Source organism: Lucilia sericata, unplaced genomic scaffold, assembly GCF_015586225.1.
Source record: "Lucilia sericata isolate MDLA Ls3-8-SP2 unplaced genomic scaffold, ASM1558622v1 Contig000034F_arrow, whole genome shotgun sequence".
Taxonomy (NCBI): Eukaryota; Metazoa; Arthropoda; class Insecta; order Diptera; family Calliphoridae; genus Lucilia; species Lucilia sericata.
Genome location: NW_023994072.1, coordinates 1 through 227,500, shown reverse-complemented (window position 1 = coordinate 227,500; position 227,500 = coordinate 1). Strand labels below are relative to the sequence as shown.

Sequence of the window (227,500 nt, the reverse complement as noted above, 5' to 3'; positions counted from 1 at the left end):
TTTATTTTATTGAGGCTGAAGACCCTCACAAACTTTAGAGAAATTAAGATTTATTGTAATGATTAGAAAATCTCTATCAGAAATTTCATAAACGATATCCCTATAAAGTTAAAGTAAGTTATCAAAACACGTTAATAGAAATTTCTTTAAATAAAGATAAAGGACTCTGTTTTTATTATAATGTTTGACTATGAACAATAGGACATTTTTATCAAAAGCTGGAAAATTATAATCTTCCTTTATAAGTAAATTGTAAAATTTACAAAAAATGGTCTGAAGGTCGTTGGAACCCAAATCATATCCGTCCATTTTGTTCTAAAATTTCTAATATACTGCATACAGTCCTCACACATAAATCTTATAAAGTTGTTTGCTTCTAGAACCCCGAGTGAATATTGATCGATTCCTGAACACTTTTTTGTACAGTGGTATATTTTTCCACAAACTCCATTACATCTGATGCCCGTTTCTCCTCTAATCACTGACTTGCATGAACTGCAATCAGTCATTTTTGGTTATTTTTTATTGTTTAATTATTGTCCAATAACTTATTTATTTTATAAATATTATTTTATACACAATTTGGTTTAGGTTTATTAAACGTTTTAATAGTCTTTTTTCTATTTTTAAACAGTTTAATATTTATTTTTCGTTATTTTAATCAGAGCTTTTGTTTCTTGTTTCTTATTCTTATTATTAATATTATTTCTTAAACTAGTTTAAGAAATAATATTGGTGTATAGTTAGTGAACGATATGAAATAATTGTAATAGATAGACAGCGGAGCCAAACGAGGCAAGAATTCAGAATTTGATCGATTTGACAGAAGCTATTTTACTATCCAACGTATTCCAAAACGTTACGGGCGGCTTAAAACAAATAACAAATTAACATATGAAAGCACATACAACTTGTTTAAACGGCTGCTGAAGAAAGTTATTTTGCTAGCCGTGCGAAGCAGACTATTTTCTATGTGCTCTACACCTTGCAACTATATCGGAACCACTTCAGGAACAAAATCTTGCGGATAAACTAACAAAAATATTCTTTATAGAGCATATTTGTATGGTAGAATAATCCATATGATGCCTCTAATAAGTGAAAAATAAAACCCGCGATTTTTCTTTCTGATGTTCACTATTCAGATGTTCGCTGATGGCTGGTTCTGATAACAACACATACGTGTTGCGAAAACCTAATGGGAAGCACCTATCAACACATATAAAAACCACAGTGAAGCAAGGTACAGTTTGAGTACTGCTTTAGGGGTCTATTTCGGGAGATGGAACTAGGTCATCACATTTTATAGAATATTTTATTGACCAGCCGGTTTATTTGCATATTTTGTAGACTAAATTGCACTTCTGAAAGTAAAAGCATACTCTTAGCAACAACTAAAACTTCTACCAGGACAACGATCCGAAGCATAAATCTTATAAATTGAAGTTTTGGTTTTTGTATAAATGTCCACAAGTTAGGGAGACACATGCCCAGACCCCTGACATCAATCCCATTAAAAATCGCGGGAGATATCTCGATGTTAAAGTAAAAAATCCCTACAGTTCGTTAAAACCAGTGTTAAGGCGAGTTCTTACAGAGGAATGTAAAAAATTTGAACCAATCTTTTGCAGGATCTTAGTGGAAAGCAAGTCTAATAGGTTAGAGATTGTTATCAAATCCTAATGTCTTCATATAAAGCACTAATTGTCATTTTTTAATATATATTTTAAATGTACGAGTTTGGCTTTTATCGATATTTATTAAACAACCATTATATTTGAATTTGGTCAATATGTCATTCATTTCCAATAAAGACTTGTGTCACTATTTGACCCACCAATTAACTTTATATGAAATTGTTAAAAGTATGCTGCAAAGAAGAATAATATAGGAAAAACATACTGTACGACTTTGGCTTTTAACCACTGTATATCATTAACAGTCATACATCTCTCATGTCCTCGAGCGTGATATGATCGAAATATTATCTCTATTGCATTCCCTTTCTGTCACAACTTAGAGGACACATTATAGAATTGATTTGAGTCTTAGACAATGAGGACATTTAGGGATATGAAATTACCAACGATTTTGCAATTAACAAATCGTTTTTGAACAAAGCTTTTAATGTCCTGTCCTTCACGGAAAATAACTTTTACTCTATTGGGTAATGAGGAGAACTCTCTAACGCATGCCAGATCGTTGCAGAAGAACAAGTACTCATTTTATGTGACTGTTCTGCTTTTTTTTATAATTTTTACCGTCTCAAGGATGTTTTTTTAACAAATTTAATAAAAATTGTTTAAAGTACCAGATGGTTGTCTCTGGAATCATATGAAAAAGAAATCGGAAGATGCTTCAAGATACTTAGTTCAAAAAAAAAAAAACACATTTTGGGTTTGTCCCTTCAGTATCAATATGTAGTTTTATTACAAAACCGAATATATTTTAAATTTTACACCAATAGTAATCCTGGGTTGTGAAAGTTTTGGGTTGTCAGAAAATTCGCCATATTTACGATTCATTTCTTTAGTAAACATACTTTTCAAAACTCGATCCAAAAACGAACTCGACCAAAAAAATGCAAAAATAGTAAATTTTTCTATTGGAAATCGTTGTTAAACAAAAAGGTATTTAGAAAAAATCGGTTGAAAATGCTGTTAGAAAACAGAATGATGCAAAAGAGTTGTTAAAACATTTAAATTTATTTTTAAAAATGTGCAGCGTATGTTATATAATCAATTACAACAAAAGTAAAAGCACATGAACCAATTTGCATATAGCACATTAGAGGTGACCAAAAAATATGAATTTTGCTTGAATTGGTCTCATTTTATCCATAAGTAAAACAAACTGGTATAAAATTTTGGCCAAATCGGATAACAGGAACCCGTGGCGGAAATTGATAGAAAAGCGTAAAACAAAAACGATATTATTTGGGCACCTCTAATATACATTTGTATGTAAATCAAATTTACATTAAAACTAAAGTGAAATTAAGTGAACCTTAAAATCAACCACAAAGTTACATCAAACAATTTCATACCAGCGACGCATCTACAAACTAAATGAAAATGTTGTTGTGTCAACTAAATGAAAATAAAATTGATTAAACTCTCACATCATACATATGTGTGTATGATGTCATTAGAAGAGGCAGCAGAGCTTATAAAGGTAACTTTCTTGCAAGAAACTTATTTAAAATATGTAAAACTGCAACTGATTTTCAAATAAATTTCATTTTCCCAGCATAACGGTTGAAGTAAAGTACATTTTTTATTTGGAGAAGAAAGAAAATGTTTAAAAACTTATTTTTGCTCTTCGTTATTGGCTACAGCGAATATTGTAAAGCCTACAATAATACAACTTATGATTTCAATGGATTAACAGAACGAAAATCTCGAGCTAACTTGGTTTCTTTTGAGCCGTTGGGTGAACATATACAAGTTGGTTTGGATTATCTAATGCCTTTTATAAAGGTGCCAATTGTTAGAAAAGTGGATATTTATGGCAATGAACCGGTAGGTTAAATTATTTTAAGAATAAATCATTATTTAAAATAAATTATTATCATTTTAGGCTTTAATTAATATCAATACCGCAGCCATAGTATCCACCGGTCTATTGGCTACATCAAGTGCTTTGATTTCCTTTATCTTTAGAAGATATGTAGTACTGGGAAGAGAAGCAACATCCTCCGAACATCGCCGCAGATCTGATAATGATTTCGAACAGGAATTGTGGTCCATTTTAAATAATTTCAAATTGGTTTATACAAATTCTTCAGGTTCCCGAGTTGGTAAGTTTTTTTGCTAACTTCAATATTTATTTGTTTATACAGTTACATATCGTTTACTTAGATACCTCATTGTCTGGTTTATTTGATACGATTAATGAAACATTTCAAAAGAATGGCATCGACTTAAGCTCTTGCATACAAAAAGCCATTTGCATACGTCTTCAGTTATCTGCAGATCGTGTTAATGAGGGTAATTCATCAGGTGTCGATAAAATTATTGACGGTTTAATGGGTATTAAATGGTTTAGAAGTTTTCTGCGTCACACTACTCTTAAAGATGTCCTTGATTTAAAAGAAGTTTCTTCATTTTCCAATAAGCAATACGATGACAAATATCCTATTTATTGTGATAATAAATATCCTCATTGTAAGTGGTCTGCTCCAGAAGATAATATCGTTGAGCTGGTTTCAACTTATTTGAAATTTACGTGAGAACATTTACATTATAGTGTGGGAAGTGTGAGATTTATATAAAAACGTAATATCTTATTTATTTTGTATTTATAATTTTCATAAAAATAGAAATGCAGCACATTTTCCTGGTATATAATAAAAATTCACTATTCCATATGCATTTAAATTAAAAATTTATTTTATAAAATTTTAATAAAATATGGTGCAACATATGCCAAGCCATCGAATGTATGCATCTTGGGTTGTTGATAAAGTTCAAACATAAGTATAGAGAGAGCCATTTCAGTAGAATCAACTATTAATTCCTTACCACTATTTTGTTTTGAACTAATCTGCAAATACATGTAAATTATGAACAAAAATCTTCTAAAATTAATTTACTTAACAAACACACTTCACAGTTTTTTGTAATAAGTTATAACTTGATTGAGTTAGCATAATTGCTGCAAGTATAATTTCAACTGCCAATACGAATAGAGAATTTAAATCGATAGCAAACATGCGACAGATTGTAATTTTAGGCCTCAGTGTTAAACGTCCTAAAGTAAATTTATCAACCTGTAACAGTAAAGTTTTAAAAATGAAATATTCGAGTCTTATCGCCTGTTCGGAATTGCAACATTGTACATTGTAATTTTAGTGATTTTAAGTAAATTTACAAACAAAAATCAATTAGCAATTACACAGACTAACAAAATTTAAAAACTAGCCAAAACCTGGTGTCGAAAGTGTACATTTCTAATGGATCTGTACTTAATCGAGATATCGTTTCTAAAGTTTTAAAAAAATCTTGTTATTTGGCCATATTTTAGACGTTATAACAGCTCGAAGATATTTTACTTTATAAAGTTTGTTATATCATCTGAAGGTACAATCTATCGACTTTAAAGTATAGGTTAAAACTTTTATATATATTCGTCCTTCTTCGAGATATTTTAACCTAAAGTTGGAATGAAACAATTATAAATTACATATGGCAAAAAAAAGAAAAACGTTTTTTTTTAACTTTAGGATATTAGGATAATCTTGTAGATATAGGTTAGATATGGATTCAGCGTATTAAAGTATACTTTGTTCTCTGAGTTTAAAATTTTGTTGGTCTGTGTTAGTGAATTGCAATTTTTTACGAAACATGAAACTTTTCGAAAGCATGACTGATAAAATTATTGAATATTTAAATCTCAAAAATATTTGGGGTCTTCAGAAAATTTATTTCAACAACAAACGGATAAACGGCCCTATAAAATTCTTTGTAGGGTCGTTTATCTAAGGCATTTTGTAATTTAGTTACCTTAATACCCACCTCATAGTTTTGCTGTCTGACGTTATATTCCAATACAATTCTGTCCGTTTCCGCCATGGTCTCACATATACGTTCACATATTAAATAATATAAAAACATATGAAAAAACAGAAATGAAATCGAACTTAAATATGGAACTATCATGAAAATCACTCTAAAACCCATAATTTGAACAATTGCCAGGAAATTATAAAGATATGAAGAATTTACCAACAGCAGACCCAATAGAGCCCAGAATATGTGCGGACTAAAGATGACATTCACTTTTTCCAACAATAAAGAAATTTTAAAAAATATCATTCCGAATGATGCATCTACATGGTCATGTATCAGCTGATTATTTAGATTTGTTAAACATTGATTAATATAGAACAATATTAGGCCATGACGCAACATAATAGTATGTATTACGGCACATACATAACTGTGTAAAAAATAGACAGATAATCTTTTCCAAGAACCTCCACACAAATGGCCCACAGACCAATATAAAGTAGACCAAAAGTTTACATTTACAGTAATGATATTAAGAATCAGATTTTTCTTCACTTTAGTATCAACTGAATTATATTGCAGTTTATCAAAATATGTTATTTGCAATACAACAAAAGATTCTAGACATTTTTAAAAGCCTTATTTCCCTTGACCGACCACAACGTGAGTACAACACATAAATGTAAACGAGTTAAACTCAAGGCAAAACCCATCATGTTCATTGCTTCATGGTTATTCATAATGCCTTCAATTTCTAATATTGCACTTCGTATTGCCAATACAAGAAACAAAAGATTTTGCAATAACACAAACACTTTCACCAACTTCAACAATTTTACGAGCCGCCCATTAGCATCGAGGTAATCTGAGGCGAACCCCGTATATGCGCCGTGAAAGAAAGTAAAACGCAACGACCAATTTAACCAACTTGTCATAATGACTGTTAAATATAAATAAACTATTTTCCTTTAGTATTAGTCCGCTTATTAGTAATAACATTTGTATTTTAAATTTTATATAAACAATATTGTTCAAAACTCCAGAGAGATCAAAAATTTCATTATAAATATTGTAAAAAAAGGTTTATTAAACGATAGTTATGATATTATATTAATGTCTAATTTGTGATATTAATATTGAAATTTTTCACTAGCTAACGGAGTTATTTTGTTAATTATATAGAACACTAGCTTTTTATACCCGTCTTTGATCGGGGTTTTAGTGTTTTGAATGCACAAAATCATCAAACTTTTCGTGCTAATCTAGTATCCTTTGAGGCATTAGAGAGTTAGTGAGCACATTAAAGTGGATTTAGATTTCCTATTGCCATTTATTAAGGTGCCAATTGTAAGGAAAGTGGATGTATATGGCAATGAGCCGGTCAGTTAGTTTTAAGTGTTTTCAATTAATACTCCTTAAAAAAATACATAATTATAAATAATTTCATACTTTAATTAATATCAATAAAGCGGCCTTAATTTCTACCGGTTTATTGGCTACATCCAGTGCCTTGATTTTAATATTCAGAAAGTATGTGGTACTTGGCAGAGAAGAATCATCAGCAGACAAGCGTCGTAGATCTGACAATGAGTTAGTTGTCCAATTGTGGTCCATATTTAACAATTTTAAATTAGTTTATAAAAACTCCTCAGGTGCTAGAATTGGTGTGTTATATTGTATTCCTTAAAGCTTATAATTTATTACAAATATGTTCTTAAACAGATACCTCATTAGCAAGTCTAATCAATACGATTGATGAGACATTTCGAAATAATGCCATCGACTTAAGTTCCTGCTTATAAAAAGCTATTTGTGCACGTATACAGCAGTCTGCACGTCGTGTTAATGAGGGTTATTCATCAGCAGTCGATAAAATTATTGACGGTTTAATGGCCATTAAATGGTTAAGGACTTTTCTACGTCACACTTCTCTTAAAGATGCTGTTGCTTCTAGAGCAGTGTCGTCGTTTTCCAATGAACAATATAGCAATATTTATTGTGACATTAAGTATCCACAATGTAAATGGTCCGTACCAGAGAATAATCTAATTGACCTAATTAGAACTTATTTGAAATTTACGTGAGAAGATTGAACCACAATTTCTGCAGGGTGAATAATAATTGGAATACTTCTCACAGTAAGTAATTTATTTACTTTTAATAAAACTCTATGTAAGTTTTGTCGTTATAAAATATGCTCTTAATTTTGGATTCCTAGATATTTAGATTTCAAAATGACGATTTTTTGTGGGCAATATATTAGGTTACCACACATGTTCTTAATTTTTGCTCTAGTGCCTTCAGTCTCACAATAGTCTTGACTATAGACTGCTTCAGCCAGTACTATAGTGGTGCCTTTAGTTTCAACTGGTCTATAGTCAAAACTATAGACCAATCTACAGTCTTTATTATAGACTAGTTTATAGTCTTGAATTCAGACTAATCTATAGGCTTGATTTATAGACCAATCTATAGTCTTGACTATAGATCAGTCCACAATATTGAATTTAGACCAGTCTATAGTCATGACTGAAGACCAGTCTGTATCTTGAATATAGACTGTAGTACTGACTATAGACCAGTCTATAGACTTGACTATAGACCAGTCTATAGTTTTGACTAAAGACCAGTCTATAGTCTTGACTAAAGACCAGTCTATAGTCTTGACTAAAGACCAGTCTATATCTTGAATATAGTCTGTAGTACTGACTATAGACCATTCTATAGTTTTTACTATAGACCATTCTATAGTTTTTACTATAGACCATTCTATAGTCTTTACTATAGACCAGCCTATAGTCTTGACTATAGACCAGCCTATAGTCTTGACTATAGACCAGCCTATAGTCTTGACTTGACTATAGACCAGCCTATAGTCTTGACTATAGACCAGCCTATAGTCTTGACTATAGACCAGCCTATAGTCTTGACTATAGACCAACCTATAGTCTTGACTATAGACCAGTCCATGATACAACCATAGAAAGGTAGAATCAGTAGGGAGAGTTGTCAATTCTCTGCCTTGTTAAGTCAAACAAAAAAGAACTAAAAAGAGAAAAACTTAAAAATCTTCAAATGAAAACCACGAAAAATACCATGAAATGATTCTTGAACGGCACACGCAAACATCATTCCACACTTCTGTATCCTGTTTTTGATTTTTATTGGTTTTGCAATCTTTTTGATTCAAATTATTCAATTTTATTTTCTTAACAAAAAGTTTTCAATAATTTTATTTGATGTTTTTCTTTATATTTTTTAATTTTCTTTTTTGTGACAATTCAAGGCATGTAAAATTGAGAACGTACTTTTCTACTGATTCTACCTTATTATTTTTTTATTATGGACCAGTCTATAGTCCTGACTATAGACCAGTCTATGGTCTTGACTATAGACCAGTCTATAGTCTTGAATATAGTCTGTAGTACTGACTATAGACCATTATATAGTCTTTACTATAGACCAATCTATAGTTTTTACTATAGACCAGCCTATAGTCTTGACTATAGACCAGCCTATAGTCTTGACTATAGACCAGTCTATAGTCTTGACTATAGACCAGTCTATAGTCTTGACTATAGACCAGTCTATAGTCTTGACTATAGACCAGCCTATAGTCTTGACTATAGACCAGCCTATAGTCTTGACTATAGACCAGTCTATAGTCTTGACTATAGACCAGTCTATAGTCTTGAATATAGTCTGTAGTACTGACTATAGACCATTATATAGTCTTTACTATAGACCAATCTATAGATTACCTTAGATTCTACCTTATTATTTTTTATTATGTACCAGTCTATAGTCCTGACTATAGACCAGTCTATGGTCTTGACTATAGACCAGTCTATAGTCTTGAATATAGTCTGTAGTACTGACTATAGACCATTATATAGTCTTTACTATAGACCAATCTATAGTTTTTACTATAGACCAGTCTATAGTCTTGACTATAGACCAGTCTATAGTCTTGACTATAGACCATTATATAGACTTGACTAGAGACCAGTCTATAGTCTTGACTATAGATCAATCTATAGTCTTGATTATAGATCAATCTATAGTCTTGACTATAGACCATTCGTTAGACAAAAAGTACCCTTTGAAGAACGACAAAGTACCAAAAGTACCCTTTGCATGCAATATTATGTTTCTGGGTTCAATATTATAGAAACTTCAAAAAGTACCTTTTGAAGAACGAAAAAGTACCAAAAAGTACCCTTTTATGGGTTCTCACTTAATCCAGACTCTACATACTTAATTTCATGTTTCTAGGTTCTCGCGTAATCCAGGCCCTACAAACTTAATTTTATGTTTCTAGGTTCGATATTATAGAAAATTCAAAAAGTACCTTTTGTAGAACGAAAAAGTACCAAAAAGTCCCCTTTTTTAAATTCTTACCTAGTCAAGGCCCTACATGCTAAATTTCATGTTTTTAGGTTCAATATTATTGAAAATTTAAAAAGTGCCTTTTGTAGAACGAAAAAGTACCAAAAAGTCGTTTTTAATGTGTTCCCTAATCCAGGCTCTACAATGTAGAGTCTACATACTTAATTTCATGTTTCTAGCCAATAACAACGTAACGTGATGTTCATTCTTTGCTTTGTGCGTTTGATACTGTCTTTTGTTTTTGTTTGTTTATTGTTTTGTATAAGCATGCATGACAAATGTAAGTTTTTCATGAAATTTTTAGAGCTGGTCTCGGATTTTTTCTCATCGTTATTTATGGGCCGATTGGGCTGATTTTAAATAGCGTTCTATTCGATCGTATTTCCGATAGAATTATTGAAAATTCGGATCTCGCAGATATCTGGGGTGCCCGGGCATGTTATCCTTGATGACAGATCCCATTTTGGTGTATTGCAATCCGGGGGTAGATAGGTGCTACCAATACCTCTAGTCGGCCGGGACTATAAATTGGTGTTTACAATTTACTGCCTGGCTTTAGGCTTGCCAGATTTGAAATCAACAAAAAACGTACATCGTAGTTAAAAAAGCAGTACAATTGAGTAGAAAAAAGTACAATTGTTTATTTTTAAAAAAATTCAATTAAATTGTTCTAAAAACGCTATATTAATATAGGTTGTTATGATTTTTCACAACAAACTCAATTGAAAACTAATTTATGAGAAATAAATTTATAATTAATCCAATTACAAATCATTTTTTTAATATTCGTGTGTTATTAATTTATATTTATACCCTACACCACTTTAGTGGGGAGGGTATATTGGATTTGTGCTGATGTTTGTAACATACCAAAATATTCGTCCTAGACCCACCTTAAAGTATACCAATCGGCTTAGAATCGTTTTCTGAGTCGATTAAGCTATGTCCGTCCGTCCGTCCGTCTGGCTGGCTGTCCATGTAAACCTTGTGCGCAAGGTACAGGTCGCAATTTTCAATATAATTGGATGAAATTTGGCCGAAGGACGAAGCCTATTGAAAATGGTTAAAATCGGTCCATTATTTCACCTAGCCCCCATACAACAGAACCCCCCGAAAAGGGCTTCTGAGCTCATAATTATGTTAAATATACAGATATATCGATATCGACAGATATTTGTAAAATACGGCATAACTAAGTTTTATAGAAGTCTTGATGACCCTGCAAAATTTCATAAAGATCGGGCCACATTTGACCCTAGCTCCCATACAAAGTCCCCTTTAGAAAATTACTTGAATGTCCCAAATTAGCTTATAAACACAAATATCGCGATGAAATTTAGCACAATAAAATATTATGTCAATATAAATATATTCACAAAATTTTATCGGGCTTGGTCCATATTTGCCCCTAGCCCCCATATAAAGCCTTTTTCAGAAAATTAGTTTTTCATCCATAAATTGCTTAAATGTATCGGAACAAGGGAATATTGAAGATAAATGCTTTATTATGAAAAATAAATCACATTTAATATTCATAACTGGTGTAGGGTATCATATGGTCGGCCACGCCCGACTATAATTTCTTACTTGTTTTTCTTTAAAAAATGTCGAATTCACCAAATTTTTGTTTTGTTTGGTTTGTTTACATTTTCAAATATATTTGTTGTGAACACTCATATGTTTGATATCTTCTCTATCAACGAACTTTTGTAAAGTACGCGAACGGAATATAGTAACAAATTGTTATAAATTACCGAGAACTCGAACTGATATATATGGGTTCTAAAAACCCATACAATTTTATTCTGATATTCAAATTTGCCATTTAGCTCTTTTTTATTTTTTATTATTACAAGTCAATAACTTTCTTCAAACTTCCTCAGATACTTCAATTACGAAAAATTAGAATGGCAGGATCGTTTTTCTTTAAATCGTTCCAATGCGGGGATGGATAAAGTCTTCGAATGGTACATGACGGAGCATTACAGACCATTTTAACATTCAAACATGTCCTTCAGATTTCAATTTTTTTATTTCGAAAATTCATTAAAAACTTTCATTACATTGATGTCTAAATCAAATGTTAATAACTTTAAAGTATTTTCAATAAATGTATTATTTAATACATGACAAAGGCATCCAAACTTCATATCAAATGGATGAGAATTATTTATTAAGTCCTTAAATAGCGATTCTATAAGTAGAATAATTGTCTATGGTCATATTTATACCTATAAAATTATGGTAAAATACAAAAAAAGTACAAAAAGAAGTACAAATACTAAAAAGAAGTACATTTGCGTACTTCTTTAGGGGTTATGCAGTTAAAAGTACAATTACTAAAAAAAAGTACGCGTACTGCTGAAAACAGTACGTCTGGCGAGCCTACCTGGCTTAGTCCTTGCATAAATTGGAAAGAGGTCTAACCAGAGAACCACATAATCTGCCCGCAGGACTATGTCCTGTTTGGTCAGTTGGTTGAGGTTCCTTCGGGATCCACGTAGTGGCTGTGGTTTAAGGCTGTGGTTTGATGTAAGGTAAAGTCAATATTTCGGGATAAGTTCGGGTCTGTTGCGTTGGAAATGAGTTGGTATTAATTGTATATGGTACGGGATGAATGTGGGGTATGCGGGCCTCCCCCACCCGTTTACCTAGAATAAGTGTGTCGTATGTTTTTCTCTTATGAATGTGTCGGATAAATGAGAAGTGTGCTGGGTTGTCTGATGATGGATGAAAGGTATCATATACAAGTTATACCATTGAATTTTCCCTCCTTGTCCAGATATGTTCAGAGTAAACTCTGTTCTTATCAGAATTACCACAGTGTGTCACTGCGAGTAAGAACAAATTCTGGGCTTATTTGATGGATTCGTACTTCGGTCTACCGGTTACGTCTTTAGATGCTGTTGCCGAATTAACAGTGGCCATCCCATCTGCGTGGTTGTAAGCGGAAGTGATGTTTCAAATGTCGGAAGTTAAGCAACGGGCAGCAATGGTCAGAGATTAGATAGCTCAAGTACTCGAGCAAAGTGTACATGGACCGGTTTTATCCATGTACAAAAATTGCGACCTGCGTGTATGATACACAAAGGGGGCAGTGGCGAGTTGTTTACTTTTTACTCACCCAGTGGTTGAAAAAGTACCACCGTGAGATAGGGCTGCACGCCAGGTACTCACGTAAGCACTTCGACATCCATACACAGACAGACAGAAAGAATAATAATAATAATAATAATAATACTAATAATAATAATAATAATAATATAATATATAATAATAATAATAATAATAATAATACTAATAATAATAATAATAATTATAATAATAAATAATCAATAATAGTAATCTATATAATTATAATAATAATAATAATATAATCTATAATCCTAATAATAATAATATAATCTCATCCTCCTCCTCCTCTCTATACTAATACTCTCCTCATAATAATAATATAATCATATCCTAATAATCTCTAATAATAACCTATCCTACTCATCCTCCTCCTAATCCTCTACTCTCTACTCCTCCTATCCCTCATCATCCTCCCCTCCTCCTCTATCCTCCTCTCATCTCCTCCTCCTCTCATCCTCTCCTCCTCCTCCTCCTCTTCCTCCTCCTCATCTCCTCCTCATCCTCCTCCGCCTATCCTCCTCTCCTCTCCCCTCCTCCTCCTCCTCCTCCTCTCCTCCTCCTCCTCATCCTCCTCCTCCTCCTCCTCCTCCTCCTCCTCCTCCTCCTCCTCCTCATCTCCTCCTTCTCCTCCTCCTCCTCCTCCTCCTCCCCTCCTGCTCTCCTCCTCCTCCTCCTCCTCCTCCTCCTCTTCTTCTTCTTCTTTTCGTTTTTTCCTGTCCGTCCCCCTCTTCCTGTGGCCCCTGTTGGTCTTCCCCTTTCCCTTGTCCTCCTTTCCCTTGTTCTCCCTCCTCTCGCCGTTTCTCTTTTTTCTTCCCCGGCCGGCCCTCCCCCCTTCTTCCGCTCCTCCCCCGGCTGGGCTAACTTTATTGCTAATTTTTGGGCAATCATAAGTCGGAAGATTATAGATTTGGTCGAATTATTCGGCATAATCTGTGGGAAAATAAATTTTTTGGGACATTTTTTTTTAAACTTGGGAGATTTCTTGGACGTTTTGTCTCACCTAAAAGAGTCATATTGTCAATGGACATAACTTCAATTTTTAAAAGTGTCATTGCCATTTATCTTGGAAACGGGAAGAGATACGGCCAAAACAACGATAATCTGTGATCAAGTCCATTTATCTTGGAAACGGGAAGAGATACGGCCGAAACAATGATAATCCGTGATCACTTTTATTTCCTATATAAAATCGATTTTTTGACTGAAAACATAAAAGTCCATTTATCTTGGAAACGGGAAGAGATACGGCCAAAACGACGATAATCTGTGATCAGTAATATTTCCCATATAAAATCGATTTTTTGAGTGAAAACATAAAAGTCCATTTATCTTGGAATCGGGAAGAGATACGGCCAAAACAACGATAATCTGTGATCACTTCTATTTCCCATATAAAATCGATTTTTTGAGTGAAAACATAAAAGTCCATTTATCTTGGAAACGGGAAGAGATACGGCCAAAACAATGATAATCTGTGATCACTTCTATTTCCCATATAAAATCGATTTTTTGAGTGAAAAAATAAAAGTCCATTTATCTTGGAAACGGGAAGAGATACGGCCAAAACAACGATAATCTGTGATCACTTCTATTTCCCATATAAAATCGATTTTTTGAGTGAAAACATAAAAGTCCATTTATCTTGGAAACGGGAAGAGATACGGCCAAAACAACGATAATCTGTGATCACTTCTATTTCCCATATAAAATCGATTTTTTGAGTGAAAAAATAAAAGTCCATTTATGTTGGAAACGGGAAGAGATACGGCCAAAACAACGATAATCTGTGATCACTTCAATTTCCCATATAAAATCGATTTTTTGACTGAAAACATAAAAGTCCATTTATCTTGGAAACGGGAAGAGATACGGCCAAAACAATGATAATCTGTGATCACTTCTATTTCCCATATAAAATCGATTTTTTGGGTGAAAATATAAAAGTCCATTTATCTTGGAAACGGGAAGAGATACGGCCAAAACAACGATAATCTGTGATCACTTCTATTTCCCATATAAAATAGATTTTTTGAGTTAAAATATAAAAGTCCATTTATCATGGAAACGGGAAGAGATACGGCCAAAACAAAGATAATCTGTGATCACTTCTATTTCCCATATAAAATCTATTTTTTGAGTGAAAACATATCTTGGAAACGGGAAGAGATACGGCCAAAACAACGATAATCTGTGATCACTAATATATCCCATATAAAATCGATTTTTTTACTGAAAACATAAAAGACCATTTATCTTGGAATCGGGAAGAGATACGGCCAAAACAACGATAATCTGTGATCACTTCAATTTCCCATATAAAATCGATTTTTTGGGTGAAAATATAAAAGTCCATTTATCTTGGAAACGGGAAGAGATACGGCCAAAACAACGATAATCTGTGATCACTTCAATTTCCCATATAAAATCGATTTTTTGGGTGAAAATATAAAAGTCCATTTATCTTGGAAACGGGAAGAGATACGGCCAAAACAACGATAATCTGTGATCACTTCTATTTCCCATATAAAATCGATTTCTTGAGTGAAAAAATTAAAGTCCATTTATCTTGGAAACGGGAAGAGATACGGCCAAAACAGCGATAATCTGTGACCACTTCTATTTCCCATATAAAATCGATTTTTGAGTGAAAAAATAAAAGTCCATTTATCTTGGAAACGGGAAGAGATACGGCCAAAACAACGATAATCTGTGATCACTTCTATTTTCCATATAAAATCGATTTTTGAGTGAAAAAATAAAAGTCCATTTATCTTGGAAACGGGAAGAGATACGGCCAAAACAACGATAATCTGTGATCACTTCTATTTCCCATATAAAATAGATTTTTTGAGTTAAAATATAAAAGTCCATTTATCATGCAAACGGGAAGAGATACGGCCAAAACAAAGATAATCTGTGATCACTTCTATTTCCCATATAAAATCTATTTTTTGAGTGAAAACATATCTTGGAAACGGGAAGAGATACGGCCAAAACAAAGATAATCTGTGATCACTTCTATTTCCCATATAAAATCTATTTTTTGAGTGAAAACATATCTTGGAAACGGGAAGAGATACGGCCAAAACAACGATAATCTGTGATCACTAATATTTCCCATATAAAATCAATTTTTTTAGTGAAAACTTAAAAATCCATTTATCTTGGAAACGGGAAGAGATACGGCCAAAACATCGATAATCTGTGATCACCTATATTTGCCATATAAAATCGATTTTTTGAGTGAAAACATAGAAGTCCATTTATATTAGAAACCAGAAGAGATACGGCCAAAACAAAGATAATCTGTGGTCACTTCTATTTTCCATATTAAATCGATTTTGTGAGAGAAAACATTAAAGTCCATTTACCTTGGAAATTATAATAGATACGACCAAAACAGTGATAATTCACGATCACTTCTATATCCCATCACTAGTGATAATTTCTATTTAAATAAAAAATTTAATACACAACATGTAAGAGTTCTATATTCGGCTATGCCGAATCTTATATACCCTTCACCAGATGTGTTAAAAAACAGTCAATACGAATTTTATTACAAAAAATCAAAAAATACCAATTGTAAAACGGCATGGCCGTTTAAAGACTGAAAAGTGCCAAAAAGTCCCATTTTTTACGTTCTAACTTAATCCGGGCTCTATATGCTTAATTTCATATTTCTAGATCCAATAGTATAGAAATTTCAAAAAGTACCTTTTGTAGAACATAAAAGTACCAAAAAGTCCCCTTTTATAAATTCTTACCTAGTTCTACCTACATGCTCTACACACTTAATTTCATGTTTCTAGGTTCAATATTATAGAAAATTCAAAAAGTACCTTTTGTAGAACGAAAAAGAACCAAAAAGTCCCCTTTTATAGGTTCTTACCTAGTCAAGGCCCTACATGCTAAATTTCACGTTTCTATGTTCAATATTATAGAAAATTCAAAAAGTACCTTTTGTAGAACGAAAAAGTAGCCAAAGGTCCCATTTTATAGGTTCTTACCTAGTCAAGGACCTACATGCTAAATTTCATGTTTCAAGGTTCAATATTAAATTTAAAATGAAATTTTCAGTGGTGGTCTCGGATTTTTACTCATATCTTCATTATTTATGGGCCGATAGGGCTGATTTTAAATATTTGTATTCGTATTTAAATTTGTATTCGATCGTATTTCCGATAGAATTATTTAAAATTCGGTTCTCGCAGATATCTGGGGTCTTCTGAAAACTGATTTCAAGATACACACAGACAGACGGACATGGCTAAATCGACTCCGCTATATATAAGGATCCAGAATATATATACTTTACAGTGTCGGAAAATTATATTATAGAGATTACAAACAGAATGACAAACTTATATATACCCTTCTCACGAAGGTAAAGGGTATAAAAAAGGTAAATAACATTTATAATTAGTACAATTATTGTAGGCAAATATAATTACCATTTGGCAATCCTGGTGCATAACAATAAATGTAGTTAATACAAAAACAATTCTTAATAAGAGATTGAATAGAAAAAAGTCGTCCGTCCATCTCGTTTTAATACATCAATCACATTTTGAAATTCTTATTGAAAACAACAAAGCAAGGCTTTGTAAAAATTAACGGGATCCTTTAAAATTGGTAGATTAAAAAGAATTAAAACTTTTGGCCTTTTAAATTTAATATATATTTTTTTAATAAAATAAAGAATAAAATAGTAGATATAAAATAATTAAATTGTTTCAAAATATTAAATTTAACTGTTTAAATAACTAAAACTTAAATTTCGTGGAGGACTATAGATTTTCATATTTTTGAAAGCAGTCCTAAATTAAAATTGTGTGGGACCTTATTAGATACTAATTTGATTTAGGCATGTCCATATGAATGTCTGTTTGTTGAAACCACGATGGAGATAGTTAAATTTTTCTTTCGCCACTTGATACAGGTTTTTAGTTGGTATATAAGATCCGAACATAATACTCTGACATGTTTTGTTTAATATTAGAACTGTTAAATTTAAATTTTTTTCGTAAAAAACAAATCATTCTTTTAAATAACTTCGCTAATAAATGTAAAATATAAAATAGGTACTTACTATTGCTTAACTCCTGTTATCATGTAACAAGCTTGCATGACTTTATTACTAACTTACTAATTTTATTTAGCATAAAAGGAAGCAGAAAACAAGTAGGTAGGTAGGTTGATAGGAGGATGTATACTACATCAAATCCGAAGAAAGACACCTAGGCCACTATCGGGCCTGTTGTGCGCTACTTATCATGAAAAAAAAAACCGAAGGGAATTGAATGAATTATTTTTCAGTGTTCATAAACTCAATTTCCTGAACGTAATTCCTAAGAATCTTCCAATCAGTGTTAGTCAGGAATACTTGGATCTAACTTCGACGAATGCCTGACAGTGGCAAAGAAAGTGCTCCAGAGTTTCACTGTCCTCTCCACATGCTCTACATTCGTCTGAATCCGCACGTCCAATTTTGCATAGATGTGCTCGTAATCATGTGTGTCCACTCAGAATACGTACACACTAACTTCAGACTTGCTCATTTTGAGGAGATTTTTGGTCTTGCTCTCATCAGGGTCACCCCATAGGATCTTCGTGGTTCTACCCACTCTTTCATTATTCCAAGAGCCTTATGTGATTCTCTCACCCATATTTTTAGTTCAGCTTTTGTTCCGTCGAATGGTTTCGTTTGTCAGGTTAACTGCCTCGAGCTCCCTACCCTTTAAAGCTATTACATTCGCCCTTTCGTTACCGACTACTCCCGAGTGGGCTGGTACCCATATGATGTGGAGTATTCAGTTAAAGCTTTCTTACAATACAATACGGTCTTAGATTTAGTTCTATCGCCTGATATCGCCCTAATTGCCTTCTGGCTATCGGTAAATATATTAAGCGCTGTGGGCGCCATATTTATTTTAATCCAATTTTCGCATTCCGTTATTGCTCGTACTTCTGCCTGTGTTATAATTTGGTAAACGGGGGTATATTTCTGTTTCTGGGTCTTCAATATAGAACCCCAGTCCCACTTTGTCCCCCAATTTAGAACCATCCGTGTAACAACGGATTCCTACTGGTATTTGCTCTAATGTTCCGCTTGACCAAGACATTCTATATGGGATCAGTGTTTCAAAATTTCCGACATATTGTATACATTGATGACGTGTCCTATAACCGCTTTTGGCCAGTTCGCCTAAATTAAAGAGCCGTTCGGCTGTAAGCGCTGCCTCAAATCTTAAAAATGTTTCAATGGGTGGAATATCTAGCAACGTTTCCAGAGCCTTGGTTGAAGTAGTACACATGGCACCACTTATACCCAAGCAGCATGTACGCAGAACTCCCTGACCCTACACCAGTTATGAATATTAAATGAGATTTATTTTTCATAATAAAGCATTTATCTTCTATTACCTTGTTCCGATACATTTAAGCAATTTATGGATGAAAAACAAATTTTCTAAAAGAGGCTCTATATGGGGGTTAGGGGGCAAATATGGACCAAGCCCGATCAAATTTTGTGAATATATTTATATTTCTATAATATGTCTTTGTGATGAATTTCATCGCAATATTTGTGTTTATAAGTTAATTTCTTCTGAAGGGGACTTTGTATGGGAGCTAGGGTCAAAAGAGGCCCGATCGTCCTTGGGCCGAAAGAAGAGTGTGTGCCAAATTTCATCCAATTATCTTGAAAATTGCGACTTGTACCTTGCGCACAAGGTTTACATGGACAGCCAGCCAGCCAGACGGACGACTCAGAAAATGATTCTAAGCGAATTGGTATACTTTAAGGTGGGTATAGGACGAATATTTTTGTATGTTACAAACATCAGCGCACAACAGGTCCGATAGTGGCCTAGGTGTATCTCTTCGGATTTGATGTAGTATACATCCTCCTATCAACCTACCTACCTACAAACATCAGCACCAATATACCCTCCCCACTAAAGTGGTGTAGGGCATAAAAACTTATCATCCATCCATCTCACACTTTTTACGAAACGTAATAAAGAAAATAAAAAAACTCTTCAATTGTTGTTGTTATTAAATAATTGAAAATTATTTTAAATAATCACTTAATGTATATCTTCTGTTTTTCTGGTAGTAATACCACCATTTGCAATTTATGCAAACGTTGTTTTGACCCTCTCTATTTGAACTCTTAGTTGTTTGCTTACTGCATCATTCTCTTTCTAATCCTACATTTATTTTGTTTCAAATTATGTATCTAGAATTTCTATTCTCCTGGTAGTAAAGCGTGAAAAAAATCTCTAAATCCATTAGTTGTGTAATTTAAATTAAATAAAAAAATTAATTTTACTAACTATTTTCTGTTCTCCGATTTGTATTAAAATTTTCTGCAAATTGATTTTGTTATTTAAAATTTTTTATTCGTTGTGTATTTTATTCTATTTACAGTTATTAGAAGAAACTCTGTTAAATGTAAATGTAATTTGTTTCGGTTATCTGTTATTTCTGACAACCTAGTGTAACATAAAATAAACTTCAGAAAATAATGATGATACGTTTCTAAATATGTGGTGGTGTTTGTGTATGTAACTATAACTATCTATAGTTTATGTTCACCTGGTTTAAAATTGAAATTTTGAAAATATGTAGTAGTAGTAATTTTCACAATTTTATGCTGTTATACTGTGTGGGTGTGTACGTAATATACGTACGTACATATAAAGTATTGCTTAATCTTTAATGAATACCTTCTTTGAAAAGTCTGATAAATGCTAAACGATGTAAAACAGCAGCCTGCTAATTCTGAGCTCCTAGTAAAAACTGACGAAAACAATTTTATGGCCGTTACAAATCTACTTACTATTTATTAATTTCTGTTTGCCGGATAAAACGCTGTGTATAGTGGGTAATGAAAGATAATTTTTATTTACTTACTTACACTGACTAGTTAGTTAGTTACTAACTGCTACTTTTGATTTATAAAACAATTTTTTTTTACTTACTTTTTTTTAGCATTTTAGGGATGTATAAAATAAAAACTCACAATATTTTTGTATGCATTATTTCAAATCAAAATTATTTTATTTATTAAGCATTATTAATAATAATTTTAAAAAGTGAATAAACGAAATTATGTATTTGCAATAAAACATAGAACATAAAAATATATTTTATTTTGAAAAAAAAAGAGAAAATAATTAAAATTTTTTAAAAAAAATTTTGACAAATATCATAAGACAGACAAAAGACCAAAAAAAAAAAACTATAAATTTTGTGTATAGCAAAACAAATAATGTTTGTTAAAATTATAGAAAAAAATTGCACAAAAAAAGTGATTTTAATTTTAAAAAATTAAAATAAAAAAAAGTGAATTAAAATTTTTTTCTATAATTTTTTTTTGTTAAAAAAAAGAAAATGTATTTATAATTAATAAAATTGTCTGATAAATGCTTAAATTGTTTAAACTAATAAAAAAAATAAAAAGAAATTGAATTAAAATTTTAACTTATAAGAAAATATATATGTGTTGTTGTTGTTTTTTTAAATTTTTTTAAATAATTTTGTCCAGTATTTATATATAACTATAGATATATATTTATAATTTTTTTTGTTTAACCATAGTTTAATTTTGCAAATTTAAAGAAAAAAAATTGGAAAATAAATTGAGAATTTTAAAATTTTTAATAGAAAAATATAATTTTTTGTAATGTTTTATATATTTTTAATTAAAATTGAAACCTTCACCAATTAATTTAAAATTTATTTTAATAAAATGATTTTAAACTATGATTAGGATTTTTTTTTCAATATTAAGGCCAGACTATGATTGACATTTAAGTTTAAGAGAAATATTAAAAAGAAATCTATTTGATTTTGAACCCTGTTTATTTTATTTAAAGAAATTATAAGAAAAATTAAAAAAGTTTTGAATATTTTTTTCTTGCGATTTTCATACAAAATTATCAGTTATCAATTAAGTTTATTTCAATATTGAAATAGAAAGATTTTGAATCCGGATGTTAATTTCGTTGTTTTTTTTAATTATATTGCTTTTTTAAAGTTTTCTTGTCAATTTTAGTTAAGCCTTAGATTTTTTTTAATTTTTTTTTGAGGATTTTTTTTGTAAATTTTGTTTTTGCAATTGATTCTTTATAAAAAAATATTTTTATATATGGAGTTATTTTTCTAAAATCTAAATATTTTAAATGTTTGATTTTTGCTTTTAAATCCAAAGAAACAGAGGAGGAGGGGGGCAGTTAAGTGTAGTTATTTTTTTTTTTGTATAAATTTTAGATTTTTGTTTTTGTAATTGAAAATAATTTTTATAATTGAGGGTTAGAAACATATAATGAAATAAATTTTTAACAATATTTAAAATAAATTTAACAATTCTGTTAAATAAAATGTTCAAATAGTTTTATTTTTATAAAATTGTTTGTAGTCAAGTGTTTTTCTTTTCTTTATAAATTGTATAAAAAAAGTTTTGTTATTTTAAAACTAAACTAAATCCACCGGCCATTCGTTTAAAACATTTTCAATATCATTATCTTGCAAATACTCCTTGGTAGTCATATGATAATCATCATTGCATAGATCCATTAGGAAAGGAGTCATCAAAGGGTTACTGCTGTCCAAATATGATATAGAACGCTTACGTTTACACATAGTAGCACCGTCCTCTTCCTCAACTTCATGTAATTTCTTGGTCAAATCCACTTCCTGCATTAGAATGGCACTAGTGCTAGTGGTGGTGGTATTAGGGGTGGCCTTAAGACCATTAGCTTTAATCATTTCATTTAGCTTGTTGTTATTGTTGGCAATTTTTACTATATTATTGTTATCGATTTGTATAATTTTATTATTGTCATATCCTTTGTTGTTGTTGCTGTTAATAGTAACTGCTGCTGCCGTCATTCCATAAACATTTTCAATTTGTTTCTTTTGTTGTTGTTCATAGGGTCTCTTTAGAGGTGACATATTTTCTGCTATACTTATGTCATCAATGCCACTATCACTGGCTGAATCGATGACATCACATGGTGTCAAACCAGGTGGATTAGAATCGTCATTAGTTATCAAACTAGAAGTGGGTGATGGTAGAACACCTGGTCCTCCTATCCAGGGATTATGACGATAATTACGCAATACTGCAGCCGGTGAGGTCATGCACTGCAATGGTCTGGTCATTGAAGGAGAAAGACAAAGGTCTGGTGATTGCATCGAAGACCTAGAGGCATCATCAATAGTTATATATTCCGGTTTGGCCAATTTAGTTTTCTATATTTGTTTTGGGGAAGAGAGAGATGAGGAAAAGAAAAAGTAAAAAAATCATTATTAGTTTTTAGTTTTAAAGAAATTTTAATACAAATGTTAATGAAAAAGGTGAATTTATATGTAAAACGAACATTTTTTGTCTGTTCCAATTCTCTTCAGATTTGAAAGATATTCGTTGAACACATGAAAGCTTTCATGTAACTTTTGTATAAGATGAAAAATGAATTATGTCAATGTCCACTCTTGCTTTATAATGATTTAAAAAAACCAACCAATTCTTAAAATTTAAACCAAAATCACAAATTTGTCCAATTTATTAAAATATTCAATAAAATTTTGGTTTCTTTTAAAGGTCTTTAACAGTACGAAAAGTCCAGTTTTTTTTAGTAAATTTGCCTCTTAAATCAATAAATATTTAAAACATATTAAATTACAATTTGGATCGATTTTATAATATATCTTATAACAATATTTAACTTAAACTATATATCTTAACATATTTATATATGAAACCGGGATTCGGTATCACATTTAAAAGGTTTTAATGGATCTAATGAAATAAACTTTAAATTTCTTTTGCTGCTTAAATTTTAAATTTTATATTAATAATAAAATAAACTTAAATTATTACCAATTTATTTATAAATAAAAAAATGCGTTCGTATATTTCTTCAAATTTTTATACATTTTTCAAAATTAAAGACTTACCCCCATTTTCACCACCTTCATCTATCGTTTAACCGGTAGTTATTCTTCCAGTTAAGACAATTTTGATATGAGAACTGTCAATATATTTTAAAGTTAAAAAATAACTAGACATTTTTTTCTCAATTTCTAAAATCTTGTCATAGAAATAGATTTTTAAATTTGGTGCGTATTCCTTTTAGGATTTTTTATAACATTTTTTTTTTAATTTAAGATCTGACAAAATTTCTTATATTAAATTCACTTTCGCTTCTGGAACTAGTTCTTTCATCAGTTCATTAATTTTATCTTTAGGGTGAACAAAAACACATTTGTAATAACATGACAAGATGTCGAAGTGCTTTACGTGAACACCTGCCTCGACGGCCTTATTTGACTCACCACTGCCCTTTTGTGCTTCTTACATGCAGGTGGCAATTTTTGTACATGTTTCTGCCGGTCCATGTACAAGCACTCACAAGTACTCAAGCTATCAAATGTCTTGCCATAGTAGCCCCTTTGCGGACAGGTATCATGTGACAAACCCAAAACATACGCCTACAACGAAAAGGAAATCACTAGTTTAGAGTCAATAGAAGGGGCGTACCAAACATCAAAACCCTATTGATGCTATGCGGAATGCTCGTATCCTTAGAACATTCCTATCATCTACGTATACTGGACCGAAAATTTCATATACGTAATTTATCATCTGCGTGTAAGAAGCACAATGGGGCGGTGGTGAGTCGTTACAAAAGCTCACCCAGTAGTTAAAGAAGGCCACCGTGAAATAGGCCAACACTGCAGGTGTTCACGTAAAGTACTCAACATTACTTTATATCATCTAAAGACTCAGCCCAGTACATTCATTAACCTTCTAAAGTCGCACAACCACACTACTCTATTGTTTCGGCAACAGTACCTAGGGACGTAATTGGTGGGCCGAATTACGGATCCATATTTAATTAACAAGACTACTAACCTACTGCGATAAGTTGAGTATGTTTTTAGAGTAAACTCTAAAGACACTCAACTATGAAGGAAATTCGCCAATACATTAATGATTAAACTACAATCCACATCCTTACCCTTGAAACTAGGAACGGTAACAGTAAAATGTTAACCAAGTGTCCCTTCCCGCCAATTTGGGTTTAAACCACAGCCACTACGTGGATCCCGAAGGAGCCTCAACCAACTGACCAGCCAGTAAAAAGTCCAGCGGGCAACTGTTCACCCGTAGTACCAGATTATCTGCTGCTCTAGTTCGACCCCATTTCAAATCATTCCAAGCAAAAGCCGATGATACATTTGATCATCACCTGTTTATAGTCTCTATAAACAGGTACAAGATGAGAAAGGTTATTAAGGAAACTACTTCAGAAGTAGTGAATTTGGAATCAAATAAAAAGGACATCACTCGTATGACAAGCCTGTGTTAAAATCATCACTTCTTCAGGTCTTTTGCAGTACTTCCATGGAGTAAATTCTACTTCTTTTTCGCTTCTTTGGAAGTTCTTTTTTTGCTGGGAATAGTTCTAAATTTTCTTTTATTGACATATCGGTAGTACATATCATACGATTTAGAAACAATGGATTATTTTTGGTGAAAATTTTTTGAAGAGAGAGTCCAATAGATTACAAACTAAAAACCCGTAACCCGACGTAATTAGTGGAATAAAACAGACATTTTGTCTAAATTTATTTTGATCAAAGAATTGCACAAATCTACAAATTTAGTTTAATTGACAACTAAATGTAATTTTTAAATGGGTGACACATGTATTTCTGAAATTTAAAAGAACTTTTTGCTGCAATTCCTACAAAAAATACACATCGGTTACATTTGGGACCTACTACAAACTTCACGTGTGCGTACATTTATGTATCCACAATTGCGTATATTTATTAATAACATTAAGGCAAAGAGAAGAAATGAATAGAAAACAATTGGCAAACAATTTAAGCCACAAATACGAATTTAATATTTACAACTTTCACTTCTCTTCACAGAACACATCAACATTTTCGTTATTCCCTTTGGTAACATATCAAAAAAAAAATACTAGTACATCATCAGCAAAAAAAAGGAGCAAAGAAACAAAAGCATAGAAAAGGAAAGAAATTCTCTATAGTACAATATTTAGAAAATGATGTGTGATGTTTGAGCAAAAGAAAATACTTTCAAAATAACACTGTGCAACAAGATTTTAATGATTTAAAAGAAAATTTGAACTAGACCTATGAAACTTATAAATGAAGTCGATGTATCATCACAATAGTACCGGAGAATAAATTTCGTTTGACATTATAATAGATCCTCAGAAAAGAACTTTTAAAACTATAGGGTTGCCACAATTTTTAAAATTTGAAAGAAAAACGATTTAGTTCTTACTCTCGTGGACATGTTTACAAAATTTTGCCGAAATCGGTGACTATGTGGAAAATCTTTTAAATTTAAATATAATATAAATATTCAGACTTCTACAAGTAGGGCCGAATGTATAGAAGCACTCCTTTCAATCTATGATTCTAATAGATTCTAAACTAGTAATAGTGTTGTATTCGGTCAAATCTTATTTACCCAACATCTACGAATCTGTCGTAAATATCATGTGGATTTTATAAAGGGGGCTGGCTGCAAGCATGGACTTAGATTTTTTATTGTACATATGTTGAACATCATGACGATCATAATAGGACCTATAATGGGGATTTGTGGGCCAAGCTCTACAAAATTTGAAGAAATTTTAAAATCATAGAAAAAAATATTTTCGTCGAATTTTACTGACAAAAAATCTGTAAAAGGAGTTACATGGAGGGGTAGGGTCAAATATGGACGGGTTGAAAAAGATCGTTATCATGGACGGATTGAAAAAGATCGTTATCATGAACGTTAAAGACATTTTCCCATAGCGTGTTTTATGGAGGCTAGGGTCAATTTGGGTGTATAGAACTATTTGGTGCTTTCCATTGGCCACTTGTACGGGGGTTTGTTGAAATCTTGGAGCGATATTTTCTATAATCAATACCATGACAAACGTACATTACTGATAGATATGGCTAGAACGACTTAGAATCTAATAAGGACTTAGAATATTCTTTTGTTGGTCTACATAAATATGCCCCCATCTTTTTGATGATTATACAAAAAAGGGGCCAACTTTTATATTGTAGGATATTTCAGCCTTTTAGCACTTCTCGTTCGGACCCGTTCGGGTTTCAGTAGACGGATAAATAGACAAGCATAGATAGATCGTCTTTAGATCGAATTAATACCCAGAGTTTAAAAATTTTTGTGAATGTAAGACCAATATTTCGATGTGTTAAAAACGGAATGATGATGAATACCTAACATAAATAATTTTGTTGCACTGTGTAAGCTAGATTAATATCAATACAAAAAAACAGAATTAAGGCGTCTGGTAGGTACAACACTTTTGACATTCGTTCATCTTTCTACTGTATAATATAAATATTAAGTAAATATTCTGTTATCACTTCAAAAGTTTTACGCCCAAACGCTTTAATTGTGTTTTTATTCGTTACAGCTTTCTTACGAAATAGAAATGTTGATTTGATAATATAAGTTGCTTAAGGAATTGATATGCCTGTTGGCTTTAAAACAAAAATAAAATTTATGCAGCGCGTGTTAGAAATAAATAACAAAAAAAAAACGTATTTTTTTCTTACAGTTTTGTTTCAAGTTGCTGATTAAGCTCTTTAATTTTATGTTGTGAAACAGCATCAATAGACAAACAAAAAAATAAAATAAAGCTGACAAATTGGGGAAATTGGATGCCAAAGTTTTCAACGAATCATTTTATTATTGTGGTTAATTTAAAACTAGAGAAGAAAAAAAAGGGAGTATAGAGTTGTTATAAATGCCGGAATTTAATATATTAATTGTTGGTCAAATATAAACCTTTAACAATACACTTGAAGAAAAAACTTTTAAACATTTTAAAATTAATTTAATAAAATTAAAAATAAATCTTTAGCTTCTTATTTAATTGTTGTTCTAAGTCCAAGTCTATTGTCTAAAAATAGCATTTCATAGATTTTTATTTTGCAAATCAAAACAAATAACTGATAAAACTAAATTTTGTTTTGTTTTGAAAACGACACACCCCAATAACGTCAATAACCATTGACGTTATTAGTTCGGGATTAAATAACATATTATTTTTATTAAATATGTATTTAATATTGCAAATTTTTTTACTTTACATTTACAAGATAAAGAATTTTTACTACGTAGTATTTGTTACATTTAAGAATATTTATTTAACATGACAGTTTGACAGATTGCACATCATTGGATAGGAAATTGTGCGTTGTTTAAAATAAATTATAAATAAAGATGGAATAAAACCGCAAATGAAATAGTTTAAAGTATATTTAAAATCTACAATGATCTTGTAAAATTTAAGGTTTTTATTATATACATATATGTATTATGGATTTCATTACATGTTCATATAAATTCTTCATACGAAAACTCATTCGAACATGAATGCTCTAATTCGGACCCAATTACTAAGTATGTTTCTAAACTTTTACAGAATTGTTATATTTAAACTTTGATTTCTTTCAGTGTTAATTGTGTGGGTGTTAAACCGCACCAATTTTTTATTTATAAATTTTTTTGGTTAAAAAAAGCTTACTTAAGTTATTGTAACATTATACTCAATTATGATTATTACTTATTATTACATTTTTTTTCTACTGTTCTACTTTTTTACAAGGGGTATTACAAATACAACAACTACTACATATATACAAATAATTAAAGGATATTCAACTTTTGCTTTCTCAATATTATTGATTATTTTAAGTAAATTTTTTGGGGGTAAGTAAAGTTGAAGAAACTTTCTTTGCAAACTACTTCAAATAGAAATTGTTTAGCAAAAAAAATTCTTTTATTTGTCAATAGTCAATAATACTGATATCGAGACAAGTCATTAGTGTCAATTTTTCTAAATTTCTCATACAAACTGTCTTTCCACTGTCACATAAAAACGAATTAAAATTTTGATAAACGATTGTTACCAAATATTTTCCTATATACATACTGCCTTATTCATAAACATTTATCAAAGGTTTATAGAACAAATTTTGTATGAAAATTTGATTTATAATCCTTTGATAAAAGTTTACGAATAAGACCCATTGTTTGTAAAATACAGACATATGTATTTGTTGTTTTTTGTCTAGCCATAAGTGATTTCCATGTAACTTACATAGACAAACGTTTCATTATTTTCCTTAGGAATATGTAAATTTTATTGGAATTTTTACCGCTTTAATCTGAACGATTTCTTTTTCAAAGGATTTACCCCAATGCTTTAAAATGATTTGATTGTTAGATAACATGTGATTATGTATAATAAATAAGTATTTGTTTTTAAATTTTTCAATGCTTTTACAAGTATTTACTTTTTGTAATAACTGTCTTTTTAAATGCATTTAATTTTGTTTATATACATTTCAATATGAACATAAATTATAAACATTTAAGCACTTCTTGTTATTTCTATTAATCTATTGCTTTACTAATACAGGCTGATACAAAAGTAGGTAAACAAATTGTTTTGTAAAAAATTTCGAAAAGTCTTAATATTTGTTTTGGGGTTAGTGTGCAATGGTTATATGGAAATCGAAAATACCTAAGTCTGAAATAATAATTTACTTTGCATTATTATGAATTAAACAAAAATGGTGTTTTCTTTTGGTTTTTTTCTGCTTATAATTAACTAAATTATCAAAATAAATTTTTCATTATAACATACAAGTTATAACAAGGAAATAACAACATCAATTAGAGAAGTAAAACAGCAAAAAGTAGGGGAACGGGCCAAGAAGAGAAAAAAGGAGGGGAAGAACAACGAAGGGCAGCCCGGAAGAAAACGAAGAGGAAGGGCGCAGAAACGGAGGGAAAACGAAAAAGAACAGGAAGGGAGCAGAGGGGGCGGAGAAAGGGACGGAAGAGGGAAGAGAGCGAAGACCCAAAGACGACGGGAAGCGGGCGCAAAGGGGGACGAAGGAAGCAGGAGCGAGCGAGCGAGCGAGCGAGAGAGCGAGCGAGCGAGCGAGCGAGCGAGCGAGCGAGCGAGCGAGCGAGCGAGCGAGCGAGAGCGAGCGAGCGAGAGCGAGCGAGCGAGCGAGCGAGCGAGCGAGCGAGCAGCGAGCGAGGAGCGAGAGAGCGAGCGAGCGAGCGAGCGAGCGAGCGAGCGAGCGAGCGAGGAGCGAGCGAGCGAGCGAGCGAGAGCGAGGAGCGAGCGAGCGAGCGAGCGAGCGAGCGAGCGAGCGAGCGAGCGAGCGAGCGAGCGAGCGAGCGAGCGAGCGAGCGAGCGAGCGAGCGAGCGAGGAGCGAGCAGCGAGCGAGCGAGCGACGAGCGAGCGAGCGAGCGAGCGAGAGAGCGAGCGAGCGAGCGAGCGAGCGAGCGAGCGAGCGAGCGAGCGAGCGAGCGAGCGAGCGAGCGAGCGAGCGACCGAGCGACCGAGCGACCGAGCGAGCGAGCGAGCGAGCGAGAAGCGAGCGAGCGAGCGAGCGAGCGAGCGAGGAGGAGCGAGCGAGCGAGGACGAGCGACGACAGGAGCGAGCCGAGCAGCGAGCGAGCGAGCGAGCAGACGAGCGAGCGAGCAGCTAGCGAGCGAGCGAAGCGAGCGAGCGAGCGAGCGAGGAGCGAGCGAGCGAGCGAGCAGCGAGCGAGCTAGCCAGCAGCGAGCCGAGCTAGCGAGCGACGAGCGAGCGAGCGAGCGAGCGAGCAGCGAGCGATCGATCGATCAGTCTAGCTATCGATCGGCTATCATCTATCTATCTATCGCTATCTATCTATCTATCTATATCTATTCTATCTATCTTCTATCTATCTATCTATCTATCTATCTATCTATCTATCTATCTATCTATCTATCTATCTATCTATCTATCTATCTATCTATCTATCTATCTCTCTATCTACTATCTATCTATTTCTATCTATCTATCTATCTATCTATCTATCTATCTATCTATCTATCTATCGATTGGCCTGTCCGTCCAGAGTTCTGATCACTCGATAATCTATAGGTCAAAATCAAATTTGTTCTATGAGAGTCGTGAATCTGTGAAGTTTTGCTTACGTCCTAAGAAATGTACAAAATTTCGTCCTGCTTTACCCAGTTACCTAAAAGTAAGTAGCTGATTTTACGGAAATTTTCTTTTCTTTTCAGAACTTTAATATAGAAACTGTAGTTCAATAAACTGCAAGGTTGCGTAAAGTTATTAATTTAAATCTCAGATCAGAACAACATGTTATCTTTGACAGGTTTCTTTCATAATAAAATGTTTGCAAGAACACCAGCCCCTTACCAACAAAAAAACCTAACATGTGACTAGTTCTGTGCTAGTTACCATTTTTATTTGCATGGTTTATATAAATTGTAAAAACTTTTTGATTTTAAGTTATTTTCAAATGCGAAATAAATAAAAAGTGTGTCAGTTACTTGGGAATTGTTACATATTTTTTCATTCTAAACCACTTGTATTTAAATGTATGTATTCAAAGTTTTCCTTTTCGTAAATGTACAACAAAAAAAAAAAAAAAAAGATAACAATTGACAACCTTTTTTTGCCTTTTCTTCTTTTATATAATCCTTGAAGAAAAAAGGAATTGTTACACATAAATTGGATTAGGTTAATGTTCACCAGTTAGCAATAGTGAACGCACAAAAGGGGTTTAATAGGGGAGGTTACCAAGTAAAAAGGCCTTATATTAAATTTCATTTTTATGACATTTCTATTATCTTATTGATTTTCAGTTAGAGTTTGTTTACTTGCAATTTACTTTAATAAAACGAAAGTCAAATCAAATTTAGTTTTAAAGTTGTTGATGACAATGAAATGTTAAAACTTAATTTATGAAAGATGAAACATACTTTAAGGGTAGTGTTTAAACGATGGAAAAGTAATGCCTACTTCTGTTTTATATATGTATGTGTGTATTTTCTTTGTTTTAATAGCGGTTACAAAAGAGAATCATATAATTTTTGTATAATTCTTTATATGGCCTTGTTACACCTCACAGTTATTCATTCAAAAGTTAAGGATGACTAAGCAATGTTTATATGTATTCATTAAATCTTGTATTAAAAATGTTTGTAAAAAGTGCTGCATACTTTTTTAAACTGTTATTTAATACATAATGTTAAGTATATTTCAAGGCTAAAGCTCAAATTTACTGCTGCCTATACAATTTTCTTTAGAATTTTGAATGTTTTTTTATACTTTCTTTGCTGGCAAACATTTATTAAAACTACACGTGTATGAACAATATATATCTTATTAAATATACATACGCATATATTTCTATAAATGTTTGAACAGTGGTAGGAAGGGCAACAACTTTTGCTAAAACTTTAATTGAATAAATTTAAACAAAGTGTTAATAGAATTAATCAAAAAAATAATTGTTTACAAAACCTAATATCAATTATATAAATAATTGAATTAATTAAATTAATAATTTTTTAATGTATTTATCAAATAATTAATTTAAAATAATATAGAGCAGACTTGAGATTCATTCTATAAAGGTTATAAGATATCGAATTTAAATCAATAGAACTGGTTCTATAACCTGATCCAAACGACAATTTATATACTAAATATATTGATATGTATTCGTTAAAGAATAAAAGTCCTAACTTGAGAGTTTAAATTAAATGAAAATAGGATCACTTCAGCTTCTCGAATAAAAACCTTGGAACTAGTGGTTTCTTTTAGAACTTAATCTCTCGGACAAGAGTTTTTTTAGTTCTTCAATAGTACATTACCACCAATCAAAATAACTGAAGCAATAACTAGTTCTGCACATTTCAATGGAGGTTCAATTCCCTATAACTAATTTCGAAACTCTGACCTATTGACATTAATAAAATAACTGGTTCTAAAATCGTTCTGCAGAATGAATATCTTCTCTTCTACACTTCCACTAAAACAGTTATGAACTTAACAATTTTGAAAAATATACGTACCCGTACGTATGCCTCAGCCCACTGTGCATTGTTAGCTGGAATTTTCAACTACGCACGCATCTTCTAAACATGTAAACATGTATTTACGAGTTAATATGTTTATAAAAAAAAAAAACAAACATAAATATTTAATGCTTCTTATGAGGTAGATGAATAAAAATTCTCTTATAAAGACTTATTTTTTTATTTAGAAAATTGCATCGTTAATCAAATTGTTGTTGTAAAAATGAGGGAAAACAAATTCTGGTCAAAACAAGTAAGGCATTCCGATTCTCCGATTCTAAGGGAATTTAGTGTTACGATATTCTTACTTCTTATAAAGGTATTAAATTTATTACAAACTCGATATTAATTCAAAATCATTAATCGTTTTGTGGAAGAGGACCACTATTGGGACTTGGATTAATGGATCAAAATCTACTGAGTTCTATAGAGCATTTTTATTATGAAAACTCATTTATTTACGATTTTATTGCAATACTGATATACTCAAGGGATTTATTGAGTATAAAATAATTTCATGACGGTGGTTATATATGGGGTCACCGATACTCATTTAAATTTGGTGAAGATACTAAGGTTTATATAAAATAATTATTTGTCTATTACAATACAATTACAAGTTATATTCTAACCGAATTTACCGAGCAGGGTGACGATGACCATACGGCGGTTATGAAGCAGACCTGAGTCTCTGATGGGTATAGAACCAACAGGATAGCACACTACCAACTAGCCTACTGGGGTACCTATTATATATGTACATATATAATATATTTATGTCGAATTTCATAAGTTAATTATGAACATAAAATAGATTTTCTGAGAGGGAATCATGAATGGGTGGGCTAGATCCGAATATATGCCGATTCAGTATGATTTATAGGCATATGAAGCCAATTTGTGCTAAATATAATACATAATAACTATGATAGTTTAAATTAAATTTCTAGGGAACAATTCTATGGGGGCTATACGATGTAAAATAACTAATTCTAAAAATAAGAATCTTAGAACTAGTAATATCTAGTAATAGAAACTCCATTTTGAGAATAAATACGTATGGTAGGAATAAGTGGGCCTTTTTTAAGGGAAATCAATCAAATGCGACCTGTAGTTTCACTGCTTTCGAAAAAAAACGCAAAAGAAGCGCGAAAAAAGAGGACCGACAGGGAGGGGCACAAGCCAGCGAGCGAGCGAGAGAGGAGCGAGCGAGCGAGCGAGCGAGGAGCGAGCGAGCGAGCGAGAGCGAGCGAGCGAGAGAGCGAGCGAGCGAGCGAGCGAGCGAGCGAGCGAGCAGCGAGCGAGCGAGCGAGCGAGCGAGCGAGCGAGCGAGCGAGCGAGCGAGCGAGCGAGCGAGCGAGCGAGCGAGAGCGAGCGAGCGAGCGAGCGAGGAGCGAGCGAGCGAGCGAGCGAGCGAGCGAGCGAGAGCGAGCGAGGAGCGAGCGAGCGAGCGAGCGAGCGAGCGAGCGAGCGAGCGAGCGAGCGAGCGAGCGGAGCGAGCGAGCGAGCGAGCGAGCGAGCGAGCGAGCGAGCGAGCGAGCGAGCGAGCTAGCGAGCGAGCGAGCGAGCGAGCGAGCGAGCGAGCGAGCGAGCGAGCGAGCGAGCGAGCGAGCGCCTAGCAGCTAGCGAGGGTCTAGCGACAGCGAGCGATCAGCGAGCTAGCGAGCGAGCATAGCTAGCGATCGATCTAGCCGATCTAGCTATCATCGAGCATCATCGAGCGTAGCGCTATCATCTATCGATCGATACTATATCGATCTAGCGATCATCTAGCTACCGATCTGAGCTACTATCTATCACTATCTATCTATCTATCATCTGATCTATCTATCTTCTATCTATCTATATATAGCGATCTATATCTATATCTATCTATCTACTATCTATATCATATCTATCTATCTATCTATCTATCTATCTATCTATCTATCTAGATCTATATCTATCATCATCTATCTATCGATCTTCTATCTATCTATCTATCTATCTATAACTCAAGAACTACGCATCTTATGGGACAAAACTTCAAATATAATAGCATATTCATGGGGTCGTTTCATTTTAAAATTTTAGGGGTATATATTCGGGCGCTCTACGTGGAGAACCCAATGTTCAATCAAGGGCCTGCAAAGCGGATCGGGCACCACAAGTTATAAATCAGTAGGGATATACATATATGCACTTTTGATAGTAACATAAAGTGGTATGAAATGTACGATTACCGATAGCGTAAGTAACACCTTGTAGCCTAAACACCCATACAAAATATGTGAAAGGTGCCCATAGCTGAATTAAACCTAGGCAATGTTTAATAGCGATAAAAGTAAAACATTTTAATTTAATTTTTATATACACACGTTCATCATTTTCCTGGGCACTTAGAGAACAAGTTGCTGCCAAAATATGGATACTTTTAGCATAGAGAATCAAGCACCTGTATATTTGCAATAAAAACATTTTAACTTTTAGATGGAAAATAATAATAAAAAAATGTCATTTTATGATTATTATTATTGCTAATGCTGTTGCCGTTGTTATTATTTATTAGGCCTTTTCTAAATCTTAAATACCACCAACAATAAAAAATACACAAAAGTCTACTTTTTATGTACAACCAAGAAGAGAATATGAGATTGTGTTTTTTCCATTCAGTTATAAACACACAATAGTCGTAAATTATGCATTGTTTTTTGGATATAAGGAATATTTTCCTTACAAAAAAATAAAGGCAATTATAAGTATCTAATATATCTGAAATATGTAGGTAAGCCATTACAAAAATTAATGAATTTTTTTACTCTCCCCCTGCCGCCCCAAGTAAAGTATGCTACATTTTAATTTCCTTAGTTAGACCCTAAAAATAAAACACATTTTCAGTTGGTTAGTTAAATAATATTGATTTTTTTGTTAATATATATTTAAGGGATTATTTTGTTTTATTTTTTTGATACTAAAATTAAGTGTCCAAGTAATTTTTTGGACAAGATGTATTTAAAAATATTTAGTTTTTTTTTGTAATTATTAATCTATTTTTATGATTTTATTTATTATTATGATAGTTTTAAAGTTAATATTGCATATTTGATAGTTTCGTTTACTTAAATGTTTAAGGTTTTTCTTTGGATTATAATTAGTTTTAAAGATTTAATTTAAATTTAATAAATGCTTGTTGTATCGTTTCTTTTCGTTATTTAGTATAATTTACTATAATTTTAGGTAGATTTTGGTTAGAGTTTATTTAATATGTTTTATAAAATTGTTTTAAAGGGTGGGAATAGTGGTTTTTAACAGAACTTTGGAAAATGAAATTATAAAGTGCCTTAAAGTAGGCTTTGAAATGTGCAGATAAAATAAAAATAAAAGCATGCAATATTAAAATAAAAATAAAATTATAGAAATAAAAAACTACAAAAGATCTAAACATCATAATTTTAAACAAAAGTCATTGATAAAAAAACTTTTGTAGAGTAAATATCGACTTTTATAATTTTTATACAAATCAATTTTTAGTTGACAACTAAAATCCTAAAAAAAGAACTTATTCCAGAGAATGTGGTCTTCAAATTTTCTCTTCTCAAAACTGTTTTCAATCTTGAAAATGTCAAGTAGAAAATTGTTTAGAGTATTTGAAAACTATTCCTAATAAGATGTGTTTGTTCTCTAAATATTACCTACAACCTGTTCCCAAGTTGTTAATGAATTAAAAAACTAGTTCCCAACTAATTTAGAAACGTATCTCTAGTATAGAACCAGTTTAAATTATTACAATTTAAAACAAAAAATCTTTGCTTAAAGAACTGGTTTGGTTTCAGATCCGTTCTATAGCAGAAATTTTGACTCTATTTTCTAGAAAACTGTTTCTGCAGTTAACAATTTCGAACAAAATTCATTGACGAGAGAACGAATGTTACCCCGCAATGGGTAATGGGTTTCAATTGTAATTACTTACCTAACAACATACTTTTCAATGAATACTACATATCGCCTGAATAACATAGAAGTGGTCTATTATGGTCTTACTAATAAATACTTTCTAATTCATTAGTCATCTTGCCAGTGAAGATACAGAAGCTGTATACGTTTTTTGAAGCGATTTACAATGACTACTTTTTCTAATTACTTGTAATCGTTTGTGGTAAGTACTTGCCTCAAATGAGATCACCGTGTTAAAATAATGACTTAAAATGCTATTGTGTAAGTAAATTTTATCATTGGGTATAGGTTATACGTTCTAGAATGAGTTAAACTGTTAGAATTGATTAAACTGTTTAATCAATAACTGAAACTAATTTCAATTACGTTTTTAATTAAAAAGAATTACTTTACAAAGTCTTTAAAGGCATTTTTTTAGAAAAGATAATAAGATTTCTAAAACTAAGTAGTTTCAATTTGATTTTCAAAATTATTAACGGAAAAAGTTTTTTGACCTATTTACGGTACATAGAAATACTGCCACTTTGTGTCAATTACCAAATTGTTTAAATCAAACAACAATTTGTTCAAATTTGCAATTATTAGTCAAACTGTTAGTTTGACTTTGGCTATGAAAAATTTCTGTAAAAAGAACATTTCTACATAATCTAAATAATTTCTAACAATTTGACACATTTTATCAGCTTTTGCTAATAAAAAATCACTTGACTTTTTTGGTGACAGGATTTTCTAGATAAAAATGAACTCTCAGCAAATGACTATATGATGAATAAAATTGAAAGAGGGTGAAAAAGGTAAAGGTTTTCATTACAATGAAATAGTTACTGGCAAATTAATGTTAAAACATTTATCAGTTTTGGGGTTTGACCGATATCCACCACCAATTTTCCTTTCAATATATGGTTGTTCTTACTGCTACTGTTCTTGTCAAGATAATAAAAATGGTGTTACAGCTTTTATTTTAATACAAAAAAGTTTAAATGTTTTATTTCTAAGATTTTTTATTTTCATTTGAGATACTAATGTTGTCAGGAAGTAAAAACTGTGATAAAAGTTTTTTTTAAGGCTTTAAATTATTCGAACAGCAAGTCGCAATGTAAACCGTAAAACAAACCATTAGACCGACCTAACAGCATGTTTGTCTTTTTTTAACTGTTTTATCATTTATCAAATTTTTTTTATAAAGTTGTCAAAAAATGTGACATTTATCCATAAGGCAAAAGGAAAAAGTTTAAAAATAAAAAAAGAAATTACTTGAAAAAGTAATTTAAATAAAATTTTAAATGATAAATTAGGAAAGAAAAGTTAAAAAGTAATGTTAAGGAATTATTAATTTTTGAGGATATGCTATTTTTATATTAAAATTTCTGTATATTTCTTTACTATTTATTTAATATAAAATTTTTATTAAAATTTTAATAAAAATTTTTCTATATATTTATATTTTATGCGTAATATGTATATTTTTATTTAATATTTTGTATTGGATTTTGAAACTTTCTTTTATATGTATGAGGTATTTTAGGTTATATAATTTTTATTTAATTTTTTTATATATATTTATAGTTTTTGTAAATTTTATAAAATTATTATTTACATGTTTTAGACTAGCACTGAAACTTGTTGACGAAATGTGCCCTTTTTCAAAATCATTTTAATGAAATGCTCTAAATGTTGCCTCTTTTCTGACCCTTTTCTTTACTAAGAGAAAATATAGGCCGATAACTCGGGCCTCTTTCAGCTAGTAAATTATAAAAAAGATTTCAAAAGGTGCTTAACAATGCACAAGGTCACATTTGCCCAATTTAAAACGACAAAAGACAAAATAAAAAAGTTGCTCGATTTTCGCGTTTTTTATATATGGGCAATTTCGTGTCAAGAGACCCAACTCAAAAAATAAATTTGGATGAAATTTGCACCATGGTTAGTACCATTGGATAGTAGGTCAGATACATGTTTTCAGCTCTATCGGTCAAGAACTGCAGGACTTAGAGGGGATCAAAGTTGGACTTTTTGGTCATACAGGGTTTTATTCAAATGAGTGTAACTTTTCACCTATTGGTCCTGGCAAAAACTGTCCAAAGGAGTTCAGAAAGCTTTTTCTTCAATGTTTCCAAAAAAAATTATTTTTAAAAAAAAAACTGCCTTTTTTGCTCAGTTAAAAGCTTATACACTTTCCTTTAAGGGCTTTATAGTCCCATAATGGGATGCGAGTGAGATATCTATCAAAAAAAATACATATTTTTTAACTCAAGAATAATATTTTTTTCAATATTTGACACTTAATTTTCCATAATTTTTTTCAAAAAAATAAAACCTAACTTTTGCGACCCCGAAATTTTTATAGTTATTAGTATGATCATCTAAAAAGGACATTAGGCTTTATTAATTAAATTTTAAAAATATTATATTCAATCTAATTATAACCTTGCAAAAAATGTAGGCGGTAATATAAGGACCACGCCCACTATATTTGCTGATTTTGATTAACTTGTTTTGAGAATGCTCTTTTGATTATTGTTTAAAACAAATTTATATGAATATATGAATTAAGCTTAAAAAATATGACTAAAATATTTGTATTGACCACGCCCACTTTTAAAATTTTGAAAAATATACTATAATGTTTAAAATAATCAACTATTATTAATAAAGTTGCAAATATTTTTGTTAAACTATTAACAAAATAATAGCAAAAAGTGGGCTAAATATTTGTTTGGGCATGGTAAAAAATATATTCGATTATGGTAGAAATTTTAATACATTTTAAGAATAATTTCAAAAATTGACTCGCATTTTTTCATGCATACGTAATCGAAATTTCGATTACGTTTCCTCATTCATTTACGCTACAATCGAAAATTGGTATTCCAACAAAAAAACGGAATCGTAAGAAAAAAAAAGAAGCAATTCCATTTTATTTCAATGCTTTAAGATTGTGTGTATTCTGCATTACGTTCGTAACTACGTTTTTGTAAGTTGTTATTTTAGTGAGGGAGCTTCGAATCGATATGCAGAATAACAAAGTTGCCAAACGGAGAAAATTTCGATTCGAATTGAAATGTAGAGTAGGGGTGTATATAAAAAGTAGGCGTGTCCCCATCATAACTACGCCTACTTATTTAAAGCATTTTGATCTTATAAAGCTAGATTCAGTTTGTCTATTATTAAGTTATTGCTTTTTTTGTACTCAAGAATACCAAAATTATCGCTAACATACATATGGGTGTGGACTTGATATAACCGCCCTCTTTTTTGGTGAGGCTGTTTTAACTCTTATTATGAACATACAGATATAAATAATATGAAGTCCGTACTTCTAAAATTAGACTTTTGTCGTACCAGTATGTACTAAATGTGACACTGTACAATGTTAGAAAAAACTTAAGGAAAGAGAAGAACTGGTTCCAAACTATTACCAAGGTATATCTAAAGATGTTCCACTATTAGTTCAAACGAAGATCATTGTAGTAATTACTGCTTTAGATATGTTATATAGAATCTATGCCGTTCTGTAATGCTTCCATATAATCCATTCTTAAAGTAGAAGTTAAAAAAATTCTTATTATAAAATTATTTTACAGGACGAATGTTGCTTTTGAATCTTTTAAAAAAGAGAGCAAAAAAGCAACATTTTTTTTTTACTTAAAATGAATGCTTTTAATGAAAAATGTAACAGTTGCGTTTTACACATTAAAAGCACGAATCCTTTTTTTTTTCAAAATAAACCTAATAAAATGCAACTTTATTGAATTTTTAAAATGTTGCTAGGAATTTGGAAACAGTATTAAATTAAAATTTACCTATTTTTTTGAGGGCAAAACCATATGCCTTTCTTTGTAAAAAAAAAAACACAAAGAGTGCAAAGAAAGAGTAATAGTGCAAGATTGTTGTTATTAAGCTAAGTTTCAGTGCGAATGTTTTTTTAACTAATAAATAATTTAAACTAAAATACAACATATATTATTTATAATTTTTCTAACATCAAGAGGTAGTATCAAAAAACAAGATATTTTACTAATTATAAAAAAAAATATTTACTATTTTTTTATATTAATGTAAGAGTTAATGAGGTTTTTTTTCTGTGAGGTAATACATATTAAATGTTTAGAAGAATTTCTATAAGAAATGGTTTTATTATAATTATTAACTTAACACTAAGAGCTACATTTATAAAGCCATCTTTTATAATATGTACACAATATTTACATAAGTTTTCCTTTTTTTTAAATTTAAATGCCAGTCTTGTTAATATTTTATAAATACAAAGAAGTTTTCTTTCAATATTATATAACTAACGCTAAAGGGTATGCTTTATATTGTAAAACTATAAGTATGCTGTAGTTTTTTATGTTATAAATGTCTCTTTATTAAATTACTCCTAATTAACTATTGCTTGTTAAATTTAAATTTCTTTTTGCTATTAACTAAATTTTCCGTTTTTTTTAAAGGATTTTTTTTAGATTTTTACCAGCAGTTTTATTATTAAATAGTATTTTAGCCTAATGTTATGCTAGTTAATTTAACTAATATTTTTTTTCTAATTTAAACACTCCTTAGCCTTTCTTCTTGCTTTCTTAAAAGTCATTCTTTAATATTTGTGCTATTTTTTGTATTTGTTTGTTATTGCTAGAGGTAGTTTTGTTATTTCTTTAAAAAATTTATCTATTTTATTTGATTTTTCTTTAAGAGGTAGTATCGTTTGTTTAATTATGTTTGATTTCTCTTACAATTGAAAAAAAGAAAAATAAATCTTTAAAAATAGGTAAAAATTATGTATAGTCATTAATTATGTTTCTTCTCTAGAACTGAAGTCTTGTAGCACGTGTATTTCTCTATTTAATAAAACAAACAAAAACATTTTAAATTACCAAAAAAAAGCAAATAAATTACCAAATTGTGTTTTAAACAACAAGAACAAAATGTACAGAAACCTTAGAAACAAACATTTAAAGCATAATTTAAGGGGTAAATAGCTTTACATTAATGTAGTATACTTTAAGGGCTGTTAGCATAGAATACCTACTGTTTATATAATTTAAACAAATTTCGTAATAAATTAAACTTTTATTTTGTAATTTTTGCAAAAAAAAAACATAATTTATTTGCTACTTGAAATTAAAACGGAAGTTTCACATTCACAGCCTATAAAGTGAAACAAAGAAAAAAAATCTCCTAAAATTTATTATATAGCCTGTTAAGAAAACATTAAAAACCCACTTTAAGGGAACGTGTGGTAATAAGAAATAAAAGCTAAACTTTTACAGGCAATGTTATTTTTATATTAGAAACACATAAATAAATTAATATTAAAGCATACTTTAAGATGCTAAGCTATAAAATATTGATTTATTTGCGTTTTTTTTATTATTTTGCCATTATTTTTGCAGAATTTGTAAATATTAGAAATTCAGTAGAATTAATTAAACTAGAAAAGTAAAGAAATTTGTTGGAAAACTAATTACAGCATACTTCAAAGTAGGCCAAAAGTAAACTAAATAAAGCATACTTTAAGGTGAAAGAAAAAAAAATAGAAGAATAATCTTTTTTAGTTTTATAGAAATTTGAGCAAAATGCTTAGTTAATAAACTCTATTATCCCTAAAGCATATGCTAGGTAAAAATGTTTATATTTGCCAAAACCAATCAAAAATCAAATTTGATAAATTTCCCTTTACATTTAGAAAACAATAAAATAATTTTTATATTTACAAAAGAAATTGATTTATTTATAAAAAGTCAATAGTATAATTACTACATATGATAAACAAATATTATTATTTGTTTATAACACACAAACCTTATTAGAAAACTAAAGTATACATTTAGGTGCTAGCACATAATGTAAACAAAATATTTACTTAAGTAAATAAGTAAAAATGTTTTGAATACACACACATATTCTCCAATACTAAACAAATCCTATATATTTTACACACTAAGCCCCTTTACAACCTGATTTAAAGATTGTAATAAAGTAACAGCCTAAAAGTATACATATATAAATATTATTATGGCTCCATAAAAAGTTTGTTAACCCTTAAAAGAAACTAGAAAGTTTTAGTTTGTAGATAAAATTTGAGACTTTCAAGGAAAACTTACAGACTTTAAGGTAATGAAAATTCTAAAAGAAATTATTAAATTTCTCAGTAATTCCCAAAGAAATATTTTCATTTAATTTAAAACTTTTCTTTAAGAAAATTAATTTTATTTCCTCAAAACATTTGTAAGCAAAATCATTTAAATAAAAATAAATTTATATTTTCCTTGATTTTTATTATTTTTTTGTTTAGGTGTAAAATGTTATTTTCACAACATTTCACATTTAAATAAAAAAAGCTAAAAAGTATAAAAAAAACTTTTTAACAAAAAACTTACAAAAAAATGTGCTAAAAAAATTTTTTATAGAAAAACAAAAGAACAATAAGTGAAAGTATCTACATATTTAAAATAAAAATAAAAAATTATAATAAACTAAAGGAAAAATATTTAGAATACAAAAACGAAAAGAAAACGAGAAGACCCTGAAAGAAGGCAATAAAAAAACCCATATTGTTATACCTACACACAAAGATACAATACAGTGTTAGAGAAAATATTAGCAGCAAAACAATGTAATAAAAGATTTTAAGAAAAGAAGTTTAATTAAATGAAATAATTCAAAAAAAAGATTAGCTTTACAAGGATGTTAAAATTATCCCCTTATATGCCTAATTTCAGGATTGTAATAAAATTATTTTGTAAAGCATACTTTAAGGGCTGTTAATTTTTTAATTTTGAAAGCTTACTGTAGCATTTCAGATTTATTTTGAGAAAACTTTCTTAATGAAACTCTTTTTGGATATACCTTTCTACAACTTCTAGAAAAACTTTTCTATATAAAACTTTCTCTAGCGAAATTTTTTCTACAGAAAACTCTTTCTAAATAATACATTTTATAGAAAACTTCCTCTAGAGAAACTTGTTCTATAAAAAACTTTTAAAAAAAAAATTCTATAAATACTTTCTAGAGAAACTTATCTAAAAAACTGTCTCTTAACAACTTTTGTTAAGAAAACTTATCTAATGAAAACTCTCTCTACAAAAACTTTTCTAGAGAAAACTTTCTATAGAAAATATATAGAAGCACAGATGTCTAAAGACATCTCCCTTTAGAAAATTTTTCCTAAAGAAAACTCTTTTTAGAGAAACTTTTCTTTAGAAAGCTTTTCCAAAGAAAATTCTCTCTAGAAAAACTTTTCTAAGGGGAACTCTCTCTAGTGAAACTTTTTAAAAGGAAACTTTCTCTGGAGGAAATATTATTAGCGAAACTTTTCTAGAGAAGCATTTCTAACTGCTCTAGCGAAAGCGTTCTAAAAAACTCTCTCTAGAGATACTTTTCTAATAAAAAATCTATTTATTAAAACTTTTATGAGAATTTTCTGTTTCGTGAGAAATTTCTCTGAGAAAACATTCTATAGAAAACTCTAAAAAGACATCTCTCTTTAGAAAAACTTTTCTAGAGAAAACTCTTTCTAGAGAAAACTCTTTCTAGAGAATCTTTTCTAAGGAAAGCTCTATCTAGTGAAATTTTTCTAAAAAAAAACTTTCTCTAGAGAATATAGAAAACTTTTATTAGAGAAACTTTTCTAAAGAAAACTCTCTCTAGAAAAACTTTGCTCTCTTTAGAGAAACTCGTGAAACTCTCTCTAGTGAAACTTTTCTAAAGAAGACTTTCTCTAGAGAAAATATTCTATAGAAAACTTTTATTACTCTTTCATAGAGAAACTTTTCTTTAGAAAGCTTTTCTAAAGAAATTTCTCTCTAGAGAAACTTTTCTAATAAAAAATTTATTTATTAAAACTTTCAAGAGAAAGTTCTCACTTCTAATATAAAAAACTGTCTCCATTTGAAATACAATTTTTCAAAAAAGCTTTTCTAGAGAAAATACAGTTTTAAAAAATTTTCTATTTTTTATTAAAAACTAGTCTCTTGCAATTATCGATTTACATGTAAATCTATAAGCATATTTTGACGCACAACTGTCTTGAAAAAATGTCATACACATTTCCGACAAGACAACAACAAACTGCCTGAACAAATGTGAAGGGAAAGGAAATAAACGGAAAAAGCGTGTTACACATAAAAATTCAAAAACATATACACCCACAAAATAGAAAAAAATACACACTGTATATATGTATGTACTATTAGAAAAGAAAATGTACCAATATATATGTAGATTTTCTTACAACATTTTCTTTCATATAAGAAGAATATGAAATGTTTAGAAATAACGAAAGAAACAAAAATTAAAGGACCTTCTTTAAATTAAAATAAAAATATACCAAATTGTCTAAAAAATCATGATGATGAGCTCATGTTTTTCAAAGATAATGATTTGAAAATAAAAGCCGTTCAAACAAAATTAACTCCTTAAAATAGGCAATCTAATGAAAACACCTAAAATTAGGCAATAGAATATAATGCTAAACACGTGTAGGACAATCAATGTTAAAAGTTAAAATTTTAGGGTAAAATAAAAACAGTTTAATCATAAGCAAATATTTTTTAAAATTGTTCAACAATTTAGAAAGACTAAAAAAAGTAAGTAAATTTTTCACAAATTACTAGATTTAATTTGAAAATTAAAAAAAAAAAATTAAATATTTATTTAAAATTTTTCTTTTAGAGGTTTTTTCAATATGTTTTAGTAGTATTTTAACGATGTTATTTAATATGCGGCGCATGTTTTTTTGCTTTTTTATGGTTTTTGTGACATCACACTTTACTTATTCGGGTTTCATTTACAAAATATGTATCAAATTGTAAAAAGGTTAAAAACCATAGACCCCCATCCAAAGAACCACAGTTACTAGTAGAAAATTTTAATAAAATTAATTGCTTGGCATAGTAAAATGAGTAAATTCAATATAGTTTTATAGTTTTTTTACATATAAAAGAAATATTTTCACAAAATCCCTTAATGTAGGCTACAACTATGTAGCTAAATACAAATAAACATAACCTCAACCTTAGTGAATTTTTATGTTTGTAATTTTATGGCTTGATTTTTTAGCAATCATAACAAAAAGTTATGAACTTATTTCCTGGTGTGAATAACTAAATAGTTTTTCTTTTTATATGGAATTTTATATAGAATCGTAAATTTTATTTGGTTATAAAATTTGTGTAATCACGGGTTTTATGAAATAATGAAAGTGAGAATTTTCTCAATAAATCATTTTTCAAAGAATAATTTTTAAAGATAAAACTTTCTAGAGGAACATTTCAAGATAAACTTCTCTGAAGAAAACTTGCTTTAGAAAACATTTTCTTAAGAAAAATGCCTCAAGAGAAATTTCGCCAAAGAAAATTGTCTCTACAGAAACAAACTTTTCTAAAAAAACTTCTCTAGCGACATCTATCTAAAGAAAGCTTTTCTCTTATTTCTAAAGAAAGCTCTTTCCAGAGAATCTTTTGTAGGGAAACCTCTTTCTAGAGAAGCTTTTCTACAGAATATTCTCTTTAGGGAAGCTTTTCTACAGATAACTTCCTCTGAACAAACTTTTATAAAAAACTCTTTCCAGAGAAACTTTTCTAAAGACAAACTCAGGAGTAAGTTTTCTAATGAAAATTCTTTCTGAAGAAACCTTTCGTAGAGAATATTTTGTAAAGAAAACTCCTTCCAAAGAAACTGTTCTAAGAAATTTCTTTCCAGGAAAATATTTCTACAGAAAATTTTCTGATGAAAACTCTCATAGAGAAACTTTTCTAATGAACCATCTCTCTTGGACAAACTTTTCTAAACTTTTTAATCTCTAGAGAAACTTTTTTGAAGAAAATTGTCTCTAGAGAAGTATTTCTAAAAAAATCACTTTTTTGATTAACTTTTATAATTAAATTTTTTCTAAAGAAATTTTTCTAAATATAAAACTTTTTCTAGAGCATATTTTGTAAAGAAAACTGCTTTCAAAGAAACTTTTCTAATGAACTCTCTCTCATGGAGAAACTTATCCATCCCTAGAGAAACTTTTTTGAACAAAATTCTCTCAAGATTAACTTTTATAAAGAAAACTTTATCAACGAAATTTTTCTGAATAAATATCTCTTTATAGAAACTATTCTAAAGAAAACCCTCCCTAGACGAAAAATTCCGAAGAAAACTCTCTCTTTTTTGAAAAAATCTGTATTTAGAGAATTTTTTTTCTAAACAAATTGTCTCCAGAAAGGGTTTAAAAAAATACGTTTTTGAAGAAAACTCTTTCAAGATTAACTTTTATTAAGAAAACTTTCTCTTTATACAAATTTTTGTAAAGAACCCCTCTCAAGAGAAAAAATACTAAAGAAACCCCTATCTATAATACTAGAGACTTTTTCTAATAAAACTCTATCAAGATTAAAATCGCTTGATTTTTATAAAGAAACCTTTTTCAAATAAAACTCTCTTCTTAAAGAACACTACTTTCAAACAAATTTTTATAAAGAAAATTCTTTCCAAGAAATCATTTTTACAGAAAAAATTATGAAGAAACTGTCGAAATGAAACTTTTCTAATGAACTTTCTGTCATGGAGAAACTTTTCTAAGGTTTTTTATCTTTAGAGAAACTTTATCAAATAAATTTTTCTAAATAAAACTTTTTCTATAGAAACGTTTCTAGAGAAAACACTTTCAAAAGAAAGAACTTTCTAAAGAAACTCTCTTCAGATAAACATTTCTAAAAAAACTCTCGGGAGGAACTTTTATAAATAAAGCTTTTACTTGAAACTAGTTTTATAATAAAAACTCTAGAGAAAAATGTTTAAAGAAAACTCACTCTAGAATGCTTAGAAATTTTTAAATTAGAAAAAGCTTTCTTTAGATCAAAATATGTAAAGAAAATTTGCTGCAGAAATTCTTTCTTAAGAAAATTCAAATAAAAACTTCTCTCTAGAGTTCTGTCTCTAGGGAAGTTTTTTTAAAAAAATCATTCTCAAGAAAAATTTGTCTAAAGGAAATCCTCTATAGAAAAACTTTTCTAAAGAAACTCTCTTTAGATAAATATTAAAAAAAAACTCTCGAGAGAAACTTTTATAAATAAAGCTTTTGCTAGAGAATCCTTCATAATAAAAACTCCCTATAGAGAAACATTTTTAAAGAAAATTCTTTCTAGAGAATTTTTCTAAATGAAGTTTTCTTTAGATCAAATTTTCTACATACGACTCTTTCTAGGGAGATTTAAAGAAAAAGTTCTCTCCAAAGAAACTATAAAAGTTTTCTCCAAAGAAACTATTCTTAATACAAATTTCTTTTTAGACAAACTTTTCTAAAGAAAACTTTATTTTTCTTAAAAATAAAACTTTAAAGCTTTGTTTACAAAACACCCAAGAAGATATGCTATAGTTTTTTTTCATTAAAAACAAAAAAAACAAAATAATAAATTAGTTTCACATAAAATTAATAGCATGACATGGCTATTTTCAAAGCATGCCCCAGACACCCACTATGATATGCTGCAATAAATCAAGTCACATAAACGTAGATAATTTCAAAACATTCAAATTCTTAATAAAACTGACTAGATCTCGCACACACAAACAATTTAAATTGTTTTGCAATTAATCAATTTAAGAAAATCAGCAACCATCAATAAGATTTCGTAAAAAAATTAAATAAAAATAAGTAGAAAATATAACGAAATACACGCACGCACTTAATTAAACGCGAATTAAAAAAAAAGATAAAATATAAGAACGCATTTTTTTAAATCTTAAAAACTAAATTATTTTCTTTATAAAAAAATCATATAAATAATTAATTAATAACAAATAAAACAAATTTTGTTTATTTTAACAGTCAATTGTTTTCATTTATTTCTTTTTTTTGTTTGTTTTTAATTTTGATAAATTTATAACAAGTTTAGTTTACTTTAACCAATTCTTAATAATTAAACTTAAACAAAAAAATCACGTGAGCGTGAAAATATAAAAAAGAAACAAATTTAGAAAATTGTAATAAAAATAAAATAATAATAAAATTAATTATTGTTTTCAGTTAATTTAAAGCTTTTTATTGTTGTTGTTGTTATGGTTTTGTTTTTATTAAATTACACATTTCAATATTCTTTGTAAAACAAACATCAAACCATTTTTTTTACTCTTCGTCTGTCTTTGTTTCTTTTCTTTTACTGTCACTTAATAATTTTTTGAGGTATTTAAGGTTATATTTTCAAATATGTTTATATTCAATTTATTTATAATATTTTATTTATTGGCTAATATGTATATTTTTATTTATTTATTTATTTTTGCTAAAAAGTTTTTGAGTTTTTCTTTTGAATTTCTCTTGAATTTATTTTATTTTTGTTGTTTTTCATTTATTTTATTTAATTTTCAATTTGTACCTTTAGCGCTCGATTTTAAAATTTTGTGTAAAAATTTTTATATTCATTTTTATAGTTTTCCAAATTTATTCTTTTCTTTATTTATTTGTTGGTTTATTTTCATATTTTGTGTAAAAAATTTATCTAAAATTTTGAACTTTATTTTTTTATGTTTTGTTTTGTTTATTTTATTTGTTTTATTAAGAGGTAGAGTAGTTAATGTTTTTGTTGTTTTTGTAATTGTTAAAAGAAAATTTAAAAAAAAATATATTGCAAAAAATTGTGTTAAATACTGAAAATATTATGGAAAGTTTTGCAGAGTTGGAAAAACAAGACTTCAGAAGGTAAGTGATACAGTTTCGAAATACGATTGGAACTACGAAATTATTTAAACAATTTTTTAAAGAAAACACTCGACAAATGTAACTGCAATATTTCATTTATGTTTCAAAATTACAACCTTAAGTAATCACAAATTCTAACGTTTTTCGTTATGGAACAAAGTCGGAAAGTTATTGCTAAAATTTTATTAAAAAACTGTAAAAAATATTCAGAATTTGTGAGATTTGCATTGAATTTTAAACTAATTTAACTAATGGAGAGTGATAAGGCCTATAAATACGATTGGAACTACGATCGTCCGTCTTTATATTGTAGAGATCAAAAGATGTCCCAAGCTTTTGAGATTTCTATTATGGCGTATATGTATAAAATTTACTGTTGACTTTATACATAAGATGATGTCGGTCATATACGCCATAATAGAAATGTCAAAAGCTTGGGAGTATGACGACTGAAAACATCTTGTAGAGAGTAATAAAAACTTGTAAACTTTTTCATGTCCAAAATCTGATGGAGAAAGTCATTAGATTTTCCCAAGTGTTATTAAACGCTTTTCAAAGATGTAAAGACATTGATTGCCAAATAACAGTTCTTTAAGTTGAAAGAGATACAGACATGTTACCCTGTTCAATGCCAACTCTTAACCGATCTAGTATAAAGCGAAAGAGGGCAAGCTCTTGCTTATCATAGATCTTAGTTAAATTACATTGTTATGCCTAATATCGTTTGCTGATCGTAACTGAGAACGATCTCAACAAAGCCAAATAACAAAGAGACTGAGATTTCATTCAACCATTAAGTTAAATGAAAGACAGAAATGTGTAGGTGTTGAACAAACAACTGATCACTATCATCAACTCAGAAACTGATATTACAGACCGATCTTCATCTATGGATGTCACAAATTCCAAGTACTTAAGCCAAATACTGCCTGAGATTTCCACAACCCGATCATGAATAAAACGTAAGAGCTTAAGTTTAAGTTCTTTCAAACCGATCTAGTATAAAGCTCATGAGAACAGGCTCTTGCCAAAAATCTTTTGCTGATTGAAAAGTCATTAGTTTTTTCCAACTTGTCTAAGGCGCATGGGAACCAACGTCTTCGATTACCAAATAAAAGTTTTTTTAAGTTCAATGAGAAACAAATATATGCATATGACTAATCATCCCATGTCTAATGTCAACTTTGGACTGATCACGATCACGGTCTAGAATCATCAGTTTCTGTGGCGATAACTGATGTTTCTGGACGGTCTTCAACTGAAGATGCCACAAAGACAAAGTACTTAAGCCATAAGCCAAATATATATAGTGCAGTCCGAGGATTAAACATCAAAGTTCCTGCAAACGGATCTAGTCTTAATTGGAACAGGATTAGCTCTTGAAATCATAGACCGCATATTACTACGTTACTTTTGGAGAATATCTTGCAGAAGCTAAGCTATAGCATGAAAATTATCTCTCTGACCCTAATGCCGATATCTTATAGAAAGAACAAGATATAACAGAGGTTATGCCTTTATTTTGAAGCTAACAGATAGGAGTTTTAGACGACTTTCAAGTTTTATAGATAAAGTCGACTTCACGTTGATGTTATAGAGAAATTATGAAGTCAGATTTAAATGCATACTTTAGTCAAAAAGTTTTGTTTTTTTCCGAATCGGTCTGGTGTTAACTAAGTATTATTCTGTAACTTGTTTATTACTTGATAATTTAAAATCGGATTAAAAAATGTACCAATTTATACTCATAATGCGCACTATAATTCAAAAATGTTTTCATTCAAATCGAGATTTAGTATAATGCGAATCGGTAATATGAAATTCGTTTCGAAATCATTAAATTTCAAATGGAACTATTAAATAAGATGCTGTAGTAGTAGTCCTTTAGAGTAAATGGTCGAGGACAATTTTATTTTCGAATACAAATATGAATTTGTTCGCAAATTGTTATAAACAAATAGGTGGTTTCTGTTATTCGAAATTCGATAACGAAATTGTTCGAATTAATGACAATTTTTATAAGAGTTCAATTTCGAATCAAAGTACACATGTACCAAGTGAAGACACCTGGTTCCGAATTTCCTCAAATGACATTAAAAAAGCTTTCGTATCGAAATCGCTCGAAATCGATATCGAAAATTACGATAAATTTTACTCAATCAAGTAAGCGATAATACGGCCACTGCTTTATCCTATATTTTTAACATAAACATTATTTAAAAGAAATAATTAATATTTTAACTAAAAGAAAAACAACTTAAATCTTGTTTTTCCAACTCTGTTAAAGAAATTTTCTTTTATAAAGAAATTAAAAATAAAACCAAAATTTATAATAAATTTTTTGTAATAATTTTTTTTATTTTGTTCGTCTTTAAAACAAAGAAAAATGTGATGTTTGTTTTTTCGATAATGAAATATATAACAAAAATAATGTTTATAAAAATAATAATAATAATAAAAAATATTAAATTAACAAAATTAAAAACTAAAAAAAAAAAACACTTATGGATTAAATACAGCTTTGCTCTATATATACAAAAAAAGCAACAACCATAAATAAAGAAAAGAAAACTAAAAATTAAAAAAAATAATAAATTGTTGCTTTGTATAAAAGAAAAAATTTGGAAAAAATAAATAAAAAAATAAATGTTATTTACAGAAAAAAAGTGTAATAACAAAAAAAAACTTAAAAAATACAATTAACAACTTTTAAAGAAAATATTTAAATTAAAAAAATATGAAACTTAGTATAACTAAGTTAAAGCAGGTTTTAGTTTTTTTTTTTAAATTAAATTTTCTGGTTGTTTATTTTTTATGTTATATAACAAATAGTCTCTATTTTCTTGTTTTTTTGTTTTGTTTTAACAAAACAAAAGTGTTTGTTTTAGAACACTTTGTTTTGTGAGGTTATTTTTACACTAATTTATAAACTAAACTACTTATAGACTAAAAGAATATACTACTACGACTATAGTTTTTTTATATTATGTTTAAATTGTTTGACTAATTGTTTTCTTTTTTAATGTTTATTTTTTTAGTTTTATTTAATTTACTCGTTTAAATTTATAACACTAAAATATAATTAAAGCTTAATTATTAAATAAATTCTTCGAAAATAAAGAAAAAAGTAATTTTTGTTTAATATTTGTTTACGATATAATTTATATAAAATCGATCCATTTACAAGGTGAGAGTTAAACTAAAAGAGAATATTTTTTTTTTTTAAATTATATTAGAACAAATAAGTTCGTGTTTATTTTTTTATACAAATATCTATTTTAAAAACTCTTAAACACTTTAAAGTAAAAAAAGTTAAGGTTGGCTGTTGGTAGGGTATAAAATGCTAGGATATATGTTCTTCCCTTGACCAAACAAAAACCTTAACAATGTTATACTCAAAGAGTTTTAAACAGAGTTTTTAAAAAGTTTTTAAAAAGGGGGGAATAGTAGTAGACTAATAATGTATTTCACATTGTTTTTGTGCTAAAAATTATGAGTTCGTTTAGAAGTTTTTAAGTTCTAATTAAAATAAAATTTAAAATTCTTTAAAATAAAATGAAATAAGAGGCAGGTGTTTGTAATAATTATGCGTTTGTTTGTTTGTTTTGTTGTAGGTTTTGTTCTTAGTGATTTTTAAGCGTTTCTTTTTGTTTTTGTCGTTTTTTTGTTTTTGTAATCCTAATATTAAAATCATTATGCTTTGGCGAGTTTTGTTTTGGGTCTCATGGGTACAATACAGTAACCGGCACTTACATCGCAACCACTAATCAAAAGATTCTTCAAAACACTGTTTGATTGTTTCTGCTGTTGTTGTTTTTGCTGTTGCTGCTGTTGTGTTAAAGCTTGATTTTCATTAGAAGACGACCATCTTGTTTCCAAAACAGTTTTTGTTGTCTTAGAAGTTGTTTGCTGTTGCTGCTGTGGTGTTGTTATCAATTGTTGCAACAATTGTGAAGTTGTATTGGAATTTTGCATATCCATTATATTGCTTTTTAAACGTTTGGATTCCAAGGCATTATTGTTTAACTGATTGTTGGACAAATGCCTTTTATTGGCAGTCACAGCATTAGAGCCGTTGTTGGCTGTGGCTTGTATATAAGCAGTTTTAATAATATTTTGCTGCTGTTGTTGTTGTTGCTGCTGCTGCATTAAAGGCTGTTTATTTTCAATAATCTTTATAGTAGCCGTACTTGTTATGGGTGTCAATTTGATGGTATTCACTTTATTTAAAGTTTTTGTATTGCTTTGCTGTTGCAACTGCTGTTGCTGTTGTATCAATACGTTTTTATTATTATTGCTTGTGGTTTGTATTGTTATCAATGGCACGGCATTTATAATAATGTTTTGTGTTTGTTGCTGCTGCTGTTGCAATTGCATATGTAATTGTTGTTTACAGTCTTCTTGTCTTAAATTATCCATTCCTTGTTGCTGTTGTTGTTGTTGTTGTGCTGTTGTAGCAACCGCAACATTATTATTTGTTGTATTTGTATTCTCATTTGTATTGATTTGTAAAAATTCATTCCAACAATCCAAATTTGTTGCTAATAAATAATATGAGTAAAATTTTTATTTTAATAAATGTTTAATCAACAAAATAATTAAGAAAAATAGCAAGTTTTTAAAAAAAAAGAGAAAATTTTAAAATTTGATTTTAATTAGCAAACACATTTTATTTTCAATTTATAAATTAACCCAAACAAAATGTTTTAAATTGTATTAATGACTAATGTAGTTATTTCATACATTACATGGTAAGGAGTGTTCGTTATCCAAAATTAGTAGTATTGGATTTTGTTGAATAGGATTTGCAGTCAATTGATTAGAAGAGTCTGTCTTACGAACAACATGTTAGTGGTTCGAACTCTAGTTGATATCTCTATACAAATTCCAAAATACATTTCCAACTACATTCGAAAACGTTTTCAAATCGCTATGAAACAGTTTTAAATCAAGGTGAGTAGAAACGCTTCTGAGTTACTGATTGGCTAGCTAATGTATGAAGAAACTAGTCTCAGTGTCAGGGTAAAATGTTGTTACATGCCAGTTGTACAGTCCAGGCATGCTGCCACTTCTCGGGGGATCAAAATTGAAAACATACAGGAAGTACGGGTTGATTAACCTAGTATTAGGTAAAGCAATGAGGACGTTAAAGTCGAGCTTGAAGATGAGAATTTGGGCATAGTACAGGGACGTGTTCTAACAACCTACATTAAAGACTAGTTCTGACTGACCTAAATTTAAATGGTCTTCTGGGATTATCAAATGTCTCTTTTGGTGATACAAGTGCCACACGGGAGTTGGAGTATTTAGATCTGCTGCTTGAGAGGAGCATACTCACAGTCGGAGGCTTCTCTTATTGATGAGGCTAAACTAAGCAGAGAAGAGAAGACTATACTTTCTATAACATGATCGGCAAAAGGAGAAGGAACTAGACATTGAAGTCTCTTGTCTTTCTAGATGAGATGACAAAGGCAGATTGCTTAACGTTCTTGTCCACTTTTTGACTTTCTTTCTAACTAATTTCAAGATCATTTCATTTAACATTTGAAAATGAAAAAGCTTCTCCTACTGACCAGTGTTAGCTAAGGAGAACACTAGAGAGAAAATTTTCCTGTTCGGCAGGTAGGGCGATTGCCGGACGAATGAAGAAAGAGAAGGCGAGGAACTAGAAATTGTCTCTTGTCTTTCTAGATGAGATGACAAAGGCAAATTCCTAAACGTTCTCACCAACGTCACCAACAAAGCGTTAGTGCCTTTTCGTTATCGTCCACATTCTGACTTTCAGGCGAGGAACTAGAAATTGAAGTATCTTGTCTTTCTAGACGAGATGACAAAGGCAGATTCCTAAACGTTCATTTCAACGTCACCGACAAAGCGTCAGTGCCGTTTCATGATCGTCCACTCTTTTGGCTTTCTCTCTCACTATCTTCAAGTTTCATTTCACATTCGAAAGTGAAAACTTGGGAATTTTTCCGTTAATGAATCGAAAAAATCATGCTTTGTGAGAGAATCGCGAACAACTATTTGCCGTTTAACAGAGGGAAACGCTCATTGCGAAAACACTGCCTGCCATAAACACTAAACTTGTTTACACTTTAAAATTAAACAATTTTCTTTAATTTAAATCAAGGTTTTTTACTATTTATCTGTTATTAATAGAACTTTTGTTATTATTTCCATAAGAAAATTGCTTAAAAATAATATTGTCCCTGAACTTGGGCATATAAATGAAACAAAATAAATAACAAATTAAAAAAAAAAAATAACATAAACAATGTCTAAGAATTCTTATTTTCTCAAATATACAACAATATAGCAGAAAAAAATTAAGTTATTAACAAAATATATATTGAGTTCTAGAAACGCTTGGAGACAATAATATTTTGCATGGTTAGAAGTATGATACGGAAAAATATAAAAAAATAATAATAAATTAATTTATTAAGAAATGTTTATCCAATAAAATAAAATAGGGGAAGACGACACAGTAGCACAAGCACAAGCGTAGGCCAGCATAGAATTTTCCTTATAATAAACGATCCACAAAAGCATATGTATATCTATAGGGGGATTAAAGAGTAAAGGAATAACAGCATTTTCCATATAACATTTTTTTTTTGGGCAGCTTTTTTTTTCAATACAAAAAAATCATAAATTTTGAAATAAAAATCTCTAACATATTTTTAATAATTGAAAGAGTTTAACAAAAACAACCAAGATAATTTATAGTTTTTTTTCTATAAAAATAAAAAAACTTTTAATAAATGTCACGTGTTAATAACATGATGATGATATTTTGGAAAAAATCAACAAAAAATAATATTAAATTTAAACAAATTGTTGACATTTTTCTTAAACGCGTGGTGTCAAAACTGTAAAATTTTCAAACATGTGACATTTGTATATGTATGTATAAGTATGAGTTTTTAAGTTCAATAGACAATATTTATTTTGCTTGAAAAAAAAAAAAAAAAAAACAACCACAATAAACGTTTAAAGGTCTATTTTTATTTGATACTAGTGTTTGATGTGTCAAACTTATCACTCAAATTTGACAGGTTTGTGTAATATTTGAAAAAAAAACTGTTATGAAAACATTTGTAAAAAATGTGTTGAAATATTTTAAAGCTTATTAATGTATTGCAATAAATTGCAATTAAAGTTAATTATTTTAAACACCCACACTTATACTTTTATTTAAATTTCTTCAGTTTACGTAAAGGAAAGTTTTACTTTCTCTATTGTCATTAATCTAAAAGGAGAAGTAATGGAAATTATTTCTGTTGACTTTTATCAGTGTTAATTATTGGATGTGTTGTCTTTTATTTTTTGTTCTATTTTTGTTTTGTAAAATGTATTTAAAAATTAAAAATAATTTTTATGTTTTGTAATATTTAAAAGTATCGAAAATATGCCTACTCAGAGTATTTTTAAATACACCAACACATTTTCATAACTTTTCATATAACACAATACATACACAACACACTCAACTTGTCAACTATAATTTTGTTTTAATTCTTTAGCATTTTTCGAATATTTTCATTGCCCTCTTCAGGTTTTTACTTTTTATTTCTATTTGGTTGATATTTTTGGAATATTTAACAAACTATTTGAGGCGTAAAGTTTTCTAAGTGAACAATTTATTTTTGTTTTGTAATTTAAATGACATGTGTAGTTGGAAAATATTGAAAAACAGATTGGCATTCATATCTGTCTGTGCAGCATAGAAAATGTAAGAGAATAAGAGGATGATTTTTTGAGTTTGTTTGAAAAAGCAATTACATATTCGAATTTAAGTGAAAAAATTATTAGAATTAGAAAAACCGTTATTTTTCAAGAATAGTGGAGTAAACCTTGGATTAAAACAGTTTAAAGGTTGCATTTGGGTTAAGATTCGTTTCAAAATTAAATTTATTGTGATAACTACAGGAGAGGTTATGCACCAACTCTAATCGGACATTGTGATTCATTGTAATTCTCTGCAAAAATAGGAAAGAGAAAAGAAATAAGAGAGAAGGATAAGGAACAGGATTGTGTGATAAGCGCCACAGCCTACATGTTCTTGAACAACACTGGATTCAGACCTCGAAAAAGTAAAAGAAACCAGAACGAATCAAAATAGAAAATAAATAACAAAACAGAAAGAAGAAAATGAGAGAGACAGAGAGAGGTATAAGGAACAGGATTGTGTGTTAAGCGAAACAGCAAATATTCTTAAATAATACTGAAGTCAGACCTCGAAGAAATAAGAGAAACATGAGAAAAGAGATTGAAATCGTCGCTACTGCCTATGAAATAAAAATCCAACTTAATCTCCTCATAAAACCTGGCAGATTACCAGCAATGATCCCTAGTTCGTCATGGTATCGACTTTCTAGTCTCTTTTATCTTTACACCCTAGGAAAAGCTCTTCAGCATCTTTACTCAAAAAAGCTCAAATTGAACAATGGACCGATAAATTCCCTATAAGTGTCCTTAGTCTATGTCCCTTACTATACAGTCCAATAAGTATTTGGGTTGTCTTCGCATTAAGCCGTGAACATTAGGCCTTACAATCCATTCAACTGCTCCAGAATTGGTTGATAGTGCCTTGGAATTAGAGATTATCTTTTTATAAAAGGAAAATACTTAAAATGCCCTTAGACTAATAAGTATCTTAATTGCCTTCTTATCTGAGAAAAGAGATCGATAACATCGCTACAGTCTACCTAATGGAAATCCAGTTTATACTCCTCATAAGACCTGGTATATTGTCAGCAATGCTCCCTAGTTCGTCATGTTATCTATTTCCTGAGGCTAGGTAAAGCTCTTCAGCAAACGTATTTAACCCGCAAAAGTCCAATGGACCGTTAAAATCCCTATAAGAACATAAGACCTTGCATTCCGTTCTACAGTTCCAGTGCCGTAAAATCTATTAGACATTAAAAACACTAGAAGAGTCCTTAGACTACTTCTGTCCAGCCCAATAAGTATCAGCTACCTTGAAATCCATTGTATTGTTCCAAGACTGACTACTAGTGTCGAAAATGAAAATGTTTGAATTCGAAATTGTTTGCTTTTCCTTAAAGAAGTATTTAAATTAAAATTTTGATATGAATTTTCTTTTTTCAAAAACTTGCTTATTTTCTTAATAAAACACAAATAAAAATCATCTGGTTTAAAGCGAAAAAGTAGCTCGCTCGGCTAGCTTTTTCACTCCGAAATAAAAACACAAATGCCCTTACGAAGGGGCACACTTTTTGCACTTTTCTATACTTACAATTCTTGCTATAGATATTATCGAAAGTATCCTCTATGGAATCGCATAGATTCGGTGTCAACGATGGTGAATTATTTGCTGTTTCGAATTTTTCTTTTTTACAATTTATATTTAAACCACTCAATAACTGTTGTTGACGTTGCTGTTGCAATTGTTCTTGAAATTGTTGCAAACAATGCTGTTGCAACTGTTGATGTTGATCCAAAGCCGTAGACGAAGAACTAGCCACACTAACACTATCCAAATCATCAGTTAAAACCACATTATTATCAACACTTTGAGTTTGACCGTTACTAGGAGATGCATTTAAATTTAAAGAATTTGTAAAATTTGTAGTATCCTGTAGGGTGCTAAGGGTAGCATTAGCCGAACCACATAATAAAGCAGCCAATTCTGATGAATCAGTAGAGAACATTTGTTGAGAATTTTGTTGTTGTTGTTGTTGTTGCTGCTGTTGTTGTTGTTGTATGGGTGAGGGCGACATTGAGGATACTGTTGAGGCTGGCGAAGAACATAATGAATTTGAAAATTGTTGCGTTTGTTGCTGCTGTTGCGTGAATTGTTGCTGTTGATAGTTTAATAATTGATTGAGTTGCAACGTTTGCAAATTATCGGAATCTTTTGTATGCAAACTAAACTCATCGGGCGTAAAGGCATTACCACTACTCCACATATAATCATCGGTGGTTAACAAGGGTAAATCGTCTTGTTCATTCATGGGTATATAAGGAGCACGCATTGTTAAATCATCCATATCATCGACATTCATGGTGTAATATGAAAAATCATCCTCTTGACTTAATGAACTGGGGCTGCATAATGAGGGTAGACTGCTACCTTCAGGACTCTGGAATGTAGAGAAATAAAGAGAGAGAGATTAGATTTTGATTATTTAAGTGGAAATAAGCAAATTTTAAAAGTCATGTTAGAAAAATTTCAAAATAAATAAAAGCTAATAACAATTTTTCAAAGATTTATCGAATTTGTTTGAATTATTGTAATTTTGGAAAGAATATTTGTAATGTTTTAAATATTGCAAGTCATCTTTGGAAGAAATTGATGGATTTTAGTAAGAAATTTAATTTAAACATTTACAAGTGGAACAAATATTCGATATTTCTTTAGAACATCGAGTGAAATAGAAAAGAGAAGAATTTTCAAAAGCCTTTGATTCAGAATGTATTAGAGTGATTTGTTTGCATAAAAACGTCTCAATTTATTCAATTGACTGCTCCAGGAGTATGAAAAACTTCAAGTTCGAAATAACACATGTCAACAAAATTTGAAAAAAGCCAAAACGCTAAAGGATCGTTCTGTGCCGAATCCGAATATGACCTTAGAATTTCTTCATCATATCTTTAGTTTGGTATATCTCAAAGAGGGAAGATGATATGACAGAGTTTAAACTTTCAGATGATATAACAAACTTTATAAATAAAGTTGGCTTGGTGCAGTTATAACGTCTCAAACATGGCTAAAAACTAGGTTTGAAGTACCAAACTGTAAGATCGTATATCTCGAAAAACTGATGTAATGGAGAAATTCTGAGGTCAGATTCAGCACACCTCAAGCCCTTAGAAAAGTATACCGGGTTAAACATTTGTAGGCCTGTGTAATTGATTGAAGATTTTAAACAAGTTATTAATAAAACAACATTTTCAGACATTATTAAATGTGTCCTTAATAAACAATTAAAATATTCAAATGAAATAATTAGACAAAAATTGAGACTTAATTAAATTTTAATCATAATTACCTTGGATGTAACACTTGGCGACAGTAAATGCTGTGAGCAATTTGTATCATTCGATTCATCACGATAATTTATAAATGGATCAATATTTGTGCTATTTGTTGCTGTCGTTGTTGCTGTACTATTGCTATTATGTGTTGCACTTGTTGTAGTTGTTATCAATGATGAAGATGGCGACGACGAAGAAGACGATGTTGTAGATTGTCTGTGATTATGTGTTGTTGCCACAATTGAAGCATTATAAGATATTGACGACGTCGAAGATGTTGTAGGCGAATTGGCTGCTGTTGTAGGCGAACAAGTAATTGCTGAAGATTTGTTTATTGTTTGATTATTGCTATTATTGTTGCTGTTATTGTTATTATTATGATTGCTATGTTCTAAGGACGATGTGTTAGAGTCTAATGAATTGATATCATCAGGTAAGAGGCTGCTGTAAGAGCCCATGCCAAAACCTACTAAAATTTCACCAAACAAGGGGCCCGATTCATCGAGTGGCATACAAGCATCGACAGCATTTGTGGCCACTAAGTGGGCAGTTAAATCGTCTGGTTCTTCTTTAAGCACTGTAAAAAAACACAATTAAAAAAATATTTTATTAAAAACAGAACTGTAAATTAACATGTTTTTTCTTATGCCAGTGTTAAAACTTTAAGTTTTGTGTTAAATTAAAACAAATATATAGTTCATGTTTTTGCTCTAAGTCCTAAATATAACATTAAATTACTAATTAATTACTCATGTTTTTTTTTTCTAAACTTGTTACATTTTTAAGTAAAATTTAATAAAATTTTAACACTTGTTTTGTTTTTATTCCACAATTATTGTAACAATTTGAGGCAAATTGTATTTTTCTACTACTACTACTACTTCTGCTGCTAAGTTGTGTGTTCAGTTTGTCCAATTTAATTGACTGATTTCAATTGAATTTAATTGACAATTGCACGAATTAAATGATTTATGTTATTTTTATTGTTTTCATTTAGTTTACCGAAATTGTTGCTTCTAATAAAATGTCTAGTATTGAGGGGAAAAAATATTGCCAAAATTTTTGTTATTTTTAAAAATAAACTATAAAACTTTAATTGGTTTGAATAAATAAAATAATAATTGAATATTTTGTTTTGAAAATTTAAAACTTTATTCTTTTATAGTTTTTTTGTATCAATTATTATTTTTCTAATTAATAAAATTTTTTAAATTATTTCAAAAATGTTAAAAAAGTTTATACTACAGAAAGCTTTAAGTATATACCATAGGTTTTACTATAGATTAGTTTATAGCACTGACTATACGATAGTCCAGGGTTTAGACTCTAGATTAGTTAGTTATAGTTTTGACTACAAACTATTCCAAAGCTTTTGTATCTTTGATTATAGTAAAATATATGTAGTAGAATATATGTAGCTTTGACTAAAAAGTAGTTCACTGCTTTATCTCTTTTACTATAGATTATATAGATTACTTTGACTATAGACTAGACTGTAGCTTCGATTAGAAGCTATTGCTTTTGATGTAGACTATACCATAAACTTGACTATAGTTTTGACTATACATTGTACTATAACTTCGACTCTTAATTAGACTGTAGTCTTGGATATCGACTAGAATAAAGCTTGGTCTATAGACTCACCCATAGCTTTGACTATAGACTAGACTACATCCTTAGTTATACGCTAAATCTGTAGACTATAGCTTTAGCCTATAACTTTGACTACAGTCTATACTATAACTTTGACTATAGGCTGTTGCTTTGGCTATAGACTTGACTATATCTTCGATTATTTACTATTTCTTTTACTGTAGACTTGACTATAGAATAGTGCATAGGTTTGATTACACACTAGACTATAAATTTGACTATAGATTAGATTATAAACTAGACTATAGCTTTGACTATAGACTAGAATATAGCTTGGTATACAGAATCGCCTATAATTTTGACTATAGACTAGACAGTAGCTAGACTAGACTACAGTTATATTCTATGGACTAGTTTTGAGTTATACTGAAAACAATAGATTTGATTATAGAATAGCCTATAAATTAGATAAAAGCTTTGACTATAGAATCCCCATAACTTTGACTATAGACTAGACTATAGCTTCAATTAGAAACTATAGCTTTTGATGTAGACTAGACCATAAACTTGACTATAGTTTTGACTATACATTAGATTATAACTTAGAATGTTAATTAGACTGTAGGCTTGGATATCGACTACAATATAGCTTGGTCTTTAGACTTACCTATAGCTTTAACTATAGACTCTACTACATCCTTAGTTAAACACTAAACAATAGCTTTATCTGTAGCTTTGACTTAGAATAGCCTATAAACTAGATCAATGTGTGTGAAGTTAAATTCGAATTTAACTAGCAGAGACACAAACCACATTTTTTAACATTGCTCTTTTTGCAGCTAACAGAGCACTGTTAAGCATTTAACAGAAAGTACATGAAAAATTAAAAATAAACACTTTAAAATTTTCAGAAAATGAAATACGAAAATTTCAGAACTTAAAAAAATATGAAAAATAAAAAAAAATATTTTTTGAAAAAAATCAATATTTTAATAAAAAAGATTAAAAATTCTCTAAAAAATCAATATTTCAATAAGAAAAATGTTAAAAATTCTCTAAAGGATTGGTGTCCAATTTGGACAAATATGGAAATGCACACGTATACCACTATATAGGAGTAGTAGTCTAAAGGGTCCTTAACAGGATTCCGGTAGTCATATGTCTGGAATAGTTTTGGAAGTTTTTTAAAAAATTTTTGAAAAAATCAATATTTCAATAAGAAAAATGTTAAAAATTCTCTAAAGGATTGGTGTCCAATTTGGACAAATATGGAAATGCACACGTATACCACTATATAGGAGTAGTAGTCTAAAGGGTCCCTAACAGGATTCTGGTAGTCATATGTCTGGAATAGTTTTGGAAGTTTTTTAAAAAATTTTTGAAAAAATCAATATTTCAATAAGAAAAATGTTAAAATTCTCTAAAGGATTGGTGTCCAATTTGGACAAATATGGAAATGCACACGTATACCACTATATAGGAGTAGTAGCCTAAAGGGTCCTTAGTCATATGTCTGGAATAGTTTTGGAAGTTTTTTAAAAAATTTTTGAAAAAATCAATATTTCAATAAGAAAAATGTTAAAAATTCTCTAAAGGATTGGTGTCCAATTTGGACAAATATGGAAATGCACACGTATACCACTATATAGGTGTAGTAGTCTGAAGGGTCCTTAACAGGATTCCGGTAGTCATATGTCTGGAATAGTTTTGGAAGTTTTTAAAAAAATTTTTGAAAAAATCAATATTTCAATAAGAAAAATGTTAAAATTCTCTAAAGGATTGGTGTCCAATTTGGACAAATATGGAAATGCACACGTATACCACTATATAGGTGTAGTAGTCTGAAGGGTCCTTAACAGGATTCCGGTAGTCATATGTCTGGAATAGTTTTGGAAGTTTTTTAAAAAATTTTTGAAAAAATCAATATTTCAATAAGAAAAATGTTAAAAATTCTCTAAAGGATTGGTGTCCAATTTGGACAAATATGGAAATGCACACGTATACCACTATATAGGAGTAGTAGTCTAAAGGGTCCCTAACAGGATTCTGGTAGTCATATGTCTGGAATAGTTTTGGAAGTTTTTTAAAAAATTTTTGAAAAAATCAATATTTCAATAAGAAAAATGTTGAAATTCTCTAAAGGATTGGTGTCCAATTTGGACAAATATGGAAATGCACACGTATACCACTATATAGGAGTAGTAGTCTAAAGGGTCCCTAACAGGATTCTGGTAGTCATATGTCTGGAATAGTTTTGGAAGTTTTTTAAAAAATTTTTGAAAAAATCAATATTTCAATAAGAAAAATGTTAAAATTCTCTAAAGGATTGGTGTCCAATTTGGACAAATATGGAAATGCACACGTATACCGCTATATAGGAGTAGTAGTCTAAATGGTCCTTAACAGGATTCTGTTAGTCATGTGTCTGGAATAGTTTTGGAAGTTTTTTAAAAAATTTTTGAAAAAATCAATATTTCAATAAGAAAAATGTTAAAAATTCTCTAAAGGATTGGTGTCCAATTTGGACAAATATGGAAATGCACACGTATACCACTATATAGGAGTAGTAGTCTAAAGGGTCCCTAACAGGATTCTGGTAGTCATATGTCTGGAATAGTTTTGGAAGTTTTTTAAAAACTTTTTGAAACAATCAGTATTTCAATAAGAAAAATGTTAAAATTCTCTAAAGGATTGGTGTCCAATTTGGACAAATATGGAAATGCACACGTATACCACTATATAGGAGTAGTAGGCTAAAGGGTTCTTAGCAGGATTCAGAATTTTTAACATTTTTCTTATTGAAATATTGATTTTTTCAAAAATTTTTTAAAAAACTTCCAAAACTATTCCAGACATATGACTACCGGAATCCTGTTAAGGACCCTTCAGACTACTACACCTATATAGTGGTATACGTGTGCATTTCCATATTTGTCCAAATTGGACACCAATCCTTTAGAGAATTTTTAACATTTTTCTTATTGAAATATTGATTTTTTCAAAAATTTTTTTAAAAACTTCCAAAACTATTCCAGACATATGACTACCGGAATCCTGTTAAGGACCCTTCAGACTACTACACCTATATAGTGGTATACGTGTGCATTTCCATATTTGTCCAAATTGGACACCAATCCTTTAGAGAATTTTTAACATTTTTCTTATTGAAATATTGATTTTTTCAAAAATTTTTTAAAAAACTTCCAAAACTATTCCAGACATATGACTACCGGAATCCTGTTAAGGACCCTTTAGGCTACTACTCCTATATAGTGGTATACGTGTGCATTTCCATATTTGTCCAAATTGGACACCAATCCTTTAGAGAATTTTAACATTTTTCTTGTTGAAATATTGATTTTTTCAAAAATTTTTTAAAAAACTTCCAAAACTATTCCAGACATATGACCACCGGAATCCTGTTAAGGACCCTTCAGACTACTACACCTATATAGTGGTATACGTGTGCATTTCCATATTTGTCCAAATTGGACACCAATCCTTTAGAGAATTTTTAACATTTTTCTTATTGAAATATTGATTTTTTCAAAAATTTTTTAAAAAACTTCCAAAACTATTCCAGACATATGACTACCGGAATCCTGTTAAGGACCCTTTAGACTACTACTCCTATATAGTGGTATACGTGTGCATTTCCATATTTGTCCAAATTGGACACCAATCCTTTAGAGAATTTTTAACATTTTTTTTATTGAAATATTGATTTTTTAGAGAATTTTTAATCTTTTTTATTAAAATATTGATTTTTTTCAAAAAATATTTTTTTTATTTTTCATATTTTTTTAAGTTCTGAAATTTTCGTTTTTCATTTTCTGAAAATTTTAAAGTGTTTATTTTTAATTTTTCATGTACTTTCTGTTAAATGCTTAACAGTGCTCTGTTAGCTGCAAAAAGAGCAATGTTAAAAAATGTGGTTTGTGTCTCTGCTAGTTAAATTCGAATTTAACTTCACACACATACTAGATCATAGCTTTAACTATGGACTCGACTATAGCAGACTACAGCGAGTATATGGTATTTAGACCATAGCTAGGACTATATACTCGCCTATAACTTAGACTATAGCTTTGACTATTGATTTTTGCTATAGATTTTACAAATTTCAAAGATTTCGGATTAAAAAGGCAGGTGTACTGTTGTCGAGTTATTTATTACTAAAAAAATTGGTCTGTGAGTAGTTAATATTTTCGGCTCATAAATCAGTTAAAAAGAAGATATAAAGTAGTAAAACAATAATTAAAAAACAATAATAATAACATTTAAAAGCCCAACCTTTATTTTTTTTTTTAATCTAATGAAAAACACATATTTTATTAAAAAAGCAATAAAAAATTTAAAAATTTCAAATCGTTACTGACACTTAAAAGATTTATGTTTAAAGATTTTCATAACATAAAAAGATAACAATTAATAAAAAGGAGTTAAAATAAACGAAAATTGTATTTAGGTGACAACTCTTAAGGAATTTATAACAAAATTTATTAAACTAAATTAAAAATTTTAATTTTCCTATATTTATACAAAACAAAAAATGACATTAACAATTAAAATTATATTAAATTTTAAACACGTTAAAATCTCTAACAGTTTTTATGGGATTTTCATATTTGATTTGATAAACGATAAAATAAAATTCTGTTTATATTTTTGAAGCGCATATTGCCTTGTTAAGTGTGTAATAAATAATAATGATTATATTTAATTTTTATTTGATTTATTTATAAATTATTAAACTAAGTAACCTTGCACTTTATTACACTCACTCTGCTTGTTGCTTTACATTTACTACTATTTTTATAAAAAATAATTCTATTTGTTTTTCCCCATAATAAATGTTAAAACTATACTATGAAACATTTATTAATAAAATAAAAACGAATACCAAAACGGTGACTATTCAACGATGACAGTAAAAAAGTGATAAATTATAAAAAAATTTTATATTTAAAAAAACTAACACAGAAATATGTATTTAAATTTTCCAAAATCAAAAATATAAATGCAAATAAAAGTAAAAATATATAAATTTGCAAATATGTTTGTATTCTATTTTTTTTAAACAAAACACATGTTTTTGTATAATATATTTATAAAAATATGTGTATGTTTATAGGCAAACAAACAAAACAGGGTAAAAGGCTAAGAGATACAGCAGTTTTATCTCGCTTTTTTAAGATATTTTTAACGAAAATTTAGTTGACAAATTATTTTTATTTTTTAAATCACGGAAAATATATCTTTTATTATATTCATCATATTGTCCAAAATACAATTTAATTTAGACCAGCGATTTTTTAATTTATGAAAGTTTTTTTTGTTAAATCAAGTGATAATAATTTACTAATTTAAAGCACAAAAAAATTTGTTTAATATACATATTTAAATGACATGATGTGCATCTTAAAGAAAAAGCACAAATACAAAAAAATAATAAATATAAATAAATTTAAAGATTTCTTTTCTTTATACTAAATGTACTAGTAAGGGATCAGTAGAACAAACAGCAGACACACGCAATCAATTTTGAAATCATTTAGAAAAATTAAATTTATCCATAAGATTTGTCAACAGTAAAGAAGAGAGAGAGAGTGAGGGAGGGAAAGAGGAAAACTTTATACACTTAAAGAAAAATTTTGAAAAAAGTCAAGTCGGCAGTTTTGACAGCAGAGTTTACCACAGTTTTGTCTATAGATTTGATTATATATTTGAATAAAGTTTTGACTATAGACTAGTTTAAAGCTTTGACATTAAGTTTGTCATAAGCTTTTACTGCAGATTTTGTCTCTAGATAAAGTTATAGTTTGAAAATAAGTTGTTTTTGCTAAAAACTTGACTAAAGCATTTCCAGTAGATAAGTTTATAGCTTTGACTATGGTCCAGTCTAAAGCTTTAATTTTCGTCTAGTTTATAGGATTGCCTACTGCCTAATCTATAGTTAGAACTATAAACAAATATGTATATACCTTGGACTAGAGACTAGTTTATATCTCGGGTTATAGACTAATCAATGGCTTCTAAGCCTCAAGCTTTGGGCGTAGTTGAGACTATAGCTTTGACTATAGTTAAGTCTTTAACTTTGACTGAAGCTTTAACTTTGGTCTAGAGCTTTGACTGTAATCGATTCACTTTCAGCTTTGACTGTAGTTTAGATTATAGCTTTGAATATAGTTTAGTCTTTAACTTAGACTAAAGACTGTTTTATAGATTTGACGGGTCCATTGACTGTTCTATAACTGTGACTATATTCAAGTCAATAGTTTTAATTACGGTATTGCTAACAGACTAATCCGTGTTAATAGACTAACTTGAAGCTTTGACAAAAGTTTAATCTATAGACTAGTCTGAAACTTTAAATAAAGATTGTTGTATAGATTTGATGGGGGTCTAGCTTAGGCCATTGACTGTTCTACAACTGTGACTATATTCTAGTCTATAGTTTTGACTATGGTATTGCTAATAGACCAGTCTTGGTTAATAGACTAACCTGAAGCTTTAACTATAGATTGATTTGCAGCTTTGACAAAAGTTTAATCTATAGACTTGTCTGAAACATTGACTTTAGACAGTTCTACACCTTAGGCCATATACTGGTCATTAGTCTATCCTACAGCATTCACTAAAATCCAGCCTATATTCCTTGTTAATAGATTAATCTGAAGCTTTAACTATAGATTGATATGCAACTTTGGCAAAATTTTTATCTTTAGACTAGTCTGAAACATTTACTTTAGACAGTTATACAGCTAAGGCCATAGACTGGATATTAGCTTATCCTAAAGCATTGACTGTATTTCAGTCTATAGCTTTGACTATAATCTAATCTATAACTTTTACTAAAGTCAAAAGTTTAATCAATAGATTGGTCCATAGCTTTGAGCTGACTGGTCAACAGCTTAGACCATAGACTGGTCGATAGCCTAGCCTATAGCTTTCGCTATAGTCCAGTCTATAGCTTTGACTATAATCTAGTTTCTAGCTTTGACTATAGTCATGAATCTCTATAGGCTATAGACTAGTTTATAGCTTTGACTATAGCTAGTCAATAACATGGATAATTCACTAGCCTACAGACTATTCGATAGCATAGTCAAAGCTTTTAACTGGTCTATTTAAAGCTTTGTAGCTTCGACTATTGACAAGCATTAAGCATTGATTGACTTCTCTACAACATTGGTTATAGAGTATTCTATAGAAAGAGCAAAGTACTTGGCTAAAGTCTAGTGTATAGCTATAACTAAAGCTTGCGTCATAAGTAGTACAAACTTTAAACAATTCTAGATTTAAAATGTTATCATTAAAGTGTTTACCATTCCATTACATTTAAATTTTTTCGAGTGTAGAATATAACATTGTATGCATGTGTGCATTCATTATGAAATAAATACAATACATAATTCATAAGTAATATAATAAATATGAATATATTAAAGTAAATATGTATGTATTTGTCTGAATGTACATATTTAGTAATTGTAACTGTTGTTAGCAGGGGGCACGATTCTATAAGATACACGTATGTATATACCCCTCGAAATAAACACTTTAGAGGACTTTAACGAGCGCAATGAATGACGACAATGTAGGTGAGTGGTGGCATGATGTTGTTGTGGAGAAAACAAACAAAAAAAATAAAACAATTTAATAATTGAAATGTGAAAAAAATATGTAGATAAACAAGAAAAATGTATTATAATTGTTTGAAAAAAGTCGTTAACAATTTATAAATAAGTTGTGATGATTTTTTTTATAAAAAAAACAATTTTAGGAAGGAGTTATTTTAAAAATAAAAAAATTTTAAAAAAAGTTAACAAAAACTGAACGAAATTTGAGTTTTTTTTAGAATTTTGAAAAATTTGTTTTTGAAATATTAGTTTTACCCGCTAAACGAATGTTTTTTTAATATTTAATAAAAAATATGATGACAACTTATGAAATAAAGCCAGATATAAAAGATATATAAATTTAATAAAAGAAATTCTGAACATAACTTTTCGGAAAGCAAAAGTAAATAGATTCTCATCCTCCTATCCCTACCAATACATCATCATCATCAGAACACACAAACCAAACAATACACAGCCAATTAATTTGTTAAGTAGTATTGTCACACACAAAATAAAAAATAAATTTATTTATTTATTATAATTTTTTTTATAGACCAAATAATATTTTTTTTTTATTTTTGTTGTTTTTAAACAATTGGCGCGTGTATCTTGTTTAAATGAGCTAAAAAATGGGAAAAAGAAGGAAAACTTTTGAAAGAAAGAAAAAAATAAATAAAAAAAACATCAAAATCCAAAACAACAAATTTAAAAAGACATGAAAAACTAAATTTAAATTATTTTGTTAAATTTTTGTTATTGTATAAAGACGACAAAACGTCCAACGTATCCATATGTATTTGTGTATTTCTATGGCAAAATAACCGGGAAAGTGCGTTAGACATTTGGTATTTTGAATGAACTTTAAGTGATGCTCATCATGATGATGCTGATGATGATTATCATCATAAAAAAACAACACCACGTAATAGATACAAATCTCTCAAATAGGAAAGAATAGCATGTGACTTGAGAGTTTAGCAATTGGTCACTTATTTTGATTTGTTGGTGGAAAATTTCGAAATCAAAACAAATAAATTTAGAAAAATTGATTTTAATATTCACCACACAATACTCTGAATATAATAATAATGTTCATATTATGGGAATATTTTAAAGAAATATTATTTGTAGCAAATGTTTGCATTAACAAGACTTTGTTTAATATGAATACTTATACGTTTTGTAGCCAATCTGAACATTTAAAAAGGAACTACTACATCTATTTTAAAGAAAACTTTAAAAATTTTAATAAAATTGTTATTTTTTTTTAAATAATTATGCTTTAAACAAGTTGGTAGCAAAAAATTAAAATTTTTGCTACAACCGGTTCAATATTTGTTTGTTATTTCTTTGGCGCCCTCCTAATTCTGCCTAAAATAAACTTTCGTTTATTTTATGCAAATTTTATTAACAATTTTGTTTTTTTTTTCTCTAATTATATTAAAATAATACATATAAATAACTTGTTTGAAATGAAAAGAAAAACAAATTTCTATAAATACGATATTTTTATTTCAAATTATAAATTTTGTTTGCAAAATACGAAGAAAAAAAAAACTAGACCTGCCTCAAGGTCTTATGAAAATAATCAATTTTTTTAATATTTTGAAACAATTTGGTTTGTTCTTTAGCTTTGTTTATAGAATATCCGAAAGCTTTGGTTAAAGACTAGTATAAAGCTTTATAGTCTTTTCTACATTCCAGATAATAGTCTTGTCTATAATCAAGATCAGACAATTGTATTATTACTATAGTCCGGACTGCAGTCTGTCTATAGACAATAGTCCATAATAAACTAATAAAGCTTTTACTTTAGACTAGTCCAGTGCTATGACTAGTCGAAAGCTTTTAGTATAATCTAGTCTGTTGCTTTGACTATAGTCTAGTTAAAAGCTTTTACTATAGATTATGCTCTAGCTTTGACTTTCTCTATAGACTATTCAAAAACGTTTACTTTAGACTACTATAGAGCTTTGTCATTGAACTATATAGATATGGCTACATGATTGACTTTAGATTTGGTGCTGAAAAATTTGGTTTCTATTCTACTCTATACTCTAGTTTTAGTCCAGATTATAGTTTTTTCTATAGTCATAATTATAGTCTCATCTATAGTCTAGACTAATCTATAGCTTTTACTATTTATTTAGCTTTTATTTTTTATTTATTTAGCTTTTATTTTTTATTTAGCTTTTATTTTTTATTTAGCTTTTGACTAGTATATAGCTTTTAATATAGTGTTCAGTGAAGTAGTCCATACAATTGTATTATCTACTATATACTCTAGTATACAGTTCAGATTATAGTTTTGCCTATAGTCTAGACTAATCTATAGCTTTGACTACAACTTTAGCATTTGACTAGTACATAGCTTTTAATATAGACTTATCTATTAGTAAGTATTACTATAAAGTGGTTGAATACTTAGGCTATAAACTAATCGAAAATTTTTTACTATAGTATAGTCCAAAGCTATGATTAATCGAAGCTTTTGATATAAACTATAGCTTTAACTATATTCCACTTAAAAGCTTTTACTAAAGATTTGTTTCTAGCTTTCATTATCTGCTAGTGGAGAACTTTGTCTATAGACTATATCAAAGCGCTTACTCCAGAGCCTTGCCTTTGAAATCATATAGTTTAAGCTTTAGACTAAAACTTAAACTATATAATTAACTTTTAATTAAGCTAAAGCTTTGGTCTTGGAAAATTTAGTGTCTATACAGTTCAGTGAAGTTGTAAGAAACCCCATTACAATTTAAACGTATTTTATTACATTTTTACGTTAATTATAAATTTTTGTTAGACAAAAATACTATTTTAAGCTTGATTTAAACTTATTTTTTAAAATTTAAATACATCAAGCGTAAAATTTATTTATTTGTTTATGTCAATATAAAGACAAATTAAAAAAATTTGTTACATGATCATTATAATTAGTTTTATTTTTAATTTGCAAAGCTTGATTTAATCTTTTTTTATAGCAAATTATATATTTAAAAAAATATATTATTAGTTTAATATTTTTGCAGTTAATTTTCAATTGAATACTGATAAGTTTTTTTTTTAGAAATAACATTTTGAACTTAATAATTTAGTAACAAAAATGCTTAGAGACAGACAGAAAAAATAAACAAACTGTTATGCATTTTTCATGCAATCATACTAACAAACGTCAACCAACAGTGGGTGACAAAAAAAAAAAATAAAAAAAAATAGAAAAACTAATGAAAACCCTAATGCAATTAATTATAAAATGTTAATTTATTCAAATTTATTAGTGTTAAACAACTTTTGCCTCACACTGTATTGTCAATATTTTCTAATATATTTTTTTTTTGAAGTGCATTAGCCGTTTTAAAGTGCATAACGATCAAGGCCATTTCTCTATACGTTAAACGAAAACTAAATATGTACTATATATTTAATTCTATTTATTTTTCAATAAATTGACGTTTTTCTAAGTTTTGTTTATTGCAAATATTTAGCGTTGACCATCTGTATATAGTTTTTTTTATTACATTTTGCTGTATGCGGTATTTTAGTTTATTTAGTTAAAACTAGTTTTTTGTTATTTTAGAAAATGTACAATATTTGATAATTAATAAAGCTAATGATTAGACTTTAAAATAAATATTTATCAGTAATTATTTAGAATTGTAAAAAAGTGCATTTAAAGCAAATATTTTAGTTTAATCTCATGATTTATTGTAACAAAATAGTTTTATTTATGGCAAATAATTATTAAATTTTAAAGTAATTATGGAGAGTAAATCAATTCGTTTGTTTGCTATTTTTGGTAATTTTTTCAATTTGTCATGTGGTGACAATTATGGGTTTTTTTTAACAATAGTATAGTCTAGAATATAGTATTCTATATAGTCTAGATTTCAGTCTAGTCTTAAATCCAGATTTTAGTCTTTCTATTGATCATAATATAGCCTTGTATAGTGTCCAAACTAAAGTCTAGTCTATAGTCCAGACTTTAGTCCAGTCTTGTCTATAGTCCAGACTATAGTCTTGTCTATAGTCCAGACTATAGTCTTGTCTATAGTCCAGACTATAGTCTTGTCTGTAGTCCAGACTATAGTCTTGTCTATAGTCCAGACTATAGTCTTGTCTATAGTACAGACTATAGTCTTGTCTATAGTCCAGACTATAGTCTTGTCTATAGTCCAGACTATAGTCTTGTCTATAGTCCAGACTATAGTCTTGTCTATAGTCCAGACTATAGTCTTGTCTATAGTCCAGACTATAGTCTTGTCTATAGTCCAGACTATAGTCTTGTCTATAGTCCAGACTATAGTCTTGTCTATAGTCCAGACTATAGTCTTGTCTTTAGTCCAGACTATAGTCTTGTCTTTAGTCCAGTCTATAGTCTTGTCTATAGTCCAGACTATAGTCTTGTCTATAGTCCAGACTATAGTCTTGTCTTTAGTCCAGACTATAGTCTTGTCTATAGTCCAGACTATAGTCTTGTCTATAGTCCAGACTATAGTCTTGTCTATAGTCCAGACTATAGTCTTGTCTATAGTCCAGACTATAGTCTTGTCTATAGTCCAGACTATAGTCTTGTCTATAGTCCAGACTATAGTCTTGTCTATAGTCCAGACTATAGTCTTGTCTATAGTCCAGACTATAGTCTTGTCTATAGTCTTGTCTATAGTCCAGACTATAGTCTTGTCTATAGTCCAGACTATAGTCTTATCTATAGTCTAGACTATAGTCTTGTCTATAGTCCAGACTATAGTCTTGTCTATAGTCCAGACTATAGTCTTGTCTATAGTCCAGACTATAGTCTTGTCTATAGTCCAGACTATAGTCTTGTCTATAGTCCAGACTATAGTCTTGTCTATAGTCCAGACTATAGTCTTGTCTATAGTCCAGACTATAGTCTTGTCTATAGTCCAGACTATAGTCTTGTCTATAGTCCAGACTATAGTCTTGTCTATAGTCCAGACTATAGTCTTGTCTATAGTCCAGACTATAGTCTTATCTATAGTCTAGACTATAGTCTTGTCTATAGTCCAGACTATAGTCTTGTCTATAGTCCAGACTATAGTCTTGTCTATAGTCCAGACTATAGTCTTGTCTATAGTCCAGACTATAGTCTTGTCTATAGTCCAGACTATAGTCTTGTCTATAGTCCAGACTATAGTCTTGTCTATAGTCCAGACTATAGTCTTGTCTATAGTCCAGACTATAGTCTTGTCTATAGTCCAGACTGTAGTACAAATCAAGGCCTCAAGATTATAGTCTTCTCTATAGTCCAGGCTATAGTCAATACTACAGAAAAGACTATAGTTTTGTCTAATAATATTGAATATTTCATGTAGAAAACCCCCACACATTTATCTAAAATTAACAATAAATCACTGCAAATAATATTAAAATTAGATAAACAAATAAATTTATTTTATTTTTGCAATGTCTATGAGATGTCAGTAATTTGATGGTTGTTTATCAGATAAAATTACCAACCAATATTTTTCCTAGATACCCTGCTCCCTTTACAATAAAAGGGTCTGTCTATAGCCTTGATCTAAAAAAAGACATCAATCAGTTCAATTATCAATACAGATTATTATCATGATTTTATTTTTAATCTAGAAAAAAAAAAACATTTTCAAATTGTGGTTTTAGATTTTCCACTGCTACTGCTGCTGTCAGTTACATTTTTGCTAGTTGGTGTTTCGTTTAATTTTTTTTTTTATTTTTACAACTGAATAAAACCGCAAATAAATCGTTAACTATTTTGAAATTTGCTTTGTTTTAAGTTTATTTTTGTCACTATAGTTTTTGCTATTTAGTTGTTATATGTATATTAAAATAAATAATTGGATTTTATTGTTTAATTTATATTATAATATCAAATTATTGTCATTTGATTTGGCAACAGGAGTGCAGATGTTGTTAGAAGTTAGGGGAGAAGTAAAGAAAGTCAGGACTTTCCTAATGTGGGTCTTAAAATGGTTTTATGAGATTTGTTTTTCTATTATTTACATTATAATTTATATGATTGTTCTTCGTTCCTTATCATACTTGTAATGTTTTTTAAATGAGTTTTTATTATAAAAAACATTATCTTTATTATTATTAATGGTCGTTTTGTTGGCAAAAACAAAAACTATAAGTAGGTTTTATTGTATTTGGCCATTAGCAGTTGTTTTTTTATCTAAATTCCATATGGATAGTTTCTTTGTTTTTGTAATCGTAGTCTTAGTTATCGGTTGTTTACTTAAAAAATTGTACACTCGTAAAAGATTATTTTTGTGGTCTATTTGGGCCTAAACTTTAGAAAAATATTGAATTTATATTGTTTGCTTTTAATTTTATATAAAATAGTTTAAATTTGTTTTTTTAGTTTGTGGACAAAGAAGGTCGTGATCGCGTTATTTTTTGCTAATTGCAAGGACGTGGACTCATTTCCTTTGCTGATAAAGTCAAAACATATTTGAAATTATCTATAACACAGGCCGACAAAAATTGTAAAATGTCAAAAAGAGAGGTATACAATTATAATGCAGTCTATAATCCAGACTTTAGTCTTGTCTATAGTCCAGACTATAGTCTTGTCTATAGTCCGGACTATAGTCTTTTCTATAGTCCGGACTATAGTCTTGTCTATAGTTAAGACTATAGTCTTGTCTATTGTCCAGACTATAGTCTTGTCTATAATCGAGACTATAGTTTATATATAGTCTTATCTATAGTCCGTACTAAAGTCTTGTCTATAGTCCGGACTGTCATCTTGTCTATAGTCCGGACTATCGTCTTGTCTATAGTCCGGACTATCGTATTGTCTATAATCCAGACTATAATCTTGTCTATAGTTCAGACTATAGTCTTGTTTATAGTTCAGACTAGGGTCTTGTTTATAGTTTAGGCTATAGTTTAGACTATGGTCTTGTCTATAGTCCAGACTATAATCTTGTGTATAGTATAGCCTATAGTTCAGACTAGAGTCATGACTTTATTGTTGCCTATAGTAAAGACTATAGCCTTGTCTATAGTGCAGATTATAGTCTTGTCTATAGTCCAGATTATAGTATTGTCTATAGTCCAGTTTATAGTATTTTCTATAGTTTAGACTATAGTCTTGCCCATATGCTAAACTATAGTCTTGTCTATAATCCAGCCTTGTCTATAGTTTATGGTCTTGTCTATGGTCCAGACTATAGGCTTGTCTACAGTCCATACTATAAGCTTGTCTATAGTGCAGACTATAGTCTTGCAGAAATTGAAAATTTATTAAAAATATTACTAATCGTCAGATATTCGAAAATATTACGGCAATATAAAAAAATTATCTTAATTTCCCCCCCGATTCCTTACAAAAACAAAAACTTTTAACACCCAATAAAAATTTATAAAAATAAAATAAGTTGTAAAAAAAATTTCAGCACTTACTTGTTAATTCTGTGGCATCCTCGGCAAATGATAAATATCCTTTATTCATATCTTGTGGATGATTCGCGTTAGCCGTTAGTTGTCCACCTCCCGATTGTTGTTGTTGTTGTTGCTGCTGCTGTGGTTGTTGTTGAGCTAAAATAGCAGCTGTAGCTGTAGTCGAAGGTAATTTTGTAGGCGGTAAAGGTGAAAATACCGAAGCTGTTACAGATTGGGGCGTGGCACGCGTATTATTGTTGTTGGCAACATTCAAAGTTTGATGTTGTTGTTGTTGTTGTAAAATCGATTGAGTCGATGTGGTAGTGGGTAAATTGGTTAAAATCAACGAAGAAGTAACGGTTTTGGGACCACCGCTAGTTGGTTTAGATTTATTAAAAACTGTATGGGTAACAGTAGTGGTGGGACAGTGGTTTGGTGGTGGTAATAAGGGAGTTGCTACTGCAGCGTTGGGAGTAGAAGTAGCAGTAGTATTTAAGGGGCTAGTTTTATTATTATTGTTGTTATTTAAAACAATTGGTGGTATTTGTTCTTGTTTGATAAACGGTTTAACATTAATGATTTCTTCTTTTAAATTATTTTGTTTATTATTGTTTGATTTTAAATTATTATTGTTATTGAGTGGCGTAGTTGTTGTTGCTGTTTCTAGTTTATTTAGTATTACGGCTTCTTTTGTTAATTTTAAATCCGAATTAGCAAATAATTTTTCTTCTGTTGGTTCTATTAGATCTTTGATTTCCTCCTTTTGGGGTTTATTTTCAATTAAACCTTCCGTTGGTATGTTATCAAGAGGTTTTTCTTCAATTTTAAGTTTTTGCGATTCTTCGTATTGTTGTAAAGTATAAATTTCATGCTTTTTCTCCAAGTTACTAAAATTTTACCGAAAAAAAAACGCGCACAAATTATAGAATTTTTTTCTTCTTTTTTTTTTTGAAAAGATTTTATTTTTGTTGAAAAAAATTATATACTGCTTTATTTTACTGTTTGCATTTTACACTTTTTGTTGTCAGCAAACAAAGCACGTGATTTTTTATATATTTTTTTATATTCTTTTATAAATTACCAGCAACCCACACTATTACGTATTGCAAAAAGCAACAAATATAATTGCAAAAAATTTTTTTAAGATAAAATTGCAATTCTTTGATAAATTGCAATAGAGTAAAAAAAACTCAAACCTTAAACTCTTTTAGTAAAAGATTGCACTCAATTTGAAATGCATTCTCTTAAACTGCATTCACAATTTTAATTCTTTGATAAATTGCTAAAATAAAGAGCAAACATTTGCATTCACTCTTCAAATTAAACTGCATTTAACACTGCACTTAACAGTGCAATTTTAAATGTTAATTTAACATAGTTTCATTAGTACTCTTAAAACTACAATAAAAAAGCTCTTTAATTTGTTTAAAGAGTTAGTTTCTTTTATATTTGTTTTCTTTGCTTTTATCTTTGTTTTTGTGTTTTCATTGAAGATCTGTCGTTTTACAAAAACAACAAGTTTGACGTTTTTTTACTAAAACCGGCATTTTTCTTATTTGTAGTAATTATTGTGTGTTATTGTTGTTATTGCATTTTTACTACTACTTTTTCTGCTTTTATTTTATTGCAATTTTTCTCTTTTCGTTTTATATTTGCAAAAACAAATTGTAGATTCGCTTGGTTGCATTTTTTCGTGCAGTTTTTTTTTAAATCGTAGTAATTATTGTATTTTTTTCAATTGCAGTGTCATGCAAAAATTTACATATTTTTTTTTTGTATTTTAAAGTTAATTATTTAGTTTTTTATATGATTAATAAGTAAATAAATAAATGTTATAAATTAAGTGTTAATGAGTTGTTGTTGTTTTTAGGGTGTTTAAGTCTCTCTTTAATTGCAGCCTACAAATATGCTTTTCTTTGTTACACTCAAATATAAAAAAGTTTCTTATTATTAAAAAGTTCTGGGAATATTCTCGAATTTTTTTCAAAATTCCAAATATGTTAATATTTTGTTTTTTTTTTTGTCTTCTTTTTGCATAAGTCTCTTTTTACACCAGTCTGAGCCTTATAAGTTAAGCTGGATGTTTGTTATTAAAGCAAAATTCTGGGAATATTCTTGAAAAATTTTCAAACTTTCAAATATGTCAATTTTACTGTATAAATTAAACACTATTCAGATTATTTTCAAATTAAATTTATAATTGCCTTCATTTATATAATAGCCTTAAAGTATGTTTCACTTGATTAAAACAAAATTCTGGGAATATTCACGATAAATAGAAAATATTAAAAAATAATAATTTTGGAATACATTTTTAAAGAATTTTGATATCTGTCTTCGTATACCCAAAGCAATTTATCTTCTATAACATCCCAAAACTACGATTAACTAATTGGATTTGAAGAATATTCTCGAAAGAATTTACAAACTGTTTATATTTTTATTATCTTTAAAAACAATGATTATTCTGATTTCACTTAAGTTCATTTTGTTAACTGTTTTATAATAGCCTCAAGGTATGCAATGCTTTAATTCATAAAAATTTCTGTAAATTTAAAAATTCCAGGAATATTCTAGAGTATTTTTATAAATACATATATATATTTTTATAAATAAAAGTTTAGGAATGTTTTTTTTTCTGTTTTATCTTAACTTCTTATCTAAACTGATTCACTAACTTTCTAGCTTTTCTTTCTTGGCCTTAAGATAAAGCAAAATTTGAGGAATATTCTAGAAAGAATTTATAATTTTTCTATATTTTTATTATCTTAGGAAATGAAAGAATTGAGAATTTTCTATATTTTTATTATCTTAGGAAACAAGGATTATTAAGAGATGTTGTTAACTGTTTTATAATAGCATTAAGTTATGCTTCTCTTTGGTTCATAGAAATTCCTCTTAATCTAAAATTCTAGGAATATTCTCGAATATTTTCAAAATTTAATATAAATATAATATTTTTTATAAATAAAAGATCAGGAATATTTTTAAGAGATCCTGTTATGTATATATATGTATCTCCATATTTTAAGTAATCTCTTCTATTATATTATACTCGGTTTTTTAAACATTCCTAAAATATGCCTCACTTTGTTATAAGGAAATTCCGTTAAGTTTCTATTACAAGAAAATTCCAGGAATATTCCCGAAAAAAACTTAAAAATTTACTGTAATGATTCTTTTTAAAAGTTTTTGCTGATTTTATACATAAAAATTTTAAACAAAAGAGAATTCTATGAAATACATATCCAAACAAGAATATCTTGTAGATGTTAACTCCATTAAAACTTCTTTTTACTCTTCCACAAAGTTCTATAAAATAATTGATTCTTTATTAATTTTTTTCTTGGAATTTTTACTCCTACACTGAAACAGTTTAATAATTATATATTTTTATAAAAATATAAATATTTATATAAAAAAATTGTTAATCCCCCTTGTTAATAAAATAAAAAAATTACAAATAAAATATTAAATACTGTCACGTCTCTTATAAATACTAAGGAAATAACTAAACAACAGTTAAAATGATTGTTTAATCTATAAAATGTTAAAAATAACCATCAAAAGCCTAAAATAAACCAAAAATATTAAACTTTGACCACAATAGGAAAAAAATAAATAAAAGAAGCAGAAAAATTGATAAAGAAAATACCAAAAGAAGGTGTGTCAAGTTCCAAAGTTTTTTGCGAATAAAAAAAAAATAAAAGTAAATACATATAGAAAATATATTCTATAAATCTTAAAAGAATTTCCAATAAAGTGAATCATAAGAAAAAATAATTCATATTAATAAAACAAATAGAAATTATCTAGAAAAAAACATAGTTCAGTTATTAATTAAATAAATTACTCAAGATAAATGTTAAAACCTTTTTTATAATAATTATTAATTAGAACAGCTTGTTGTTGCCAAGATATTAAGCAAAAAAAATGTATATATTTAAGAATCTTTACAAATAATCAATGATGTTATTATTTGCCATTAAATTTGATAAGATAAATTATGAAACATTTAATTCTATATATTTTTTTATATTTTTCGAAAAAAAAAAAACAACAACAAAATAGTTATACTACAAAATCTATGTTATCAGTTTTTTAGCAAACAAAATTTATTTATAAAAAATTACAAAAACAAATTTATTAGAGTATAATTTTTTGCAAACAAATTGAAATAGCAAAACAAAATATACAAAATAAATACGTTTGTTTTTTTTTCCGAAATTTTATGATAAACTTGAATTGATAATAAAAAAAATGAAATTAAATTAAAAACAAAAATTGCAAAGACGTTTTTATTGAAGCGTTCGCCTAACATGTTAAATTTGTTGCTGTTTGGCTAGAAAAGCACGCTACTGAACACGCTGTTTATGGAGATCAGACAAATACAAACAAAATTTCTTATAAGTTCAGACATAGCCATACACAGCTCGAGCACATGCTGAAACAGCTGAGTTCAAAATTTGTGTTTGAAAGAAACAGCTATGAATTTTAAAATCGATAAGAAATTATTATCTGATATAAGGAGAGACCGAAACGAATGATCGTTAAACGTTTGATGATGACTGACGTTAGGAACCGGAGTACATATAATGATGGAAAGAAATAATAAAATATCTTTGTTTATTTTTAAAACAACTATTAAATAAACACGTTAGGAAAGAGTGCAAATGTATATATTTGAAACGCGTTAAGAACGTGATATTTAGCTGATTTTTTTATAGTTTCTAGAATGCAATTGCTAGGGGGTCTAATGGCAGTGATATTTTAATGTTATAAATTAGAGTTTTTTTTTTCAGAAAACCTTAGCTTTAGTCAGATAGTAAAGTCTATAGTCTAATCTATAACCAAGTCTTTAGTCTAGTCTACAGTATAGTCTATAGTCTGGTCTAGTCTATAGTTTAGCTTTAGTTTAGTCTAAAGTATAGTTTAAAGTTTAGTCTATAGTCTAGTCTATAGTAGTCTAGTCTTAGTCTAGTTAGTCTATAGTCTAGTCTATAGTCTAGTCTATAGTCTAGTCTATAGTCTAGTCTATAGTCTAGTCTATAGTCTAGTCTATAGTCTAGTCTATAGTCTAGTCTATAGTCTTGTCTATAGTCTAGTCTATAGTCTAGTCTATAGTCTAGTCTATAGTCTAGTCTATAGTCTAGTCTATAGTCTAGTCTATAGTCTAGTCTATAGTCTAGTCTATAGTCTAGTCTATAGTCTAGTCTATAGTCTAGTCTATAGTCTAGTCTATAGTCTAGTCTATAGTCTAGTCTATAGTCTAGTCTATAGTCTAGTCTATAGTCTAGTCTATAGTCTAGTCTATAGTCTAGTCTATAGTCTAGTCTATAGTCTAGTCTATAGTCTAGTCTATAGTCTAGTCTATAGTCTAGTCTATAGTCTAGTCTATAGTCTAGTCTATAGTCTAGTCTATAGTCTAGTCTATAGTCTAGTCTACAGTCTAGTCCATAGTCTAGTCTATAGTCTAGTCTATAGTCAAGTCTATAGTCTAGTCTATAGTCTAGTCTATAGTCTAGTATATAGTCTAGTCTATAGTCTAGTCTATAGTCAAGTCTATAGTCAAGTCTATAGTCTAGTCTACAGTCTAATCTAAAGTCTAGTCTACAGACCAGTCTATAGTCTAGCGGAAAAATAGGCCAGTACTTTAAATTCCTAAAAGTAGTACTACTTCAAAAATTTAAATTGTCCATGCCTGTTTACATCTTTGGTATGCCACTCACTTAAAATTGTTAACATTAGTTGATTGATTGGTTTTCCAGTACAAGACATTCACTGGAAGCTGTGGTGTTTTAAAAAAGAAAGTACAACAAAATATCCTCAATTTTGTTTAATAAATTAACCAATTTTTCACATACTTAATTAAACTTTTATAAAAAATTTAATTTAAATGCTTGTCATCTTATTAATTCTGCTATAAATTATAGTTTTTTTAAGAAATTCAATTCAAGTTCAATTAAAAACAAATCTTGCTAAATTTAGTAATTTGTCTTTACAAAAATTTGGACAACTTTTCTAGAAAAATCAAATATTTTCATAATTTGTTAGAAGATTTATAATTTTTATAAAAAAAAAACAAAAAAATTGGGTGACATTTTTTTTTTAATAAAATCATGTGTGTTTAGTATACATTTTTTTAAATAAAAAACGAATGTAAACATTTAATATTATACAATAAACACCCACTTGTGGTAAAAAATATATAAATTATTAACACACAATTGTATATGTAAAAAATACAAATATTTTTGTTGTCATATTAAAGATTAAAAAAAATATATGTTTTTCTTTTCCCAGAAAAAAGTAAATAAAATAATAAAAATTAAAATTTTTTATTCCATAAAAAAACTATAAACAGTAAATAAAACGAATTCTTAAAAACAAACTAAAAAAATATTTGAAATATTAAAACATTTTAATAAAAAATTTTCAAACAATTGCAATTTTATTCTCGAAGAGTTTAAAAATTGTAAACATTGCCTGTTGAATCACACGTGCCTTCTTTGTTATTCATGTCATTCACTTGGAATTGATATGTTTGCCAATGTTGCCGTATGATTACAAAATTAAGTAAACAAAGCTATGAAAGTTGTACAAATCTATTAAGATATTTCTAAAATTTGAATTAACATCGCTTTTTAGAAAATTTTCCACTGTTACTTTTTTAATTTCACTACGAAAATACGCCTTAATTATAAAATCTCATGCAACTCATCCAAATGAATGAATTAAAAATATATATGTATATTCTAATTATATTATATAACAATTAATTAATTAATATTTAATTTCAATTATTATTTAAATTCCTGTTTATTTTTTCTTTCATTCTACAAGTTCAAAAACAATATGAACTCATTGGAATTTTTTTTTTTCATTTATTTTTATTGTTTAATAAATAAATCTAAAAATCAGCATATGTATGAATTTTAAATATATTTTATTTTTCGTTTACCGGGCCGATTAAAATTCATTAAGAACGTAAATAGAAAAAATAATAAAAAAGTAAAAAACAACGTAATCAACTGCATCGCGTGATGCACTTGTTAATTGACAGATAGACAAACAAGTAGGCAGACGGACGGACGGACAAGTGGTCGCACGGCACCGCACCGCGAACATGACATATTTGACAAGTCTTAAGTATGGAAATTAAATACGTTTTTAAGTTCGTACTTTAAATAGAAACCATATAATCGCGCGAAAACTTGAAGATGAAAAAACAATAAGGAAATAAAACGTAAATTAATAATAAAAAACAAGAAAAATAAAAATAATTATAAATAATAGAGAGATAAATTGAAACGTTTGAAAAATGCTGTACAGTAGAAAGTTTAAGAGAAAATTGTTGTCGTAGTTTGAGCACCTGTACAAGCTGAGAGAGCTGGAGTCGAATTATCGCATAAGTGATCGAATAAAATTTATCTTTATTTTCTATTATTGGATGTTGGCATTCAATATCGAACAAGATTTCATTTTTAATAATTTTTTTATAAATAAATTCCTTGCCTTATTCCTATTGCCAATCAAAATTTTACGTGAAATATGTTCCCGTTTCACTAACTGTTTTGATGTGAACAAATATTCCCTGTTGCGAAATTTTTGATGGAATTTTGTACACAATGAAAAACTATTGCGAACATATCAACTAATGTAAATGAATTTTTGCGACAAGTTCACGAGAGCAATTTTCTCTTCGAGATGAATGAAAATGTCAAGGGAACAAAAATTTTAATTCTATTGACGATAGTGGTGATTAACTTTCCAAATTAATACGCAAAATGCCGATAAAACAGTATTTTATCAGAAACAATCTGGCAGCACTTCAAAAATGCAATTAAATTTTTTTTGAGCGAGCGAGCGAGCGAGCGAGCAGCGAGCGAGCGAGCAGCGAGCGAGCGAGCGAGCGAGCGAGCGAGCGAGCGAGCGAGCGAGCGAGCGAGCGAGCGAGCGAGCGAGCGAGCGAGCGAGCGAGCGAGCGAGCGAGCAGCAGCGAGCGAGCGAGCGAGCGAGCGAGCGAGCGAGCGAGCGAGCGAGCGAGCGAGCGAGCGAGCGAGCAGCGAGCGAGCGAGCGAGCGAGCGAGCGAGCGAGCGAGCGAGCGAGCGAGCGAGCGAGCGAGCGAGCGAGCGAGCGAGCGAGCGAGCGAGCGAGCGAGCGAGCGAGCGAGCGATCGAGCGAGCGAGCGAGCGAGCGAGCGAGCGAGAGAGCGAGAGAGCGAGCGAGCGAGCGAGCGAGCGAGCGAGCGAGAGCGAGCGAGCGAGCGAGCGAGCGAGCGAGCGAGCGAGCGAGCGAGAGAGCGAGCGAGAGCGAGCGAGCGAGCGAGCGAGCGAGCGAGCGAGCGAGCGAGAGCTATCTATCTATCTATCTATCTATCTATCTATCTATCTATCTATCTATCTATCTATCTATCTATCTATCTATCTATCTATCTATCTATCTATCTATCTATCTATCTATCTATCTATCTATCTATCTATCTATCTATCTATCTATCTATCTATCTATCTATCTATCTATCTATCTATCTCTAACTATCTATCTATCTATCTATCTATCTATCTATCTATCTATCTATCTATCTATCTATCTATCTATCTATCTATCTATCTATCTATCTATCTATCTATCTATCTATCTATCTATCTATCTATCTATCTATATATCTATCTATCTATCTATCTATCTATCTATCTATCTATCTATCTATCTATCTATCTATCTATCTATCTATCTATCTATCTATCTATCTATCTATCTATCTATCTATCTATCTATCTATCTATCTATCTATCTATCTATCTATCTATCTATCTATCTATCTATCTATCTATCTATCTATCTATCTATCTATCTATCTATCTATCTATCTATCTATCTATCTATCTATCTATCTATCTATCTATCTATATATCTATCTATCTATCTATCTATCTATCTATCTATCTATCTATCTATCTATCTATCTATCTATCTATCTATCTATCTATCTATCTATCTATCTATCTATCTATCTATCTATCTATCTATCTATCTATCTATCTATCTATCTATCTATCTATCTTTAGACTTTTTAGTTAATAATTACACAAGTTTACTTTTGAACTAATTTGTAAAACAAAAAATGTCAGACTCAACTCTTCCAGCCCCTATAGCACAGTCTATAAAGTAGAATTATTAATTCAATCGGATAAAAATAACAATAATAATAATTGTATTTTCTTTTTGCACAAAATAGAAAAAAAAAATAAAAGAAATTTATTAAAAAAAAATTCTATATTAAATATTCAACAAACAACCCGCAGCTGATCTCTGTATGTACATATGAGAAAAAATATTGATGATCCATTTTTATCCCCTGCCTTCGTTTTTCTGCTACACATTTTATACATCATTATCTCAACCTCATCATCATCACCATCATTAGTTGTTGTACAACAAAAACACAGTTTGTTGTGTAACCTCATTAAAACCAATAAAAATTTTGATGATATAAATTTCTGTTTGTTTAATTTTTACGAACAAAAAGCAAAAATAAAAAAAGTGAAAAACAAAAACAATATAATTTTTTTATAAATAAATTAAATCATTTTAAAATTTAAATGATGGCTTATAAGAAAAATACAACAGAAAACGAGAGTGGGAGCATGAAAATTTAAAATTTTTTGTTTTATTTTTGTCAACTTTTTTCTGTTTTGTTAATTTAAGAATATGAAACTAAATTGAATGAAGAATGAAAAGAAGAGTAAGATACGTATGAATGAATATATCCTAAAATTATGAGGGTTTAAGACGACTAATTATGGATTTTTCCTTTTGTAACAAAAACAACAACGTAATTAAAGTTGTATGTGAAAAGGGAAAAAGAGGACAGAGATGAGAGTGTGGAATATAAAAATTTAAAGGGTTACCAACCAGTATTAGTTAAAGTATTTAATAACTCAAATTATTAGTTTTTGGTCATTTTCAGGGTTGCATTTTTTAATGTTTTAAGAAGAAACGTAACCATAAATGATAAATTAAAAAAAATATGTAAAATTTAAATCGATTTTAATTTTTAATACATATATACATATTTTTTTAATTTCCCCTATGGCCCTCAAATTATTTAAAATTTACCTAAATTACTGGATTGTTATTTATTAAAGTTCTAAATTATTAAAGTATAAATTGAAAGAAAAATCCTTTAATGAGTAATTTTTAATTTTAGATTAGAAATTGGTGAATAATTATTTTCAAATTACTGCTCAATTATAAATTAACTTTAATAATTTTTTAAAAGTATTAAACATATTTAATAAAAATTAACACCAAAAATTTACTCACAGTTAAAAAAAAATAAATAAAATTAAAATTTTGTTTAAGTATTAATACTTTTGAATGAAATATTCTTGTAATCTTAAAATGCTAAACGTATTTCTTTTTAAAAAAATTTAATAAAACTTTTGATTTTCACTTTTAAAAAAGAAATTTTTGGAAAAAGTATGATTTACGATGTTCATTCAATTGTTTTCAATTTTGTCACATTTTTAACACAATATTTAATAAAAGTGAGGCCGTTAATTTAGATAAATAGTTTTAGCATAATTTTTTTTTTAAATCATAAAAAATTTGGAAGTTTTTTTTTTCAAATTTGAATATTATTTCTGTTGTAAAATGAAAAATGTAAAATTTGGTCAAATATTTGTATTTTCATGTTCAATTTTTTTTAATTATTGAGTTAAAATTAAATATTTTAAGGTTTTCAGTTGTTTTTTTTTTCTCATTTACAGTTTTATTTTATTTTAAAATTAAATTTATGAGATTTTATTTTTTTAATTTTAATTATTAAAATATTATTTTTTTTATTCAAAATTAAAAGTTTTATTACTATTAAATTAAATTTAAATATTTCTATTTATTTTTTAATTATTATAATTATTAATTCTTTTTTTTTTTCATTCAAATTTATTTATTAATTAATTAAATATTTAAATTTTTTTTTATTATTTTAATGCTTTTTTTATTTCATTCATAGTTTTAAGTTAAAAGTTTTATTTTATTATTAATTTAAAATTAAATATTTTTCTTTTTAATTTTTTTCCAGTTTTATTCAAATGGTGAATTTGTTTAATTTTTTACCAAATTTTTAAAAATTTCTTTGCAAGTTTTTATTGCTTTATTTGTCTGTTTAAAAAACCGATTTTTTTTTAATTTTACTTATTTCATTTCAAATTAATATAAATTGTTTGGTTTTAATTTCTTTTTTATTTAATCTTTAAAAAAAATGTCAAATTTGTATATTTTTAAAAATGTTTTATTATTTTTAATTAATTTCATTAATAGTTTTGAATTTTTTAGTTATTTTCTTTGTTTTTTTTTTAATTTTCAAAATTTAAAAATATTTCTCCCTATTTTCTTAGTCTAATTTCTTTTTTGACGTAAATTGTTTGTTTTCATACAGAAATAATTTTGAACCGTCAGATTATCTACCGGCTAAACGATAACCATAGTTAGAGCTCTAAAAAATCTATTCAGTATTGTTATAGAATCTAATTAATGTCGAAATTCGATTTAAAAACGACAAAAATACCATAAAATTTCAAAATTGTTCTTTAACTTTGATTTCATAGTTTTTAAAAAATTAACAAAACACACTTAAACAATTGAATGTCATTACTATTTGGGACCAAGTGGGACTCGAACTCGAGGCTGCAATCTATATAATTAATCATATAACTCCACAGTTCGAAAAAATCAATAAATTTGAAATACATTTCATTATCTTTTTTAATTCGAAGTTCATTATAGCAATGTTTCCATTAAGAGTAAATTTTTAAAGGTATTTTGTTAATAATTTGTGTAATAATTTTAATATGTAATTTGGCAACACTTTAATCTTCTTTTTCCCATTCATACATACAGCCAAATACAGACAAAATGAATACTTGTTTTTATTTTTTTTTTTTTGCTAATTCCTTTTTTTTTTTTGTAAGAGTAAATTGCAAAAAAGGGAGCCAAAAGCAAAAGGCAGAGAAAAATTAAAGAAGTAGTAAAAACAACAACAACTACTAAACCGCAAACAATCAGCTTTATAGTAAAGTAGAGAGATTTAAATTAGTAAACACAAACAATAATTTAAAATTTTTAAAGAAATATTGTAAGTAATTTGTTTGTGACAACTAAATTGTTGTTTTTTATTAAAAAAAATGCAAATTGTTTGCTAAAATGTTGTTGTTTATGTAATACTTTGTTGTTGTTGTTTATTAATTGACGTTTTTCTTAAGTTTTCTTTTTGTTTAATTGAAGATATTTACTACTAAACTAAAACAAATTGCTCTAGAATAAATCCACAAAAAAATCGACAAAAAAGAATTGCAAAGAAAATTTTATAAAAAAAATACATTATTGCAATTACGACGAAAATTGTAAAGAAAAAAATTCTAGGTTATGCAGCAAAGTGTTGTGTAAAAGGTTTTGAAATTTTTTTTTTAATTCTAAAATTTTTTGTTATTAAAATTTTTTTAATAATATTTATAAAACGTTAAAGCAGTAGATAATTCTTTTTAAAACACTTTTTTTATAAAATAAACAAATAATTTTTTATTGCATTTATTTAATACCTTTTAAGTATTTTTTTCTTTTATTATTATTTTTTAAGATAACACTTTTTGATTTATTATTAATGCACACAGATATTTGTTGTTATTAAAAAAAGAAAACTTTATTTAACTTTTTTTTTTTTAAAAAATGCAATAGGATTTGTATAAAATTTTATAAATTTTCTTAATTTGCGTGGAAAACTTTTGTAATATTTTGTTATAAAACACTTTTTCTTTTTTCTTTTCAATAGATTCTGTTTAAAAACAAATATTTTTTTTAATTTCTTTCAAAATTATTTATAAAAATTTTGTTTGTTGTTATAATTTATGTTATTAATGAATATGAATAAAGTTTAAAATATTTTATATTTTATAGAGATATATATTATATATATTTAGATAGGTATATATATTTGTATTTTTTATTATTTTACAGAGACACAAATTTTTTTAGCCACGAAGCGTAATCGACGACGTTTCTACGATTAGTGCACAGTAAAATGCAAAAATTGTCTGAATAAACATCAGTCCTCTTTTTCAGGTTTATTTTATTTATTTCATTTCATTTGACAAAAATGAATGTAAGCAAAAGAATAGGATTCTCATCAAACAAAAACACTCAATTTAACTAAATAACGCTCTTAAACTAAAACAAAAACACACTCATTTTAACAGCAAAACAAGAGAAAACGAAAACAAATACATTGTTTTTAAAATAAACTAAAAATAAAAACAAATATAATAAAACCCTTAAATATCAAAAAAAAAAAAAAAAAAAGAAAAAGAATTCTAAAAATTCTTTCATTTCTTCCCCCCCAAAAAAAGAGAAAACCCTATTAACACTCTTGAGTTTTAACTCAATTTAATGAAAAACTCTTTTAAAGCGCATGCTCTTTTTTTATTTCTAAAGTAAACTCTCTTTATTAAAGAGCATTTTATTTTATTAATATTGAGGTTAAATTATTCTATTCATTCAAATTCTATTAGTTTTCTTTTTTTATTTGTTAAATATTGTAGTTTTTAGTTTAACAAAAATAAACAATGATTTTGTTTATTGTGATTTGACAAAAATGTGAAAAAATGAGAAATTGCATGAATAATGGAGAACACTAAAGCGAAACAAATAATATTTGCAAAAAAAAAATTGGGGAATTTTTTATGAAATTATGGGTTTTGTATAGCAAAAATAGAAAAATGTTCTAGAAGTAAAAATTGAATTCAAAGATAAAGGATAAAAAACGAATGAGAAACTTGTTTGAAAAACAATTTATTGAAAATTTTTCTCATCTTATACACCTGATAGATTACCAGAGACCAGTATAGTTGTTAATAAAATTTTCTAAGAATTTATTTAAAACACAGAGATGTTTCAATAATTTAGTTTAAAAACGACAAGTCTTGTTTACAGATTGATTACCTGGGACCAATATAGTAGTTAATAGAGAACATTTTATAAAAAATTTTAAATTTTTTAAAAATATGCACTTTATTCCTTCAATAACAATTAATATTTTATAAAACCTCTTGATTAAAAAACAATTAGTTTGAAAATATTTTTCACAAATTTACACATTAGATTGTTTACCTGGGACCAGTAAAGTAGTTTATAAAGAAAATTTTCTAAGAATTTTTATAGAAAAAGGCAGAAATTTTACAATAATTTACTTTAAAATCAATAAAATATTTACAATATTTTCTATAAAATTTTTATTAAAATTAAAGAGATTTTTAAAAATTTGTTTAAAATGTAGAATTTGTTTTCAAAAAAGCTTGATTAAAAAACAATTTATTGGAAAGTCTTGTTCACATATTATACACAACAGATTGATTACCTGGAACCAGTAAAGTAGTTAATAGAGAAACTTTTAAGTAGAAAGCCTTTTGCACATATTTTAAACAACAGATTGTTTACCTGGTACCAGTAAAGTAGTTAATTGATAACATTTTTTAAGAATTTAAAAAAAGGCAGAAGTTTTAAGTTTAAAAGGTGAATTTTTTATAAAAATATTGTTTTTTTTTAAATACTTAAAAAACCCCCTATTTTTATAAAAAAAAAATAGATTATAGAACATTTTGAAAATTTTTAATAGAAAAAAATCTAAAATTTTCTGTAAATAAAAATTTTGCAATAAAATCAATCGACAATCACTATAATTAGAAAATTCCAACGAATTTTTTTATAAATGAAAAATTTTATCAAATATGTTCTGTGAACAGAAAATTTTAATGAACATTTTCAATAAATAGAAAGTTTTATGGAAAATATTCTAGAAAAATAAAATTCTTTCAAATATCATCTATAAATAGACAAATAAAAATTTGGTAAATATGAACGAAAATTTTCTATTCCCTATTTTTATAAAAAAAATTATTGAAAGCATTTTTGGTAAAATTTCTATATGGAAATTTCTGAAATTTTGAAAATTTTCTAATTTTTTTTGAAATAAAATATAAAATATTTTTTGAAATAAAAATTTTCAGTAAATAAAAATTATGTAATAAATTTTGATCGCCAATTTTCTATTAATGGAAAATTCCATAAACAATTTTTTAAATATCATCGAAAATTTTCTATGAATAGAATATTGATTACCTGTGACCAGTAAAGTAGTTATTAGGAAAAAAAAAAACAATTTTTATTAAAAAAGTAGTACTAGTCTTCAATAATTTACTTTAAAAATTAAAATTTTATAAAAATTTGAATTTTTTTAAAAATATGCACTAATAACCCTATTTTTATAAAAAAAATAATATTTTTAATAAAAATTAATAAATTTTAGAAAATTTTTTGAAATTTTGAAAAATTTTTTTGAAAAATTTAAACATTTTTGAAAATTTTCTAAAAAGAAATAAAAAAGTAAATAATAAAAACAAATCAAAAATCTTCTGTAAATAAAAATTTTGCTTTAAATTTTGATCGACAATTTTCTATAAATAAAAAATTTTATAAAAAAATTTCCCTATAATTTCTATTTAAAGAATATTTTTTATCAAATTTACTTATAGAAATAGAAAGTTTTATTGAAAATATTCTAAAAAGAAAAAAATTATCAAATATTATCTATAAATAGACAATTAGAATTTTTCTTAATAAGAAATAAAATTTTTTTTATAAATATAAAAATTTCATAGAAAATTTTTAAATATAAACGAAAATTTTATAGAAAAATGTATTGAAATTTTTATATAAATAAAAAGTTTTATCAAAAAGTTGCTCTATTAATAAAAGATTTTAGCAAATAATTTTTATAAATAGAAAATTATTTTAATAAGTTGGAAAATTTTGACAAAAAAAAAAACAGAATTTCTATAAAAATTTTCAATAAATCGCATATTTAAAAAAATTGTCTATGGCCATGGCTTTGAAGAGTATTTTTCGTCTATGCCGTCTCTTATATTTCCACCATAAAATCTTCTAAAATTGATGTATAAAATATATATATTTTTTTATTTTAATTTCTAATCTTTGGCACTATGGGTCCTCATAAATTATAAAACTTTCTGAGTGCAGTTTTTTTTATTTGCAATACAATTCGATTGATTTTTTTATACCTTAATATATGTATATATTCTACATTCCCTCTTATCTCAATAGGAACTAAATTATTTATATTAATAAAATTTCCTTATCTTTAAAGAAAGAAATGAACATGTTTCGAACAAAACAATTAATAATAAATAATTATAACAATATTTACATTGCATTTATTGTTTTTTTTGTGTTTTTGCTATTGTAACACTGACTTGCTACCTTTTGAAGAAAATCAGTCGCATGATGATGGAGGCAGTAGTATAACCATCCCTCCCCCAGTACTAGTTGTAAATGGTGTTGCGTTAAAAGGTGATAACGTGATATTTTACAATTAACACTTGAGGAAATTTTATACGAGTATACAACAAAACTACTGGTTGATATAAGTATGAAAGGGGAGAAAATGATGGCTGAAAGGACGTGGTAAGTGTAGAGAGAAATTAACACTTGTAACAAAAATGAAACACTTTAACAAGAAAATTACTTTAAATTAATATATAAAAAATGCCTATGAATATGTAATACATATTGTTACATAAACAAGCCTTAAAATAGACAAATATTTTATTATTTTAAACTTTATTCACATTTAGTTTGCTTTAATTATTTTAAATTTTATTTAAATTTTATTATTTTTTATATGTTTTGAAACATTTGTATCTGTATATTTTTTATTCTCTATTTTTTTAAGCCTTAAGGTATGCTAAAGAAATTTTTCTTTTAATTATCCTAAAGATATGCTGCACATTTATAAACTTTTTATTTTAATCTATTTACTTTATATTTATTTGATTAAAATTCACTTTTACTTATTACAATTATTTTCAATGAATTTCCGTTTTGTATGTGTATGTTTTGCTTTAAAGTAGTTTGTGTAAACTGAACTATTCATAGTTTTGCTCAGCTCTTTTATAAAGACTTGAATTTCGTCATAAAACTTTAGATATTGCAAATTGCAATACATTGATACATGACTAGACTGACGTACGACAAGAGTATTTCTGTAATAAGTGAACAAAATTTTGCAACAGGACTAAAACATATTATTTCTAAGAAAATTGTAAAATTTCTAAAAAAAAACATTAATCAATTTTATGATTGTAAACATTTTTTGAAACAAATTGTTAACAAAAATATAAAAACAACACTGTCATATGTAAAGAACATAAACTGTCAATTTTAAATAAAAAATGATGACAAACCAGAAGTGTTTTATGAAATTCCATACGTAAAGATTTTTACCTTAAAGTATAATTTTCTCGGTAAGGGTAAAAGTGCCAAAAGGGTGGTAAAAGTAAATTGAAATTTATTTTTTCTTTTTTGTTAAAGGTGTAATATAAATTTAAATGATGAAATTTATATTTATGTATACAGCTAAACCTTATGTGTATTAAATCACGATAAGCCCTAAAATGGCAACAATTTATGTTAATTTTAATAGGAAAAATATAACCTGTAAAGTATGCAAATTGTTGTTAAACATAAAGGGGTTAAGTGTGTAAGTATTAACTGACTCCAAGTAAGTAGAATGGCCAATTATGTTGATATTAAAATTCCTAATAAAATATTGAATAATAATTAGTTTTCAATTTGTTTGTGAATAATCATTCAGGTGTAAATAAATTTTTTACCCAGAAAATTAGAGCAATTAAGTCTGTTATTATTATTAATCAAGGGACACTGTGTCATAGGCACACATGCAAGAAGACTAGGTCTTAATTATAATGAATACTTCAGAAATTGTCATAATGACAACATTTATCGAGAATAGAGAAAACCACTTGGACATCCCTCCTTATAAATGTGTGGAGGAGCTTACATGTACTCCTGTTAATACTAGAGTATTAATACAGAATCAGCCATTAAATGCACCCATGTGAGCTGCTCATGGAGTGACTAACCTGTGAGTGTAACATAAACAATACATTTTTAAAAAAATTAACGGGGTTAACTAGTCGCTTTGACTTTTAAGTATTAAAATTTATTAAACATTCTTAAAGATTAATTCAAGATAAATATCAATTGCTGCTTAGAAATTAATTATAAAAAAGATCTATAAGATCGTGATAACTAACACTGTTATATTCGACTATATCAAATCTTATCGTTACTAATATAGGTTTCGGGCTGCTTTTCGGAAGAGAACCTTTTTATGGGGACTCTTTACAATTCGAGAGAGAGAGAGAGATACATTTTAAATAACAAATCGCACGAATCAAAAGTTTATGGTTTTCTTCGATAACAGAAAATACGTAACCAATCTCGGACCATTAGAAGGAAACGTGTAAGCGAATACAGAGACTACAACTAAGACATTGACATTGGAAACTAACACAGTTGGTTTCATTAGTAAACCAGGCAAATACGAACTTGTTATGAACCTAATAGGAATAGATCAGGGTCTTGTTTTTACTTTGGTGAAATACATTACAGCTACAGGATCTAATAGCGATCAAATGGTCATGAGTCCATAACAAATGTATTGCTGAAATCTGTGTTACCGAAAAACATTCCTGAGTACCATAAGATAAAGGAAGATTTTTGTATTTCAGAAAGCCAATATTCACACCCATGATATGGTGACTAACACAGAAGGTTCCATTAGTAGACCTGGTAAAAATTATCGTCGTAGCTAAAGGATTTAATGGCCACCAAATGAGTTCATAGCAAACGTACTGCTGAGATGAGTGTATAAACGCTAACATTCAAACCTATGCTGTTCGGAAATTCGAACAGAGTAAGGCGACAATTGCTTATGCCTTATTCTCGTCATTAATGGTACAATGAAATCGTACCGAGGCCCAAAAGGCGATGAAGTCTTCTGAAGTTAAAAAACACAATATTCGAATGATTGTTGAACTCTCATCCAAACAGAGCAAGGTTATAATCAAAAATTACTAATTCTCTCCATTGTTGACTCGATTTAGTTTAAATCGAGAAGTCGGTAGTCAATGGGGCAAATAACGCTGAAGGTGACTATATTCTGCTTTCGTAATAGTTTCGTGCTCGCAGATCTTATTTTTTCGGAAAAATGAATAAATTATAGGTTGATTTTCGACAGAATCCGTGACATCATTAACATCTCCTGGAATAGAATGAATTGTAAAATATCGAAGGCCTTATGGCCAACACTTGATGTGAGTTCTAACAAGATACTTATAGGACCGGATAGGCGCAGTCCATGGATACTGACAGGGATCAATTTGTGCCTTTGTCTGTATTTGGGACAGTAAAATACTGGACTATTGCAGAATATGCGAAGATGAGGAACTAGTGATTGAGCACTGTCCTAGAATATAGAATCTCAGGTTGAAATGGCTGGGAAATAGGTTCAATGACAAACTAGGGGAAATTAAGGCACTCAACACTTGCAGTCTACTAGGTTTTATGAGGAAATTTTCTTCGAATCTGATTCTTTCACAATGCTTTCTTTAGCGAATCGATTCGGTAAAACTTTCAGGTTGACATCTCTTGGAAATCGAACAGTTTTCAAACCACTCTCCTCATTACCTTTATTATTTTTGTGTTTTTTTTCTACTGTTTTGTTTTTCTATCTTTGGGCCACACTTTACGAAGGGAATTACAATGGACCTTATGTTCTTCGAGTGGAGTTGCATTTTTTTATGGTGCATAACCCTTTTTAACCTAAACTACTTGTCAGCAAGCTTTAAAGTTATTTGAAAATTTGGTACTTTTCGATAGAATTTTTAAAAGTTTTTACATTCTAAGATAATTTTAAGGATCGTTTGATCAATTTTATCTAATTTTAAAAAAAGTGCATACGTGATAAAATCTATTTAATAAGATATTTCTTTCCTAAATAAAATTTAAACATTATATGATTCAAGGACACTATATTAAGAGATTTTCTGCTGTTTTAAGTTTTTAATTTATTAAGGCAAGAAAAAATTTATAATTTAAACGATTTTTTTACTTAAAGTCGCACAATAAAATAAATTTTAAACCAAAAAAACTGCATAAAGAATGCAGAAAAAACAGAACAGCTAAAAAACACATATAGATCTAAATAATATTTTATAAACGAGACAACATGCTCGTATTTAGTACGTACAAAAAAAAAACACAAGATAAATTGTACCGCATATTCATATTCTCTCCAAAGAAATGAAATCACTTTTAAAATAGATACATACAGCAGCAACAAAAAAAAAAACTTGGAAAATTCATGTGAAAATTTTGATATACAATTTGAATGAACATCTTTGTTTCGAGATGTACAAATATTTATAAATCTCTGGGAAGTGGGCATGAGTTTGTGTAATTTGAAAATTTAATGCATTTAATGGAGATTTATTGTAGAGATTTTGATATTTTTATTAAAATAAAAATGTTTTTATAAGCAAACACCAAATGAATATTATAGAAAATTATGGAATAGATACATATAAAAGAAACAAACAAATTTTTTTTTGATTAGAAATCAAAATAAATATAAAAAAAATTTGTTTGTTTTGTGGTTTAATTAAATAAATAATTGCAAAAATTAATAAAATCGATATGTATAAAGTAATAAATATCATTTTTGATATTATAAATAATGAAAAATATTGAAATGAAAATATCATTTTATATTAATTTAAATATCATCAGAAATTAAGAACTTCTATTGCTCCAAAACAAAATCTTATATGAGGTTTTATAAACATTTGATAAATGATTATGAATAAGTCTCCAAATATTTTAAATATAAAAATTTTATACAAAAAGTCTATTTATAACCCCCCATATTTAAATAACACTTAAATAAAATTTCGACTTTGTCCCCTGTCTAGCTATTTGAGTCAGATTAAAGTAAATATGTATATAAAAATTCATTATGTCTATATTAATTTTATACTTGCACAATCTTAAGTCGTCACCTAATGTAAAGATTTATTTTTTTTTTAATAAAAATTTGGATTTTTTGCTATAACAACTTGACAACAAACACTCAGTCAATCCATTTTTTTTTTCGTTTCCAAAAACAAACTTCTCTCACTTTAATGGCATGAAATCATCAAAAAAATAAAATCATTTAAAGAAAACAGAAAACAATATACTTTTATTTAGTACTTGTACGTTGTTTTTTGACAGGCTTTTTTTTAATACAAATACGAGTCATTGAACTATCCAACAGATTCCCCACGAAAATATACGAAAAACATGAACAGAAAAAAAAAAAATACTACAAGAAATATGACACACGTAATAAATACAGTTGTTGCAGCCAAAATGCATGCAACGCCACTAAAAACAACGGGCAGCAGCGAAAAGAAGAATCAACTTTAAAATACACCATTTTCAGGGTGATTTGGAAATTTCAGAAGTTCCCAGTTGTCAGCAAAAGAACTAATTTGGGAATTTAAATAAGCCCTTTCCCCTTAGTTTTCAAATTTAATTTCCAAGATCATTTGTTATAAATTAGAACTGTACTGCAATTCAGTAACTTTTTAACTACAAAATTTTGTCGTTAAATAGTATAAATTCGTAAGTTAACAATAATTGTCGTTATGTGGTATTCTGAATTTTATTTCACCGATTTTTTTCGTTAAATAAAATCATTAGTTAACGAAAAGTATCGGCAATGTAACGACAAATAAAAAGTTCACGTTAATAATTTTATATTTTAAAAATATTTCAATACAAAACTTTTGACATTCTCATATTTTTCCGACGTTTGTCGTTAAAATATTCTAAGTTCGTTAAAAAGTTACAGAATTGAAAATTCGTTAATGCAACCGATATTTGTCGTTACTTTACGATATCGGAAGTTAAAATTAAAAAATTACAGAATTGCGGTACTGATGTTGCATGATAATGATGTGTTCTCTAGACGATAACTAATCCAATTGTCCTCTCAAAACCCGAGGAATTAAAGAAAAAAAAAAGAAAAAGTAAGGATGAATCTCCTCGATATACCAAGTTTTCTGGACACAAGAGCCATTAGAACAGCAAACGATAACTCCAACTTCAGAAACTTTTGAAGATCGCACTCAGAAGCTGTTCTTACTATAAGCAACCTTATTGAGGCTAATGTTAAAAAGACCTCTTTGAGACCAATAACAACTAAGATAATATTCGCTATAAGATCATTTTAGGATCTACAGTAAGGATGAATCAGAACTACATCCTCGAATCCAGGAATACCAATGTTTCTGGACATGAGAGCCGCTAACGATAACTCCAATTTCAGAAACTTTTGAAGATCGCACTCATAAGCGGTTTTTACTATAAGCAACCTGAGAGAGGCTTATGGGACCAACAACAACAACATTGGGTGGTGAATGAACACTTTACAATGGCTTCCCCCGGGGGCATGTAACCTTGATAAAAGATCCCACCTTGTTATTACTATTGCAATCCCGGAGAAAGGAGCTTCTACCAGTACCTCTAGGCTGTCCGGACTATAAACTGGAGATCAAATGTATCCTTTCCTTGGAATGATTTGACATGGGTCGAGCCAGAGAATTACATAATCTGGTACCAAGGAAACCGGTAGTTTTGATCTTTGTCTCGTCCCGCTTATTGGAGATAATGCGGGAAGATAATGTCGGTTAAAAGACTGATGCACGGTAAAACCTATAATTCGGGATAAATTCGGTGTAGCTGCCGAAGTCAACATATACCCCACAGAGGAGGATGAACTTACGTCGGATGTTGTTCTCTATGAGTGTGTCGCATGAATGATAAGTGTCCTGGGTTCAATAGTGGTACCATTGAAATTTCCTTCCATGTACCACAGTGTGTTCTCTGTGAGTAAGAACATGGATTCGTGTTTGGGTTTACTGAATACCTCTCTAGGTGATGTCGACGACTCAACAGCTGTCATCCCATCTGCGTGGTTGTAAACGGAAGAGATGTTTTTACATCTCGGAAGTTAAGCACGGGGCAGCAATGATCAGAGAATAGATCGAGCTCGAGTACTCGAGGAAAGTGCTTGTACATTGACCGGCAGAGCCATGTACAAAAATTGCCACCGGCGTATAGGAAACACAAAGTATAGTCAGCTCACCCAGTGGTTGGAAGAAGTAGCATGTTCACGTAAAGCACTTTGACATCTTTACAATGACTTTAGTGATTAACAAAGAAGGTTATATTAGTAGATCTGACATACATTTACCAGTCCCTAATAGGAAAGAGAGTTGTTTTTACTTTGATGAAATACATTGGAGCTATGGGGTCAAATGACGATCAAATCGAGGGAGAAACAAAATAAAGTTAGAGCTACATACAGTCAAATATAAAGTTTTCAAATCTCAGTCATCTGAGTTTTTGAAATGTCGTAACGTCAATATCTGAATGAGATCTGATCGATCATATGAACGGAATATGGACTGAATTGCCAAGGAAATTCTATTCAGATCACTGGTTGTTCATCAAAACGAAGCATACATGACTACTTCTCACCGTTACTTAACTCAAGAAGTAGGATTGTAAGCTGTTCATCGGAGTCAAGCCAACCCCATAGACTATCTAAAAATAAGTAAATTGGAACCACATGATATCATATTTAGCTCAAAGAAGGACCGTAAGGTTAAACTTTTTGCATAACATTGTTGTTAGAGTTACCAACACTAAACTTCAGCATCAAAATAAAACGCTGCTGAATTTGCTAGATCCACCACAAGACTGTGGTTGTTCAGATTTTAACAATTTCAGAGATGGAAGTTCTAGATGAAATTTTTTGTCACTCTTCCAATAATAAATATAATTACATTTTCGAACCATGGTGATTTCTTACTCCCTTCAATTCCCGGAAATCGTGTAAAGACTATAAGAATAAAAATTATCCCACATAAAAATTCAACACCACACTCTCAGTATTTCACTTGAAAATGAAGAAAAAAAAAACTATAATAAAATAAAAGAATATGTGTATCTGCAAATAAATGTATGTAAAAAGTATAACAAAAATAAAACATATTACCATAAACAATTTCCAAAACGAAAACAGACAAAAGAAACAAACGAAAAAAATCAACAGAAAAGATTGCAAAATTTTAAATTGTGGCGAAAAAACATTTTTTTTTGCAACTGAGTGCAGATAGATCGCTCTCATTTTTGCAAAGTTTCCATAGAAAAAAATTTACAAAATAAAGACATAAAAAATTATTTAGCAAAAATAAAAATTTCTGTAAACTTCTTTCTCAATTGAAGTTTATTTAATTAAAAATCTTTTTTATTATTTTTTTTTTTTAAACACAAACTCTGGTGAGTAATTGTATGATTGAAAGATATTTGTTAAGTCAACTAAACAGAGGGCAAAGACTGAAACAGCGTCGTTTTGACGGGGGGACTACAATTACCGGCGTAATGTGTATTTTTCTCCTTTTACAGATTCGCAAACCTGTTTTTTTTTATTTTTTATAAATACCATGACATACATATAATTTTTACGTGGCTGTGGCTGTTGATTTTATCGCAAGAATATGTATTTATTTTTGTTAAAAAGGAAATTGTTGGGTTTTTGTTGTAATTTTTTTATTTTACTTGCAAAAATTTTTTTATTTTACTTGCTGTATTTATTGAGAAAATAATTTAAGATACTGAACTGTTATTTAGGACAACCATGTTGAAAAAAAAATAAAAACTAAATAAAATATAAACTATAAACAAATAATATTGATAAGTTATTGGGTGTTGAGAAAATATATTGAAAACATATAAAATAATCACCCCTATCGCCAATCAACATTTCACGTGAAAGATGTTCCCTTTTCACTTTTTTCGTTTACTAACCTTTTTGACGTGAAAAAAAAATTCTGCTGCTGAAATTTTTTTATGGAATTTTGTAAACAATGAACAGCTGTTGCATACGAAATCAACTATTGTGAATGAATAGTTCAGAGCAAATTCACAATAGCAATTTTTCCTTCGAGGGGAATGAAAATTTCATAGGAACAAAAATTTCACTTTCTTTTCAGGCTACAGGCTTTGTATACAAACATCAGATGTGCCCGATCGCATACTGGAAACAAGAATTATCAAGAACTTTGTGAAATTGGTCTTAGGTAAGAGATCGTGATTAGGCGAAATATTAAAACAAACTCCTGTTACACACATGGCTCTAAATTGGTAGATAAAACGGTCTGCATTCAAAAATCGGAGATCGAAATATACAGGCGGAAGTTCATACTATCACGGAATGTGTGAAATGGATTGGATTAAACATGGCACCGACAGGGGTTAACATATTTCCCTCCAAATAGGCAATTAGTGCGATATCAGATGGTAATCTAAGACTGTATTAGACAGCAAGAGAACCATAACTGAAAACTCTTCCTGCTGAAAACTCTGCATACTAGGTCACTCGGCGACTATTCGACGCAGGGCTGGATTAAAAACGTGGGCAAATATACATACTTCCACTAAATTCTATGGTGTGACCCCCACGAGAACATTCCTACAAGTTCAAGAGTAATAAGATGGTTCGTATTCTCAGTGCGCACACAGGTTGAAAACTATACAAAATTGGACGGAAGGATTTAGATGAATGTAGAGCATGAGAAGAGAGCAGTGAAACACTTTCTCAGTCATTGATCAACAATAGGCCCAATAACGGTATAAGTGTATATTTTGATATATGATCTGATGTACTTCCTTTCAATCTAATCTGAACTAACATCCATACCAAAACGTATAGAAAACAGCTAACAGTCGCTTTCATGTGATTTTTAAAGACCTTAGCTGGAGAAAAGGATCAATTGTAAATCGATTTTGCTTACTTCCAATATCAAGTATTGTGCCTCTGTTTAGGTGCTGTCGTTTTTTCAACAGATAGAGAGAAAAACGGACAAGGCTAGGTCGTCTTAGAATGTAATAAAGACCCAGGATAGATAAACTTTTGTGAGGTCTAAGACCAATTTTTCAATGAGTGCTGCAAACGAAATGACAAAATCAATAGACCCTTCATATTTTTTAATAATGGGTGTAAATATAAATAGAACCTGTTAAAATAAACTAAAGTATTATATTTCAAAAATTAAATTATAAAATTAAGAAAAGGCCTTTCAGAAAACTTGTTTATTTAAATCTCTAGAAAAACACTTCAAGAAGAAGAGGGAACGAACAGCAGCAGCAGAAATGACAATCATAATAAGTATTTTAAGTGTTTACTCTAAATTACAATAGATTTTGATGTGTACCCCCCAAAAAATTTACTTATTTTTATTGTTGTATCTAAAATAAACTTCATTATTAAGATTAATAGTAATTATGATGATGTTTTGTTTTTTTTTTTATTTAAGAGGCTGCTGAAGAAGTCAGTCAGTCAGTCTGTCTGTCAGTCGGTCTCTTTATGAATATGTATGATTTATGAATTGTATATATGTTTGTTTTTGTTATGTGTTTACATTTTAGTAAAGCGAGTGTGTGTGTGAATATGTTTTAGAAATTGAGTAGTTTGTTAGTTTTTTTATAATGTTTACAATTATGTCAACATATTGATATTGTTGTTTATTGTAGTAGTTGTTGTTGTTAAATGATGACGTTAAATAAAACAAATTTTCTTCCTGACGATGACGTATTCTATATTCTGAGGAGAAATTAAAGCTTTCTATGCTTTTAATGGAACAAAACAAAAAGTAAAAAATAAGACAAATCAGGCGAGGTAAATGTAAACAATATGTATGTGAAGGAAGAGTGGGTGTGTAAATTTTGTAGGTGTTAGGGAGAGAGTTTGATTTTAGTTAAATTCGCATGATTGATTTGCTTTGGCCATTAACGAAAAAGTGTCAATATGTATGTAAATAACAAATAGTATAGTTTAATTAAGAATTGTAGAGAAATCATCTATATATAAAAGAGTCGTGTTACTGACTGATTTTCGCACTGCCTAAACGACTTAACCTAGAAAAATTATATTTTGACAGTAGATGTATTTTGTATTGAGCCTAGCGTATATTATAAGTTTTCTTGTGGCAAGTTTAAGTTTGTTTGGGAGACAAGAAGAAAGGAATAATGAAGATAAAGGGATACAAACATGGTCATAGGTTCATAAAATCAGTTATATTTCGATTTTTATATATTTCTCCCACAGATAGCATGACTTACTTAGCGACTATTCTATAGACTAAATTATGGACTAGTCTTTGAACTAGACTATTGACTGATCTATGGACAAGTTTATGTACTATTCTATTGACTAGTACATGGAATAATCTATTGAGTAGTCTATAAAATAGTTTATTGACTATTGATTAGTCTATGGACTAATCTTTTGGGCTAGTCCTGTTCCATCGACTAATTTATTGAGTTGTATATAAACTAGTTTTTTGATTAGTCTATAGACTGATCTATTGGTTAGACTAAGGACTAGTCTATGGACTAACCCTCTGACTAATCTATTGAGTTGTCTATAAACTAGTTTTTTGATTACTCTATAGACTGATCTATTGGTTAGACTAAGGACTAGTCTATGAACTAACCCTCTGACTCTCCTATGGTCTAGTATATAGACTAGTCTATTGAGTAATCTATTGACTAGTCTCTGGTCTAGTTTATTTACAAGTCCATTGACTGGTCAATGGGCTTATCTATTGACTAGTTTAGTCGGTGGGACTAGTTTATGAACTAGTCCATGAACTAATCTTCTTACTAGTCTTTGGATAAGTGTTTTGACTAGCCTATGACCAGCCTATTTACTAGTTTATTAACCAAAATGGTATGCGTTTTAGAACTCTGATTTTAAGCACTTCTTGAAGAAGGACATATTATGGGAGAACTTTTTGGTTCTTTAAAATAAACTTAAACACACATTCTGGTACTTTTTAAAAAATTTACCAATTTATAATATTTTAACATCAAATTTATAGAAAATTTTGAATAAAAGAAATTAAAAACTTTATAGTAAAATTAAAACAAAATTGACATCTCTTCCGCTATGACAACTAATTAGTTATTTACAATATTTTTCTCCCCGACTAAATTGCACAATTAAACGTATATTTATTACTAATTGAATAATAACAACAATTAACAAACAAACAAAAAACCCTTTATTTTTATAAATTTAATAATGATTGATGAGTTCATATTTCCTTATTATTCAAAAATTCTATAACGCACGATATTCCCCTTTTTGTAGACTCCAAAACAACAACAGTTCAATTCATTTGCAATACAATTGTCTCTAGTTATTTAAACATTAAATTTAATTGCACATTATTAAGAATAAAATGTTAAATAAAAAGTAATTTTGTTAATTAACTGCAAATATATTAACATGAATTTTTGGTAATAAAATGAGGGACTTTTTTAGTACTTGACCAAGGCGCACAAAAAATGGCTGTTTTAAATTAAATACAAAACAAAATACATCACTTTTTTGAAAACAAAATTTCGGTCATCAAAATTAACAAAAACAACAATAAAATAATAGTAATAATTACCAATCAGCACGCAATCTTCCCAAAATAATACATTAACATTAGAACAACAAAACAAATCGAAACTTTTTTTATAGGTTTTTTACCTGGACTCAGGCAAACGGAATATCTAACAAAAAAAAATACAATTTTCTTTTATAGTTTTTGTGTCACAATTAGACAACAATACAAAAAAAATGTCAAAAATAATAACAAACAAAACAAACTTGGTTTTAGTCGGGTTAGGGGAAACAAATTTAAAATGCGCGTGTCTACGCTTGAGGGAGTTCAAAATAAATAGTATTTAGGGTATTGAAAACGTATACACTAAAAATAAATTACTCATTAATGTTTAATTAAATAATATTTATTGAAAAATATCATAAAATTTAATAAACTTAATAAAACTAACCAAAAATGAAGGAATTGGTTATTTCCAAAATGAAATTAAAAGAATAATTTTGATAAACCAACACGCCATTAAAGGTTTAAATCGTTAAAAGGTGGTGAAATTAGGAGAATACACGTGTTAAGTAGAACCCCATTTGTAATGGGGTTAGTAATACAGAATTAAAATATATATATTTTTTAAATAATTTATTGTGTTTTTTATAATAAATAATTTTTGTTTAAAAATGTAAAAAGACTATTAAAAACACGTTTATTTAATATGGAATACAATTTAAAAAAGTTCATTTTAGAATGATGTAGGATATAGAGTAGTTAATATGTAGACTAGCTCAAAGGTAAAATAATACTAACTTGTAAGAAAAGAGTACATTTTGGTTATTAAAATACTAAACTAATTTTCTGCTAAACTATAGACTAGAGTATAGACTAAACTATAGACTGGACTATAGACTCGGCTTTAAACCAGACTTTAAACTAGACTATAGACTAGACTATAGACTAGACTATAGACTAGACTATAGACTAGCCTATAGACTAGACTATAGACTAGACTATAGACTAGACTATAGACTAGATTATAGACTAGACTATAGACTAGACTATAGACTAGACTATAGACTAGACTATAGACTAGACTATAGACTAGACTATAGACTAGACTATAGACTAGACTATAGACTAGACTATAGACTAGACTATAGACTAGACTATAGACTAGACTATAGACTAGACTATAGACTAGACTATAGACTAGACTATAGACTAGACTATAGACTAGACTATAGACTAGACTATAGACTAGACTAGACTATAGACTAGACTATAGACTAGACTATAGACTAGACTATAGACTAGACTATAGACTAGACTATAGACTAGACTATAGACTAGACTATAGACTAGACTATAGACTAGACTAAGGATAGACTACTAGAGACTAGACTATAGGACTAGGACCTAGACTAGACTATAGACTAGACATAGACTAGACTATAGACTAGACTATAGACTAGATAGCCCAGACTATAGACCTAGACCTATAGACTAGACTATAGACTAGACTATAGACTAGACTATCGGACTAGACTATAGACTATACTATAGACTAGACTATAGACTAGACTATAGACTAGGACTATAGACTAGACTATAGACTAGACTATAGACTAGACTATAGACTAGACTATAGACTAGACTATAGACTAGACTATAGACTAGACTATAGACTAGACTATAGACTAGACTATAGACATGACCTATAGACTAGACTATAGACTAGACTATAGACTAGACTATAGACCTAGACTATAGACTAGACTATAGACAAGACTATAGACTAGACTAGACTATAAACTATCCCATAGATTAGTCTATAGTTTAGTCCATAGACTAGTAAATAGAATAGTGCAAGGACTTGTTCATAGCATAGTCCATATACCAGTCAATAAGCTAGTTAATAGACTAGTCCATAGTTTAATCCATAGACTTGTCAATTTAGAAATAAATTTAGAATAAAAATCAAAAGATATAAAAATCGAATGTAATCGTTTTTGGCCTTTTTATTTGAAGCCATGAGATAACTGGCGTCTTCGAAAAACCTGATTTAATTTTTAAAGTGATTAGGTTTTGTAAATATTTATGAAATTAAAGCTACTAAAAATAGCAATTATTAACAAAAAATAGCAATTGAAATTGTCGTCATAGTTTTATCGGTCTAATAAAATCTCAAATTTGAAATTATTAATTTAAAAAAAAAATAATTATTTAGTTATTAATAAAATGATCAAATAGTTTTAAAAATACTCATTTATGACTAAAACTCACTATAGGAAATTTTTGCCAGTTTCTCTGCACTTTTACTGATAAAAAAAGCTAAACTTTAATTTGTATTTTAACCTTATCGATTTCAAAAGAAACAACAACCTTAACTAGCAACAACAAAAATTCAATGTTTTAATTAAAAAAAATCTACTGAATCATCATAAAATATACAAAAAATTGCATGTTTAAACAAAAAAAAAAAAGCAAAATCATACCAAACAAAAATAAAATAAACAAAATAAAAATAAATAAAATTTAAATTTAGATACAAAATGACGAGCCCCCCTATAAATTGTTGTTGCTGCTACTGTATTTATTTCTTAAGGAAATATTTCACCATGTAAATAAAATGTTTAATAAAGTAGCTGTAGATTGAAGAATAATTATATTAGTTCATAAGAATTGCTAATTTCAGAATCAGAGAAAAAACTGACGACGTAATTAATAAGAAATATTATGAAATGTTGTTTTTTTATATCAATAACAACAATAACAATATATTTTTTAAAACATATACAAATACGTGAATGAGTTAACAATAATAATAATAAAAAAAATATTTAAACAAATAGTAACATGAGGCTCCATAAATTAACTCTTAAACCACTAAAGCTTGCAAAAAATAAAAGCTAAAGATTGAAAACTATATTTAGTGTTGGTTTCAGTTTTTTTCTTCTCTCTTTTTTTCACAGTTTAAATCCCCCTTTTGGTTTTAGAATTAAAAAAATAATAATAATAAAATTTAATAAAACAATACCTGACTAAGAAGACAGCATTAAAAGTGAGGAAAAAGCAAAAATAAAAATAATCTAAACAATCTAAAACTTAAATGATCATTTTGCTTCTAGCTGAATCTATTTTCTAGTTGGATAAATGTTTGCTGTTCTAGTATTTGCGCATTTTTTTCTAAATTTACACAACAATTGGCGAAAAATAGTCATCATGTACATCAGCATTTTTTTTTAAAGCACAAAAACTATTAAAAAACTTGAGTTGGTCAAGTATTTAACAAATTAAACTTGAAACAATGTTTGCTATTATTATTTTTCAGTTTTACTAAATGGACTTTGTGTTTTGTCTAGTAATGTAGTTAGTAAGATAATATTTTAAAATAAAATTTCTAAAAAAGCTGCCCTATGAAGAATTTTGTTGTCCCAATCTTTACATTGGCAGTTTCAGTTGTTTATGCATTGGAAAGCTCTTTCAATTGCCTTTCTTTACATATACATATACCGTACTCATAAATATGTTAATCGTTTATTTATGGTTTATTAAGTGCTTTTCCATACAAAATCCCTACATGCGAAAGAAAGAGTCTAGATTATAGACTAGATTATAGACTGCTTTAATCTACAGTTCTGACTTTAGACTAAACTATAATTCAGACTAAACAATCAATTAAGTCCAGACTTGAAACTAAACTATGGTCCGACTAGAGACTAAACTATAGCCTAGACTACAGACTAAGCAATAGTCTCTATATACTAAACAAAAGTCCAGACTATAAACTAAACTATAGTTTGAACTGTAAATTAAAATCATTGAAACTAAACTATGGTCCGACTAGAGACTAAACTATAGCCTAGACTACAGACTAAGCAATAGTCTCTATATACTAAACAAAAGTCCAGACTATAAACTAAACTATAGTTTGAACTGTAAATTAAAATCAATATTCTAGACTATATACTACACTAGACTAAAGACTTTACTATAGACTTGACTAGGGTCTAATCCACAGTCCAGACTATAGACTAAAATATAGTTCAGACTAAAGACCAAAGTATAGTTTACACTATAGACTTGACAATGCACTAAGCTATAGTCCAGACTAGGTACTAAACTATAGTACAGACTGTAGACTCAACTATAAAATATACAGACAAAGTCTGAACTACATATATACTAAACTACAGTCCAGACTATAAACTGAACTATAGTCTAAATTATTAACTAAAATATATTCTAGACTGTAGACTAGATTAAGTTTTAATATACAGTCCTGACTATAGTCTAAACTATAGTTCAGACTAAAGACTAATAGTCTTATAGTCTAGAATATAGACGGAACTATAGACTAACTAACTATGTACTAAACTATAGTCTAGACTAGTGACGAAACTATAGCCTAGACTACAGACAACGCCATAGTCTGAACTATATACTAAACTATAATCCAGGTTATGAACTAAACTATAGTCTAGAGTCTAGACTATATAAAATATATAGACTAAGCTTTAGAATTTATATTAAACTAATATCTATGCTATAAACTGAACACTAGTCGAATGTATTAACTAAAATATAATCTAGATTATAGACTAGACTACGAACTGAACTATAGTCGACACTAAAGACTAAACAATAGTCCAGACTTTTGACTAAGCCATAGTCCAGACTATAGACTAAACTATAGTCCAGACTTGTAGTAAACTATAGTTTCAACTCAGTCTATAGTCTAGCCTACAGACTAAACTATTGTATAGACTATAGACTAAATTATAATATAAACATTAGACCAAACTATAGTCTACAGTCTATAGTCTGAACTATAAACTAAACCAAAGTCCAGACTATAAACTAAACTATGGAATTGGCTAAGCACTTAGCTTTAGTCCAGACTATGCACTAAACTATAGTCCAGACTATAGACTAAACTATATTCTAGAATACATAAATTATACAGACTAAGCTTTAGTCTGGACTATATATGTACTAAACTAATATCTATGATATAAAATGAACTTTAGTCGAATGTATTAACTAAAATATAGTCTTGATTATAGACTAGACTATGAACTGAACTATAGTCCAGACTATAGACTAAACTATAGTCCAGACTATAGACTAAACTATAGTCCAGACTATAGACTAAACTATAGTCCAGACTATATACTAAACCATAGTTCAGACTGTAGACTAAACTATAGTCCAGCCTATAGACTAAACTATAGTCCATACTTTAGACAAAACTATAGTCTACACTTTAGACTAAACTATAGTCTAGACTATAGATTAAGCTATAGTCTTAACTATATACTAGACTATAACCTAAACTATAATCTAGTCTATATATAAGTTTATAGTCTCAAACCAAACTATAGTGTAGACTATAAAGTAAACTTCAGTCCAGACTATATACTAAACTATAGTTTCGCCTTAGTCTATAGTCTAGACTTCTGACTAAACTATTGTCTAGACTATAGACTTTAGACCATATTATAGTCTAGAGTTTAGGACCTCTAAGAAAATATAATTTCAACAAATATATATTTAACATCGATAGGGAACCACAATTTCTAAAACAATTGAATGCAGTCGCAAATGATAATCTAAATTCCTTATAACCTTATCAATCAAGTGTAGGGGGATTTAAAAATAAGGTCTATTGTTTTTACACTCATTATATGAACAATTAAATAAAAACAAAAAGTGTAATTTTCTACTTTCATTATATTAACAAACTATTAGAAAAGCCGCCGGACAGTGGTTAATAAGCCGATACGCTAGAGTTCATTTTAGTTTTTAAGAAATATTTTTTAACAACATTTTATTTGTTTTGATATTTTTTTTTGTGCAAAATTTTCTATAAACATGAAAAAAACTATAAAAACAAATTTTGAAAAAAAAAACTAGTCAAATTATGAAAAATGTAGTAGCAATTGTGAGGGGCAGTTGAAAGTCCAAAACATTTGAAAAAGATGAATATGTTTTTTAGTCAACAAATTAAATTGAATGAAAATATATTGGTTTTATCTTTTATTTGTTATAACAACAAATAAAATAGTTTTACTTTAAAATATTAAAAAAAATGTTTTTCATAAATTTAAAGCTTCCGCTAGAAGATCTTAAGCAAAAAAAAAACAAGAAACATTTTGAGAAAAAATTTAAATTTTAAAAATAAATTTTTGAATAAAAAAACAAATAAGTTCATTTACCCTTCATTAGTTTATGGAATGGTCAATTGACTAGGACTAGTCTATTAAGTATGAACTAGTATGTTAAGAATGGAATTAGTCTATATACAAGTCTATTGACTATATGGACAAGTCGATTATCTATTAACTGGTCTATAGACTAGTCCATTAACTGGTCTATGCACTGGTCTATTGATGATTCTATGGATTATTCTTTTGACTAGTCTATTTGCTAGTCTATGGACTAGTCTTTTGACTAGTTGATTGACTATTCCATGGACTAGTTGGCCATAGTATTGACTATTCTATGGACTAGTCTATTGACTAGTCTATGGACTAGTTTATGGACTAGTCTGTGGACTAGTATATAGACTAGTATATGGACTGGTCTGTGGACTAGTCTGTGGACTAGTCTGTGGACTAGTCTGTGGACTAGTCTGTGGACTAGTCTATGGACTAGTCTATGGACTAGTCTATTGACTATTGACTAGTATATGGACTAGTCTATTGACAATTCTATTGACTAGTCTATGGAATAATCTATTGAATAGTCTAATAACTAGTCTATTGGCTAGTCTATGGGCTTGTCTATTAACTTGTCTATGAAGCAGTCTATGGACTAGTCTAAGTACTAGTCTACTGACTAGTCTATTGACTACTATATGGAGTTGTCTCTTGACTAGTATATGGACAAGTCGATTATCTATTAACTGGTCTTTGGACTAGTCTATTGACAAGACCATTGACCAGACTATTGATAAACCTATTGACAAGACCATTGACCAGACTATTGACAAGCCTATTGATTAATATATTGACTTGTTGATGGATTAGGCACTGTACTAGTCTATGGACTAGTCTATTAAATAGTCTATGGACTAGTCAATTAACTAGTCTAAAGACTAGTGTATTAACTAGTTTAAATACTAGTCTATTAACTAGTCTAAAGACTAGTCTATTAACTAGTCTAAAGAGTAGTCTACTGGCTAGTCTATTGATTAGTTCATGGACTAGTCTATTAACTGGTCTATGAATTAGTCTATTAACTAGTCTATGGACTAATCTATTGACTAGTTTATGGACTAGTTTATTGACTAGTTTACTGACTAGTCTATTGACTAGTCTGTGAACTATTCACAAGTCTATGGACTGGAATATGAAATAGTCTATTGACTAGTCTGTGAACTATTCTATTAACTGATCTATTGAAAAGTCTAAGAACTAGTCTATGTCTAGTCTATTGACTAGTATATTAACTAGTCTATGGACTAGTCTATTAACTAGTCTATGGACTAGTCTATGGACTAATCTATTAACTAGTCTATTAACTGGTCTATTAATTAGTCTATGGACTAGTCTATTAACTAGTATATTGACTAGTATGTTGACTAGTCTGTGAACTATTCTATTAACTGTTCTATTGGCAAGTCTAAGAACTACTCTATGGCCAGTCTATGTCATATTCTATTGACATGTCTATGGACTAGTCTATTAACTACTATTTGGACTAGTCTATGAAATAGTCTTAGGACTGGAGTATTAACTAGTTTATGAACTATCCTATTAGGTAGGCTATGGACTGGGCTATTGAGTAGTCAATGGACTAGTCTACTGACTCGTCTATTAACTAGTCTATGAAGTCTAATAAGTAGTCTGTGAACTAGACTATCACTAGTACAAAAAATCGTTTATTGTCTGGTCTTTTCTTTAAGCTAAACCACAGTGCATTAAAAATGTAATTACATTTTATTCAGTTTTTCATATTATATAACAACAATTGTGACGTAATTTTAAGTTTGCTTTTTAATTGTTTTTTTCTTTTTCAACAGCAATTTATTAAAAACATACAAACAAACCTTTAGAACGAAAAACAAAACTGATTGTACTCATTTAAGTCATGTGTAGAATTTACTAGCAAAAAATGTTTAACAAAAAAAAAAAAAAACATTTATACAAACTAGAATAGTGAAAACAAATTTATAAAACTCACTAACAAATGCAATTTTCATAGAAATATTTAAAATTATTGCCAAAAACAAATGATTTTTCAAAATTTTTTTCGATGGTTAATCCCATGTGACTGGGGCTGCCAGGCGCTCAGGCACGCATATGGAAATAGCAAAAAAAATTAATAAATTTTGCCACAAATGAAAAATTAAAAGGAAAAAAAGATAAAAATCTACATAAAAAAATTTAAAAGTGAAATTATATTGAATGAATTTCATCAAATGTGTATAAAATTTCGACAGCAAAAAAAATATAGTTTTAAATTTTTCGAATGTGTGCAAAATTTCTATGTGCAAAAACTCACATAAACCGTATGAGGAAAAAAACCTCAATTAGTAATACCGGCATGAGAATGTGTGTGTTTTTCTGTGTAATTATGAGTAGTCGATATTCAAACGTTTCTATTCATTTTGGTTTGTTTCAGTTTTGTGGCTTACAAATACCGTTTGGTAAGGTAATAGCACAACCATGGCAGACATTCTCTCAAAAATAGAAAAAAAGGTGCCTCACTGACTGACTACGTGCGGTTTGACTAGTAAACATCCAACTAACAGAAGTGTTGTTTATTGTTGTTGTAGTTGTTGTCTTGTAGGTTTTATCTTACCTTTGGGCTAGAAACATACAGTGTGGAAAACTATCAGACATAACTTCATCGTTATTTTTATAAATTTCAATTTACTCTTAAGCTGTTGAAGTCTTTTGTAAAATTAAAACTCTTTTGTGAAATTAAGTTTGTTGAGTCATACTGTTTTTTTTACTCTTTGTATTTCTGTTTAAGCCGGGTTTTATCTACACTGATATTATGTTCATATTATTGTTTTAACAACTATACAAAAGTCCCCACTACTTATGGTTTTTTTTTTGGTTTGTTCCCCACAAAAGTTGTCTTTAATCATCTTCTCTTTATGTTCATAAAAATTAACAATTGTTATTTTAATGGTTATTGTTTGCCGGCCGGCTTAAACAGGTTTTGATGTCTTTAGCTTTTTTTGTTTTTTATATCTGTTTCTGGTTATGTACTTGATTATTTTTTTCACAAATGCACTTTTTTTCGCAAAAAAAGAAGAAGTCAAGTAGTTTGTGTTTTATGTGGTTACCTTTTGACGCCCATTCCCAGACGGAATGCCGTATTACATGTATAATTAAGTGAGTCAGTCATTAAGTGGCAGCATGAGGAACATGCATGAGGCATGTTATGTTTTATTGCTGGAAAATTGCAACTATTTTTAGAAAAAACTTTTTAGTTTGTAAAATATTTAATATTTTTTTAGACAAATGTTAAAAGTGGTACTTTTTGTAAAAAGTACTAAAATAGGTACTTTTATAAAATTTCTAAAAAGTATTCGTGACTTTGCCATGGTTGGAAATAGTAATAAAGAAAAATAGGTTTTTATCAAATTTTAGAAAATTTACTAAGGAGAGGAGAGGTACTTTTTTGTAACCATAATAGTTGTGTAATGTACTTTTTGTAAAAAGTGCCGTAAGTATTTTATTGACCCGAAATGGAGACACTACATAGAGGATAGGATCATTGGTGCGGGGCTATATGTAGGAGAACTATAGGCATGAAATGGGGTCTTAGTCCAATTCCAGCTTATGCTTCTATAATCTGGTGGACTGCTTTGGATAAAAAGTGTAATATCAAACTACTACAGGGAGTTCAGCGTACATGCTGCTTGGATATAAGTAGTGCCATGTGTACTACTTCAACCAAGGCTCTGAATACGTTACTAGATATTCTTTACTTTACGAGAACTGGCAAAAGCGGTTATAGGAAACGTAATCAATGTATATTGGACACATGGCCTGAGGACAAAGTGGGCCTGGGGTTCTATATTGAAGACATAGAAACAGAAATATACCACCTAATCATAACACAAGCTTCTAGGCCGAAGTCCGAGCAATAACGAAATGTGTAAATTGGATTAGAATAAATATGGAGCCCACAGGGCTTTATATATGTATTTATCGATAGCCAGAAGGCAATTAGGGCGATATCAGGTGATAGAATTAAATCTAGGACCGTACTGAATTATAAGAAAACTTTAACTAAATATTCTCCCAGAGTTAAGGTTTGCATCATATGGGTACCTGGTCACTCGGGAGTAGTCGGAAACGAAAGAGCGAATGTAATAGCTTTAAAGGGAAGAGAGCTCGAGGTAGTTAACCTGACAAACCCCAAATCATTCGTGGTATCAAAATATGAGAGAATCCCATAAGGCCTCTTGGAATAATGAAACGGTGAGTAGAACCACACAAATCCTATGGGGTGACGCTGATGAGAGCAAGACGAGAAATCTCCTCAAAATGAGCAAGTCCGAGGTTAGTATGATGGTACGTATTCTGAGTGGACACACAGGATTATAAGCACATCTATACAAAATTGGAGGTGCGGATTCAGACGAATGTAGAGCATGTGGAGAGGACAGTGAAACTCTGGAGCACTTTCTTTGCCACTGTCAGGCATTCGCCGAAGTTAGATATAAATCCAAAAATAACATTCCTGACTAACACTGATTGGAAAATTCTTAGGAATTACGTCCAGGAAACTGAGTTTCTGAACATTGAAAAATAATACATTCAGTGAAATTTGTTTATGAAAAGGAGCACACAACTGATCCGATAGTGGCCTAGGTGTATTTATTCGTATTTGATGTAGTATACATCCACCTATCAACCTAACGTAACATTTTATTTTCAGACATGAAATAATTAATGCAAAACGAATTTTAACAGAATAGTTATTTTTTACAAAAAGGTACTTTAAAAGGTACTTTTTGTAAAAATTTGAATAAAGAACAATAAGTGTAACATATTAGGTTACCAAATTTACCCGTTTTTGCCCTTGTTTACACCCAAAAATTCAAATTTCGAAAATTTATATTACTAGACAGAAAGTTAAAAAAGTCTACAAATTCCATTTCTTTAATATAAATATTGATCTTAAAAGTACTAAATTATAGTCAAAAGTTTTTAAAGTACTTTTTGCTACAAAATATAGTCATATAGTATTAAAAAAGAAGGTAAAACGTAATACGGGATTTTAGTTCCATTACGTCTATATAAAATTGATTGTTGTGAGTCATAAAACACTTACTGGTACTTTTAGTTTTAAATAGTACTTTAGATTGTAATAAAGTAGATTAAGATAAAAAAGTACTCTCCGCTGTATAATTAGTATATGGGCAATTTGAGTCATGTATAATTAATATAAAAAAGATGCAAATGAAGTGTTGATAATTTGGTATAAACAATTTTTAAGTACTTTTGTTAAAATATAGGGATAAATTGAAAGATATCTCCTAAATTAAAGCAGATACAACAAAAATGTTACACTAATCGTTGTTTATTAAAAAAATAAGCGTACCGGTGACTGGTACTTTATCGAAATCCGGTTCTTTTTAGGAGTAAAATGATAAAAACTGTATTTAGGTACCTTTTTGACCTTTTGGTACTTTTTAAACCAGTGAACACAGATCACGTTCGTACTTTATTAAAAATTTACGAATATAAGTTTGGTACTTTTAAGAATTTCATACATTTAAGAGGTAAAAACCGTAATTATTTTTGGTACTTTTTTTTAAATATTCCAAAAAGTGCGTAAAAATCGGGTTTTACAGCCAATTTGATTAAATTTAATAAATTGGTAGATTTAATTACACCTACTTAGGACCAAATTCAGGTGAATAATTTGGTATTTTTTGTATACAAATGAATTTAATTCCTTTGTTCATATAAAGGAAAAAATGGGATTAAAAAAAGTACCAAAATTATTAATTTTATTTAAGTTTTCTATGGGCAGTTTATTTTTTTTTTTTTTTGCAGAAATATTAAAGCTAAAAGTTTTCCTTAGAATAAACATAGAAATCCCTCAAAATTGTAATCTTTAATAACAATCCCTAAAGTATGCAATAGTTTTCCAATTAAGTCTACCCCCCATAAGCATATTATAGTAATTTCTTTCTCAGAGCCCCTTCAAGCACTTAAACTTACTCTCTATCTCTTTTAACAACTATCAACATAATGCCTTAATTTCTAGTTAATTTAATTATCCTACACGTTTGTGGACTTTCCTACATTACTTCCCTCCTTCTTGACTTAAAGCTAAATAAAACAAAATCAAATGTAACAATTTTGTTTAAAGACAAGTGTCAAAGTAGCAGCAGGCAGCAGAAAAAAAGTCATCATCATGTGTGGAGAAATTGGTCAAATGACAAATGTGTCAGAAACAAACGACATGTGGTTTTAGTTGTTACTACTGCTACTACTATACTTGATCTTTTATTTCCACTTAAATGCACAAACATATCAGGAATATTTAGCCTGGTAAGGAAAGGAAAAGGAAGGGAAGGGAGTAGTTAAGGATAAAACAAATAAAATGGTTCTAGTTAACGTTTGCTACTAATGTTTGTATTTCAAAACGTTCTTTATAAACTAGAAAAAGTTAAGGACACGTCTGTTTGTCAACAAATGACAATGACAAGTAATACGGAAGAACAAATACAGTTATAAAATAAAAAATAAAAAAAAACCGAAATAACAACACACTATAAAAATCTAGGTCATTAATGATCCAAATTGCTGTTGTTTTTTTGGCATTTGCAAAATTCTATTTAGTACTTTTATAGATAATTTTAAGGGTGTTGTCTTTTACTATTTTATAGCCTACTTTTAGGCTGCTTCAAAAATTAATGTTTACACCTATTTTATGTTTTAAAAATTTGCTAGTTTTTCTTATAATTTCTTATAAAGCTTATTTTTGCTAGTAAATTAATTTAAGGCTACACCTTAAACTATACTACAATTTCTATTTTAATTTTATTTTGTGCCTAAAAATCTAGTTTTCATGATAAATCAAAAAACGTTGTTGGAATATTTAATATTTTGTTGTCTTCTATTTTCCCCCGGGGTTTTTGTTGTTCTGGTCTTTTCCTGCCAATTCTTATGATTTATTTCGTTTGTAGCCTGTCTTAGCCTTCTGTCATACGTTACTTAATAATTGAAAAAATTCTCTTTAGATATTGCAATTTTCCTAGCCGACAAAATAAAGATGATGAAATACTTTATCTTTAGGGTAATAAAAGAAAAAGACAAATGATTTACTAGAATAAAATTATTAATTTATTCTTTTTATTGTAGGAGTTTTAGTTATTATATATTTAATAATGTAGCATATTTTCTGGAGGACTTAATGGATTATTTTTAACATTGGTTTTGTTGTTGTTGTTGTTTTCTAGCTTTTAAAATGTTTGTTAAACAAAATATTACTTATATTTTGGTAAACAGTTGATTGTGTGTAAAAATGTTTGCATACTTTTGGGTGATTTACAATAGGACACATATAAATTCTATATTTAACACAGAAAACAATGTTAACCCGGCGAAGACTAAAATCTGTCTTTTCACAAGAAAGACAAACATTTCTATGTATACTGAACCTTGCTTCCTGGGCAAGAAGATACCGGTGACAGACAATTTAAGTACTTAGGTGTAATCCTCGACCGGAAATTAAAATGGAGACACCACATAGAGGATATAATCAACAAGGCACATCGGTGCTGGGCGATATGTAGGAGAACTATAGGCATGAAATAGAGTCTTAGTCCTACTATGACAAATTGGCTTTATAAAAGTGTAATTAAACCAATTCTAGCTTATGCTTCAATAATCTGGTGGATTACTTTAGACAAAAAGTGCAATATCAAACTACTACAGAGAGTTCAGCGTACATGCTGCTTGGATATAAGTGGTGCCATGTGTACTACTTCAACCAGGGCTCTGGAAACGTTACTAGATATTCCACCCATTGAAACATATTTAAGATATGAGGCGGCGCTTACTGCCGAACGGCTTTTTACTTTACGAGAACTGGCAAAAGCGGTTATAATACACGTCATCAATGTATACTGGACACATTGGAAGGTTATACACAATCATCAGACGTGCCTGATCGCATGTCAGACACAGAAACTTTGAAATGCTGATCCCAGATATAATGTCTTGGCCAAGCGGAAAACTAGAGCAAATACCAGTAGGAATCCGTTGTTTTACGAATGACTCCAAATTGGGGGATAAATTGGGCCTGGGGTTCTATATTGAAGACCCAGAAACAGAAATTTACCACTGTTTACCTAATCATAACACGGAAGTCCGAGCAATAACGGAATTTGTAAATTGGATTAGAATAAATATGGCGCCCATGGACCATAATATATATTCACCCACAGCCAGAAGAAAATTAGGGCGATATCAGGTGATAGAATTAAATCTAAGACCGTATTGGATTGTAAGAAAGCTTTGACTGAATACTCTCCCAGAGGTAAGGTTTACATCATATGTGTACCAGGCCACTCGGGAGTAGTCAGCAACGAAAGGGCGAATGTAAGAGCTTTAAAATGAAGGGAGCTCGAGGTAGTTAACCTGACGAACGCAAAACCATTCGACGCAACAAAAGCTGGATTAAAAATATGGAAGAGAGAATCCCATAAGGCCTCTTGGAATAATGAAGTGGGTAGAACCACAAAGATCCTATGGGGTGACCCTGGTGAGAACAAGACGAGAAATCTCCTCTAAATGAGCAAGTCTGAAGTTAGTATGATGGTACATATTCTGAGTGGACACACAGGATTACGAGCACATCTATACGAAATTGGCCGTGCGGATTCAGACTAATATAGAGCATGTGGAGAGGACTGTGAAACTCTGGAGCACTTTCTTTGCTACTGTCAAGCATTCGTCGAAGTTAGATCCAAATATCTTAGAAGTGATGTTATTCCGGAAATAACATTCCTGAATAACACTGATTGGAAAATTCTTAGGAATTACGACCAGGAAACTGAGTTTCTGAACATTGAAAAATAATATACATACATACTCAGTGAACAAATTTTTTTTTTCATGAAATGGAGTGCACAACAGGCCCGATAGTGGCCTAGATGTATTTCTTCGGATTTGATGTGCTATACATCCTCCTATCAACCTAACCTAACACAGAAAACATAATAAAATCGTGTTTAAATAAGTGAAATTTAAATTTAAAGAAAAATATTATCTGTAATTTAACAAAAAAGTACTTTTTGATGCTTTTTGGACTTTATACAACTTTGCTAAACATCAGTACTTTTAACAGTCAACAAAGCCTCGTAGAACTAACGCTGGTTGTGTTCTATTAGTGTAAAATTTATGAAAAAATTTGGAAAAAAATTTCTTTGAAGTTATTTATGGAATTTTCTTTAAAGAAAAACGAAACAAGAAAATATCGCTATATTATTCTGTTAATTACTTAAACCAGACATTGTCTACTAAACAATTTATATGACAAATTAATGTTGCCTCCCTAAAATATGCAATAGTTTTTGAAAACTTTGTTACTTAACATATATGCTATAGTTATTTGTTTTCCCTTCTAATTTCCTCTAAAGCAAGAAATTCTTTATCTTTATTAAACATATTTTGAGCAGACAATTACTTAAAAAGAGACTCCAACAAAAAAACACTAGCAAATTGATATGTCAATTTAACATTTGAAAATAAATTTTATCTTATAAACAAGAAAACTTTAAAAGTTCTCATACGCAAGCATGCTTATGAGAATATTTCACACAATGTAAATTTTGCAAAATTTTCAAGAGTTTTTTATTATTTATAAAAAAACTAATTTAAATGAAACTGCATTACTCGAAAAAAAAATAGTAAAATACTAAAAACCGCGCTTGTTACTAACAAAAATATGCAGACATTTGAAATTTCAAGTTGAAGAACATAAAATTCAAAGATGCACCCCCTAAAAGTTGGCAATATAATAAGAATATATTTAGCTTTAAGAAATGCAGTTTATGACTCAATGTTAGGGGGAAGGAAAACAAAAAGACAACAAAACTCCAGACAAAAAATAATAAAGACTTTGCTAACAAAAAAAAACTCATAAAATATAGAGGAAAAATGTGACAGAGATTTCTTTTTTTAATAATTTTATAATTAAGCAAAAAATTCCAAAATAAAATCACAAAATTCTCTTTCTCAATGTCGAGGTTAAATAAATTTATTTAATTTCTTGTTTTTTTAAAGGAAAATTAATTTTTTATATTTTTTATTAAAGAGGATTAACAAAAACCACCAATTTGAAAAGTATTTTTTTCTTTATTTTTCATTTAATTTATGAGCAAAATATTTTTAAGTTTATATTTTTGTAGAAAACAGAACTTTTAAAAACATATTGTTATTATTAGTTTTTTTTCAAAGAAATTGAAAGTATTTTTAGTGTCCATCACTTTTTTAGAAAAACAATTTTGATATGATGTCACATGCTTTCTCTCAATGACGAGATCATGTGAACGGCAGTCAAAAAAACACTTTGTTTACTTTCCAATTTTTCCAAAGATAAATTTTCTCTTTAAATTGTTAGTGCAGCATATTTTTTAGTGGAAATAATGCTGTTGTTGTTGTTGTGAAATATATTTTCATACATTTGAAGTATAATTTTAGCAAATTTGTTTTATTTTTAAATCACTTAAAAAAACAACAAACATATATATCTCTTATATTATTTCATCATCATTTTCTTCTTCCTCAATATTGTTTTTTCTTTTCAATTTCGATATTTGTTTGTGTTATGTTTCTTGCTTGTCTAAATCGCTGTGTATAAATCACTGTCATAATCTGGGGACCAAATTACTACACGTGTTTAACGGGCGGGGGTCTTTGCAACAACATGAATTTCCAATATTTTGTTATTATTTTTTTATGAAGGAAATGTCTTTAAATTTAACAATATGTACCTTTTTTAATAATTATTATCTTTTTGCTGTTGCTAACAAGGTCAGCGATAGTTAATTGTTTCTATTTTTGTCATCCTTAAAGTTGGCAACATTTTGGCTAATGTTGATGTCACTAAGTGCAAGCAACAGTTCTTTTTCTAATTTAGTATCATGTTTTTATGAAAAATATTAAAATATTTTGTTGACATGTTTTTGGTCTATTTCTTTATGGAAAAAATTTCAATTTAGTTTTTTAAATTTAAATTCTTATTTAATCCAAATAGAATAAATTGGGAATTTTTAAATTTATTTAGAAAAAATAAAAAATATTTGAACGAATTTCGAATTTTTCACAGTAGCGAACAGAACTAGAAAAAAACTAGAACAGAACTAGAACGGAACTAGAACAGAACTAGAACAGAATTAGAACAGAACTAGAACAGAACTAGAACAGAACTAGAACAGAACTAGAACAGAACTAGAACAGACCTAGAACAGAACTAGAACAGAACTAGAACAGAACTAGAACAGAACTAGAACAGAACTAGAACAGAACTAGAACAGAACTAGAACAGAACTAGAACAGAACTAGAACAGACCTAGAACAGACCTAGAACAGAACTAGAACAGAACTAGAACAGAACTAGAACAGAACTAGAACTAGAACTAGAACAGAACTAGAACAGAACTAGAACAGAACTAGAACAGAACTAGAACAGAACAGAACTAGAACAGAACTAGAACAGAACTAGAACAGAACTAGAACAGAACTAGAACAGAACTAGAACAGAACTAGAACTGAACTAGAACAGAACAGAACAGAACTAGAACAGAACTAGAACAGAACTAGAACAGAACTAGAACTAGAAGAACTAGAACAGAACTAGAACAGAACTAGAACAGAACAGAACTAGAACAGAACTAGAACAGAACTAGAACAGAACTAGACGAACTAGAACAGAACTAGAACAGAACTAGAACAGAACTAGAACAGAACTAGAACAGAACTAGAACAGAACTAGAACAGAACTAGAACAGAACTAGAACAGAACTAGAACAGAACTAGAACAGAACTAGAACAGAACTAGAACAGAACTAGAACAGAACTAGAACAGAACTAGAACAGAACTAGAACAGAACTAGAACAGAACTAGAACAGAACTAGAACAGAACTAGAACAGAACTAGAACAGAACTAGAACAGAACTAGAACAGAACTAGAACAGAACTAGAACAGAACTAGAACAGAACTAGAACAGAACTAGAACAGAACTAGAACAGAACTAGAACAGAACTAGAACAGAACTAGAACAGAACTAGAACAGAACTAGAACAGAACTAGAACAGAACTAGAACAGAACTAGAACAGAACTAGAACAGAACTAGAACAGAACAGAACTAGAACAGAACTAGAACAGAACTAGAACAGAACTAGAACAGAACTAGAACAGAACTAGAACAGAACTAGAAACAGAACTAGAACAGAACTAGAACAGAACTAGAACAGAACTAGAACAGAACTAGAAACAGAACTAGAACAGAACTAGAACAGAACTAGAACAGAACTAGAACAGAACTAGAACAGAACTAGAACAGAACTAGAACAGAACTAGAACAGAACTAGAACAGAACTAGAACAGAACTAGAACAGAACTAGAACAGAACTAGAACAGACCTAGAACAGAACTAGAACAGAACTAGAACAGAACTAGAACAGAACTAGAACAGAACTAGAACAGACCTAGAACAGACCTAGAACAGAACTAGAACAGAACTAGAACAGAACTAGAACAGAACTAGAACAGAACTAGAACAGAACTAGAACAGAACTAGAACAGAACTAGAACAGAACTAGAACTAGAACAGAACAGAACAGAGCTAGAACAGAACTAGAACAGAACTAGAACAGTACTAGAACAGAACTAGAACTGAACTAGAACTGAACTAGAACTGAACTTGAACAGAACTAGAACAGAACTAGAACTGAACTAGAACTGAACTAGAACTGAACTAGAACTGAACTAGAACTGAACTAGAACTGAACTAGAACTGAACTAGAACTGAACTAGAACTGAACTAGAACTGAACTAGAACTGAACTAGAACTGAACTAGAACTGAACTAGAACTGAACTAGAACTGAACTAGAACTGAACTAGAACTGAACTAGAACTGAACTAGAACTGAACTAGAACTGAACTAGAACTGAACTAGAACTGAACTAGAACTGAACTAGAACTGAACTAGAACTGAACTAGAACTGAACTAGAACTGAACTAGAACTGAACTAGAACTGAACTAGAACTGAACTAAAACTGAACTAGAACTGCACTAGAACTGAACTAGAACTGAACTAGAACTGAAGTAGAACTGAACTAGAACTGAACTAGAACAGAACTAGAACTGAACTAGAACTGAACTAGAACTGAACTAGAACTGAACTAGAACTGAACTAGAAATGAACTGGAACTGAACTAGAACTGAACTAGAACTGAACTAGAACTGAACTAGAACTGAACTAGAACTGAACCAGAACTGAACTAGAACTGAACTAGAACTGAACTAGAACTGAACTAGAACTGAACTAGAACTGAACTAGAACTGAACTAGAACTGAACTAGAACTGAACTAGAACTGAACTAGAACTGAACTAGAACTGAACTAGAACTGAACTAGAATTGAACTAGAACTGAACTAGAACAGAGCTGAAACAGAACTAGAACTGAATTAGATCCGAACTAGAACTGGGCACAAATTCTGGCATTCGAAACCTCAATAGAATTTTAAAAAATTTTATTTGTTTTCGAATGCTAGAATTTGGCCCCTGAACTAAAATATTGAACATTTAGAAAGGTTTTCAAAAGTATTCTTTAATTTACTTTTATAGCAACTTCAAGTATGTATTATTGCAAAGATAAACTTTACTAATAAATATTGACTTTTCATACAGTAGCAACCAACTTATTCGAATATTGCATGTTGAAAAACTATTTCCTTGATATATTTATCTATTTTAGTTTTATCAAGTTTTAGCCACAAATTATCGTTGTTAGACAAAGTTTTCAATTGACCCTGCAGTTATAAGGGTTGGCTTGAACTATACATATGTGTATGTATGTATCTATTTAGGAATATATTCCAAAATGGCAGACCTTTTTATAAATGTGAGAGTACTCATTTATGATTTCTCTATTGCGAAATAGACAACTTTCTGATGATCTATGTCTTGAAAATTTATTCGAAGGTATCAATACTTAATGGTTATTCCAAAGATGCAAGGTATACACTCTTATGTATTTAAGAACAATTTCTTACAATCACGCAATATTTACTTTGTGAAAATTTTACACACTCTACTCATATGTACATACATATATACATACATATTATGTATGTATTTATGTGAGATTTCAATCAAACCTGCAAAAGAAGTTTTTAAAATGTATTTGAAAATATAAAGAAAGTAATGAAAAACTTACACCAAAATTTATAAAAAAAGAAACAATATAACTTTAAAAGTGGTGATTTCTGTATCACAAAAAAACATTTACTTTAACAACTAAAGTAGAAAATTAATTTTTTGTGGTATTCTTAAGAAAACTTATCCAGTTTAAGTAAACACTCAAGAGGACCCATACAGGGTTTGTACCTGTTAAAGATACTGCCATATAACATTAATGTTTACTTAGATTCTTTTCACCACAGTATCAGTTAAGTAACACAGTGTGTTAAGTAATAAAATACCAAAAAGTCATGCACATTGCCAAAACATAACGATTGAGTTACGAATTATTTCAAATAAAAAATAGAAAAAACTTTTCTTAAGACACATACATATAAAGACAAGAAAAACTGTCATCAAAATAATATACATTTGCATAAATAATAAGCCCAGGGAACCCAAACATACTGATATCATACATACCAACCAGACCGTATGTACCAGAAAAAAACACCTTTTTCAAAGTTCCCCGCAAGTGTTTGGATGATGAAATTTATGTAACGTTTTTTTTTCCTTTGCTTTGTTTTTATCCTATTCCTTCAATTTCTGTTTTGATTATTTGTGTTTTTTTTTTTTTTTTTAGAAATTCCCGGAGTTTGATGAGGTAGTTGTGACACGTGTAAAATTCCAAAAAGTTAAAACTTTAAGGGTTTGGAAAAGTGGGCATTTGCTCCAACACACTTCTTCCTGCTTTTTAAGTTGTCACACAAACGTTTACAGATTTCATAATCAAGTAAGAAAGAGCCTACAAAATGATTTTCGTTTTCCTTTTTTTCAATTTCAAATAGTCCTTGTGTTCTTCTGTCTGTCTGTCTGTCTAGCTTTGTATAGCATTTACTATATTGTTGTGTGTTTTTCTTTTCAGTTGGATTTTGATTTCCGTTTTTTCTTTAGTTGTATTTTTCATATTGTGTTTTACATTTATTTCCTGTGCTCAATTGTAGTTGTTTTTGGTTATTTTTCTTCTTGTTTTGTTACAAAAAAACAGTGTGAGAGCCTAAAAATATGTATCGTTTTATATATGTATTGTAATATTTTGGTTTTTGTGCTGTAAAAGATGTTCTCATAATCGAATGTTAACTTGTGTTGGTTGTATTTTTTTCTTCTTTGTATTTATTGTATAGTATACATTAAGGCTGTATTACGAAATTTATTTTGTATACTTTCGGGGGTATGTGTGAAGGCTATTTATACACGCGCAACATTTTTGTTAAAAAAAAGTAAAAAAAATACTTAATATTGTAGTATTTTTTTGCGCTTGTGCCTCTTCATCCTTTAAATAGTAAAGTTTTAGTTAAATTTATGACGTTAATTTTTTTCTTCTTAAAGCCCACATTTGGGCTTTTTTTAATGTTTCATAAAAATTAAATACTAAAGTCATAAAATAAAAGAATATTGTAAATTTTGTGAAGGCGGAAGAAAATAGGAGCTGAACTAGTTCAGTTCTAATTTTGTTGTAGTTCATTTTTAGTTCAGTTCTAGTTCAATTCTAGTTCAGTTCTAGTTCAGTTCTAGTTCAGTTCTAGTTCAGTTCTAGTTCAGTTCTAGTTCAGTTCTAGTTCAGTTCTAGTTCAGTTCTAGTTCAGTTCTTGTTCAGTTCTAGTTCAGTTCTAGTTCAGTTCTAGTTCAGTTCTAGTTCAGTTCTAGTTCAGTTCTAGTTCAGTTCTAGTTCTGTTCTAGTTCTGTTCTAGTTCTGTTATAGTTCTGTTCTAGTTCAGTTCTAGTTCAGTTCTAGTTCTGTTCTAGTTCTGTTATAGTTCTGTTCTAGTTCTGGTCTAGTTCTGTTCTAGTTCTGTTCTAGTTCTGTTCTAGTTCTGTTCTAGTTCTGTTCTAGTTCTGTTCTAGTTCTGTTCTAGTTCTGTTCCAGATCAGTTCTAAGTATTTTTTTCTTTAATGAATTTATATTAAGCCTTTTCCCCAAAAACTGAAGAACTTTAATATAAAAAAATTATAAGTTTGAGTATTATCGATTTGTCTCTGACACACACAAATTACCCCTTTTTATGACAGAAAATTTATATGAAAGGAAGCAATTCATACAGTTAACCTTAATTTTATAAAAAAAAATAATAAAAAAAAATATATATATATTAATATGAAACCCGTGGTTTGGGTTCTGCACATTAATGAACGAGATGATTCAGTGAGGAAGTTAGTCAGCTATTTCGTCATACAAATTGTAAGGTTTTACGTAATAACTAACCAAACTAAAAAAATATTAAATTTAAACAAAATATTTGTCATATAACCAAAATGGTAATATTTTTTAAGGAAGAATATATATTTTCTGGTTTTTGTAAAAACTAAAGAAATTCTGTATTATTTAGTTTATTTTGCTTTATCTTTCAAATTTCTTTCTTTAGTAGTCGAAAATCATGTGTTTTCCTGTATATTTTTTTTCTCTTTTAGTTTGTATTACATCTATATTTTTCTCTTGTTTTGTTTTGTTTTTACTTTCAGTTTTACTTCCTACTTCCTTATAGTTGTATATTTTCATATTATCTCGCCTAAAAGTATGCCTGTATTCATAATAAACGAAATGTCAATGGCCTTAGAAAGTGAAAATGTTATAGAATACACATTCAGAAATTCCTCAACATTACCAAAACATTTTCACACTCTCTCATTTTGAAATAAGGAAAAGCCGCCCTTAACCCATTTCCATTTCACATTTAAGAGCCTAAAGGCTATCTCAATAAGCCTCTTTTTATATGTAAATACTCCTAAGAGAGCGATTATGTAAACTTTTGAAATGCTCATTTTTATTTTCTTTTCTATCATTTAACACACTTTTCCCATAAAAAGTGTAACATTTGAATGTGAGTTTCAAGTAGTCTGTTTTTGAGTTCAAGGTCTAATTTAAAACGCATGTCCGTTACTCTGGGAGTTTAGGCCTTGTTTTTGTGTGACAGTTAAGTAAACAAGGAATTGTAGTATAAAGGAACAAAAAAATCAAAACATTTACTGTGTAGTAATAAAATGTTTGTATGAGTGGGTAGTTAAGATTGTTGTGGGGAGAGTAAAACAGGCCTGGCATACTTTTAGGCTTCTATGATGTTATGAGTTCTAGTTAAGAGAACCTGCTGGGAAGTAAGTACATTAGTATTTTAATGAATATTGTATAATATATATTTTTGGTTTTGAATTCCTTTTATTTTGAGAAATGAAAGAAAAAAGGATAACCACTTAAAGTTGTAGAAATTTGTGGAAAAGTATATAAATTAAAGTCTTAAATTTGTAGGAAGAAAAAATAAATTCTGTGGACAGTTTTTTTGCATATTTTAGGACTAAATTTAAGAAATAATTAAAGTCTTATTTAAAGAAAATTTTGAAAAACGCTATATGCTTTTGGATGAACAAATTTCTTTTCATAGTTTTACTAACATATTTTTAGGGACATCATTAAAGATCATTAGAAAGAGTAAAAATAAAAAAATGTATAAAAATACAATTAAAAATATAAAATTTTATATTTGATGTGCGCTTTTAGGAGAAAAAAATTTGGAGTTTGTTGGTATTTTATTAAGGGGCGTTGAAATATTCAAACAGTAAAATTTTTTAAGAATTAAAAAAAATGAAATATGCTGTTTGCTTTGAGGAGAAAAAATATAAATTCTTTAATAACATATTTTAAGGGGCCAACTATAAGACAATAACTATTGGGTATATAACTTAAAAATGCGGAATTCACAAGAGATGGCTAAACTTTTGAACCCATCTTTTGTCTTTTGAAGGATATAATCTGTATTTAATTCTCATTTATTGAATTTTAAAGTGTAAATAATAATGTTTTCTTTTGAAGAGAAAGAAATGGATGCATTTTTCGATCAAGAATGTTGCCAAACTCAGTATGAAATTGCAAAAACATTGGGTGCTACTTTAACAGGGGATCATATGTGAAGCCCGGCTAACCAGGCTAATCGATATCAAATCGAAGGATCCATGACGCTAAGGTAATGCTCAGTATTTGTTGGGAATAATAGGGTATTTTCTATTATAAAGTGCAGATATCTGGCCAGACCTTTACCGAATACAACTGCTCTGTTAAAAGAGATCATTGGCCGAATAACGCCCTGAAAGTGCAGACAGACATGAAAGCGTAATATTCTATCAGGGTAACGCTTCGCCACATGTTACAATATCTTGCCCGATCCGACTACAAGTTTTATTGATCATTGCAGAAAGCTCTCTGGGATATGTTTTAAATCAGAATAGAGTACCCGATCTTCTTTAAAACGAGTTTTTCTTTAGAATTTAGGGAATAGATTTAAAGGAATAGAGTTAAAAGAGCTGCCTGCTTTTGGGTGTTTTATAATAAAAATTGTATTGCCTACACTTAGGTTTATAGGTCAGATCTTGCCCGGTCCGACTACTATTTTTTGATAATTTTATATGATCTCTCTGGGATATGCTTCAAATCAGAATAGGATATCCGTTCTTCTTTAAAACGAGTTGTTTTTTAGAATTTAGCATCTAGAATAGATATAAAAAAACTGCCTGGTTTTCAGTGTTTTATATTAAATATTGTATTGCCTACTTTAAGGCTTTATTTTGGCATTAAATCTTAAATTTCTTGTGAGTTTTTGTTACTCTTTAAAATATTGATTTTCTTAAATATTGCATAAAAGGGGGTTGTGCTTTTCAGCTACCCCTAACTGTAGACTAATATTTTAACTTTAATAAACATTGTATAAGAAAAAAAATTCTGTAATAAATGTTTTTTCGGTCTAAAACTCTAAAAAATGATTTAAAATAGTAACAAATTCAGGTAATAAAAATAATTTTATTTTTATAGGTTTTACGTTTTATTTAATTTTAATATCTCAGCAATATTCTACAATTTTCTTATTTGAATTAAAAGTAAAACGCAATAAATTTTCTTTTTTTTATATATATATGGAAACCTACTCCTACAAACCATTAAATTGAAGGTGGCAACTTTTAACTACGTTTTAATTTTACGTTTAAGGCCTTAGCCGGTCTCTAAAAGGCAATTGAGTAATTTTTATCAAGCTCCTACAAACATGAGTAATAAGAAAACGGGAGCCTACTTTTGAGCTAAAAGCAGGCCTGCAAAAATGTTCTCTTGTTTATAAAAAAATAAAATTTTACTTTTACTTTGAGCTAAATAGAGATTTTACTCTCTATATAATGGTTAACAATTTCAATTTACTTTTGACATAGTAGACTTTTAGGCATACAAATACTATATATGTGTTTTGTTTTGATTTTTTAGTATCTATACAATTATTTACAAACACCCACTCTTTCTTCTAAACAACCTTATAAAGAGAATGAGAATAAAAATATGAAAACAAGTATTTGTTTGTATACAGAAAACAGCTGAGTTGCTATAGATGAGTAAGTGTGTTTGCTTAAATATCATGTGTTCTCAGAGCAAAAAATATATACATATGTATATTGTAAATATGTATGTGTAAATGTTGTTGTTTGCTTTAGTTTAGTTGTGCTTTCACTATTTCAATTCCTTTATCCATTTGTTTATTTACAAACTTTCTATGTGAGTGTGTGTTTTTGTTGTTGTTACATTTCTTTAGCAAGTGTTTGTTAGTTATTTGTTTATTTAACTGAGTATGGGTTTTTAAGAGGCTTGATTTGGTGTTTTTTTTTTTTTTTTTTTTGGTAAATCAAAGGTATGAGTTTGGGGAGTCTTTTATTTTCTTCCTTTTGTTTTTTGTTATTTTTTTGCCTTGTTTTCGACAGACACGTGGCAACATTACCATTATTTAAAATACTTGATTGCATTTATCATTAGTTGCCTTTCACTCTTTCGACTCTCCTCTCTATAAGAAGTGATTTCGTAAAGTTTTTGTTAGGTGACAAGGAGTATCTCAATCAAAACAAAACAGTAAAGGAAAAGTAGTCAAATACTATAACAAAAACAAAGTTTATGACGTATTTAAGTGTGCGTGTATGTTATTGTAGAGAGAGAGCATTGTTAAGAAGAGGGGGTTTTTAGGGGTTTACCTTTTAGTGGGTGGTATTTTTTGATGATTTTTATCATTAAATATTTATGAGGGAGCGTTAAACATAAAAAATATTGGTTTGTTTTAAGTTTGACTACACGCACTATTACAGCTGGTAGGTGTGCTAATTAGATTTTAAGTAAGATATTGGTTATATAAATTTATCGGCAATCAATATGAGAAAAAACTTTTAAACTAAACATTATAGAAATTTTCAATAGAACTAATGCTCGCTTCAAACAAATCAGATGCATTCGGTACAAGTTCCCTGCTATAGACAGTACCCTTTTGGTCCTAACAAATACAGACCATTATCTTAGCGTGTTGTAGCGCCATGGATAATTTTCTTTGGTCTTGATTCGTCTGGTTGCCCGATCTTTTATATGGTACCCAATTTCCCTGCTTTTGGATGAATCCTGCAGCTTGGATACGTTTTGAAATGAATGCTTGAGTGGCACTCATTGATTTTCAATATCCCGGGGAAAAGAGGTGCTACCAATACCTTTAGTCTGCCGCGACTTTAAACGGGTGATGATCAAGTTTATCCTCGGCCTTTCCTTGAAATGATTTGACATGGGGTCTCACCAGAGCACCATATAATCTGGCACTACGGGTGGCCAGTTGCCCGCAGGACTTGTAATGGCTGGTAAGTTGGTTGAGGTTCCTTCGTGATCTACGTAGTGGCTGTGGTTTAAACCCAAATTCGCGGGGAGAGAATGTTGGATTAAGGACAGATGTCACTGGGTGATGTGACAGAGCAACTTATGCTGGATTCCTAAACCCGTTGAGTATCTCTTACTCTTCGCGTAGTAGGTTGGGGAATTTTCAGGTTGACACTTGGTAGTTGCCTGTCATTCCGTATGATCCGTGAATGGAACTGATGTAATTGGTGTACGATCGGGAAAGACTCCTCTGTCCGATAGGAGACTAGTACTGATTTAGTAGACCTTTTACTTCAGGAAAGTTCTCGGTGCTGTTGCCATTTCAACAGGTGGCATATTGTTTCATTCTACGCGACTTATCGGGCAATTATTGGGTTCGAATTGACTTTGGAAATTCCTACATCCTTTGTCACATTATCTGATATACAGAGGGATCCTGATTTAGGAAGGAAATGCACTTGAATGGATCATTAGATGATGGGGATTTAATTTTAAATAATGCAATCTTTCATGATATCAAAAGGGTAGTTTACCGGAAGATTGATTTCACCTGATGTTAGGGTAGTCTCCCCTTCTATTGACTATAGACTAGTGATTGATTTTTCCTTGTCGAAGTCGCACATTGAATAAGCTTCGATAAGCAATCGGTGTGCTTCAGTGCCACTTTTCTTCAAATTAAAGAAATATATCCAAACTTAACGCTTTGTTGGTTCAAAATTCGACATTTTCAAAGCAAAAAATCCTTGATGTTTACACTATAATGTTCAACAACTAAGTGGGAATAAATGATCAATATGTACCCTTCAACCCACTGTTCTGTTCTGAATCTCCCCGTATTTTTAAGTTAAACACCCAATATTTATTAAAATTTCTTTAGCAACTAAAAAATCTAAACTAAAATCTAGAAAATTTAAATCTCTCAGATTTTATATTTGCCTAAAAGTATACACTATTTTTTCCAAGTTGAATATTTAAAGCACAAAAATCGCAAATTCTTAAATTATTCACGAGAAACTTTAGAATTTTATATTTTGTATTTTTTTAGATTAATAAGCGAATTTGCACAAAATTTCCAATTTCCAAAACATTTTCCTAAAAAAAACTTTAACGAAACGTGTCAAAATTATAACAATAAAACGGTTTCAAGGGAAATTTGTATTAAAATAAAATACAAAATTTTTATCTTGTTTTTACGCATTTGATTACTTTTCTCTATAATTTTTTTTTTTTCAAATATCAAGAAGAAAAAAAGGTTTCATATTTCTGACCCCTTTTATTTATGTTTGACCTTTTCTTCTCTTGCAGAGTATTTGTAGCAGATTATTGTTTTTAAGCTTTAATTTTTAATTTGACACATTTTTTCTTAAGGTTTCTCACCTAAAGGTAAAATATTATTTTTCTTCAAGGGTTATTTTATTAACAGACATAAAACAAAAGTTGAAAAATAAATTTTCAAAAAAAAAAAAAAGTTTTCTATGACAATTTTTTTGAGGATTCTTTTCTTTTTGAAAATGTAATTGAATTTTGTTGCTTAGTTTTTTTAGTATTTTGTTTTTCTAAGGAGTTTTTTTATTATTTTAATCTGATTTAAAAGCAATTTTGCTAGGAGTTGTTATTGTTTTAGTTGTGTGGTTAGGAGGGGGCTTTTATAAAGGTTCAAAATTAAATTTTCTTAAACAATTTTGTACTTGTGGTTTTGCTAAAATAAGATTACAAGAAATTGCTCCAAAAAAGTAGGCAATGTATACAAAAATGGTAAAAATAGGCTACACTTAACTCTTATTAAAGGCTTCCTAAAAGTATACTGCACTTTTATATTTATACATATGTATTACTTTAATAAAATAAATACAATTGACAATGGAAAAATTACATAATCAATAAAACTCTTAATAAAATGTAACGGATATAAGTGGGTCCTTAAAGTAGGCAACATATTTTAACAAATAAAAAAAAATACCAAAAGTAAAGTGAGTTTGAAGAATATTTATAAAAACTAATAGAGTTTTTATAAATTAAGTATGTATTGTACAAGATTACTTTGTGTCCTTCATCTTTCAACCGCACTAAATAAGGAGATTTTAAATTATAAAAAAAGATTGCCTATTTTTAGGCAGTCACAAATAACCGCTAAATTTTATTAAGATTTCAATTATTTAAGTAAATTCTATTTTCAAAAATATAAATAAAATATGTAAAATATGTATATTAAAAGCAATCTCATTTTACAGCACTTTTGTTTATTCCTTTTTATAGCTTTAGCTAAAACAAATAAGATCATATCTTACTGCTTTAACCCGGCTTAAGTATGATTTTAATGCAATACTAAAACAACAAATAAAATTCAACTACAACATTTTATAGCAATTTTATTGGCAACATGGTTAAAATGCAATCATCTCTCTTGAAACCATTTAACAATATAACTTTTGAAACAAGTGCTTTTAATCGCGCTACAACGATTCCGTTTTGGTTTGTAGACGTTGAAATGTTTATTTTTTCTTATTTTATATATCAGATAATGTTAGCATTGTTGTTGTTTTTTTACGATGTAAATAATAAAATGTTGTTATTATTTGAAAACATAAAGTATGCAAACTCTTGCCACACAGAGTGGCAAAGATTGTTTAACAATATGTTAAGACAAGTTCATGTAAAGTAGTTTGTTGTTATTATGTTAAAATATCTACTTTTCTTTGCCACATATGTTGCAAAAGGGAATATATTAAGTATACTAATGTATTTGCTGTAGATTTGTGACATTTTGACAAATCATATATAAATATTTTATTATGCGGTAAGATGTTTTGATTAAGTCAATTGCTGTTAGTATAATATTTTTCTTTAGTTAACCTTTAAAGAGACCTTTTTTAGCCTAATACATGTTGTTTTCTTAAGAAATTCGAAGGAAACCTCAAAACAAAATTGTACTCTGTTTGGCTTTAATTAAATTGTTAATCTCAGAAGTAGACAACAAATTGTAAGCAAATACTCAATCCTACATAACTAAAAACGCATTTGTGTAGTAGGACTTCAAGGTCAGAATACTAATTGACTTAAACTGCTTCTACATACAATACTTTGATAATCATAATTTGTTTAACATCCTAAAAGTATACCACTACTTTTTAAAATTCAACATTTTTGCAAAACACTCTTAGAATATTCTCGAATAAATAAGAACTAAACCAGAATTGATCTACCCCTGAATTGTAAAGGTTTTTCAACAGATCTAAAGCTAACCCAAAAGCAAACTACAATTTTCTCTTAATGTTCCATTCAATTTTTGTTATTTACAAAAATAGTTATAAAAAATATGTATATTTTTTAAGCTTTTTTAAGTTTTTAATCCTCTAATTTTTCCCTAATATGTTTTTTGCTAACATTTCCCTAAACACTCCTTACGTAATCGATTTTCATTTATTCTACTTTAGATTAATATCATATAATTTTCATCTAACGCTATTTTCATTTAGTTTTTTTTTTACATTTTCCTACAATAGACTTGCTTTACTTTTTTTATCTAACTAATTTCAGACATTTATCGCTGTGTAGAAAAAAAATCATTGGCAAAAAAAATCAACTTCCTTCTTTAAGCTTAAAATGACCTTCCTGAGTCTACACCTCTAATTTAAGTAATAATGATCATCATGTTTTTGTTTTTCTTCTCGACCCATTGCAGAATTTTGCGTTGGTTGGTTGTTTCATGACCTTTAAGCTATATTATTGTTGCTGTTTTAGTTGTTGTAATAATTTCGCACACGTGTAACCTTGCAACACTCAGATCTCATACACCCGTAGATTTTTATCCGTATCAGCTAACAGCTTAAAATGGCAGACAAACTCTCGAATATATAGGAATACTATATAAAATACACACATTTATATTAATACTGGTTTTGTGTTTTGAATTTTTTCGTTCGTTTCCTTTACAATTTACTTCCATATAATATAAAATCTATACAATATAGAAAAATACTCGAAACATTAGAATGCCTACGTAGCCCGGCGATTCTGCTGGTGGTTCTCAAACTGTTTTATAGTAGAACTAAACTAGAACAAAATTAGAACATAACTAGAATAGAAGAATTACAGGAGAACTAAAAGAGAACTAGATCAGAATTAAAATAGAACCAGAAAAGAACTAGAACTGAGCTAGAACAGAACTAGAAGAGAATAGAACAGAACAGAACTAGAACAGAACTAGAACAGAACTAGAACAGAACTAGAACAGAACTAGAACAGAACTAGAACTGAACTAGAACTGAACTAGAAATGAACTAGAACTGAACTAGAACTGAACTAGAACTGAACTAGAACTGAACTAGAACTGAACTAGAACTGAACTAGAACTGAACTAGAACTGAACTAGAACTGAACTAGAACTGAACTAGAACTGAACTAGAACTGAACTAGAACTGAACTAGAACTGAACTAGAACTGAACTAGAACTGAACTAGAACTGAACTAGAACTGAACTAGAACTGAACTAGAACTGAACTAGAACTGAACTAGAACTGAACTAGAACTGAACTAGAACTAAACTAGAACTGAACTAGATCTGAACTAGAATTGCACAAGAACCATAATCTAAATTAAACCAGAATTTTAATAAAACAGGAACCATAATCTAAATAAAACCAGAATTTTAATAAAACAGGAACTGTACTTAATGAAAATTAACTGTACTTAATGAACTAGAACTGAACTAGAACTGAACTAGAACTGAACTAGAAATGAACTAGAACTGAACTAGAACTGAACTAGAACTGAACTAGAACTGAACTAGAACTGAACTAGAACTGAACTAGAACTGAACTAGAACTGAACTAGAACTGAACTAGAACTGAACTAGAACTGAACTAGAACTGAACTAGAACTAAACTAGAACTGAACTAGATCTGAACTAGAACTGCACAAGAACCATAATCTAAATTAAACCAGAATTTTAATAAAACAGGAACCATAATCTAAATAAAACCAGAATTTTAATAAAACAGGAACTGTACTTAATGAAAATTAAAATCTCAGGGCTGTATATTAATTAATAATGCCCCTAAAAATGGTTTTCAAAGCTTCAAACCAAGAAGAAAATTGAGAGAGGAATGTTTTGATTTCTCATGTTTTTTTAAACATTACGTTGCCTTGTTTTTTCTTACTTCAAACTACAGGGGCTTCCTTATTTCTAAATCTATATACATAGTATATGGAGTTAAGTTAAACATCTCTTTTTTTGCAACAAACATTCCTTTACATTGTTTTGTTTCTGGCTTAAATTTGTTGTTATTTTCTCATGTTTTTTTCCTCCATTTTTGCCAAATCTTTTTATAGGCTGAGAGTTTTAGTTGTGCGTAAAACAATTTTTTGTTATTTTAAATATATATTTCTTTTTTGAAAAGAGCAAGGGGAGTGCAAATTTTAATTTGAGCCACGTGTAGTAGTAACATTTGGCAGTTTTGTTTAAAGGGATGTATAGAACTACATGTACTCTACACAAAAATAGCAGCATAATTTTAGGCTGCCTAACAAATGGATACACACACTGATGTTGATATTTATTAAAGGATATTAATATCTTTTTGTATAAAGCGCGATTCTTTAGGAATTTTTTAATATTAAATATTTTTTTCTTTGTCTTTTACCTTAAATTGTTTTTTTTATGTAAAGCCTTTTTAACATTGTCTTTTTTATATTTAAAGGAAATTATTTTTTATTATGCCTAAAAATGTATTGTTTACATTGTCATTTTAAAACATGTTTAATGGAAAAATGTCTAAACGTGCTTGTAGGAACGTGTTAATAAAATTATTTACACTTGAAATTTTAATTACATCATAATTTAAGACTTTTTTTAATTCACACACTCACACTTTGTTTTTTTGAAAATAGAAAATTTTCCTTGTGTAGCAAATATTAAGGAATTCCTCTAAAGCGTAAATTTAATTTACTTATTTTATGGGTAAATAAGGGTATACATTTAGGCATCAGTGTCTTCTTCTTGTTATTAGAGATTAAAAACAACTGATAATTGTAACTTCCTTTTTATTGTGTGTTGTTTTATAGATACAAAAAAGAACACAGTTTTTATTATGTTTCGAAGAAGAACATAAAAATAAATCAAGGCAAGTATTAAAAAAGTGATACTAAGAGACTAAAGGGCGTCAATATAAAGGAATTAAAAGGAACAGTTTTATTTATATAAACACTTTACAATATAAAAGATATTTCAATGTATTCAAATATATATAAAAATACTTTACATATACGAGCTTTAAAACGCGTACAAATGTTGTTTTCTTCTTTTTCTAAGAATCATAGTTTTTAAATAGTAAAAAAAATTACAATATTAATATATTCCACAATTTTTCTTTAAACTGTTTTTATTTTCGTTTTCTTAATTAAATTTAAGAATATAATTGAATAATAAAATCCTTTAAAATTGTTGTCCTTCTATTTAAATTTATTACTAATTAACGCTTACACAAAAATACTTACTCAACAGAAACAAGATTATAATCCCCTTTAATAACTCAATAATTTTATGAAAGTGAAATTTTGTCTTTTTCCCATTCTATCGCCCAAAAAACCTAAACTGTTAATTTAGTATGTAAATGATAGGCAAACATTGGCACGTGTAACAAAGATGGAAGTTTTAGTGGTAAATTATAACAACATTACTTTTTTTGCGGAACTAATTAAAGATTTTAGCAAACACTTACTTCAGAACTAGAAAAGAACTAGAACAGAACTAGAACAGAACTAGAACAGAACTAGAACAGAACTTGAACAGAACTAAAACAGAACTAGAACAGAACTAGAACAGAATTAGAACAGAACTAGAACAGAACTAGAACAGAACTAGAACAGAACTAGAACAGAACTAGAACATAACTAGAACAGAACTAGAACAGAACTAGAACAGAACTAGAACAGAACTAGAACAGAACTAGAACCGAACTAGAACATAACTAGAACAGAACTAGAACAGAACTACAACAGAACTAGAACAGAACTAGAACAGAACTAGAACAGAACTAGAACAGAACTAGAACAGAACTAGAACAGAACTAGAACAGAACTAGAACAGAATTTGAACAGAACTAGAACAGAACTAGAACATAACTAGAACAGAACTACAACAGAACTAGAACAGAACTAGAACAGAACTAGAACAGAACTAGAACAGAACTAGAACAGAACTAGAACAGAACTAGAACAGAACTAGAACAGAACTAGAACAGAACTAGAACAGAACTAGAACAGAACTAGAACAGAACTAGAACAGAACTAGAACAGAACTAGAACATAACTAGAACAGAACTACAACAGAACTAGAACAGAACTAGAACAGAACTAGAACAGAACTAGAACAGAACTAGAACAGAACTAGAACAGAACTAGAACAGAATTAGAACAGAATTAGAACAGAACTAGAACAGAACTAGAACACAACTAGAACAGAACTGGAACAGAATTAGAACAGAACTAGAACAGAATTAGAACAGAACTAGAACAAAGGAACAGAACTTGAACAGAACTAAAACAGAACTAGAACAGAACTAAAACAGAACTAGAACAGAACTAGAACAGAACTAGAACAGAACTAGAACAGAACTAGAACAGAACTAGAACAGAACTAGAACAGAACTAGAACAGAACTAGAACAGAACTAGAACAGAACTAGAACAGAACTAGAACAGAACTAGAACAGAACTAGAACAGAACTAGAACAGAACTAGAACAGAACTAGAACAGAACTAGAACAGAACTAGAACAGAACTAGAACAGAACTAGAACAGAACTAGAACAGAACTAGAACAGAACTAGAACAGAACTAGAACAGAACTAGAACAGAACTAGAACGGAACTAGAACAGAACTAGAACAGAACTAGAACAGAACTAGAACAGAACTAGAACAGAACTAGAACAGAACTAGAACAGAACTAGAACAGAACTAGAACAGAACTAGAACAGAACTAGAACAGAACTAGAACAGAACTAGAACAGAACTAGAACAGAACTAGAACAGAACTAGAACAGAATTAGAACAGAACTAGAACAGAACTAGAACAGAACTAGAACAGAGCTAGAACAGAACTAGAACAGAACTAGAACAGAACTAGAACAGAACTAGAACAGAACTAGAACAAAGGAAACGCCTTAAAATATGCTATACTACTTAAAACACCATCTCTGGCATAAAAAGTAGCGGAATACTACATTGCATGTAGTTGTTTCAGCTTTTTCCGAAATTACCAAAAAAAAAAAAAAAACACTACACCAACACCAAAGTTGTTTGTTTAAAAAAAGTTTACTGGTATAAAATCAAATTTCTTGCTTCGTTGCCTTTTTTATACAGCCTCACACACACACACATACTTTTTTCCCTTACTCTCACCTATTCTATTCCCATTTGGGGAAGAGCAATTAAAGGGAGGCTTGTTAAAGTGTTGATATTTTAGCATTTAAATGCTAAAATTATTTTGTATTTGTTGTTAGCTTGATTTTTGTTGCTACTTTTTTGTCGTTTGTTATTGTTTATGTTGTTGTTAATGTTTGTTTTTTCTTATTATTTGTTTGGCTAAACAATTGTAATTAGCATTTGGAGAATTGTTATTAAGTGTGAGAAAGGAAAAGCATTAAATAATCAAAAGAAGACATTTTTATTTCTTATGGTAAACATTAAAATCAAGTGCATATTTTTGGGGAGGACAGTGTTGTTTAGAAATTAAATAAAATTTACATTTTAATGGTGTTTTATTAAAAAATGGAGAAAAATAACTGTCTTCATATTGTTTAAAAAGTGTTAACAAATATACAGCTTAATTAAATTCAAAATAAGAGGTTGTTGAGGAGACATTTTTCAAGCGAAGTTCAAAAATTATGATCTAATTACTAAAAGATATGAGAGAATTTTCAAAGAAACTCCGGGAATTTATATGAGAAAATTAAAAATTTAAGCTTATTTATTACTAAAATTTTTGCTTTTAAATTATTTTTATTGTTATGGGCTAAATTTACCATAGCAAGAAATTTTGCACTTAAATTTGCCAATTTTTTAAGATTTTATAAAATTTTATAGCATTTTTATATGTATTGAGAACAGAATAAATAATTTATTAATCATACGCTTAGGAGGTAGTAAAAATAATTTTTAACACTCATACGTGGTGTAGTTCCATAATTTCATTTTTATTACTTCCTTTAAATTTCCTTAAATACTTTTTTCTACAATTTCTTTTATTACCCAACAAAAATAACTTAACAACAAAACTAAAGATAACATGGCCTTTTGAACATGTTGTGAACAAAAAACAAGTATGATAGAAAAACCTTAGAAAATAAAGGCGTTAAATGTTGGTAGAAAAAGAACAAAAAAAAAAAAAAGATTTATAACATGTGAGTTATAATTGAGCTAAACACGCGTTTAACTAGTTTATTTTCAAAGAACGCAAAAAGAGAACTTAAATAAAGTCTATTAAAAGATTTTTATTTTTCCTGGCATATGAGTAGTCGTATGTGAAGTTTTTGTTTAATCGGGTCACGTTTTTGGGAACATTTATTTTTAGCTTTATTTTTTTTTTTAGAAAAAAAATTTTTCAAGTTGTATTTCTTTTTGGAATTATGAGGCCGATTATTTGTGAAAACTGCCTTTAAACATTTATAGTTTAGTGATTCAGTAATTTGCTTTTGTGGTTGGTAATTGCTGAATAAAGAGAGATGGCTTTTATGATACTTTACACTGCACTGTGGAGGAAGATGTTATTGCAGTTACTACAAAAGTTGAGAAACCAAGAAATTATTTTTGAAAGGAAAATCCAATTATAGAACAATTTACTAAAGAAAATTTTAGAACATAACTAGAACAGAACTAGAACAGAACTAGAACAGAACTAGAACTGAACTAGAACTGAACTAGAACTGAACTAGAACTGAACTAGAACTGAACTAGAACTGAACTAGAACTGAACTAGAACTGAACTAGAACTGAACTAGAACTGAACTAGAACTGAACTAGAACTGAACTAGAACTGAACTAGAATGAACTAGAACTGAACTAGAACTGAACTAGAACTGAACTAGAACTGAACTAGAACTGAACTAGAACTGAACTAGAACTGAACTAGAACTGAACTAGAACTGAACTAGAACTGAACTAGAACTGAACTAGAACTGAACTAGAACTGAACTAGAACTGAACTAGAACTGAACTAGAACTGAACTAGAACTGAACTAGAACTGAACTAGAACTGAACTAGAACTGAACTAGAACTGAACTAGAACTGAACTAGAACTGAACTAGAACTGAACTAGAACTGAACTAGAACTGAACTAGAACTGAACTAGAACTGAACTAGAACTGAACTAGAACTGAACTAGAACTGAACTAGAACTGAACTAGAACTGAACTAGAACTGAACTAGAACTGAACTAGAACTGAACTAGAACTGAACTAGAACTGAACTAGAACTGAACTAGAACTGAACTAGAACTGAACTAGAACTGAACTAGAACTGAACTAGAACTGAACTAGAACTGAACTAGAACTAAACTAAAACTGAACTAGAACTGAACTAGAACTGAACAAGAACTGAACTAGAACTGAACTAGAACTGAACTAGAACTGAACTAGAACTGAACTAGAACTGAACTAGAACTGAACTAGAACTGAACTAGAACTGAACTAGAACTGATTTTTCAAGTTGTATTTCTTTTTGGAATTATGAGGCCGATTATTTGTGAAAACTTTTAAACATTTATAGTTTAGTGATTCAGTAATTTGCTTTTGTGGTTGGTAATTGCTGATAAGAGAGATGGCTTTTATGATACTTTACACTGCACTGTGGAGGAAGATGTTATTGCAGTTTACTACAAAAGTTGAGAAACCAAGAAATTATTTTTTGAAAGGAAAATCCAATTATAGAACAATTTACTAAAGAAAATTTTAGAACATAACTAGAACATACTAGAACGAACTAGAACCGAACTAGAACTGACTAGAACTGAACTAGAACTGAACTAGAACCGAACTAGAAACTGAACTAGAAACTGAACTAGAACTGAACCTAGAACTGACTAGAACTGAACTAAACTGAACTAGACTAGAACTGAACTAGAACTGAACTAGAACTGAACTAGAACTGAACTAGAACTGAACTAGAACTGAACTAGAACTGAACTAGAACTGAACTAGAACTGAACTAGAACTGAACTAGAACTGAACTAGAACTGAACTAGAACTGAACTAGAACTGAACTAGAACTGAACTAGAACTGAACTAGAACTGAACTAGAACTGAACTAGAACTGAACTAGAACTGAACTAGAACTGAACTAGAACTGAACTAGAACTGAACTAGAACTGAACTAGAACTGAACTAGAACTGAACTAGAACTGAACTAGAACTGAACTAGAACTGAACTAGAACTGAACTAGAACTGAACTAGAACTGAACTAGAACTGAACTAGAACTGAACTAGAACTAAACTAAAACTGAACTAGAACTGAACTAGAACTGAACAAGAACTGAACTAGAACTGAACTAGAACTGAACTAGAACTGAACTAGAACTGAACTAGAACTGAACTAGAACTGAACTAGAACTGAACTAGAACTGAACTAGAAACTGAACTAGAACTGAACTAGAACTGAACTAGAACTGAACTAGAACTGAACTAGAACTGAACTAGAACTGAACTAGAACTGAACTAGAACTGAACTAGAAACTGAACTAGAACTGAACTAGAACTGAACTAGAACTGAACTAGAACTGAACTAGAACTGAACTAGAACTGAACTAGAACTGAACTAGAACTGAACTAGACTGAACTAGAACTGAACTAGAACTGAACTAGAACTGAACTAGAACTGAACTAGAACTGAACTAGAACTGAACTAGAACTGAAACTAGAACTGAACTAGAACTGAACTAGAACGACTAGAACTGAACTAGAACTGAACTAGAACTGAACTAGAACTGAACTAGAACTGAACTAGAACTGAACTAGAACTGAACTAGAACTGAACTAGAACTGAACTAGAACTGAACTAGAACTGAACTAGAACTGAACTAGAACTGAACTAGAACTGAACTAGAACTGAACTAGAACTGAACTAGAACTGAACTAGAACTGAACTAGAACTGAACTAGAACTGAACTAGAACTGAACTAGAACTGAAACTAGAACTGAACTAGAACTGAACTAGAACTGAACTAGAACTGAACTAGAACTGTAACTAGAACTGAACTAGAACGAACTAGAACTGAACTAGAACTGAACTAGAACTGAAACTAGAACTGAACTAGAACTGAACTAGAAACTGAACTAGAACTGAACTAGAACTGAACTAGAACTGAACTAGAACTGAACTAGAACTGAACTAGAACTGAACTGAACTAGAACTGAACTAGAACTGAACTAGAACTGAACTAGAACTGAACTAGAACTGAACTAGAACTGAACAGAACTGAACTAGAACTTTACTAGAACTGAACTAGAACTGAACAAGAACTAAACTAAAACTGATAGAACTAGAGCTAAAATGATCAATATTCTATTTTTTTTTTAAATTTTGCGAATTTTAAAATTTTCTAAATGATTTTTAAAATTTTAAAAAATTTTCTATATTTATATTTATATTCCTACTCTCTAGTTATGATCACACATTTTCCAATTCTTGCCGATTGTAGTATGTTCACAAATACTAAATACGCAATTAAATCAACTTAATCAAGCAACAGAACAATAACCCACAACTTTAAAAAACACAGCAAGCAGAGGCAATCTAAAAAGGGTCAATCAGAAACTTTTCTAAAGGCCCATTAAAATTGATTTCTATCACACAAAATAAACAATGAAAAAGCCACCCACAATAATAAACAACAGTACAAATGAAAGCCACAAAAAATCGAACAAGAAAAAAAGTAACTTTAATAAAAAATACAATTTGAAATGTAAAAATATTCTATTAAAAAAAAACTAAGGCTTAATAGAAATATTTCCATTATTGTTTTTGTTTGTTTTTTACAAAATTAAGGCGGTTTAAGGAAGTTCTAACTACTACTACTGCAATGGAAATGATAAAAAGTGTGAGAGAAAGAGTTTCGAAAAACTTTTGCTGTTGTTTTAATATTATGTAAGACTCTTCAATAATTACAATACGAGAAACAAAGAACTTGTGAATTAAAGTAAATATTAAGGGGAGGGAATGAAAAGGCAAAGTTAAGTGAAATAAAAGCCTAAAAATAGACTTGATATTTTACGAAATATATGTATTTAAAATTGTTTATTAATAAAAAATAGTTTCTTTAAATGTATTTAAAATATAAAAAAAAATATTTTTTTTGAAAAAAAAAAAAAAAATCACAAGAACTTATTTGAAGATTAAACTAAATAACTTAAAGTCAATGCTCAATAAAAACAACCCAAAACAATATTTCCTCAAATTATTGACACAAATCAAGATTGTATTGTATTTATTGTAGTTGTAAATGAAGTTGGTAGCTGTTAAAAACACTAACACACTAAAGCAGTCAGGGATGGAAAATAAAGTACTATTTCCTTTTTTCTCTAATTTTTGAAATTTAAGTATAAAACAGTAGCCCACCGACATATTAAGTTCTTTTTTTATATTAAAGACTACTCACTTAACTGGTTTATAGACTTGTCCATAAACTAGTCTAATTTTCCCAGTATCATCCTGTATGTTTGAAAGGCATTATCGGCTTCTTTTTATTACGAAATTTCAATTAGGCAAGATGCCACGCCCACCTGGAAAAGAAGTATTAAAAGTCGCACATCTTAGAATCTAAAACAATAAAAGTCCTTAGTATATTTGAACAAATATAACACCTGGAGTCCTTTAATTTTTTCGGAGCCACTTTATTGTCAATATGAATAGGGGGCATGACACCTTCCATGATAATTAAATACAAAAATTCCTATATCTTAGAAACTATTCGATCTAGAATCCTCGAATTTCCTACAAACAGTTTTAACATCCATGTGAACATTTGGGGAGATAGTGGGCGTGGTACCTCCCATATAGAGAATATTAGTATATCTGAACAAATATAACACCTAGAGTCCTTAATTCTTTTCGGAGCCACTTTATTGTCTCGAATTTTCCAGCTTTGACATCCATGTGAACATTTGACGAAAAAATGGGCAGATTAGAAATGGTGGGCGTGGTACCTCCCATATAAAATAAATAAAAAATTCGTATATCTGGGAAACTATTAGAGCTAGAGTCCTCAGAATTTTGCAAAAAGAATTTTGACATCCATGTAACCTTTGGAGAAAAAATGAGAGTAAAGCAGGTTCTTATTTATATGTATATAGTAGATGTGTCCATAGTCAATAGAATAGTCCACAGACCTGTCAATAGACTAGCCCAAGAATAGCCAATATTCTAATACATAAACTAGTAAATATACTAGATTTGTCCACAGAATATATTAGTCCAAAGACTAGTCAATAAAATAGTCTATAGACTAGTCAATAGATTAGCCCAAACTCTATTCAAAAATCTAGTGAGAAGACTTGTCCATATACTAGTCTATTTACTAGCCCATAGTCTATAGATTAGTAAAAAGAACTTGACATCCATGTCGATAGACTAGTCAATAGATTAGCCCAAACTCTATTCAAAAATCGAGTAAGAAGACTTGTCCATATAATAGTCTATTTACTAGTACATAGTCCATAGATTTGTAATGGAATAGTGCAAAGAATAGTCCGATAACTAGTCAATGGAATAATAACTAAAATGTACCTATCAATAGAGTCCATAGACTTATCAATACGCTAGTCCAAAGGTCTATGGGTAATACACTCGTCAATAGACTATCCTAAAGACTTGTTCATTAGTCAATAGACTAATCCATAGAATAGGCAATAGACGAGTCCATAAACTAATCAGTAAACTATCCCGTAAACTAGTCAATCGATCATTAAATAGACCTGCCAATAGCTAATAGTCTAGCCAATAGACCAGTCAGTAGACTATTTCACTTTTCCATACCTGGCCTATGTTCTATGGTATGTGTCAATTTATTAGAATAACACTTCACATTTTCTTTTGCCTTCAAGAATTTCCAACAAAATAATTCGATTACATCGTTATGGGGTGGGGTTTTTTAATAAAATAACATAACCTCTTTTATTTAACCCAAATTTCAAGAAGTTCTGTTAAACCCCGGCATGTGCGTGTTATTAAGTGAATGAACAACAAAAAAAGGAAAAGTTGTTCATAGAGTTTGTTGTAGTCTAATCAGTAGAGGAAAGAAAGGAAGTACAAATACAGTACAACAACTGTAAAATTTGCATAAAAACACAATTTTTTTTCTAAAGAAAAATGTATCAGTAAGTGAAGAATGTAAGAGGAAACTTGCTAATATTGTCGTGTTAATAGACAGAAAAAAAGTTTTTAGAAAATATTATTAATATGAATGTAAAGTTATTAAAATTAGATTATGGTTTTTGCACAATGAAATAAACTGGTGCTTTGTAGGTTTATCGAAAATATTCCTTGAGAAAATGTTCTTTATAATATGATTTTTGTTTTGAAAATCCCCTTTTTAATATTTTCGAAAAATACCGAAAATTTTCAAAATAAGTGACTAATTTTAAACAGGTGAAAGCCTCAAACGAACATGAGTTGTTTGTTTATTATGCTTTTCATTTCAATATTTTATGTCTCCACAAATCCATGAACTTAGCAACTTAAAAACAAAATTTTCTAAGGTATTCGGACACTAATGGATTTCAATGTCACAAAGCTAAATAGAAAATTTTCCATAAGCAATAAAAAAATTAAAAAGAAAGTACTCAAATGTCTTTAAAGTATAAAGAATTATGCTAAAAAGTTGAACAAAAAATATATTAAAATATAGTAAACAAGTTATTTTTAACACATTCTGCACAAACTTAGAACAAGAACATCTGTATTCTATCAACTAAAACTCAAAATTGTTGAAAAGTATTTTTCTTTTTTTTTTAATTAAATAATATAACAAACAACTAAACACACACCACAAAGAGGAAAAAAACTAAATTTGCAATTTAAAAAAATAAAAATATTTCTTTAATGTACAAAAGCACAACACAACAATTTGTCTCTGTAGTGATTTAGAAATGAAAAGGAAAACAAACTTATTTTTTTCTTAATTTTGTTTAAACAAAAATCAAACAAAACACAATATGACATATTTAGCTAAATAGCAATAACAACAACAAGAATAACCATAATAAAAAAACATTTTGTATGAAAGAAAAAAGAAAAGCAACAAAATGAATAAGAATATTTATTAACAATTGTACAAGTATTAGTCTATTTAAATCAAGGCTAAAACGAGACTGCTTGGCTAGTTAAATGTTCTGCTTTAGATTGGCTACAACAGCAGCAACAAAATTGAACTTAAATCATGTGTATGTGTCTTTGCAAGTATCTATGTATATATGTATTTATCTGCTGGCAAAACAATTTCCTTTTTCTATTTATTTAGTATCAATATGCTACAAATAAATTTCTAATATAAACATCAACAAACACAGCTAGCATTAGAATAATGATTGTAATAAAATTTATAGAGACTCAAAGAGTATGTCCCGGGTAGGAGGCGAAATCAAACAAAGAATTACAAAAATAGGACATGACATGAATTTATTTAAATTTATTTATTTTTCTTTCAATTTACATTCACTTTTTTTATATGTTTTGCAGAAACATTTTTCTCGCAACAATTTAAAATTTGTGTAATTGAATTTAAAGCAGAATTGTAGTCGTCTTTAAGGCTGAAATTATTGTCTAAAAATATAGAGAGGGTCTTCAGCGCGTATGTTTATTATTTAACTAAATAATATCAATCATACGCCAACAATTTATTAAAAACTGATTTAAATCTGATTTAGAACTGAAAAAGTACTAAAATATAGCAGATCATTAATCTAGCATTGCAACAGAACTATATCAGAACTGATCTAAAACGAACTGCTCTAAAGCGATCTATAATTATAATACCACTGTATAAAAATTCAAGGATTTCTCTTTTGTACCTCAAAACAAAATGTCTCAATAATCAAAAATCAATCAAACAAATCAACACTTTTGGAATAATTAGGAAAAAGAAAAAAATTGCTACATATTTTTATTTCATTTGAAAATCATTTTAAATCATTTAGTACAATTTTGACACATTTGAGACACATGTGTGTGTAATTGCTTTTCAATCTTTAATTGAGTTGTTCGTTTTGTTGTTACTTTAGTATAGAATATACTAAAAAAAATCAATTCATCAATAAATTGATTGATTCAAAACTTTTTTAATATTAATTAAATTTAATATAATATTGACAAAGAAACAAAAACTACGTCAAAAGTAACAAGAAAAAACACTGAAATCATTTACAGAAGCAACGATAAAAAGCCAACATTTAACCCAAACTGAACCCAAAGCAAACGTTATAGAGAGGAAAAGAAAAAAATTAAAAACACACACACTGAATACAAATTTTTAACAACAAAACAATTTAGATTATTGGCAGCAATTATTTGAAAAAATAAAAAAACCTAAATGAAATGAAACGAGAAAATAAATAACAAAAACACACCATGTTTGCTAGACAGACAAAAAAATGTGCAGGGTTTTTGTACGAATTGCAGAAATTTGTGGGGTTTATAAGGAACAGAACTAGAACAGAACTAGAACAGAACTAGAACAAAACTAGAACAGAACTAGAACAGAACTAGAACAGAACTAGAACAGAACTAGAACAGAACTAGAACAGAACTAGAACAGAACTAGAACAGAACTAGAACAGAACTAGAACAGAACTAGAACTAGAACAGAACTAGACAGAACTAGAACAGAACTAGAGCAGAAATAGAACAGAATAGAACAGAACTAGAACAGAACTAGAACAGAACTAGAACAGAACTAGAACAGAACTAGAACAGAACTAGAACAGAACTAGAACAGAACTAGAACAGAACTAGAACAGAACTAGAACAGAACTAGAACAGAACTAGAACAGAACTAGAACTAGAACAGAACTAGAACAGAACTAGAACAGAACTAGAGCAGAAATAGAACAGAAATAGAACAGAACTAGAACAGAACTAGAACAGAACTAGAACAGAACTAGAACGAACTAGAACAGAACTAGAACAGAACTAGACAGAACTAGAACAGAACTAGAACAGAACTAGAACAGAACTAGAACAGAACTAGAACAGAACTAGAACAGAACTAGAACAGAACTAGAACAGAACTAGAACAGAACTAGAACAGAACTAGAACAGAACTAGAACAGAACTAGAACAGAACTAGAACAGAACTAGAACAGAACTAGAACAGAACTAGAACAGAACTAGAACAGAACTAGAACAGAACTAGAACAGAACTAGAACAGAACTAGAACAGAACTAGAACAGAACTAGAACAGAACTAGAACAGAACTAGAACAGAACTAGAACAGAACTAGAACAGAACTAGAACAGAACTAGAACAGAACTAGAACAGAACTAGAACAGAACTAGAACAGAACTAGAACAGAACTAGAACAGAACTAGAACAGAACTAGAACAGAACTAGAACAGAACTAGAACAGAACTAGAACAGAACTAGAACAGAACTAGAACAGAACTAGAACAGAACTAGAACAGAACTAGAACAGAACTAGAACAGAACTAGAACAGAAAAAGAACTAGAACAGAACTAGAACAGAACTAGAACAGAACTAGAACAGAACTAGAACAGAACTAGAACAGAACTAGAACAGAACTAGAACAGAACTAGAACAGAACTAGAACAGAACTAGAACAGAACTAGAACAGAACTAGAACAGAACTAGAACAGAACTAGAACAGAACTAGAACAGAACTAGAACAGAACTAGAACAGAACTAGAACAGAACTAGAACAGAACTAGAACAGAACTAGAACAGAACTAGAACAGAACTAGAACAGAACTAGAACAGAACTAGAACAGAACTAGAACAGAACTAGAACAGAACTAGAACAGAACTAGAACAGAACTAGAACAGAACTAGAACAGAACTAGAACAGAACTAGAACAGAACTAGAACAGAACTAGAACAGAACTAGAACAGAACTAGAACAGAACTAGAAACAGAACTAGAACAGAACTAGAACAGAACTAGAACAGAACTAGAAACAGAACTAGAACAGAACTAGAACAGAACTAGAACAGAACTAGAACAGAACAGAACTAGAACAGAACTAGAACAGAACTAGAACAGAACTAGAACAGAACTAGAACAGAACTAGAACAGAACTAGAACAGAACTAGAACAGAACTAGAACAGAACTAGAACAGAACTAGAACAGAACTAGAACAGAACTAGAACAGAACTAGAACAGAACTAGAACGAACTAGAACAGAACTAGAACAGAACTAGAACAGAACTAGAACAGAACTAGAACAGAACTAGAACTAAAATAAAATTTAAAAATTTCGAGTCTTAAATACATTTTTTTTTTGAAACCCCTATATTTTCGTCATCACATATAATTCGAAATACAACAAATTATATTCGAATACAAAATGACAATGTAAAATCTGACAATATATGAGAGGGTGGGGGACAAATTAAGAGTAAATGAATTCAACAAAAATATAAAAAAATGATTACAAAATTGTATGCAAATATTCAAACTAAAATTAAAGAAATAAAACAAATAAAAAATTTATAAATTGCAAATATTAGCGTAAATAATTATACTGTAGGTTTAGTTTGAATATAATTTATATTTTATTGTTTTTAGTTTGATGCGCCAATGACTTAATGAGAACTTTATTTAATTTCAAATTCCATTGACTCTGTACTTTAGATGCAGTAGAAGGTACAAGGGGGAGGGATATATTCATATGTTTTAATTAAAATTATAGCACGCGTTTTAGGCATCATGGCGCTCTATTCAATTAATACAACACACATTTAATTTTGATATAAAAAACAAAACGAGAACATTTTTATGACAATTTCAAATGTTGCTTAATTAATGAAAACAGATGAAAAGAAATAAGATAAATGAGTTTTTAAATAATACGAAACAAAAACAATTACATACAGAAAATAACACACAAGATCGATGGTAGATAGAAGCTGCCCTACTACTGTCAATTTCAAAAAAGAGAACAATTGTCAATTCCACCATTAAGAGGAATTACCAAACCCAAAGCGAGAACGAACAATTTAAACAAACATCAATAATAAGATTTTCATAATAATCAGTAAAATGTGTTTTAAAATATTTAAAAAATTTTTCAAAAGTAAACACAAGTAAGATTGATTATTTATTTAAAAGCAAGAAATTTGTTCATTATGCCATAAAAATATTTTTAAAAAATAAAACCACAAAAATATTAATACTCACCTTAGAATGCTCTGCAAAATAAGATTTATTATTTATAAATAATAATAAAAGGAATAAGACATTTAAAAGCATTATTATATCAGTTGTAACAACCATAAAAGTATGCAATATATTTTGGTTAAAAAGGCATCCCTAAAAATATGCTGTGTTTATTACAACAAACACAAGACACTTCAGCCCATATACATCATATTTTCGTAAAGATTTTTCTTCCAATTGTTGTTGCCAAACAACAAATCAATATGTTTAATGGTTGAATTATTTAAGTACCTTAAAATATGCTTCGGAATTTCTTTTTCGTTGAAGTTTGTTGCTTCCATAAAAGATTTTTTAACCACAAATTGACAAGTAAATAAATTATGTGAAGGCAAGAACATGGAGCCAAGTGTTCTGTTAAATTTATTGAAAAAGTGAGTGGCAATGGTGGTGGAAGTGAATAGCAAAACGTGTTATACTTTTTTTGTTGTCATTATGCGGAAATATTTAAATCTTGCCTATTTTTAGGGGAGTATATTCTGTATGCGGCAGAATTTAGCGTGACAATAAACAGGTATTAACTAGATTTTTTATATAACTTCAGATATGAAATTGTTTTGTAAACAGTTTTAGTGAAATTAAGTTTGCAAATCTCGTAAATCAATAAGTGACAAACGGTGTTAAATTCATGAAGAAAATTTTATTAGAAAAATCATTAAAATGAAGAATAATGACTGAATTCGATTAGAACTAGAACAAAACTTGAACAGAACTAGAACAGAACAGAACTAGAACAGATCTGGGACAGAACTAGAACAGAACTTGAACAGAACTTGAAAAGAACTGGAACAGAACTATAACAGAACTAGATCAGAAGTAGGACAGAACAAGATCAGAACTAGAACAGAACTAGAACAGAAATAGAACAGAACTAGATCAGAAATAGGACAGAACTTCAACAGAACTAGAACAGAACTAGAACAGAAATAGAACAGAACTAGAACATAATTAGAACAGAACTAGAACAGAACTAGAACAGAACTAGAACAGAACTAGAACAGAACTGGAACTGAACTGGAACTGAACTGGAACTGAACTGAACTAGAACTGAACTAGAACTGAACTAGAACTGAACTAGAACTGAACTAGAACTGAACTAGAACTGAACTAGAACTGAACTAGAACTGAACTAGAACTGAACTAGAACTGAACTAGAACTGAACTAGAACAAAACTAGAACTGAACTAGAACAAAACTAGAACTGAACTAGAATTGAACTAGAACTGAACTAGAACTGAACTAGAACTGAACTAGAACTGAACTAGAACTAAACTAGAACTGAACTAGAACTGAACTAGAACTGAACTAGAACTGAACTAGAACTGAACTAGAACTGAACTAGAACTGAACTAGAACTGAACTAGAACTGAACTAGAACTGAACTAGAACTGAACTAGAACTGAACTGAACTAGAACTGAACTACTGAACTAGACTACTAGAACTGAACTAGAACTGAACTAGAACTGAATTAGAACTGAATTAGAACTGAACTAGAACTGAACTAGAACTGAACTAGAACTGAACTAGAACTGAACTAGAACTGAACTAGAACTGAACTAGAACTGAACTAGAACTAAACTAAAACTAAACTAGAACTGAACTAGAACTGAACTAGAAATGAATTAGAACTGAACTAAAATTGAATTAGTATTGGACTAGAATTCTATAAAAGTCTGATTTATGTAATCGATGTTAATTTGTATTCATGTGGCCAAATTCATAAAATATTGGGTTAGAAGGACAAATAAAATGTATTTTTTTAAAAATAGTTATAAAATCTCCACTAAATTTTTACTTGCTTAAGTTGGTACAGCAAATAAAATATTTTTCAATATAATATTAAAATATTCTACTATTCTTGTACTTATTTGCGAAATTTCTCTTTATTAAGCACTTCAATTTAAGTTAAATAATAAAATATGCTTCAACTTTTACTGTCAACTTTTTCATCATTATTTAGTTGATACGAAAAAAAATAAACATTTATTAGATGATTTTGGATGACATGAGTGTCTGTGTCTGGCAATTTGTTAAGGTTATTTTAATTCGTCACAAGTCGTCTTTTTCTCTCTTCAACTACAATATATATCACAGATATTTGCCTACAATATGTGCCTCTTTTTTGTAGAAAGATCTAACAATTCCATTCATTTTATTTATTTTTTTAGATGAATAACAATAAGTTGTTTTTATACAACAAAAAATAAACGCATTTAACTTTTATAAAATTATATAAAAATCATATCATATGTGAGTATGAGTTAAAAAGCTTTTATCAAATAAAGCAACTCCTTACCCCCTCCCAGATGTGAAAAATTTAAATGATGACGCACATGAAAACTACATCATACATTTGCCATATTCCTCTACAGTCTTGCATAATTTGTTTTTCTTAAGACATTGATTACTTAGCTTCAATTATATTTGATTCGATTCGAAAATTTTCAATTCCAATCAAATCCTACACCTATTTATAAGCTTCAGCCAATAACGGCGAATAATTTGAAGTTATAAAACAGATATTTACATTTGTAAAAAGTTTATGTAAATTTCGTTAAAAATTTTCCATTAATATAAAGAATGAAATTTCATTGAGTTTTTCCTTTAGATTTGTTAATTTGAATTTTTATTATAAAATAAAAAAATAAAGTATTTTTTAATGCTTTGGAAAATTTTCAGCTTTGCCCAGATAAACCAACGAACGTATTGATTTCCTTTTTCATTTGAAATTTAATACTCAAATTTACATAGATTTACGTGCTTTAGGCATAACTTGTAAAAATAAAATTATTTGCAAAAGGTTTTATTTGTTTATGGTTTATGGGTTTTGATTAATTTGCATATGCGTAGGCGCAGGCGGGTGTAGGAAATAAGAGATGACAATCTATAGGGTTTTATGGTTTATAAACATATAATTTTTATGTTAAATAATAACACATGAGATATATTTAAGTATAAAATAAATACAATAAAAATAGCATCCATAACATATGCTATAATTTAAACAAAATTTAATACTGTTTATAAAAACCAACCACTATAGCTTGCTTTTTAAGAAAATTTGCAATAAACATGTCAATTTATTAGTTGCAATAAAGCTATCCACAAAAAAAGACCAAACTTGTGACTATGACTTTTATAAACATCTGTTTAAATTAATGATTATAAATATATAGCATATTTTTAGGTAAACCAATTAAAATTTAAATGTCTTATACCTTAAGGCATTAATGAACAAATTTCTTTCATCAATTCTAACGTATAATAACCTGTCCCTAAAAAACAACTCATTAACACATTTTATTCTTAAAAACTAAATTCTTTGTAATTAAGTAAAATGGTTTTAATTAGAAAATTGGAAATTTAGCTGACTTACCTTATAACAAAATTAACACAAACCACACTTTGTGGTTTCAGTTTGTCATAAACAATAGTTGCTTGAGTAACGATCCAGCAGTAACCGCCATATTTGCCCAAGAAACGATAGCGACAGGTTTCACCCTGGCCTTTGGAGAGAACTGTAATTAAAGGATTATATAAGAAAATTAAACAACTGAAATACAAACAGCTAAACTTTTTTAACAAGTCTTTATATATGTTTTTATGAAAATTCAGTTTCCAAGGACCATTATTAAATTAGAAAAGAACTAGAACTGAAATAAAGAGAACTAGAACCAAACTAGAATTTAAGTAAAACAACTAAACAAACAGAACTAAAATAGAACTAGAACAGAACTAAAATAGAACTAGAACAGACCTAGAACAGAACTCGAACAGAACTAGAACAGAACTAGAACAGAACTAGAACAGAACTAGAACAGAACTAGAACAAAACTAGAACAAAACTAGAACAGAACTAGAACAGAACTAGAACAGAACTAGAACTAGAACAGAACTAGAACTAGAACAGAACTAGAACTAGAACAGAACTAGAACAGAACTAGAACAGAACTGGAACAGAACTAGAACAGAACTAGAACAGAACTAGAACAGAACTAGAACAGAACTAGAACAGAACTAGAACAGAACTAGAACAGAACTAGAACAGAACTAGAACAGAACTAGAACAGAACTAGAACAGAACTAGAGCAGAAATAGAACAGAACTAGAACAGAACTAGAACAGAACTAGAACAGAACTAGAACAGAACTAGAACAGATCTAGAACAGAACTAGAACAGAACTAGAACAGAACTAGAACAGAACTAGAACAGAACTAGAACAGAACTAGAACAGAACTAGAACAGAACTAGAACAGAACTAGAACAGAACTAGAACAGAACTAGAACAGAACTAGAACAGAACTAGAACAGAACTAGAACAGAGTTAGAACAGAACGAGAAGAGAACTAGAACAGAACCAGCAAGAGTTCTAAATTCGGCTGTGCCGAATCTTATATCACCATGATGTGTTAAAAAACTGTCAGTACGAATTTTATTACAAAAAATTAAAAAATGCCAATTACAAAACGGTAAGGTACCAAAAAGTGCCCTTTAATGGGGTCTCGCTTAATCCAGACTCTACGTACTTAATTTCATGTTTCTAGGTTCAATATTATAGAAATTTCAAAAAATACCTTTTGAAGAACGAAAAAGTACCAAAAAGTCCCCTTTTATGGGTTCCCACTTAATCCAGGCTCTACATAATTAATTTCATGCTTCTAGGTTCAATAGTATAGAAATATCAAAAAGTACATTTTGAAGAACGAAAAAGTACCAAAAAGTCCTCATTTATGGGTTCTCACTTAATCCAGACTCCACAGTGGGGCAGAATGGAAATTTTTTGGAAATAAATCTGGCATTTCTAAATTGCTGATCCGATCGGGATAAAATTTGGCGTGAGCGTAGCCAAGGAGTATTCGAGTTTAAGTTTTGAAGATGAACCCTGCAGATGCCCCAGGGACGGCGCTGTGGCGGCTCAAAGTAGGGTACCTACGACATGTAAAATTTTTAAACTCGTGCCATTTTTTTGTTTTTCACCCAAATACAAAGATTTTTATATTTTGTGAAAGCGCTCGACGAGATCTTGAAAAAACATGCTTGGACATACTACTTATCTCTTATAATATCCGAGTTATAGGCATTTAAAAATTTAGTGATACAAAATTTACCATACCTTGGACCGCCTTTTTTTGAATACCGGGCGTAATTTTGGACCAAATGGACTCAATTTTTTCTTGTTAGTTAGACAACAAAATTTCCAATAATATACAAAAAATTTCAGATCAATATTGTTTACAGATCCAAAAATATACGTTTTTTAATTTAAAAATTCAAAAAATTTTAGATTTTTGGCGTTTTTTTGCCAAAAATGTGTCTTAACTCTTTTATTAATAAAATAAAATTTTTATTAAGAACATATAACAATTTTATAGTTTTCTAAAAGATATCTTTACGCAGAACGCTTTGGCGTAAAAAACTTGTCCTATTTTTTGAAAATGTTGCCACTGCGTCCTTCCGAATATGACCTATTTTTTATCAAAACTTCAACTTTAGGCGACATGTTCTAAAATCCCAAAGCTGGGATCAGAAAACTGAAAGCAGTTTTGGAAACCTCAATATGTTTTCTATTTACTCCAAAAGTATTTTCCCAGCCCTGAAAGAAATGTGGACCCTATGGGCAAAAAAGTAAAAAATCCCATTTTTGGGATTTTCATTCCTATTTTTGGGAATTGCGGGATGCCCTTTGACCTTTTCAATTTTTTTTTTGCATATTCTTATTTGAAATGACAAATTTAACAAGCGTTGAAAATTTCATTGAGTTTTGTTCATAAATAAAGATTTTGTCATATATTACATATTTGTTTAATTTCTAAAACTATGATTTATATCAAAATTTTAATACGATCGCAGATAGCTACAACAATTTAGTCCATATTTATCCCTTAATATCATTTTTTAGTTAGATATGGAAATTCTCGACCCTTTACAAAAAATTTCAAGCCAATATCTCAATTACATTCAAAAATATGTTCATTTAAACCTGTGTCCTTTAATTTCATCTTTTTCATATTTTAGTATTAAGTATGACAGCACATATTTAAATCTTATATTTACCTATTTTCTATTTGTTTGCTTATCCTTATAATGCTTATGCTTAAATTTTCAAAAATTTATAACTATTTTTTACCTAAATTTTTTCAACAGATCATTTCGTTCTGTTTCGTTTATGATCATGTAGGTAAAAATATACAGGTAATGATAATTTCGATTCATTCACTAATAAGAAATATCAATGACTGAATTACAGGTTATAGTAATATAGTCCTAAATGTTAATAGGTAGACAATTCGTAATTTTTTACTTTGGAATACCTGTATCGGAAATGACAAGAATTGGTATATAAGTAAACTTCTCAGATTTTAAGTACCATATTTAATAAATCTACAATGAAGATTACATTAAAGTACGAAGAGTTGTGTTCCGTTTTATGGAGTATATCTTCAAAAGGGCCAAAAAGAATTGAAGACATTTCAAATTATATAAAAACTATATATAGTAGAAAAGTAGACAAAACAGGCATATCAAAAATTGAAAACTTTTTAAAACTTTTTGATGTAAAAAGTAAGTCTGTGGATGGAAATCAAAAGAAATTTCGATTAAAATTTTGTAGTTGGATGGAAACTACTACGGAAATCTCAACTTACAACACATCAATAGGAGCGCCTTGCAAGTCATACGAAGACTTATGTTCAAGGTAAAAAAAAGAGGGTCACACAAAAACTTTTTTCAATCTCAAATGAGGAAATTGCTGATACATTTAACGAAATGCTGAAAAAGGAAAACCAACATATGGATGTCGTACATATTGCAACTATTCTTCCTAATGCATCACCAAAACGACTTAAGCGAATTGTGGAAAGTATACCAACTCCAACATCATAATCAAATTTTACTGAAGAGGAAGCAATAGCGCTTATGTTGGAACTGGGTCTCAGTCGAAATAAGTACCAAATATTAAGGAAAGCTCTGCATGAAAAAGGACACAATATATTACCATCATACAAGGCGATCCAGGAAAAAAAAAAAAACAAACTATCCTACTAAATCAACAAAAAATAATGAAGAATTGAAAGAACTGAGAGCTGCGGAAAAAAGCAGAATCCAAGAAGAATTTAAAGTTCAGATGGGATTAAACATCGACAAACCACTTTCAAGTTGCGGTAGTACAAATGACGGTAATACGTCGAGAAGGTTTTTTCGTGATTTTGAAATTACTTCAAAAATAACTGGAATCGACAAGGAGTTGCTTCGAAGAGTTAAAACTATTTTAATGGCACTGAATAGTAAACATAAAATTAATGAAAATCGATTTGGGGAATACACATCTGAAATTTCTAAATTACTTGTATCTCTGTATCCATGGAGGGAACTAACACCAACAGTACACAAAGTATTGTGTCATGGTCAAATAATAATTGAATCGAATATTCTTCCACTTGGAGAGTTAACAGAAGAAGCCCAGGAAGCGAGGAATCGAGATTTTAAGCATGTTCAACTATTCAGCTCAAGAAAATGCTCCAGGCAATCACAGAATGAAGATATTTTTAATAGTTTACTTCTATCTTCTGATCCTGTTCTTTCAACTATGCGAAAAAGATGGATTTGTTATGAAACTCTATCATCTCAAAACAAGGAAGATTTAAAGGACTTATATTACCTTCTGGATATGTATACCGATATGACAGATTATTTTATAGAAAATAAGTAGTGTTAGGAATTAACTATATAAGTAGGTTATAAGCATTAATTGTATTATGTTTAAGATAAACAGTTCAAATAAAAAAAGCTATTATACTAACTGATGATATTGTATTAAATTGTGTTTTATATTTCGGTTGGCGGGAAAGGTAATTTGTGTGGGGTGATTTAGGTGTTTTTGTGCGTGGCTCATAATAAAATTATAATTTTTTTTATTTTATATACAATATTATAATAAAATAATTAACTAAATAATTTTTAAAAATTGTCCAAATATTTTATTCAACACCAAATGTATGTTCTGTCATACTTAATACTAAAATATGAAAAAGATGAAATTAAAGGACACAGGTTTAAATGAACATATTTTTGAATGTAATTGAGATATTGGCTTGAAATTTTTTGTAAAGGGTCGAGAATTTCCATATCTAACTAAAAAATGATATTAAGGGATAAATATGGACTAAATTGTTGTAGCTATCTGCGATCGTATTAAAATTTTGATATAAATCATAGTTTTAGAAATTAAACAAATATGTAATATATGACAAAATCTTTATTTATGAACAAAACTCAATGAAATTTTCAACGCTTGTTAAATTTGTCATTTCAAATAAGAATATGCAAAAAACAAATTGAAAAGGTCAAAGGGCATCCCGCAATTCCCAAAAATAGGAATGAAAATCCCAAAAATGGGATTTTTACTTTTTTGCCCATAGGGTCCACATTTCTTTCAGGGCTGGGAAAATACTTTTGGAGTAAATATAAAACATATTGAGGTTTCCAAAACTGCTTTCAGTTTTCTGATCCCAGCTTTGGGATTTTAGAACATGTCGCCTAAAGTTGAAGTTTTGATAAAAAATAGGTCATATTCGGAAGGACGCAGTGGCAACATTTTCAAAAAATAGGACAAGTTTTTTACGCCAAAGCGTTCTGCGTAAAGATACCTTTTAGAAAACTATAAAATTGTTATATGTTCTTAATAAAAATTTTATTTTATTAATAAAAGAGTTAAGACACATTTTTGGCAAAAAAACGCCAAAAATCTAAAATTTTTTGAATTTTTAAATTAAAAAACGTATATTTTTGGATCTGTAAACAATATTGATCTGAAATTTTTTGTATATTATTGGAAATTTTGTTGTCTAACTAACAAGAAAAAATTGAGTCCATTTGGTACAAAATTACGCCCGGTATTCAAAAAAAGGCGGACCAAGGTATGGTAAATTTTGTATCACTAAATTTTTAAATGCCTATAACTCGGATATTATAAGAGATAAGTAGTATGTCCAAGCATGTTTTTTCAAGATCTCGTCGAGCGCTTTCACAAAATATAAAAATCTTTGTATTTGGGTGAAAAACAAAAAAATGGCACGAGTTTAAAAATTTTACATGTCGTAGGTACCCTACTTTGAGCCGCCACAGCGCCGTCCCTGGGACATCTGCAGGGTTCATCTTCAAAACTTAAACTCGAATACTCCTTGGCTACGCTCACGCCAAATTTTATCCCGATCGGATCAGCCGTTTAGAAATGCCAGATTTATTTCCAAAAAATTTCCATTCTGCCCCACTGTGGACTCTACAAACTTAATTCTTTCAAAAATTAAGAAAGTATAATGAAATTCTATAAAAACCATTTGTTTTCAAAACTAATCACGCTTTTAAATTCTATAGACTTCGGTCCACAATTGACCAAATCCCTCATTAAAGGCCCTATTCTGAAAATCATCCTGAAGTCCACATTAATATCCATACATGGTAGTACAATTCGCCATATATCGAATAAATAAGTAAATTCTGGTACTATTGATAATTACATGAATTTATTACAATTATACTCAGATATGTGGCATTTCATTCACAAACAAATTTAATACGTTATTTGTTCAAATATTTTCTATATATTTAATATATTCTAAAAGAAAATTTAGACGTAACAGACACCTTGCTGTTACAAAATTCATAAACGGAAAATAAATGTGTACTTACGTCTTTTTTCTTTTTCTTGTAAATTTGAAACCATTGGATCTATAGCTACGAAATTTTCAGAGATGATGCTAATAGACCTAAATTATTGATTTCTATACAAAAACGAAAATCGAAAATCAAGTCGCTTACGTCCATTTTGCAAAAAGGGCTCGATATATATGTATGTTTAAAAATTTGTTTTAAATTTAATTAAAAATGTACAAATTTTACTTACCGCCTATAGCTAAAACTAATTATTATTATTAAATATTGCCTACTTTTAGGTCACACAAAAGCCATATTATAAATAATCCTCTAATTTGACCATTTTAAGCTGTTTCCTTATAACTATAGGTATGTAATTGCAGAAAACAAATCCCATAAATTTCCTCTAATGTCCGGGAATTTAATTTTGGACAAAAACAACTTTACAACTTCATCACCTGGCGGCAATATATAATAAAAATCCATTTGTTTCCCAACAGCACAGCACCACCAAAAACTGCTTAATTAAAACCACTGAAAATCTTTAAATACCCTATAAATATCTTTTTGTGTAATTGTATACTAAATTTTACATAATTAGTTTTTTTATAGAAAATAATTTGCATTAAAAACAATACACTGGCGCTGCTGCTTAAAACGACACATATTGTGTATCATCTAAAATTGAAGTAATAAAGTCATGATATTATTTTGGGATGGGTGGGACTGAAAAACAATTTTTACTCCTCCACCATTTGAACAATTACTACCACTAATTTCTTATTATAATGTTATTTAAAGCAAATGTATTTTTATATTTTTATTTGGGGATTAACATGTGCCTTAAACATTTTCCTAGTTGAATATTAAATCTGGAAGGTAATTGTTGTGGGAAATGTTTTAATAAACGCAGAAAAAATCATTTTGTTTTTATTGAAAATGTTATGAATTTTAAACAGGGTGAGCACGTAAAAAGAATTATGCCTTGGTTTTGTTGAATTTAATATTATTTTTTTTTTTTAATTCTATCAATGAAAAAGTAATTTTCTAGTGAAAAAAGTTTTCTTTAGCTTTTTTACAGAAATTAAAACGGCGAGGACAGCACTGAGAGAATTTTAAACCACTATTTTCAAGAAATAGTAATATTAATGTTAAGGATTGAATTTAATAAACCGTCTGATCTTAAAAACATTAAATAAATTTTCCATGCAAACAAGTTTTTATAAAAAAAAAAATATTTAAAAAGTTCCACATTATTTTTTGTTTAAATGAAAAGAGCAATTATACAAATATGTTGTAGTTTATGTCAAAATGAAATGTCCTAAATTTTCTTTTATAAAATATTTAAAAATAAAGGGCAACAGGAAACCACCCATGGCGCACAGTGGTATAGGAAAAAAAAAAGAGGGAAATAATTCGGTAACTTCTAAACGGTTAATCCGATTTTAATGACATTTGGTGTGCACAAAGAGGAGGTGTTGTCGAGTTTAGGTTTTGAATTTGGACCTTATAGGCCAACCAGGGGCCCGGCGGGGGGTCCTCAAATTAGGACACCTCGGCTATGTTAAATTTTTAAAACGATCCTATTTCTTCATTTGAGTTCCGATTTAAAAAAAATTTCGTATATAGAATCTCCTCATCGAGCACTATAAAAAATGTCGTCGTAGCAGTAAATTATCTCTTATAGTTTAGGAGATATTCGCATTTGAATATTAAAATTTTAAAATTTTTACCGTCCTTACTTTAGTTTTTTTGATAATAGCAGGTCCAAATATTTCCGATTTTCGCCATTTTTTTTTTATTTGCTTAACAACAAGTTTATATACCAAGCAGTGAAAGAATTATGTAAAAATCATGACTGAGTCCAAAGTTATAGGCATTTAAATTTAAAAAATTAAAAAAAGGCGATTTTTTGTCATTTTTTTGGGAAAAAAGTATCTTTTTCTTTTCAAGTTATCTAAAAAGTTTCTAAGAAGATGTATATAGAATTTATACTTTTTGGAAAGCTGACTTTACATAAAATACGATAAATGAAACAAAACCTAAAAATTTTTGATACCGAGGGGACCAGGTCCATCCAAAAAAACCCTATTTTTTATGGAAAATTAAATTTTGAGCAAAAATTCTCAAATCGCATAGTCGATATCAAATTATAGTGACCTGTTTTATATGACCCAATAAGTTCTTAATCATTTTGTAACGGGTTTCGATAACCCCGCCCCTGGTATGGATATAATAGGCAAAAAACCAAAAAATCCCATTTTTGGGATTTTTTAAAACTTTTTTGGGAATTCCGGGATTTCTAATAAGAAAATTCGAAATTTTTATTTAATTTTGGATTTTGAGTAAAAAAATCTACCTAACTGTAAAATTTCATCAAAAAATATTCATAAATAAAATTTTTATTGCAATTTGAAAAATTTGTATCTTCGCAAAAACTGAATAAAAAACATTTTTTAATTTTTTTTAAAAAAAGTATTCCGCGAATTTTTTAATTTTCAAAAATTATATACAGTTTTGAAAAATAGACAAAATTACCTTTCCATTGATATATAACATGCCTACCTAATGTTTTTTAAGTGACAAATTAATTAGGGAAAACTCAACATCTTTTAGAAAATTTGCCTAGCACTATTATTTTCATCCATAAGGTTAACTCTTAAATTTGTTACATATATGGATGAAAATAATAGTGCTAGGTAAATTTTCTAAAAGATGTTGAGTTTTCCCTAATTAATTTGTCACTTAAAAAACATTAGGTAGGCATGTTATATATCAATGGAAAGGTAATTTTGTCTATTTTTCAAAACTGTATATAATTTTTGAAAATTAAAAAATTCGCGGAATACTTTTTTTAAAAAAAATTAAAAAATGTTTTTTATTCAGTTTTTGCGAAGATACAAATTTTTCAAATTGCAATAAAAATTTTATTTATGAATATTTTTTGATGAAATTTTACAGTTAGGTAGATTTTTTTACTCAAAATCCAAAATTAAATAAAAATTTCGAATTTTCTTATTAGAAATCCCGGAATTCCCAAAAAAGTTTTAAAAAATCCCAAAAATGGGATTTTTTGGTTTTTTGCCTATTATATCCATACCAGGGGCGGGGTTATCGAAACCCGTTACAAAATGATTAAGAACTTATTGGGTCATATAAAACAGGTCACTATAATTTGATATCGACTATGCGATTTGAGAATTTTTGCTCAAAATTTAATTTTCCATAAAAAATAGGGTTTTTTTGGATGGACCTGGTCCCCTCGGTATCAAAAATTTTTAGGTTTTGTTTCATTTATCGTATTTTATGTAAAGTCAGCTTTCCAAAAAGTATAAATTCTATATACATCTTCTTAGAAACTTTTTAGATAACTTAAAAAGAAAAAGATACTTTTTTCCCAAAAAAATGACAAAAAATCGCCTTTTTTTAATTTTTTAAATTTAAATGCCTATAACTTTGGACTCAGTCATGATTTTTACATAATTCTTTCACTGCTTGGTATATAAACTTGTTGTTAAGCAAATAAAAAAAAATGGCGAAAATCGGAAATATTTGGACCTGCTATTATCAAAAAAACTAAAGTAAGGACGGTAAAAATTTTAAAATTTTAATATTCAAATGCGAATATCTCCTAAACTATAAGAGATAATTTACTGCTACGACGACATTTTTTATAGTGCTCGATGAGGAGATTCTATATACGAAATTTTTTTTAAATCGGAACTCAAATGAAGAAGTAGGATCGTTTTAAAAATTTAACATAGCCGAGGTGTCCTAATTTGAGGACCCCCCGCCGGGCCCCTGGTTGGCCTATAAGGTCCAAATTCAAAACCTAAACTCGACAACACCTCCTCTTTGTGCATACCAAATTTCATTAAAATCGGATTAACCGTTTAGAAGTTACCGAATTATTTCCCTCTTTTTTTTTTCCTATACCACTGTGTGGCGTTAAGCTTAATAATTATATTCATTATCAAAACAAAACAAGCGAAATAATGATGGATGATGATGGAAAAAAATGTATTTAGAACAAGGTGAAAGCCGCCAAAAAATACTAAATGAATATTTACTTTACAAATGAAAACACACCCAACACAGAAACAAATTGACTTACTTAAATTAAAGAGCAAAATAAATTTATATAAAAGATTTCATTGAATTAAACTTTCTTAAAGATTAAGCTCAAACCCCTATTAAACGCTGCATTAAAAACTCCTACAACATATTTACAACAAGTAATAAACAGCACGTGTTGTTAAGCTGTACCAGATCTCCTTCTCCACGATAATAGTTGTGAGTCTGCAGAGATACCGATACATTAATGACAGAAACAATATAAGATTTATTTGACTACAGAAAACAAAAAAGTAAAGAAGAACCAGCGATAAAAATTATCTACAATTTCTTTAATTTGAAGTCAAAAGCAGAAAATTAGTTTCATTAAGAATTATAAGAAGGAAAAAAAAAACATTTACATGAACATTATGATGTCCAAATTTAAAGGGAAAAATGATGAACTAAAACAGAACAAGAACTGAACTAGAACAGAACTAGAAGAGAACTAGAACAGAATTAGAACAGAACTAGAACAGAACTAGAACAGAACTAGAACAGAACTAGAACAGAACTAGAACAGAACTAGAACAGAACTAGAACAGAACTAGAACAGAACTAGAACAGAACTAGAACAGAACTAGAACAGAACTAGAACAGAACTAGAACAGAACTAGAACAGAACTAGAACAGAACTAGAACAGAACTAGAACAGAACTAGAACAGAACTAGAACAGAACTAGAACAGAACAGAACTAGAACGAGAACTAGAACAGAACTAGAACAGAACTAGAACATAACTAGAACAGAACTAGAACAGAACTAGAACAGAACTAGAACAGAACAGAACTAGAAAACAGAACAGAACTAGAAACAGACTAGACAGACCTAGAACAGAACTAGAACAGAACTAGAACAGAACTAGAACAGAACTAGAACAGAACTAGAACAGAACTAGAACAGAAAACAGAACTAGAAACAGAACTAGAACAGAACAGAACTAGAACAGAACTAGAATTCAGCTAGTTCTTTTATGAGTTCCATATAACAATACATCAAGTTCCATATATTAATATCATCTTATTGAATAGTGTTAGAGCCTTAAACCGCGAATTGATTCTTAGTTTGGAATGATTTCATTACTTTCCTATGTAGGATATTGTTAGTGCTTTTTAAATACAATAAAAACAGAAATTCTAAGTAAAGAATACTACAAGTGGAGAAAAAACTTAAAGTAAAGCTAAAAATACAATAAGCTATTTAAGGATATTAAAGAGAATCCTTATACAAAGATTTTCGTTTTATAAATACAATATAAATAAATAAAATATTAAATGTATTTAGAAAAACTAGGCTATTGAAATCAACATTATTATAATGGAACTAAACACACATGTTTACACATATAAATGAACAAAGGAAGAACTACAAAGACATGTGTATAAAAAGAAACATACAAATACTCGTTAATCCTTGGAACTAACAAGAGGGCTGTATTTTTATTGCAACAGGGCAATGATAGTTAAATTTGCAAAACGTATGATAGGCTATTGTCTAAAATTAAAATTATATAAATTTCTTCAATTAAAATTTTGTTTGTTATCAAGAATCAACAGTTAATTCTTTTTATTTAAAAAGAAAATGAAAATGTTTTATACAAGTTTTTACACAACTATTTAGTAAGAAAAACTTTTCAAATCGTTATTTTTAGCTTCTTAAAGTTTTAGCCAAATCTAAAAATAATTTACTTAAGCGCTTAAAGAGAAACACATGACGCCATTTGAAAAGTTTTCATGGTTTGCGACATCATTATTTTCGCTTAAGCATAAAAATTGCAAGAAAACAAAAAACGAAATCCAAACAAGACATGTGTTGTTTTGCCAAAATCGTTTAATATTTTTTTTTATTTTCTCCTTTTTTTGGTTTTAAACAAAACTTAATGCATTGTTGCTTTTTTCTATTTTGCAATGAAAAACTTTTATTTATCGTTCGAAAACATTTGCTGGTAACGTGTTCTATGGGAAACTTTTTGAAAGTATTTTGATTTGTAAAGCAGTGTGGATTGAAGTGTACTACGAACTTTGTTAGAGTAGTAAAAGGATGTTTGCAACAGGATTTTTTTAATAAAGCAAACATTTCCCAATATTTTGTGTGAAAAGGGGATAATTTGCAAAACGATAATTCAAAGTGACAATATGTGAAAAGGTTGCATTTTTGCAACTTAAGTTAACGACTAATAACTATTATGATAATGTTGTATGTATCGCTATGATACCCACTTCTTTTCTAATCTATAGACTAGACTATAATCCATACTATAGCCTACGCAAGAATCTAGTCTATGGTCCAGACTAAAAAGAAAAATAAAATACTGTCCATAATTAAGATATGATATTCCAGACTATAGTTCAGTAAGTCAATAGTCCAGACTGTAGAACATACTATAGTCCAGACTAGACTATGGAATAGATTATAGCCTAGACTATAAACTAGATTATAGACTAGACTTAGACTAGATATAGACTAGACTATAGACTAGACTATAGACTAGACTATAGACTAGACTATAGACTAGACTATAGACTAGACTATAGACTAGACTATAGACTAGACTATAGACTAGACTATAGACTAGACTATAGACTAGACTATAGACTAGACTATAGACTAGACTATAGACTAGACTATAGACTAGACTATAGACTAGACTATAGACTAGACTATAGACTAGACTATAGACTAGACTATAGACTAGACTAGACTATAGACTAGACTATAGACTAGACTATAGACTAGACTATAGACTAGACTATAGACTAGACTATAGACTAGACTATAGACTAGACTATAGACTAACTATAGACTAGACTATAGACTAGACTATCGACTAGACTATAGAAGACTAGACTATAGACTAGACTATAGACTAGACTATAGACTAGACTATAGACTAGACTATAGACTAGACTATAGACTAGACTATAGACTAGACTATAGACAGACTATAGACTAGACTATAGACTAGACTATGATAGACTAGACTACTACTAGACTAGACTATAGACTAGACTATGGACTAGACTATAGACTGACTATAGACTAGCTATAGACTAGACTAGACTATAGACTAGACTATAGACTAGACTATAGACTAGACTATAGACTAGACTATAGACTAGACTATAGACTAGACTAGAGACTAGACTATAGACTAGACTATAGACGAGACTATAGACTAGACTATAGACTAGACTATAGACTAGACTATAGACTAGACTATAGACTAGAGCTATAGACTAGACTATAGACTAGACTATAGACTAGACTATAGACTAGACTATAGACTAGACTATAGACTAGACTATAGACTAGACTATAGACTAGACTATAGACTAGACTATAGACTAGACTATAGACTAGACTATAGACTAGACTATAGACTAGACTATAGACTAGACTATAGACTAGACTATAGACTAGACTATAGACTAGACTATAGACTAGACTATAGACTAGACTATAGACTAGACTATAGACTAGACTATAGACTAGACTATAGACTAGACTATAGACTAGACTATAGACTAGACTATAGACTAGACTATAGACTAGACTATAGACTAGACTATAGACTAGACTATAGACTAGACTATAGACTAGACTATAGACTAGACTATAGACTAGACTATAGACTAGACTATAGACTAGACTATAGACTAGACTATAGACTAGACTATAGACTAGACTATAGACTAGACTATAGACTAGACTATAGACTAGACTATAGACTAGACTATAGACTAGACTATAGACTAGACTATAGACTAGACTATAGACTAGACTATAGACTAGACTATAGACTAGACTATAGACTAGACTATAGACTAGACTATAGACTAGACTATAGACTAGACTATAGACTAGACTATAGACTAGACTATAGACTAGACTATAGACTAGACTATAGACTAGACTATAGACTAGACTATAGACTAGACTATAGACTAGACTATAGACTAGACTATAGACTAGACTATAGACTAGACTATAGACTAGACTATAGACTAGACTATAGACTAGACTATAGACTAGACTATAGACTAGACTATAGACTAGACTATAGACTAGACTATAGACTATAGACTAGACTATAGACTAGACTATAGACTAGACTATAGACTATAGACTAGACTATAGACTAGACTATAGACTAGACTATAGACTAGACTATAGACTAGACTATAGACTAGACTATAGACTATAGACTAGAGTATAGACTAGACTATAGACTAGACTATAGACTAGACTATAGACTAGACTATAGACTAGACTATAGACTAGACTATAGACTAGACTGTAGACTAGACTATAGACTAGACTATAGACTAGACTATAGACTAGACTATAGACTAGACTATAGACTAGACTATAGACTTTCCTTTTAAATCCTTAAAATAAAATTTGATGTTGATATGATTCGTTTTTTTTTTTTTTTTTTGTTTTGTTGCAACAAATGAAAAATAATATCAAAGACTTAAACTTTTAAACCCTTTCTTCCTCAAGCAAAGGTCAATGCAACTGTTATTTATATAAAATTATATATATTTACTTATACATATACATATAATATGCTTAAGATTTTCTATTTATATTATTATAAAATATATATTTACCACCCCTTTTCTTAAAGTTAAAAGAAGAATTTACAGTAGCGTTTCATTTTCGTTGGTAGATTATTTGCTTAAAGATTTGTTCGTACAAAAAACAAATATTGTAAGACACACCGGAGTATTATTACGATTTGTTTGCTGGTTTTAGTTTTTTTATTACTGTTGAACACAAAATCCTTGATTTATGCTCAACTACCAAAAATTCATTGCTAGGAAAAAGGAAAAATAATAAAAGATATAACCAAAGCAAATGGAACATTTATTTCCTTATCCTTAGAATACCAAACAAATACTCCAAAACACACACAAACAACTAACAAACATAATAACCCAACAAATATTATACAAAAAAAAAATATTATTAAGAAATTTAGAGGTAATTTTTTATATATAATAACATTTTAAGGTGAAATAGTTTTACCTTTAATGTTTGCTGGGTTTCTTCTTTCGGTTATTTTTCATGTTGCATCAATTTCTCTCCATTTGTCTTTATATTGTCAATATACAGCTTTCCTTTCTGGTTTAAAAGTGTTTTTGTGTATTGGATTTCAAAATATTTCCAAATCGTTTTTCTTGTGTTAAAGCTTTTTATCCTTTCGGTCATAAATGCTTCAGTGCATACACGTTCTATATCATTTCTATTCTTCTTAGTTTTATAAAAGAAGCTGCACTTTGTAGTTAAGAAACACATCTAGATATAAAGTAATATGTATACCGTCTAAGATTCCCAGAAATGTTAAAGTTGTCTACTTGTATCTCTTAAAATTTTTTATATTTACGAAAATTAATCAGATTTAATTAATTCGTTTGTTTACTTTACATACATACTAAATTACATGGATACAATTGACATTTAGTGGTCCTCAAATTTTAATCTATTTAGTAATTATTTCTCTTATATTCAAAATTTTATAAATATTTCTCGTTTTTGTATAGTCAGTCACCCAGAACTGCAAGATTCCTGAAATGTTCGTAAATCATACAGAATGTTTTTCTTTATTTGAAATGCAATCAAATGAAAACAAACTACTATTGTTAGCACATCCTTGATCCTCAAAAGGTAATTCAAATATATCTTCGATATACATACGTTCAAGTAAGTATAGAAATTATGGGAAAAAACATATAAAACGTTCACACTCAAAAACATTTATACAACACCCTGAATTAATTTAGCTACTGTAGGTACTGAGGTGTCTTGTGACTGAATTAAAACTCAAACAAAAACAGTTAATTAACTAGAACTGAACTAGAAATGAACTAGAATGAACTAGAACTGAACTAGAACTGAACTAGAACTGAACTAGAACTGAACTAGAACTGAACTAGAACTGAACTAGAACTGAACTAGAACTGAACTAGAACTGAACTAGAACTGAACTAGAACTGAACTAGAACTGAACTAGAACTGAACTAGAACTGAACTAGAACTGAACTAGAACTGAACTAGAACTGAACTAGAACTGAACTAGAACTGAACTAGAACTGAACTAGAACTGAACTAGAACTGAACTAGAACTGAACTAGAACTGAACTAGAACTGAACTAGAACTGAACTAGAACTGAACTAGAACTGAACTAGAACTGAACTAGAACTGAACTAGAACAGAACTAGTACCGAACTAACACAGGACTGGAACCAAACTTGAACTAAACTAGAAAATAACTAAATAATAATAAGTTAGAATGGAAATAAGCTGTCTTATTACATATATAGTGTATCGAAAATTCGTTGATCGTAAACTCAAAAACTCAATAATTTTTCATGTTTTATACCATTATTAATGTTCTGTGGTCATTGCTGGAGTTCGTGAGTGAGGGTTTTCTCGGCAAAAACATTTTCCAATAGACAACAACGACGCTGATGATGATGACAATGATTTACAGTTATGTGTTTAGAAAGGATTTGGAAGTCAAAAATCAACAGTAAGGGTAACAATACAACTACCAGTAGACTAGTAAACAATAATAATTCTTATGTGTTGAATAAAACTTTAGACTACTAAAGAGTTCCACTAATAAAAACAAACATTCCAAAACATACAAGAAATTCAAGTCCAAATTGTATAGACATATGACAACAACAAAAACCTCAACAACAACAAATATTTATTTACATTTCTATTGTGGTTTGTTGTTGTTATTGTGGTTGATACATAACCTTGATTGTATTAACTTGTAGTAGTAGTATTTGTTTTGTCTTCATTTCGACAAGAACGAGACAGAAAACCATCACAGCACTCTACTTGTAAGTATAGTATATTTTAAGGGGCATGTAAGATTGTTTTGTGTTATTTGTAAGTAAATAATAGTGTTTGCCACTTTAATTCTACAGTATCCGTATCTTAAGTATATTTCCAGAGTGGTAAAGTGTGGTAATTGCATTACTTTCCTTTACTCGTTAGTTTATTTTTGGCTTTTTGTTAAAATTACATTTTTGCTTTACTGGCAAACGCAGTCAGTCAGCCAAATAGTCCTTCTCCAACTGTTGGGAAAATTGGAATTTTATAACCATCACAATTTTCTATTATTCGTGTTCATAAATTTTATCAAATATTGCCTTTTATCACAATGCGTTGTTGCTGCATTTGATTTTGTTGTATGTTTGCTTAACTGTAGAATGTCTTTCTGTCTGTCTGATGGCTTTAATAGAGCTTAAGATGTCTGGAAGTTTTTTTATCATTCGTTCGTTTACAGAAAGTTAACGATGATGATTTTTAGTTTTATTACCTTTTTTTGTTTTATTTAAAAAATGTTTAGTAGTAAAATAGTGGTTGTTTAAAAATATTAGTTTCATGGTTTTGTGGCAATTTGTTTAGTTAGGAAATGAAATGTGAAGTGAGAATGAAGAATTTTAAAATTCTTCATTCTCACTTCACATTAACAGAACTAGAACAGAACTAGAACAGAACTAGAACAGAACTAGAACAGAACTAGAACAGAACTAGAACAGACAGAACTAGAACAGAACTAGAACAGAACTAGAGAAAAACTAGAACAGAACTAGAACAGAACTAGAACAGAACTAGAACAGAACTAGAACAGAACTAGAACAGAACTAGAACAGAACTAGAACAGAACTAGAACAGAACTAGAACAGAACTAGAACAGAACAGAACTAGAACAGAACTAGAACAGAACTAGAACAGAACTAGAACAGAACTAGAACAGAACTAGAACAGAACTAGAACAGAACTAGAACAGAACTAGAACAGAACTAGAACAGAACTAGAACAGAACTAGAACAGAACTAGAACAGAACTAGAACAGAACTAGAACAGAACAGAACTAGAACAGAACTAGAACAGAACTAGAACAGAACTAGAACAGAACTAGAACAGAACTAGACAGAACTAGAACAGAACTAGAACAGAACTAGAACAGAACTAGAACAGAACTAGAACAGAACTAGAACAGAACTAGAACAGAACTAGAACAGAACAAGAACAGAACTAGAACAGAACTAGAACAGAACTAGAACAGAACTAGAACAGAACTAGAACAGAACTAGAACAGAACTAGAACAGAACTAGAACAGAACTAGAACAGAACTAGAACATAACTAGAACAGAACTAGAACAGAACTTCGGTTAATTTAAGAGTTCGGCCGTACCCGAATTTTGTTCGGTTTTCAAAGTTCGGTGAATACGAACTTTTTTTAAATGAAAAATGCATTTATGAATAAAAGTAATAAATTTATAACATTTAAAACCAAAATATGAACATCCGAAATATTTTTGAAGAGGGTCTTGAATTGGTAAATGGGTCAATTATCAACTAATTCCGAATTCCAGAGAGTGATAAATTTCTAATAACAAACCATTTTTGTGAAATGCATATATCTTAATACTTTTTTTTGGGTTTTAAACGATTTATTGACAATGATATAATTATCTGTAAGAGCACGCAGAGAAAAAACATGGTTGTGGTAAGCATGTTCTAAAATTATGATTGTAGTCTAAACATATTATCGTTGTTGTAACAATTTTAAAATATATTATGATTAAATACCGTCAAAATATTTCATCATGATATTTTTGTATTTATCATAATATATCATGTTATACATGATCATATTATGATTCAATGTGATCAAATTTTCGTTTTAAATATGTATCGAAATCAAAATGAATCATTAAAATTACAGTTTGTAAAAAAATAAAAAATATATATACAATACTTAACACAATTCGCAAATTTCAATTCGCCGAATTGTTGGTTCATTTTGGTTCATAAAAAAAATTAAGTATAATTTCATAAAAATGCTAGTATTTTTAAGCTTGTTAGAACGTTAGTAATTTTCTAAAGCGAAGCTTGACCATGTCCAAATGTAAACCGATTTTGTCCATTTTGAATACCAATCAAACTGCAACAATAGTTTAGGTCCTATCGTTCTTTCAAGAGACTGACTGACTGACAGACATGTCTAGATCGTTTGAGAAGGACCTAGAAAATTTCGATGTTACAAATGAGATCAAAGATTTATAATCGAAAGTAGATAATTCAAATTAAATGCTTCACTTTTCTTAGCTTTTTAATCAGTTTCTGGTTAACAGTTTTTCAAATCAGCCGAAAAAACGAACGGTTAAAAAGGCGTTTTGTACCTATGTATATCGGAAATTTATTGTACAGCCAGGATGTATGATAACTTCTGTAAACAAATTTTCAGCATTTTTAAAACTCATATATAAATATGATAAATATTTTATAAAAAGTCAGTCGTTCGGTGTTCGGTCAATATTTCGCCGAACACCGAACATTGGCCGAACCTCACTTTTTATCGAACTCCGAACCCGTACCCGAACGTTCGGTCGGACACTAATAATTATTAATAATTTCATTCATATACAAGATGTCAGTTGCTTTGCAACGCACCACTGTAGCGTATGATTAATAATAATATTGAAATTTGTTCATAAAAATAATTTCCGAACAAACTAACTACACTATTAAAATAATTTAAAGGCGTTAGTAAAAACAACTATTAAAATTTTATTTTAATAAAATGTTCCTTATAATAGTAAAATTTAATAGAGAAAAAGAAATTTAATTGCGAAAGAAAGAAAAAAATAGGGCCCAAAGTTAAAATAAATCATATTTATATTTCCAAAATTGTAATAATAAAATTTCACAACTCTAATTAAGAAAATAACAAAAAAATCTTATAAAATTTAATAACTCCTTAGTAAGCTAAAGTTAAATATAAAAGGTATTCCTTTACAAATTGGTGTTTTAATTTTATGCAGGGTAGGAGTGGAGTGTCTGTGTATATTAAAGTAACCAGTGTTGATAATGTCTTTTAAGCTTTAAATTGAGTTAATTAAAGTTAAAGGAATTATAATAAAAATAAAGAAAAGAAATAGCAAAATACCTTGACTATCAGCAGAAAATGTTAAAGAAACCCCCCTCAGCTACAACAAAAAACATTTCAAATGTTTTCTGGTATTTCAGGTAATACACTACAGGGTGAATGAAATTGTTGACTCGCTTGCAGTATGAATAAATATGTATAGAAATATTTAGTACAAAAAAAGTAAGAAAATAAATGTTAATGAATGTAATGAAATGTAATTTGAATATTTCATAGAAGTCTTCTTTTTTTGTGCTATTTCTAACGAATACTTTGCTTTTGTGCCATAGATAATAAATGTTTATAGAGCTGATAAGAAAACGAGACTGGTAGTAAGAAAATAATAGCGAGAAATAATTGTATATATGAATCAAACTATACTTTGTGTTGCTCTAAAGCGTTGAAGCAAAAGGAAATTATATTTTTACAAAAATACTTTTCATAAATATTAATTAGAATTCGTATTTAATGTCTAGTGATTTGTTAGAGATAATAAGGCAAAAAATAATATATTCAATTATCTATTTTTTCGTTAATTAAAAGCTTAAATGTCTGTTTTAAAAATAATTTAACAGAAAAAATTTATTTAAAAATTTAATATTAAAGTTTTTTTTTAGGAAATGTATTTTTCTTATGGAGATGGTCAACTTTGAAGCCCTGCACTCATCCATTATTGCAACAATATACTGAAATGTGTTACAAAACTGTTAATTCCAGTATGTAAACTACTAATTAAATTTTTAGGAAAAATTTTAAATATTTGTTTTTATTTGTAACCAAAAATACATGTATTTATTCTTTTAATTTATAGCATTTATTTTTATGGTTAAATAACATCAACTAGGATTTGTTATATCTTCCCATTACGTTTACTTTTGGTTACACTTATGAAAATATTACACCACATTATTATGAGGTTTTTTTTCCTTTTTTTGTGTTTTATTTTCTTTAAATTATAGAAGATTTGTAACCAAAAATAACTGCCTACAACATATTATATTTGTTTCCCTTAAGAAAACGGCCCGAAAACAAAAATATATTTTATGGTTTTTGGTATTGGTTTTGTTATTACTGATTTTTCTAGGGCTCTCATGACATAGTTTAGCATCTTAGCTGAGCGAAAAAGTCAACAGAAAAACCACAAGGAGGTAATAATTTATTTTTTGTATTAAGAGGGAATGAAACTAAGATAAGGGTATGAATATTATTTGTGAAAGCCTTAAATATTGTCAATTGTACTAATACATTAGCAGATACTAATTCTAAATAGTTGTTTAAAAATATATATTGTACACCAACTGTTCAAATCACTTGAACATGTTTTTTATATTTTTTATTTTATAATATTTAAATTTATGATTCTTTATATTAAGTGCGACAGCGCATGTGTACAATACTACGATAAGAAAAATCAACCCTTGTCTTGTCACACATGCCTTTATGATATGTATTTTTATCACTTGCGTGCTATACCCACGCAGTGATAAGAATTTTCACTTGATAAGATTGAATGCACATTAAGTCGCATGAGGTCTTATCATAGTTCTAGTAGTTTTTAAGATTTTTATATTAGTACTTAAGGTTTAAATTTGTAAATAAATTCAATGTCTTACAAACATTCGCCGAGTGTATTACAAAGCACTCAACAATAAAAGTGTGTAAAAAAAATACGCTTCAACTCCAACTGAACAAGAACAATACTAGAAGAGAACTAGAACAGAACTAGGACAGTACTAGAACAGAACTAGAACAGAACTAGAACAGAACTAGAACAGAATTAGAACAGAACTAGAACAGAACTAGAACAGAACTAGAACAGAACTAGAACAGAACTAGAACAGAACTAGAACAGAACTAGAACAGAACTAGAACAGAACTAGAACAGAACTAGAACAGAACTAGAAAAGCACTAGAAAAGAACTAGAACAGAACTAGAACAGAACTAGAACAGAACTAGAACAGAACTAGAACAGAACTAGAACAGAACTAGAACAGAACTAGAACAGAACTAGAACAGAACTAGAACAGAACTAGAACAGAACTAGAACAGAACTAGAACAGAACTAGAACAGAACTAACAGAACTAGAACAGAACTAGAACAGAACTAGAACAGAACTAGAACAGAACTAGAACAGAACTAGAACAGAACTAGAACAGAACTAGAACAGAAAAGAACAGAACTAGAACAGAACAGAACAGAACAGAACTAGAACAGAACTAAACAGAACTAGAACAGAACTAGAACAGAACTAGAACAGAACTAGAACAGAACTAGAACAGAACAAGAACAGAACTAGAACAGAACTAGAACAGAACTAGAACAGAACTAGAACAGAACTAGAACAGAACTAGAACAGAACTAGAACAGAACTAGAACAGAACTAGAACAGAACTAGAACAGAACTAGAACAGAACTAGAACAGAACTAGAACAGAACTAAACAGAACTAGAACAGAACTAGAACAGAACTAAACAGAACTAGAACAGAACTAGAACAGAACTAGAACAGAACTAGAACAGAACTAGAACAGAATTAGAACATAACTAGAACAGAACTAGAACAGAACTAGAACAGAACTAGAACAGAACTAGAACAGAACTAGAACAGAACAGAACTAGAACAGAACTAGAACAGAACTAAACAGAACTAGAACAGAACTAGAACAGAACAAGAACAGAACTAGAACAGAACTAGAACAGAACTAGAACAGAACTAGAACAGAACTAGAACAGAACTAGAACAGAACTAGAAAGAACAGAACTAGAACAGAACTAGAACAGAACTAGAACAGAACTAGAACAGAACTAGAACAGAACTAGAACAGAACTAGAACAGAACTAGAACAGAACTAGAACAGAACTAGAACAGAACTAGAACAGAACTAGAACAGAACTAGAACAGAACTAGAACAGAACTAGAACAGAACTAGAACAGAACTAGAAAAACTAGAACAGAACTAGAACAGAACTAGAACAGAACTAGAACAGAACTAGAACAGAACTAGAACAGAACTAGAACAGAACAGAACAGAACTAGAACAGAACTAGAACAGAACTAGAACAGAACTAGAACAAGAACAGAACTAGAACAGAACAGAACTAGAACAGAACAGAACTAGAACAGAACTAGAACAGAACTAGAACAGAACTAGAACAGAACTAGAACAGAACTAGAACAGAACTAGAACAGAACTAGAACAGAACTAGAACAGAACTAGAACAGAACTAGAACAGAACTAGAACAGAACTAGAACAGAACTAGAACAGAACTAGAACAGAACTAGAACAGAACTAGAACAGAACTAGAACAGAACTAGAACAGAACTAGAACAGAACTAGAACAGAACTAGAACAGAACTAGAACAGAACTAGAACAGAACTAGAACAGAACTAGAACAGAACTAGAACATAACTAGAACAGAACTAGAACATAACTAGAACAGAACTAGAACAGAACTAGACCAGAACTAGAACATGAACAGAACAGAACTAGAACAAACAGAACAGAACAGAACTAACTAGAAACAGAACTAGAACAGAACTAGAAACAGAACTAGACAGAACTAGAACAGACTAGAACAGAACTAGAACAGAACTAGAACAGAACAGAACAGAAACTAGAACAGAACTAGAACAGAACTAGAACGAACTAGAACAGAACTAGAACAGACTAGAAACAGAACTAGAACAGAACTAGAACAGAACTAGAAACAGAACTCGAACAGAACTAGAACAGAACTAGAACAGAACTAGAACAGAACTAGAACAGAACTAGAACAGAACTAGAACAGAACTAGAACAGAACTAGAACAGAACTAGAACAGAACTAGAACATAACTAGAACATAACTAGAAACATAAACTAGAACAGAACTAGACAGAACAAGAACAGAACTAGAACAGAACTAGACAGAACTAAAACAGAACTAGAACAGAACTAGAACAGAACGAAACTAGAACTAGAATCTAGAAACTAGAACAGACACCTCGAACAGAAACTAGAACAGAACTAGAACAGAATAGAACAGAACTAGAACCAGAACTAGAACAGAACTTAGAACAAGAACTAAACAGAACTAAACAGAACTAGAACAGAACTAGAACAGGAACTAGAACCAGAACTAGAACAGAGGAACTAGAAACAGAACTAGAACAGAAACTAGAACAGAACTAGAACAGAACTAGAACAGAACTAGAACAGAACTAGAACAGAACTAGAACAGAACTAGAACAGAACTAGAACAGAACTAGAACAGAACTAGAAACAGAACTAGAACAGAACTAGAACAGAACTAGAAACAGAACTAAACAGAACTAGAACAGAACTAAACAGAACTAGAACAGAAATAGAACAGAACTAGAACAGAACTAGAACAGAACTAGAACAGAACTAGAACAGAACTAGAACAGAACTAGAAACAGAACTAGAACAGAACTAGAACAGAACTAGAACAGAACTAGAACAGAACTAGAACAGAACTAGAACAGAAACTAGAACAGAACTAGAACAGAACTAGAACAGAACTAGAACAGAACTAGAACAGAACTAGAACAGAACTAGAACAGAACTAGAACAGAACTAGAACAGAACTAGAACAGAACTAGAACAGAACTAGAACAGAAACTAGAAACAGAACTAGAACAGACTAGAAACAGAACTAGAACAGAACTAGAACAGAACTAGAACAGAACTAGAACAGAACTAGAACAGAACTAAAACAGAACTAGAACAGAACTAGAACAGAACAGAACTAGAACAGAACTAGAACAGAACTAGAACAGAACTAGAACAGAACTAGAACAGAACTAGAACAGAACAGAACAGAACTAGAACAGAACTAGAACAGAACTAGAACAGAACTAGAACAGAACTAGAACAGAACTAGAACAGAACTAGAACAGAACTAGAACAGAACAGAACTAGAACAGAACTAGAACAGAACTAGAACAGAACTAGAACAGAACTAGAACAGAACTTGAACAGAACTAGAACAGAACTAGAACAGAACTAGAACAGAACTAGAACAGAACTAGAACAGAACTAGAACAGAACTAGACATAACTAGAACATAACTAGAAACAGAACTAGAACATAACTAGAACATAACTAGAACAGAACTAGAACAGAACTAGAACAGAACTAGAACAGAACTAGAACAGAACTAGAACAGAACTAGAACAGAACTAGAACAGACTAGAACAGAACTAGAACAGAACTAGAACAGAACTAGAACAGAACTAGAACAGAACTAGAACAGAACTAGAACAGAACTAGAACAGAACTAGAACAGAACTAGAACAGAACTAGAACAGAACTAGAACAGAACTAGAACAGAACTAGAACAGAACTAGAACAGAACTAGAACAGAACTAGAACAAAACTAGAACAGAACTAGAACAGAACTAGAACATAACTAGAACAGAACTAGAACAGAACTAGAACATAACTAGAACATAACTAGAACATAACTAGAACAGAACTAGAACAGAACTAGAACAGAACTAGAACAGAACTAGAACAGAACTAGAACAGAACTAGAACAGAACTAGAACAGAACAGAACAGAACTAGAACAGAACAGAACAGAACTAGAAACAGAAACAGAACTAGAACAGAACTAGAACAGAACAGAACTAGAACAGAACTAGAACAGAACTAGAACAGAACTAGAACAGAACTAGAACAGAACTAGAACAGAACTAGAACAGAACTAGAACTGAAGAAGAGCCGAACCAAAAGCAAACTAGAAGTAGATCTAGAAAACGTTCTACTTTTTTAATTAATTATTTTACTTACGAATTACAAATGTTTCACACTTAAAGAGATTCTTCATGTTACTCACCTGTAAAGAAAAGGAAAAAGTTTTGATGTTAATAAATAAAAAATTTCGTATATAAAATTAAACTAATAAAATATTTGACATTTCTAATGGTTAATCTTCCCAATTTTAAATAAACAAATACCCCTACAAAATGTTCTTTGTTTTTATACATTTATTAACGTATATTTATATGAAATAGGAATGTATTTGCTCCAGATATTTATTCATTAGTTTATTTATTTCCTTGCATATGAGTAAATTCGAAACAGTTACACACAAACCAATACATTTACAATATGTTTAAAATATGCCCAAATCTACAATAAGGCCTTGATATGATTAAGAAGTCCTTAAATACGTTTTAATGTTAAACACACGCAGAGTCCCTTTATGTATTTGTGGTATTTTACAAAATGTTTACAATCATCACATACACAATATCACGCCCACGTGATCAGCAGTTCTAGGAGAATTAATCGAATATGTATATTTAAAAGGACTTTGAAGGGAACACCATCTTCATTAATTGAAAACCCTAATGTGGTAATCGAATCTTCGCTCGCTTACCTGTAATATGTTAAGTAATATACGACTACTTATTACAATGCAAAGGACACATAAGGGTATAAATAACTAATATAACTGCAGGGTTATCTACTTAAAATCATTATAAATTAGTAGTACTGTTGATGTTCACACACACACACACACATATCCACATAAGTTATGCCCATTTAGATGATAAAGCGGTAGTTGTTGTTGTTGGAGAAGGAGTATTAAGTCCTTCCAGTTTTTGTTTGATAAATTTTTGTTGCATAATTTTAGGTAAGTTTATTTAAAAACAAATTGTCTTTAATGTCCACAGTAATACCTTAAATTTTCTTTAAGTTTTCATTTAGGTTTTTTGAAGTGAATATTTTATGATAATAAGAAAAAATAAAAATATTTTTTACCCTATTGTTTGATATTTGACCCTTATTATGAGACAACAATGCTGGAGAGGACCAAAGAAAGAAAACCAACAAATATTTATAACTTACATCAGATAACATAAATTATCTAATAAGTATCCATCCTTGCAAAAATTACCATTAAGAATTCCTGGGGTTTCTTTATGTCAAATATGTAAGAAAATGACTTAAATATTAAGATTTATTAACATTTATTTAAAAATATATGAGAAGTTTTTTGTAATTATTTTTCCTTAAACCACCTTAAAGAATGCAAATGACTTTGTTTTTCTATAAGCCCCTTAAGTTATACAATAAATTTTGTGGTTAGTTTTTAATATTTTAATGTGTGCCAATATTTGTGGCTGTTTATTGGGAGTATAATTGTTAGAGGATTCAGCAATTATGTACCAGAACTAGAACTGAGCTAGAGCTGAACTTGAACTGAACTAGTACTGAACTAGAACTGAACTTGAACTGAACTAGTACTGAACTAGAACTGAACTAGAACTGAACTAGAACTGAACTAGAACTGAACTAGAACTGAACTAGAACTGAACTAGAACTGAACTAGAACTGAACTAGAACTGAACTAGAACTGAACTAGAACTGAACTAGAACTGAACTAGAACAGAACTAGAACTGAACTAGAACTGAACTAGAACTGAACTAGAACTGAACTAGAACTGAACTAGAACTGAACTAGAACTGAACTAGAACTGAACTAGAACTGAACTAGAACTGAACTAGAACTGAACTAGAACTGAACTAGAACTGAACTAGAACTAGAACTAGAACTGAACTAGAACTGAACTAGAACTGAACTAGAACTGAACTAGAACTGAACTAGAACTGAACTAGAACTGAACTAGAACTGAACTAGAACTGAACTAGAACTGAACTAGAACTACAACTGAACTTGAAATAATTAGAACTCAACCAGAATTACACTAGAACAGAACTTTTTTCGGGTTACATTGTTAATGCAAGATTTAAATTTGTTTAACAAATATCCGTATTGTTTCAACCACTCTCAAACTATCAAACTAATAAAAAAGTAATGTAGTCTTTCAATTCTACTTTTAAAGTATTTAATACCTTATTTAAAAGAAAGTTTTAAGCAACTTTTATTACTTGAAAAAGAACAAGCAAGAGTGTTATATTCGGCTATGCCGAATCTTATATACCCACCATCAAACCTCGTTTGACTCGAATGAAACTTACTTATGTCGAATTTCATCTATATACTCGTATTTTTAGGCCAGTTATAAGCGTTAAAGTAATTTTCTGAAGGGGACCTTATATAGGGGGGTAGGGTCAATTATGGGTCGATCCTCATAAAAGTTTTTAGATAGATTTTGACTCGTATGAAACTTACTTATGTCGAATTTCATCTATATACTAGTATTTTTAAGCCAGTAATGAGCGATAAAGTAATTTTTTGAAGGGGACCTTATATGGGGGGTAGGGTCAATTATGGACCGATCCTCATAAAATTTTGCATAGTGATTTTGGATGATTAGAAACTTACTTATGTCGAATTTCATCGCTATATTCGTATTTTTAAGCAAGTTATGGCTGTTAAAGCTGATTTTCGAGGTGCCACTTGTATGGGGGCTATCCGAAAACGTGGACCGATATTGCCCATTTTCAATACCAAACAAACCTTACCTATAAGAAATATTTATGTGAAATTTCAATCCTCTAGCTCTTTCCATTCGGACTCTATCGTGCTTTCAACAGACAGACAGACAGACAGACAGACGGACGGACGGACGGACAGACGGACAGACATGGCTAGATCGTCTTAGAATTTAATGAGGACCAAGAATATATATACTTTTGTGGGTCTATGACCAATATTTCGATGTGTTACAAACGGAATGACAAAATCAATATACCCCCCATCTTTTTTGATGGTGGGTATAAAAAAAACTTAAAACTAAAATTATTTACCCCAGGTTTTCTCTAAGTGAATTTATCCTTTACCAATCACATTTGCACTTCTCTGAACACACACATTGAGAGGTTCTTTCCCAGTCAACATTTTTTTCTAAGTGAATTTATCCTTTACCAATCACATTTGCACTTCTCTGAACACACACATTGAAAGGTTCTTTCCCAGTGAACATTTTGCTTCGGCACCAAAAATACAATGATTAAAGTTTAATTCATTGTATTTCTGCCTAAACATTTCAATATTTAAAAATATGTAAATTCTTATTTCTAGAGAAATCAATGTTTGAGATTAATTAAGAAACTAAAGTCGCTCATACTGTTTCTTAAATCGCCATATACGGAAAAGGAAAATTAAATCTTTCAAATAGAATTTTTAAAAGCATTAGAGAAAATGTTTAATTTTGTATTTTTATACCTGCTGGGATAAAATCTAAAAACATAAGCATGCTTTTTGGCGCTTAATACACTTTATACAACTAACTTTTCAATTGTAAATAAACTTGCTTTTATAATCTAGAAAAAAGGTAAAAATGTTTGCAATTTTCTTCACGAATGACGTTTATGAAAGGTTTCACAATTCTTGGCATTTTTTTTTTTTTCATGCCAAAATTTTTATACAAAAGGGAGTTTTCAACGTAACGTAAATATATAACTTTTCCCATACTGTGTATTGCATCTAAATATATTTTTGTGATAATCTCAACATATGCTAGAAAGATTACTTTTGCTTCATTTTCATTCTTCGCATTTTATTTTTATGTGCTGCATCATCTTGACACAATATATACTGAACTGAAAGATTCTATTCTTTCGTTCGCAAATATGATTTTTATAAAATTGTTTTGTAAATTGTTTATATCACATTGCATTTTTTTGTGTTTTTCATCTCTATTATACTCATACCTAGATATGAGTAGAAACTTTTTTGCATAAATTTTGATGCAAGTAAATTTCATGCATGACATGCACGTGATGTGTGTGATTTGGAAGTTAAATTTGTTGAAATTAATTTGTGCAAAAAAAAATACACAAAAATTTACTTGAGTGGGTGTGTCGTTGTTTTTTATTTATTTGGTTAGAAATAAAAATGTTCCTCTTGTGTTGATTGAAATAAATTTGTTGTTAGTTTTCGTTTAGGTTTTTTTTTCTAACTAATTTCTTTAATTGAAATGTTGCCACCATGGCTGCACCAAATAAATATATTTCTATTTATTTGATATACATATGGGTTTATTTTATGGTTTTTAATGGATTTCTATACATTTCCTTTCGAAAGGTTTTCTTTTCATTATTTGTTAGGAAAATTTAGTTAAGAAGTATAATTAAGAACACACAAGACTTCTATTACAATAATTAATATTGAATTTATCAATAGAAAGTAGAAAAAAATTATGTTATTAATTAATCTTGTTAAGAAGCTTATACAAATGTATTTGTAACAATAAAAAGTTCACAGTTACACTATGAAAATCTTATTAATAACTGTGAACTAATAGATAGAGTAGGACACATTCTAGGCTATAGTCTAAATTTTATAAAATCTAAAATCTAATCTGTAGTCTAGTCTATAGTCTAGTCTATAGACTAGTCTATAGTCTAGTCTATAGTCAAAACCACGCAGTAAAATAATTCGTAGGTATTTTAAAATTCAAATTTAAGATCCAAATTCACAGTACATTCGCTAAGAGTTCAGGTCATATTTTATGTGGGAAACGCATTACGCAACAACATCGAAGAAGTCTAACTTTCACATATTTTCCCGAAAACTTAGCTTACATACTCAGCTCACTCCTATGCAATCGCAAAAAAAATTAGAAACATGACTCTTTAAGCACATGTCTAGTCTATAGTCTAGTCTATAGTCTAGTCTATAGTCTAGTCTATAGTCTAGTCTATAGTCTAGTCTATAGTCTAGTCTATAGTATAGTCTATAGTCTAGTCTATAGTCTAGTCTATAGTCTAGTCTATAGTCTAGTCTATAGTCTAGTCTATAGTCAAGTCTATAGTCTAGTCTATAGTCTAGTCTATAGTCTAGTCTATAGTCTAGTCTATAGTCTAGTCTATAGTCTAGTCTATAGTCTAGTCTATAGTCTAGTCTATAGTCTAGTCTATAGTCTAGTCTATAGTCTAGTCTATAGTCTAGTCTATAGTCTAGTCTATAGTCTAGTCTATAGTCTAGTCTATAGTCTTGTCTATAATCTAGTCTATAGTCTAGTCTATAGTCTAGTCTATAGTCTAGTCTATAGTCTAGTCTATAGTCTTGTCTATAATCTAGTCTATAGTCTAGTCTATAGTCTAGTCTATAGTATTTTGCTATAGTTGAGACTTTGGGGTAATTTATAGTCTAGAATAAAGACGAAACTAATGTCTAGACTATAAAACTATTTTGTGAACTTATGCAAAACCTATGTTATATACTAAACTATGGTGTAGACCTTTCCTTTCATAAAAGTTGGTAACCAATTTTATTTCTAAGTGTAGACAAAATATGCTAATAAACACAAAACCACAAAAATACTGATTAATTACTGAAACAAATGAAAGTAATCAATATTTAGAAATTCTAGCAATTTAATAAACTCTAACACCACAAAACATTCAGATTTTAACAGTCAAAAGCATTTATTACAATTGCTTAAAGCTAAATATTTCAATAAAAATTTGTAAAATAAATTTAAAATTTAATTCAAAATTAAATTTAATATATCTAATCATTAATCAAATGTTTCCTTTACTATTCTACACCCTTTCCCTTTTAAAACGTCAAAACGTAAATTTCAATTAGTTTTTTCCACAGATTTTTTGCCATCGAATCGAAACAAGAAACAATTGAGATAAAAATCTTTTAATTCTCTAAAGGAACTAAAACAAAAAAAAAAAAAAAACTGCAACAAAATCCTCAAGAGAAATCAAAAAGGTTTAAACAATTAGTTAAAAAGAAAAAAGGGGCGAGAAAATCTAGGGAAAAAGTATCGCATGAAATAAACATTTTAGAAAAAAATCCAACAAAACTAATTGTTAAAGAACTAAAATCTTTCAAAAAATAAAAAATAAAAAGAAAAAACTAAATATTTGTTTTTTTTTTAGTTGTTGCAACAAAATGCACAGATTGCGGAGATTACTCGCCAACAAAAAAAGTGAAATAAACAAATTACTACAGCGAGAACAAAGAACCGAAACAAATTTTTTACACTAAAAAAACATTGAAGTTTTAGTTAATAAAGTTGCAGCTGGTGGTAAGTTAGTTAAATAGAGAAAGAAGGAAGCTGTAACGTAATACAAAAAAGGAAAACTGTTAAACATCAACACCTAATTGTTGTAGCTGGCTGCCACACAGCTAGAAAAAGTAATAAAACTTCAGTGTTAGTTTTTTGTAACTCCTTCTTCTTAAATTGTCTATACAATAAACTAATGAAACATGATGTAACTTTTTTTAGTAAAAGCAAATAAAAAATTTACTGCAACTTTAGGTTAAAAAAATTATAAACTCCAAGAAATCATTTGTATGGCAGGAAATGAAACTAATATATACACAGCAAACAAATAGACTATAGACTAGACTATAAACTAGACTAGATTAAAGACTAGACTATAGACTAGACTATAGTCTAGACTATAGACTAGACTATAGACTAGACTATAGACTAGACTATAGACTAGACTATAGACTAGACTATAGACTAGACTATAGACTAGACTATAGACTAGACTATAGACTAGACTATAGACTAGACTATAGACTAGACTATAGACTAGACTATAGACTAGACTATAGACTAGACTATAGACTAGACTATAGACTAGACTATAGACTAGACTATAGACTAGACTATAGACTAGACTATAGACTAGACTATAGACTAGACTAGACTATAGACTAGACTATAGACTAGACTATAGACTAGACTATAGACTAGACTATAGACTAGACTATAGACTAGACTATAGACTAGACTATACACTAGACCATAGACTATAGACTTGACTATAGACTAGACTATAGACTAGACTATAGACTAGACTATAGACTAGACTATAGACTAGACTATAGACTAGACTATAGACTAGACTATAGACTAGACTATAGACTAGACTATAGACTAGACTATAGACTAGACTATAGACTAGATACTTAGACTAGACTATAGACTAGACTATAGACTAGACTAGACTAGACTAGACTAGACTATAGACTAGACTATACACTAGACCATAGACTAGACTATAGACTAGACTATAGACTAGACTATAGACTAGACTATAGACTAGACTATAGACTAGACTATAGACTAGACTATAGACTAGACTATAGACTAGACTATAGACTAGACTATAGACTAGACTATAGACTAGACTATAGACTAGACTATAGACTAGACTATAGACTAGACTATAGACTAGTCTATAGACTAGACTATAGACTAGACTATAGACTAGACTATAGACTAGACTATAGACTAGACTATAGACTAGACTATAGACTAGACTATAGACTAGACTATAGACTAGACTATAGACTAGACTATAGACTAGACTATAGACTAGACTATAGACTAGACTATAGACTAGACTATAGACTAGACTATAGACTAGACTATAGACTAGACTATAGACTAGACTATAGACTAGACTAGACTAGACTATAGACTAGACTATAGACTAGACTATAGACTAGACTATAGACTAGACTATAGACTAGACTATAGACTAGACCAGGGGTCGCCAAACTTTTGAGTCGGAAGAGCCAAAATTTACAGTTTACAAAACATGGGTTTTAAAAGAGCCACAAAATGTTTGTTTATTAAAACATTACAAATACGTTATGAATTCACTTCAAAAACATATTTTTTGTTTAATTATCTGCAAGACAATTCTGCAAGGAATCTTTCTTATAGATTTTTGACTAAAAATACTTTTTGAATTTATGTGGGTTATTCGAATGCGTTTTTTAAACACTTGTTATATAAAGATATAAAAGTTTATTAGAGTGGGGCGACAGTGATATGATTTAAAGGCATCTGCCATAATACAGTGTAAAGTGTCATAGTTATGTATATTAATTAGGCAGCAATCGAGATAAAATTTTGCATAAGTTTTTTTATGTGATGTATTGCGAACATCGAACCATAATTGACCAACACCGATATAAGGCCCCTTTAAGAAAATTACTCTAACGATCATAGTTGAATTAACAGTAGCAGTATAGCGACGAAATTCGACATAAACAAGTTGTATAAGAACAAAAAATCTATCTTCTTAATTTTATTTTAACTCTCATAACTGGCTTAATAATAGCAGTATTATGACGAAATTTAACACAAACAGGAATAAAAATCACTTTAAAAAATTTGGTGATGATTCGCTCATAATTGATCCTGTCCCCCATACTAGATCCCCATTAGAAAATGACCCTATCGCTCTTAGAGTTCACTTTCGAAAACGAAGTTATGACATACAACAGCCTAAAATACAAGTATAGTAATGAAAATCAACACAAACAAGTTTTATAGGATCTAAAATCTCATTACCAAATTTTGTAAGGATGGGTCCATAATACGCTTTCTGGTCCCTTTTTTATTTATAGCCAAAAATTTTATGTCAAAAATATATCAATCTTTCATAGACCACTGTCATTAAAACATGGAATATTTAAAAATTATTAATTTTGGCACCTTTTTATAGAAAGCGTGCAAAAAATATAAAATTCTTTAAAAAAGATTAAAGTCTTCAAATAGACCAAGTTTTTAGTATTTAACTGTATCCAAACTCTCCACATTATTAATTAATTACTATATCTTAAATTTCCAAAAAATATGTTTTAATTCGAAAAACACGAAAATTTCGGAATGTATGATCATGTTTTACATCTTATTTAATGGCACTTCGTAGGAGCGCTGATATGATACCCCATTTGTTTATAGGAACTTTTCAATTAACACTTTAAAGAATCCAACTTTTTCTTACAATATTAACTTGTACATGAAACAAATTCAATGGGAGTGATAGGTTTGTATGGCTTTAGAAAGTTTGGATCATAACTTGTTGTTTAAAGTTTCAAAAATGACTCTAAATTTTCATTTGTTAGTTGACTTTTTACCTAACTCTTCCAATACAAATTCCAAATGGCTCAATGAGGATTTACTCTCAAATGTGTGATTGTAAGGGCAAATAAAAGGAAATGAGCGAATTGTGTTGTTTTCTTTCTTTTTCACTCAAAAAGTATATGTTTTTGTTTCGCTCATGTACAGAACGATTAAGCAAAGTTAAAAAGTTGTGTATATTGTAGAAACGTTTGAGAATTGTTTTGTTAGTTTTAATACACTGCTCGTTAATCGATTCGGAAAGATTTTAAAATATATAAATATTTTTTTTACAAAATAAATAAAATATGTGTATGAAACTAAAGAGCCATAGCTCCACATCCAAAGAGCCGCATTTGGCTCGCGAGCCGTAGTTTGCCGACCCCTGGACTAGACTATAGACTAGACTATAGACTAGACTATAGACTAGACTATAGACTAGACTATAGACTAGACTATAGACTAGACTATAGACTAGACTATAGACTAGGCTATAGACTAGACTATATACTAGACTATAGGCTACACTATAGGCTACACTATAGACTACACTATAGACTAGACTGTAGACAAGACTATAGACTAGACTATAGACTAGACTATAGACTACACTAGAGACAACACTATAGAGTAGACTATAGACTACACTATAGACTAGACTATCGACAAGATTATAGCCTAGACTATAGACTAGACTAAAGACTACATTATACACGACACTATAGACTACACTATAGACTAGACTATAGAATACACAATAGACTAGACTATAGACTAGACTATAGACTAGACTATAGACTAGACTATAGACTAGACTATAGACTAGACTAAAGACTAGACTATAGACTAGACTATAGACTAGACTATAGACTAGACTATAGACTAGACTATAGACTAGACTATAGACTAGACTATAGACTAGACTATAGACTAGACTATAGACTAGACTATAGACTAGACTATAGACTAGACTATAGACTAGACTATAGACTAGACTATAGACTAGACTATAGACTAGACTATAGACTAGACTATAGACTAGACTATAGACTAGACTATAGACTAAACTATAGACTAGACTATAGACTAGACTATAGACTAGACTATAGACTAGACTATAGACTAGACTATAGACTAGACTATAGACTAGACTATAGACTAGACTATAGACTAGACTATAGACTAGACTATAGACTAGACTATAGACTAGACTATAGACTAGACTATAGACTAGACTATAGACTAGACTATAGACTAGACTATAGACTAGACTATAGACTAGACTATAGACTAGACTATAGACTAGACTATAGACTAGACTATAGACTAGACTATAGACTAGACTATAGACTAGACTATAGACTAGACTATAGACTAGACTATAGACTAGACTATAGACTAGACTATAGACTAGACTATAGACTAGACTATAGACTAGACTATAGACTAGACTATAGACTAGACGATAGACTAGACTATAGACTAGACTATAGACTAGACTATAGACTAGACTATAGACTAGACGATAGACTAGACGATAGACTAGACTATAGACTAGACTATAGACTAGACTATAGACTAGACTATAGACTAGACTATAGACTAGACTATAGACTAGACTATAGACTAGACTATAGACTAGACTATAGACTAGACTATAGACTAGACTATAGACTAGACTATAGACTAGACTATCTACTATAGACTAGACTATAGACTAGACTATAGACTAGACTATAGACTAGACTATAGACTAGACTATAGACTAGACTATAGACTAGACTATAGACTAGACTATAGACTAGACTATAGACTAGACTATAGACTAGACTATAGACTAGACTATAGACTAGACTATAGACTAGACTATAGACTAGACTATAGACTAGACTAGACTATAGACTAGACTATAGACTAGACTTAGACTAGACTAGACTATAGACTAGACTATAGACTAGACTACTAGACTAGGACTATAGACTACTAGACTATAGACTAGACTATAGACTAGGACTATAGACATGACTATCGACTAGACTATAGACTAGACATTAGACTAGACTATAGACTAGGACTAAGACTAGACATCGGACTAGCCTATAGACTAGACTATAGACTAGACTATAGACTAGACTATAGACTAGGACTATAGACTAGACTATAGGACTAGACTATAGCTAGACTATAGACTAGACTATAGACTAGACTATAGACTAGACTATAAGACTAGACTATAGACTGACTATAGACTAAGACGATAGACTAGGACTATAGGACTAGACTATAGGCCTAGGACTTATAGGACTAGGACTATAGACTAGACGATAGACTAGGGACGATAGACTAGACTGATAGACTAGACTATGACTAGACTATAGACTAGACCTATAGACTAGACTATAGACTAGACTATAGGACTAGACCTATAGACTAGGATCTATAGACTAGGACTATAGACTAGACTAGATAGGATCTAGACTGACTATAGACTAGACTATAGACTAGACTATAGATAGACTATAGACTAGACTATGACTAGACTATAGACTAGACTATAGACTAACTATAGACTAGACTATAGATAGACTATAGACTAGACTTAGACTAGACTATAGACTAGACTATAGACTAGACTATAGACTAGACTATTGACTAGACTATAGACTAGACTATAGACTAGACTATAGACTAGACTATAGACTAGACTATAGACTAGACTATAGACTAGACTATAGACTAGACTATAGACTAGACTATAGACTAGACTGTAGATTAGACTATAGACTAGACTATAGACTAGACTGTAGATTAGACTATAGACTAGACTATAGACTAGACTATAGACTATATAGACTAGACTATAGACTAGACTATAGACTAGGCTATAGACTAGACTATAGACTAGACTATAGACTAGACTATAGACTAGACTATAGACTAGACTATAGACTAGACTATAGACTAGACTATAGACTAGACTATAGACTAGACTATAGACTAGACTATAGACTAGACTATAGACTAGACTAGACTATAGACTAGACTATAGACTAGACTATAGACTAGACTATAGACTAGACTATAGACTAGACTAGACTATAGACTAGACTATAGACTAGACTATAGACTAGACTATAGACTAGACTATAGACTAGACTAGACTATAGACTAGACTATAGACTAGACTATAGACTAGACTATAGACTAGACTATAGACTAGACTATAGACTAGACTATAGACTAGACGATAGACTAGACTATAGACTAGACTATAGACTAGACTATAGACTAGACTATAGACTAGACTATAGACTAGACTATAGACTAGACTATAGACTAGACTATAGACTAGACTATAGACTAGACTATAGACTAGACTATAGACTAGACTATAGACTAGACTATAGACTAGACTATAGACTAGACTATAGACTAGACTATAGACTAGACTATAGACTAGACTATAGACTAGACTATAGACTAGACTATAGACTAGACTATAGACTAGACTATAGACTAGACTATAGACTAGACTATAGACTAGACTATAGACTAGACTATAGACTAGACTATAGACTAGACTATAGACTAGACTATAGACTAGACTATAGACTAGACTATAGACTAGACTATAGACTAGACTAGAGACGAGACTATAGACTAGACTATAGACTAGACTATAGACTAGACTATAGACTAGACTATAGACTAGACTATAGACTAGACTATAGACTAGACTATAGACTAGACTATAGACTAGACTATAGACTAGCCTATAGACTAGACTATAGAACTAGACTATAGACTAGACTATAGACTAGACTATAGACTAGACTATAGACTAGACTATAGACTAGGACTATAGACTAGACTATAGACTGATATGACTAGGACTATAGACTAGACTATAGACTAGGACTATAGACTAGGACATAGCTAGGACTAGACTAGATAGACTAGACTATAGACTAGACTATAGACTAGACTATAGACTAGACTATAGACTAGACTATAGACTAGACTATAGACTAGACTATAGACTAGACTATAGACTAGACTATAGACTAGACTATAGACTAGACTATAGACTAGACTATAGACTAGACTATAGACTAAGACTATAGACTAGACTATAGACTAGACTATAGACTAGACTATAGACTAGACTATAGACTAGACTATAGACTAGACTATAGACTAGACTATAGACTAGACTATAGACTAGACTATAGACTAGACTATAGACTAGACTAGACTAGACTAGACTAGACTAGACTAGACTAGACTAGACTAGACTAGACTAGACTAGACTAGACTAGACTAGACTAGACTAGACTAGACTAGACTAGACTAGACTAGACTAGACTAGACTAGACTAGACTAGACTAGACTATAGACTAGACTAGACTAGACTAGACTAGACTAGACTAGACTAGACTAGACTAGACTAGACTAGACTAGACTAGACTAGACTATAGACTAGACTAGACTAGACTAGACTAGACTAGACTAGACTAGACTAGACTAGACTAGACTAGACTAGACTAGACTAGACTAGACTATAGACTAGACTAGACTAGACTAGACTAGACTAGACTAGACTAGACTAGACTAGACTAGACTAGACTAGACTAGACTAGACTAGACTAGACTAGACTATAGACTATAGACTAAACTATAGACTAGACTATAGACTAGACTTTAGTTTGGTCTAGGCTATAGTTTTGTCATTACTATAGTTTCATCTATAGTCTGCACGCTATAGGCTTAACTATACGCTCTACTATAGACTAAGCTATAGTTTAACCTATAATCTAAACTATGGACTAATTAATAGCCTAGATTTAAGAATGCATCATAGCCTAAAAAATAGTCTTAACTATAAACTAAAATAAAGACTTATCTATAGTGAAAATCGCTTTTCAAGACACTGTAAAATGTTTGCTGGGTTATTGACATTTATTGTTGGATAGCTGAAGGAGTGAGTTTTAATAATTTAAAAATTTTACAACTATGAAGTTGTTACAAAATGTTTTACATTTATTTTTATATCCTGAAACATTTGTGGTTAGATAAAACAAGGAACGAGTCAAGAAATCTATAGATAGAAAATGACGTACTGAAATAACACATAAACAACTTTATTTGAAAATTCTTTTAAAATTATACATTTTATGAAAAAAAGAAATGGCAAATTTTGATTCTTTCTATCTTAAAGTGTGACCAGATAAGTCCTTTTGTAGTTTAGAAAGGAAAACATTTTGTAACCATCACACCCTTTAAGCAGCAGAACTTAATATATAGGAAAATATTTATAATCCAATATCAGAAAGTAACCACATCAACGTTCTAAATTCAACTTCATCAAAAACAAATGAACATTTTAAAAATTTATATAAGAAAATATTACGCGTCTATTAAAGTGCAACTTCAGAAGTTTTTTATATTTGCAGCTTATTTTATTTTTCTAGTAAAAATATTTCTTAAAAGTGTTTTATGAAATGGCAAATAACTGTTGCAAGAGGAAGAAAAAACTAAAATGATCGTAAAGTTGAAAAGTTGATGATTATGATGACAACTAAGACGTCTAGGAATAGTGATAGTAATCGTCGTAATCGTTGTCATATTTTCTTCTTATTTGTTAAAGTGAAGTTTTCATTTCAAATTTTCTGCTGCACCATCATGAGCATTGAACATTTTAAGGCAATAACCATGTATTCGTTCACTGTTGACGTTCACACAATAAGTTTAATGAGTAGAAATTGTGCAACCCACCCATAAGCTTTATGAGGCGTCTAAATATGTGCATTTATAAGTTCCAGAGTACAGAGAGTGACAAAAAATAAGTTGTATATTTTCTTGGAAAAACCAAAAATCTATTTAGACCATTAAGCAATAAGAGCTGCTCTGTAATTATTGTATTAGTAAAGTTTAGGTCCTTCAACATATCAAAATTTCACTCAAAGTATATCGTTCTGTAATAGAATTTGTTGTCTTCTTTCTGAACTATTTTTTTATCACCCACTATAACTAACTGATAAACGCCATCAACATATGAAACGTAACGAGTTGCGTGCCTCGTTTTCCTCTTTACTCTTGCCTTTGCAAAACGAAAAAAAGCATTTTCATTTTTCCGTCTGTTTATGTCAATTTAAGGAATTGCTTTGCCTTTAGACGTCAAATATAATAACGCAACTCGAAAGGAGACAAATATACTTATGTTGCAAGAGAAAATGAAGAGTTATACTTATTACAGCAGAAGAAGAAGAAGAGAAATTACTAGATACATATATTCCCATTATGTCAATATCATACATTTCACATTCACAATTCACTATAAGCATTTCAAACATTTCATTTGCAGATATAAATTTTATAAAATAAAAAAATATATATATATTATCAAACGTTGAAACATTTAAGTGGTTTTGTTTGTATCACATTTATATGATAAACATTTTAACGAAATTTGAAAATGATATTGGCAGTTTTTTAGACATTTTCTTGCTTGAGTGTGGTAAAAGTTGAATGCACTGCTGCAAGTGAATTGATGTTGCCAGTTTCATAACAGTGGTATAAAGCCATTTTATTTTACTTTTTTCTTGTCATCTTACTTAAGCTCTACAGTCAGTCGTGTGTGTGTTACAGAAAAATCCTTTAAATCCTTAAAATACTACTCACATTACAAACAGCTTTTGTAGTAACATGCCAGGATTTTCTATTCTCTTTAAAAAAAAAAACTACATAAAAGCAAAAACAGATACAAATGTGGTTTATACTGATAAATATTCTTCATTTTGTGCAAACTGATTTTTTTTAACAAAATGGAAAGCTGAAGTCTTGACTATAGACCAGACTGTAGTCTTAGATACTGACTAAACTATAATTGATAACACAGATTAAACTCAAGGCAAAATTCTAGTCCAAATTTTAAATTAAACTACAGTGCCGACCAAATAATTAATTATAATCTAGGCTATACAATAAACTCTTATTTAGAGTATAGACTAAACTGCAACCCTACTATATTTTAGACTATAGACTAAACTGCAGTCTATGGACAAAGCTATAGTCTAGACTATAGACTAAAGTATAACCCAGGCTAGATTATAGAACAATAGGAAAAACTATAGTCTAAACTACAGTTTAGAGTAAACTATAGTCTAGACTACAGAATATAATATAGTCTACCCTATATAAAAACTATAGTCTAGATTATAGAGTAAACTATAGTCTAGACTATAGAGTAAACTATAGTCTAAATTATAGTTTAGAGTTAACTATAGTCTAGACTACAGAATAAAATATAGTCTAGCTATAGAGTAAAATATAGTCTAGCCTATAGAGTAAACTATAGTCTAGACTATAGAGTAAACTATAGTCTAGATAATAGAGTAAACTATAGTCTAGACTATAGAGTAAACTATAGTCTAGACTCTAGAATACATTTAAGTCTAAACTATAGATTAGACTAGACTAGAGTGTAGTTCATAGCTTATAATCTAGACCCATAAAACCCATATAACCCAGGCTAGATTATAAAACAGTAGGATAAACTATATGCTTATAGTAAACTGTAGTCAAGACTATAGAGTAAACTATAGTCTAGGGTAAACTAAATATAGTCTAGAATAGAGTGTAGTTTATAGTCTATAATCTAGACTATATTTAAGTATATAGTTTAGTTTAGCCTATTGTCTGGACTATACTATGGTTTATTCTATAGTCTATAGAGTAAGAGTATAGAGTAAACTATAGTATAGACTATAGTTTAAAGCATAATCTAGATAATGGACTATGTTATAGTCTAGGCAATGGACTAAACAATAGTCTAGACTATAGCAAAACTACACAAAACTATAGCAAAATATAGACTAAAATATAGTCTAAACTATTAGATAAAGTGTAGTCGACTATAAACTAAGATATAATCTAGACTATAGACTAAACTATATTGTAGACTGTAGATTAAACTATAGTCTTGACTACTGCCCAAGTATAGTTTAGACTATAGCCTAAAATATTGTCTAGATATATTGTAGACTAAACTATAGTCTACACTATAGACCAACTTATAGTCTACAGTGTAGACAATGCTAAACCATTGACTAACTAGATTATAGACTAAACTATAGTCTAAACCACAATCTAAATTATAGTCTAGACTACAGACTTGATAATAGTTGCAACATACGCGGGTTGAGAGCGAATTTTTTCTCTGTATATGCTCACGTTTGTCTCCATCGCAATGAAGTTGTGTACCAGTGCCAGCAACCATTAGGCACAAATGATACCGAATTTAGCTGTCTCTGGGTTAAATTCAAAATCAGGACACATAATTTGCACTTCGGGTTTCTTTACAGAAGTCCAAACGCGGGAAAGCATGCTACCATATTGAACTTCGACGCCCTTTCCGATTCCATACTGAAGTTTCTTGAGAGTTGTCCGAACAGTGAAATTGTAGTTGCTGGTGATTTCAATGTTCACAACTCATCTTGGCTTCGCCATTCAAGTCATACAACTCCGGAAGACCAATATGTTGAGTTATTTGCCGCGCAAAACCACAATTCGCAATTAGTGAATGAACCAACACAGACTTCATGTGTTGAAGGGCACCAATATAATACCCTCGACCTCTTCCTCACCTTACATACTGATAAGTATGAAGTGAATATTCTTGCACCTCTCGGAAATTCGGATCACTGCACCATCTCCGCCTCCTTTTCGCTCTCTGAACTTCGTAACGTTTCAAAAACAGCGTCGAAACGTTTATTTTTATTTACGAAAAGGCTCGCTGGACTCAGCTCAACGAATTCTATAGGCAATTCAATTGGAAACTTTGTTTCCTAGACAATAATAATGCTGGGAATGAAAACATTCATTCCATCAAAAAATCGATTAGATCGAAAATGCAATCAGATCCAGAGAGGAAGCTTTCAGAATTTGGCGTAATAACAAAAACGTCCAAACTGATAAGCTGCGAAAAAAGGCGAGGTCTTCGTGTGCCAGAGTGCTAAGACGCCAAAAAGCTCTACACGAGCAGCGCCTTCGCGCTAAGGTTCTTGCTGCTCCTAGGGGCAGCAAAACCTTTTGGTCGTTCGTTAAAAGTGTAAAGGATAATGCTAGTTCTTCAATTCCGACGCTTTTCAAGGACGACCAAACATTCACTACCCCGGTTGATAAAGCTAACCTTTTAGCTGAGTTATTCGCAAACAATTCTTGCTTGCCGGTTAGCGATCAACCACTGCCTCGAAAGGGTATCAGTAACTATGCCAAATATATTCTTTCGAGCGCGTGCCGTTAAAAAGGTTTTAACAGATCTCAACATAAACAAGTCTCCTGGACCAGATGGCATACCGGCACTGGTCTTCAAGCAGTGCTCTTCGACGCTAGCTCGTCCATTAGCTAATCTTTTGAGCATTCTATACCACGCTGGAAGATTGCTAATGTAACGCCAATTCCTAAAAAGGGAGAGGCTAATAATCCTGAAAATTACCGTCCAATAGCAATTTGTTCAGCAGTTATAGAGAGTATGGTCAATTTCCATCTTGTCAAGTATTTAGAGACCAACAATTTACTTAACAACCGCCAGTATGGCTTTCGTAGTGGTCGCTCTATGGGATACTTACTAGCCTTCCTTTCGGAAAAATGGTGTCATTCTATTCACCATTTTGGCGAAAGTAAAGTGGTGGCTCTAGATATTTCAAAGGCGTTTGATAGACTGTAGCATGGTGCACTTGTATCAAAACTAATTGCATTTGGTGTCGGTAATAACTTCTCTCGATTTATTTCGAGCTTTCTCAGAGATCTCACTATACGAGTTGTTATAGATGGGATCTCATCAAACGAGTTCAAGATTAATTCAGGTTTACCGCAAGGCTCCGTTCATTCACCTACCCTATTTATTATCTTTATAAATGACCTTCTATGTCAAACTTCCAACTCTATCTACTCTTTTGGGGATGACAGCAGTATCTACCATTCTTATTCATTCAATCATAGGCCAAGCCCTCTAGAGATTGGGGCAATGAGGCGCAATATAAATGAATCGCTTAATCACGACTTGATAAAAATCTCTGAATGGGGTCGTGTTAACAGAGTCGATTTTAACGCCCGCAAGACTCAATGTTGTTTTTTAATACATAAACGCTTGGCAGATATTGTTGTTCCATCTATATATATGGGTGGTGTAAATATTAAGGAATCAGAAACTTTTGATGTTCTGGGCATGAAAATTTAGTACGATGTCCGATGGACTAAACACATTTTTCAAGTGTCGAAAGAAGCATTCCAGTGTCTCGGTTTTTTGAAACGGTGTAAGGCATACTTTACGCCATCTGATCTTCTTACTATTTACACCACTTATATCCGACCGAAAATGGAATACAACTCTCATGTATGGGCCGGAGCTTCGAAGTCTATTTTGGAGCTACTCGACCGCGTACAGGAGAGGGCGAAGGTATTTATCGGTGACTGTAGGGTATCCAACTCTATTGATTCACTGGAGCACCGCCGCAATGTGGGGTGTATTTCACTGTTCTATCGATACTACAATAGAATGTATTCCTTTGAAATTAGGGAACTTGTTCCCGATACCCGTATATTCTTGCGTAACACACGTTTTTCTTCAAGAACACACCCATTTGTGGTAGATTGAGAGCTAGTCCAATTAAAAAAAAAATAGTTGAGACTAAACTATATCTGATACTGTAGACTATAGTCTGGACTCCTTTAAAATTGCAGCTCAAATAGTCTAGACTACAGACCTAACTATAGTCGAGACTAAACTATATATATTTTTTTTAAATTTAAAATTTTTCATTATTTTTGATATATTTTTCAGATAATTTATTGCTGTTATTATTAAGCTAAAAGTTAATAATAAATTCTAAACGTGAGTACATCTTAAAAATTGTAAATATATTTTGATTATAAGTACATACATGGCTGCTGCTGGTCTGTTGGTATTTTAAGTTTTTTTATAAAACGGGGAAAAAGTGCTAAATGTCTTCTGCTATAATATAAATTCATTAAATTGCAAATTAATGTTTGTAAAATATTAACAAACAGACACTAAACACTATGGGTCATTAAACAACAAATAGTAAGAAATTGTATAAATTAGAAAATTAAAGATTTATCCATGGTTGTCATGACAGGTGACGTGTCATAATATCCATACCCGTTATGACACTCTAAAAAGTGTCTACGGATATTATGAAACTTTCATGAGTGTCAAAATGTCCATAAGAAAAGTGACATAAATTCTATGGATTACAAATAGGCTTAATTTGAAGAGAAATCTTTGTCAAATTCTAAACAAATATTCCAATATATTTCTGTTTTAAAAGTGTCACATTGTCCATGGACATTATATGCATTTTGAAAATCTGGTAATTATGACATGCCACCATCATGACACACTAAAAAGTGTAATAATATCTACGGACGTTATTACTCATCAAGTGTCACAATGTTTATAGACATAGAGACAGGTGGCGTGTCATAATGTCCAGTGACATAATATCCGTAGACGTTATGACACACTAAATTGAGTCATAGTGCCAATGGATGCTATGACAATTTCAAAAGTGTCACAATGAGAATATCCCTTTCCTAAATTCTAAATAAATTTTCCAATACATTTCTGGTTTAAAAGTGTCACAATGCCCATGGACATTATGACACTTTCAAAAATTGTCATAACGTCTGTGGACACTATGATACTTTTTGGTGTGTCATAACGTCCATGGACACGCCACCATAGGGACACACCAATCCATTTCTGTTTTAAAAATCTTTGGACACTGTGTCATAGGTATTATGACACTTTTGGTATCAATGAAGATAATGACATCACATTGTTCATGAGTCATATGACATTTTTTTGTTAAGCATGAACGTTATGACATTGTGACAATTCCCACAAAATGTATTGAAATTGGTATCTTTATCACTTCTAACCCATAGTGCAGTTTGGTATTACAGTCTATTATTTGTTTTGTTGTGAATTTAAAATTCCCTTAAGTTAAAATGTCGACAAATAGTGGCAACTTCTTATAAGAAAAAACCAAGTCTAAAGTTCTGTAAGAAAGTTGGGGTAGTACTGGGAAACCCAGAGAGTAAAAATTAAATATAGTAGTTACCTTTAGTTTTTAATGTCTTTACTAAAAATCTACACAAAAACTCTAGACTAAATAATACATATTAAATAGCAACAGCTTTATTTGTACAAATGTCAGTTAAAAAAGTTTACATTTACTGTCTTAAGTGAAGGTCTGTTTAAGGGAGTGGGAGTAGTCTTAACAAACAATTGTTGTTTGAGGGAGAATTTTCAACAATAATGCACTTCTGTTTCTGTTGTAGTTAATCCTTGTCTTGTTAAGAAATTATACAAGGAAACTACGTTTCCGTTTTGTTATTTGCAAGGATTCTAAAAAGTCAGTTTTTATTGTTTTTTTTTTTTTTTTTGCTTAGTCCTGGATAAAATATTTCATTATACTGTGGTGTTTTATTTATTTGTTTGTTTTCCTTTTTTCCACCAGGAGGACGTCATGCTTACAGGTATAAATGAATGAATTGGATGACTGAAATGACTTATGATGATAAATAGTTTAAGCGTGATATGTTGATTTAGTTAAGTTCCGTTATTAATACTCCACATGAAGTTCTATTAGAGTATAGAGAAAGAGAAGTCTTTTAATGTTACAACTAACATTTCAATTCCTTTGAGGTTAGAGTTTTATAAAGGTGAAATTGAAGGGAAAGTAAAAGACATAAAAGAAATGTTTTCAGAAGCTTATTGCTTTTTCTATGAGGGTAAATGGAATAAAGAAATTATGTTAAATTTATTTTGAAATCTATAAATTTTTAGTATTATTCGCCCAAAACTATGCAATATTTTTATTGATTTAAAACTGCCGTATACATATTCTCTTGAAAAATCTTATAAAAATATATCAGGCATACTTTTTGGGTGTATAAAAAACAAAATTAAATTTTGAAATGGTTAAAAATTTTGTGAATTGCATGTTAACATTTTCCGACTAATCTATTTAACAGTACACAGAGAACTAGTCTATATACTACTCTGTTTTCTATTGTATGAACTAGTTTATTCGCTAGTCTATGAACTAGCATCGTGGCTGTTGAGTCTTCATTTGACTAATCTATGCACTAGTCTCTTGACTAACATATGGACTAGTCAGTTTTCCAGTCTATGAAGTAGTCTGTTGACTAGCCTATGATCAAGTCTCTTGTCTAGTCTTTTGATTGGTCTGTTGACTAGTCCATTGACAAGTTTATTAATTTGTCTATTGACTAGCCTATTAACTAGTACATGGACTAGTCTGCTGACAAGTTTATCGACTAATCTATGTATTAGTATATTGTTTAGGCCATAGAGTCTAGATCAAGTCTGTTGTCTAGTCTATTGATTAGTCTGTTGACTAATCCACTACAATTTTATTAATATGTTTATTGACTAGCCTATTAACTAGTCCATGGACTAGTCTGCTGACTTGTCTATTGACTAGTCTATGTGATAATCTAATGACTAGTATATGGATTAGTATACTGGCTAGTCTATGGACTTGTATATTGAGTAACCAACTAACTAGTCTATGGACTTGTCTATTCACTAGTCTATAGATTAGTATATTGAGTGGTCTATAGACTTTGCTATTCTCTAGTCTATAGATTAGTATATTATGTAGTCTATATAATAGCTTTATTCACTAGTCTATAGATTAGTATATTGAGTGGTCTATAGACTTTGCTATTCTCTAGTCTATAGATTAGTATATTATGTAGTCTATATAATAGCTTTAGACTAGACTAGTTATGCGACGTCTCCATGGACTACATAGTCTATTGACTATTAACCAAATATTAAGTCCTTCTTCGACATTAAAACCAAATTTTGTTTGGACGTTTGCTCGAAAATGTGCGTTAAATGATTAATGGGTAATTCGATATTATTAAATACATTGTGCATACTTTTAGGTGTCTCAAAATTTTAATTTATATTTGTTTAAAAACAATCTTTAGGTTTTTTAATAAAATAAATAAAGTTTAACTAAAAATGCAAACGATTTCTAAAAGTAAAAATACATCCTAAATCAAGCTCTATAGAAAAAAATCTAATATTATAAAAATCCTAAAATATATAGCATACTTTAAGCCAGCAATATATTTTCTTAAGACATTTTCTTGCAACCAAAAAATCATTTGATTAAAAAAATGTTCTTTTATAGTTTAAATAAAAATGCATTTCATTAAAAAAAACACAAAGCATTACCACAACTGACATTTTCACACTCATTTCAATTTTGTCTGCTGCTACTGTTTAATGCCAAAATGTATGCAACAAAAGGCAGCCAGCCACAACCAGCAAATGTCAATCAGTGAAGAGGAAAATTTTTTCATTAAATTACGCAAAGGACTAAAGGAAAAAATACTATAAAAATAACAACTTAAGAATAAGAAAATCGCGTTGAAAATTGCCAAACTATTACATGATAATGTCAAATGTTTGAAAAGACAGAAAAGAAAAATTTTGTTAAAAAAAAAATCTCTTAAGGCATTTTGTTCTTTTTGCTCCTTGAACAACAATGAGCATGAATATAAATGTAAGGAATATACGATGAAAAGAAAAAAATAAACGTTTTTGATTTTGGTTTTTATGCAAAAATTTTTTTCCAAGAATTTTTGTATAGAAGCAAATGGTATTAGATACAAATTAACCCTAAAATAGCCAAATGGTAGTAAATGATAAAGAAAATGAAAAGAAAGCTAAAAATTCATATTTTATTATTAAAATTTTTATCTTTACTTACTTTTTATTATGTTCAAAAATTTTCGAAATTAACTTCGAATTTTCGAAAATGTTAAAAATATCAAAATTATTTAACTTAAACCCAAAATTGTATATAATATAATGTATAAAGCAATCATTTTCTGTTTTATCTTTAAATTTCGAAAAATATTTAATATTTAAATTTTGAAATTTCGAAAAATACTGAATGTTCGAATGAAATAAAATGTTAGAAATTAGTATTTTATTATAATTGTTATATTAGATAATGTTTTTAAAACTGGAAGAAGATTAAAATAAAGAACTTTTTCTAACTTTTTTATGTTCGAGATTTTTCGTAACAATGTTCGAATTTTCGAAAATATTAAAATTATTCAATTTAAACCCAAAATTACGTAAATTTTAAGGTAAAAATACTCAGTTTTATCTTTAAAAATTAAAAAAATTTTGATAGTTCGAAAAATATTGAATAGTCGAATGAACAAAAATGTTAAACATTTTTTTCTTAATATAATTTTTATATTAAATAATATTTTAATATATGAAGAATATTTAAATAAAGAACTTTTTCTAGCTTTTCTCATGTTCGAAGGTAAAAATACTCGATTATATCTTTCAAAATTAAAAAAAAAATTAAAGTTCGAAAAATATTGAACATTCGAATGAACAAAAATGTTAGAAATATGTTTCTTAATATAATTTTTATATGAAATAATCTTTAAAATATGATTAATATTTAAATAAAGAAATTTTCCAGCGTTTTCTTATGTTCGAAATTTTTCGAAAATTCGAAAATATTAAAAATATAAATATTGTTCAATTTACGTAAATGTTAAGGAAAAAATATTCTACTTTATTTTAAAAATTAAAAAAAAAAAATTATAGTTCGAAAAAATTTAATATTTGAATGAACCAAAATGGTAAAAAGGCATGTTTTATTATAATTTTTATATTAAATTATATATTCAAATATGATGAAGATTTAAATAAAGAAATTCTTTCAACTTTTGGTTATGTTCGAAATAAAGTTCGAATTTACAAATTGATAAAAATGTTGAATGTTTGTAAAAAAAAATAATAAGCCAATTTTATTGCCTAAATTTATAAGCATTTTGTATATGCCTAAAAGAATGCTTTATATTTGTGATATATTTTATTCTAAAATTCTTGGAATATTCTCGATTGTTATTAGTTATTTAAATATATAACTTTTACTGTTCCTTGGAGGGTTAAATGTTGATAATTTTCGTTTATATTTTTACTATTTTTTCGGATTTTTCATCGATATATAAAAAAAATAAAATGACACCCAAAACGAATAAACACGCTTAGGTAAGTAAAATTTTAGTTTTGCAAAATTTCATTTGTAATATATAAAAAGTCTTTAAATGCACAACACTCAAATAACTTAAAAGAAAATTTAAAAATTTTATCAGTGAAATTGTAATAAAAAAAGAAACAAAGGAAAACAATTGAAATAATAAATAATTAAAAATCTCTTTCTCATCTTATACAGCAACTAATAAAAGTCTTTTTACCAAAAGCTTTAAATTTCATCAGCAACAGCCCCTTACGCTCTCTCTCCCCTTGAAGAGTGTTGTTAAACAAATCTTTTATTTGGTAAAATGATTTGTAAAAGTAATAAGTTTTATTAACAATCTTCCAGCCCCTCTTTTGTTAATAATAAAACTACTTATTTTTTCAAAGCAGCTTGCTACTGGTCCGGACCGTCTTTTTATAATATTTCTTTACAAAACAGAAAACAAAAATCATCAATCAAAATCTACTTTTAACAAGTAGAGTGTTTTTAGCTGCTACACTTGACATAAATATGTTGCTCGTGTCAGTTAACTGCTGTAGCTACTGATGTTGTTTGGGGCTTTTGCAGTTTATTAAAAATGAAATTTTTGTATTTTTCAACAGTTCATCAGTTAATAAATACATTTTTAGTCATTAAATTTTTTGCACTCTTAACTCATCACAATTTGTGTTATCATGCCAGACAAATACGTCCAGCAATAATTTAGTCATTGCTTTATTTCTTTAGGCGATGTGGCAGTAAAGCAGGGTTTTTTTTGGGAAAGAGTACTTTTTTAGGACAAGTTAAGTAGAATTTTTAACAATTTTTTTAGTTTGTTTATAATTGTGAGAAAGTATTTTTGTATTTATATTGATTTTATGAATAATTTATTAGTGTTTTAATATTTAATGTGAAATTTTCCACAAAAATGAATATTTTAAATAGAAAGAATAATACAAATTCATTCATTCATATTGAAACCATTCGACGCAACAAAAGCTGAATTAAAAATATGGGTAAGAGAATCCCATAAGGCCTCTTGGAATAATGAAACGGTAGGTAGAACCACAAAGATCCTATAGGGTGACCCTGATGAGAACAAGATGAGAAATCTCCTCAAAATGAGGAAGTCTAAAGTTAGTATGATAGTACGTATTCTGAGTGGACACACAGGATTACGAGCACATCTATACAAAATTGGCCGTGCGGATTCAGACGAATGTAGAGCATGTGGAGATTACAGTGAAACTCTGGAGCGCTTTCTTTGCCACTGTCAAGCATTCGTCGAAGTGAGATCCAAGTATCTTGGAAGTGATGTTATTCCAGAAATAACATTCCTGACTAACACTGATTGAAAGATTCTTAGGAATTACGTCCAGGAAACTGAGTTTCTGAACATTAAAAAATAATATTTTTCATGAAAAGGAGCGCACAACAGGACCGATAGTAGCCCTCCTCAACCTAACCTAACCTATTTAAATCTAAAATATTTGAAAAACTATTGAATATTTTAGTTAATGAAATAATAATCAGCTACTAAGAGCGGAGAAATAGAACATTTCTTATCTATATTAAATAACATTTCCAAACCTTCTATTTTAATAAAAACCTAAAAGTATATCAAGTGTTTCTGCATATATGTAAATCAATGTATAAAGGCAATTTGCACAATGTATGTCATTTTTCGTATATATTAAGCTTGGATTATTTTCAGTGTATAGAACTAGTCTATGGACTAGTCTGTTTTCTAGTGTATGGACTACTTTATTTATCAGTCGATTCACTAGTCTATCGCTAGTTTATGGACTTATTTATCTATTGATTCCTCTCTATGGAGCAGTCTGTTGACTAGCCTATGATAATAGACTGGTGACTAGTCCACTGACAAGTTGAAAAGTTTATTAACTTATCTATTGACTAGGATATTAACTAGTCCATGAACTAATCTGTTGACTATCATATAGACTAGTCTGCTAACAAGTTGATCGACTAATCTATGTATTAGTATATTGTTAATCTATAGACTAGCCTCATATTGTTTGGACCAAATATTATGTGAGTCTTCAACTTTAAAACCTAATTTTTAGACGTTTACTAGAAAATCAATCTTATTAAATACATACTGCATACTTTTAGGTGTCTAAAGACACCAATTATTAGAACAAAATAAAAATTCTTGAAATATTTTTGATAAAAACTAAATATAAGAAAGATTTGAAAGTTTAAAAATTTGAAGAAATTTTGAAAAATATAAAAAAAAAGAATTGAAAAATAAGAAAAACAGGAAAATCAGAACAAATTTGTAACAATGTGTTTCATACTTAATACAATCATCCGAGAAGAAAATTAATTTCTAATTAGACCGTTATTTTATAGTCGGGCGACAATACCCTACCCTAATGATACCCTACACTAATTATGAGATGTTATTTATTTTTCATAATAGAGCATTTATCTTGAATATTATCTTATTTCCAATATATTTAAGGAATTTATGGATGAAAAACAATATTTCTGAAAGAGGCTTTATGTGAGGGCTAGGGGCAAATATGGATCGATCCCGATATTAGTGTTTATAAGTGAATTTTGAACATTTAAGAAATTTTGTGAAGGGGACTTTTTATGGAAGCTATTGTCAAATGAGGCCCGAAATTTGACAAGACTTGTGAAAAACTTAATTGTGTCGCTTTTTATCGAGATACAAGTATATTTAACATAATTATGAGCCCAAAAGCCCTTTCCGGCGGGTTCTGTTGTATAGGGGCTAAATGAAATAATGGACCGATTTTAACCATTTTTTATTTTTCTTGGACCAAAAAAGAGTTTGTGCCAAATTTCATCCAATTATATTGAAAACTGCTACCTGTACCTTGCGCACAAACTTTACAATGGAGGGAGTGAGAGGAGAACGTAAAGAGAGAACGATTTAGGGATCAGTCGAAAAAACTGATTTGAAAATCGGTATTATTATTATTGCAAACATTTGTTCAACAATGGCATTGATCCGGACGAGATGTGTTTTGAACAGGATGGCCGCTACATGACTTACGCTGACCTCAACAATGGATTAATAGAAATCAAAATTTAATGATAACTAGGTATCGAGAAATAGTCCTACCAATTGACGTCCAAAGTTGTGCGATTTTACAGCTCTCGATTATTTCTCTATTTCACTAATTCTGAAAAAAAAAATTGCTAAAAATTGAACCTCCAGAATGAGCTTCGTCGAAATAAATTTTCAAACGTTTATGCCATGAATTATGAATAAAAATTGTTGATTAAAATTTCCCATACAAAGATAATCTTAAGAGACCTAAAATTTTTTCGAAACCATTTCGGACAGACTATCGATAGGGGTGTGGCATCTCCCATATGAATTAAATACAAAAAATCGTTTATCTGGGAATCTATTAGATCTAAAATATTCAAAATTTGCACAAAGAACATTGGAGATAAAAAGGTGCAGGCTCTTATTAGGGAGGCTTGAAACCTCCAATATAAATTATATACAAAAATTCATATATCGAAAAACCATTATATACAAGTGAATATTTGTTTAATAAATTGGCGGCTAGAAATAGTGACGTGACACTTCCCATATGCACTTTAAGGTCCATGTGAACTTTTGGGGGAACACTATTAGAGCTAGAATCTTCAAAAATCGTAAAGTAAAGTTGGGTAGCAAAGCACACTGCTATAACTAGTCTAATATAAAAAATAATTCTTACTTTCAGAAAAAAAATCCTGTAACATTTGCAAATTTGTGTGTCAAGACACACATTTGTTATCTTAAAAGTTTGGTTAGTACCATCAACATCAACCCATCATCGTCAGTCTAGCTAAACTTAATAATAGTAGAATTCCATAGGCCATTTTCTAAAAATTTATAAATAATTTTCTCCCTCTCCTCCTCCTCACTCTCACCCAACATCCGGTTATTGTCATATTTATTTTTGTTGACAGTTTTGTCCATTAATGTGTAAATTACTAGGCGGTGGTGGTATATGGGGGGAAAAATCCTTTAAACTGTTTTTATAACAAGATGTTGATTGCCATTAACAACTCTTGACTGTCCATCAGTTGAGGGTTGTGGCCTTCGAGTGTTGATGTTAGAGCAATTGTAATTGAAATGAATTTGGGAATTAGGCATAATTTTATAAGTCAATTAAATTGAACCCTATTGTATATGTATTTGTAAAAGAAATGTTTAAATTTAAGCTTTTGTTAAAACATTTTACTTTAGCTTAAAAGTATGCTAGAGATAAATTTGTAAAGCAAACAAGAAGGAACAGTTAAGATAGTGAGAGAGAGAGAGAGAAGAATATGAATAGAAAATTTAAAGCATACAATTTGGCGAACGATTATATTTTGTCCAGTAATTCTTTTACAGTTCTTTATAATACATAAACGATTTTTTAGAAATTCGCCGTTCATTTTAAATTACAAATTAATGCTTTAATTTTTTTTTTTCAAATAAAGAGACAATTTAAATTAAGGTTTACTTTCTAACAAGTAAAATTTCATTATTTTTGAATTTCATTATTTTTAATGAACAAATCCTTACTAATAATAATATTTACCTTCTTAATGCTAACAATTCAACATCATTCATTTAGCTTCTATATTATTTTACATTACATTAGTCGGGATACGGCAAAAAATTAACACAAATCTCATTAATTTAACAGATTAGTTTTTGTATAAGAAGACTCTAAGATGGTTTTTAGTTTTTTAGTCTACTTGCTAAATAAAATTTTCGCTATTTAAATCAGTGGTGGGCATAAAGAGAATACATGGAAAAGACATCAAACACGATATATGTAGCTTTATTAAAAAGCTTAAAAACCTGAGCTTTAATATTTAGGTTCGCATTTGAAATTATTTTGATGCAAGTAACAGCCCCTGTTAGCTTTAATTGCCGTGCACTGCTTTACATTAAGCATTTTAAGCATATTTGCTGCAATAGCTAAAAAGCAACAACTGTTAAGTAGTTACCGGTAGTGGAAATTTTATGCAAATACAACATTTTCTTGCCAAACTAACTCACGTCGACCCTTTCCCCTCAGGAATACTAGATAATTAAAATCTCATAAGAAATATATAAAGACCACAATTTGGTTGCTTAATGGCAAAAAGGAAGCAAACGGCAGTATAAATTTACCAACTAACAAATATACCGAGATGTTTGAATAAACTAATAGCAGAGTGCAGTTCACCATTGTTTCTTGTCTTTATAATAAACAATTTATATACATTTTAATTTCAATTAAATTATAAAGTTATATATGATGAAATGTGAGAGAAAGTTATAAATTACCCAAGTTAGTAGGAAAGTTAAAGTGTAATGGAGAGTAATTGAAATATAAAATTAAAAGATCTTTTAATTACAAAAAAGCTTTTTAAATAAAAGTTTTTAAACCGTCCAACGCTCTAATAGTAACCTAAAAAGCTTAATGATCTGACAAATTCAGTTTATATTTAACTTTTTCAATATTTTTATTTTAAAATGATTTTCACTTACTTGCTTTTTTCAATAAAAAAGAGCTTATGGAGTGCAATTTAAAACTTACCTGTAAAAAAGAAAAATAAAACATTAGATTTTATTTGAAATACAAAAAAAAAATAATACGTTTTTAAAAAATTAACAGAGTATCAAATATCTAAAAAGCTTTTAAAATTCTATTGCCTACTGTGCATTCGCTAATGTCTGTAGTATGAATTTCCAAAGATAACTTTTGCGACCCCGAAAATTTCCAAAGGGGACAATTAAAGCTTATATTATTTAAATATCTTTTTAATTTTAAAGATATTACAGTGGACGTCCAATAGTTCGTATACTCTTTATTACGAATATCCAATAATACGAATGGCAAAATTGTTGCATTGTCTACTCTATAGTACGAATAAAGTCACAATTTTTCTGTTCGATAGTACGAATAACGCATTTTTTATGGGAATTTTGGTTTTATTTACGTATGAATGAAGTTTTTATTATGTTTTTATTTTATTATTTAAACTCAGTAATTTAAAATTTTTTTTTATTTATTACAAGTGCTTTGTATTTTTAAAAATCTTATACACACAATTTACTGCATGTATATTTACAAATCAACAATTATTTAGTGTTATTAATTTATTTTATTGGAATTTTGATGACCCAAGAGAAGAAATTAAATTGGATGATAACGCCAATGAGGAAAGTATTTTATTAGTTCCCGACAATAACTCTGCTGAGAACAATATTGAAGCCTCAAAAGTGCTGTTATTGAAAAAGCCGTAAGAATCATTTTACAATGTAATAAACATCGATGTTAAATGATGGATTTTTTAATAAGTAAAATTATATTTATATACATATGTATGAACTGTTAATTTTGAAAGTAGTGTGACTCCACATTCCAAACAATGGGTTTAAGGATAACTATTCTAATTTTTAAGAGAAAATTATAAATTAGAGAATTGTGGTATATTCCATTCAAGTTTCTAATAAAAGTTTTATGTAATCTGAACATTTTAATACATTTTAGAACACATATGTAAATTGCAAATTGTCTTTGGCACACATCTTTTTAAAAACATTAAAATTAAAAAATTCTACATATATCTCATTTCAAGCATTGGACTCACGATACTTTCAAAATTAACAATTCATATACGTAAATATGTCCCTTTTATGCCTGTTTATGTACAAGAAATTTATTTAAAATAATACACATTTATTATATTTTGTTCCGTTATGTTTTTCATGAAAAATATAACAAAAATAAATAAAATCCAATGTTTTATGTGTATTATTTGAATTTAAACATACAAAATGTGTTGTTCAATAATACGAATTTTTCGGTATTACGAAAGGGCCTGACACTATATAATTCGTACTAGTGGACGTCCACTGTATTTTATTTAATACATATACTTGACATAAGCTTTATCACACCCACTTTATTTGCTGGTTTTGAGTATTCTCTTTAGGTGACTCTTTAAAGCAAAATTTTATGAAAATCCGAATTAAGCTTAATAAGGTATAACTAATATATTTGTATTAATTAAAATTTTAAAAAATATACTTTAATGTTTAAAATAATCAACTATTATCATTTTTGTTGTAAATATTTTTATACATTAAACGGTTTTACTAAATTATTAACAAAATAATAGCGAAAAGTGGGCGAAATGTTTGTTTGTGGGCATGGTTATAATAAAGTTAATGATATAAATTTTAATATATTTTAAAAATTATTTGTAAAATTTACTCGCAATTTTTCACTTACATGCATAAACTTTCTATATAAAAATTAGGCGTGTCATTATTATAAGTACGCCTTCTTATTTAAAAAAATTTGTCTGTTTAAATTCTTATTAAATTCTAAGACCGACGGACGGACATGGCTAGATGTCCGTCCGTCTGCCTGTTAAAAACACGATAGAGTCCGAACGAAAACAACTCATGTGTTAAAATTTAACACAAATATTCTCTATAGGTAAGGTTTGTTTAGTATTGAAAATTGGCAATATCGGTCCATGTTTTCGTATAGGCCCCATACAATTAGCCCCCCCGAAAAACAGTCTAAGCAGTCATAGTATGTCAATGAAATTCACTCAAACAAGTTTTATATGAACAAAATGAATCCTACCAAATTTTATGAGAATCGTTCCATAATTGATCCTACCTACCATATAAGGTCCCTCTCAGAAAACGACTATGACGCTCAAAACTTGCTTCAAAATGATAACAATGCAAAGAAATTTGACATAAACAAGTTTTAGGGGAACTAAAATCACTCTGCCAAATTTTATGATGATCGATTTATAATTAACCCTACCCCCGATATAAGGTACCCACATAAACTGAATATAACGCTCATAATTTGCTACAAAATTATAGTAAAGTAAGGAAATTCGACTTAAACAAGTTTTCGGCGAAGAAATATCTATCTGCCAAATTTTATGGAGATCGGCTCATAATTGACGATAAAATTCGTCACTCTTACTTGTTAAGTTATTACTTTTTATTGTACTCTACAATACCAATATTAGCACTTACATATGAAGTAGGCGCGGACACTATATGACCGCCCCTTTTTCAGTGAGGTTGTTCTAACTCTTATTGTGGACATGTATACATCATATGATGTCTATACTTCTAAAATTAGACTTTTGTCGTACCAGAATCTACTAAATGTGACACTGTTCGACTTATTTTGACTTATCAATATCTGCTAGACCTTTTTCTTCCTGATCCTGATTTTCTTTCAATGTTCAAGTCTTTTGGCTTTTGAAATGGTGTGATGATAAACCTTCAAATCTTTTGTTATTTTTTTAAAGTACACATTAATTTTTTTGAAATGTCTAGGAGTCAATTTTGACCGAAATAACAAGGAGTAATTGAGACAGAACTCCCCGCCTGAGGAGTGCCACGATTTGCAAGTCGTGAGACGTGCAATCCACCCATCGTACCACCTATGACTCAGCAGTTTCCCAATAAACTTTCGATAACCAATCTTCCTAACGCAGTCAGGATAGAATTCCATTCAACATTTCATTCAAATAGGTGGTACGATCCAATCATCGTACCACCTATGACTCAGCAGTTTCCCAATAAACTTTCGAGTTTGATAATCAATAACCAATATTCCTAACGCAGTCAAGATAGAATTCCATTCAACATTATTAAAGACTATTTCAATCTCTAATAAGGCGACAAGAGAGTGCACTTTATGTGCTAGCGAACCTCCAATATGTCCCATAGTGATTTAAGAGTTGCTTAAGGAATACTCAATTCCAAGTGAACATCAATAACCCGTTCCAGAGTTTCGAATAAAAATTGCTCCCTAACTAACTAACTCCGGAAACTAAAATTTTTTAGCGTATGCTACGTTCCCACTAAACAATTTTTATTTTATCATGGAATATTATAAAGTAATTGTATTGTTAAGAGCATAACAATAAAATTAAACATTTTTAAATTTCATTACAATAAAAATATAATCGAAATTTTCTAATAAAAATTAAAACTAAATGCATTTGAGTTGGCAAACTTACCAAAAAGTAATATAAAAAATTAAACTAATAAAAGAAAAGTGCATTCGCCACAATAACAAGAACCAAAAAAATACATACACTTCACTTAGAATTGGACCATTAGTTTTGACGGCATTAACTAACATTTTTGTATTAGTTACTATAAGCAGACAGACAAACTATTAAATATATAATAGTAAATACACAGACAAATAGATAGATGGACGGACAGACAAGAGACATGTAGACAAATCAAGACAGACGTGAGCCAGCCAGGAGTATAACTTGACTGCCTCTTTTACCCGAAAGCTAAAAAATTAAAAAAATAAACTGTAAACCTCATAAAATACAGCTTTTACAACTTGTTACCAAAATAAAATAAAAAAACTGAATCAAAAACTAAAGGTTGTTGTTTAAAGCAGCCAGTTAGTTAGGAAGGACAGACAGACACTTGACATTAAACTAACAACAATTTTAACGCTAAAGGAAGTGTGCTGTATGGCAAAGTGATGACTATGATGTCTGTTGGCTAGAGCAGGAGTGTAAATTGTCTAAAAAATTGTGAGAAAAAAACAACAACAAAATGAATGAAAGGATATTCCCACGTTTTAAGCAGGATATGCTTTTTCCTTTTTTTATATTTTTTTGGCAAATTATGCATGTAATAAAACCGGTGAACTCAACACTACCCATTCCCCAAACATAGAGCGTTATTGCTAGCAAATTTACCAAAACTAAGTTTCACGCCCCAAATTTAACGTAACTACATTAAACATAAAACATTCTAGCTGGCAAAGGAAAGGGAATAGTGGCTTCAGTTTTCATTACAAATAAAAACGCAAGAGTAAAAGTGCTATTACTAAAATAAAGATCTCATGAATACAAAACAAGCGAAACATACATTTACTAGAGAATATATAACGCCGCAGCGACAACCAAAACATTTGGATAAATAAATAAAATGGTCTTAACTACTGAGAGTGTACATTAAAACAAACCACCCACTCACTCTTTCTCTTGGCATTACACGCGCTCTTTCCTCTAAGCACTCAAGACATAATGATGAGTGCAACGACATTGCAGCAAGTAACTGCACAAAAACAAATAAGTGAAAAATGTATTAGACGTATAAAATACGGCCAAAAGTTTTAGTTTAGTTACCCTCCCTTTATAGTGGCTACTGCTTCTTTACAATCTTCCAGTAGTTTTAGCGGAGATGGTAAATACTGAAAAATCCATTAATAACTTTATATAAACAGGGATTAAAGCATATATTTTAAATAAACTTTTTGCTTTAAAGCTTTTTTCAGAAAACCTCCTTAATTTAATATTGTAATTGTTTACAGCTTTATTATTTTACAAATGAATTTCTTTGTATATAAAAAGCTGTTTTTGTTATAGCAAACATTCTAAAGCTCTTTTCATAACAAAGCTGTTTTAAAATGCTTAATTAGACTCTTTCACAAAAATGTATTTTCGTAAAAAGTTCTTCTTTGGTAATCCTCTTTTTAAAATTTCTAAAAGATTTTTTACACAAAACCTCAAGATTTTGTACTTTTATAAAATAACACTTTTAAAGCTCTCTGTCCCCAAAAGTTTATTTAAAAAACTCTCGTAAGACTTTAAACTTTTTTGAAATGCTTTATGTAAAAGTTCGTTTAATTAAAAATAAATTTTTAAATGCTCTCTTCATTAAAAGCTTTTACTTTAAATCCGTTTTGGAAAAGCTCTTTTAATAAAAGATTAAGCTTTTTTAATAAAAGTTCAAAAAATATCGATTTCAATAAAGGACAAGAGAATTTTAAAGCGAAGTTCGTTTGTTTAAAAGCTTTTCTGGGATTAGTTTGATTAAGCTATTCTAAAATTTCCTAAAATTTTTTATATGAAATTTACAAAAAAAGTTTCTTTTTAATTAAAAGAATGTAGTTTAATTTCAAAGTTTATAGGAAGAGATCTTTAAAACGACTTTGAACGCGTATTTAAGATCATCTTATATAAAAGTTTTTGAAAATTAAACGAATTTAATTTAACTTCTAAGTTTGTTCGGGATAGATCCTTCTCGATTAAAAGCTCTCTTAAAAGTTTATGCAAAAGCTTTTTCTTTCAGCTTCTTGGGTTCAAAAACAGTGAAACAGTGATTCGTAAATAGTTTCAATTGATTTAAATAAAAAGCTTTTTTTAAGAAGCCGTATAACTTAAAGCCCATTTGATTGAAAAGCTTTTTTGAAAAAGGTTGTATAAGTATAGAGATTTTTTTAATAGAACTTTCTTGATTTGAAATTTCTTTAAACTCTTTTTACAAAAAAAGCTCTTTTTTCAAACGTTTCTTAAGCTTTACTATTCATTCTATTGGAAAGCTTCTAGCGTTTATAAATCTCTACATAGAAAATCTTCCTATGGAATAAATTTGTTAAGAAAAAAAGCTTTTACTAAAAATTTTTTTTCTTTTTTCAGAGTGAAGGAAGAAGCAACTTTTTTATAGTCAAATTCGTTTTGGATTAAGACGTCCCTTCAAGCATATTCGATCTGTCAGACCGAAAGTCGTGGGTTCGATTCGGCAAAGAAAGAGTCCTTTTATTATTGTCTTATTACTCCCATCCCTGAAATATAGTTTTTTTTAGTTTCTCCAGTAGTTAGCCAACGATTCACGTAAATTATTTCACAGCCAACCATGATGGAATATTTCTTATGCCAAAAGCTTTCAAATAATATATACACGTTAATATTTTATAAAAAGGTAGAAAGAGGATTTTTGAAACTTCGAAGAAAATTCAGTATATGGGGAATGATACAAGCAAAGGAATTTAACGTATGTTTGTTTGAATATCTGTAAATAATGTATTGTTAAATAATTTACTTGTTTATGGCGCTTAAAATTGAGTGTAATATAAACTTCCTTTTTCCTGTCTGTCTGACTGAAGGTTTATTCCCTTTAGTTTGTCTGTGATGAGGTTTTTTTTGTTTTATTTTTAGTTAGATAAATTAGGGAACTATTATTCATGTAGTTCATGTATATTAAAGGATATTTTAAAGTTGAAAATAAAAAACATGTTAAAGAAAAATACTAGAAACTTTAATGAAATATAAAAAAGAAATAATTATTAACTTTTATTCTTAATATCATTAAATAGACTACAATCTTATAATTAAACAAACTTTAAAATAAAGACCATTTCCATCAATATTAAAAGTTTCTTCCCTAAAAAATATGCTATACTTAACTGAAGTTATTCAGCTCCCTAATATATGCTACAAACTTTATTTTTTCTAATTTCAACGTATGTGTAGGTAATTAAAATACAACTCAAGTACATATTAAGCCATCGCCTTAAGAAAATTCTAAACCAAAAGTATAAAAAGATTTTCTATTTTATAGACCTCATTAGCTTACAAATTAAAACATTCTTAAAGAGAGACAGAGCACTATATAAAAATGGCAGCATGAAAAACTTTTCCACCACAATCGTAAAATTTAACGACTGACCAAACAAATATCTATAATACCAATTTATTTATGAGTTTTGATTCTTTAGCTTAAGCTTGCTGGACCAAAAAAAAAAAAAAAGAAATGAAAGGAATAGAAAAAGAAATTTGTGCTAAAATACTTTACGCTGGCATTAGATTAAAGAAGAGGGTGACTTTTCACACAAAATTTAAGATTTCATGGTTATTAAGCAATAGATAATGCAAAAGTTGTAACTAGTATAGAAAAGTTAAACTGGAAGTGATATACAGAGGGACGGGAAATAAAGAAAACATAACATAAGGTGAAAACCCCATTCAAAAGCTTTCTACCATGCAAAGATAAATAATCAAAAACTTTTTATAAAAGTTTTTCTAAACTTTCTGTATCAACAAAAGGTATAAAAAGAGCTTTTTTGACGAGGATTTTGAAAGCTTTTTATGGTAAGAAAGTTTAAAGAAAGCTTTTCATATTATCGAACAAGCTTTAAAAAGAGAACTCTATCCATAAAAGTGTTTTAAAAAGTTTTTTTATCGAAAGAGCTTTTTAAAACATTATCTGTCAACAGAACTTTTTTTAAAACACAAGTTTTCATAAAAAAGCTTTTTTATCAAACATTTCTTTTGAAATTTTTTTAAGACGAAACCTTTATTTAAAGAAAGTAAAAAAGCTTTTAAAGAAGTTTTTACCAAAACGAGCTTTTCGAAGGATTCTGAAAATTGAGCTTTTTAAAAAGAGCTATTAAAAGAAAGTTAAAAAAGCTTTTAAAGAATTTTTTACCAAAAGAGCTTTTCGAAACATTCTGAAAACTAAGCTTTTTTAAAGAAAGCTTTTAAAGAATTTTTACCAAAAGAGCTTTTCGAAACATTCTGAAAACTGAACTTTTTTTAAAAGAGCTATTAAAAGAAAGCTTTTAAAGAATTTTTTACCAAAAGAGCTTTTAGAAACATTCTGAAAACTGAGCTTTTTTAAAAGAGCTATTAAAAGAAAGTTAAAAAAGCTTTTAAAGAATTTTTCACCAAAAGAGCTTTTCAAAACATTCTGAAAACTGAGCTTTTTTACAAGAGCTATTAAAAGAAAGTTAAAAAGCTTTTAATGAATTTTTTACCAAAAGAGCTTTTCGAAGCATTCTGAAAACTGAGCATTTTTAAAAGAGCTATTAAAAGAAAGTTAAAATAGCTTTTAAAGAATTTTTTACCAAAAGAGCTTTTCAAAACATTCTGAAAACTGAGCTTTTTTAAAAGAGATATTAAATAAAGTTAAAAAAGCTCTTAAAGAATTTTTTACCCACAGAGCTTTTCGAAACATTGTAAAAACTGAGCTTTTTTAAAAGAGCTATTGAAAGTTGTTTATCGTAAAAAAGTTTTTTTGGAAAACTTTTTACAAAGAGGCCTTTAAAAATAATGTTTAATGAAATTTTTGAGATAAGATTTTTGTTTAAACGTGTTTTATCAAAAGAATTATTTGAGAAAAATTTTCAAAAATTTTCAAAATTTTTCAAAAAATAAACACAAACTTTTTTAGGAAGAACCTTTTTAATGAAACTTTTAAAAACATACTTCTTTCAAATCTTTGTAAACAAGTTAAAAAAAGAAACTTTTTTTAAATCTTCAAAAAATATTTTCCCAAGAGCTTTTTATAGAAATAGCTCTTTTAAAAAGCTTTTTATTAAAGCGCTTAAAAAAACTTGTTTAAAGAGCTTTTTGAAGAATATTTTTGATATAAAGCTTTTTATCAAATTAAATGTTCCAAAAATGAGCTTTGCTAATTGCATAGTGACCTTTTGTGGAACAAAAAATTTCAGAAAGCTTTAAATAAAAGCTTGTAAAAACATAATTCTTCAAAAAAGTTTATTGGCAACTTTTAATTGTGAAGATAGCTTTTTAAAGCATATTCTTTTTACAAAAAACCTTTCAAAAAACGTTTATTGGCATTTTTTTAATATCTTTTTAAAAAAGCTTTTTCAAAAAAGAGCTTTTACAAAAAAATATTTTTTTTTTTTTTTCATTTTTTCTTATTTTGAAAACATGTTTCTAGTAAAACATGTCCTCCTGCAGTTATAACCAAATAATAGAATTGAAAAATCTAAAGTTAGAGTTCATTTTTAAGGTTAGGGAACAAATACAATGCACCCAAAGCGAAATAAAATTTTATTGGCTTAAAGAAAATGAATAAATGGCATAAATGTTGTTAACGGGTGTGTGTATAAGGGAATTTTGCAGTGTGTTTAGTAAAGTTATTTAATTTTATGATTAACTATAACTATCTTTACTAATGCTATTACAACTACTGCTACTACATTACTGGCTACAACACGTAACTACTAGTATTGCAAACTGCAACCGACTACTTCTCCGTGTACTTTATTTTTACACTAAACAATTTAACTGCATCAGCAACAATTGTTAAGCATCTCTTTTTTATTTTTCATTTCTTCCTTTAAGCAATTGTTCAATTGCTTTTGTTATTATTGTTATAATGATAAGAGAATTATAGTTTATTTTCTATTTCATTTCCATGCTTGTCATGTTGCTTAGGAGAAAAAATGAATGAATGGAAAAATGCAGAACATAAATGAAATGCAGTTAAAACATTTGTTAAGAATGTGTTTAAACAGCATATTAAGTGACAAATGTATTCTAAACTCACACACACACACAATAATACATTCTACTCACTTTAACATTTTCACTCTACAAAACAACTCCTGCTCTACCACATAAATATTTGTAAAGCATACATTTAGGATGTAATGGCAATAACAACATTTGCTACAATTCAACGTGACTTTATGACAGGACACGTTTTTATGACAAAAAAAAAATAAACAAGAAGGAACTGCAAGAGAAACTTACTTTAAATAATGAAAATTTTTTTAAATGCAACACATTTGCTTAAATCTTTAAATGCTTTAGTAAAACTTGCGAAAAAAGTATTGCCTACTTTTTGGGTAAAATATTGGTTTATTGCAATAACAGCGATAGGAATTTAGAGTTATTTAGTTTCTTCTATAAAATATTTGTGTATAACACTTTTTGCTTTAGAAAAATATTTGTATAACAGTTCTTTCCATAAATAATTTTTATAGAACAGTTTTTTCTGATGTACAACAGTTTTTTTTCTATAGAAAAGTTTACATATAACAGTTTTGTCTATAGGAAAATTTGTTTCAGTTTTCTATATAAAAAATTGTGTATAATAGTTTTTCCCATATACAAATTTGTGTATAACTTTTTTTTCTAAAGAAAAATTTATGCATAACAGTTTTATCTATAGAAAATTTTGTATACAATAATTTTGTCTATAGAAAAATTTGTATATAACAGTTTTTCTGCATAAAATTTTGTGTATAACTGTTTTATCTATAGAAAAATTTGTGTATAACAGTTTTATCTACAGAAAAATTTGAGTATAACAGTTTTTTCTATAGAAAAATGTATGTATAATAGTTTTTTTTTACAGAAAAATTTTCGCACAATAGTTTTTCTAAAAAAAAATTTGTGTATAACAGTTTTTTTCTATAGAAAAATTTATGTATAAAAGTTATCTAAATAAAAATTTGTGTATAACAGTTTTATCTATAGAAAAATTTAAGTTTAACATTTTATTCTATAGAAAAATTTGTGTATAACAGTTATACAGAAAATTATGTGTATAATAGTTTTTTCTATATAAAAATTTGAGTATCAGTTTTATTCTTTATTTAAAAATTTGTGTATAATAGTTTTATCTATAGAAAAATTTGTGTATAACAGTTTTCTATATAAAAATTTGTGCATAACTGTTTAATCTATAGAAAATTTTGAGTATAACATTTTTCTATAGCAAAATTTGTGTATAACAGCTTTATCTATATAAAAATTTGTGTATAACAGTTTTATCTAGAGAAAATTTTGAGTATAACAGTTTTTTCTATAGAAAAATTTATGTATAGTAGTTTTTTCTACAGAAAAATTTTCGTATAACAGTTTTTCTATAAAAAAATTTGTGTATAACAGTTTTTTTCCATAGAAAATTTTGCTTATAACAGTTTTTTCTATAGAAAAATTTGTGTATAATAGATTTTCCAATATAAAAATTTGTGTATAACAGTTTTTCCAATATCAAAATTTGTTTATATTTTTTCTGAAGAATAATTTGTGTATAACAGTTTTATCTATAGAAAATTTTCTGTATAACAGTTTTGTCTATAGAAAAATTTGTATAAAACAGTTTTTCTACAGAAATATTTTCGTATAACAGTTTTTCTATAGAAAAATTTGAGTATAACAGTTTTTCCAATATAAAAATTTTGTCTATAACAGTTTTTTCAATAGAAAAATTTGTGTATAACAGTTTTTCCCATATAAAAATTTGTTTATATTTTTTTCTAAAGAAAAATTTGAGTATAACAGTTTATTTATAGAAAATTTTGTGTCTAAAGAAAAATTTGTATATAACAGTTTTTCTATAGAAAATTTTGTGTATAACTGTTTTTCTACAGAAAAAATTGTGTATAAGAGCTTTCTATATAAAAATTTGTGCTTTATCTATAGAAAAATGTGTATATAACAGTTTAATCTATAGAAAAAATTTTCGTACAACTGGTTTTTTATAGAAAAATTTGTGTATAACAGTTTTTTTCCATAGAAAAATTTGTGTATAATAGTTTTATCTATAGAAAAATTTGTGTATAACAGCTTTTTCCATATATACATTTGTGCAATAAGGGTTTTTCCTATAGAAAAATTTCTGTATAACAGTTTTTTTCATAGAAAATTTTTTGTATAACAGTTTTCTATACAAAATTTTTAATTTTTTAATAGAAATTAATAAAAATTATAATATTTTCGTTTAATTTAATTCAAATTACTGTTACAAAAAAGTGCAACACGTAATGACATTTAAAGTATCTCACGTAAATGACACTTGTTTTGTTTGTTATATTTGTCAAGTTTGTTTTATTCACTTTTTTTCTCCTGCTGTTTTGTAGTTTATTTAACAAAATGTTTATTTTGTTTTTGTCTTGCAGCAGCAATAAAAACAGTCATTTGCAAAAGAATTTTTCATTGCAAAAATTTCAGAAAAAACAAATTCTACCACGTACAATTATTACCAACTTAAAACAAGTAGAAGAAAAAAGCGCTACAAACTGTTCACGATGCAGCAGCAACAAATAGTTAAATGCATCGTGTAATGAATGATATGAAAAGTTTTCAAAAACTTTTCGAATCGAAGTTAAGTACAAGGAAAAATTCGAAAACTTTAAACATGGGAAAAGTTTCATTCAAAGTAACATGCTGTTGCAGTAGCATCAAAAACTCACTTCCTATGACCACGATGCCTGCTTGCAACACAAAAAAAAAGAATTTTAAAATTCAAATGAATACGAAAAAAACAAGTTGAAAGTTGAACAACTTAAAAATGCCATGACAATGAACGCAAAATATTGAAACACCCACAAAAATATAAATGCAATGAAATACTCCCTCATTTTTCTCCCATTCCTTAAACGAAGTTTTTAAGTTTGTGTGTATGTGGGGGCCATACATTTTGTTATTGTATTATTGAATAAGGGAAATAGTTTTGTTTTTTTGTTTGTTTTTGTGTTAATAATATTTTGAGTGAATATCTTGGATTTTTTATACAAAAAGTAACATTTTAATTTAGGGGAGATTTGGATTTCTTTTTCGTTAAGAACATAAAAACTTTACTAAAACGGAAATGCATTTGGTTTTGTATTTAAGTTGCTATTTTTCATTTCCTGTTTCTTGTGAAAGTTGTGTTGTTTTATTTTCAGTTAAGTTGTTACTATTGTTGTGATATTTAAAGTTTTTTTCTTTTTTTTTTGTGTTCGAAATATTATAACATTTTATGAGATTTTTGTTCTTTTTATTTGTTAACAAAAAAATGCAAATGTAAATTGCATTGAATTTTTAGTTAAATTATCTCAGCAAACAGCAGAATGTAGGTATTTGAACTTTTATTCCTTAAGAAAAAAGCAAATACACTGGTAAAAATAAATTTTACTGTTTCTATAGAGAAAAATTTTCTACACAAAAGTATCTATGGAAAACAACTGTTATACTTGTTTTCAATAGAAAAAAATGTTAACTAAAATGTGTTAATAGAAAAAACTGTTATACTCAAAGTTTTCTATTGAGAAAACTGTTATACTTAAAATTTTCTATTGAGAAAAATGTTATATAAAATTTTTTCTATAGAAAAATTGTTATACACAAATTTTTATATTTTTTCTTTTTCAACACAAAAAAACTGTTATACTAAAATGTGTTAATAGAAAAAACTGTTATACATAAAGTTTTCTATTGAGAGAACTGTTATACTTAAAGTTTTCTATTGAGAAAACTGTTATACTTAAAGTTTTCTATAGAAAAAACTGTTATACACAAATTTTTCTAGGAAAAAAACTGTTATAATGAAATGTGCTAATAGAAAAAACTGTTATACATAAAAAATTTCTATAAAAAAACTTTTTTCCTATAGAAAGAACTGTTATACTAAAAAAAAAACTGTTATACATAAAAATTTTCTATAAAAAAATTAGTATGCTCAAAAATTTCTATAAAAAATTGTTTTCCTAAAGAAATAACTGTTATACTTAAAAATTTCTATTAAAAAAACTGTCAAAGGTAATTTTTTTATAGAAAAAACTCCATAAAAAATGTATAGAGTTTTTTATACAATAAAACTGTTATACATCTAAAATTGTTCAATAGAAATGACTATTTCAATACTTGTGTCAATATACATAACTGTTATAAACAAATAATTCCCATGGAAAATCTATTATACTAAAAATTTTCTATAGAAAATGCTATATATACAAATAAATCTAAAGAAATAACTATTATACTCAAATACTTCTATAGAAAAAACTGTCCCAAGCAAATTACTCTATAGTAACTGTTATATAAACATTAGACTATAGAAAATCTGTAACACTCAAAATTTTCCGTGAAGCAAACTGTTATACATAAAATATTCTATAGAAAAAACTGTTATACACAAATTTTTATAGAAGAAACTGTTATACTAAAATTTTTGAAAAAAAAACTGTTATACACAATTTTTTTACGCTGAAACTGTTCAATACAAATTTAAAAAAAAACTCATACTGAAATAAGTAAATAGAAAAAAATTGTTATACACAAAAAC

The 227,500-nt window shown here is 29.3% G+C and overlaps 2 protein-coding genes across 2 annotated transcripts; one reads left to right on the top strand and one right to left on the bottom strand.

Annotated features, from left to right (window-relative positions):
- Positions 1–3,046: 3,046 nt before the first annotated feature.
- Positions 3,047–4,346, top strand: LOC119612525. The gene is made up of 4 exons (XM_037968336.1): positions 3,047–3,174; positions 3,250–3,521; positions 3,580–3,799; positions 3,861–4,346. The coding sequence occupies exons 2-4, from the start codon at positions 3,297–3,299 to the stop codon at positions 4,229–4,231; spliced, it is 816 nt and encodes a 271-aa protein (XP_037824264.1). The 5' UTR covers positions 3,047–3,174; positions 3,250–3,296; the 3' UTR covers positions 4,232–4,346.
- Positions 4,347–21,745: 17,399 nt separating this feature from the next.
- On the bottom strand, positions 21,746–156,726 carry LOC119612461 (protein similar; the record flags this gene model as incomplete). Its single annotated transcript, XM_037968271.1, has 6 exons — positions 21,746–23,297; positions 53,371–54,158; positions 58,880–59,726; positions 60,636–61,198; positions 77,250–78,115; positions 156,585–156,726. Coding segments are annotated over 6 exons (3,986 nt in total), but the record flags the coding sequence as incomplete, so codon positions are not given.
- Between the last annotated feature and the right edge of the window lie 70,774 nt (positions 156,727–227,500).

Coding starts and splice junctions, on each gene's coding strand:
- LOC119612525 (XM_037968336.1), top strand. CDS start 3,297: ATGTTTAAAAACTTATTTTTGCTCTTCGTTATTGGCTACAGCGAATAT. Junction 3,522..3,579: donor ATATTTATGGCAATGAACCG/GTAGGTTAAATT, acceptor TTATCATTTTAG/GCTTTAATTAATATCAATAC. Junction 3,800..3,860: donor TTCTTCAGGTTCCCGAGTTG/GTAAGTTTTTTT, acceptor TCGTTTACTTAG/ATACCTCATTGTCTGGTTTA.